We start from the raw sequence: 287,024 nt of genomic DNA, 5'->3' as shown, positions 1-287,024 counted from the left end.
CAAACAAACAAAAACCAAACCCAGTGCCGTAGAGTCCATTCCAACTCGTAGTGACCCTAGAGGGCAGAGTAGAACTGCCCCGTAGAGTTTCCAAGGAGCGCCTGGTAGATTCACACTGCCGACCCGTTGGTTAGCAGCCATAGCACTTAACCACTATGCCACCAGGGTTTCCACCAAGGATTCACAACACATCACAAAATAGAGGATAATTACATAAGATCACAAAACGGATGATGTAATATGGCAGTTGTGTAATGATGTAACTACAAAACCACGAAAATCACGGTCCAACCATGTTAATCATCGCAGGTTCCATATCCCTTATCTGCATTAGCAGCAAGGTGTCCAGTCCCCTTGGTGAAGCACAAGCACCTTATTTGCACAGTCCCACCCAATCACTGCGTGGGAGTCAGAAACACTATGGCTAGAAGGGCCATATTAAGTAATTCACTGCACTGCAACTTGTCACCCAAAGATTCAATGACAGAATGAATTACCTCATTATCTTATTGGCTGCCTCTTAACTGCAATTTTAAGGAGTTCCTGGGTGGCATAAAACTGTTAGGCACTCGACTACTAATTGGCCATACCAACTGTGGAACAGACCATCAATTGCTCCTTTGCAAGTCAAGCTAAATTAGAAGAAAATTATAACAAGTCCATGAGAGCCAAATTATGACCTTGGGTATACTATATCAACAATAGATTTAGAAGCCACCTCAAGAATAGATTTGATGCCTTGAAACACTAATGAGCGAATACCAGACCACTGTGGGATGACATCAAGGATATCATACCTGAAGAAAGCTAGAGGTCCTCAAAAAGACAGGAAAGAAAGAAAAGACCAAAATGGATGTCAGAAGATACTCTGAAACTTGTTCTGCTGGACATAGAGTAGATAAAGCAAACAGAAGAAACGATAAAGTAAAGGAGCTGAAGACAAAGTATTATAATGACATGTGCAAAGACCTGGAGTTTAAAAGCCAAAAGGGAAGAACACATTCAGCATTTCTCAAGCCAAAAAAACTAAAGAAAAAATTCAGGCCTTGAGTTGCAGTATTGAAGGATTCTACAGCAAAATCTTAAATGACGCTGAAAGCATCAAAAGAAGATGGAAGAAATACACAGAGTCACTATACCAAACAGAAATGATCAACATTCATCCATTTCAGGAGGGAGCATATGATCAGGAAACAACAGTACTGAAGGACGAGGTTCAAGCTGCAGTGAAGCCATTGGTGAAAAACAAGCCTCCAGGAACTGAGGGAACCAATGGAGACATTTCAATAAACAGATGCACCGCTAGAAATGGTCATTCATCTATGCCAAGAAATTTGGAAGACAGCTGGCCAACTGACTGGAAGAGATCCATATGTATGCCTATTCCAAAGAGAGGTGATCCGAAATAATGTGGTAATTATCAACCAATATCATTAATGTCACATGCAAGTAAAATTTTGCTGAAGATCATTCAAAAGTGGTTGTAGCAGTACAACGACAGGGAACTGCCAGAAATTCAAGCCAGATTCAGAAGAGGACATGGAACCAGGAACATCATTGCTGATCTCAGATGGAGAAAGATGTTTACCTGTGTTTTATTGACTATGCAAAGGCATTTGACTGTGTGGATCACAAGAAATTATGGATAACATTGCGAAGAATGAAAATTCCAGAGCACTTAATCGTGCTCATAAGGAACCTGTACATGGATCAAGAGGCAGTCATTTCAACAGAACAAGGAGATATTGCGTGGTTTAAAGTCAGGAAAGGTGGGGCTCAGGGTTGTATCCTTTCATCATCATATTTCACCATATTTCATCCTTTCACCTGTATGCTGACCAAATAATCCAAGAAACTGGACTATATGAAGAAAAACGGGGTATCAGAATTGGAGAAGACTCATCAACAACCTGCGTTATGCAGATGACACGACCTTGCTTGCTGAAAGTGAAGAGGACTTGAAGAACTTACTGATGAAGATCAAAGACCATAACCTTCATGGAGGTGATTACATTATATCACTGACTGAAGAGCAATCAGTCTAATATCTGCAAAACCACTGAGAATCATAACCTAATCAATTTGATGGGTAACATTAAGCATCGCACCTTCCCTCCTTCCCCTTTAATCATACAGGGCCACTCCTCTTAATGTTATCCAAGGGAGTGAAATGTGTAATAATGACATAGTTTATTTTATACTGAGAGTGTATATTCTACTTGTTGTTGTTTGGTGCCTTTGAGTCAATTACAACTCAGGACAGCCCCACGTGTCAGAGCAGAACTGCCCCATAGGATTTTCTAGGGGGTGCACCCGGTCTTCGGCGCCTGTGTCCTCCTGGCTCGCCCGCTCACTGGCAGTCCCAGTCGCGTCTCGGGATGCGCGTGGCATGGAGGGCCCTGCTTCCCCACTACGCCTTCCGCACCACCGTGGAGTCCGTGGGGTTAGGGGTGGTGGTGGTCAGGGGTTTCCTGCTGCCCACCGCCTCACGGAACCTGCCCTGGGCTGGGGGACCCTGCAGCCTCTGTTCCCTCTGGCCCCACCCCCCGGTTCGACCACCTTCCCTCCCCCTTCTCAGCCTCCCGTCGCTGACCTCCCCGGCACCTTTGGGCCGTCCCCCTGCCTCCCCCTGCCCGCCGGCGATCCCGCGTCATCTCGCTGTCGCCCCGCGCCCTCGGTGGCTGGGGCCTGGTCCGCGCGGGTGCTGAGAGGGACGCGGGCCGGTCCAGAGCACCGCCGGTCCGGAGTCGGGGTGGGGAAAGACAGGGGGCGGTTGGAAGGGTGGGGATGGCCGCGCTCCAGACGACGGGTCCCGACGGTGAAGGCGGGTGGCTGGAGCTCTTCCCCGTCACTGGGCCACAGAGCCGCGGTCCTGCGTCCCGAGAGCGCCCTGGGCCCGGGCGTCCGAGTCCAGGCGACCGCCAGACGCCCCCGCCCCATTCGCCCCGCCCACCACGCTATCCAGGCACCTAGCGCATCCCTGCATCGAGGTTTAAAGACCATCGGGGGTCGCCTGTCCGCTGTGGCTCAGCGGGGCAGGCAGGCGGGGAGTCCGGAGGCCTGCCTTCGCCTCTCCCCCAGGCTCTGCCCCCAGGTCAAGGCGAGCACCTAGTGTTGTGAAAAAGAGCCCTGGTGGGTAATGGTTAAGAAGAGTTCAGCTGCTAACCAAAAGATTTGCAGTTCGAATCCACCAGCCGCTCCTTGGAAACCCTATGGGGGCAGTTGTACTCTGTCCTGTAGGGCACCTAGGGTTGGGAATCGACTCGATGGCAACAGATTTGGTTTTGGTTGGCATCTCTATGAAAAGAGATCGCCAGGGCTCTTTTGTATTCTATTTAATTGGAAAAACTATCACCTTGCTACCGCTCAAAAATTAGATGAAACCTTATGTCAGAGATTTCCTCCTCCCCTATTGGTTCATATTGGGAATGATTCCCCTGAAACAGATTACAAGAAAAATGCACTCATTTTAAGGCTAAATCAGATTATTCGACAGTATTACATTGTTGTTAGGTACCCTTCAGTCAGTTCTGACTCATAACGACCCCTACCTACAACAGAATGAAACACTGCCTGGTCTGGCGCCGTGGTCACAATGGTTATGCTTGAGCCCATTGCTGCACCCACTGTGTCAATCTGTCTTGTTGAGGGTCTTCCTCTTTTTTGCTGCCCTACTTTACCGAGCATAATATCCCTCTCCAGGGACTGATCCCTCCTGGTAACATATAGGAAGAATGTGAGACTTAGTCTCATCATCCCTGCTTCTAAGGAACTTGCTGGCTGCATTAGGCTAGTGGGATTATAAAAATGTGCAGCCTCATTTGCACAACAATATCAAAATGAAGTCAGTCGATATAGCGGTTAGATGAAATCCTGTTTCATATGCTTATGTTTGTTGCAGTTGTTAGTTGCTATCCAGTCGTCTCTCACTCATGGCAACCCCGTGTACAACAAAATGAAATGTTGCCTGCTCCGGCACCATCTTCATGATCGTTCGTATGTTTGAGTCCATTGTTGGATTCATTTCATCTGGGATCTTTAGAATCCTGGAGAAAGGAAAAGATTTAAAACGAAAAGATCAAGAATGATGCAAAGGGAAGAAATTACTTTTTTTTTTTTTTACTGATAGCAAGCTCTATTTAAGAGCATCAACTGCTTGGGGAAATAGCTCATGATGAACCCTGGCCTGCATGCTGATACTTTTGTAAAGTACCTAATATGGACAAACACATGAATGGCTCATTTTTCACACTGGTAAATATGAAATATCAACGTTTTTCTGGAACATAGATGAACAAATTGAAGTAAAGACTACCTAAAGTTTCATCCACCAGATAGCAACACTAATTACAGTTAATTCCAATGAAGATAAGATGAGTTTACCTCGGGTTGTTAAAACCAAAATCCAAACACACTGACTAATCTCATTTATGATTATAAACACACCTTTAAGGGTATTATATATTCCAGATGAACAATAGTACTAAAAACTGATGGAAAAATATATAATACAAGCTTGTGAAAATAGCTTATTAGGTCTCATTTAATTTAAAATGATAGTAATGTAATCCTACCTTCATGTTTAAGAAAAAACATACTCTCGGGATTAAAGATTTCACCTAGACTAATATAAACCCTGACTACGTCACCAGTAACAATATCATAGGCTACAAGAATTAAATCAGCATCTAACTGGATTAAAGAGGTGAGGCAGGGTGTGAACAAGGAAGAGGAACCTCCCCCATAAAGGCTCTTTTGTGTCTACTTCCCACAAGAGCTGAGCTACTGGTGGAAGCTGCTGGAGCCAGAGGAGAGTAGGAGGCAGGAGAGATGAGTCTAACCTCAAGCATATTCTTTTTACTTCTCAGGTGTCTAGAAATGGCAGTTGTGATATAGAAGGATAAGAAGGATTTAGTAATTATTAATTTAACAAGTGTCCTCTGAGTGCCAACTCAATGCCAAGCACAATGTTTAAAATTAATCTCACTGGATCCTGCAACTATAAAATTGGTAGGCAGTCAGTTTGGTATTCAGTCCCAGAAATGGCCATCTTTATTTTGGAAATCAAATCGTAGGTTGGGTCACTTTAGGAGATGTTGAAATGACAGCCCAACTCTCAACCAAGACCACATAAATGTAAATAAAAATTGTGACCAGTGCTTTTAGAAGTGTTCACAGATTGTCGTAGGAGAGCAATATAGAAATATGATTTGTCTTGAGAAAATGGAAAGGTTCCTGCAACAATTGGTCAGGGCCCTGAGTTTGGTGGAGTTTCTCTAGGCCGGTCCGGCTTAAATATTTCCAGACAGAAAGAAGGGCTGAACACTGACCTATGATTTTAAATGGCTATCATTTTTAATCGCCTGTGAGAACTTGGTAGTCAGGATATCCTTAGGTATCAAGAGACAAAAATGTTTACTAAACTGAGAAGGGACAGGATCAGGTCAGTCCCAGACTCTGGTGGGCATTTCCGAAAGTAAAATGGAGGGCAGAAGTCCAGATCAGGCATTTGTAAACGTGGACATGGCACCACCTGGGGAAGAGCTGAAGATGACCCCAAGGCAGTTTTGTTACTACCTGGTGAAGCAACTGTTGTTAAATACATCTACAATTAAAAAAAAAAAAAACTGTTGCTGTCAAGTCAATTCCAACTCATAGCGACTCTCTATAGGACAGAGTAGAACTGCCCCATAGGGTTTCCCAGGCTGTAATCTTTACGGAAGCTGACTGCCACATCTTTCTTCACTGGAGCAGCTAGCTGGTGGGTTCTAACTGCTGACCTTTCAGGTAGCAGCCAGTGCTTAAGTACTGGACAACCAGGGCTCCTTATAGTCTACAGTAGTCACCCAAAAATTAAAACCGAGGCTTTGTATATTTGAAAAATAAGGACCAAAGTAAGTGGGAAAATATTTAACCAAAAACCCCACAAATTTCTTGAAGGTTCTCTAATGGAGACACTTTAAATAATGTAGAATTTATGAATGGATGTTATGAGCTTCCCCTTTTTTGAATGTGGGTATTTCAAACAGAATTGAGAACCGCTGACAGATTAAACTTCTCCATCTGTGTCCTGGGCTCCCCTCGGTTCACCTCTGGCCAGCCATCAAATGGCAGGTGGACATGGGAACAAGCAAAGAGTGAGATCTGGTTTTTGCAGAGAATCTGTTAGTCAACAAGGAGTGGTTCTTTTGTCTTCAGAAGTTGGCCTATGGACTGTGGGTGTGAGGAATGGGGAGGTCTACTCAGCCAGCATGAGATGTCTTTAACTAACCTCTGTGTGAACAGTTACACCGAGTACGGATTTTCCTAGATATAGACATTGGAAACATTTTCTTTTGTGACACTATCGATAGATCCCATACCTTTACATGCACCAAAATTTCTGCTGTGGAGCTCTGCATCCATTTTTTCTTCCTGGAAATACAAATTAACAATGATCAAGGCTTCCTGACCCTCTCGGATGTGATGGATCTGGTCACGGCCAGACCTCCAGTGTATCCTGAGTGAGGAAAACAAACCATTGACTAAAAAACATTCCTGAAACGTTTCTTTGTGTTCACAGCTGAAAAGTGTTTTCTTGGCACATACATGGTACAAAGTTATAGGAGAAAAATATGGAACACTTCATAAGTCATGAGCATCAATGTAGTAGGTTAATTACGACAAATTACAATTATTATGTACCCTGGTTGCCTTCTTTGGGCTTTGCATATACATTTCTGTTCCAATAAATATCCCTTCAACTGTCCATCCAATTTCTAAATGTTTTCCTTTTTATTTTCCATAACACTAACTTAATGTTTTATGGAGGTTATAAACTAAGTAAGTCTTTGGATTTTCCCAACAGATTATGTGCTTTTCTAAGCAGTAAGGGGAAAAAACAGTAAAAATATATATAGAATTAAAGACCCATTGCCACAATCAGCAAGAGCTGTGGATTGAAAGTCCTGGGAGATACTCTAGATCAAATGGTGATGCTCAATAGCAAACAATCATGAGGTCAGTGTGACTTGGGAAATGTGAAAGAGAATTGAGAAAAACACCCAACAGGAGATAAAGTTGAAGGAGCCCTTGACCTCCCTGCAAGCTACCCTTCACCCTTGATGAAATTTTGATTCTGAATTTAGATTGTTCCAGAGGGAGCACAGAAAACTTTCTGTCCCAGCTGTTGGGCTGCTCATTAGCATCTTCTTATTAATGGTCAAGCGTTGAACGTAATTACCTATGGTGGCTCACCCTAACTTGTCTGGACATAAAAATTGCTGCTCACTGGTGGTGTCCCAGAATCCCCATGCAGACATTTTCACTAGTCCTACAGGTGACATGATAATGGAATCTCTGTGGGCAGAACAGGTCCAGGAACAGTGTACCTATAACTGTGGCATCAGGAGTCCGGTGCACATCCTGAATGACACTTCCTGTGCGGAGCTCTGGAGCAAAGAACAAGCAGGCAGGTGCTTCCTTAGGTTTAAACTCAGAGCAAGAACAGGGCAGAGGGCTGTCCAACAGGAGAGGGATGGAGAGTACAGATTGTGTAGGACCTTGGGCAGGGCAGGGGCTGACGTGCCTCATTAAGAGCAACCCCAAACATCTCTGGCTGAGCCTGCCAGGGGAGGGTTGTGCTGGGAAGTCTCTCAGATGGGTCAAAATGTAGGGATCCCTGTAAATCCCTGTTCCCTAGACCATAACTCTAAGACAGAGAGACGGAGATGGTGTCTTTGGAATCTTTGCCAGCTTTAGATGCCAAAGACACTAACTCTTCACTCTGTAATAAAGAGTCTTCTAATTGTCTCTCATAAAAAAAATTTTTTTTTTTTTAAGTTACTATCAAGTCATTTCCAACTCACAGTGACCCTACAGGACAGAGTAGAACTGCCCCATAGGGTTTCCAAGGAGTGGCTGGTGGATTTGAACTGCCGACCTTTTGGTTTACAGCTATAGCTCTTAACCACTGCACCACAGAGCTCCCTAATTGTCTCAAACCTAACATATTGAGGCTTCCATGTAAATAGAGGAGAACAAATCTTATGCAGTGTTTGGGGTGGGACTGAAGTATCCGAAACATAAAAAAAGATTCATCAACACACACACAACATGTACAAATTCAAATACATGGAGAGCTAGCCTATGGTATAATAACATACCTAATTTTCCTTTTTCTAGTGCCACTGCAGAATAATGTAATCTCAGTATTTCTGCAAAGATATTCTGGGTCCTTTCTGTGTGTGTGTGTTGCTCATACTTGATCTCCCTATGGGAGCGGGAAAGAGTCCCTCTTTCATTCTTTAACCTGGGGCAGAAAGCAGAAAGATAAAATGTTAACAGGATAAGCTCTAGTTAATTTTTGTGTCCGACAAAATAGCATCATTGTTGGAATATGACTAATCTATTCTTCCACTTTTACATTATCATTCTTCGTTCATGTACAGTGTCTTAGTCATCTTGTGCTGCTATAACAGAAATACCACAAGTGGATGGCTTTAACAAAGAGAAGTTTATTCTCACACAGTCTAGCAGGCTACAAGTCCAAATTCAGGGCACCAGGGGAAGGCTTTCTCTCTCTGTTGGCTCTGGAGGAAGGTCCTTGTCATCAGTCTTCCCTTTGTCTGGGAGCATCTCAGCGCAAAAACCTCAAGTCCAGAGGACGCACTCTGCTCCCAGTGGTGCTTTCTTGGTGGTATGAGGTCCCCCACTCTCTGCTTACTGCCCTTTCCTTTTATCTCTTGAGAGATAAAGGTGGTGCAGGCCACAACCCAGGGAAACTCCGTTTATATTGGATAAGGGATGTGACCTGGTAAGGGTGTTACAATCCCACCCTAATCCTCTTTAACATAAAATTACAATCACAAAATGGAGAACAACCACAGAATACTGGGAATCATGGCCTAAACAAGTTAACACATATTTTAGGGGGGACACAATTCAATCCATGATGTACATGGTGTGTTAAGTCATGAAAACAAGTGAACAAATGATCTGTACAACAACACTACTTTCTACTACTGAAAGAGAACTTCCTTTCAGCCAATGTGATCAATAATTAACATGAAATCTGCATTGTATGTTCATATCTCTTTATCATTATGTTCTCTTTTAATTTGTACCTTAAATTTTCAATGAGAAAACAGTGGCACGCAGAGATTAGTAAAATTCCCCAGGTTATACTAAGCTATAAAAAGATGATCTTGAAACCCTGGTGGCATAGTGGTTAAGAGTTATGTCTGCTAACCAAAAGATCAGCAGTTCAAATCTACCAGGCACTCCTTGGAAACTCTATGAGGCAGTCCTACTCTGTCATATAGGGTCACTATCAGTCAGAATCAACAGCAGTCGGTTTGGTTTGGTTGGTTTTTGATACCAAATAAAGCTTTCTGGCTCTAGAGATTGGTCTCGTGACAACCTGCTCTCTTACCTCTCACCGAAGTCCTAGTTTTCTCCCCATATTACAAATGAGGTGACCAGGGTTCTGAGAGGTCCAGGCCATGTTCTAATGTCTCAGTTCTACTGAGTGGGAATTAGGATGGGGACCCAGATCTGGTGAATGCAAAGCTGATGCTAGTAAACCCATCATGGGGCTGTGTCTTTTGCTGTCCTGCATAGTGATTTATGAGTTGAGCCCAATTTTCCTGAAAAAGAGTATTTTGTTAACTCTGAGCTTTGCTTTTGAAATCATTTCTCCCTTCTATACCTCACAATAGCTTTGAGTCCTTAGTAATAATTAAGGACTTTGGCACCTGGAAGACGTCACACCTTACCAGAGTAAGTCAATATTTGTGCTATATCCACAGAACTTTGTTACTCACAAGGATCCTAATCAAACTTCCATGTGCGCTATAGGTGACTCTTAGTTCAGAGACCTAACCTGATTCTTGTTTGTAAGATTAACAACCAAGCAAAGAATCAGACAAAATGTAGGCACTCAAAACCTGATGAAGAATTAAAACAATCTGACTATGTACTGGGTCTAATGATCGGGATGTTTAATTTTTGGCATGGGCTGAGGAGGGCTAGAGACCATGATCTGACTTCTCCATATTACAAGTTAAGATAGAGGAATTACGAAAAATTATAGTAGTTTGGCCACTGGGGATGTTTTCTATACTGAATAGATTGTCTAGGACATTTTAGGGTTACCCTGTATGTTCAGAAGACTATGGAATTCTTGAAAGCTATTGTCTGATCATTCTGATGAATAATATTATGAGTTCACCAAGACTGACTATTGATTGTTTCGCAATTTTATTAAGTTACATGATCTTCCAATTTGCACATTGTGGTTTTCCATTTGATTTTCTTAGACTAATGAATTATGATGACAGGCAGGATGATCATGAATTCTAACCATGGTATAGCAAATCCCTGTCTTTCACGTATTCATTGACTTAGTACCTGTTTATTTAGCACCTGTTCTGTGTCAACCATACTGGGGAACAATACATAGTTAATGAGTGCATGGACCTTACATTCTGGATGGGAATCAAAATTTAATGTAAATTTAAAACTTCAAAGTAATAATTGTGAAATGTGAAACTGATGTCAGTGTTGTATTCTCTAAACTGAGGCTCTCCTGTGGAATATGACTGTGTCTCCCTCTTCAGGAGAAGAAAAGGCCAAGAATACGTTACCAAGGTTGGATAACTAGGAAGACGGCTGATGCCAGCACTTCGATAGCCCTGCTTTCCCTCCAGGCCACCCTGGCATCCTCCCCATATCTTTTCAGAACCATGCTCTAAAAACCACTGGGAAAGTGGCTCTGAAAACTCTCTTTGCCTGATCATGGTTGGAACTCTGGCCAATGTCCTTCTCTTCTTCCATAATGTCTCTCCAATCTTGCTTGGCCACAGGATAAGGCCCACACACACAATTCTTGCCCACATGGCCATGGCCAACTCCTTTGTTCCTCTCTCCACTGTGATTCCCTACACAATGGCAGCTTTTGATTTTAGGAACCCCCTGTCGAGTCTTGGGTATAAACTTGTCTATTTCATTCAACAAGCTGATCGCAGCACCATCCTGTGCTACACCTGTGTCCTGAGCACCTATCAGCTTGTCACTCTCATCCCAGCGAGATCAGGGTGGGCGATGATCTGAGGAAGAGCCCACGAGGCCATTGGTCCTTCTTGTTGCACCTGCTGGATGTTTGGTGTCTTGATAAATTGCTATATTCCCTTGAAGATCACTGGTCCACGGGAAATACACTATGATACTCACACCCATGACAAATGGTTCTGTTAGTCCTTAGACTTCAATGCAGGCATTATCACCTTGTCATCAGTCACAGAGGCCATGTTTATTGGCCTCATGCTCTGGGCCAGTGTCTCCATGGTGCTTCTCCTGCAGAAACACCACCAGAGAGTGTAGCACATTCACACCCCCAATCATTCCCACAAATGTCTCCCTGAGACCAGAGCCACCCACATCATCCAGGTGCTGGTGGTCACCTTTGTCATCTTCTATACACTGAATTCTGTTTTTACTTTTTATGTAAGTACTTTCGTAGGTTTAGGTCTATATTTGATACATGCTGTTCATATTTTGGATTCATGTTTTCCCACTGTTAGCCTCTTACTGCTGATCCTCAGGGATCCTAGAGCTCCTAGGTTCTGCTCTTGAATTTTTGTAAATCACTGCTTCTATAGAGGAACAATCACTGTACTCAGTAATCATTTACTGAGTACTAATTTTTAACTTAAAATTCCTCAATGACCTTAGGAAGTGTTACAAATTGAATTGTGTACCTCCAAAATATGTGTCGTAAATCCTAACCTCTATGTCTGTGGTTATCCTATTTGGGAATCGGTTGTCTTTGTTATGTTACTGAGGCAAAATTAGTGTAGGATGTGTCTTGAGTCAAACTTTTTTTCAGATATCCAAAAACCGAACTCTTTGCCATCAAGTTGATTCCAAGTCAAACCGACCTTGTAAAAGAGGTTAAAACAAGCAAGCAGAGATGGGGGAAGGTAGATGTTACACTACATGAAGATCACCAAGGAGCCAAGGAACAAGAACCCAGAGCCAACAGAGAGAAGACCTTCCCCTAGAGCTGGTACCATGAATTTGCACTTCTAGCCTCCTTAACTGTGAGAAAATAAATGTCTGTTTGTTTAAGCCACCCACTTGTGGTATTTCTGTTATGGTAGTACTAGATAACTAAGACAGGAGGTCTATTTGGTACCTGTGCTGTATTAGGGATCTGACAGTCTACTGATGAAACTATGAGCTCATGAAAAGATCCACAACTTTTTTGGGTAAGTTAGTTTCCCCTCTACCAGTACCACTGTAGAGAAGAAATCTCCTTTCTTACAGGAGTATCCTCATGAAGATTTTCTGTACACTTTATCTCAGTGTGAATATGGTTAATGCCCGGCATACACTGGTGCAGAATTCAGTAGTGATCCAGATAATTTTTACTCAAGAGAGGTTGGAGGTTTCATTTCATAGTTGTTGATACGATACCTGGAAGATGGAGAATGCATTAATTTATAATATTTTGTGTCTTTATTTCACTCATCATTCTTTCAGTATGCTGGGGTATCATACAGGAAAACAGTGGTGTCCAATGGATCCTCCTCAAGGAATCTCACAGGTTTTCCTTAACTGTTTGATTGTCAGTCAACTTTATTGATTACACGAATGAAGGAATATTAGGGAGTTTGGAGAAGCTGCCACCCATGAATTAATTTGTCATTGGGATTTTTACTTTTCATCATTAAAAAGCAGAAACCAGAGACTTTGGTTTCTATTTGTCTTATCTTCTTTTTTCCCCTTTATCTCCTTTTGTCTTCCTTTAGGTTATTCTGGATCTTTATTTTGATTTCTTATACTTTTATGTAATTATTTGAAGCTATAACAATGTTTTTAGTGGTTGAAGTAGCCATCATAGCATGCATACCTAACATATTACATTCTATTCAGAATTACTATTTCCACTTCACAGAATATATCAGAGCATTAAGTAGTATAATTCCATATATCTTCTCCAACAATATATGCTTTTATTTTTATATATTTAAAATATAAAAATTTTTTTATAACCTACAATAAAAAATATTAACTTTGCTTTCATGGGTCAAGTGTCCTTACACAAATTAAGAAATTAACATGTAGATTGCACATTTATTCATATTTGTTGTTTCTAGTGCTCATATTTATTGTAAAAATCTTGACATTGGATGTCATTTGCCTTCTTTATGAAGGACATCTTTTTACTCATCTTGCAGTGCAGACCCTCTGTTCTTGAATTGTCTGAACAATTTTTTTCTTAAAGTAGCTTAACTACACTTGCATTTTTTATGGCAAATTGGACAAAAGATCTTTTTTATTGTACTTTAGATGAAGGTTTACAGAACAAACTGGTTTCTCATTAAACAATTAGTACACATATTGTTTTATGACATTGGTTAACAACCCCACGACATGCCAACACTCACCCTTCTCAACCCCGGTTTCCCTATAACCAGGTTTCCTGACCCTTCTGCCTTCTAGTCCTTGCCCCTGGGCTGGTATGCCCCTTTAGTCTAGTTTTGTTTTATGGGCCTGTCTAATCTTTGGCTAAAGGGTGAACCTCAGGAGTGATCTCATTACTGAGCTAAAAGGGTGTCCAGAGGGCATACTCTCAGAGTTTCTCCAGTCTCTGTCAGGCTAGTAAGTCTGGTCTTTCTTTGTGAGTTAGAATTTTGTTCTATATTTTTCTCCAGCTCTGCCTGGGACCCTCCATTGTGATCAGAGCAGTCAATGGTGGTAGCCAGGTACCATCTAGTTGTACTGGACTCAGTCTGGTGGAGGCCGTGGTAGTTGTGGTTCATTAGTCCTTTGGACTAATCTTCCCCTTGTATGTTTAGTTTTCTTCATTCTCCCTTTAAAGGGGCACACCAGCCCTGGGGCAGGGACTGGAAGGCAGGAGGGAACAAGAAAGCTATTAATAGGGAACCCAGGGTTGAGAAGGAGAGTATTGACATGTTGTGGGTTTGTTAACCAATGTCATAGGACGTTGTTTGACAAGAAACTAGTTTGTTATGTAAACCTTTATCTAAAGTACAATAAAAAAAATTATGCCAATTGAGCTAGATGTTCCCCAAGACCATGGTCCCCACAGCCCTCAGCCCAGCAATTCGGTCCCTCAGGGAGTTTGGATGTGTCTATGGAGCTTCCATGACCTTGCTTTGTACAAGTTGTGCTGGCTTCCCCCAATATTGAGTACTGTCTTACCCTTCACCAAAGTTACCGCTTATTTATTGTCTATTCAGTGTTTTTCCATTCCCTCCCGCTGCCCCCGTAACTATCAAAGATTGATTCTTTTTGTGTGTCAACCTTTTCATGATATTTTATAGTAGTGGTCTCATACATTTTTTGTCCTTTTGTGATTGACTTATTTCACTCAGCATAATGCCCTCCAGATTCATCCATGTTATGAGATGCTTCACAGATTCATCGTTGTTCTTTATCGTTGCGTAATACTCCATTGTGTGTATACACCACAACTTGTTTATCCATTCATCTGTTGATGGGCATCTAGGTTGTTTCTATCTTTTTGCTATTGTGAACAATGCTGCAATGAACATGAGTGTGCATGTCTATCCCTGTGACGACTCTTATTTGTCTAGGAGGATTTCATTTTACTTGGATCCACAATCAACACCCACGGAAGCAGCAGTCAAGAAATCAAATGACGCATTGCATTGGGCAAATCTGCTGCGAAAGACCTCTTTAAAGTGTTGAAAAGCAAAGATGTCACCTTGAAGACTAGGGTGTGTCTGACCGAGGCCATGGTGTTTTCAATGGCCTCCTGTGTGTGTGAAAGCTGGACAATGAATAAGGAAGACCAAAGAAGAATTGACGCCTTTCAGTTGTTGTGTTGGAGAAGAATATTGACTATACCATGGACTGCCAAAAGAATGAACAAATCTGTCTTGGAAGGAGTATAACCAAAATTCTCCTTAGAAGCAAGGATGGCGAGACTATATTTTACCTACTTTGGACATGTTGTCAGGAGGGATCAGTCCCTAGAGAAGGACATCACACTTGGTAAAGTAGAGGGTCAGAAAAAAAGAGGAAGACTCTCAATGAGATGGATTGACACTGTGGCTGCAACAATGGGCTTAAGCATAGCAAGGATTGTGAAGATGGCACAGGACCCGACAATGTTTTATTCTGTAGTACATAGGGTCACTCTGAGTTGGAACGAGCTTGATGGCACCTAACAACAACATATGACTATTTCTAGCTGTCTAAGGAAGCACCACATCGTTTTCCAAAATGGTTGTATCATTTTGCATTCCCACCAGCAGTGCATAACATTTCCAATCTCCCCACAGCCTCTCCAACATTTCTTTTTTTCTGTTTTGTTTTTTTTTCATATTCCTGCCAGTAATGCCAGGGTGATATGGTATCTCATTGTGGTTTTCATTTACATTTCTCTAATGGCTAGAGATCACAAGCATTTCCTCATGTGTCTGTTACCAGCTTTAATGTCTTCTTTGATGAAGGGTCTGTTCATTTCCTTTGCCCATTTTTTATTTGGATTATTTGTCTTTTTGTTGTAGAGGCATTGGATTTTCCTGAAGATTTTAGAGATTAGACCTTTGTCTGATTTTTAATAGCCAAAAACTTTTTCCAATATGTAGGTTCTCTTTTTACCCTTTTGGTGAATTCTGTTGATGAACATAAGTGTTTAATTTTTAGAAGATCCCAGTTATATAGCTTATCTTCTGGAGTTTCTGTGTTGTTGGTTATGGTTTGTATCCCATTAATACTGCGTATTAGGGCCTCTAGCATTGATCCTATTTTTTCTTCTATGATCTTCATAGATTTGGTTTTATATTTAGGCCTTTGATCCATTTTAAATTAGTTTTTGTGTATGGTATGAAGTATGTATGGGTCCTGTTTCATTTTTTCTGCTGATGGACATCCAGCTTTGCCAGCACCATTTGCTGAAAAGACTGTCTTTTCCCCATTTGATGGACTTTGGGCCCTTATAAAAGATCGGGTGACCACACGTGGATGGATTTAAATCTGGGTTCTCAGTTCTGTTCCATTGGTCAATGTGTCTGTCATTGTACCAGTACCAGGCAGTTTTGACTACCATAGCTGTATAGTAGGTTCTGAGGTCAAGTAGTGTGAGTCCTCCTACTTTATCCTTCTTCCTCAATAGTACTTTACTTATCGGGGGCTTCTTCCCTTTCCAAATAAAGTTAATGATAAGTTTTTCCATCTCTTTAAAGAATGTTGTTGGTATTTGGACCAGTATTGCCTTGTATTTGTAAATTGCTTTGAGTAGAATTGTCATTTTCACAATGTTGAGTCTATCTATTATGGGCATGGTACGTTTTTCCATTTATGTAGATCTCTTGGAAACCGTGACGGGGCTGTGGTTAAGTGCTACGGCTGCTAACTGAAAGGTTGGCAGTTTAAATACACCAGGCGGTCCTTGGAAACTCTATGGGGCAGTTCTACTCTGTCCTATAGGGTCACTATGAGTAAGAATCGACTCAATGGCAACGGGTTTGGGTTTTTTGTTTTTTGTTTTTTTTTTGTAGATGTCTTTTGGTTTCTTGCAGTAGTGTTTTGTAGTTTTCTTCATATAGGTCTTTTACATCCCTGGTTAGATTTATTCCTGCATTTTTTTTAGGGGCTATTATAAATGTTATTGTTTTCCTGATTTCCTTTTCATTGTTCTCTTTATTGGTGTTTAGTAATCCAACTAATTTTTTTATGTTTATCTTATATCCTGTTATTCTGCTGGATCTTTCTATTAGTTCCAATAGTTTTCTCATGAAGTCTTTTGGGTTTTCTATGTATAATATCTTAACACCCATAAATAGGGACAGTTTAACTTCTTCATTACCAAATTCAGATGCCCTTTATTTCTTTTTCTTGCCTTATTGCTCTAGCTAGGACTTCCAGCACAATGTTAAATAGGAGTGGTGATAAAGGGCATCCTTGTCTTGTTCCTGTTCTCAAGGGGAATGTTTTCAGCCTCTCTCCATTAAGAATGATGTTGGCCATTGGTTTTGCATAGATGCCCTTTATTATGTTGAGGAATTTCCCTTCTATACCTATTTTATTGAGAGTTTTTATCAGGAGTGGGTGTTGGACTTTGTCAAATGCCTTTTCTGCATCTATTGAGATGATCATGTGATTCTTTTCTTTCCTTTTATTTATGTAATGGATTATGTTGATTGGTTTTCTAATGTCGAACCATTCTTGAATACCTGTTATGGATCCTACTTGGTTGTGGTATATTATTTTTTTGATATGATACTGAATTATATTGGCTAGAATTTTGTTGAGAATTTTTGCAACTGGGTTTTTATTATGAAAGGTATTGGTCTGTAACTTTCTTTTTTTGAGGTGTCTATTTGTTTTTTGGAAACCCTGGTGGCATAGTGGTTAATTGCTATGGCTGCTAACCAAGAAGCCAGTAGTTCGAATCTACCGGATGCTCCTTGGAAACTCTATGGGGAAGTTCTACTCTGTCCTATAGGGTCGCTGTGAGTTGGTTTGGCTTATACCTGGTTTTAGTATCAGGGTTATACTAGCTTCATAGAATGAATTCAGAAGTATTTCTTCCTCTTCTATGTTCTTAAATAGTTTGAGTACTACTGATGTAAGCTCTTCTCTGAATGTTGGTAGAATTCTCCAGCAAAGTCATCTGGCCCAGGGCTGTTTTTGTTGGGAGTTTTTTTTGGTTGTTTTTTTTTTTACCTTTTCAATCTCTTCTCTTGTTATAGGTCTGTTCAGATTTTCAACATCATTTTATGTTAGTTTGGGTAAGTAGTGTGTTTCTAGAAATTTGTCCATTTCCCCTAGGTTTTCAAATTTGTTGGAGTATAGCTCTTCATAATACTCCGTTATAATCCTTTTTTCTTCATTTAGATCTGTTGTAATGTCCCCCATTTCATTTATATGCATCCTCTCCTGTTTTTCTTTTGTGAGTTTGGCCAGTGGTTTGTTGATTTGGTTGATTCTTTTAAAGAACCAGTTTTTGGTTTTGTTGATTCTTTCTATCGTTTCTCTATTCTCCATTTATTTCTGCTCTGATCTTTATTATTTCCTTTTTCTGTTGGCTGTGGGCTTCTTTTGCTGTTCCTTTCTATTTGTTCAAGTTGTATAGCTAATGTTTTGATTTTGTCTCTTTCTTCTTTTTTGATGTGTGCATCTATTGCTATAAATTGACCTCTGAGGACTGCCTTTGCTGAGTCTCAAAGGTTTTGGTATGATGTGTTTTCATTCTCATTTGATTCTAGGAACTTTTTTTGTCCCATCTCTGATTTCTTCTATTACCCAGTGGTTTTTATGCAAGGTGTTATTAACTTTTCATGTAATTGATTTTTTTTTCCCTTGCTCTTCTTGTTGTTAATTTCTACTTTGATGGTGTTGTGATCAGAGAAGATACTTTGTATTATCTCAGTGTTTTGGATTTTGTTGAGAATTCCTCTGTGGCCTAAGACGTGGTCTATTCTGGAGAACATTCTACGTGTGCTGGAAAAGAATGTCTACTTTGCACCTGTTGGATGGAATGTTCTATATATGTCTATGAGGACAAGTTGGTTGATTGTGCTCTTTAGCTTTTCTGTGTCTTTGCTGAGTTTCTTTCTTGATGTTCTGTCCTTTACCGAAAGAGGTGTGTTGAAGTCTCCTACTATTATTGTGGAACTGTCAATTTCTCTTTTCAGTGCTTTTAGAGTTTGTTTTATGTTTGGGTGTGTAGATGTTTATTAAAGTTATGTCTTCATGATGGATCGTCACTTTAATCATTATATAGTGCCCTTCTTTATCTTTTATGGTGGATTTTGTTTTAAAGTCTATTTTATCTGAGATTAATATTGCCACCCCTGCTATTTTTGGTAGCTGTTTGCTTGATATATTTTTTTTCCATCCTTTGATTTTTAATAAATGTATGTCTTTGTTTCTAAGGTGTGTCTCTTGTAGACAGCATATTGATGGGTCCTGTTTTTTTTTTTTTTTTCTTTTTTTTTTATCCATTCTGTCACTGTCTCTTTATGGGTGCATTTAGATCATTTATGTTCATCATAATTACTGATAGGTGTGAGTTTATTGCTCTTATTTTGTAGTGCTTTTTTTGTGGTGCTAACATTTTTCTTGTTCCTCTTACTCTCCTGTGTGGAATTCCTTTTGTTTGTGGATTTTTTTTCTTTTGTTTTGTTTTGTTTTTGTAGATTTTGTTTTTACTGAGACTTTATGTTTTTCTTCTTTATTTTGATGAGGAGGTTTGTTAACTTTCTTTGTGGTTATCTTGAAATTTACGTTTATCTCCATAGGTTTGAACCAGTCTATTATTACTTGGTATCACCTTGCCTTCCTCTCCATTGGAAAGTTCTATACCTACACTGTTTGTTCCCTCTTTTGTTCTGATGTTGTTGTCATTTACAGATTAACCTCTGTGGTTTCCTGTTGTAATTCTTTTGGTTTTGGACAGTCCTTTAGAGTTCATTTCTTAGCTTAGTATCTGCCTAGTACGATCTTGCATCCTAGATTTAGGCTGTGGTCTGATGTTTGTTCTCAAAGTGAAGGACTCCCTTTAATAATTCTTGTAAGTTTGGTTTGTTTTTGTACATATTCCCTTAATTCCTGTTTATCTGGAAATGTCCTCATTTCACCGTCATATTCGAACAAGAGTTTTGTATGAAATACTATTCTTGGTTGGCAATTTTTTTCTTTCAAGGTTTAAATATGTTGTCCCATTGCCTTCTTGCCTGCATGGTTTCTGCCAAATAATCTGAGCTTAGTCTTATTGTTTTCCTTCTGTTTGTGACTTTTTGGAAACCCTAGTGGTGTAGTGATTAAGTGCTATGGCTGCTAACCCAAGGGTTGGCAGTTCAAATCCACCAGGCGCCCCTTGGAAACTCTATGGGACAGTTCTACTCTGTCCTACAGGGTCGCTATGAGTTGAAATCAGGTTTTTTTTTGTTTTTTTTTTTTTTTTTTGGTTTATGTGACTTTTCATTTTTCTCTAGCTGCTCTCAGGATTCTTTCTTTGGTTTTAACAAGTGCGATTATGATATGCCTTGGTGATTTTCTTTTGGGGTCTATCCTATATGCGGTTCGTTGAGATTCTTGGATGGTCAGCTTTTCATCTTACATCATATTAGGGAAGTTTTCTGTCAGCAATTCTTCAATGATCCTCTCTGTGTTTTCTGTTTTCTCCCCCTGTTCTGGAACTCCAATCACTCTCAAATTTTTGCTTTCAATTGCATCCCACATAATTTTCAGGATTTCTTCATTTTTCTTTGTTCTTTTTTCTGACTTTTCCTCAAAGTTGTATCCAAGTGTTTGTCTTCAATTTTGCTGTTCATGTCTTTCATTGCTTCAAACCTGTTCCTCAGCCCTTCTACAACACTGTCCATTTCTGAAATCTTGTTGTTTATCTTTTGGATTTCTAACTGTTGTTTTTGTATGATTTTCAGTCATGAATTTATTTTGGTTTTTTGTTCCTGTATTATTTTCCTGAATTCTTTCATCTTTTTGTCTGTACTTTCCAAGAATTTGTCTGTCTTTTCCGTGAATTTCTCTATTTTTTCCTCATTTTTATCTGTTTTTTGCTTCGACTCTTGGATAGCTCTGAATATTAGAGATTTGAATTCCCTATCAGGTGGTTCTAGTGCCTTTTCTTCTACTGGAAATTCATTTGGTGTTTTATTTTGGGTGCCTACTGGAACCATCCTATCTTTTTTTTTTTTTAATGTTTTGATATTGTCTGCTGTCTTTGGGATATTCAGTAATTATTTTCTTCATTTTTTTATTATAGATTTGTTTATTTTGTCCTGCTTTTTGTTTTATTTGGTTATATCTGAGCAGGCAGGCTGTGTGTTCTTTGTTGTTTACTCATCTGAGAGCACAATATTTTTCACCTCCTTGCCCAATAGGGAGGGCCAGTCGCTCACCTATGGTGCAGCAGGGCAGGTCCAGCTGAAGGGGAGGCGCTGGGGTGGGTTGTTTATGGCATATACTAGGGCCGACAGGGTGGGTCAGAAGTCAGTGCAGGGTAGGTTTCAGTAGACAGTGCCTGTGCTGCTTGGGGGTGTGATGTTCACTGCACAGTGCAGGTAGGCAAGAAGAAGGCGAGACACTGTGATGTGTGGAGCTAAGATGGGTATGAGAAAGAAGAGAGAAAGGGGAGAGAAACAGGGGCCAAAATAAAAACAGAAAAAGTGCTAAGAGAGCTTGCCATTGGAGTGAAGAGACAAGAAACTGAGAAATGGATAAAAATGAAAATAAATAAATAAAAATTAGAAAAAAAGAAAAGCCTCCCAGGGATCCCACTGTTGAGGCTTTATAGACCAGGGAAGTGGCTCCCAGGCTGCACAGTACAGCCAGGCTAGAAGGGGCAGAGATGTCACACAGTGCCAGGTAATCAGGAGACAGGAAAAGAAGGTAAGTGTGTAGAGCGACAAAAAACAGAAATGAAGAAAGACAAAAAGAAAAAAAAAAAGGAAATGCCACCAGGGATTCCAAGAATGCAGCTGCGCAAACCAGGGTAGTGGCTCCCAAGTTGAACAGTACAGCCTGGCTAGAAGAGGTTCCCAAGCTGAGGAAAGAAAAAGAAAACTAACAAACAGAACAAAACAAAAGGCCCTGGGATCCCACCAACATGGCAGTGCAGAGCTGGGAGGCAGTTCCCCAGCCAAGCAGCGTTTCACAGCCTTTCAAGAAGATGCAGAGATGGCACACTGAGCCAAGCATTTGAGAGAAAGAAGGGAGAGGAAGTGAGAGGCAGGGAAGAAACCAAAAGAAGCGGGGAAAAAAGCGACACCAGCAACAAAAAAATAGCACTGAGGGAGCCAGCCTGTGTGGCCGGGGTGAGTCCAAGTGGCACAGAATTGGAGCCAGTGCCTGCCAGCCAAGAGACTGCAGCCAGCAGGAAGAAGCAGAGGCCAAGTTGGGGGCAAAAGGATGGGGGAATGGGAAAGTATATATCACTGGTTACTGGGTCCTCTGTTTCCTGCTGGGAGCTCCATGAAGCTGCTTTCCCATATTGCCTGTCCACCAGTCTCCGACAGGAGTCCAACATGGCGAATCCATCCTGTGTTAGTTGATAGGGGAACTGTGTTCATCTCTCTCCTTGCTCTCCATTCTCTATCAGTTTCTTAGTCCATTCTGTTCTTGGCTGAATTCTTCATCTCTTCATTTAATGCTTAGGGTTCCAGAATTGACATTTGTCTCTATTTTACTTAGTTTTTCAGGTCTTTGCTGTGGAGGGACAACATAGTCCCTATCTATAGCGCCACGTTGGCTCTGCCTTTTTTTTTTTTTAACATTAATGCAATGCGATTAACATAGCCAGAACCCCCGTTGAAAGTTGAGTGCAGATCATAGGCAGATGGTTCAAATTTATTTTGGAAAACAAGTTGTAAAAATTTATGTAGACATTTCCACCACATTTAAAAAATCAAGGAAATCCAATCCTAACAAATCACTCTTAATTTTAAAGTAAGAAAATTTGAAATAATTAGGAATAGATAGAAATATTGAAAGAATAGTACCAAGACTCTCACTTTCCCGTTACTCAGGTACCCCAGCTCTTCACATGTTACCTCATTTGCTCCATCACCTTTGTTCTCCATCTGGTATTCCCATTATTGTTAGTCATTTTCTGGGCCACCTGAGAGCAGGCTCCTTGACATGGTATACACCATCCCTACATTCTCCAGTGAAATTTTCCCTACAACAATTACATTCTCCTACAAAACAACTGTATTGTCCTTCAAATCAGACAACCAAAATTAATAAAACATGGAGGCTCAATTCACAGATCCTGTTCAAATTTTAAAACTGACACATAATGTATCATTTTCCTTTCATGTCCAGGGTCCCCATTCAGAGACATGTACTGCATTTAATTCTCAAAACTCTTCATTCTCCACTCTCAAACTTCTTCCATCACTTTTTGACTTTATGTTCTCGAACTTCTACATTCTGTACAAGATCTTCCAAATGGTTTTGTCTGATATTTCCTCATAACTAGACCTAGTTCCTGCTTTTTGGTCAGGAAGACCCCAGAGATGATGCTGTGCTCTTCTTAGTGTGGGATAGTAAGAACCACACTGTGTCTACCTGTCCCATCACTTGTCAGGCTAACTTGGATAACCTCATTGTGTTGGCATCTGCCAAGTCTCTCCACATTAAATTTACCATTGCATCTTTCTAATGTATTAGTACTTCATGGGGAGATACTCTGAGATGATGTTACTATGCTGTTCATTATATTCCCTAATCAGCGTTAACGTCTATTGGCGATTTTCATCTGAATCAACCAACCCCAGGGTGGTTGCCTAATGGCGGCCCTCAACTTTGATTAGTTGGCAACTACTTTCCATTATTCCCATTTATTTATTTGTTCTTATTATTAAATAAGTACATATCATAAAATGGCTGCATTCTAATACAATCTTTATTTATTTTCATAGTCACGTTGTCCCAGATTTGGCCAGTAGCAAACCTGTAAATCTCCCGTATTCTTATACAAGATTTCCCAGGCTCATCTAGTACCAAGCCACATGCAGGCTTGGTATCAGCCATTTCACCAAGGACCCTGATTTCTTCCAATGGAGATAAGTACGTGGAAAGAGCTTGAGCTGCATATAATGATGTCAGAATTGGCAAAAAGCTTGGAGAGGAGGTTTGTCTGACCTCTGCCTCATAGGAATCAGCATTGAGCTGTTGATCTTGATTCTTCTTCACCCCAGTAAAGTTAGATGAGGTCAGATACCTCTGCCATGCCATTTTTACACTAACAAAATAAGATAAAAATGAAGATTCCATTAAAAAAAAAAAAAAAAAAAAAGCAGTATCCTTTGACTGGATTTCAACTCTTGGCAATCCCCTGTTTTCCAGAGTACGATTGTACTCCATATTGTTTTCAAGGCTAGTTTTTCAGAAGGAGATAACCAGGCTTTACTTCCTGGGTGTCAAGATAAACTTGAACCTTCAACCTTCTTTTGGCAGCTGAGCACTTAAGTAGTAAAGGGGGGCACAATTTGCCATCTCCTTGAACAGCACACTCCAACAAAAGTGCAATGCAAGGCATATTTATAATTTCAAATTTTCAAATAAGCATATTAAACAAGAAAACAAAAAAGTGATATAAATTTTAATATATTTTAACGCAATATATAAAAATGTCATTATTCCTGCACGTGGCATCAGTCACATTTCACATGCCCAATAGCCACATTGGATGGCATAGGTATAGATCATTTCCATCACAGAACTTTCCACTAGACAGTGCTGTGCAGGCTATCCCAGGCTGTAGTTTGATAGATGAAAGTAATAAAAGATTCCGCTTCCTTAGGCAGAGTATTGAAAATCATTACTGCTAAATGCAGAATCAACATGTGACAAATTACACACATATTTTCATGTATACGGTTGTTACTCAATATCAGTTTAGTTATGGATGTCTACAGTCTCCATCTTGCTATCTCCTAGCCACACTTTCTAAAACTTGAGTTTTTTGTGGGGGTGGGGCTTGGTAAGAAATGTATTGAGGACTCACCTCTCTTTGAATCATCTCTGGCTGCCTGGTGTTTACACAGTGAGCTCAGTTCTGGTTCTAAATGGCCCCACAATGGGCTTTCATCGGAGAGTTTTTCTCCTCTCACCCTGCCATACCTCTTTAATGCAATATTATTTTGATTTGAGTAAGGCAAAATAGAATGTTATACCACGATGTAGCATTTCCTAGGTAACTGGAACACGTTATGTGGCTTCCGGGTGTTCTCAACCGAAACCATTATGCCCCACAGAAGACATAACCGACAATGCCTGGAGATATTTTTTGCTTGTTTGCATTAGGGGAGTTGGAGGCTACCGTCATCTAGTGGCTGGAATACGGGGAGCCCAGTAAGCATTTTACAAGGAGAGACTTGCACAATGAGAATCAGTTATAAATCTCCTGGAATCTGATTTCCAAGGTCCATGGAGTTGGGGCAACCTACCAGGCCGTTGCCCTGAAGTGACTTTTAGAACTCTGAGCCTAGAGTAGGCTAATTTCCTAAAAGTGATCTTTAAGTCAAACGGTAGAATTGCTAGTTAGTAAAGACCTTTTTGCCTTGGACTTTGTGCTCTTTTGAAGAATTCAGTCAGTTTCAGGAAACAGAAACTCCAGGGTTGGACTGAAACCTGTGTTTTAGGGTAAATTGTTTTTATGAAAACTCTGTTCTGCCCCTTCTCCGTGACAATGTGGGTAAGGTGTGGTAACAGAATTTTTTTTTAAGTTTTTTCATCTTTGGAACATTTTTGGCTCTCTAGTCATGGCATAGTGGTTAAAGTGAGCGACTGGTAACCAAAAGTTCGGTGCTTCAAAACCACCGGCTGCGCTGCAGGAGAAAGACGTGGCAGCCTGCTTCCACAGAGATTTACAGACTTCAAAACCCTGTGCGGTCACGATGAATTAGAGCCAACTTCATGGCAGTGGATTTGGTTTGGGTTAGTCAAAATGTTACCCCAACTTGCAAATCAAATATTGGATAAACTTCAATCAACTGCTATTATTGGCTTAATGTGATTTTTGTTTTAACAACAGGATTGTCCTGTCCAAAAGGTCAATAATGTCCAGCTTCAGAAGCCCCAGCAGACAGCATGTCTTTTAGGTTTACTGAGGAGAAATGGGGATTCCTTCTAGTCTCTTTTAACCAAATATTAAACAGTCAATTGCTCTCCAGATGGAATGTAGTCACAAATTATGTTGGTGAACAAAGAATACAAATCTTTTCTTTTTTACGTCAGAAAAAGAAATGATACTTTCTGCAAAGTCTCTCAAAACTCACTCAGTGGACACAATCATCTCTCCCAAAATACTTTTGTTAATGATGGAAAATATAAGGAAAAACACACATTGAGAAGAAGAGGTTTCCATTCTCCCTGTTGAAAAAAAGGGAAGAGGCTAACCTCCCGACCTGTTCTTTCCTAATTCACTTTAGGTAACCTGTCATTAAAAAATATATATATATAAAGGAAATAAAAGTAAAGTGTTATAATGAAATGTGCAAAGGCCTGGAAAACCAAAAGGGAAGAACACGCTCGGAGTTTCTCAAGTTGAAAGAACTGAAGAAAAAAGTCAAGCATCGAATTACAATATTGAAGGATCCTACAGGGAACATATTATAAACGACGGAGGAAGAACCAAAAGAAGATGGAAGAAATACACAGAGTTACTGTACCAAAAAGAATTGGTCGACATTCAAACATTTCAGGAGGTAGTGTATGATCACAAACTGATGGTAGTGAAAGAAGAAGTCCAAGCTGCACTGAAGGCATTTGCTAAAAAACAAAGTTCCAGAAATTGACGGAATACCAACTGAGATGTTTCAACAAATGGATGGAGCTCTAGAAGCACTCACTTTTTATGACAAGAAATTTGGAAGACAGCTACCTGCCCAACCAACTGGAAGAGATTTATATTTATGCCTATTCCAAAGAAAGGTGATCCAAGAGAATGCAGAAATTATTGAACAATATCATTAACATCTCACACAAGTAAAATTTTACTAAAGATTTTTCAAAAGCGTTGCAGCAATACATCAACAGGGAACTGCCAGAAATTCAAGCCAAATTCAGAAGGGGACATGAAACAAGGGGTATCATCGCTGATATCAGATGGATCATGTCTGAAAGCAGAGTACACCAGAAAGATGTTTACCAGTGTTTTATTGACTATGCAAAGGCATTTGACTGCATGGATCATAACAAATTATGGATAAAATTGTAAAGAATGGGAATTTTGGAACACTTAATTGTGCTCATGAGGAACCTGACCAAGAAGTAGTTGTTGGAAAAGAACAAGGGTATACTGTGTGGTTTAAAGTCAAGAAATGTGTGCGTCAGGTTGTATCCTTTCACCATACTTATTCAATGTGTATGCTGAGCAAATAATCCAAAAAGCTGGACTCTATGAAGAAGAATGGGGCATCAGGATTGGAGGAAGATTCATTAACAACCTGTGTCATGCAGATGACACTATCTTGCTTGCTGAAAGTGAAGTGGACTTGAAGCACTTACTAATGAAGATCAAAGACCACAGCCTTCAGTGTGGATTACACCTCAACATAAAGAAAACAAAAATCCTCACAACTGGACCAATAAGCAACATCATGTTAAGTGAGAAAAGACTGAAGTTGTCAAGGATTTCATTTTACTTGGATCAATAATCAACACCCTTGTAAACCAAACCAAACCCATTGCCGTCGAGTAAATTCTGACTCATAGCAACCCTATAGGACAGAGTAGAATTACCCCATAGGGTTTCAAAGGACCGCCTGGTGTATTTGAACTGCTGACCTTTTGGTTAGCAGCCATAGCTCTAACCACTACACCACCAGGGCTTCCTATGTAAACAGCAGTCAAGAAATCAAGGACGCATTGCATTGGGCAACTCTGCTGCAAAAGACCTCTTCAAACAGTTAAAAAGCAAAGACGTCACTTTGAGGACTAAGGTGTGCCTGACCCAAGCCAAGGTGCTTCAATCACCTCATATGCATGTGAAAGCTGGACAATGAATAAGGAAGACCAAAGAATTGATGCCTTTGAATTATGGTGTTGGGGGAGAATATTGAATATACCATGGACTGCCAGAACGAACAAATCTGTCTTGGAAAAAGGACAGCCAGAATTCTCATTTGAAGCAAGGATGAGGAGACTACATTTCACACCTTGTTATTGGGAGGGACCAGTCCCTGAAGAAAGATTTCATGCTTGGTAAAGTAGCAGTTCAGAGAAAAAGAGGAAGACCCTCAATGAAATGGATTGACACAGTGGCTGTGGCAATGGGCTCAAGCATAACGATTGTGAGGATGGTGCAGGGCCAGGAAGTATTTCCTTCTGTTGTACATAAAGTCACTATCAATCAGAACAGATTCAACAGCACCTAACAACAACAGCAACAACTTGTCATTGTAAATTGTTTCTGTCTCTTAGAAAAGTATGCAAATATAAGGTGTTAACTCAAGAAGCTGGCAGCCACCTCTTTAAAGAGTAATTTCAGATCATCTTTCCCTACATCCCAGTTTCCTGGAAGGTGATTAGCATAACCTTATTTCCATTGTCGTCAAGTCGATTCAGACTCATAGCAAACCTATAGGACACAGTAGAACTTCCCCACAGGGTTTCCAAGGAGTAGTTTTTGGATTCGAACTGCTGACCTTTTGATTAGCAGCCGAGCTCTAAACCACTACACCACCAGGGCTCCCAGAATAACCTCAGCCATTCTGAAATAAAGGACTAGAAAATTGTAATTTTACCTTGAAAACATGAATGCAATGTGTTGTATCCACTTTGGCATAGAAATGACCAGATTCCTTTCTGTCTGTGCAATCTCTTTAGTGAATTGCCTGTGATGTATCACATTCTGGTTTAATGCTTATTCAATCATAAAATTTTTATCTCTGTTTTATTTTTGTGGAGATTTTCAGGGTTAGGAGTTTTGTTTTTATTTCCCCAACATAAGAATGTATTTTCATAGGTTTATTAAACAAACTAGAACTGATCCTGAGACCTTCTGAAGCTGCAATCATCTTTTCTTTTAACTTTTTCTAAATGTTTAACAAAAATAAAGACATCAAAAACTGCAATCAATCATATGCTATGTGTTTTATCCAAGCCCATCTCATATATACATAAAAATTCATACCTAGCAGCTAATTTTACTCATCTTTTTCATCCCCGGTTATCTTAATAGAGTTTATGTATTGAAACAGCATTGGTGGTTTGACAAAAGTTAAACCCTGTGCATTTATAGCAGATTTGACGATATACCACATAGGCACAGGCAACCACTGTCAATAATTATTAGCATTGCATGCTTCCTATTTTTTTTTTTTTCCATTTGCTTATCTTAAGTTTGGAAATATTTGGGAGTGCACAAGTACAATTTATATAATAAAAATTGGTATCTCTATATCTGAAAAAAGAAATAAAGACTAATTTGTATATAATCTTAATATTTCCCCTTCTTGATGCCAGACCACAGCTCAGATAAATTTTCTTTGTTTTATTCTTTGTACGATTCAAGATCAGTTTTGCTATCTTCAATTGCAGTATTTGATTGTGTTAGATAACCCTAGAGGATCAGGGAAGTATACCAAGAGCCAAAAACCAAACCAGTGGCGGTAGAGTCAAATACGACTCATGGAGGCCCCATATGCACAGAGTAGAACTGTGCTCCATGGGGTTTTCAAGGCTGTGGCCTTTCTGAAGCAGATGACCTTGCCTTGATTCCAAGGAGTCTCTTGGGTGGATAGAACTGCCAACCTTTCAGTTAGTACTCAAGTGTTTAACTTTTGTGCCACCCAGGAACCCCCAGGGAAGTATAGGATGGATGAAAATCAAGAGATAGAAAGAACCCAGAATGATTTTGTCCTGGAGGATATTATCTTAAAATAATGAAATGTTGAAGTTTGTCATGCATAAACTCATTTAGTTTATCACAAGGTAGCCATGGTAAGGCACTCAAGTAAGACCTCAAGACAGTCATTAAGCGTTGGGAAATCAGAATTTATAATTAAAATGATAGTTGAAATGTTTCAGTCCAAATCTTTAGACTTCAGGCTTTTACCTTTAACAAGTGGTCTTGGAGAGGAGACCTGACCACCACTTGAACTCAGAGGTGGTCCCCACAGCTAAAGCCTGAGATCAGTTGTAGGGAGGAGTATCTCAGCAGGCTTCTCAGCTTTCAGGGGAAGAGTCAGAGAGACCCTTTGCTTCTGTCTTCTTCAAAAATAAACAGAAACCCACCAATTTATATACCCTGTGTGCTGTCATGTTCAACTATAATTGGCATGTTTTATTGCCAGTTAAAGAATTGTTGTTGTATAACAAATTTACGTTATGTTAATTTATATTATGTTTTATTGCCAGTTAGGACATTTTTGTATGACGTATTTATGTTCTTGTTTACTACATATGTTTCAAGACTGAGTTAATTCATTAAAAATTATAAGAATTGTTTAGTTATTTCATTTAAAATTTATTAGAATTGCTAATTTATAGAGATTTGATTGCTATTCCTTTCTGTTATTTCAGAGTGCAGGTGCACAGCCCAATTTAGGGAAATTATTTATGACCTACTTCTATTATCTTATTTAGATCTTAGAACAACTTTCTAAGAACTTGTAATTAATGGATAGAGAGCATTATACAAATATACGTTTCTATTTCCAAATTAAGAAGTTCTCTATTTAGAACTTTACATTATAAGTAAGTTATACGTGTTAAGCAGCATTATACCAACATCATAACAGTGTAAAAAGCATTATTGAAGTATACATAATAGTGACTTACATATGTGTGTTAAGAACATTACAGAATCAGATGTGATTTGACAACATATAGAAAACATACATAATAGATTCCAAAGTCCTCATTTAAATTGTGTAACAATTCAATAGTAATTATTAGCTGTTCAGTTTTCTCCTGATACATTTTTTATTTAATATACAAAATCAAGGCCATAGTCCCACCTCTCACCCAAGGTTGTTTCTTTAAAGGAAAAGCAAGACCACACAAATCTAAGTAAAAATAGAAACCAGTTGTTTTACAAGTGTTTACAAATTGTCTTAGCAGAACAATACAAAGAAGTGATTTGTCTTGAGACAAAAGGAAAAGTTTCTCCAGGAAGTTTGAGGGTGTTTTAGTTTTGCGGAGTTTTGCCAGGTAGATCAGGCTTAAAGGTGCCAGGCAGAAGGAAAGGCTGAACATTTACCTATGAATTTGAACTGCTATATTTTTTAATAATCTCTGAGCACTGGCAGTCAGGACAGCATTAGGTTATAAGAGACAGAAATGTTTACTAAATACATACAAATACATAATGTACAATCAAAAAATGCACAGAGAAATAGTTACGGTTTCTACAGCAACCCTATACAAACAACTATGGCCTCAGGTGTCTCAGGCTCGTGGTGAACAACACTTTTCTGCATGGAGGTCTAGAGCAAAGAGAAGCCAGGTAAGTGTTTCCTTATGGTCAAATCCTGAGCAAAAAAACATGACAGAGGGGGCCCCCCACAGGAGAAGAATGCAGAACTGTGGTTGTGTAGAACACTGGGCAACACAGGTGCTAATCCTACCTTGCACTGAGTAGCCCCACCCATTCTCCTGCTGGGCCAGAGAGAAGAGAATGTGTGTTGCAGAGTGCCTCAGAGAGGGACCTGAAGGGTAAGTGTCTTAGATATCTAGTGCTTCTATGACAGAAATACCACAAGCGGATGGCTTTAACAAACAGAAGTTTTATTCTCTCACAGTCTAGTAGGCTAGAAGTCCAAATTCAGGGTGTCAGCTCCAGGGGAAGGCTTTCTCTCTCTGTTGGCTCTGGAGAAAGGTCCTTGTCATCAATCTTCCCTTGGTCTAGGAGCTCTTCTGCCCAGGAACCCTGGATACAAAGGACGCGCTCTGCTTTTGGCGCTGCTTTCTTGGTGGTATAAGGTCCCCCTGTCTCTCTGCTTGGAGCCCTGATAGTGCAGTTGTTAAGAGCTACGGAGTGCCACGACTGCTAACCAAAAGGTCTGCAGTTAGAACCCAACAGCTGCTCCTTGGAAATCCTGTAGGGCAGTTCTCCTCTGTCCTATAGGGTCTCTATCAGTCGGAATCTACTCAACAGCAACAGGTTTGGTTCTTTTGGTTGTCTGTCTGCTAACTTCTCTCTTTTATATCTCAAAAGTGATTGGCTTAAAACACAATCTAATCTTGTAGATTGAGTCTTCCCTCATTAACATAACTGCTACCAATCCCGCCTCATTAACATCATAGAGGTAGGATTTACAACACATAGGAAAATCACATCAGATGGCAAAATGGTGGACAATCACACAATACTGGGAATCATGGCCTAGCCAAATTGATACACATATTTTTGAGGGACACAATTCAGTCCATGACAGGAAGGTTCACTGCAAATCCCTGAGTCCAGAGCAGTTTGATCAGATATAAGGAGGGATGATGTCTCTTTGGAATCTGTGACAAGTCTTGGACCCGTAGGGCTGCTGGGCTCCTGGTTGATATAAAAAAGAGTCTAGTCATCTTTTCAGGCCTAACAGCTTTAGAATTAGGGATGAAAATTTGTGGACAAATAGATGGGCAGAGTTTGGATGAGGAGTTTAAAAATCTGAAGCAGAAAATATGATCCAGTGACATATATGCATATACATGCAGACAGAAACACACAGAAATACTCTATGGTATAATGACAAACATATTTCCTTCTTCTAATCGCATTGAAGTATGATGCAGTTGACTCACCATTTCTTCAAACATTTTCTGGGTGTATTCTGTATGGTGTGAGATAACTGCTCCTATTTTTATCTCCTTATGTGAATGGGGAAGAGCCCCTCTCTTCTTCTTCAGCCTGAGGTAGCAAGGGGAGAGGAATAATTTTCATTGAGATGAACTCCAGTTAATTTCCAAATTTGACAAAGCACTGTGACTACTGGAATATAACTAATCCATTTTTCCATTTTAAGATTTTATGATTCTTCCCTCACCTCTCTGACACAGGTAGGGAATCAACACAAGGAAATAAATGATGTCAATAAGAACAAGTTTCTATCCGGAACAACCGAAAACTTACTTTGTTCCAGCTATCGTGATCTGCAGTTCATAAGAAATCCATATTGAATGCTCAGTGGCCTTAAAACCTATGTTCTATCTAACCCATGCTTTACTTTTTAAATGAGAAAACAGTGGTACCATTTCCCCAAGCTAAAAAGTAGTGGTCTTCACAAAGTAAGAGCTTCTGACTCTTGGAAGCTGGACTCTTAACCTGCTTTCCTTCCTCTAATCCAAGGCCCAATATTATTTCCACATTACAGTTAATCCAGTCAAGCTTTTGAGAAGTTAAGGGTGTGTCCTGGTATCTCAGCCTCTATGAGTGGGATTTAGGACCGAGACCCAGATCTGGTGAATCCAAAGCTGACCCTATTAAACACATCTCTGCTGCTTCCTGTGTTCTCTCTACATGGTAGATTCTAAAGATGTCTCAATTTTCCTGAAAGACATGTGTCATGGATTGAATTACGTCCCCCCAAAAATGTGTGTATCAACTTGGTGTTAGGCCATGATTCCAAGTATTCTGTGGCTGTCCTCCAGTTTGTGATTGTAATTTTATGTTTAAGAGGATTAGGGTAGAATTGTAACACCCTTACTAGGAAATATCCCTGATCCAATGTAAAGGGAGTTTCCCTGGGGTGTGGCCTGTGCCACATTTTATCTCTCAAGAGATAAAAGGAAAGGGAAGCAACCAGAAAGTTGGGGACCTCATACCACCAAGAGCACAGCACCGGGAGCAGAGCGTGTCCTTTGGACCTGAGGTTCCTGCACTGAGATGCTCCCAGACCAAGGGAACATTGATGCATTACAAGGACTTCCTTCAGAGCCAACAGAGAGGGAAAGCCTTCCCCTGGATCCAGTGCACTAAATCCAGACTTCCAGTCTACTGGACTGTGAGAGAATAAACTTCTGTTTGTTGAAGCCATACGCTTGTGGTATTTCTGTTATGGCAGCACTAGATGACTAAGACAGTGTGATATTTTAGTAACCCTCCACTTTTCCTTTCTGCACGCGACAGTGAATTCTGGATCCTACAGGAAGAATTAAAGACTTTTGCCTCTGGAAGAAGTCACATCTTCAACCAGAGTAAGTCAATCTTTCTGTTGTATTCCACACAATCTTGTTAATTACTTATAAAAACCCTGATCTACCTTTATTTTAGTGTGACCCCCATGTGTGCTATGGGTGACTTTGAGCTCAGGTACCTACCATGATTCATGTCTGTAAAATCCAGAACCAAACAGTGAGACAAAATGTAAGCACCCAAAACCTAGTGAAGAATTAAAACAATTTTTCTGTGTACTGAGTCTAATGATCGGGTTTAATTTTAATGTGTATGTAGAATGTCCAGAAACCACTCAATAAAAGCTGCCCAGCTTTGACTTCTCAGCATTAGAAGTTAAAATCTGGAGATTACTGAGATTTAGACTTCCTTGACCACTGAGAATATTTTCTGTACCGAACAGATATCCAAGGACATTTTCTGGTCATTTTGTATATAATCAGAGGACTACTGATTTTTTGGGAATCCAGTCACTCTGCTGAGTAATACTTTCCTGAGTTCAATAAAGACGATACTTGATTATGTTGCAATTGTATTAAGATTACTCAAATAATCTAATTTGAATACTGTTTTCCCTTTTTCCATCACATTTTCTTGGGTTAATGTATCATAACAGGCACAATGATCATGATCTCTAATGCTGGCGCTTTGCATCCTTGTCTTTGACTCTTTCACTTATTCACTGACTCAGCCCTTGTTAATTTAGCACCTATTATGAGTCACTTTGCTCTCCCCCACATACATTTAGGGCTGGCTCCCAACCTCTTCCAGACCCCTACCTGGAGGTCAGCTCATCTGTGACACTTTTACTGACCACCCTCTTTTAAAATAGCAACACTCCCCTGTCCCCCTTCCCTACAGCATTTTTCTCCATAACGCTTATCACCAGTTGCCACCCTCTACCATTTTATTGTTTTTATTTTGTCTGTTGCCTGCCTCTCCCCACCCCGTGAGTGTGTAAGCTCTAGGAGGCTAGGGGCTCCTCATTCCCTTATCCCAATAAAAAAAAAACTAAAAAAAAAATAGATTTGTTAAATGCATGAGCCAAGGTGCTACCTGCCCACAGAGTTGTCGGGAGGGGCTCATGCTGTGTAATCTAGGCTAGTTACTTCTTCTCTCTTTCCATCACTTTCCTTTCTGCAAATTTAGGGGATAACAGTAGCTCACTCTCCTAGACAGGTGTGAAGATGGCACAGGTTAACATATGCCAACACAAAGCTTGATGCCACAACAGCCCCTATGAGTGTCACATCCCCCATTTCACAGACAAGGAAACTGAGACTTAGGTGAAGTTACTTGCTCAAAGTCAAAGAAGTAAGTGGCAAAATCAGGATTTGAATCCAAGTATATCCATCTCCATGGCCCACGGTACTTACGGGTGAACACAGTTAAACTGTAGGGCCTCTTGAGGTCGTTCCTGTCTCCTCCACCCTGGTGTCCTCCCTGATGGCCCACTGACACCCAGGGTCCCTGGGCACATGTGGGGAGGAGGATTGAGCTGCAGTTAGTGGAGCTGAGAACACATTTCTGGCATCCCACTCTAACAATTACCTTCATCTCTCTGAGCTATTTTCTCCTCGGTCAAGTAGGGATAAAAATAACACAATACTCACCTGGTGGGGGAGCCCATGAGGGCGTGACAAACCCTTGGCACAATGCCTGGCACATGGCAAGTAGTTCATAAATGTCAGCTGTGATTATTTTTATCATCGATACCATATTTGGGGGCCCCAGGCTGGCAGAGTACCTGCCACATACCAGCCCCCCTTCCTGAGTCCTGACAGTTTGGCTGCAGGCCTGGGTGGAGACAGAGAGGAAGAAGGGAGGAAGGGGCAAATTTTTTTATGAGTCAACCATACTGGTGAAAATGACAGGCAGGGCTGCTGAGTTCAAGGATCCTATATTCTGGTTGAGGCTCAAATAAATTAAAAATAAATAAATATATACACAAAATAATAATTGTAGAATGTAAACATGATGTCAGGGTTGTATTCTCCAGGTTGAGCCCCTCCTGTGGAATATGGCAGCGTCTACCTATTCCTGAGAAGAGAAGGCTGAAAATCCTTTCCTGAGCTTGGACAACTGGGAAGACACCCAGTGTCTTCACCCACTTAGTCCTGCCTTTCACTCCATGTCTTTTCACAACCACACCTTAATAAGCATTGGGCAAGTGGCAGTGACAATTGTATTTCTATTTCAGATCGGGGTTGGGACTGTGGCCAATATCATTCTCTTCTTCCATAATATTTCACCAACCTTGCTTGGCCGCAGACTGAAACTGACACACGTGATTCTCGCCCACACGGCTGTGGCCAACTCCTTAGTTCTCTACACTGGGATACCCTATATGATGGTTGCTTTTGACTGGAGGAACCCCCTGTCCAGTGCTGAATGCAAACTGTTCCTTTTTATCCAACGAGTGGCTCAAAACACCATTCTGTGCTCCACCTGCGTCCTGAGCACCTATCAGGCTATCACTCTCAACCCCATGACGGAAGGGTGTAGAATGCTCAGAGGAGGGGCCCCCAAGGTTATTGGTCCTTCTTCTTGTACCTGCTGGATGTTCAGTGTCTTGATGAATGTCTATTTACCTATGAAAATCACTGGTCCACAGGACATGTACAATGATGCTCACACACAAGGCAAGTGGTTCTGCTCATACTCGAGACCCAGTGCAGGCACTGTCATGTTGAAGTCAGTCCCTGATGCCATGTTTATTGGCCTCATGGTCTGGGCCAGTGTCTCCATGGTCCGTCTTCTGCAGAGACACCACCAGAGGGTGCAGCATATTCACACCACTAATTACTCCCACAAATGTTCCCCTGAGACCACAGCCACCCACACCAGCCTGATGCTGGTGGTCACCTTAGTCAAATTTTACACACTAAATTCTATTTTTGGTTTTTATATCACTGCCTTTTTGGATTTTTGTCTCTGGTTAATACATGTTGCTCACATTTTGGTTTCATGTTTTTCTACTCTTAGTCCCTTACTGCTGACCCTCAGGGATCCTAGAGCTCCTAGGTTCTGCTCAAAAAGCGTTGAAAATTACTGGTGAAAGGCTAAATATATAGACTACATCTAAAAAAAATTTGTAATTATTCTATTCAGTGGTCATGTACTAAGCACCGATTTTTTACATGAAATTCCACAGTGATCTTGGGAGGTCAATTTGATGCTGGGGCTTCATTTGGGGATCTGACAGTCTATTGAAGAAATGATGAGCTCATCAAAGATCCACATTATTTATAAAAAAAAAAAAACTAGTTTTCTCCTCTACCAGTGCCACCGTATAGAAGAAATCTCCTTTCTTCCAGGAGTATCCGTATAAGGAATTTTCATAAACTTTACCTCGATGTGGGTACAGCTAATGCCTGACATTCGTTGGCGCAGATTAACTTTTACTCCACAGCAGGGGAAGGTTTCATTTCACAGATGAAGATAAGAACCCTGGAAAATGGAGAATGTGTTTTTCTAGAATAGTGTGTGTGTTTACTTCATTCGCATTTCTCTCAAAATGCTGAGGCGTCATACAGAAAAACAATAGTGTCCAATGCACCCCTCACCTGAAACTAGAACTATCCTTTACCTGGTTCACATTCAATGAATTATGTTGATTAGACAGATGAAGAGATTTTAGGAAGTTTGGAGAAGCTACCATTCATAGATTTCTCATTTCAGTTTTTACTTTTCATCATTAAAGAACAGAAACCAGGGTCTTTGTTTTCTATCTGCTTTTTCCCTTTTGTCCCCTTTAGATTGGCCTGTTTTTTGTTTTGTTTTGGTTGGCTTGTGGTTTGGGGGTTTTTCTATTTCTTGTATTTTCTTTGTTTCAAGCTAAAACAATTTTTATTAGTATTGTAGTAGCCGTCATAGCATTCATCCATTACATATTACATTCTATTTAGAATTACTGTCTTCCACTTCACAGAATACATCAGAATCTTAAATCGTATAATTTCATATGCTTCCTCCAATGATTTGTGCTACTAATGTCGTCTCTTTTAAATCTATGTTTGTCTATAGCCTAAAATAAATGTTATTAATTTTTCTTTCATGAGTCAAGTGTCCTTTACAGGAATTAAGAAATGAAATGAAATTGTAGAGTGCACATTTATTCACATGTGTGTCATGTCTAGTGCTCATTATTGAAAAAAACGATGACCTCCAGTATCTTTTCCCTTCACTATGAAGGATTTTCCATTGCTTCTCTTGCAGTGCAGGCCCTCTGTTGTTGAATTATCTCAGCTTTTGCAGCAGTCCCTCCCTTATCTGTGGCTTTACTTTCCCCAATTTCAGTTCCTTGTGGTCCAAAAATATAAAAAATGGAAAATTCCAGAAATAAACAATTTATAAGTTTTAAATTGCAACCCCTTCTGCGTAGCATGATGAAATCCCCTGCCTTCCCGCTCCATCACGCTCAGGACGTGAATCATCTCTTCCTCCAGTGTTTCCACGCTGTACACACTACCTGCCTGTTAGTCACTTAGTAGCTGTACTGGTTATCAGACCCACTGTCACAGTAACACAGTGCTTGTGTTCAAGTAACCTTTATTATACTTAATAATGGCCTCAAAGTGTGACAGTAGTGATGCTGGCAATTTAGATATGCCAAAGAGATGTTGCAAAGTTTCTTAATAAAATGTTTTGAGAGAGACCACATTTGCATAACTTTTATTACAGTATATTGTTATAATTGTTCTATTTTATTATTAGTTATAGCTGTTAATCTCTTATGTGCCTAATTTGTAAATTAGACTTTATCATGGGTATGTCTGTATAGGAAAAAAACTTAGCATATATAGGGGTCGGTACCATCTGCAGTTTTAGGCACCCACTGGAGATCTTGGAACTTATCCCACATGGGTAACGGAGGACTACTGTATATATTTTAAAATAGATAAACTTCACTTGAAACCGAGCACCTTCAGGCAGGAAGCTTACAGGTGGAGTGGGGTGCCTCTGGGCGCTCATCGGCAGAACTAGAAGAGCTTTGTAACACTTGCCCGAGCAGGGCAGAGGCCAGGCCGAGGGGCCAAGGGGCCGAGGGACCGAGGGGCTGAGGGACCAAGGGCCAGGGAGAGATCTGCCTGTGGATACAGCTGATAAGGGCTGTCCTGATCAGAAGAACTGTATCCTGAGCATTCCTTATCCTCAATTGTAACCTGTTACTTTCTAATAAACTCCATAATCGTGAGTATTATCTGTAAGTTCTGTGTGGCCATTGCAACAAACTATCATAGCAGAAAAGTACAAAGTGCCATGGGAGGGACAGATGATGTCAAAATTGGTAAAAAAAAAAGGGCTGGCAAAAGGAGGTATGTCTGACCTCCGCCTCATAGGAACCAGTCTTGGGCTGCTGATCTTATTTCTCCTTCTCCCTTGTGAAGTTAGAGGAGGACAGGCGCCTCCTCCTCCATTCATACAGGCGGTTTTGCACACCAGGGGATACCCGACTGTGTCTGGAGACATTTTTGATTGTCATGACTCGGTAGGAGTGCTACTGGCATCTAGTGGGTAGAGGCTAGGGAGGCTGCTCAACATCCTACAATGCACAGGGCAACCTCCCAAGACAAAGAATGACCCAGCCCAAATGTCATTTGTGCCAAGATTGGCCAACCCTGTAATAGACTAAGGAGTCTCTGGGTGATGCAAATGGTTAAGTTCTTGACTATTCGCCGAAAGGTTGGCAGTTTGAATCCACCCAGCTATGCCTCCAAAGGCAGGCCTGGTGATCTATTTCTGAAAAGTCACAGCCTTGAAAATACTGTGGAGCGGTTCCAGCCTGCAACAGACGGGGTCACCATGAGTTGGAGTCGACTTGATGGAAACTAACAACAACATAATAGACTAGCCTTGCTTTGATGTCACACACCACCAAGGGAATCAATGTCCACTCGCCCAAGAGTCAGCAGGGCACAGTCCAGGTGGCTCATGCCTCACACAGCACCACCATCCTGTCATGATCCAAGGTGTTCCAGTCTTCCTCAGTGTTTTGCAAGCAGTGGGAACAGAGAGAGGTCCTCACAGTAGGCGGTGGTAAGCCTACACCTTTCCAGCCTGTGATAGGGAAATTCAGCAGAGATATGGCCCCAGTTTTGGGCAGGCTGCCACCCACTCCCACCCCCTGCCCTCTACCCACCCCCACTCCCGTGCGCCTCAGTAGAAGACTCTGCAGTCTAAACCAGTTGTCCTCATGGAGCAATTGTGCCCCCTGGGGGACATTCGGCAATATCTGGACACATTTGTCACACCTAGAGGTGGTGCTACTGGCATCTTATGGGTGAGGTTAGAGATGCTGCTAAATATCCTACAATGCATAGGACCCCCCCGCCACCTCCACCACCACCAAAACTATCTGGTCTCAAATGTCGATAGTGCTGAGGTTGAGAAACCTTGATACAGTGAGACCGCACTTTAAATACTGGCGTATCCCAGGCAGTTCTTGTTTTTAAACCTACTTCCCTTTAGCTTTATCCATCCTCCAGCTTTTCCTGCTCTTGAAATAGGGAACTTTCTGCACTCAGCTGCTAACCCACCCAGAGCCTCAATGAAAGAAAGGTGAGAGATCTGCTTCTGTGAAGATTACAGCCAAGAAAACCCTTTGGAGTAGTTCTACTATGTAACACATGGGACCACCATGATCTAGAATTGACTCGAAAGCAACTGACAATAACAACAACCCCATAAAGATGATCCATGGATACTTACCCAAGATTCTGTAATTTACAGTTAGGATGCTTCAAACCTACACATAACTGCTTGATGCCAATATCTAGTATTTCATTGTTCCCAAGTTCCAGGGTCTTTAGCTTTTTTTGTTGCTAATAAGAACAAAGAAAATGTCCTTACATCAGCCAGAAGCAAGGAAACAACCTACCAACCTGGGGGGGGAAATACACACACACACACACACACACACTCATGAGGTCCAAACTCAATGGCTTACTTTATTTTTATTTATTCTTATGAAGCAAGAAGCAATAGATTATGATGATGGGGAAGATGCAATTTCTCATTTTGCTCAGAATGAAAGCAAATTTCTTACAATGACCTACAGGACTCTAAAAACTCTGTTCCTTCCACCACCACCCCCCCCCGCCCCCACCCCTGCATTACCTGTATTCTTTAGCTACCCCACTCTGCTCCAAGCACTTGGGACTCAGCTTACTCCCCATCTCTGGGCCTATCTGCTCTATTTGCTCTCCCTGCTTGAAATAGTCCTTTTCCAGACCTCAGCAGGACTATTCCTTCACCCTCTCAAATCTCTGCACAGATTTCACTTTCTCAGCAAGGTCTATTCTGACTAGTCAATATAGGATGTCCCCAGTCCCTCCCCAGCTCTTAGACTAATGATTCCCCGTAGTGCTATCACCTTCTATTGCAGACACACACACACAGGCATATGTATTTATATATATATGTATACACTATATGTATATGCATCTACATATATGTGTGTGCGTATACATACTGTATGTGTTTATATGTGTGCGTGTTGTATGCATGTGTGAGTATACATGTCATAAGTGCACATGTATACATATTGTGTGTGTATGCATGTACATGTTGTATGTGTATATGTGTGCATGCTGTGGGTATGTACAAGCATATATCATATATGTATATATTATACATGTATAGATTATTATGTGAGCGTTATGTACATATTATATGTGTGGACATGTATATAAGCATATATGCTTGTGTATGTGTACAGGAAATTCTGGGTGGTGGAAATGGTTAAGCACTCAACTATGAGCCAAAAGGTTGGCAGTTTGTACCCACTCAGAGGTGCCTCAGAAGACAGGCCTGGTGATGTGCTTCTGAAAGGTCACAGCCTTGACAACCTTATAGAACAGTTCTGCTCTGCAAACATCAGGTCTCCATGAGTCAGGGTCGACTCTACAGCTGGAGTCTTGTGGGTAGAGTCCAGGAATGTGGCCAAACATTTTATAATGCACAAAACAGCCACTCACAACAAAGAAAATCTAGGCCAAAATGTCAATAGTGCTAAGATTGAGAAATCCTGAAATCCACACATATATACACATACTAAGGAGCCCTGGTGGTGCAATGGTTAAGCGTTCAGCTGCTAACCCAAAAGTCAGTGGTTTGAACTCACCAGCGGCTCCATGGAAGAAAAAACCTCAAGATCTGCTCCCATAAAGATTACAGCCTAGGAAACCCTATGAGGCAGTTCTACTCTGTCCTGTCGTTGTTAGGTGCCGTCAGATTGGTTCTGACTCATAGCAACCCTATGTACAACAGAATGACATCACTGGGTCCTGCGCCATACTCACAATTGTTGTTATGCTTGACCCCATTGTTGCAGCCAGTGTCAATCCATTTTTTCAGGGTCTTCCTCTTTTTAGCTGGCCCTCTACTTTGTCCTACAGGGTCGCTATGAGTCAGAATCAACTCAACAGCACAAAACAACATACACAAACTCACAACCTCACACACATACGGAAATGTGTGGTACCTGTGTATGTACATATGTACACATATTTACATGTATATACAAACATGTATGTGCATGTGCATGCATGCAGTGTACATGTAGAACATAGTATTACGTGTGTACCTCTGTATACACACCCAGATGGATAGATACACACACACACATATACGTATGAATGACACTCTGTAAAGTAGAATTGATGGGGACAGAAACGTTGGAATGTTTTACCAATTTATCATCTCCACCCACAAGAGTTGCCAGTACCTAGTAGAAGGAATGAATGATTCTCATGTCTCCTACTATCACACATTGAGTGTTTATTACAAGCCAACCAGTGATAATAGCTCTTTATGTGCATTATTCTAGCTAGTCACCTCAATTCTCTAAGGTCAGGATTTGAAAATGATTATCCTCAGCTTGCACTTGTGCGGAGGTGAGCCACCTGCCCAAGTTCATGCAGTCAAGAAATGGCACTCAAGTGCTCTACTTCAGGTTTTTCTGATGCCAGAGACTCAACTCCACAGTAGCATGGTAGCATGGCTAACCCGTCCTAACAGTTCTTTAGTTGAAACACAAGATAGACACAGCAATCCCACTCCTTACTAAATACCCAGAAGAAATGAAGGCAGAAACACACAAAAAAAGAAAAAAAAAACTGTACACCAATGTTCATTGCAGCACTATTCATGATAACCAAAAGGTGGGAACAACCAAAATGTCCATCAACAGATGAACAGATAAACAAAATGTGGTCTATACACATAATGAGATACTACTCATCCGTAAAGAGAAATGCAGTCCTCATACATGCCACAGCATGGATGAACCTTGAAAACATCATGCTGAGCAAAATAAAGTCAGTTGCAAAAGGACAAATTTTGTACCATGTCATTTACATGAAATAAGCAAATATATAGAAACCAAAGATTATTAGTGGCTATTTTTTTACCAGGGATGGGAAGGAAGGGGAGACGGAGGAGTTTTTGCTTGGGGGCATTGAGTTAATGTTAATGGTGGTCGAATGATTTGAAAAAGGATAGTGAGAATGGATGCACAGCTTGAAGAATATAAAAAATGTCACTGAATTGTACGTGTAGAAATTGTTGAGATGGCATACTTTTTTACATATACTTTCACCACACACACACACACACACACAAAAGACACAACACAGCATGCCCACTGAACATACTCAGATGAACTAGATAAACATTTAGCTTATTTTCTTCCCCACTTCCTGATTTCTTCCCCACTTCCTGTTTTCCTCCCCACTTCCTGTTTTCTTCCCCACTTCCTGTTTTCTTCTCCACAATGCCAAAATCCAAAAAGTAAACCCTGATGTCAAAGCAGATCACGGCCAGACATACCCCAACCCCTGCATATGACATTTTGGGCCCTTCAAGTCTTCGCATAAAGAATTCACTCCATTATCTTACAGGATGTTTGACAGATAGAGAAGTGTCAGGGATTGGCTACACAAAAGAACTTGAGATATGTAGTCACAGGAGATGGAGAACAGACAACAGTAATTTAATCTGGAATGATGCACACACGCACACACACTTATCAGCATTTTTTTGCCTTTATACGGAAATATTCTCTAGAAGCCACATGCAATCATTTTCAAGCTGTGCCTTATAATCTCCTGACCCAGATTCCTCCTCTCATCATTTGGTCACTTGAGAAAATAAAAAGATTAAAATTTCTAGCAGCTGAAAAAACACAGAATAAATAATGTGGATTGCATTGGAGAATTCCTGATACACGTTCCAACTCAGATCACCCCAGGTTAGGTGATCTTGGACAAAAATCACCCAGTCTTGTGTACTTATAGTTTAATGAGATGTGTTGGGCAACATCCTATTTAAGATAACTTTCATTTTTTTAAGTATTACTTAAAAGTAATGTAAAAAAACAAAAACAAAACAGTTGCCATCAAATTAACTCTGGCTCGTGGCCACCCCACGTGAATCAGAGTAGAACAGTGTGATCCATCGGGTTTTCAATGGCTGATTTTTCAGAAGTAGATCACTGGGCCTTTCTTCTAAGGCAACTTTTGGTGTACTCAAACCTCCAACCTTTGTGTTAGTAGCTGAGCATGTTAACCATTTCTGCCACCCAGGGACTCCAAAATTAATTTAGTGATTATGAAATAAATTCTTGTATACTTACCATTGAAAGGAAACTGTGGTGGCATAGTGGTTATGAGTTATGTCTGCTAATCAAAAGGTCAGCAGTTCAAATCCACCAGGCATTCCTTGAAAACTCTATGGGGCAGTCACATAGTGACTCAACGGCAAAGGGTTTGGTTTTTTTGTTTTTATCACTGATAATTTGGAAAATAAAGGAAGTATAAGAGATAAGTCACAAAGCAGCAGCTAAAGGCTGAATATAGCTCCTGGGTATAGTTCCTTTAGCTGATATCATGTTTTATATATACATATACATATATTTATGTATATGATTTTTTAAATTACCAGTCAACATTTTAAAACCAAAATATTTCACATGCAATTCTATACTTATAACTAACAAAAGGAATCTGTAGATTCCCCTATGGATCACAGTAGTCCCATCCTCAACAGACCATGGGGATGACGCAGTACCAGGCAGCATTTGGTTCTGTTGTGCATGGGGTCATTATGAGTTAGGGACCAACTCAACAGCAGCTGACGACAATTAGATGTGCGGCATCTAAAGGCTAGTCTCGCATCTCCTAAATTCAACTTCATGGCGTCTCCATGGAGCAAGTGTTTGTATCAGAACTTTGAATTGGCTAGAACTGGTTCAGTCATGGCCCACGAAGTGAAACCAGAACAGATTTGAATTTTTACAATTTGGATGATCTGGAACGATAACCAGAACCAGAAAAATTACAGGTTGAAGCCCTGGGATAGGGGACTCAGAGGAGGCATAGTGGGCCTTTTCAGGAAACCTGATGTGTGAAATTGAATTATCCCCAGGACTGTGGAGAGTGACACACACTCAAAGTGGTGTGGCCAGCCACCATCTTTGAGCGGGGCAGCAGTTTCCACATCTGCTCAAATTCCAAGAAGCCAGAGGCTTGGTTGCTATGCAACATGTAGGCTGCCCTTGTTTTCTAAAACGGATATTAGCATTCTAGCAGGGCTTCAACCTGTAATTTTTCCCATTCTGGTTATCGTTCTGGTTCACCCAAATTTTAAAATTCAGATCTGTTCCAGTTTCTCTTTCTCAGCCATGACTGAACCAGGAAAAACCAGTTAGAAGCTCTGGTTTGTACTGGCTCCATTTTACTGTTGTGGCAGCTGACATATGGAGAGACGACTCAAGTTTGTCTGACTACAGAGCCTGTGCTTTTGAACTCAAGTGTTCTGCCGTCTCCCTCAGTGAGCATTTGATGGCCTGGATCATTGACGGAGCTGCGTACACGTACACACTTCTGCATTCTCCCCCAGAGAATGCTTTCCCTAGACAGACTTACACCAGTGTCTCCAGGGCACAGTTGGGATGCTTCAGGGCATCACACAGCACCATTGTTCCTTTGTCATTCTGGGAATTTTCTACAAGTGAGAGATACTTCAGCTTATTGTTGCAGATGAGGACAGAGGCAATATCTTCACAAGCTTCATCTGTGATGTCACATTTTCCCAGCCTACATGGGAGATACAAGTCGTAGGATCAGATCAAATGATTTAGAAGGCTTATGCAGGGTTGGGTACTCCTGCTTCTAATTTTGCACCCACCAATCCACCCTCTACATCCTAGACTTTTCATAATATTCAGGGACTATGTATATGCTGCAAAAGGCCTTTTTTAAAAGTCTTAAAAGTAAAGATGTCACTTTGATGACTAAGGTGCTCCTGACCCATGCCATGATTTTTTCAATTGCCTCACATGCATGCAAACAGCTAGATAATAAAAAGAAAGAGAGAAGAGTTGATGTGTTTGAACTGTGGTGTTGGTGAAGAATATTGAATATACGATAGACTGCCACAAAAATGAACAAATGGTCCTAGAAGAACTGCAACCAGAATGTTCCTTAGAAGTAAGGATGGCAAGACTTCAGCTCACTTACATCACGAAAGACCAATTGCTAGAAAAGGACATCATGTTTGATAGAGGGTCAGAGATAATGAGGGAAACCCTCCATGAGATGAATTGATACAATAGCCACAACAATAGACTCAAACATATTAACAATCATGTGGAGGGCACAGGACAGGCCACCATTTTGTTCTGCTTCATATAAGCTTACCATAAGTCGAAGTTTACAAAGATCCTGAAATTTGGTCTCAGGGTTTTGGACTTCCATTCTGAGGACAGAAGTTGGCACAAGAAAATAACTTGGGAAAGTCATGTTGTGTCATTAATTGACACAAAATACTATCTCTCAAGAGTAACAAGCTGTGTAGTAGAAAACTAGATGACTGCATCACTTAAATAAACCCCATATGCTTTAATTTCTTTCTACTTTGATTAGTTTTGACAGGGACATATAGGGAGGAAGAAAACAAGAAGGAAACCAGGTTGGTTGCAAAGTATTCATTTAAATTGTGTAACAATAGTAAATTTTCACTACCTACTTTTTGCCCGATACTTCTAGTATTTAATAATCAAAATCAAGAATCTCAAGTAAGGCTGTCTCATTAAAGAAAACTTAAGACCACACAAATGTAAGTAAAAATAGTGACCAGTGCTTTTAGAAGTGTTTACAAACTGTCCTAGGAGAACAATATAAATGATTTGTCTTGAGAAAAAGCAAAGGTTCAAAAGGTTCCGCCAGAAAGGAACTGATCAGGGACTTGGGTTTCGTAGAGTTGCTCTGGGCTAATCAGGTTTATAGGTTTCCAGAAGAAGGCTGAACGTTCACCTTTGAGTTTAAACTGCTATCACTTTTAATAATCTTGTGAGGAGCTGGTAGTCAGGATGTCCTTAGGTATCAAGAGACAGGAACGTTCACTAAACTGAGTAGGGACAGGGTCAGACCAATCCTAGACTCTGGAGGGCATTCCAGAAAGAGTCCAGGAGTCCAGAGCAGACCTTTGTAAATCTCGACATAGCGCCCACTGCGGATAACTGTGAGATAACCGGAAGCACTTTTGTCACTACTTTATGAATCAAATGTTGTTAAATATGTCTGTAATAGCCACTAAAAACTAAAACCTGGGCTTTTTATATCTGAAAAATAAAAACCAAAGAAAGTTGGAAAATGTTTAACAAAAAAATCTCAAATTTTGTTGAAGGTTCTGTAATGGAGACAATTTATATATAATTTATGAACGGATGTTAACCCACTGCCAGAGAGTGGATTCCGACTCATAGTGACCCTATAGGACAGAGTAGAACAGTTCCATAGGGCTTCCAAGGAGTGGATGGTGGATTCGAACTGCCAACCTTTTGGTTAGCAGCCATAGCATTTAACCACTGCACCACCAGTGCTCCTGAATAGATGTTATGATCTCCCTCTTTTTGTTTGTTTATTTATCTATTTATTTATTTTGAATGTGGGTATTTCCAACAGAATTAGAAACAGTACTGAGAGATTCAGCTACTCCTTTTGTTTCCTAGGCTCTCCCTCGATTCACCTCTGCCTCCATTACTGGGAAGTGGACCTGGAAACAAGCAAAGAATGGGATCTAGGTGTTTGCAAAGAATCTGTTAATCAACAAGGAACTATTCTACTATCTTCAGAACCTGGCTTCTGGACTGTTCGTGTGAGGAATGGGAAGATTTACTGTCATGGATTGAATTGTGTCCCCCCAAAATTATGTGTAAACTTTGTTAGGCCATGATTCCCAGTATTTTATGATTGTCCTCCATTTTGTGATTGTAATTTTCCTATGTGTTGTAAATATTAATCTCTGCCTGTGGTTAGTGAGGCAAGATTAGGTTACGTTAAAGAAGATTAGGGTGGGATTGTAACACCCTTACTAAGATCACATCCCTGATCCAATGTAAAGGGAGCTTCCTTTCCTGGGGTGTGACCTGCACCACCTTTTATCTTAAAAGAGGTCAAAGGACAAGGAAGCTAGCAGAGAGTAGGGGATCTCATGCCACCAAGAAAGAAGGCAGCGCCAGGAGCAGAGCGCATCCTTTGGCCTCGGGATTCCTGCGTGAAGAAGCTCCTTGTTCAGGAGAAGGTTGATGACAAGGACCTCCCTCCAGAGCTGACAGAGAGAAAAAGCCTTCCCCTGGAACTGACACCCTGAATTTGCACTTCTAGCCTACCGGACTGTGAGAGAATAAACTTCTGTTTGTTAAAGCCATCCACATGTGGTATTTCTGTTAAAGTAGCACTAGATGACTAAGACATTTTCTAAGCCAGAGCAATGCCTTCGACTACCTTTTGGATGAACTATGGTTATACCAAGTAGAAATTTTCCTGCATAAAAATATTTTTAAAAAATTTTATGACATTAGTGATAGATTCCATATCTTTACATTCACCAAAATTTCTGCTGTGGTGCATTGCGCCCATTCTTTGCTCCTGCAAATCCAAGTTTACAATGATGAAGTCTTCCTGAGTGTCTCAGCTGTTCATGGATCTGGGCACTGCTGGTCCTGCAGTGTATCACAAGTGAGGCAAATAGAACTTTGACCGCAAAAACATCTCTAGAAAATTCCTTTGTGCTCATAGCTTAAAAGTTTTCTGCTGGCACACATATGATACAGAGTTATAGCAGAAAAATACGGAACATTTCAAGAGTCACGAATATAAATGAAGTCAGTTAATTAGGACAAATTACAATTATTATGTATTCTGTTTGTCTTCTTTGGGTCCTATATTTATATTCCTATTCTAGTAACTATCTCCTCCCTTTCAGCTCAATTTCCAAATATTTTCCTGTTAATTTTCTGTAACACCAACTTAATGTGTTATAGAGGTTATACATTAAATGTATCTTTGGATTTACCCAAAATATTATATGCTTTTCTAAATAATAAGGAAAAAAACAGTAAAAATATGTATGGAATTAAAGACCTATTGCTACAAACAGCAAAAACTATGGATTTAAAATCCTGGGAGAGACCAGACTCCAGATCAAATGGTGATGCTCAATATGAACCAATCATGGGGTCAACAAGATTTTGGAAACACGAAAGAGCATTGAAGAGAATGCTCTTTAGAAATAAAGAAAAGGGAGCCCTTGACACACTTTTAAGTTACACTTCCACCATTGATGGAACTTAGCTTCTAAACTTGGATTCTTCCATAGGGAGCACAGAAAACTTTCCGTCCTAGCTGTTGGGCTGCTCATTAGGATCTTCTCATTAATGGCCAAGAGTTGTCCTTAATCACCACTGGTGGCTCTTGTTGACTTGACATAAAAATTTCTCCTCATTGGAGATGACCCAGACTCCCTATGAAGACACTGTCAATTGTCCAACAGGTGATACAATAATGGAATCTCTGTGGGGAGACCAGGTCCAGGATCCATGTAACTATAACTATGGCCTCAGGTGTCCTGGGCTTATCCTGAATGACACTTCCCTGAAAGGAGCTCTGGAGCAAAGAACAGCCACGTGAGTGCTTCTTTAGGTTTAAACTCAGGGCAAGAACAAGACAGAGGGGTGTCCAACAGGACAGGGACACAGAGTGGTGTTGTGTAGAACATTGGCAGGAGAGGGCCTAACCTGCCTCATCACAAGCAACTCCATCCATGCTCTGACCAGGCCAGAGACGGGAAGATGTATGCTGGGGAATCTCTCAGGGTGGGACCAAATGTGGAGGTCCCTGAAAAAACCTATGCTCTACACTTTGAATCTGAGAGAGAAAGAGAGGGAGGCAGTGTCTATAGAATCTCTGTCCAGCCTTGGACAGCAAAGCAACTGAGCTGTTCACTCCTGTCATAAGGAGTCTGCTCATTTCCTTAGACCTAACAGATTGAGGCTTGGGTGTGGACATAAGGGGACAAATAGATGTGCAGTGTGTGGCATAGAACTCAAATATCCAAACATAATACAAAGTTCATTGACACACTCACACAGATACGTTTAAACTGAAATAGAGGGACAGCTAGCCTATGGTATAATAACCACACCAAGTTTTCCGTTCTCAAATCCCACTGCAATACGGTGTAATCTTCTTAGTATTTCTCCAAAATTTTTTGGATCATTTTCTGTGTGTTTTCTGGCTTCTGCATGTGAGTATTGGTCATATTTGTATCTCCCTCTGTAAGGAGCCCAGGTGGTGCAGTGGTTAAAGTCCTCAGCTGCTAACCAAAATGTCGGTGGTTCTAACCCACTATCTGCTCCTCAGGAGAAAGATGTGGCAGCCTCCTTTGTAAAGACTTACTCCAGATCAAATTGGAAACCCTATGGGGCAGTTCTACCTTGTCCTATAGGGTCTCTGTGAGTTGGAATTGACTCCAGGAGAATGGATTTTTGGGGTTTTTTGTTTGTTTGTTTTTTGTATGTGAGTGGGAACGGGCCCATCTTTCCTTCTTAACTTGAGGCAGAAAGGGGAGGGAAAATCATTAGTGAGATGAACGCTAGTTAATCCCATGTTTGAGGAAATAGTGTCACTGCTGGAATATAATTGATCTCTTCTTCCATTTTTTACATATTATTATTCTTCTTATACATCCCTGGCTTTAAGTCATCAAAACAAGGGAAGAAATCATCTCTACATTAACAATACTTCCTACTGACACTAAAAAAAAAAAAACTAAATTTGTTCCAGTTACTGTGATCAAAAGCAACACGAAATTCACATTGTATGTTCAAACCACATTATGATTTATGATCTGTTTTAATTCATTCATTTTTATGTGAGAAAACAGTGGTACATAGTGAATAATAAAATTCCCAGGTGACACTAAGCTAAAAAGGGATGATCTTGACATCAAATCAGAGCTTTCTGGCTCCAGACAACTTGTGCTTTTTCCTCTAACCAGGAGTCCTGATTTTATCCCAGTGTTACAAATGAGGTGACCAAGGTTCTGAGAGGTCAAGGCCGTGTTCTAATGTCTCAGCACAGATGAGTCGGAGTCAGAACCTGAGCCCAGATCTGGTGAATCCCTTCTAGTGCTGCTTCCTGTGTTGTCTACATAGTAGTTTCGTAAGTTGGACCCAATTTTCCTGAAGAACAAGGTATTCTGGTAACTCTGCACTTCAGTTTTGAATTGACTTCCCTCTTTGCACCTGATGTCAGCTTCTGTATCCTACAGGAATAATTAAGGAAATTTCCTTAGGGAAAATTTCCTCCAGGAAAATTTCCACCTCTAACCAGAATATGTCAATCTTTGCATTGTACCCACAGAGCCTTGTTGCTCCCTCAGACTGCCCCAATCAAACTTCATTTTAAGGTGACCCCCATGAGTGTTATGGATGACTTTGAGCTCAAGGACCTAGCCTAATACTCATTTGTCAATTCCAGAAGAAAGCAATGAGTAAGACAAAGTATAGGCTCTCAAAACGTAGTGAAGAATTAATACAACCTGACTATGGCCTGGGTGTTTAATTTTTGGTGTGGATGAAGAAGGGGTAGAGACCAATTATAATCACTGTGTTTAATTTTTAGTGTGGATGAAGAAGGGGTAGAGACCAATTAAGAAAAGCTGTCCATAATCTGATTTCTCAGCATTACAAGTTAAGATTGAGGAAATTATGGAGAATTATAATAGTTTGCCACTGGGAATCTCCTCTATACTGAGTAGTATATCTGAGAACATTGGAAGGTTGCCTTGTGTATTCATTCAGAGGGCGGTTGATTATTTTCCAATTTCATTAAATTACTTAATCTTCTAATTTGCACATTATTTTCAGTTTTTGCATCTCATTTTTGTAGGTTAACACACTATTATGGCAGGCAGGATGATCATAATCTGTAACAGTGGGCAGTGCATCCCCACCTTTGCGTTTTTCACTTATTTACTGACTGGGTACTCATTTTTTGCACCTATTATGTGTCAACCACATTCAACAAAACTAACAAGGCTCCCAAGTCCGGGGACCTTACATTCTGGTGAGGAGTCAGAATATAAATGGAAATAAAAATAAACACAAAATAATAATTGTGAGATTCAAATTGATTTGGGGTATGTTCCCCAACTTGAGCCCTTCATGTGGAATATAAAACCATCTCTACATTCAAGAGAAGACAGGATTCTTGACGGCTTTCCAAGGTTGGATAGCCAAGAAGGCTGCCGATGACTGCAGTGCAACAGCCCTGATTTTCCCTCAAGGGGACTCTGGTACCTCTCCATATCTTTTCAGATCCACGCTCTAAGAATCACTGGGCAAGTGGAACTGAAAAACACCTTTCTTTTCAGGCTGTAAATAGGACTTTGGCCAATGTCCTCTTCTTTCATAATGTCTTTCCAGTCATGACTGGGCACAGGATGAGGCCACACACACCATTCTTGTCCACATGGCCGTGGCCAATTCCTTGGTTCTTCTCTCTACTGGGGTTCCCTACACAATGGCAGCTTTTGGTCTTAGGAACCTCCTGTCTAGCCTCGGTGTAAGCTTGTCTATTACATCCACTGATTGGCTCACAGCACCACCCTGTGCTCCATCTGTGTCCTCAGCACCTATCAGGCTATCACCCTCAACACCATGAAAGCTGTGTGGGCAATGATCTGAGGGACAGCCCCCAGGCCATTAGTCCTTCTTGTTGTACCCGCTGTGTGTTCAGTGTCTTGATAAATATCTATACTCCTTTGACAGTTACTGGTCCACAGGACATACACAATGACACCCCAGGCAAGTGGTTCTGCTCATCCTTGGGTTCCAGTGCAACCATGGTCTTTGCTTCTACAGCCACCGATGCCACGTTCATTGGCATCACGGTCTGGGCCAGTGGCTATATGGTGCTTCTCCTGCACAGACACCACGGGAGAATGCGGCATATGTACATCTCCAACCGCTCCCACAAATGTCCGCCTGAGGTCGGAACCACCCACACCATCCTGATGCTGGTGGACATCTTTGTTGCCTTTTATATGCTGAATTCTACTTCTATTTCTCATATGACTGCTTTTTTAGACACTTGTCTATGGTTGATGTATGCCTCTCATATTTTGATTTCAAGTTAGCCCCTTACTGCTGATCCCCAGGGATCCTAGAGCTCCTAGATTCTGCTCCTGAATTGTTGGAACTCACTGCTTCCATAGTCTCCATGATTATTCAGTGACCATTTACCAACAACCAACCAGTGATCATTTTTAATGTAAAATTCCACTGTGATTTTAGGAGGTCAATTTTTTACTGGTGCTGCCCTGGGGGATATGACAGTCTATTGATGAAAATGTGAGCTTATAAAAATCCATAACATTATGGAGGAAACTAGCTTCCTCCTCCACCAGTGCCACTGCATAAAGGAAGCTCCTTTCTTTTAAGAGTATCCTCATAAACAGTTTCTATAAACTTTATCTTAATGTGGAGATGGCTGTCATTCATTAGTGTAGAATTCAGTATTGGTCCAGATCAGTTTTACTCCAGAGTGCCTGAAGATTTTACTTTCTAGATGAAGATAAGAAACCTGGCAGATGGAGAATGTCTTCTCTCCAGTATCGTGTGTCTTTATTTCATTTACATTTCTTTCAAAATGCTCTTGTGTCATACAGGAAAGTAAAGGTGACCAGTGAATCTTCCTCCAGGAACCTTGCAGATTTACTTTAACTGGTTACAGTGCAATGAATTACTTAATGTTACCTTCCAGCCACGGTCTTTGTGACTCACTCAGTGATTGGGTGGGACTATATGAATAAGATATATGAAACCTGTGAGAGTTGAGATTATGTGTCAACTTGACTAGACCATGATCCCCAGTATTGTGTGGTTGTCCTCCATTTTATGTGTTGTGAATCCTGACCTCCACATGTTGATGAGGCAGGATTGGTGTGGAGTGTGTCTTGGATCACATTCCTACAGAAGGGCATGACTCAAGTCCCACCCTTACTCAAGTTATACCCTTTTTTAAAGGGTGACCTGCATCTAAGGTATATGCATGGATGCCCTGACAGGGCTTTCCTTTGCTTTATCTGGATTCCACATCTAGTTCATGCTTGTCTTAATTCTGCTTCTTGGGACTTGTGCCAGAGGCCTGCTGTCTGACCTACCAATTCTGGGATTCACTGGCCTCCACAGCCCAATGCGCTGGTGACCTATTGTCTGACCTGATTCTCTGACTACCCTTGACCCATGAATTTGGGACTTGCCAGCCTCTACAACCACATGAATCATTTCCTTGATACAGTTTGTGAGTTCTGTGAGACATTGCAGAGAATTAGAGAATCCAAAGACAAAAGGGAGAGTACTGAGAGGAAGAGAAGTAGTTGATGTTAGAGATGATGGAGTGGCACAGCAGTTGGGAAAACTGGAACATTTGGGATATCTTTAACCTCCACCTCATAGGAACCAGCTTTGTGCTGAGCTTTATAGAAGAAATTATTCATTTACTGGTTGATCCTCAATCAATATGCTTGATTAGATGAATGAAGAAATATTAGGGAGGTTGGAGAAGCTGCCATTCATCCATTTCTCATTTGGATTCTGACTTTTCACCATTAAAGAACAGAAACCAGGGACTTGGTTTCTGTTTGTCTTATCTCCTTTTTTTCTCCTTTATCTCCTTTTGCCTTCCTTAAGGTGAGTCTGATTTTTTATTCCTCTTATTTTTATAGCTTTAAGGTATAACAATTTTTTATTAGTTTTTGTCATAGTCATATTGTGTATTTCCCTAACAAATTTTGTTCTACATATATCATTGCTATTGACTAGTTTTGACAGAATGTATCAGAACCCTTGAAAAGTATAATTTGATATTCTTTCTCCAGTGATTTATGCTATTATTTTTATATAATTTAAATCTACACATAATATAACGTATAATATATGCTATTAGTTTTGCTTTGCTGAGTGAGGTATCCTTTACAGACATTAAGATATGAGAAGAAATTGTAGATTACACCTTTATTCACATGTTTCTCATTTCTAGTGCTCCTTAATATTTATTGTAAAAAGTTGACCTTGGGTATCATTTGCCTTCAGTAGGAATGATTTCCTTTGGCTTTTCTTGTAGTGTAAGCCCTCTGTTGTTGAATTATCTCAGCTTTTTTATCTTAAAAATTGCTTAACTTTGCATGTATTTTTTTCTAAAATTGGACAAAATGTCCTTATTTTTTAAATGGCAATACTGTTTGTGGTTAAAATAGCCAGAATGCAATTGAAAATTGGATGAAGATGTGAACAGATGGTGTAAATTTGTTTAGGAAGAGTAAATTGTAAAAATTTATATAAGTATTCCCACTTCATTTTTAAAAATCAAAGAAATACAATGCTAGCAAGTCATTGTTAATGCTTGAAATAAGTGATTTGAAATAATTTCAAATATACAGAAATATTGCAAGAATAGTACAAAGAGCCCCATATCCTCCTGACCCAAGTACCTAAATTTGTAATATATTACCTTGTTTGCTCCATCCCCTGTGTTCTGTATCTACTAATCATTATCAGTAGTCTTTCTCTGAACTACTCTAGAGCAGGCTGTTTGTTGACATAGTGCACACCTGTGTGAGTTTTTATACAACAAAGACACTCTTCTACATAACAACCACACCACCAGTTGCCAACAAGTTGACTCCGACTCATGGCACCATCATGTGTGTAGAGTAGAACTTTTCTCCATTGGTTTCAGTGTTGATTATTCAGAAGTACATCCCCAGACCTCTATTCCAAGGTGAGCCTGGGGTGACTTGAACCTCCAACCTCCAAGCACATAATCATTTGCACCACCCAGGGAAGCAATATGTATGTATGTATATAAATATATATGTTTATATATCCACATTGCTGCCAAGTCGGTTCCAACTCACAGCAACCCTTTAGGACAGACTAGAATTGCCACACAAGGTTTCAAAGGCTGTAATCTTTATGGAAGTACACTGCCACATTTTTCTCCAGTGGAGCTGCTAGTGGGTTCGAACTGCTGACTTTTCAGTTAGCAGCTGAGCACTTAACAACTGCACCATCAGGCTCATATATATGTTGTTGTTGTTGTTAGGTGCTGTTGAGTCAGTTCCAACTCACAGGGACCCTGTACAACAGAACAAAACACTGCGCAGGAAACTTTTTTGAAGATTTTTCTTTTAATAATTCTTTTTTTTTTAAGTTGTATTCTAAGGGAAATAACAAAACTATAAAAATATTTTTTATATTTGATACAATAACTAATAACAAGAAAAAATGTCTTAACTGGCTAACTGAATGTATTGGACAAGGTGGTGAGAGGTATGGTGAGAAGTAAGCTGAGAGGCCACATTCCCAGTACACGCCAACACACTAGTGGGCTTCCTCTGGATTTTTTTTTTTTCTCTCAATTTCCTGTCTCTCTCTAGCATCCTTCCCTTCTTTTCTCCTGAACATCTGGCAACATATGCCATTGCTGCTCCTTCTAGATGGGGTATGCAGTGCCCTGTGACTGGGGAACCACCTCCCAGCTCTGCACCACTAGACCAGTGGGCTTCCTCTGGATATCTTTTTTTTCTTTCTTTCTCTCTTCTTTTCTTTTCATAGTTCCTTGTCTCTCTCGACCTTCCTTCCTTGCCCTTCTTCTGAATACCTGGACCGTGTGCCATCTCTGCTCCTTCTTGACCAGCTGTGCAGTGCCACTCAGTTGGGGATCTGCTTCCACTGGGCTCCCTTGGGGCATTTTTCTTCTCTTTCTTCTTCTTTTTTTTTTTCATGGTTTCTTGTCTCCCTCTACTTCCCTTCCTTATCTGTCCCCTGAACACCTGTTACCATGTGCCATCTCCACTCCTTCCGGAAGGGCTGTGCAGTGCCACTCAGCTAGGGACCAGCTTCCCGTGAGCTCCTTTAGGGCACTTTTTTTTTCTTTCCTCTTTTTTTTTTTTTTTCCTACCCTTGGTTTCTTATCCCTCTCTACCTCCCCTCCTTTCCTTCCTCCTAATCACCCGGCATCTTTTTTTTTTTTTTTTTTTTTCCTCTCTGTTTCTTGTTTCTCTCTACATTTCTACCATTCCTTTCCCCTGACCAAGTAGCTGGATGTACCTTTCTCCTTTTTTTAAATCTAGTTTCTTATCTCTCTCTCCCTTCTTTCCATTTCATTCTCCTGCCCATCTAGCTGTGTGTGCCGTATCTGTCCCTTCTTGATCAGCTGTACCTCACCACCTGGCTAGAAAGCCACCAACACATGGCTTGCCTGGGTCTGTGCCACTCCAACATCAGGCTCCCTCAGCACTTTTGGGGGGTTTTTTGTGTTTATTTGTTTGTTTGGCTCCCATTTCTCTCTCCTCTATCTCTTTTTCCCATACCCACTTAGCTCTACACATCACAGCCTCTCCTCTCCTTCTTACCTGTCTGCACTGTTCACTAAACATTGAACCCACAAGCAGCACTGGCATGGTCTATCAGAACCTGCCCTGCACTGGCCCCCGGCCCCACCCTATCAGCCCCAGTACGTGCCACAAACAACCCATCCCAGCCACTCTTCTTCAGCTGGACCTGCCCTGTTGCACCATAGCTGAGTGATTGGACCTGCCCATTGAACATGGTAGTGAGAAGTATCGTGCCCATAAACAAGCAAACAACAAAGAACACACAGCCAACCTGCTCACACAGAACCAAATAAAACAAAAAATCAGGATGAAAAAAACAAATCTACAATTGATAAACAAAGAAAATAACTACTGAATATCCTGAAGACAGCAGACAATATCAAAACATACTAATATTAAAAAAAAAAAAAAAAAAAGGGACAGGATGGTTCCAGTAGGTGCCCAAAATAAAACACCAGATGACTTTCCAGTAGAAGAAAAGCACTGGAACTACCTAATAGTGAATTCACATCTCCAATATTCAGAGCTATTCAAGAGTTGAAAGAAAAAGCAGACAAAAATGAGGAAAAACTAGACAAAATCATGAAAAAGACAGACAAAACAATGGAAGAATGAATGCAGGAAAATAACACAGGAACAAAATATCAAAATAAATTCACAACTAGAAATCATACAAAAACAACAATTAGAAATCCAAAAGATAAACAACAAGATTTCAGGAATGGACAGTGTCATAGAAGCTCTGAGGAGCAACTTTGAAACAATGGAAGACAGGATCAGCGAAATTGAAGACAAATACTTGGATACCATTTTGTTTAAGGAAAAATCAGAAAAAAAGAATGAAGAAATCCTGAGAATTTGATTTGGGATACCATAAAAAAAAATTTTTTTTTTGAGTGATCAGAGTTCCAGAACAGGGGGAGAAAACAGAAAACACAGAGAGGATCATTGAAGAATTGCTGACAGAAACCTTCCCTAATATCAGGAAAGATGAAAACTGACCATCCAAGAAGCTCAACAAACTCTATATAGGATAAAAAAAAAAAAAAATCACCAAGGCATATCTTAATCACATTCAGTAAAACCAAAGACAAAGAAAAAATTCTGAGAGCAGCTCAAGAAAAACAAAAAGTCACATACAGAGGGGAAACAATAAGACTAAGGTGTGATTACTCCACAGAAACTATACAGGCAAGAAGGCAATGGGATGACATATATAAAATCAAGAGAGAAAAAAATTGCCAACCAAGAATAATATGTCCTGCCAAAGTCATTCAAATGTGATGGTGAAATTAGGACATTTTCAGACAAATAGAAATAAGAGAATATGCAAAAACCAAACAAAGCTTACGGGAATTATTAAAGGGAGTCCTTCACTTTGACAACAAAAAACATCAGATGACAGCCTGAATCTAGGACACAAGACTGCACCAGCCAGATACCAACCTAGGAAATGAACTCTCAAGGATTAATCAAAACCGGAAGATTTACAACAGGGAACCAGACAGGTTAATCTATAAATGACAACAACATCAGAACAATAAAAGAGGGAATAAATGGAGTAGGTATAGAACTTTCTAATGAAGAGGAAGACAATGCAATACCAAGTAATAAATGACTGGTTCAGACTTAGAAAGATACGGGTAAACTTCAAGGTAACCACAAAGAAAGTTAACAAACTTATTCATGAAAATAAAGAAGAAAAACGAAGTCTCAGTAAAAACAAAACCTACAAAACAAAAGAAATGAAAAAAATACACAAACAAAAGGAATCATCACAGGAGAGCAAGAAGAACAAAGAAAATATCAGCACCATAAAAAAAAAAACAAACTACAAAATGACAGCAATAAACTCACACCTGTCAATAATTACACAGAATGTAAATGGCCTAAATGCACCCATAAAGAGATGGATAAAAAAACAGGATCCGTCAATATGCTGTCTGCGAGAGACCCACATTGGAAACAAATGTATAAATTTATTAAAAATCAAAGATAGAAAAAATATATCAAGCAAACAGCTACCAAAAAGAGCAGGAGTGGCAATACTAGTCTCAGATAAAATAGACTTTAAAACAAAATCCACCATAAAAGACAAAAAAGGACATTATATGTTGATTAAAAGGATGATCCATCATGGAGACATAACCATAACAAATATCTACACACCCAATGACAGGGCCCCAAAATACATAATATAAACTCTAACAGTACTGAAAAGAGAAATTGACAGTTCCACAATAATAGTAGGAGATTCAACACAGCACTCTCAGTGAAGGGCATCCAAATTGGTAAGGAAGAAGTAAAATTGTCCCTATTTGTGAATGATATGATACTATAGATAGAAAACCCAAAAGACTCCATGAGAAATCTACTGGAACTAATAGATTCAGCAGAATAGCAGGACACAAGATAAGCATACAAAAATCAGTTGGATTCCCATACCTCAGTAAAGAGAACTACGAAAAGGAAATCAGGGAAACAATACCATTTATAATAGCCCCTAGCAGTCTGGGGACCATGGTTTCAGGGGACATCTGTCAATAGGCATAACAAAGTTTAAGAAAATGTTCTGCATCCTACGTTGGGGAGTGGCATCTGGGGTCTTGAAAGCTAGCAAGCGGCCATCTAAGATACATCAATTGGCCCAACTCCACCTGGAGCAAAGGAGAATGAAGAACACCAAAGACACAAGGAAACTATGACTCCAAGAGACAGAAAATTCCACATAAGCCGGAGACTCCACCAGCCTGAGACCAGAAGAGCTAGATGGTGCCCAGCTACCACCAATGACCGTCATGACAGGGAACACAACAGAGAGTCACTGATGGAACAGGAGAAAAGTGGGGTGCTGAACTGAGATTCTAGTCAAAAGATCAGACTTCAAGGTCTGACTAAGACTGGAGGGACCCCAGAGGTCATGGCTCCCAGACTGTCTGTTAGCCTGAAACTAAAATCATTCCCAAAGCCAACTCCTCAGACAAAGATTAGACTGGACTATAAGACATAAAATGATACTGGTGAGGCATGTGCCTCTTAGCTCAAGTGGACACATGAGACTAAGTGAGCAGCTCCTGTTTGGAGGTGAGATGAGAAGGCAGAGGCGGACAGGAGATGGTTGAATGGACACAAGAAATACAGGGTGGAGAGGAGGAATGTGCTGTCACATTATAGGGAGAGCAAGTATGGTCACGCAACAATGTATGTGTAATTTTTTATATGAGAAAATGATGTGAATTGTAAACTTTCATTAAAAGCACACTAAAATGAACAAATAAATGTAATAGCCCCTAAAAAAAAAAAAATACTTAGGAATAAATCTAACCAAGGATGTAAAAGACTTATGCAAAGAAAACTACAAAACACTACTGCAAGAAACCAAAAGAGATTTACATAAATGGAAAAACATACCATGCTCGTGGATAGGTAAGCTCAACATTGTGAAAATGACAATCCTACTCAAAGCAATCTGCAAATACAATGCAATCCAGATCCAAATACCAACAGCATTCTTTAAAGAGGTAGAAAAACTAATCACTAACTTTATATGGAAAGGGAAGAGGCCCTGGATAAGTAAATCACTATTGAAGAAGAAAAATAAAGTAGGAGAACTATACTAACTGACCTTGGAACCTACTATACAGCTACAGTAGTCAAAACACCCTGGTACTAGTACAATGACAGAAACATTGACCGGTGGAAGAGAATTGAGAACCCAGATGTAAATCCACACATCTACGGTCACCTGATATTTGACAAGGGCCCAAAGTCCATCAAATAGGGAGAAGTCAGTCTTTTTAACAAATGGTGCTGACAAAACTCGATATCCATCCACAAAAAAATGAAACAGGACCCATACCTCACACCAAACACAAAAACGAATTCAAAATGATCAAAGGCCTAAATATAAAACCAAAAACTATAAAGATCATAGAAGGAAAAATAGGATCCACACTAGAGGCCATAATACACAGCGTTAACAGGATATAAACCATAAGTAACAACACACAAACTCCAGAAGATAAGCTAGACAAATGGAGTCTTCTAAAACTTAAACACTTACGCTCATCAAAAGATTATAAAGAGAACCTACAGACTGGGGAAAAAAAAAATTGGCTATGACAAATGTGTCAAAGACCTAATCTCTAAAATCTACAAGAAAATCCAACACCTCTACAACAAAAAGTCAAATAATCCAATTAAAAATGGGCGAAGGAAATGAATAGACACTTCACCAAAGACGACATTCGAGCAGCTGACAGACTCAGGAGGAAATGCTCGAGATCACTAGCCATTAGAGAAATACATATCGAAACCACAATGAGATACCATCACACCCCGGCATTACTGCCACAAATCAAAAAAACGGGAAATAAATACTGGAGAGGCTGCAGGAAGATTGGAACCCTTATGTACTGCTGGTAGGAATGCTAAAGGATACAACCATTTTGGAAAACAATATGGCACTTCCTTAGAAACTAGAAATAGAAATACCATATGATCCAGCAATCCTGCTCCTAGGAATATATATCCTAGAGAAATAAGAGCTGTCACATGAATAGATATATGCACACCCATGTTCACTGCAGCATTGTTCACAATAGCAAAAAGATGGAAACAACATAGTTGCCCATCAACAGACGAATGGATAAACTATGGTACATTCATACAATGGAGTACTACACAACAACAAAGAACAATGATGAATCTGTGAAGCATCTCACAACATGGATGAATCTGGAGGGCACTATGCTGAGTGAAATAAGTCAATCATGAAAGGACAAATACTGTATGAGACTACTACTATGAAAACGTTTACACACAAAAAGAAACAATCTTTAATGGTTACGAGGGAGTGGAGGGGTGGGGATGAAAAAACACTAAATAGACAATAAATAAGTGGTAACTTCGGTGAAGGGTAAGACAGTACATAATACTGGAGAAGCCAGCACAACTTGTACAAGGCAAGGTCGTGGAAGCTCCATAGACACATCCAAACTCCCTGAGGGATGGAATTACTGGTCTGAGGAGACCATGGTCTCAGGGAACATCTAGCTCAATTGGCATAACATTTTCTTTATAAATAGAAATACCATATGATCCAGCAATCCTACTCCCAAGAATATATATCCTATAAAATATATATATATATATATATATATATTCTACATTCTGCTTTGGTGAGTAGCATCTGGGGTTTTAAAAGCTTGTAAGCAGTCATCTAAAATACTCCCGCTGGTCTCACCCTGTCAGGAGCAAGGGAGAATGAAGAAAACCAGACACAAGGGTAAGATTAGTTCAAAGAACTAATGAACCACAACTACCACAGCCTCCACCAGACTGAGGCCAGTACAACTAGATAGTGCCTGGCTACCACCACCAACTGCTCTGACAGGGATCACAATAGATGGTCCCAGACAGAGCTGGGGACTTACTGGCCTGACAAAGACTGGAGAAACCCAGAGAGTATGGCCCTTAAGCACCCTTTTAGCTCAGTAATGAAGTCACTCCTGAGGTTCACCCTTCAGCCAAAGATTAGACAGGCCCATAAAACAAAATGAGACTGAAGAGGTACACCTGCCCGGAGGCAAGGACTAGAAGGCCCAAGGGGACAGGAAAGGTGGTAAGAGGGCACCCAAGTTTGAGAAGGGAGAGTGTTGATATGTCATAGGTTTGGTAACCAGTGTCACAAAACAATATGTGTAATAACTGTTTATTGAGAAGCTAGCTTGTTCTGTAAACCTTCATCTAAAGTACAATAATAAAAAGAAGTTTCGATCCTAAATCCAAATCAAGAGACAGAATCTTCAAGATATAATCTAGATGATACTATGGTGATATTTGTCCATATTAATAATAAATCACTCAACAAAAAATGAAATTTTTGCTTGTGGTAACCTCTCTACATTGTCAGTAAAAATCCCACTTACATCAGAATTAAATCACATCAGATTGATTAAAGAGAAGATGTGGGATGTCAAGAGGTAGAAGGAGGGTAAATATTGGACCCTCTCCAATAAAAGGCCCAGGTCAGTGGACTTCAGTCCATAACTGAGTGTCCCATGGAAACAGTTGGAGCCAGAGGAGAACCTAGGAGAAGTAAGTGCATTGTAATGTAGTTTCCTTTTTACTTCTCATACTTCCACAACTGACAAATAAGAGAGCGATATGTCTGGGAATGAAGTAATTTATTAATTCAGTACGCATCTGAAGCCAGCTTTATGCCAGGCTCAGTGGACATGACCTTAGATGTTGGCACAACCACCTCATCATTTCTGAGGACCTGAGAAGCATCCCATGTGGACATTTCATACAGAATCTTTTGAGCTTAGTAAGAGATTCAGTCAATCAATTTGTGTCCTGGACTCCCATCGGTTCACCTCTAGCTGCCATTACTGGAAGGTGGAAGTAGGGACAAGCAAACTTTGGGTACTGGGAGTTTACAGGGAATCTGTTAACCAACAAGGAAAGATCAAAGTGTCTCCAGAACTTGGCTTCTGGACTGCTGGCGTGAGGAAATGGGGAGGTTTACAACGTCTTTGACTACCCGCTGGGTGAACTCCAGTTACGCCAAGTGGGAATTTTCCTGGATATGGATATTGGAAACGTTTCCTTTGGTGACATTAGGGAGAGATCCCACATCTTCACATTCACCAAAACATTTGCTGCAGAGCCACTGCACCTATTTTTTGCACCTACAAATTTCGATAATGATGATCAAGTACTCCTGGCATCTCAGCTGTGATGAAGCTGGGCACTGCCAATCCTCCAGTGTGTCCTTAACGAGGCAAATGAACCATAACCACAAAAACATTTCTAGAAAATTTCTGTTTATAGCTTAACACTTCTCCTTGGTACACACACAGCACAAAGTCATAGCAGAAAAATATGGGACATTTCAGGAATCATAAACATAAATTTTTGTTGTTAGTTGCTGTGGAGTTGATTCCAACTCATGGCAACCTATGTGTGCAAAGTAGAACTACTCCATAGGGTTTTCAAAACTGTGACCTTTCAGAGCAGATCACCAGGCCTTACTTTGAGGCTTCTCTGGGTAGGTTTGAACCACCAACCTTTTGGTGAAGTAGGCCAGCATTTAATCATTTGCACCACCCAGCAACTCCTCACTTTAGCTGCTACAAAAATTAAATTAGTCTTGTTTTTGGATTATAGTCATGGTAACGTAAGAGGTGCTCACTCATTCTTTCCTTCTTGACTAACACATTAATAGAGAAACAAGACTTGGACATCTACTACCATTACTATTCCTTCAAAAGATCAGTAAAATTGATGAACCTCTTGCCAGATTTACCAAGAAAAATAGACAAGTCAAAACTCATCAATACCAGAAAGCACAAAGAACTTTACACCAGATCTACAGATATTTAAAAAAAAACTGGGAATTTTATAAATTCACCGACAGTACTGTCAAAAAACAAAGACAATGAAGAAAAGAAGATTACAGACCAACAACTCTCATGAACACAGACACAAAAATCCTCAACAAGATATAGCAAATTGATTATAACAAGATAATGCATCCTGACCAAATGGAGTTTATGTTGTGAGTGCAAGGCTGGTTCAAAGTGAGAAAGCCCATTGGTGTAATTCACTATATCAACAGATTAAAGGAAAAAAATGATATATTGTGTAAACACATGCAGAAAAACATTTGACACAATTTAACATTGGTTAATGAAACAAACCTCAAGATTCTACTGCTGTCATTATGTTTCAATATGAAAGACTGAATGATTTCCCCCTAAGAACTGGCATGCAACAAGGATATCTGCTCTTTTGTGTGTGTGTGTGTGTTATATATTATGTTTTACTAAGTTATGACATAGTTCCTTACATGTGTTTTTCTTCAGTTGGAACAGTTTTGACCTCCAATGTCAAACATTATTTCTGGCTTCCTCATGTTGAATATGAAGCTTATATTTCATTATTACATGTGTGTTCAGGCTCTTATGATACTGTGTTTTTTTTCTTTTCCTTCTCTAACTGGGCTTTATATTCTTTTTTTCTCCCAATATTTTATTGTGATTCTGGTGAAAATGTACACAGTAAAACAGACTCCCATTCGCAAATTTTACATACATTGCTCAGGGACATTGACTGCATTCTTCACATTGCGTCAACATTCTCATTATTTCTGTTCTGGTTGTTCTATTCCCATTAACCTGGTCTCATTGCCTACCAACCTTCTCATCTATACTTGAGCGTAATTGTTGACCATTTGGTCTCATATAGATGATTTTTTAAAAGAGCACAGAATTTATGGTGATACTCTTTACGAACTAACCTGTTATTTAGCTAAAAGGATACTTGAGGGGACAATTTCAGTTCAAGGTTTAAAGAGTATCTCAGGGCAATCACCTCAGAGATTTCTCCAGTCTTAATGGATCCAGTTAGTCTGGATTTCTTGAGAATTTGAAGTTCTATTCCACATGTTTCTCCCTTTCTATCAGTATCCACCTATTGGGGCCCTGATGACAATATTCAGTAACGGTGGCCAGGCACCATCTAGTTCTTCTGGTCTCATAGTAGAGGAGGCCAAGGTTTGTGTAGACAATTACTCCTGTAGACTGGTTCCTTCTCTGAATCGTGGCTCCAGATGAGTAGAGACCAATAGTTATATCGTAGACAGCCACTCACAAGCTTTTGAGGCCCCAGATGCCACTCAGCAAATTGGGAATGTAGTACATGAACTTTACGAAATATATTATGCCCATTGTTCGAGTTGTCCCATGAGACTATGAATCCAAGTCTTCAAACCAAGAAAGCTAATCCCTTGAGGTGATTGTTATGTCTAAGAAGTACTATTTTCTGAGACCTCTCGTTGTGTGTATATATATTTGTTTATATATATATATATATATATATATATATATATATATGATGGTTGTTGCAAAAGGATATACCCTTATTCAACAATATGTCAGTGGTTTTAGTCAGTAAATAAAATAAGAAAATGAAAAGGAAAGGTATACAGATTAGAAGAAAGAAAACTGTCTCCATTTTCAGATGTCATTATTGGAAAATTCCACAAAATCAGTTTTAAAAGCTGGCAGAACTAAAAAGTGACCTTAGCAAGGTCACCAGAAACAAGACCAATATTTAATAAATGAATTATATGTTTACATACTGGCAGTGAATAATTGGAAACTAACGTTTTTAGATATTTCTATTTAGAGCAGTATTAAACACAACATAACCCACTGCACAGGGCATGAGCACCCAGTGAACATCCTATAATTGTTTGTTAACTGACTGAATGAGACCAGAGAGGGAAACAAGAGACAGGAGAAAGAAGTTTTTGTAGATGATGAGAAAAGGTGTAGCTGTCTTTTGACAGTAAAGGGAAGTTAGTAACTATTTCTAAACTGAGAACTACAGTGGTGTCATTCACCACAACACCGAACATCCTTCTACATATTATAAACACTGTCAATTGGGATAATACTGAGAAGGCTGTTCCAGAATTGTTTTTATTTAACATATATTCACACAGAGCTTAGTATATGTCAGATGTTTTTCTAAAATCTTTACAAATGCGAACTCATTTAGGAGTCAAAACCCCCAGAGGAGGGTTCTATTATTTTCTCCACTTTAAAGAAGAAGACAATATCATTAATACCACACACAAGCAAAATTTTGCTGAAGATCATTCGATAACGGCTGCAGCAGTATATCGACAGGGAACTGCCAGAAAGTCAGGCCGGTTTCAAAAGAGGACATGGAACTGGGGATATCATTGCTGATGTCAGATGGATCCTGGCTGAAAGCAGAGAATACCAGAAGGATGTTTACCTGTGTTTTATTGACTATGCGAAGGCATTCGACTGTGTGGATCATAACAAATTATGGATAACATTGCAAAGAATGGGAATTCCAGAACACTTAATTGTGCTCACGAGGAACCTTTACATAAATCAAGAGGCAGTTGTTCGGACAGAACAAGGGGATACTGATCGATTTAAAGTCAGGAAAGGTGTGCGTCAGGGTTGTATCCTTTCACCATACCTATTGAATCCGTATGCTGAGCAAATAATATGAGAAACTGGACTATATGAAGAAGAACGGGGCATCAGGATTGGAGGAAGACTTGTTAGCAACCTACATTGTGCAGATGACACCATCTTGCTTGCTGAAAGTGAAGAGGACTTGAAGCACTTACTAATGAAGATCAAAGACCACAGCCTTCAGTATGGATTACACCTCAACATAAAGAAAACGAAAATCCTCACAACCGGACCAGTGAGCAACATCATGTTAAACGGAGAAAAGATTGAAGTTGTCAAGGATTTCATTTTACTTGGATCCACAATCAACAGCCATGGAAGCAGCAGTCAAGAAATCAAAAGACGCATTGCATTGGGGAAATCTGCTGCAGAGGACCTCTTTAAAGTGTTGAAGAGCAAAGATGTCACCTTGAAGACTAAGGTGCTCCTGATCCAAGCCATGGTATTTTCAATCGCATCATATGCATGTGAAAGCTGGACAATGAATAAGGAAGACCGAAGAAGAGTTGATACCTTTGAATTGTGGTGTTGGCGAAGAATATTGAATATACCCTGGACTGACAAAAGAACGAACAGATCTGTCTTGGAAGAAGTACAACCAGAATGCTCCTTAGAAGCAAGGATAGCGAGACTGCGTCTTACATACTCAGGAGGGATCAGTCTGGAGAAAGACATCATCCTTGGCAGAGTACAGGGTCAGCAGAAAAGAGGAAGACCCTCAGCGAGGTGGATTGACACAGTGGCTGCAACAATGGGCTCAAGCATAACAACGATTGTAAGTTTGGCGTAGGACCAGGCAGTGTTTCGTTCCGTTGTGCATAGGGTTGCTAAGAGTCAGAACCGACTCGAAGGCACCTAACAACAACAACAATGAAGAAGAAATTTGACCTCAGTGAGGTAACTCAGGCAGGTCCTGCAGGAGGAGGACATTCAAGTGAGAAGAGGAGGTGCCTGCACAGAATCAGCAAAATAACACAGATCCACATGACCAGCTCAGACTTTTTCACCAAATTACAGAAAGAAATGCTGAGAGTTCTGCCGTCTGCTTCCACTGGGTCAGGGGATGACAAACTTTGTCCACAAGCTTTACGGCAAGGCAGATGGAAGGATGTTCAGCACACAGGAAATACACAACAGATAGAGTTGATGAAAAAATGAATGTACAGCTACCATTGTATCAACAGAAGTGAACAATTAACCTTCTTTTTTTACAACTTTATAAGATATGTATTAAACTAAATTAAGATATGTATTACACATGATAAAATCCATCTATTTTAAGTATTTTGATTCAATGTTCTTTGTTAAATATATCCATTCATGCAATGCTTATTCACCTGTTGATGGACTCTTGGGTTGTTTCCACCTTTTGACTATTGTGAATAATGCTGCAATGAGTATTGTTGAACAAGTATCTGAGTCCCTGTTTTAAATTCCTTTTGGTATACACCTAAGAGTGGAATTGCTGGGTCATGTGGTAATTTTATGTTTAATGTTTTGAGGTTCTACCGAACTGCCCTCCACAGCAGCTGCGCTGTTTTATGTTCCCATCAGAGATGTACAAGTGTTCCAATTTCTCTACATTCTTGGCAACCGTTGTTACTTTGTTTTTTCTGAAAATAGCCATTATAGTGAATATGAAGTGTCTTGTAACTTTGATTCGTATTTCTAATGACTGATGATGTTGAGAATCATTTCAAGTATTTATTGGTCCTTCGTATATCTTCTTTGAAGAAATTCCTATTCAAGTTTTGCCCATTTCTAAATTGGGGTGTCTTTGTTGTTCTGTTAGGCTGTTGTTCTATTAAGCTGTTCCTCATGCATCTTTCAGTTTGTAGTACTGTCGTGGCTTGCGTGTTGCTGTGATGCTGGAAGCTATGTCACTGGTATTTCAAACACCAGCAGAGTCACCCATGGTGGACCTGTTTCAGTGGTGCTTCCAGACTAAGAAAGGCTAGGAAGAAGGACCTGGTGGTCCATTTCTGAAAAATTGGCCAGTGAAAACCTTATGTATAGCACCAGAACATTGTCTGGTAAAGTGCAGGAAGATGAGTACCTCAGGTTAGAAGGCACTCAAAATATAACTGGGGAAGAGCTGCCTCCTCAAAGTAAAGTCAACCTTAATAACACGGATCGAGTAAAGCTTTCGGAACCTTCATCTGCTGAGGTGACACAACTCAAAATGTGACGAAACAGCTGCAAACATCCATTCATAATCAGGACATGGAATGTAAGAAGTATGAATATAGGAAAATTGGAAGTCATCAAAAATGAAATGAATCACATAAAGATTGATATCCTAGGCATTAGTGAGCTGAAAAGGACTGATATTGGACATTTTGAATCAGATAATCATATGGCATAGTATGCCAGGAATGACAAAGTGAAGAGGAATGGCATTGCATTCATCATCAAAAAGAACATTTCGAGATCTACTCTGAAGTACAATGCTGTCAGTGATAGGATAATACCCACACACTTACAAGGACGACCAGTTAATGTGACTATTATTCAAATTAAAGATGAGGAAATTGAAGATTTTTACCAACCTCTGCAGTTTGAAATTGATCAAACATGCAATCAAGAAGCATTGATAGTTACTGGTGATTGGAATGTAAAAGTTGGAAACAAAGAAGGATTGGTAGTTGGAAAATATGACTTTGGTGACAGGAATGATGCCAAGGATCACATGATAGAATTTTCCAAGACCAACGACTTCTTCATTGCAAATACCTTTTTTCAACAACATAAACAGTGACTATACGTGTCATTCTCACAGGGTGGAAAACACCAGAATCAAAGCAACTACATCTGTGGAAAGAGACGATGGAAAATTTTAATATCATCGTCAGAACAGGGCAAGAGTCTGACTTCTGGACAGATCATCAGTTGCTCATATGCAAGTTCAAGTTGAAGCTGAAGAAAATTAGAGCAACTCTATGATAGCCAAAATACAAACTTGAGCATATCCCACCTGAATTTAGAGATCACCTCAAAAATAGACTTGACGCATTGAACACTAATGACCAAAACACAGATAAGCTGTGGAATGACATCAAGGACATCATACACAAAAAAAAGCAAGAAGTCATTAAAAAGAGAGGAAATAAAGAAAAGACCAAAATGGGTGTCAGAAGAGACTCTGAAACTGGCTCTTGAGCGTCAAGTAAATGGAAGAAATGATGAAGTGAAAGAGCTGAACAGAAGATTTCAAAGGGTAGTTCAAGAAGACAAGGTAAAATATTATAATGAAATGTGCAAAGGCTTGGAGTTAGAAAACTAAAAGTGAAGAACATGCTTGGCATTTCTCAAGCTAAAAGTACTGAAGAAAAAATTCAAGCCTTGAGTTGCAATATTGAAGGATTCTATGGGGAAAATATTAAAAAACTCAGGAAGCCTCATATGCATGCAAAAGCTGGACAATGAATAAGGAACTTGGAAGAAGAATTGATGCCTTTGAATTATGATGTTGGTGAAGAATTTTGAATATACCATGGACTGCCAAAATAATGAACAAATCTGTCTTAGAGGAAGTGCAGCCAGAACGCTCCTTAGAAGTGAGGATGGCTAGACTTCATCTCACATACTTTGGATATGTTTTCAGGAGGTACCTGTCCCTGGAGAAGGACATCATGCTTGGTAAAGTACAAAGTCGGCAAAAAAGAGAAAGACCTTCAATGAGATGGTTTGATAGAGTGGCTGCAACAATGGGCTCAAGCATAAAAATGATCATGAGGATGGCAAAGGACCAAGCAATGTTTCTTTCTGTTGTACATAGTGTTGCTATGAGTCAGAACTGACTAGACAGCATCTAACAACAACAGCAACTACAATTTTTAACAGAATGGGGCTGCATTGTGGTATCTGACAGTGTATTAATGAAACTATGGACTCATAAAAACCCATAACATTTTGGAGGAAACGAGTTTCCCCCTCTACCAGTGCCACTATGTAAAAAAAAAAAGTGCTTCCTCTCAAAATATTTAAAGCTTTTCTATAAACTTTATCTCAGCTTGGATACCATTAATGCCTGACATATATTGGTACAGAACTCAGTATTGGTCCAGATAATTTTTTATTCCAAAGCAGGTGATTTTGCTTCATAGATGAAGAAAAGAAACCTGGAAGATGGAGAAAGTATTTTTGAACAGTATTATATGTTGTTATTTCACTCATTTTTTTCCAAAATGGTGGGTGTAAAAAAATGGCGTCAAATGGATTCCTTCCTCTTTGCAGATTATCTTTACATGGTTGACTCCCAGTTAAGTTGGTTAAATAGGCAGATGAAAAAATGTTAGGGTTGGTGAAGAAACTGTCTTCTATCGATTCACAGGAGAAAGATGTAGCAGTCTGCTTTCCTAAAGATTTATGGCCTTGGAAACCCTATGGGGCAGTTCTATTCTGTCTGTCATGGATTGAATTATGTCCCCTAAAAATATCTGTCAATTTGGCTAAGCCATGATTCCCAGTATTGTGTGATTATCCTCCATTTTGTGATTTTCCTGTGTGTTCTAAATCCATCCTATCACTATGATGTTAATGAGATAGATTAGTGACAGTTGTGTTGATGAGATCTACAACACTGGGTTGTGCCTAAAGCCAATCTCTTTTGAGCTATAAAAGAGAGAGGTGAGCAAAGAGACAGGAGAACACCATACCACCAAGAAAACAGTATGGAAGCAGAGCACGTACTTCTGACCTGAGGTTCCTGTGTGGAGAAGCTCCTAAACCAAGTGAAGACTGATAACAAAGAACTTCCTTCAGGGCCAACAGAGAAAAACCTTCCCCTGGAACTGAAGCCCTGAATTTGGACTCCTAGCCTACTAGACCCTGAGAGAATAAATTTCTCTTTGTTGAAGACATCCATTTGTGGTATTTCTGTTATAGCAACACTAGATGATCAAGACGTTGTCCTACAAGGTCAGTATGAATTAGTCATTTATAATTTTACTGAACATTCTTGAAGAACGTTAATCTGGGGCTTTATTCTCTCTTTGTTCTATCTGTTTTCCTCCCTTGTTTCTCCTTTTGACTCTTTTTTGGGAGAGTCTGGTACACTTTATATTCTTTTTTATTTTGTTTGATGACTTTAAGACATAAATATTTTTTATCTATGGCTTTTGTAGCCATCGTGCCCTGTATTCCTAATGTATTACATTCTACTTGTTGTTGTTATTAGTTGCCATAGTTTGCTCTGACTCATGGTGGCCTTATGTATAACGGAAAGAAACCTTTCCCTGTCCTGCACCATCTTCATGATCAGTGGTATGTTTGAGTCCATTGCTGAGGCTATTGTGTAGTGCCTTCCAGCACAAGGTGTTTCAGGCTCATCTCATACCATAGTACATGCAGACTTGGTATCAGCCTTTTCACCAAAAAGGATTGATATCTTTTATTGGTGATTGTTATGCAGAAAACATCCAGTATTAGATGCAAGATCTGGTATTAGCTATGTTCACTGCTATCAGTATGTCATTGATTCTGGGCCCTCTCAGCAGACACAGAGAAAACATTAATATTTTCTAATTTCTTATGGGTTAATAAAACTCTGATGTATGATCTATATTAGAGTTAATTATTTTTCTCCTTTAATATTTTACAATGTGCAAACACAAGAGAAATTTTATTAATCACAATGACACTTTTTTTATAAAATAATATGATCCAAAAACCATTGTCATCGAGTCAATTCCGACTCATATTGACCCCATAGGACAAAGTAGAACTGCTCCCAATAGGATTTCCAAGGCGATAATCTTTACGGAAACAGACTGCCATGTCTTTCCCCCTCAAGCAGGTGGTGGGTTCGAACCACCAAAATTTCAGTTAGCAGCTAAGCACTTAACCACTGTACCACTAGGGCATCTTTAAAATAATATGATACATTATTTTATTTTACAGGTAGTTCCTGACCTACCACAAGGTTCCAGTTCAAAGACTCTGTCGTAAGTCAGTTCTAATGTACGTCAAATACCTCTTTTTTTTTTTCAGTTTTCCTTATTATTGCCTTTTCTCATCCATATAGCTTAAAAAAAAAAAAAAAAAAGACCACTGCCGTTGAGTTGATTCTGACTCATAGCGACCCTATAGGGCAGAGTAGAACTGCCCCATAGGGTTTCCAAGGCTGTAAATCTTTACAGAAGTGGACTGCTACATCTTTCTCCCATGGAGCAACTGGTGGGTTCCAACTCTGACCTTTTGGTTAGCAGCCTAGCATTTTAACCACTACACCACCACGGCTGTTCATCAGTACAGTATCTTTATAAAATCTGATCTTCATTTGTCTTTGGGGGGTTGGGAGCATCTGAGAATGCTTACATTAGCAAATTACACACTGCAACGTTGTATGCAGCACATATTACTAATGATAAGATGTATAAAAAAAGAGGACATCGTTAGTGCGGTACATCTTAGCTCAAATATGTCCTAAGTTGGAGTCTACCTGTATATGGATTCTCACACACACACACACACACACCACACACACACCACACACACACACCACACACACACACACAAACATACACTCACTCATCTGTATCTTTCTGTACTTACCTAAAACTAAGGGTTTAACAAATACAGCAGCTCTACATATATACAAAACCAATAAAAACAAAAACAAGTTTTTTTTATTTCTATAAAAACACCAAAACAATAAAATATATGGTCTAATATCACAATATCAATTAAAATCTAAATACTTATTTTATATTAATACCTGTTTTAAATATCAAGAAACTCATCCATATAAATTTGTAAAGACAGAAAACCAATAACAATACAATGTTTAAGTTTTTAAAAAACTAAAAATTTAAACACTCTAAAGCCTAAAAAATTTTTCATAATAAATTATGATGAAAATACTTATTTATAAATTTAAAAAACATTCAATTTTAAAATTCTAAATCTATTTTTAAATTTAAATAGTAAAAAAAATTATCAAAAAAGTCTTAACTCTGAAACCAAGAAAGTAAAATACAAAATATTTCCCAAAATTTTATAATTTTTTCCTAAATTCCTGTTAAACTATAGTTTTCTCCAAATTTATATTCAAAGTAAAAAGAAAAACAGGGAGCCCCAACAGTTTTTCTCTTAATTATCAACTAAAAATTTTATCAAATAAAAAACTCACAATAAATGCTTATAACAAATATATTAATTAAAAGCCTACTCATTCCAAATTCTCAACTTAAAAAAATATATACATTTTTTAAGTAACCAGGCATTTTTTACAAAAATATTTATTTTAGCAAAAATATATACTTCTATCAAGCAAAAAAAGTATGAACAATAAAAGTCTTCCTACATCAAATTAAATAACCTCATCTTATATAATAATGCATCCCAAAGAATACTATTACAAAAAAAAACCCTGAATAGCCAAGTAGCCCAAAAACTAAACAAACAAAAAAAAATAAGTCTACAAAAATTAAAAAAAAAAAAAATCTTTACAGTTCAAAAAAAGCACAAAATAAAATTACAATATTAAAAAGTTATTAAATATAATTTTAAAAACTAGGGCAGGGCCAAGATGGTGGAATAGTCAGATGCATCCTGTCCTCCCTCTTATAACAAAGACCAAAAAAAAAACAAGTGAATCAATTATGTATTACAACCTAGGAGCCCTGAAGAGTCACACTGAGCAACAAAGGGAAGGAGAGACAATTCAGAAGCAGTGGAGAAGTGCTGGGTCGGCGCGGTGCATGAGGGCCGAGGCCAATAGCAGCATTTGGGATGTCTCACCTCGTCTGGTGTGACCAGGTGATAGCCAGTCTGCACACACATCTGGAGCTAGTGGGAGCAGCACTGGACCTGCATAAGTCAAATGCAAGCTTCTAACCTACTGTGTGGGGGCAAAATAACCCCTCCCCATCCCAGAGTTTCACAGTGGTGAAGTGCTTCCTTCCTCTCAGCCACCTGCCACCCTGCTGTACTCTGACATGATCCCACAGCCAGAAATTTAGGGCTTTCCATTCCCACACCACTCTTCCAGACACTTCACCTAGGTACCAGCATAAGGGGAACATGGACTTGCAGAGACCTTCACCCTTGCCCAGACCCCTGTGGGCCAATTCAACACCACACACCCTCATTAGCATAAAACAGCAGGGCATACACCTAAAGACCATTTTCAACTGCAGCAGCCAAGGGGGAGCTGCAGATTTGTAACATTTTATACCGTCATGCCCCCTAAGCAGGGCCTCACCCACTCACACCTGGGACCTGAGGGCTCCCACTCCATCTAGCCACCCATGACAGGAGTCTGAGGATAAGTGGTGCCTCCCAGTCCCTCCAGCTAATAGCCTGAGTACCCAAGAATCAGCTGCAATGCCCCCCCTCCCCCCACTGCATGATCCACACATAGGCCCCTAATGCAGCCGGATACCTGTGCCTGCTGTGAACATCCCTATGCAGCCCTGCCCATCTAGGACTGTAGGTGAGGGTCTGCACCATACACTCAGTGACCAATGACCTGGACATCTGTGCCACACCCCCACAAGAAAAGTGAACAGACTCCTGGGCTCACATACCTAGTAGTTCCTTGACCACCTGAAGACAGGATGTGAGAGCTTCAAAGACACCAACAACCAAAGTAGCTCACATCCCCAACCTATTTGGGCATATCAAAACACAACAAAACAAAAACTTAGGACACTGTAAACAAACATAAAAATAAATAATTATAATAACTTATTGATGCCTCAGAGACAACAGTCAATATCAAATCACATAAAGAAACAGGTCAACATGGCTCCAACAAGTGACCAAAATAAAGAACCAGGAAACCTTCCAGAGGAAGATAAAGTAATGGAAGTACCCAAGAAAGATTTCAAAAACCTAATATACAGAGCTTTCCAAGAGATCAGGAAGGAGATCAGGTAAAACTCAGACCAAGCCAAGGAACACACAGACAAAGAAATAGAGGAATTCAGGAAAACAATGCAAGAATAAAATGACAAAAAATAGAAGCCACAAAGAGACAGCAATTAGAAATCCAAAAAGTTAACAAAAAATTTCAGAATTAGACAACTCAATAGAAGGATAGGAGCAGAATTGAGACAATGGAAGTTAGAATTAGTGAGACTGAAAATAAGTCCCTTGACTCCAATTTATTTGAGGAAAAATCAGAAGAAAAAAAATGAAGACAGCCCAAGAATTACATGGGGCACTATCAAGAGGACAAGGCTATGAGTGATCAAATTACCAGAACAGGGGGAGATAACAGAAAACACAGAGAAAATTTTTGAAGATAGGCTGGCGGATAACTTCCCTGTTATCATGAAAGACAAGAAGATATCTATCCAAGAAGCTTAATGAACCCTATTCAGGGTAGACCCCCAAAAGAAAGTCACCAAGACATATTATAATCAAACCTGCCAAAACCAAGGACAAAGAATCTTGAGAGTGGCTAGGGATAAACGAAAAGTCACCCACAAAGGAGAACCAATAAGACTAAGCTCTGACTACTCAGCAGAAACCATGCAGACAAGAAGGCAATGGGATGACATATATAAAGCCTTGAGGGAAAAAAATTGCCAGCCAAGAATTATATATCCGGTAAACCTGTCCCTCAAATACAATGGCAAAATTAGATCATTTCCAGGTAAAGAGAAGCTAAGGCAATTTGTAAAAACCAAACCAAAATTACAAGAAATATTAAAGGGAATCCTATGGTTAGAGAACCAATAATATCAAACAAAAATCCAAGACTGAAACACTGGACAGATCAACCAGTTATCAACCTAGATAGGGAATTCACAAAAACAAATCAAAACTAAGAGACTGAAAATAGGGAACCAGGGACATCGATATGTAAATGATGGCAATGTCAAAACAAAACAGAGAATAAAGTGTAGCCATAGGACTTCTATATGGAGAGGAAGTTTAGGTGATATCAAGAAATAAAAGATTGGTTTACACTCAGAAAAATAAAGATAAATTTCAAGGTAACCACAAAGGAAGCTAACAAACCTACCCATCAAAATAAAAAAGAAGAAAAACAAAGACTCAGCAAACACAAAATCAACAATAATGAAAAAGATGAAAAAAATTAAGTAAAGAAAAAGGACTCAGCACAGAAAATTAAGTGGAAGAAAAAAACTGTCAACACCACAAAAAAAAAAGCATCAAAATGACGGCAGTAAACTCATGCCTATCAATAATTACACTCAATGTAAATGGACTAAATGCACCAATAAAGAGAGAGAGTGACAGAACATATAAAAAAACATGATCCATCTATATGCTGCCTACAAGAGACAAACCTTAGACACAAGACACAAACAAAATAAAACTCAAAGAATGGGAAAAAAATGTATCAAGCAAACAACAACCAAAAAAGAGCCAGAGTGGCAATATTAATTTCCAACAAAATAGACATTAAAGCAAAATCCACCACAAAGGATAAGAAAGGACACTATATAATGATTAAAGGGTCAATATATCAGGAGGACATAGCCATAATAAATACATATGCACCCAATGACAGGGCTCCAAAATACATAAGACAAACTCTAACAGCATTGAAAAGAGAAACAGACAACTCCACAATAATATAAGGCTTCAGCACATCATTTTCGCAGACGGTCAGAACATGTAAAAAGAAACTCAGTAAAGACAAGGAAGATCTAAATGTCACAATCAATCAGCTTAACCTCATAGACATATACAAAACACTCCACCCAACAGCTGCAAAGTACACCTTCTTTTCCAATGCACATGGAGCATTCTCCAGAATAAACCACATTTTAGGCCACAAAGCAAACCTTAACAGAATTCAGAACACTGAAATATTACAAAGCATCTTTTCTGGCCATAATGCCATAACAGTAGAACACAATAACAGAAACAGAAAAGGAAAAAAATCAAATACATGAAAAATAAACAACACCTTGCTTAAAAACTACTAGGCTATAGAAGAAATCAAAGACAGAATTAAAAAAATCACAAACTCAAATGAGAATGCAAACACATCTTACCAGAACATTTGGAACACAGCAAAAGCAGTGCTCAGAGGTCAATTTATAAAAATAAATGCACACATCAAAAAAGAAGAGAGGGCCAAAATCAAAACATTAACCCTACAACTCAAACAAATGGAGCAGCAAAAGAAGCCCTTCAGCACCAGAAAAAGGAAATATTTTTTTTTAATCTTAGAGCAGAAATAAATAAAATAGCGAACAGAAAAACAATTGAAAGAGTCACCAAGACCAAAAGTTTGTTCTTCAAAAAGATTAACAAAAATCGACGAACTACTGCCCAAACTGACAACAGGAAAATAGGAAAGGAAAGAAATAACCTGAATGAGAAATGAGCTGGGTGATATCACAACAGACCCAACTGAAATTAAAAGGATCATAACAGAATACTATGAAAAATTGTACTCCAACAAATTTGAAAACCTAGAGGAAGTGGACAAATTTCTTAGAAACACACTACTTACTTAAACTAACACAAACAGAGACAGAAAAACTAAATAAACCCTTAACAAAAGGAGACTGAAGAGGTAATGAAAAAGCTCTCAACAAAAAAAAAAGCCCTGGCCGTGACAGATTCCCTGGAGAATTCTACCAAACTTTCAGAGCAAAGTTAACACCACTACTACTAAAGGTATTTTAGAACATAGAAAAGGAAAGAATACTCCCAAACTCATTCTATGAAGCCAGCATAGCCCTGCACCAAAGCCAGGCAAACCCAGAACCCAGTGCCGTCGAGTCGATTCTGACTCATAGCGACCCTATGAGCCAGGCAAAGATACCACAAAAAAAAGAAAGTTACAGACCAATATCCCTCATCAACATAGATGTGAAAATTCTCAACAAAATCTTAGCCAATAGAATTCAACAGCGTATCAAAACAATAATTCATCATGACCAAGTGGGATTCCTACCAGGTATGCAGGGATGGTTCAACATTAGAAAACCAATCAATGTAATCCATCACACAAACAAAACAAAAGATAAGAACCCCATGTTCCTATCAATTGATGCAGAAAAGGCATTTGACAAAGTCCAATGCCGATTCCTGATAAAAACTCTCAGCAAAATAGTAATAGAAGGAAAATTCCTCAACATAATAAAGGGCATTTATACAAGGCCAACAACCAACATCATTCTAAATGGAGAGAGACTGAGAGAATTCCCCTTGAGAACAGGAATCAGACAAGGATGTCCTTTATCACCACTCTTATTCGACATTGTACTGGAGGTCCTAGCCAGGGCAATAAGACGAGAAAAAGAAATAAAGAGCATTCAAATTGGCAAGGAAGAAGTAAAGTATTCCTATTGGCAGATGGTATGATCTTATGCACAGAAAATGACAAAGAACCCAAAGAAAAGTACTGGAAGTAATAGAAGACTTCAGCAAAGTATCAGGATATGAGCTAAACATACAAAAATCAGTTGGATTCCTCTACACCAACAAAGAGAACTTCAAAAAGGAAATCACCAAATCATTCTCATTTATAATAGCCCCCAAGAAGATTAAAGTACTTAGGAATAAATCTAACCAGAGACATAAAAGCCTATACAAAGAAAACTACAAAACACTAGAGCAAGAAACCAAAAGAGACCTACATAAGTGGAAAAGCATACCATGCACATTGAAGGAAGACTCAACATTGTGAAAATATTAATTCTACCCAAAGTGATCTACAGTTACAATGCAATCCTAATCCAAATTCCAAAGGCATTTTTCAAGGAGTTGGAAAAACATATCACCAACTTTATATGGAAAGGCCCTGGATAAGTAAAGCATTACTGAAGAAGGAGAACAAAGTGGGAGGCCTCACACTACCTGATTTCAGAACCTATTATACAACCACAGTAGTCAAAACATCCTGGTACAACAACAGACACAGAGACCAATGGAACAGAATTGAGAACCCAGATATAAATCCATCCACCTAGGAGCAGCTAATATTTGACAAAAGCCCAATGTCTGTTAAATGGGGAAAAGACAGCCTCTTTAACAAATGATGCTGGCATAACTGGATATCCATCTGTAAAAAAAAAAAAATGAAACAGGACCCATACTTCACACCATACACAAAAACTAACTCAAAATGGATTAAAGACATAAATATAATATCTAAAATGATGAAGATCATGAAGAAAAAATAGGGACAATGCTAGGGACCCTAATAAACAGTATGCAAACCATAACCAACAATGCACAAACACCAGAAGAGAAACTAGATAACTAGGAGCTCCTAAAAATCAAATACTTATGCTCATCAAAGTACTTCACCAAAAGAGTAAAAAGAGAACCTACAGACTGGGGAAAATATTTTCGGTTACAGCATATTCAAATAGGGTCTAATCTCTAAAATCTACAAGACACTGCAGCACCTCAACAACAAAAATACAAATAATACAATTGAAAAATGGGCAAAGTGTGTGAACAGACATTTCACCGAAGAAGACATTCAGGCGGCTAACAGACACATGAGAAAATGCTCACCACCATTACAGAAATGCAAATCAAAACTACAATGAGATACTATCTCTCCCTACAAGGCTGGCACTAATCCAAAAAGCACAAAATAATAAATGTTGGAGAGGTTGTGAAGAGACTGGAACACTTATGCACTGCTGGTGGGAATGTAAAATGGTACAACCTCTTTGGAAAACAATATGACACTTCCTTTAAAAACTAGAAATAGAAATACCTTAGGTTCCAGCAATCCCACTGCTGGGGATATACCAAGAAAAATAAGAGCCCTCACACGAATAGGCATATGCACACCCATGTTCACTGCAGCACTATTGACAATAGGAAACAACCTAAATGTCCATCAAATAGACAAATGGATAAACAAATTATGGTACATACACACAATGGAACACTGCAATTATAAAGAACAATGATGAATCCATGAAACATCTCACAACATGGATGAATCTGGAGGATGTTATGCTGAGTGAAATAAGTCAATTACAGAAGAACAAATATTGTATGAGATCACTATTATAAGAACTCTAGAAAAGGTTTAAACACAGAAAAAAGCATTCTTTGATGGTTACAAGGGTGGAAAGGGAGGGGGCGGGGAAATCACTAACTAGATGGTAGACAAGGATCAGCTTTGGTGAAGGAAAGGACAATACACAATACAGGGGAAGTCAGCACAACTGGACCAAAGGAAAAGCAAAGAAGTTGCCTGGACACATCCAAACACTTTGAGAGATAAAGTTGCTGGGGCTGGGGACTGGGGACTATAGTTTCAGGGGACATCTAGGTCAATTGGTCATATAGGTCAATATATAGATCAACTAGGTCAATAACATAGTTTATTAAGAACATATTTTACATCCCACTTTGGTGAGTGGCGTCTAGGGACTTGAAAGCTTGTAAGCTCCATCTAAGATACATCAATTGGTCCCATCCCATTCAGAGCAAAGGAGAATGAAGAAAACCAAAGACACAAGGAAAATACTAGCCCAAAGGACTAAAAGACCCAGTGAATCAGAGACTCTACCAGCCTGAGACCAGAAGAACTAGATGGTGGCTGGCTACAACCAATGACCGCCCTGACAGAGAACTCAACAGAGAATCCCCATTGGAGCAGGAGAAAAATGTAGTATCAAACTCAAATTCACATGAAAAGGCCAGACTTAAGGGTCTGACAGAGGCTGGAGGAAGCCCCAAAACTATGGCCCCTGGACACACTGTTAAGCATTGTGGAATCATTCCCAGAGCCCACTCTTCAGACAAAGATTAGACAGGACTATAAACCAAAAAAAAATAACAAATGTGAGGAATGTGCTTCTTAGTTCAATCAGCTACAAGAGACCGAATGGGCAGCTCCTGTCCAAAAGCAGGATGAGAAAGCAGGAAGGGACAGGAACTGGAAATAGGACACAGGGTACCCAGCATGGAAAATGAAAGTGTGCTGTCACATTGTGGGGATTGCAACTAATGTCACAAAAATATGTGTATAGAGGCAGGGCCAAGGTGGCGGAATACACAGACGCTTCCAGCAAACCCTCTTACAACAAAGACCCAAAAAAACAAGTGAAATGAGTATATTTATGACAAGCTAGGAGCCCTGAACATCAAAGGCAGGGTTAGAAAACAAACTGAGGGGCAGGGGGAGGAAGGGACAGCTCAGAAGCAGAGAGGATTACCAGACCTGAATCGCTGGGAGCCCTCAGGTACCATTCCTGGGAGTGGCTGCAGTAGGCTGGTACTAGCATTCAGCCCCAGTTTCCTCAAGGAGAAGCAGCCAGCCACACAGCCTACTCACACCCCTGGAACCAGAGAAGAATGGCGCTCTTGGCAAAACCTAAGTATTTGCATATATTTTACCACGCCCCTCCTCCCCCAGCTCCCAAGCCAGCTTAAGCGGCTGATATCCCTGGGCCTGAGATAGGCCCTGTTGAGTGCCTAGAGCCATCCTCCCAGCCTTGGAGAAGGAATAAATTCACAATCGGGGGAAAAGATAATCTGCCAGCTCCACTAGCCGGGCGAGCTCAGGACAAAAGCAGCTCCTGTCCAGGCATAAATGGTCCATGGACTTTGAGAGCCTTCCCCCTCTGCCTGGACCTGTGTGGGCCTATTTCAGGAGAATAGGCCCTTGTTGGCAGACTACAACTGTTTCAGTTGTGCAGTGGAGAGGTGGGTGTTTGATATTTGACATTACTTTACCTATTAAACAGGTTCCTCACCTACCCACATCAGGGCCCTAAGGACTGGTGGCTCTGCTCAGCTCACCCAGACACCCATGACAGGGGTCCAAGGATAACTGGTACCTCCCAGTCCTTACAACCAAAAACATTGGCTGCCCATGGTCCACCTGCAGAACCCACCCACCTGTACGTTTTAGGGAACAGGGACACGCTTTCCTCAGGGACACTCAGGGGACAATTCTCAGCCCCCAGCCTTATTCAGAGTGTGACCCCCTGCTGCAACCAGATACCAGTACCTACACCAATCATCCCTACCCTTGTGAGACTATAGTACAGACACTGCACCACACACTTGATGATCAGCCACCTGGAAACCTGAGCTGAATTCATACAAGAAAAGTGAATGGATCCCTAGACTGATATACTTGATAACAACTCCAGCCATCTGGGGACAGGACGTCAGAGCTCCACAGACAAAAATAATCAAGCTAGCTCACTCAAGCAACCCATTTGGGCATACCAAAACAAAGCAAGAAGCTAAGACACAGTAAGCAAACATAAAATAAACTAATACAATAACTTATAGATGGCTCAGAGACAACAGTCAATATCAAGTCACATACTACGATTGCCTCAACAAGCTCTCAAAACAAAGAATCAAGGGATATTCTAGATGAAAGTGCCTTCCTGGAATTACCAGAGGCAGAATACAAAAGATTAATATACAGAACCCTTCAAGACATCAAGAAGGACATCAGGCAATACACAGAACAAGCCAAGGAACACACAGGTAAAGCAGTTGAAAAAATTAAAAAGATTATTCAGGAACATAATGAAAAACTTAATAAGCTGGAAAAATCCACAGACAGCAATCAGAAATTCGGAAGATCAACAATAAAATTACAGAAGTAGACAACTCAATGCAAATTCAGAGGAGCAGACTTAAGCAAGTGGAAGGAGGAATTTCTGAATGTGAAGATAAAGCACTTAGCACCAATATATTTGAAGAAAAATCAGATAAAAGAGTTTAAAAAAATGAAGAAACCCTAAGACTCATGTGGGACGCTATCAAGAGAAATAACCTACGAGTGATTGGAGTACCAGAACAGGGAGGGATAACAGAAAATACAGGAAGAGTTGTTGAAGATTTCTTGGCAGAAAACTTCCCCGATATTGTGAAAGATGAGAAGATATCTATCAAAGATGCTCAACGAACTCCATAAAAGGAAGTCACCAAGACATATTATAATCAAACTTGCCAAACCAAAGATAAAGAGAGGATTTTAAGAGCAGGTAGGGATAAACAAAAAGATACCTCCAAAGGAGAGTCAATAAGAATAAGCTCAGACTACTCGGCAGAAACCATGCAGGCAAGAGGGCAGTGGGATGACTTATATAAAAAATTGAAAGAAAAAAATTGCCAGCCAAGAGTCATATATCCAGCAAAACTGTCTCTCAAATATGAAGGGGAAATTAGGACATTTCCAGATAAACAGAAGTTTAGGGAATTTGTAAAAACCAAACCAAAACCACAAGAAATACTAAAGGGAGTTCTTTGGTTAGAAAATCAATAATATCAGATATCAACCCAATAATATCAGGCAGAACACTGGGCAGAGCAATTAGAAGTCAACCCAGACAGGGAAATCACAAAAATAAATCAAGATTAAAAAAAATGCTCAAAACAGGGAAACAGTAATGTTATTATGTAAAAGAAGACAACATTAAAACAATAAAGAGGGACTAAGAAATGTAGTCATAGCTCTTTCATATGAAGAGGAAGACTACATGATACAAAGAAATAAAAGCTAGGTTTCAATTTAGAAAAATAGGGGTAAATAATAAGGTAACCACAAAGGAGGCAAACTATCCTACACATCAAGATAAAATACAAGAAAAAAATAGAGACTCAGCAGAAATAAAATCACCAACAACGAATATGAGGCAAGGGCAATACATAATCTACTCGGCACATAAAATTAAGTGGGAAAAAGAAACTCTCAACAACACGCAAAAAAAAAGACGTCAAAATGACAGCACTAAATTCATACCCATCCATAATTACTCTGAATGTAAATGGACTAAATGCACCAATAAAGAGACAGAGAGTGGCAGAATGGATTAAAAAACATGATCCGTCTATATGCTGCCTACAAGAGACACACCTTAGACTTTGAGACACAAACAAACTAAAACTCAAAGGATAGAAAAAAAATATCAAGCAAACAACAATCAAAAAAGAGCAGGAGTGGCAATATTAATTTCTGACAAAATAGACTTTAAAGTTAAATCCATCAGAAAGGATAAGGAAGGACACTATATAATGATTAAAGGGACAATACACCAAGAAGATATAACCATATTAAATATTTATGCACCCAATGACAGGGCTGCAAGATACATAAAACAAACTCTATCAGCATTGAAAAGTGAGATAGACAGCTCCACTATAATAGTAGGAGACTTCAACACACCACTTTCAGTGAAAGACAGGACATCCAGAAAGAAGCTCAATAAAGACACAGAAGAGCTAAATGCCATAATAAACCAACTTGGCCTCACAGACATATACAGAACACTCTACCCAACAGCAGCCAAGTATACCTTCATTTCCAACGCACATGGAACATTCTCTAGAACAGACCACATATTAGGTCATAAAGCAAGCCTTAGTAGAATCCAAAACATTGAAATATTACAAAGCATCTTCTCTGACCATAAGGCCATAAAAGTAGAAATCAATAACAGAAAAGGCAGGGAAAAGAAATTAAACACTTGGAAACTGAACAATACCCTGCTCAAAAAAGACTGGGTTATAGAAGACATTAAGAACGGAATAAAGAAATTCATAGAATCCAATGAGAATGAAAACACTTCCTATCAGAACCTTTGGAACACAGCAAAAGCAGTGCTCAGAGGTCAATTGATATCAATAAATGCACACATACAAAAAGAATAAAGAGCCAAAATCAAAGAATTATCTCTACAACTTGAACAAATAGAAAGAGAGCAACAAAAGAAACCCTCAGACAGCAGAAGAAAGCAAATAATAAAAATCAGAGCAGAATTAAATGAAATAGAGAACAGAAAAAACAATTGAAAGAATTAACAAAACCAAAAGCTGGTTCTTTGAAAAAAATCAACAAAATTCATAAACCATTGGCCAAACTGACAGAAGAAAAACAGGAGAGGAAGCGAATAACCCAAATAAGAAGTGAGATAGGCGATATTACAACAGACCCAACTGAAATTAAAAGAATCATATCAGATCACTATGAAAAATGGTACTCTAACAAATTTGAAAACCTAGAAGAAATGGATGAATTTCTAGAAACACACGGCCTACCTAAACTACCACAAACAGAGGTAGAACAACTAAATAGACTCATAACGAAAGAAGAGATTGGAAAGGTAATCAAAAAACTCCCAATAACAACAACAAAAAAAAAAACCCTGGCCCGGAAGGCTTCACTGCAGAATTCTACCAGACTTTCAGAGAAGAGTTAACACCACTACCACTAAAGGTATTTCAGAGCATAGAAAAGGATGGAATACTCCCAAACTCATTCTACGAAGCCAGCATATCCCTAATACCAAAACCAGGTAAAGACACCACAAAAAAAGAAAATTACAGACTTATATCCCTCACAAACTTAGATGCAAAAATCCTTAACGAAATTCTAGCCAATAGAATTCACCAACATATCAAAAGAATAATTCATCATGACCAAGTAGGATTCACACCAGGTATGCAGGGATGGTTCAACATTAGAAAAACAATTAATGTAATCCATCATATAAATAAAACAAAAGACAAGAATCACATGATTTTATCAGTTGATGCAGAAAAGGCATTTGACAAAGTTCAACACCCATTCATGATAAAAACTCTCAGCATAATTGGAATAGAAGGAAAATTCCTCAACACAATAAAAGGCATTTATACAAAGCCAATAGCCAACATCATCCTAAATGGAGAGAGCCTGAAAGCATTCCCCTTGAGATCGGGAACCACACAAGATGCTCTTTATCACCACTCTTATTCAGCATTGTGCTGGAGGTCTTAGCCGGAGCAATTAGGCTAGATAAAGAAATATAGGGCATCCAGGCTGGCAAGGAAGAAGTAAAAGTATCTCCATTTGTAGATGACATGATCTTATACACAGAAAACCCTAAGGAATCCTCGAGAAAACTACTGAAACTAATAGAAAAGTTTAGCAGAGTATCAGGATACAAGATAAACATACCAAAATCAGTTGGATTCCTCTACACCAACAAAAAGAACAGTGAAGAGGAAATCACCAAGTCAATACCATTTACAGTAGCCCCCAAGCAGATAAAATACTTAGGAATAAATCTTACCAGATATGTAAAAGACTTACACAAAGAAAACTACAAAACACTTCTGCAACAAACCAAAAGAGACCTACATAAGTGAAAAAACTACAAAACACTTCTGCAACAAACCAAAACAGACCTACTTCGCTCATGGATAGGAAAACTTAACATTGTAAAAATATCTATTCTACCAAAAGCGATCTATACATTTAATGCAATTCCGATCCAAATTCCAACAACATTTTTTAATGAGGTGGAAAAACAAATCACCAACTTCATATGGAAGAAAAAAAGGCCCCGGATAAGTAAAGCATTACTGAACAAGAAGAACAAAGTGGGAGACCTCACTCTACCTGATTTTAGAACCTATTATACATGGGCGGGGATACCACCACAGTAGACCAAACAGCCTGGTACTGGTACAACAACAGATACATAGACCAATGGAACAGAATTGAGAATCCAGACATAAATCCATCCACATATGAGCAGTTGATATTTGACAAAGGTCCCAAAGCAGTTAAGTGGGAAAAAGACAGTCTTTTTAACAAATGGAGCTGGCATAACTGGATATCCATCTGCAAAACAATGAAACAAGACCCATACTTCACACCATGCACAAAAACAAACTCAAAATGGATCAAAGACCTAAATATAGAATCCAAAATGATAAAGACCATGGAAGAAAAAATAGGGGCAACTTTAGGAGCCCAAATACATGGCATAAACAGTATACAAAACATTACTAACAATGCAGAAGAAAAAGTAGATAACTGGGAGCTTCTAAAAATCAAAGACCTATGCTTATCCAAAGACTTCAGCAAAAGAGTAAAAAGACAACCCACAGACTGGGGAAAAAAATTTGGCTATGACAAATCTGATCAGCGTCTAATGTCTAAAATCTACAAGATACTGCATAACCTCAACAACAAAAAGACAAGTAACTCAATTAAAAAATGGGCAAAGGATATGAACAGGCACTTCACCAGAGAAGACACTCAGGTAGCTAACAGATATATGAGGAAATGCCTACGATCACTAGACATTAGAGAAATGCAAATCAAAACTACAATGAGATACCATCTCACCACAACAAGGCTGGCATTAATCCAAAAAACACAAAATAATAAATGTTGGAGATGTGGAGAGGCTGGAACACTTATACACTGCTGGTGGGAATGTAAAATGGTACAACCACTTTGGAAATCGATCTGGCACTTCCTTAAAAAGCTAGAAATAGAACTACCATGGAGTATATCCTAGAGAAATAAGAGCCCTCACACGAATAGATATATGCATGCCAATGTTCGTTGCTGCACTGTTTACAAAGGCAAAAAGATGGAAGCAATCAAGGTGCCCACCAATGGATGAATGGATAAACAAATTATGGTATATTCACACAATGGAATACTACACAACAATAAAGAACAACAATGAATCTGTAAAACATTTCATAACATGCAAGAATCTGGAAGGCATTATGCTGAGTGAAATTAGTCAGCAGCAAAAGGACAAATACTGTATGAGACCCCTATTATAAGAATTTAAGGAAAGGTTTAAACACAGAAGAAAACATTCCTTGATGGTTACGAGGGTGGGGAGGGAGGGAGAGGGGTATTCATTAATTAGATAGTAGACAAGAATTATTTTAGGTGAAGGGAAGTACAATACACAATACGGGGGAAGTCAGCATGACTGGACTAAACCAAAAGCTAAGAAGTTTCCTGAATACAACCAAATACTTCAAGGGACAGAGTAGCAGGGGTGGGGGTCTGGGGACCATGGTTTCAGGGGACATGTAGGTCAATTGGCATAACAAAGTGTATTAAGAAAATGTTCTGCATCCCACTTTGGTGAGTGGAATCTGGGGTCTTAAAAGCTAGCAAGCGGCCATCAATTTGTCTCAACCCACCTGGGGCAAAACAGAATGAAGAATACCAAAGACACAACAAAAATATGAGCCCAAGAGACAGAAAGGGCCACATAAACCAGAGACTCCATCAGCCTGAGACCAGAAGAACTAGATGGTATTCGGCTACCACCAACGACCACCCTGACAAGGAACACAACAAAGAATCCTGGATGGAGCAGGAGAAAAGTGGGCTGCAGGCTTCAAATTCTAGCAAAAAAGACCAGACTTAATGGTCTGACTGAGACTGGAGGAACCCCAGGGGTCATGGCCCCAGACTCTCTGTTAGCCCGAAATTAAAAGCATTCCCGAAGCCAACTCTTCACACAAAGATTAGACTGGACTATAAGACATAAAATGATACTGATGAAGAGTGTGCTTTTTAGCTCAAGTAGACACGAGACTATGTGGGCAGCTCCTGCCTGGAGGCAAGATGAGACAGCAGAAGGGGACAGGAGCTGGTTGAATGGACCGGGGAAATACAGGATAGAGAAAAGGAGTGTGCGGTCATATTGCAGGGAGAGCAACTAGGGTCACACAACAATATGTGTGTAAGTTTTTGTATGAGAAACTGACTTGAATTATAAACTTGCACTTAAAGCACAATAAAATAAAATAAAGAAAATGCAGAACATTTCATGAATTGTAAACATAAATTACAATTCACAATTGTAAACATAAATTGCATTCAGTATATGGATTACACCTCAAAATAAAGAAAACAGAAGTCCTTACAACTGGACCAATAAGCAATGTCATGATAAACAGAGAGAAGATTAAAGTTGTCAAGGATTTCATTTTACTTGGGTCCACAATCAATGCCCATGGAAGCAGCCATCAAGAAATCGAACGATGTATTGCGTTGGGCTAATATGCTGCAAAAGACCTCTTTAAAGTGTTGAAAAGCAAAGATATCACCTTGACGATAAGGTGCGCCTGACCCAAGCCATGGTGTTTTCAATCACCTCATGTGCATGTGAAAGCTGGAAAATGAATAAGGAAGACCAAAGAAGAGTTGATGACTTTGAATTGTGGTGTTGGTGCAGAATATTGACTATACTATGGACTGCCAAAAGAACGAACAGATCTGTCTCGGAAGGAGTACAACCAGGATGCTCCTTAGGAGGAAGGGTGGTGAGACTACATCTCCCGTACTTTGGACATGTTATCAGGAGGGATCAGTCCCTGGAGAAGGACATCATGCTTGGTAAAATAGAAGATCATCACAAAAGAGGAAGACCCTCAACGAAATGGATTGACACAGTGGCTGCAGTGATGGGCTCAAACATAACAGGGATTGTGAGGATGGTGAAGGACCAGGCAGTGTTTGGTTCTGTTGTACATAGGGTCTTAATGAATTGTAATCAATTAGACAGCACCTTAACAACTAACAACAAACATAAATTAGGTTAATTAGGAAAAATTATAGTTATTAGGAGTTTTGGATGTCTTCTTTGGGCCTTATATTTGTGTTTCAATAAATATCTGCTCAACTTTCAGTTTAGTTCCCAATTGTTTTTCTTTTTATTTTCCATAATATCAGTGTAATGTGTTGTGGAGGTTATAAACTATGTCTTGAAATGAAAAAAACCTTTATTCTAAGTAGAATGAAAGAGAAAGAGTTTTATTGAGGAATAGTTAAGATGCAGCTGGACAACACTAAGTAAAGGTACAAAGTGCTCTGAAGTACAGAGCTGGGAAGGGCTTTTTACACATGACAGGTTTAAGGAAACAGTAAACCAACAGTGGTACCAGTTAATCTACAGACTTCCTAGAGTCAGCCTGTAAGAGCTTTTGCTACGAGGACCGTATGCTCAAGCATTTTTTTCCAGAACATGCTACACAGAAGGTATTTTTGTCACAAGCTTCCTGGAACATTCTGATAACAATCTCAACTACATCCTTTGAGAGAACAGCCAAATTTTGCCCCCTCCCCCATGCATCCAGACATAGTGCAAATTAACCTGTTACGGTGAGCTAACCCAAAAGCCTCTTATCTGAGGGTCTGCCAACACATAAGTAAACCTTTGGATTTACCCAACAGATGAGGCAATTTTCTAAATAATAAAGAAAGTTAACAGTAAAAATATAGAGAGAAGAAAAGATCCATCGCCACCAGCAGGAAGTTGTGGATTCAAAGTCCTGGAAAAGACCAGGCTCCAGATCAAACAGTGATGCTCAGTATGAATCAATCATAGGGTCAGCAAGATTTTGGAAACCTAAAAGGGCATTGAGGAAAATGCCCAACTAGAAATAAAGTAAAGAGAGACTTATACACACTTCAAAGTTATACTTTCACCATCAATGGAACTTAGCTTCTGAACTTGGATTCTTCCATAGGAAGCACAGAAAACTGCATCCCAGCTGCTGAGCTGCTTGTTAGGATCTGCTTGTTGATGGCCAAGACTTGTCCTTAATCACCAGAGGTGGCTCATACTGACTTGATTGGACATAAAAATTGCTCCTCATTGAAGATGTCCCAGACTCCCCATGCAGATGCTGTCACTTGTCCTACAGGTGACAGGATAATGGAGGATAATGGAATCTCTGTGGGGAGATGGGGTCCAGGAACCATGTACCTATAACTACGGCCTCAGGTGTCCTGGGCTCATCATGAATGACACTTCCCTGTTCAGAGCTCTGGAGCAAAGGGCAAGCAGGTGAGTGCTTCCTTACATTTAAGCTCAGGGCAAGAACAGAACAGAGAGGTGGGTGTCCAAGAGGAGAGAGACTCAGAGTGCTGTTGTGTAGAACGCTGGGCATGATAGGAACTGACCTGCCTTGTCATGAGCAAAGCCATCCATGCTGTGGTCAGGCCAGGAAAGAGAAGGGTGTGTGCTGGGGAGTCTTTCAGGGTGAGACCAAATATGGGGCCCCCGCAAAAACCTGTATGCCAGACTTTGATTCACAGAGACAAAGAGGGGGGCAGTTTCTTTGGAATCTGTGCCCAGCCTTAGACCCCAAAGTCACTGAGCTACTCTCTCAAGCAATAGTCTGCTCATTCTCTCAGACCTAACAGACTGAGGTTTGAGTGTGGATATGAGGGGACAAACTCATGTGCAGTGCTTGGAGTAGAACTCATATATCCAAACTTAATACAAGATTCACCGATGCAGGCACACATACATGTTCAAACTGAAATACAGGGACAACTAACCTATGGTATAACGACACACCTAGTTTTCTTCTCTAAAATTCCACTGCAGTGTGATGCAATCTTCTCAGTATTTCTCCAAAAATTTTCTGGGTTAATTGCTGGTTATTTTCTGGATACTGTGTATGAGTATTGCTCATATTTGTATCTCTCTATGCAATGGGAAACCCTGGTGGCGTAGTGGTTAAGTGTTATGGCTGCTAATCAAAAGGTTGGCAGTTCAAATCCACTAGGCACTCTTTGGAAACTCTATGGAGCAGTTCTATCTGTCCTATAGGGTCGCTATGAGTCAGAATCAACTCAACGGCAACGGGTTTTTTTTTTCTTCTTTTTTTTTAATGAGTCGGAAAGGGCCCCTCTCTCCTTCTTTAACTTGAGGCAAAAAGGGAAGAGAAAAAAACGTTCGTGGGATGAACTCAAGTTAATCGTCATATCCAACAAAACAGTGTCACTGCTGGAATGTAACTGACCTCTTCTTCCATTTTTACACTTTATTATTCTTCTCACACATCCCCGGATATAATAAGTCATCAAAACAAGGAAACAAATGATCTCTACGTTAACATCACTTTCTAATTACGCTAAATGAGGGCTAACTTTATTCCAGTCACTGTGATCAACAAGTAACATGAAATCTGCATGGTATGTTCAAACCACTGAATGATTTATGTTCTATTTAATTCAAATTTTACTTTTTAGATAAGAAGACAGTGGCACCGAGTGATTAATAAAATTCCCACATGACGCTAAGCTAAAAAGGGATGATCTTGACACCAAGTAGGAGTTTTCTGGCTCCAGAGGCTGGACTGTTGACAACTTGCTCTCTTGCCTGTAACCAGGAGTCCTGGTTTTATCCCCATGTTAAAATGAGGTGGCAAAGGTTCTGAGAGGTCAAGGCCATGTTCTAGTACCTCAGCGTAGGTGACTGGGAGTCAGGACCACGACCCAGATCTGGTGACTCCAAAACTGAATCCATCACGGTGTTGCTTCCTGTATTGTCTACATCACAGTTTCAAAAGTTATGCTAAATTTTCTTGAAGAATAAGGTATTTTGGCAAGTCTGAGATTTGGTTTCAGATTCAATTCTCTCTTCTATACCTGATAATGGCTACTTGTTCCTCAGGAAGAATTATGAATAATTGCCTCCCGGAAAATTCACACTTTAAACTACAATAAGTCAGTTTGATGTTGTATCTGACAGAACCATGTTATTTAGTCCTAAGGACTCCGGGCCAAATCAAACTTTAATGTGACCCCATGTGTGCAATCAGAGACTTTGAGGTCAAGGACCTAGCTTGATGCTTGTTTGTAAAATCCAGAACCAAGCAAAAGAGTCAGACAAAATATCAACCCTCAACAACTAACAAAGAATTCAAATGATCTGTCTGTGTACTGGGGCTAGGGACTGGGGTGTTTAATTTTTGGTGTGCACTGAGGAGGGTTTGGGGCCACTCAGGAACTGCTGACCAGGATCTGACTTCTCAGCAATATGTGCTATGATCATTGGAGCATGTAGACATTAATAATAGTTTATACCACTGGTGAGCTTCTCTATACCCAGTCTATACTGAATAAAATATCCAAGGACATTTTTAGAGTTACTGTGTTTATTCAAAGGGCTATGAATTTTTGAACAATATTTTGTATCTGGTCACATTGTCATGTCATGACTTCGCCAAGACTGAAAGTTGATTATTTTCCAGTTTTATTAAGTTACATAATTTTCTAATTTTTGTATTACTTTGGGTTTTTCCTTCTCATTTTCATAGGCTAACACATTTTTATGACAGGCAGAATGATCATGATCTCTGATGGTGGACAGTACATCCCAGTCTTTGAGTCTTTCACTTATTCATTGACCTAGTACTTGTTTATTTTATATCTACTATGTGTCACCACATTGAGTAACACGTCACCTAAATTCAGGGATCTTCCATTCTGACCAAAGTGTCGGCGAAGAATATTGAATATACCATGGACTCCCAAAAGAATGAACAGATCTGTCTTGGAAGAAGTACAACCAGAATGCTCCTTAGACTACATCTCACATACTTTGGACATGTTATCAGGAGGGATCAGTCCGTGGAGAAGGACATCATGCTCAGTAGAGGGTCAGCGAAAAAGAGGAAAACCCTCAATGAGATGGACTGACACAATGGCTGCAACAATGGGCTCAAGCATAACAACGATTGAGAGGATGGTGCAGGACCCGGCAGTGTTCTGTTCTGTTGTACATAGGGTTGCTATTAGTTGGAATTGACTCAACAGCACCTAACAACAGCAACACATTCTGTTGAAGAGTGAATATAAAAGCAAATAAAAATAAACACTAAAAAATAATTGTGAGAATGAAACTGATTTGGGGTGCATTTTCCTGAGTATTCCCTCCCTGTGAAATACAAATGCATCCAATTTTAGGATTCTCAACCCCTTTTCCAAGGTTGGATAACCAAGAAGACTGTTGGTGTCTGCACTGCAATAGCCCTGCTTTTCCCACCACAGGACACTGGTATCCTCCCCATGTCTTTTCAGAAGCAAGCCCTGAGAACCAATGAGCAAGTGACTCTGAAAACCTTCTTTCTTTCCAAAGTTGTGGTTGAGACTCTGGCCAGTGGCTCTCTCTTCTTCCATAATGTCTCTCCAACCCTGACTGGACACAGGATGAGGTCCACACACACCATTTTTGCCTATGTGCCCTGGGCAACTCCTTGGTTCTTCTCTCCTCTAGGATTCCCCAGATGATGGCAGCTTTTCGCCTTAAGAACATTCTGTCCAGTCTTGGGTGTAAACTTTTCTATTACATCTGTCGATTGGCTTGTAGCACCACCCTGTGCTCGACCTGTATCCTGAGCACCTATCAGGCCATCACTCTCATCCCTGTGAAAGCAGAGTGGGCGACAGTCCGAGGAAGAGCCCCCAAGGTCATTGGTCCTTCTTGTTGCACCTGCTGGATGTTCAGTGTCTTCACAAATATCTATACTCCTTTTGATAGTCACTGGTCCACAGGGCACTTACAATGATACTAGCACCCAAGACAAGTGGATGCGTTCACACTTGCGTGTCAGTGCAGGCATTGTTGCTTTTTGGTCAGCCACTGACACCATGTTTATTGGCCTCATGATCGGGGCCAATGGCTCCATGGCGCTTCTCCTGTGCAAACACCAGCAGAGAGTGCAGCATATTCACACCCCCAGTCACTCCCACAAACATCCCACTGAGATCATAGCCACCCACAATCCTGATACTGGTGATCACCTTTGGCATCTTCTTATTTTTTATCTAAGTGTTTTTGTATATGTACGTGTAGGGGTGATGCATGTCTCTCAGATTTTGGCCTCATGTTTTCCCACTGTCAGTCCCTTACTGCTGATCCTCAGGGATCCTAGAGCTACAAGCTTCAGTTCTTGAATTGTTGAAAATCTCTGTTAGAGGGAAAATATATAGAAGAGAGCTTCTATAATATCCATAATTACTCTGTTCAGTGATCATTTACTGAGAACCGATTTTTAACCTAAAATTCCAGTGACCTTAGGAGGTCAACTCGATACTGTGGCAGCATTGTGGGATCTGACAGTCTATTGATGAAATCATGAGCTCATAAAGATCCATAACGTTATGGAGGAAACTGATTTCCCCCTCTACCAGTGCCACTGTATAGAATAAACCTCCTCTTCCGAGAGTAACCTCATAAAGAGTTTCCATAAATTTTATCTCAATGTAGATGTGGCTAATGCCTGACATAGTTTGGTGCAGAATTCCATATTGATCCAGATAATTTTTACTCCAGAGTGGCTAAGATTCTATTTCATAGATATAGATAACTGGAAGATGGAGGGTGTGCTTATGTAGTGTTGTGTGCCATCATTTCACACACATTTCTTTCAATATGCTGGGGTGTCACACAGGAAAGCGACGGTGTCCAGTGGATCCTCATCAGAAACCTTGCGTATTTTCTTTAACTGGTTGATTCTCAGTCAATTTTATTGATTCAAAGGATGGAGGAATATTAGGGAGTTTGGAGAAGCTGCCATTCATGGACTTGTCATTTAGATTTTTACTTTTCACCATTAAAGAACAGAAACCAGGGACTTCAGTATCTGTCTTATGCCCCCCCCCCATTACCTTTTGCCTTCCTTTAGGTTAGTCTGTTATTTCTTTATTCCTTGTGTGCAAGCATGTGCACGAGGGGGGAGTCAACTCCAAAAATTGTACACATTTACATGAGACACTGTGGGTGTCTACAGCTGTAAGTCAACAGAAAATTCTACAGCACGCATCTGAGAGAGAAGGAATGGATAAGTGTGGGGGCATGTGTAAGAGACTGTGTGTGAGAGGTCTCGTGTGTGTGTGACTAGTGTGTCCTGTGAGAGTGAGAAGGCCTAAGACTGGGAAAATGTGTTCAGTGTTCACGCCTAACGTGTTCCCAAGCAATACAGCCTACATGTTGAGCAGAAACAGCTCTCAAAACCGGGCTGCGGGACCCTCGATCCCTGGCGCCATCTGCTGGTTGACAGAGCCACAAGCCCAAAATCCAAAAACCAAACCCGTTGCCGTCGAGTCGATTCCGACTCATAGCGACCCTATAGGACAGTAGAACTGCCCCCATAGAGTTTCCAAGGAGCGCCTGGCGGATTTGAACTGCCGACCTTTAGGTTAGCAGCCGTAGCGCTTAACCACTACGCCACCAGGATTTCCCAAAAAGCCCAAGAAATCGAAAAAACAAACCGGTTGCTACGGCGTCAATTCCCACTCGTAGTGATCCTATTGGACAGAGTAGAACTGCCCCACAGAGCTTCCAAAGAGCTCCCGGTGGATTCGAACTGCTGACCTTTTGGTCAGCAGCTGTAGCACTTAACCACCTATGCCACTAGAGTTTCCAAGAAAGGTCTCCTTGTTTTTCCTCACAGCCCAACCGCCAGGCCCTAAACTGGGTCACAACTGAGGAGCCCTCCGTGGTCCACGGTGGGGGGGGGGGCCACATTGGGCGACACTGTCAGAGGGGGCGACACCAAATGACTGTATAAAAATAAGTAAAACTTTTTCTTAAGCCCAGTTTACAAAGCTAAAACTATGCTAACTCACTTTTTGAATCTTCTAATAATTTTTTTTTTTTAATAAGCTTTGGTCAGAGCTGTGATTATTACGCAATAAAAATGGCTCCAAATCACGTGGTTTTGTCTGCACGTGCTCCAAGCATGAGCTACTGCTGCTAGTGTTTTTATAGTCGTTGATTTTGTCAAATTTTCTGGTGTTTTAGCTACAACATTGTGCTAATTACTATTTGTGAACCTATTAACTTTTTTGAGCATGAAGTAGTAATTAAAGGGGAAGAAGGAGTGATATACAGGAATTACAGTTTGTGAATAACATTAGTACAAAAAACATAAATAAGGATTTTATATGGTCAGGTACAGGAGGAGATCTATGGGGGGTTACACCAACTCTAGTGATGCTCTTGGGCTAGAGCTGCTCAGCCCAGAGCATGACACCTGAAACATGGGGCCTCAGAGCATATTTGCCATTGAGTCTGTGAAGGAAAAAAAATGAAGTATACATGGCGAGAATAAATTAATGAATCATGAATGAACTTACTCAATATTAAATGGTGGAATACCAGTTGCCTGAAGGCCAGTCTATTCAACTCATGGCAACCCCGTATGTATCCGCGTAAAACTACTCCATAGGGTTCTCAGAGGCCGGTTTTCCAGAAGCAGATCACTCGGCCTTTCTTCTTAGGCACCTCTGTGTGGACTGACCTTTTGGTTAGCAGTTGAGCATGTTAACCATTTGCACTACCCAGGGATTTCCAATTATGGAGCATCTCTACAAATCAGGTGTTCGTATTTGAAGAACCCAAATAAGGGGCCAAAACTCAAAAGCCGTTGCTATCAAGTTGATTCTGACAGCTGCACCCAGAGGGGTTCCCAAGACTCAGAAGTCACACACCTCAGGGTTATACAGGGCAGCCCTCCTCAACCTGGGAGGGGCTACACGAAGGGGGCTACCAAAGTGGGATCGAGGCTGGCTATCACCCCTTCTCAGTGGCCCTCCTGATACTCAGGCTGGCGGGGGGGAGGGGTGGCTCTCTGGGCCCCATTATAGCATATGCCCACGTGTCGCGATTGCCCGTCTGTTTGTCCACTTGGCCTCTTAACCAGGGAGCATCTCCTGAGCAGAGGCAAGAATGAACTCCGGCTGATCTCCAGGTCCTGACTCCGGCATGGCCTGCAGCCCATTGTTGGAATGTCCGAAGTTAATTGCCCCAGGAGTTAGGACCTGAAGCCAGGGACACACCGTGCCATAAAAGCGACTTGGCGGATCCATCTGCGCAGAGGACGGCGGACCCGCCTCTCAGGACTGTCGGAGGACCCGCTGGGATGGCAGTGATAGGGAGAGGTTCAGCCAGGACAAGACCGAACATGCCCGGCAGGGGGCGCCCGGCCCTGTGGGCTCACCAGCATAGGCCGCCTGGGATTCGGGCCCAGCGGGGGCTCCCTGTGCAACGATGTAGTGCCGCTTAGTGTTGATTAGTGATGCCTGGCACGGATCGTTGCTCCCCGGCATAGACTACTGACGCCTGGGGTGTTCTCAGTGTTCTTCGCCTAGGATTGGTGCTACCTACCATGGATTAATGATGCCTAGCATTGATCACTGCTTGCCCAGAATCTGTGCCTAGCATGATTTGTGCTAGGTGGCACAGTGGTTAAGAGCACTGCTGCTAACCAAAAGGTCAGCAGTTCAAATCCACCAGCTGCTCCTTGGAAACCCTATGACGCAGTTCTACTCTGTCCTATAGGGTCTGTATGAGTCGGAATGGACTGGATGGCAATGGGTTTGGTTTGGGGTTTTTAACCAGGTAGACTAGTGCTGCCTGCCATGGATCAGTACTACCTGCTGTGGATTAGTGATGCCTGCCCTGGGCACAGGTTATGGCAGATATGACATGTGCCTTGCAGAGATAGTGTGCATTGTGTATTTGCCATCTCTGAGTAAGAACCCTTATCACTGACCTCTCCCTTAACGCTCAGCGACCCCGACTTCAACACAGTGTCCGCTGGTCACAATCTGAAGCCAGCACACCCAAGTACCAAGTCACTGGCCCAAGCAGTCTGCAGCTCCTACAAGGCTGCCCCCTCCCACCCTCCACACAGCTGAACCCCATCAAACCCCAAAGGGGCAGGAGATTCAAGGCTCCTGAGAGAGGACTGCCCCACAGGTAAGCAAGGTGAATCCAGAGCCCTAGGTCCCATGGCGTACAGAAGGGGCTCCCAGGGACACAAACCACAGAGGGGAATGTGGGGGAGCCATGCCCAAGAGAATTGCCATTTATTCCCAAAGTTGCCAAAATCATCACCAAGGATTCACCGAGGGGTGCATAAGGGGGACAAGGAGGCTCCAACACTGATTGAGGAGAGGTCAGTAATTTGGAGGGAGGGAACGCGCAGGGGGACCCCCAGTTGGCCCTCCCCCTTCTAATGCCACAGGAAAAGGGTCCTCCTCTTGCCAACACCCCTCTCACCCCCCAGGCCCAGTTTCTCTGTGGGGAGGTAGAGTGGGGAGGCAATTGGAAGAGGGCGTAGTGTGAGTGGGCCCCAGGAGGGGGAAGGGGGCTGGGTGAGGATGGGGGCCCCCATTTCACATGCACTCACAACACTGATCTCCTGGGGAGCAAAAATAGGGAAAGCCAGGCCGGGCCAAGTCCCTCTTCCCCCCTGGATTATAGGAGGAAGGGGTTAGTGTTGGGGGCTGGGGGGCCCGGGGGCATCATGGGGGGCAGGCCAGGGCCCCCCCCGAGGGGAGAGATGTACGTCGGTGGTGCACCAGGGACTGGAGGTACGGGGCTGAGACGCAGCTGGTTCAGAGTGAGTGTTGCAGGGGGCACAGGCTGGAATGGGTTGGTGACCGAGGGGCCGGAGGCTGGGGCACCTGTGAAGGAGAGACAGACAGACAAGACACACAGCACAGGGTCAGCGGCAATCAATCAACTCTAAACCCATCCTGGGCATACAGATGCACCAGGAACCACGTCCCTGCTCACATGAGGCCCCAGCCTGGCCGGGCCACAGGGGAAGGACCCAGGGACAGAGTAGTAGGTCAGGGGCAGGGCAGACGGGGCTACTCACCGCTTGGCAGGAAGGGATTGGAAGCCTTGGTTCCAGGGGGTGTGGGCCCTGGCCGGCTCACCAGCGAGTCCAGGTCCACAAGGGCCGCGTTGGGCCCCAGGAATGACTCGGGTGTCTTCCGTGTGGGGGGTGTGGGGGTTGGGGTAGCTGCAGGTGGGGGGCTCCCCACAGCCTCAGCCAGCGAGCCCCCAACACCACTCATGTCAAAGGCCCCAGGACTACGGGCGGGCACCTCTCCTGCAAGCAGCTCCAGCTCCCCTGGAAGAAGCAGTTGAGAGGGGCTCAGGGAGAGAAAGTTGGAGGGACTCCGACCCCAGGAGTCAGAGTCTCTGGGCAGCTCAGTGCCGAGGCTCCACAGAAGGCCAGTACCCAGAGCCCTCAAGAGGGAGGAGGACCGAGGCTCAGAGAGGGGGTGTCAGTGGCTACAGTGGAGAGCCCAGAATCAAAACCAGGTGGGTTCCCCTAGGATGGCTATTAGCAAGAAAACAGAAAATGACACGTGTTGGTTAAGGACGTGCTAAAACTGGAACCCTCATCCACTGATGGTGGGAATGTACAATGGCGCAGCTGCTATGGAAAAGTTTGGCAGTTCCTCAAAAATCAAACATAGAATATGATCCAGCAATTACACTCCTAGGTATCTACCCAAAATAACGGAAAGCAGGAACACAGGCACATGCACACCAGTGTTCACAGCACCATCATTCACAATACCCAAGGGTAAAAACAACCAAACTGTGCACAATGTGGTCTGTACACACACAATGGGATATTATTCAGCCATACAGAGAAATGAAATCCTGATACATGCCACAACATGGATGAACCTTGAAAACATTATGCTGAGTTAAATAAGCCAAACACAAATGGACAAATATTGTATAATCCCACTTATATGAAATATTTAAAGTAGACAAATGCAGAGACAGAAAGTAGATTCGTGGTTGTCTGGCGATGGGGCTCAAGTTGGAGGGAGTTACTGCTTAATAGACAGAACTTTTGTTTGGGGTAATGAAAAAGTTCTGGAAATCAACAGTGGTGATGGTTGCAAAACACACACACACAGATGCGTTTGATTCCAACAGAGGTAGAAGTAATAACGGAACTAGAGTATCACTACTTGGCAAACGCTGTAGTAGTAACTGCTTCAGGCAAAAATCATCAACGAACTCCAAACCCAGTAGGTGAGAAACGGGATATTAACATACTCGCAAAAGGTCTCCCCACAAGAAGGAACGTGGTAGCTTTAGAGTGGCCCAACATTCGCCAACACCAACGACGCCAGTAGACCTGATGACATTTGATGGCTTGAGATCTGATTTCTCTTTTTTAAATAGATTTAAGAATTCTATCTACTGTTGAAGGAGCCCTGGTGGCACAACAGTTAAGCACTCAGCTGCTAACCAAAAGGTCAGTGATTGGAACCCATCCAGGGGCACTGCAGGAGAAAGATCTGGCAATATGCTCCCATAAAGACTGCTGTTGTTATGAGTGCCATCAAGCCGGTTCTGACTCATAGTGACCCCACATACAACAGAACAAAACACTGCCTGGTCCTGCGCCATCCTCAAAACCATTGCTATGTTTGAGCCCACTATTGCTGCCACTGTGTCAACCCATTGTGTTGAGGGTCTTCCTCTTTTTTGCTGACCCTCTGCTTTACCATGCATGACATCCTTCTCCAGGGACTGGTTCCTCCTGATAACTTGTCCAAAGTATGTGAGACAAAGTCTCGCCATCCTTGCTTCTAAGGTGCACTTTGGCTGTACTTCTTCCAAGACAGATTTGTTCATTCTTCTGGCAGTCCATGGTATATTCAATATTCTTTGCCAACACCATAATTCAAATGCATCAATTCTTCTTCAGTCTTCCTTATTCACTGTCCAGCTTTCGCATGCATATGAAGCGAATGAAAAATACCACAGCCTTGGTCAGGCGTACCTCAGTCTCTAAAGTGACACCTTTGTTTTTGAATACTTTAAAGATGTCTGTTGCAGGACATTTGTCCAATGCAATACGTCGTTTGATTTCTTGACTGCTGCTTCTATGGGCATTGACTGTGGATCCAAATAAAATGAAGCCCTTGACAACATCAATCTTTTCTCCGTGTATCATGTTGCTTATTGGTCCAGTTGTGAGAATTTTTGTTTCCTTTATGTTGAGGTTGTAATCCATACTGAAGGCTGTAGCCTTTGATCTTCATCAATAAGGATCTACAAGTCCTCTTTACTTTCAGCAAGCAAGGTTGTGTCATCTGCGTATCACAGGTTGTTAACGAGTCCTCCTCTAAACCTAATGCTGCGTTCTTCTTCATATAGTCCAGCTTCTCATATTATTTGCTCAGTACACAGACTGAATAAGTATGGTGAAATGATACAGCCCTGACACGTACCTTTCCTGATTTTAAACGACGCAGTATCCCCTTGTTCTGTTTGAATGCCTGCCTCTTGGCCTATATATACAGGTTCCCCATTAGCGAAATTAAGTGTTCTGGAATTTCCGTTCTTCTCAATGTTATCCATAACTTGTTATGATCCACATAACTGAATGCCTCTGCATAGTCAATAAAACACAAGTCAACATCTTTCTGGTATTCTCTGCTTTCAGCCAGGATCCATCTGACACCGGCAATGATATCCCTGGTTCCACATCATCTTCTGAATCCTGCTTGAATTTCTGGCAGGTCCCTGAAAATAGACTGCTGTAGCCACTTTTGAATGATCTTCAGCAAAATTTTACTTGTGTGATGTTAATATTGTTCAATAATTTCCACGTTCAGTTGGATCACCTTTCTTGGGAATAGGCATAAATATGGATCTCTTCCACTCAGGTGGCCAGGAAGCTGTCTTCCAAATTTCTTGGCATAGATGAGTGAGCACCCTCCAGCGCTGCATCTGTTGCTGAAACATCTCAGTCGATATTCTGTCAATTCCTGGAGCCTTGTTTCTCACCAATGCCTTCAGTGCAGCTTGGACTTCTTCCTTCAATACCATTTTTTCCCATAAAGATTACAGCCTAGAAAACGCTGTCGGTTTTCTACTCTTCACATGGGGTCACTATGAGTCAGAATAGACTCAGAATCACCTAACAGCAGCAGTATCTAATCAAAAGCAAGTCTGGAAAATTGAGAATTAGACTAGACAGTAATCTAAATTAATCCTGGTGTGATGGAGGAGGGGAAGTTGGCACTGTAATATCTCCCTTCAGGGTGTTAGAGTCAACCAGTGGGAATGTATTTCTGTTCCACAATTGAGGTTCAATAAAAGTTTGCTTAATTAAAGTGATCAAAGTTTAAAACCAGACCAGTTGCCACCGAGTGGGTTCTGACTCATGGTGGTCCCATGTGTGTCAGAGTAGAACTATGTTCCATAGGGTTTTCAGTGGCTGATTTTTCAGAAGCAAATCACCAAGCCTTTCTTCCAAGGTGCCTCTGGGTGGGTTCAAACCACCAACCTTTCAGTTACCAGTTGAGCACTTAACCATCTGCACCAGCCAAGGACTCCAACCCAGACATACCCCAGAAAAACCAAACCAGTTACTGTCAACTTCTACTCATGGTGGTCCCATGTTGTCAGAGTAGAACTGTGCTCCACAGGCTTTTTGATGGCTGATTTTTCAAGAGTAAATGACCAGGCCTTTCTTCCAAAGCACCTCTGGCTGGACTCGAACCTCCAGCCTTTCAGTTAGCAACCAAATGCTTAACTCTTTATACTACACAGGGACTCAGATCCATACCTCCCTCTCAAAAAACAAAACAAGTTGCCACTGAGTTGACTTTGATCTTTGATTCATGGTGATCCATGAATCAGAGTAGAACTGTGCTCCACAGGGTTTTCAATGGCTGATTTTTCAAGAAGTAGATTGCCATGCCTTTCTTCCAAGGCCCCTCTGGGTGGCTCTGAACCATCAACCTTTCCATCAGCAGCTGAGTACATTCATCATTTGCACTACCAAGGGAATCTGATCAAGTTAAGATCCCCAGTATATCATGTGCCTCCTGATAAGAAGACCCAACGTCACTTCTGGGGCACCCCTGCCAAAAAGACAGGTGGATCTGATCACAAGGAAGCTTCAGTGCAACCCAAACTGAAGAACATTCGAAAAACAGTCAGCTCTGCCAACACATCGCTGTCAAGAGAAGACAAGTAAAACTGCTGTGAGCTGAGGACCACTCAAGAGGCAGGACATCTGAGTGCAACACGTCCCTGTGGGTGGGACCCTGGTCCGGAGAAAAACGCTCTCTGCCATAAGAGACATGAGTGGGGCAACCAAGGAAAGCGCAATGTCTGCAAAGAGAGGAGAAGTCCCTGGGCTACCTTCCAGGTCCTGATCAGTGTACTATCAGGTCCCCAGAACAGAGAAGCTCCTTGCTTTTAGAGACACTGAGTGAAAGGTCCCTGGATGGCACAAGTGGTTTGCACTCAGCTGGTAACCAAAAGGTTGGCAGTTCAAACCCAACCAGCAGCACTGCAGAAGAAACAGGCCTGGCAATATGCACCCGTGAAGACTACAGCCTAGGAAACTCTATGGAGCAGTTCTACTCTGTGTAACACGGGGGGGTCTCCTAAATCACAAACCACTACCAACAACAACAAAAACAGCAACAGGAACAGTGAGTCTGCAACCGCTCAAAAACAGTTTGGACACAGTGGGGAGAGATTAGCATTGTGGACTCACAAGGAAGGCAATAATTCACTGTACTCTTTTTCCAGCTTTTCTCTAACTCTGAAATTATTCCAAAACAAAGGTATTTTTTTTTTTTTAAAGGTGGGTAGATGGGTCTGTCTCAAGGGACTGCATTCTATCCCACCTAGCTCTTCACCTCTCATCAATACCTCCCTACCTGCTGAGGCAGAGGCAGGGAAAGTAGATGGTTGGGGCTCCAGGACTCAGTGCCACAGGGGGGATGAGGTGTCAGGGCCACTGGGAGCCAGAAGGGGATTCAGTGGCCGTGGCGGGGGGTTGGGCGGGAGGTTGCTCACCTGTGCTGCTCCCAGAAGTTGGCAGGACCGTCCGTAGTCGGTCAAAGTCAGAGAACTCATCAGGCTCTGGGTCAAATCCCCCGACTGCAGAGTGGAGACCAGAATGTTCCACTAAACTCCCCAATGCCCCACCCCCACTCCCAGGTACCTCAGACACACACATTCTCACACACGTGCAACACACACGTGCACACATGCACACACACAAACACACAACCACGACTCCGCCCAACCCACCCCAGGTCTCCAGGCCCATGACCTGCCCCGTACCTGTGGTGCCATTAGTGCTAGCCTTGGCAGGTGATCCCCCCCAGGGGTCCGAGAAGGCCGGGGCTGGCGCCCAGGGATCGGAGGCGGGGGGCCCACTGACCGGGGCCCCACCTGCTGAGAAAGGAGGCTCTGCATGAGAGGCAGGCTGCCTGTCAGCGTGGCCCCCCCGCACCCCTGTGCACACGCCCAACACCTATCACCCTGCACAGGACCTCACCAGGCTGGCCCTCCACCCAGCACGCTACCCCTCAGCTTGGGGCTCAGCTTGGGGATCTAGGACCACGTCTCCTCAGTGAAGATTGTGGCTCTAAATTTCCTAAAACCACAGGACAGTCTTCATAATCAAAGCCCCTCACTGAAATACATCCCTGTAGGCCTCCCCTGCAGTCAGCCCAACCAGCCTCTTCCACACCATCCCCAACTCGTCCCTGGCTCTCCCAGACATGTTCTAAGCCCCTCAAGCTGTGATACCCCCAGGCCTATGAGCACACTGTACTCCCTCCTTTTCAGACTGAGGCCTCACCTCCTCCAAGAAATCCCTCCAGATCTTCCCTGCCCCACACACCCACCACCACCACCGGAATGAGAGGCCTCATCTGAACAACGTGGCCCTTCTGCTGCCTCACCACCCGCCCCGCCCAATACCCCTCCCAGCCTGCCTGCCCTCCTCTACAGTTTCACCATCTACCACTTCCCCAGAAGCACTCTCATGCCACACGCACCAGCCCCCAAGGAACAAGCTGGTCCTTCAGGGCCCAGTCCCCGCACTCTCCCTGGGCAGTCTTATCTGGCCCCCCACAGGCTCCTCCTTGGGCACTCACCATCAACACTCCCCCACGGGTCAGGTGTGGGTCCCTCTCCAGCAGCAGGTGCAGGGGTCCCACCCCAAGGGTCGGCCGTGGGCCCAACTGGGGCAGCAGGACGCCAGGGGTCCCCAGAGGCTGGCGTCGGGGCACCCCAGGGATCAGCAGCAGGAGGGACAGGTGGTCCCCCCCAAGGGTCTGAGGCGGGGGCAGCAGTGGGGACAGCAGCGGCCATAGGGGCTGGGCCCCCCCAAGGATCCGATGTAGGCTGAGGAGCTGGGGCCGTGAAGACATCAGCAAGATCCATGAGGGACGACTGCAAGGAGACAGGAAAGCATGAGTCAGGAAGGGGGGCCGCCAAACGATCCGAAGACATGAAACAAGAAAGAGGTCCCTCCAGGCCCTGGGGAAGGACATTCCAAAGAGCGAGCACAGACCATTCCAGGAAGCAAAGCAGATGGGGGCTAGGTGCCCACAGACACAATGATCCAGGACAGACTGGACAAGGGGGGAAGGGCGAAGGCTGAGCCCGAGCATACACGGCCCACCCACCCATCGGCTCTTCCTCTCTAAGCGGCCTTTGTGTCCACCTGTCTCTGTCCACCTCCAACTGCCCCACTAGGCCAGCCCTCCATCCTGGCACAGCAGCAGAGAACCACAGCTGGGCCTTACTCCCACCTAGGTCCTCATACCAGTCCACACCTAGGCCAGCTCCACTCCCTGAGTACCCTCTCTAACCCTTCAGCTGGAGGCACTCTTCCCTCTCGGGTCTCCACCTCAACTGGCCTTCCTCCGGGGAGCCCCAGCTGGCTCCTGCCCCGACTAGGTCAGGCCCAGAAAATAAGGCCAAGTTGCCCTGAACATACCTGTCCTGATGCCCACCTCACTTCCCTGTATGCTTCAGGCTCTCCAGAGCCCCCCGCCCCACGCACACATTTCCCTGTGTTCCAGGGGAGGCACGCGGCTCAGGCCCAGTTGACAAGCACTGACTGTCCCTTTGGGTACAAATGTGCCCTCCCCCCTCAACAAACATGCCCATCAGCACCTTCCTGGGGAGATACGTGGCCTCAGGAAAAGATCTTCCTCCCCACTGGGTGACCCGAGGTCCTCCCTTCAGAAGGAAACCGGGGGGGTGGAGTCAGGCCTGCAGCCCCCTCACTACCCGGATCCTTCTCCACTGTCAGAGGTACTGATATAGACCCTGCAGCTAAGGCTGCTAGAACAGGGCTTCTGCCGACCAAGAAGCCCAATGTGGCAAGTGAAGGCGCCCCTCTCACAGGGCCGGCTGTGACCCACTGCAGATGGTGGGACGTGGTAACTGGAAGGATGATGAGCCCTCAGGAGTGAGGCCTGGCAGCCCCACGCCCACAAGATGCCAGCCACCGTGGCACTGTAAAGACTCTGGGGACAAACTGGTGGGTGTTGAGTGGCCATGGGAAGTGAGGTTGGAGGACATGCGGCTGGCTGCGACATCCCAACAGAAGCTGCGTGAGACCTATCGAAAATGGACCAGAAGAACTGCATGCTGAGCCCAGCTGGCCTGAGAATCAACCGTCATGGACACAGCCATGTGTCAGGAGGGCTGGCAGCATAGCCATTGGTAACTGAAATGTCAATGATGCGATGGCTGTCTCCACTGTCAGAGCAGAGGCTCCAGGGCAGGACCATCGGGTCCTTGGTGCCCAGTGCCCAAAAAAAGGTAATAGGCCAACAAGTCCCAAGCTGTCTCCCTTTAGCAATTATCACGTTGCATTTCCACGTTTTCCCGGTCTTCTCCCTATTCAACAGTGATGACTAGCAACAGCGGCGCTTGGTATGAGGGTGACAGCAGTCACAGCAGCAGTGGCCACACATAGCTCAGAGCTTACACAGCCCCAACTGCCCCATCTGGGCATCCCTCCACGCTCTTCCCCAGTCCTCACAATGACCCCGTGAGGCACAAGTGAGCCTCTCTACCTGCAGGAAAGGAACCTGTGAAGGTACCAGGTTGCCTGTCCACAGGTGTTGGGCTCCCCAGGAAGGGTGGGTCTTATTTCCTAGACTATTTCTCCAGCTCCTCCCAGAGACCTGGCCAGAGCCAGAACCAGAATGAATGAGAAGACATGGGCAACAGTAATCTGGAGCGGGCAGGGGTGAATCCTTACTCCCTCCTCATTAATGACCCCCTCCTCAACATCACCCATTTTCCTCCTCAGGGTCCTCCCTCCTCAACATCACCCCCCTCTTCCTCAGTGCCCCCCTCACCTCCTCCTTGCTCCCAGTCTCCCGCTTGCTCTCCTCAATAGCCATCTGTAGCCTCAGGTCATCCCCTCGACGAATCCGCTCTTCCTGTGTTGGGGGTGGATGGAAACAGACGGCAGAGGGAAGGGCAGGGCACAGAGGTCAGAGTCTGAGACAGAAGTCAGGGGGAGAGGAGGGTCCAGAACACCAGTGCTGCCCCCAGAGCCCTCTCCCACCCTGACAAATGTGACTAGAAATTAAAATGGGATGTGTGCAATGTATGGAATAGGGGGAATGACCAAGGTCCAAGAACGAGAGGGAATGAAGACTAATGGTGGTGCCATGTTGGGGGACAGGCCCAGGGTGTAGGGAGGGGGCTCAGAGACGCCTGGGAAGCACCGAAGATGGGGGAGACATGGTGGGTAGCTGATTATCTGCACTCAGTGACGCTCTGCGCGGAGTAGGGGTGGTGAAGCCACAGGAGGGAAAGGAAGGGCCTCATCCGAAGCAGCTAAACCTCCCTGTGTCACGCCCAGGTGTCTGTCTGTGTGTCTGAGATTGTCTGATGCTCAGCCCCACAGCCAGAAATACTAAGCTTTGAAAGTGTACAGAGCTGTGAGCTGCAGACCCAATGGCCAAGACCCAGGAAGGGAAGTGTAAGGGTGGGACCCAGGGGTCTGCGGGTACTCTGGGGAGGGGCAGGCGCTGCTCTGACCTTATCATGCTCCTCACGGCTCAAACTAAGGGCCAGCTGGAGCTGGACGTCGTCCTCAGGGCCGCAGGACGGGGGCTGAGGGAGAGAGAGTGTGAGGGGGGCCAGGGAGCCGGGGGCCAGCAAGACGGAGAGAAAGAGAAATAGGGAGAGTGTGGGCGGAACGGGGGCTAGGGGCCAAGGGAGAGAGAAATGTAAAGAAAGAGAAACAGAGAGAACCTGAAGGGGGTCAAGGGGCCAGAGACCAGAGACAGGCAGAGAGAAAGAGAGACAGAGAGAGCATGAGGAGGGACAGGGGCCAGGAGCCAGCGATAGAGAGAGACAAAACAAAGGGAGAAAACGACAGAAAGAGCATGAGGAGGGCCGGGGGGCCAAGAGCCAGCAAGAGAAAGAGGCAGAGAGAGACAGAGGCAGACAGACAGAGAGAGCATGAGGTAGGCCAGGGGCCTGGGAGAGAAAGAGACAGAGTGTGAGGAGGGCCGGGGCGGGGCCAGAGGCCAGGGCCAAGATACAGAGGGAGAGAGAAAGAAAACAAGCCAGAGTCCCAGACGGAAAGGTAGGGGCAGAGGGAACTCGGGCCTGATAGCAAGAGTGAGAGAGACAAAAGAAATAGGAAGACAGTCCCCAAGTGGGATGAGGGCCAGAGTAAGGCAGAGACAGAGAGACGAAAACTGAGGAATAAGGCCCCAGAGTGGCAGCATGGGGGGCGGGGAGGTGCATAGGATGGGAAGAGGAATTGAGGGGCAGGGGAAGCATCCAGAAAGAGGGAGAAGGAAGGGTACTAAGGTAATTAAGGCTGGTGTGGAGGGTGAGGTCAGGAGTGGGGGTGGCAGGCAGGTGGGCAGGATAAGGAGGCTGAGGCCATGGAGGTGGGATGGAGAACAAAAGTGGACCCCCTCGCCCCTCCCCCCATGCCCGGTACCTGGTCGGCCTCCTCTTTGCTCATGGCCAAGGCCAGCTGCAGCTGCAGCTCCTCCTCCCCACTGCTCTGTGGCCACGCCTGCTCCGCCTCAGGTGGGGGCCCTGTGCCAACAGCCGCTGAGGAGGCTGGGGGAGAACAAGGGTGAGCACGCACCAGGGGAACAGAGAGGAGAAACCCCAAAACTAGACACAGACAGGCTTCTGTCTCCATGCTGGCACGGCCTGAGGTCCCCCAAATTATCCCCAAGTCTGGCCTGCCCCCACCCCATCCCATCCCCTCCAAAGGCTGAGTTTGAGGCTGTGAAGTTCCCCAGGGAAAGCCTGGGCCCAGACACCAGGCCTGCAGGAGAGGATGGGGGACCCACGGGGGCTGTGAGCTGGATTGGGCTACTTTTGTACTCACCCCAGGGAGGGGTGAGGGGCTGCCCCACCCACGAAAGGGCTAGGACCAGGGGGAACAAAAGTCTGCTGATACGGAGAAGGAAGGGACTTCAGGGACTTTGGGAGCCAGGATTCTGCCAGTGTCCAGGGGCCTAGGCACTCCCAGCATACTCAGAGTCTGTCTCAGAGGCTGGGGGCGGGGAGGGGGTTCCTTCCTCCTGTTGCCCACCTATGAGGGCTCCAGGTCTTGAGCAGCCTGGGGGCTCAATTTCTGGGGCTAGTCAAGAGCTGTGGCATCCTCAAGCACACGGATGGATTCAGAGTCAGGCTGGGGAGTGACCACCAGAGAAGATGAGGGGAAGTGCTTAAACAAGCAGGTGAGAGCGACTGCTCAACAGTGAAGGGTTTTGCTACCAGCCCAAAGACTGGTGGTTCAAACCCATCCAGAGGTGCCTCGGAAGACAGTCCTAGCGATCTGCTTCCAAAAGGTCACACCCTTGAAAACCCTATGGGGCAGTTCTACTCTGCATACATGGGTCACCATGAGTCAGAATCGACTTGAAGGGCAGATAACAACTATCTCATGAAGTCCCTGGATGATGCAAATGGTGAGCCCACTCGGTTCAAATTCACCCAGAGGTGCCTCGAAAAAAAGGCCTGGCGATCTCCTTCAAAAAAACCAGCCACTGAAAAGCCTATGAAGCAGTTCTCTGCATATACAGGGTCGCCATGAGTCAGATCTACTCAGTAGCTACTACTAAGAACAACAACCATGTTAAGTGTTCTGCAAAATAAAAACACCCGGCTGCATAGTCTGCACCTTCTCACCACTCTGCTCCTCCCTGCCCCCGAAACCTCATTTCCTTTCCCCAGTGTCCTGGGTGCCATCTTCTCCCCTTCACCCTGCCAAGCCCTGGGACCCGTGCGCTTTGTGAGGGGGACAGGGGAACTCCCTGTACTTTTTGCACAGTTTTCCTACTGTGAACCTAAAATTGCTCTAGAAAACAATCGGTCAACTCAACAAAAAGCAAACCACGTGGTACAGCTGGTTTTTGCTGATCATCAGGTCTTTCTTCCGAGATGCCTCTAGATGGACTCAAACCTTCAATTTTTCAGTTAGTGGCCAAGCGCGTTCACCATTTGCACCACCCAGGGACAGGGCTCGGCAAACTTACAAAGAGTGGGCAGGGCTGCCGGCTGTTTCCATATGACCCTGGTGATAAGGAAGGTTTTTACACTTTTAATTGGTTGAGTAAAAAAAAAAAAATCAAAAGAAGACTACTTCAGACCGTGAAAACAACAGGCAGTTGGGATATCGGTGTCCATGAAGAACATTTTGCTGGCACCTGGCCCAGCCACACCCACTCATGCACAAGGCTAGACAAAGCAACAGTGCTGACGCCCAAACCCTGGAGCTCGCAGAATCTGGAACATTCACTGCCTGGCCATCACAGAAAAGGCTGGCTGACCCCGCCAACCATTAAAGACACCTCCCTGGGGGTCCCCCACACTTCCTTGCAGACAGCACCCCCATCTCTCTGCTTCATTTCAGCAAAACGCGGGATAATGGGGAGCCACCTGAGGTTGACGGCTGTTCTCCCACCTGATGCCCTTCCTTGGGCCACCCCAGCCCACACCTTCCTTCGCCATCATCCAGCTTGATGCCCATCAGCACGTCTCCACCAAGCTCTTCCTCAACCTCTGAACAAACAGTAGGATCGGCCTCTCGGACCCCCACTCTTCTGCATGGCCCTCCTCCTCCTCGGTGGATTTGGTCCCGGCTACCTAGTCTCATGCCCTCCTCTCTCTCTGGGCCCACAACACCCTGTCCTGTAGCTTCAACACAGCCATGCCTCACACCCAGTGTGTCCTAACACCTCCGCACGGACACCAGACAGTGACCTCAAGTCCACTTGAGGTCTAAACGGAGTGCTGCATCTTCCCCCAGCAAACTCACCTCTCCCATTATGATCCTGGGAGCAGGCTCCCTCCTCCACCTGCTGCCCCTGCTGCAGCCCCCTCCTCTCCCAGCGCAAAGCACAGGCCGCTCTTCTCAGCACCTGACCACCACCACTCCCAACACCCAGAAAACCCAACAGTCTCCTGACTGTGCTCCCAGCTCGTGCCTGCCCCACCTGCCCTCCACCCTTCTCTCCTAGTCCACTCTCTGGGAGCAGGTGGACTCGTATCTACAATATTCGCCACATCTTTGGGAGTTCCTGGATGGCACAAACGGTTAAGCTCTACAAGCTCAAAGGATAGTGGTTCAAACCCACCCAGAGTCACCTGGAAAGAAAGGCCTGGCAATCTGCTTCTGGAAGATCGCACCCATTGAAAACCCCAAGGAGTACAGTTCTACTTTGACATACATGCGGTCACCATGAGTCAGAATTGACTTGACAGCAACTGGTGTGTAGGAATTTACTGGAGGGTTTTGCTCAAGAGGGAATCCCTGGTTGGTGCAAATGGTTAACATCCTTGGCTGGTACACAAAAGATTGGAGATTCGAGTACACCCAGAGGCTCGTCAGAAGAAAGGCCCAGTGCTCTACTTCTGAAAAATCAGCCGCTGAAAACCCTACGGAGCGCAGTTCTACTCTGACACATGGGGCGGTCACGAGTCAGAGTCCAGGGCAACTAACGACAATCACGTCTTTAGCCTCCCTGAGGCAAATCTCTCACAGGCTTCCCACTGCTCCCACAATGCTGTTGGTCAACTGTTTTTGGCCATGACCACCCAGGAAGTAAGTGCATCTCATAATGAGCCACCGCACTGAAAAGGTTTCGTGGGGCAAATTTTACCCTTACTACCTGCAGGACATTCTTTCCACTTCTTCTATCTCGATTCTTTTTTTATTTTAACTGTCACCACCCACCAAACTGATTTTACCACTAATGGGCAGCTCAGGATCAATAATTTTAAGAACTCCTAAAGGGAGTCCCGGTGGTGCAATGGCTAAGTACTCAGGTCAGTGGGTCAAACCAACCCAATGGCTCCACGGGGGAACGACCTGACAATCTGCTCCCGTAAACGTTACAGCCTTAGAAACCCTGTGGAGCAGTTCTACTCTGTCATATGGAATCAATATGAATCAGAGTAGACTCGACAACACCTAACAACAACAAAAACAAAAACACTTGGAAAGGTTAACATGCTCATCTGCTAACCAAAGGCTGGAGTTCAAGTCCACGCAGCGCCGCCTCGGAAGAAAGGCCTGGAGATCTACTTCTAAAATATCAGCCATTGAAAACCCTACGAGGCGGAGGGGCGGGGCCAAGATGGCAGAGTAGTCAGACGATCCTCTTAGAACAAAGACCCAAAAAAACAAGTGAAAAGATTACATTTATGACAAGCTGGAAGCCCTGAACATCAAATGCAAAGTTAGAAAATGGACTGAGCAGCAGGGGGAGGGAGAGACAGTTCAGAAGCAGAGTTGCCGGACCTGAATCGCCAGGAACCCTCAGGCACCATTCCCAGGAGCGGCGACCCTGAATTGCTGGGAACTTTCAGGCACCACTCCCGGGAGCGGCTACAGTGGGCTGCTGGTAGCATTCAGCCAGCCGCAGTTTCCTCAGGAAGAAACACCCAACCACACAGCTTACTCCCACCTCCAGAACCAGAGAAGAACAGCGCTCTTGGCAAAAGCTAAGTACTTGTGTATATTTTACCACATCCCCGTCCCAAAGCCAGCTTCGGTGGCTGTGGATTTCCCTGGGCCTGAGATAGGTCCTGTTTCACGATCTGAGCCATTCTCCCAGCCTTGTAGAAGGAATAAATTCACAGTTGGGGAAAAGATAATCTGCCAGCTCCACTATCCTAGGGAGCTCAGGACAGAAGCAGCTCCTGCCCAGGCATTAAACAGTCCGTGGACTTTGAATACCTGGACAGAAGCGGCTCCTGCCCAGGCATTAAACAGTCCATGGAACTTGAATACCTTTCCCCCCTGCATAGACCTGTGCAGGCCTATTTTAGGAGAACAGGCCCTTGCTGGCAGACTACAACTGTTTCAGCTGTGTGGTGGAGAAGTGGGTGTTTGATGGCTCATACCGCTTTGCCTATTAAACAGGGTCCTCACCTACCCACATCAGGGGCCTAAGGGCTGGTGGCTCCACTCAGGTCACGCGGCCACCCGCGATTGGGGTCCAAGGATAACTGGTACCTCCCAGTCCTTACAACCAAAAGCACTGGGTGTCCAAGGTCCATCTGCAGAACCTGCCCACCTGTGTGCTCTAGGGAACAGGGACACACTCTCCTCACAGACACTCAGGGGATGGTTGTCAGCCCCCTGCCTTGTTCAGAGCGTGACGCCCTGCTTCAACCAGATACCGGTACCTATATCAATCACCCCTGCCCCACTAAGACTACAGGACAGAGGCTGTACTACACACTTGATGACCAACTACCTGGACACCTGAGCTGAATCCAAACAAGAAAAGTGAGTGGATTCCTAGGCTCGTACGCCTGGTAACAGCTCTAGCCGTCTGGTGACAGGACGTTAGAGCTTCAAAGGCAAAAATAATCAAGCTAGCTCACTCAAGCAACCTATTTGGGCATACCAAACCAAAACCAAACCCAGTGCCGTCGAGTCGATTCCGACTCATAGCGACCCTATAGAACAGAGTAGAACTGCCCCACAGGGTTTCCAAGGAGCGCCTGGCGGATTCGAACTTCCGACCCTTTGGTTAGCAGCCGTAGCACTTAACTACTACACCACCAGGGTTTCCTATTTGGGCATATCAAACAAAATCAAGCAAGAAGCTAAGATACAGTAAGCAAACATAAAATAAACTAATAAAGTAACTTATAGACGGCTCGGAGGCAACAGTCAATATCAAATCAAATAAAGAAGCAGACCAAGATTGCTTCAACAAGCTCTAAAAACAAAGATTCAAGGGCTCGTCTGGATGAAGGTGCCTTCCTGGAATTACCGGATGCAGAATACTAAAGATTAGTATACAGAACTCTTCAAGACATCAGGAAGCAGATAAGGCAATACACAGAACAAGCTAAGGAACACACAGATAAAGCAGTTAAAGAAATTAAAAAGGTTATTCAAGAACATAATGAAAAACTGAATAAGCTGCAAGAATCCACAGAGAGACAGCAATCAGAAATTCAGAATATTAACAATAAAATCACAGAATCAGACAACTCAATAGAAAGTCAGAGGAACAGAACAGAGGAAGTGGAAGGCAAAATTTGTGAGACTGAAGATAAAGCACTTGACACCAATATACTTGAAGAAAAATCACATAAAAGAATTTTTTAAAAATGAAGAAACCCTAAGAATCATGTGGGACTCTATCAAGAGAAATAACCTACAAGTGATTGCAGTACCAGAACCAGGAGGGATAACAGAAAATACAGAGCGAATTGTTGGAGATTTGTTAGCAGGAAACTTCCCTGATATCGTGAAACATGAGAAGATATTTACCCAAGATGCTCATCAAACTCCACATAAGGCAGACCTTAAAAGAAAGTCACCAAGACATATTGTAATCAAACTTGCCAAAACCAAAGATAAAGACAGAATTGTAAAAGCAGCTAGGGATAAATGAAAAGTCACCTACAAAGCAGAGTCAATAGGAATAACTCAGACTACTCAGCAGAAACTACACAGGCAAGAAGGCAACGGGATGACTTACATAAAGCATTGAAGAAAAAAAATTGCTGCCAAGAATCATATATTCAGCAAAACTGTCTCTCAAATATGAAAAACAGAAGTTTAGGGAATTTGTAAAAACCAAACTAAAACTACAAGAAATACTAAAGGGAGTCCTGTGGTTAAAAAATCGATAATACAGATAGCAACTCAAGACTACAACACTGGAGAGAGCAACCAGATGTCAACCTACATAGGGAAATTACAAAAATAAAACAAGATTAAAAAAAAAGTTCAAAACAGGGAAACAGCGATGTCATTATGTAAAAAAAACAACATTAAAACAATAAAGAAAGACTAAGAAATGCAGTAATAGATCTTTCATATGGAAAGGAAAACAAGGCAACATTAAGAAATAAAAGTTAGGTTTAAACTTACAAAAATAGTGGTAAATATTAAGGTAAACACAAAGGAGGCTAACAATCCTACTCATCAAAATAAAATACAAGAAAAAAATAAAGACTCAGCAGAAGCAAAATCAACTACAACGAATAAGAGAAAAAGACAATATATAAAAACAAGCTACTCAGCACAAAAAATTAAGTGGGAAAAAGAAACTGTCAACAACACGCAAAAAAAGACACCAAAATGACAGCACTAAATTCATATCTATCCAGAATCACGCTGCATGTAAATGGCCTAAATGCACCAATAAAGAGACAGAGAATGGCAGAATGGATTAAAAAAACATGATGCGGCTATATGCTGCCTACAAGAGACACACCTTAGACTTTGAGACACAAGCTCAAAATGGAAAAAAATATATCAAGCAAAAAACAATCCAAGAAGAGCAGGAGTGGCAATATTACTTTCTGACAAAATAGACTTTAAAGCTAAATCCACCACAAAGGATAAGGAAGGACACTAAACAATGATTGAAGGAACAATATACCAGGAGGATATAACCATATTAAAAATTTATGCACCCAATGATAGGGCTGCAAGATACATAAAACAAACTCTAACAGCATTGAAAAGTGCAACAAACAGCACCACAATTATACTAGGAGACTTCAACACACCACTTTCAGTGAAGGACAAGACATCTAGAAAGAAGCTCAATAAAGACACGGAAGATCCAAATGCCACAATCAACCAACTTGACCTCATAGACATATACAGAACACTCCACCCAACAGCAGCCAAGTATACTTTCTTTTCCAACACACATGTAACATTCTCTAGCACAGACCACATATTAGGTCATAAAGCAAGCCTTAGCAAAATCCAAAACATCAATATACTACAAAGCATTTTCTCTGACCATAAGGCCATAAAAGTAGAAATCAATAACAAAAAAAACAGGGAAAAGAAATCAAACACTTGGAAACTGAACAATACCCTGCTCAAAAACAACTGGGTTATAGAAGACATCAAGGATAGAATAAGGAAATTCATAGAATCCAATGAGAATGAAAACACTTCCTATCAGAACCTTTGGGACACAACAAAAGCAGTGCTCAAAAGTCAATTTGTATCAATAAATACACACATACAAAAAGAAGAAAGGGCCAAAATCAAAGAACTATCCCTACAACTTGAACAAATAGAAAGAGAGCAACAAAAGAAACCCACAAGCACCAGAAGAAAGCAAATAATAAAAACTAGAGCAGAATTAAATGAAATAGAGAACAGAAAAACAATTGAGAGAATTAACCAAAAGCTGTTTCTTTAAAAAAAAAAAAAAAAAATCAACAAAACTGATAAACCACTGGCCAAACTGAAGAAAGAAAAACAGGAGAGGAAGCAAATAACCCAAATAAGAAATAAGATGGGCAATATTACAACAGACCCAACTGAAATTAAAAGAATCATATCAGATTACTACAAAAAATTGTACTGCAACAAATCTGAAAGCCTAAAAGAAACGCATGAATTTCTACAAACAACCTACCTACCTAAACTAACACAAACAGAAAAAGAGATTGAAAAGGTAACTAAAAAAACCCCAACAAAAAAAAACCCTGGCTTGGATGGCTTTACTTCAGAGTTCTACCAAACTTTCAGAGAAGAGTTAACACGACTACTACTGAAGTTTGGAAAAGGACTGAATACTCCCAAACTCATTCTACGAAGCCAGCATATTCCTGATACCAAAAACAGGTAAAGACACCACACAAAAAAAGAAAATTACAGACCTATATCCCTCACAAACTTAGATGCAAAAATCCTCAACAAAATTCTAGCCAATAGAATTCAACATATCAAAAGAATAATTCACCATGACCAAGTGGGATTCATACCAGGTATGCAGGGATGGTTCAACAATAGAAAAACAGTTAATGTAATCCATCAATCGATGCAGAAAAGGCAACTGACAAAGCTCAACACTCATTCATGATAAAAAAAACTCTCAGCAAAACAAGAATAGAAGGAAAATTCCTCAACATAGTAAAGGGCATTCATAAAAGCCCAACAGCCAACATCATCCTAAATGGAGAGAGCCTGAAAGCATTCCCATTGAGATTGGGAACCAGACAAGGATGCCCTTTATCACCACTCTTATTCAGCATTGTGCTGGAGGTCCTAGCCAGAGCAATTAGGCTAGATAAAGAAATAAAGGGCATCCAGATAAGTAAGAAAGAAGTAAAAGTATCTCCATTTGTAGATGACATGATCTTATACACAGAATACTCTAAGGAATCCTCAAGAAAACTACTGAAACTAATAAAAGAGTTCAGCAGATTATCAAGATACAAGATAAATATACAAAAATCAGTTGGATTCCTCTACACCAACAAAAAAAAAAACACTGAACAAGAAATCACCAAATCAATACCATTTACAGTAGCCCCCAAGAAAATAAAATACTTAGGAATAAATCTTACTGGAGTTGTAATAGACCTTTATAAAAAAAACTACAAGACACTACTGCAAGAAGCCAAAATAGACCCACATAAGTGGAAAAACATACCTTGCTCATGGATAGGAAGACTTAACATAGCAAAAATGTCTATTCTACCAAAAGCCATCTATAGATATAACACAATTCCGATCCAAATTCCAACGACATTTTTTAATGAGATGGAGAAACAAATCACCAACTTCATATGGAAGGGAAAGAAGCCCCAGATAAGTAAAGCATTACTGAAAAAGAAGAACAAAGCGGGAGGCCTCACACTATCTGATTTTAGAACCTATTACACCACCACAGTAGTCAAAACAGCCTGGTACTGGTACAACAACAGACACATAGACCAATGGAACAGAAATGAGAATCCAGACATAAATCCATCCACATATGACCAGTTGATATTTGACAAAGGCCCAAAGTCAGTTAAATGGGGAAAAGACAGTCTCTTTAACAAATGGTGCTGGCATAACTGGATATCCATGTGCAAAAAAACGAAACAAGACCCATGCCTCAAACCATGCACAAAAACTACCTCAAAATGGATCAAAGACCTAAATATAAAATCTAAAACAATAAAGATCGTGGAAGAAAAAATAAGGACAATGCTAGGAGCCCTAATATATGGCATAAACAGTATACAAAACATTACTAACAATGCAGAAGAGAAAACTAGATAACTGGGATCTCCTAAAAATCAAACACCTATGCTCACCCAAAGACTTCACCAAAAGGGTAACAAGATTACCTACAGACTGGGAAAAAGTTTTTAGCTATGATATTTCTGATCAACATTTGATCTCTAAAATGTACATGATACTGTAAAAACTCAACTACAAAAAGACAAATAACCCAATTAAAAAAATGGGCAAAGGATACGAACAGGCACTTCACCAAAGAAGACATTCAGGTAGCTAACAGATACACAAGGAAATGCTTACAATCATTAGCCACTAGAGAAATGCAAATCAAAACTACAATGAGACTCTATCTCACTCCAACAAGGCTGGCATTAATCCAAAAAACACAAAATAATAAATGTTGGAGAGGTTGTGGAGAGATCACACTATACACTGCTGGTGGGAATGTAAAATGGTACAACCACTTTGGAAATCCATCTGGCGCTTCCTTAAAAAGCTAGAAACAGGACTACCATAGGATCCAGCAATTCCACTCCTCGGAATATATTCTAGAGAAATAAGAGCCTTTACACGAACAGATGTATGCACATCCCTGTTCACTGCAGCATTGTTTACAGTAGCAAAAAGATGGAAGCAACCAAGGTGCCCATCAACGGATGAATGGGTAAATAAATTATGGTATATTCACACAACGGAACACTACGCATCGATAAACATGGAGAAATCTGGGAGGCATTATGCTGAGTGAAATTAGTCAGTTGCAAAAGGACAAATATTGTATGAGACCACCATTATAAGAACTTGAAAAATAGTTTAAACAGAGAAGAAAATATTCTTTGATGGTTATGAGAGCAGGGAGGGAAGGAGGGAGAGGGGTTTTCACTAATTAGACAGTAGATAAGAACTATTTTAGGTGAAGGAAAAGACAACAAACAATACAGGCAAGGTCAATACAACTGGACTAAACCAAAAGCAAAGCAGTTTCCTCAATAAACTAAACGCTTCGAAGGCCAGCGTAGCAGAGGCAGGGGTTTGGGGACCATGGTTTCAGGGGTCATCTAAGTCAACTGGCGTAATAAAATCTATTAAGAAAATATTCTGCATCCCACTTTGGAAAGCAGCGTCTGGGGTCTTAAACGCGGCCATCTAAGATACACCAATTGGTCTCATCCCACCTGGAGCAAAGGAGAATGAAGAGCACCAAAGACACAAGGTAATTATGAGCCCAACAGACAGACAGGGCCACATAAACCAGAAACTACAGCAGCCTGAGACCAGAAGAACGAGACGGTGCCCGGGTACAACCCATGATTACCCTGACAGGGAACACAACAGAGAACCCCTGAGGGAACCGGAGAGCAGTGGGATGCAGACCCAAAATTCTTATAAAAAGACCAGACTTAATGATCTGACTGAGACTAGAAAGACCCCAGAGGTCATGGTCCCCAGACCTTCTGTGAGCCCAAGAGAGGAATCATTCCCAGAGCCAACTCTTTAGACAAGGATTGGACTGGACTATGGGACAGAAAATGATACTGGTGAAGAGTGAGCTCCTTGGATCAAGTAGACACATGAGACCATGTGGGTAGCTCCTGTCTGGAGAAGGGATGAGAGGGCAGAGGGGGGCAGAAGCTGACTGGATGGACATGAAAATAGAGAGTGGAGGGAAGAAGTACACTGTCTCACTAGGGGGAGAGCAACTAGAAGGTGTATATAAGGTTTTGTATGAAAAGTTGACTTGGTTTGTAAACTTTCACTTAAAGCACAATAAAAATTAAAAAATTACAATAAAGAAACCCTATGAAGCACAGTTCTACTCTGACACACGTGGGGTGACCATGAGTCAAAATCGACTCAATAGCCCCTAACAACAACAGAGCAAGCCCACAGGCCTTTTTCCACCAGCAGGCCCTGCGGGCTGCCTCCTGGCAACTACCCTCACCCCCACTCAACCATCTTCCTATGCCCACAGGATAGATCCAGTCCTACTGCAGGGACCACCTGCTCCCCCTGCAGCATAGCTGATGGCAGTTCCCTGGGGACCCTTCCTATCTACGGCTCAGGCCCAGGTATGTGCTTCGGGGAGGAGGGGCTTTACCATGCTTGGGCCTAGAGGAGCCCTGGGCTCTCAGGGGTGCCAGATCAGCATGTGTGTCTGACCGGGTGCCAAGCCTCTGGTCCAGGCCTCCGCACCATGGGAGGCAAGGAGCAGGGACGGCCCTGGAGTGGTAGGGGGAGGCACAAGGGGAAGGATGGGCCACAGTGGGTCCATGGCCAAGGTCCCAAGGAGGAGAAGGAAAGGAGGGAGAGAAAAGCCTGCACTTGGGGCTGTAGGGTCCTGCAGCCAGAATGGAGGAAGACACGGTGGGAGACTCCCAGGACCAGGGGCTTCGAGAGCAGGGCAAGCTCACCAGTGGCGGTTTGTGCCAGCTTCTCCTTGGTCTTCAGCGCGTGTGCACGCTCCTCTCGCAGCCGGTCCTCATCACGCAGCAGAGCCACCAGCTGCTTCGCCTTCTCACGCACATTCACGCCCTGGTCCTTGCCGTCGCGATCCACGTACTGGAAGTCCTTGAGTGTCTGCACGGCGTACATGTTCTCCTTGCACTGCTGCGACACGCGCTCTGAACCCGTCTTGATCAGGTATTCCATCAGCGTCATGGCCTGCACGAGGACCAGGCAAGGGTCATCGTTCAGCATACAGCCATCGCACACACAGTGGGACAGGGCTGGGGGAGGGGCAAAGGCCCAGACACAGGGGATGGGAGGCACCAGTCAACACACAGCTGCCATGCAGACAGGGATGGGGAGGTGTAAGGCCCACAGGCCCAGACAGGTGGAGGCAAGGGGCACCGGTCACCACATGGCTGCAATGAACAGGGACAGGCACCCAGCTCAAATCCCAGTGCCACCATGTGTCTTCGGCCAGTGAACGGGGTACGTACATACGGTGGAATACCATCTCGCAATGGAAAGGAATGAAGGTTTTTTTTAACTCCCCTTAGCCCCCTCCCTCCCATTCCTGGTAACCACTAATAGACTATGATTTCTATGCATATGCCTGTTCTAGATATTTCTTCAAAGCCTGTGGAAGCAGCAGTCAAGAAATCAAACAACATATTGTATTGGGCGAATCTGCTGCAAAAGACGTCTTTTAAGTGTTAAAAAGCAAAGATGTCACTTTGAAGACTAAGCTGCACCTGACCCAAACCATGCTATTTTCAATAGCCTCATATGCAGGGAAAAGCTGGACAATGAATAAGGAAGATCAAAGAAGAATTGATGCATTTGCTTTATTGTGTTGGCAAAGAAGACTGAATCTATTATGGACTGCCAGAGGAACAAGCAAACCTGTCTTGGAAGAAGTATAGCCAGAATGCTCCTTAGAAGAAAGGATGGCAAGACTCTGTCTCACATACTTTGGACATGTTATCAGCAAGGACCAACCCCTAGAGAAGAATATCATGCTTGGTAAAGTAGAGGGTTATTGAAAAAGAAGAAGACCCTCAACAAGATGGACTGACACAGTGGCTGCAACAATGGACTCAAAGTCAGCAACGATTGTGAGGATGGCACAAAACCAAGTAGTGTTTCATTCTGTTGAAAACGAGGTCGCTATGAGTCGGAACCAACTCGACAGCACCTAACAACAACAACAGATAGTTCATATAAGTGGGATGATACAATAGTTGTACTTTTGTGTGTGATTAATTTCACTCAGCATAGTGTTTTCAAGGTTCCTCCACATTGTGGCACGCATCAGGGCTTCACTCCTCTTTATGGCTAGGTAGTATTCCATTGTGTGTATGTACCACATTTTGTTTGCCCATTCATCTGCTGATGGACACGAGGGCTGTTTCCACCTTTTGGCTGCTGTAGGTAATGCTGCAGTGAACACTGATGTACAAGGATCTGTCTGAGTTCCTGCTTTCAATTCTTTTGGGCATATACCCAGGAGTGGAACTGCTGGGTCATCTGTAATTCTGAGAGCCCCTGGGTAGTAAGAACAGTTAAAACAATCGGCTGCTAATGCTAACCAAAATGTTGACAGTTCAAGTCTGCCCAGAGGCGCCTCAGAAGAAAGATCTGACAATCTACTTCCAAAATACCAGCCATTGAAAACCCTACGGAGTACAGCTCTACTCCAACACATGGAGTCACCATGAGTCAGAATCCACTGGGCAAACTGGTTTTGTTTTTGGCTTTTTTATGGTAATTCTATGTATAACTTTTTGAGGAGCTACCATATCTGTTTTCCACAATGGAAAACCATTTTATATTCCCACCAGCAATGAGTAAGTGTTCCAATTCTCCACATCCTCACTAAAACTTGTTGCTTTCTGTTTTTCTGGTAACAGTCATCCCAGTCGGGGGTCAAGCAGTATCTCAGAAATAAAGTTCTAGCACATGCTATGACATGGGTGAACACTGTCAACATTATAATGAGTAAAAGAAGCCATACACAAAATGACATATTAGTATATGATCCCACCTACACAATATAACTAGAACAGGTAAAGCCGAAGAGACAAAAAGTAAAGTAGTGGTTGCCAGGGGCCTGGGTAGCAGGGTGGGATGTGGAGTGACCGCCAACAGGTGTGGGGTTTCCTTTTAAGGTGATGAAAAAGTTCCAGAACTGGAAATTCTCATGGACTCTAGACTTTCTGGAGCCACTGAGGATGGATGAACCCCAAAACTATTGCCCTGAGATAATCTTTAAACCTTAAACCAAAAATATCCCCTGAAGTCTTCTTAAAACCAAGCAATAGTTTAGCTTAACTAGTAAAAAATGTCTGCCTTGGGCGTTGTGCTCTTTTGAGAACTACCTATACAGGATCAAATTGACAACAACAAATCAAAAGATCAGACAGGAAACTTAGGGGGCAGAGAGTTTATGTAAATGGGGGAGGAATAACTTAAAAAAGGAGGGTGAGAATGGTTGCACAACTGGAAGAACGTAATCAATGTCACTGAATTGGACACGTGTAACTTGTTGAATGGATGTATGCTCTGCGGTGTAGATTCTCAATAATAACAAAATAAATTTTAAAAAATAAACACCATGATAATCACACCAAAAAAAAAAAATTCTAGAACTGGATAGAGGTGCTGGTTGCACAACACTGTGTATGTACTAAAAACCACTGAACTGTCCTTTAAATGGGTGAATGGTACACTATGTGAATTATCTCTCAATGAACAAAAAGAGAAGGCAGACAGCAGCTGCAGTCACTCCAGCCCAGGGGCACAGAGCCTGCTCTGTTTCTTTAAGATGGAAATCTCATGTAACACACCAAAATAAGTTCTAAAAAAAAAAAAAAAAGACACTGTACACAGGTATGACAGGCTGCTTTTTCTGTTCTGTAAGTCTGGAACACGCCATCATTTTTAAGTGGAAAAAGTCACAGTGATGTGGAATGGTTTCAACAGTGACCACGTGACAAGCTACCCCTGCTATAAAAGGGAAGCTGTGTTGGCTGGGAAACTTAGGGGGCAGTGAGTTTAAGATAATGATGGTGAAATGATTTAGAAAAGGATAGGGAGAATGGTTGTACCACATGAAAAATGTGAATTGTACAGGGAGAAATTGTTGAAATGGTGTCTCTGGCTGTGCATACAAAAAACACAAACCCACTGCCATCAAGTCAAAACTGACTCATAAAAACCTTATACGACAGAGCGTATAACTGCCCAACAGGGTTTCCATGGCTGTAAATCTTTACGGAAGCAGGCTACCACATCTTTCTCTCATGGAGTAGCTGGTGGGTTCAAACTGCTAATCTTTGGATTGGCAGCCAAGTGCTTCAGCCACTGCACCACCAGGGCATACATTCACCAAAATTTTTTTAAAAAACAGGAAGCTGTGCCTGGGGTGGAATCCCTCGTGGTGCAAATGGTTAAGTGCTCAGCTGCTAACTGCCAAGGCTGGAGATTTAGGTCCACCCAGAGGTGCCTCAGAAGAAAGGCCTGGCAATTTGCTTTGAAAGCTCACAGCCTTGAAAGCCCTACACAGCACATTTCTACTCTGACACACGTGGGGTTGCCATGAGTTGGAGTTGACTCAACAGTCACTGGTTGTGTTTTGTGTGTGCCTGGGGTAGCTAGTCCCAGCACGGGCTCTCTCGGGAACTACACATAAGACACTCGGAACAGCAAGAGCGAGAGTCTGGGAGAAGGGAATCTTTTTTCTCAACTGGCATCCTTTGATATCTTGTGCATTTCATAACAGGATAACATATTCCCTTTTCAAAAAGTTAATGTGAAATTGAAAAAAAAAATCCCCACTCTTGGGCCAGGTGGTCTTTGCGTCTTTCTCTAGCCTGGGCTCCAGCCCTGGCTCTGTGCAGCAAGGAAAAGAGTCAGCCCCCTCTGGAGACTGCTCAAGGCAAGAGCCGTTGCCCTTGGAAAAAACACAGATGATTCCAGGGGTTTCATACCAAAAAAAAAAAAAAACAAACCAAACTCATTGCTGTCAAGTCGATTCCAACTCACAGTGACCCTACAGGACACAGCAGAGCTGCCCCATAGTGTTTCCAAGGAGCGCCTGGTGGATCTGAACTGCTGATATTAGTAGGCTTAGCTCTTAACTACTCCACCACCAGGTTTTCCAAGGACTTCATGGAGCCCCAGGATCCCATTCGAGGTCCCCAGGTCTAGAAAAGAGGAAACCAGAGGAAGGAATCCACCCTTTCACTCGACGATGTTTCCAGACACACCACTGAGGGTCAAAACAGCTTTCCAACCTTTGGACGCAGCAGGACCTAGATCTGGCCTGGCCCTCAGGAGGCAGGGCTGACGTAGTTATATCCCTAATCATATCCCTAATCGGAGTTAGTCTTTAACTTGCCCTAGCGGTGCTGACCGATTAGAGGAAGTAGAGAAGCAAAGCCATTGATATGGTGTCACACCCAAGGTGGGGAGGCAGGTAAAGCAAGTCTTCAGTCCCTGAGACTCTGGGGGCATCTGTGCTTTGGAATTCTGAATTTTCAAGAGCAAGATGCTGTTACGGACTGAGTTGTGTCCCACCAAAATTACGTGTTCTAAATTTGTACCCTTATACCTATCGCAGTGGTTAAGCACTCAGCTGCGAACCAAAAGGTTGGCAGCTCGAACCCACCAGCTGCTCTGTGGGAGAAAGAAGTGGTGATCTGTCTCCATAGAAAGACTGAAAAACAAAAACAAACCTGTTGCCTTTGAGTCGACTCCAACTCATAACAAACCTATAGAACAGAGTAGAACTGCCCCTTATGGTTTTCAGGGAGTAGCTGGTGGATTCAAACTGCCAACCTTTTGACGAGCAGACGAGCTCTTAACCACTGTGCAACCAGGGCTCTCCATAAAGATTACAGCCTAGAAAACCCTATGGGGGCAGTTCTACTTTCTCCTATAGGGTCACAATGAAGGAGTTAGCTATGAGTGGAAACAACTGGAATGCACACAGCAACATACCAGCGAATGTAATGCCATTTAGGCATAGTTTTGTTATGTTAATTATACTGTTTCAGTACAAGGTGTATCTTACGCCAATCACTTTTGATGTATAGAACAGCACAGACAAAAGCAAGGGTAATCAGGGAAGACAGATGTCACATGAAGATAGCCAAGGAACCCAGGAATAGAAGCCAAGAGACAAAGATCTTCCTAGAGCCAGCACCCTGAATTTGAACCTCTAGTCTCCTAAAATGTGAGAAAATAAGCTTCTGTTCCTTAAAGCCACCCACACGTGATATTTCAGTTACAGCAGCGCTAGGAAACTAAGACAACTGCACACACACCACATGTAAGGTAACTCTCGCAGAGGGCTAGATGAGTAGTCGCACTCAGAGGGACCAATGAAGACTGTACAGTGAGCCTCACCTCAGCACAGGTCAGGCTTTGCTGCCAGGTGAACTATCACAAGCTTTCATTTTCCAAAGCCTTCTGGACTTTGGACTTGCAGTTAAAAGACGGCGGATGCGGAAATAACACAAATGCCCATCAATAGCAGAATGCATAAATAAATGATTGTGGTAGAATCCCACAGTGGCGACACCATATACACAGCAATAAAAATAAATAAATAAATGTTGAAAGCAAGCACTCAGAAACCTGCACGTCAGTGTTCACTGCAGCATTATTCACAATAGCCAAAAGGTGGAAGCAATCCAGTATCCATCAACAGATGAATGGATAAACAAAATGTGGCACATACACATTGTTTAAGAAAATGCACCCCCATTAAACCTAGAACCCTGGTGGTACAGGGGTTAAGCACTCGGCTGCCAACCAAAAGGTTCGAATCCGCAAGCCGCTCCACAAAAGAAAGGTGCCTGACGATCTACTTCCCAAAACATTACAGCCTAGGAAACCAAACATGGCAGTCCTACTCTGTCCTATAGGATCACTATGAGTCGGAATCGACTCAACAGCAACAGATTTGGGTTGACTTTGGTTCTGTTTAAACTTAAGCCTTAACCCTTCACAGAAACTAAAAACTCGTAATAAGGACAGTTCTGGGAAAACAGTTAATAATTAGATAAGCCGTAAGTAGCCTATGGAATGCAAACAAGAAACCTTAATAAACTAATCTAAGCCACCTTCTGCCGATTAAGTGAATGACCAAAATTGTAATGTGCTGAGATCATCTCTTGGAAGGGGTGCTCCCTGTTCTCAAAGAGTTTCTTCCACCCAATAAAACCTTGCAACGCTAATTGCTTTATTGACCAGGTTTTTTCTTTAAAGAAGGTGATGGAATATTGCTCAGCCATAAAGAGAAATGAACTCCTGAAGCGTCCAACAACATGGATGAACCCTGAGAACATTATGCTGACGGAAAACAACTGCAAAAGGACAATACTGTATGACCTCACTTATACAAATAAGCAAATCTACAGAAACCTGTGATGCAATGGATCGCTTTTATATGGCCTTTCTTGCTCACCATGGTCTTGTAACTTCCACCCAAGTGACTGGGTGGGACCAGGCAAATAAGGTCTACGGAGCTCTAACGAAGGGACTGTTCAGTTTTGCCATCCTGCTAGGTTTAAAAAGAGGCATCCCAGAGGCGGGAGGGGATCTCAGCACCACCAAGAAAGAAGAGCCAGGGCTGGAGTGCATCTTTTGGACCCGGGATCCCTGCATCAAGAAGCTCCTGGAACCGAAAGAGTGTGGAAGCAGTGGGAGGAGGCCAGCAGGACACAGCGCAGGGGGCCAGGAGCCCACAAAGCGAGAAAGCTGAGCACCTTTGAGCAGGAGGCTTACCGACTATTGGCCAAGTAGGGTGCTTCTAGGCACCTGGCAAAACTAGATTTGCCCACTCAAGGAGCTAGAGTTGAGCGTTGGGGCAGGGGGATTACTGGCAGAGTGGGTGCCTCAGGGCACTTTATCAGTGGAGCTAAAAGAGCTTTGTAACACTTGCAAAAGAGCAGAGGCAGAGGGCGAGAGAGAGGCCTGCCTGCAGGCACAGCTGAGAAGAGGCTGTCCTGATGGAAGAACTGTTATCCTGAGCATTCCTGAACTTGAACTGTAACGTATTCACTTCCCTAATAAATCCCATAGTCACGACTACTGTCTGTAAGTTCTCTGTATAGCCACTACAATAAATTATCAAACTCAGCAGTGAAGGAGAATGTGCCATGGGAGGGACAGCTAGCATTAGAATTGGTAGAAAGAGCTCAAGAGAGCAGGTATGTCTGACCTAAATGTCATAGGAATCAGCCTTCGGCTATTGATCTTGATTCTCCTTGCTCCTTGTGAAGCTAGAGGAGGTCAGCCATCTCTACCACACCATTTTTACAAAAACCAAAATATCAGTGGTTCCCAGGGGTGGGAAGGATGAGAAAACGGGGAGTTTTTGCTTAGTGGGCCTTGAGTCTGTGTTAATCATGGTGGAATAATTTGAAAAAAGACAGTGAGAATGGTTGCACAACTTTAAGAATGTAATCAATGTCACTGAATTGTATAAATGGAAACTGCTGAACTGGTAAAGGCTCGACTGCATATATTCTCACAGTAACAAAAAGGGGGAAGGAACAAAAAAATGATACAGAGCAGTTCTGTCACTCCCAAAGTTGTCCCTTGACGCTACCCCTTTGCAATCAATGCCCCCACCTCCTGGCAACCACCAGGCTTTGCTCTATATTCTGTCTGTAGCCCGCCATCCCCAGAGCACCATATCAATGCAAGCAAACTGCACGCAGTCTCTAGAGTTTCACTTCCTTCCCTTAGCGTAATGCACATCAGGTTCACCCCTATCATTCTAACAGATTGTTATGGGTTGAATTATGTCCCCCCAAAAAATGTGTTATAAATCATTTGAACCCACCAGGTACTCCACAGGAGAAGATGAGATAAATTACAGTTGAAGCCCTGCTAGAAAACAAGAGCAGCATACACCACTGCACAGCAACCAAATGTCTTGTCCATTGGATTCTATGCAGAATCAGAAATTGCGGTAGCTGGCTCAAAGGTGGGAGCCAAGCAAGCAGCTTTAAATGTGTGTCTCCACAGTCCTGCCGATAATTCAATCTCACACATCAGGCTTCTGAAAGGGCTCACTATGCCTCTTCCAATTCTCCCATTCCAGGGCATCAACCCATAATTTCTCCCGTTCCAATTATGGTTCCAGACCACCCAAATTAAAAAACTTCCGGTCTCTTCCAGTTTCGCTTAATTGGCCATAACAAAACAAGTTAGAACCAGGTCGATGTAATGACTAGGATTAGAATTAGGATGAGGAGGATAAGTTTCCAGAATACCTAAGATCTGTAATTTTTCCCATTCTGGTTATGGTTCCAGTTCACCCAAACTTTAAAAATTAAATTTAAAAAATAAAACAGGTTTGAGATCCTGATCCTAGCTACACCAAATCCCTAAAATTACATCTAGCACTAATGCTAAACCTCATCCTAATCCTAAACTACTCATTCAATAACCCCACCCCTCACCCTCACCCTAGCTCTGTCCCTTATCTCTAACCCTCACCCTAATCCTAGTTTACTCCATTCCTAAACATACCACAAATGCTAATTCTAACCAACACGCTAGCTCTCTCTCTACCCCTAACCCTAAACCCTCGCTCTAACCTTAACCCTATCTCTACCCCTATTCCTAAACCACATCCTAGCCCTACCCTAATCCTAGCTCTACCCCATCCCCAACCCACACCCTAACCCTAGCTTTACCTCTACCCCGACCATCTCCCTAACCCTAAACCCTCGCTCTAACCTTAACCCTATCTCTACCCCTATTCCTAAACCACATCCTAGCCCTACCCTAATCCTAGCTCTACCCCATCCCCAACCCACACCCTAACCCTAGCTTTACCTCTACCCCGACCATCTCCCTAACCCTAATCCTAGCTCTACCTCATTCCTAACACTATCCGTTATACCTAGCCTTCACCCTAGCCATAGCTCTATCCCATCCCTCACCCTGACCCTCACAATAGCACTACACCTATCCCTAACCCTACCCCCTAGTCCAAGTGCTAATCCTAATCCTCACCCTAACCCTAACATAACCCCTATTTCTCACTCTCACCCTAGCCGTAGCGCTACCCTTATCCCTAACCCTCATCCTACTACAAATTCTAACACTAACCCTAACCCAATTCCTAACACTAACACTAGACCTAGCCCTAATCTTAACACTAACCCTAAACCTATCCCTTACCCTACCCCTAACTCTAATCTACCCCGTGGGACTGACCAGGCGGGAGGGCCAGGTGGGCACTCATGCTCCATTTACCATCTCCCCACCTGACCGCTAACAGCTCACCTGTCAGCCCAGAAAGGTGTTTGAGATCCTGGTCCTGGGGTGTCAGGTGGGGGTTTACTGACAGGGCAGGGGCAGGGTGAGGGCCCAGGGCCACTGACCTTATAAACATGCCTCCAGTTCTTGCCGTGGTCATTGAGACGCTTCCAGATCATGCTCATGATCTCAGAGAAGGCAACGACGTTGTAGGTGAGGTCGGCGATCTCTGACATGAGGGAGCTGGACGGGCCCCAGGGGTCGTTGCTCGTGGCCTCACGGACCTTGATCTCTGCCTCCGAGTAGTTGTGGACAATGTTCTTCATCTGGCGCCGCAACGACGAGGTCGACATGGTGCCTGGCAGCAAGGGTGTCGAGATGACGGTGCAAGTGGAGGACAGGGGCCGCAGCAGGGGTGGTCAATCACTGCATCTGAGGAGGAGAGGAGAGGCCCTTTGGAAAGAGACTGGGCTCCCCACGGCCCCCGAGGTAGAGAACGCATCCCTAACTGTGGCCTAGAAGGCTCCGTCCCTCATTAACTGCTCTGTCTTAAAGTGCCGCCATTGCCATTCACCTTTCAGTTCCTCAAACTTGCCCGGCTCCTTCCTGCCTTAGCACCCCTGCTGGGCAAGGCAGAATATGTGCTGGGAGAATGCAGGCTTGGGGGGCAGCCACGTACCAGCCATTCAACCCTGGGTGGGCTGATGGGCTTCCACATCTCAGTTTTCTCCCCTGTGAAATGGGGTGTCACATGATGACCCAGGGAACTGAAAGAAGCTGGTGCAGGGAAAGCACCCCATGAACATCGGCCGGGGTCATCCAACCATGCATCCTGCTCACAGCTCTTCCTCTCCTTCTCTGAGGCCTCCTACTCACACACACACACACACACACACACACATACACCCCCGCCTAGGGCTCCACTTAAACTTCCCTTCCTAGATCCACACGCCGGCACCAGGGTTGCCATTCCTTGAGCCTTGTTGGCAGACTCTGCTGCCCTCATTACTCTACACCTACTTGTCTGATTCTGTGACTAAGGCTGGCCCTCATGACTCTACGCCTACTTGTCTGATTCCATGACTAAGGTTGGCTCATGCACCCTGTGGGGGCAGAGACCATGGTTGTCTGGATGTGGCTTTTCCCAAGAGAGGCCGGCCCGGAAGTGACATTCAATGACCGGTCAAGGCAAGAAAGGAAAGAGGGAGGGCAGGAAAGGCCTCTGGAGCAATGGGGGTAGAGGAGGCAGGAACTCAGGGCAAAAAAAGGACACCCGGGATAGTGGGCCACTGAAGAGAATACAAAGCTGGGCAGCGAAAGGATGGGGGAACATCAGGGGAACCCTGCGTCCCAAAGGTGTGAGAAGCTGAAGATCCAGGCGAAGAGAGATAAGGAGTACAACAGCCCCACTGACTGGGTCCTATCTGTGTGCCAGCCCGAGAGAACATTATCTCATTTAACACATTTGTTGTCTCATTTAACACTGCTGCATACAGCATGTCAAGACTACAAATGAGGGGCCCGGGCTCGTGAAAGTTAAACAATTCAACCAAGGTCACACCCCAGGATCAGGGCAGCATAGGGATAAATACCTAGGCCCACCTCCAAAACATATACTGCTCACATTTAAATTTACTGACACTAAATTAAGAGGGCAGTGGTGGTTCAGGATTCTCACCTTCCATGCAGGAGGTGCGGGTTCAATTCCTGGTCAATACACCTCATGCATAGCTACCAGCCATCTGCCAGTGGAGGCTTGCAAGTTGCTGTGACGCTGAGGAGGCTTCAGCAGAGCTTCCAGACTAAGATGGACTAAGAAAGCCCTGGCAATATACTACTGAAACAGGCCAACATACACCCTGTGGGTCACAACAGTCTGATCTCATGTGTGTGGGGTCACCATGAGCCAAGGGCCAGCTCGACATCAGCTGACAACAACATTAAACTAACCTGGGCTGAGATGAGTGCCACAAGAACAAAAGGAAGGGAATCAAACAAATGATAATGATGATAATGTCGTTGTCGTGTGTCATCGAGCTGATTACAACTCAGAGTGACCCTACAGGAGAGAACAGAACTGCCCCATAAGGTTTCCAAGACTATAAAACTTTATGGAAGCAGACTGCCACATTTTTCTCCTGCAGAGCCTAGTGGATTTGAACTGCTGACCTTTCAGTTAGCAGCCAAGTTTTTAATCACGCGCCACTAGGACTCCTTATGATGATGACACTAAGCACTTACGTGGTTCTTACCTTGTTCCAGGCATTTTCCTAAGTGCTTTATACACACTAGCCCAGGTAATCCTTCCAACAAGCCCAGGATTCACAGCCACTTACAGGGGAGGACAGAGAGAGGAAACGCCCTTTCCCAGGGGCACACAAGTCATCCCCACAAACCTGGATCCCGAGCAGGCTCTGAGCAGCTACTGATGGACAGGTGCTGAGCCCCACAACAACGTAAGTCCCCAGGGCCATGGGGATGAATAAAACAGGCTGGCCCTTGCCTTTGAACTCAGGCCAGAGAGCCAGGCACTCGGAGATAGATGTAAATAGTTGACAAGAGACAGCCAGGGCCCAAGACAGCCAGACACATGAAGACTAAGAGAAAAAGTGACAAAGGCAGATTAGGGGATGACAGAACAGAAACTGAGAGAGACAAGCAGAGAGCGGGAGTCCCGCAGACACAATGAGATGAGCAAAGACACAACAAGAAACAGGGAAAGACAATGAGTGACGAAGGCAGGGAAATGAGAAAAAACAGGCCCTAGAACAGAAACAGGCAGTGACTTGGGGCAGAGAAGGCCCAAGAAAATTAGGATATAATGGAAAGTGTGTGGAATTTAGATCCAAATTTTGGCACATAAGCTATAGCAGAGCAGCCTCCTCGAGAGGGAGTTTGTTCAACTCCATAATGAGGAAAAGAATCTCTACCTGGCAGGCTAGTTGATTAAATACTATGGGTACATAAAGTGCTTGGCTCCAGGCCCCACAGATAGGAGGCGCTCAATAATGCTGGTTGCTATTATTATCAGAGAAAAAAACAAAAAACCTTTCCAGAAGGGTGGCATCCGAAGATGCATTAACAGCGTGTATTTATCTAAAGCGCGTCCGGAAAAGCACACATCTCGTGCATCAAAGCTAAGATTTTAGATCTTGCTTAGAATGAGGCTTGGTCTTTCAAATTTAAGCTGATTCGAAGAAAAATATCAGGGGCAGTACGGGCAAATACAATATAACAGAAACTACTAAGGCATACTAAATGGAACAGAAAATCTACACAAGCTTCCAGTTAATTACACACTGTCTACCTGCCAGGCAGTGTTCTAGGTGCTTCACAAGCACCGCCTCAACTAACATGCACAGGGACCCTATCATGTGGGAGCTACTGTTACTCCCATTTCAAAGACTAGGAAACTGAGGTTTACGGATAAAAGAAAACACCTGTCAAAATACCATCAACTAGCAAGCAGTAGGGTCTCAGATTCCAGAGTCGGGGATCTTAACCACCACATTCCAGTCTCAGGAAACTAGGTGGGAATGGGGAGAGTCAGATCCTAGCTAGACTCGTGGACGGGGACTTTGGGACTGGAAGTGGTGGTACAGGGGGCAAAAGTGAGAAGTGAAGACAGGAAGAGAAAGAGAAGCCCTAGAGGCAAGAGGATCTAGAAGAGGGCTGGGGACACCTGGGGAGCTGAAGTCACGGAAACTCCCAGAGAGAAATATTGGCAGTCACACAGAGATAAGACAGACACACAGGGACGTCGAGAACACCAAAGCCGACACAGAGACCGACCACCACGGAAGCACACACTGAAGCCGAGAAAAGAGGCAGACGGTGACAGACAGGAGATCAGGCCGGCCGAGGAGAAGACGAAAAGACAAACACAGGGACCCGGACGCGGAGACGCAAAGGCGGCAGAGACGACCAGACCCGAGAACGGACAGCCAGCCTGTCCCGAGGCCCGGCGAAGTCCGCGCGCCGCCGCCCAGGCCCGGGCCGCGGCGCCTGCCGCCTTCCAAGCTGACCCCGCGCCCCGAGCCCGCGCTCACCTCGGCCCCTCACGACGGGCTCCGGGGGGTCATGACGGTCAGCCCCCCTGCCCCCGCTTGGCTTCGGTGTCGCGGGGCGCGCGGCGGGCGACGCAGGCGGAGGCGCGCTCGGACGCACGCGCGGACGCTCCGGAGACCGCACGCCGACCGCCCCGCCGCCCCGGCGCCCGGGAGGGGGCGCGGAGAGCCGGGCCAGGGGAGCGGAGCCGCTCAGTAGTCGGGAAGCAACCGAAGGTGACGGACCGGAAGCGGAAATGGCCGCGTCACCCGCCCTCGACGCGCCTGCGCAGTCGCTGCTACCCGCGTACAATCCGCACTTCCTCTGCGCGGCCTCTTGCGCCCGTCGCTAGGCGCAGCTGACCTCACTTCCGCTCGCCGCTGCGGCCGCGAGGTGGGGTGCACGGGCCTCGCGGACTGTGCAGACGGTTACGCCCCGCAGGCTCAAGTTGGCGTCCGAGAGGGGGCTGAGTGCGCCCCCGCTTGTCCTAGCCCCACAGCCACGCCCCGCCGCCAGGTGCCATTAGGCCTCGACCTCCCGAGGCCGCCCGCTGCCCCGCGGGGCCCCAAGGCCAGTCCGCGGCACGCTTGCATGCTCACTGCTCTCTGAGACACGCTCTATACCCGACGCTTTACAGACAGGTACGGGCTAGGGATCATGGGTCAGGGACAGCTTGCTCCCGTCCCCCGCAGGAATCCCCGGCAAGCACCCCAGTTTGCCAAGAGGAACCCCCCTGAAAAGGGTTAGACAGACCAGACACAGAGCAGCTCCATAAGTAAAATACAACAAAATGTTTAATGAGCAAATTCGTCTTAGCAAATATGAAACTGCCACAGAGAGTAGGAGGGGGATAGGGGCCACAGGGTTGGGAACAGGTCTGGCTAAGACTAAAGAGGAGAGAATCAACTACATAAGAAACCAGGGAGCGACCAGAAAGGGCCAGAGGCCAAGAGGGCAGGAACTGTGGTCCTGGAAAGGGGCTGGACACTGGGGGCCGGACAACAAAATTCAAAAGTTTGGCCATAAAATATAAACACGCTATGTTCCTACCAAGGGGAAGAGGAGGGGAAGGTACAAGGGAGGAAGAGAGGCTTTGTGGGGAGGGGCGTGGGGGTCCTAACCCGCCCTGTGTGCACCCATCCCCATCCCAATCCTGCCCTCTGTGTCTTCGGGCGCGTGTGTCTGTGGGCGCTGGGCGCATGTGTACACTTCCCCATCCCCCCGCCCCCACCCCACCCCAATCGCTGCCATTCCAGTTGCTGCCGGCTGTCACTCGGCTGTCACTCCTCTGCCCATCGTCTTCAGAGGGGGAAAAGAGGGGGGCGGGAAGGGAGGAAGCCCCCCTGCCAGCCCTGGCCCTGCCTTCCCCCGGCCGCCTCTACCAGAAGTCCCGGCGGTGGTAAGAGTCGGGGTCACAGTATTTTGTGACAACCACTCTGTTGGCGAACTTGCGGCCCGTCAGGCCCTGCATGGCTTTCTGGCAGTCAAACACGGAGGTGAACTCCACAAAGATCTGTGGAAACAACAGGCAGGTATGAAGGCCAGACAGAAGAACAGGTGGGCACACTCCTAGCAACCCACAAGAACACAAACCCAGCACTCAGGACAGAGGGCTCAGCAGGAAGAAGGGCCTGCACAGAGGCGGCCTTGGTGCAGGTGTGGGGCGTTTACTCCAAGTTCCTTCAGAGCCCCCAGGAACAAGAGACTGCACAGCAGAGGCATCAGTGAGAGAACAGCCACACAAGGGACACACCAGCTCCCAGAGGCCGAGAGCAACAGCGCTGAGGTCTACTCTGCATAGACACTGGGAGGCACTCCCCAAGTCACTCCCAGGGCCAGGTTCTCCCTCAGACAACAGATAGAGGAAGGGACGCTCAGAAATTAGGAACAATAACCTTCAGAGCCAGAGTGGAAGGAGAGCTGAGACAGAAGAGAAAGCCACGTTAAAAAACTAAACTGCCTGATCTACTAACGCTTCTAACACCAGTTTACAGGAAACTGGAGGGGCAGGCGGAGGGATGCGATACAATGGGCTTAATCCAAAACATGGAACGTTCTGTAGGACAAATGGAAACCCTGAAGGCATAATGGTTAAGAGCTACGGCTGCTAACCAAAAAGTCAGCAGTTAGATCCACCACCAGGTGCTCCTCGGAATCCCTATGGGACAGTTCTACTCTCTCCTATAGGGTCGCTATGAGTCAGAACTGACTCGATGGCAATGGGAGGGATAGGACAAATGACCCTGTTTCCTCAACAAATAAAACTGCTTGACCAAAAAAAAAAGGGGGGCGGCGGGTAGAACTGGTAGAAATTAGGAGAAACTGTAACCAAGTATAAGGTGAGGCCCTTGTTTGGATCTCTGCAGAAACTAGCTGTAAAAACACATTAGACAGGGACATGAACATGGAATGACTAAATACGAAGGAATCCATGTTAATGTTGTTCAAATAAATGGTGTCATGGTTTCATTAAAATAAGCAGTGTTTCTCAGCCTGGGCTAATATTGTCCCCCAGGATGGGACACTAAGCAGTTACAACTGGGGGCAGGGGTGCTATTGGCTTCTACTGTGCAGAGGCCAGGGCCACTGTTCACCATCCTGAAATGTGCAGCATGTTCCCACCACAGAGAATGAGCCCACCTGAAATGTCACTAGTTGAGAAATTAACCTACTGAAGTATTTCAAGTAACGGTAGGTACAATACTGTCATATTTTCTCTCTACTTTTATGCATGTTTGAAAAGGTCCACAATAAAGTTTCAAAACAGCAGGGGGCAAGAGGTAGTTACTGCTTATGTAGAAATGAGTTGCAGTTTAGAGAGATAGAAAAAGCATACTGATTAAGGGAAGGGATAATTACGAAGCCAATTAATGTAGTTTTTGTCAAGTTACATAACTGTAAGAAGTTGAGCTGGCGAAATTGTGATATATTTACAATGACAAGAGAAAAAACAAAAATTGGCTGCTGAAGCTGCTTATATATTCAACGAACCACCTCAAGGAATTTGGTTCCTGGGTTTAGTGGTTTAGGGTCATGGTTTCATGAGACATCCCAGTTATTTGCCCTATAAATGTTATTTGATGCTTCTGTTCTGCCTCCTAGCTCACTGCATAATGCCCGGGGTCTTAAAAGCTTGCCAGCAACCATCCAAGGCACAACTGGTCTCTATTCTCTCGGAGCAAAAGAGGTAAAAAGAAAAGTCAGGAATAGGAGGCATAAATGCAATGTGTAGCTACCTGCTTCCATGAACAACTGCCTCCCTTGCCAGTTACAATTCAGTGACTTCTCAGAAGTGCTGCAGAGTTCTGGGCTACTATCAGTGAACATTTTGACCAAAGATTCCATAAAAGAATCCTAATCAAAAAGGTGAAAATGCAGAACAGAATGTCAAATTCTCAGGGACTACAGATTTTCTGGTGCAACGGAGGGTAGATGAATCCCTGAAAACTACTGCCCTGAGGCAAACTATCAACCTTAAACCTAAAATCATCTTAAAACCAAACAACAATTTAGCTTAACTAGTTAAAAAAAAAAAAGTCTGCCTTGAGAATTATACTCTTTTAACAACTATCTGTATCTTTAACCATCTGTATCTGATCAAAGTGGCAACTGCAACTCAAAAGATTAGATAGGAACCTTAGGGGACAGTGAATTTATGTTAATGGGAGAGGAACAACTCTCCCATTAACATGGGTGAGAATGGTTGCACAACCCAAAGAATGTAATCACTGAACTTTAAGTGTAGGAACAGTTGAATTGGTGTATGTTTTGCCATGTATATTCTCAACAACAGAATTAATTTAAAATAGTAACAGGAAATGCAGTACCAATGAAGACAAGAAGAAAAGGCTAAAATTTTAAAAATCTATTATGGGATCAAATTGACAACTTGAAAGATAGGACACTTAGGGGGCAGTGAGTTCACATTAATGGGAGAACTCCGAAGAGGGTGAGAATGCTGCACAAGAATGTAATCAACACCACTGAACTGTACATGTAAAAATTGTTAAACTGGTATATGTTCTGCTATACATATTCTCAACAACACAAATTATATTTAAACAAAACAGGTTGGCAATGCCAGAGCCTGGGGTTCCTCCTTTCCTGCTTCCCACCAGTGCTCGCTCAGCCCCTACTTTGAGCCAGGCTCCATTCTAGACACCAGACCACAACCTGGAGCAGCCCTGACAAGAACCCTCCAGGACTCCGGCCATTTATACCACACCCAGTGAGAAGGGGGCAAGAAAGCAGCCGAAAGAGGCTACTATCTTCCTCCTCCATGAGTGCACAGAGCCGGGACAATGGGACTCCAGGGGCTCCACCCATGCCTGTGTGGCCTGTGACCTCTCTGTACCCACACCTCCTCCTGTAGCAGGGACTGGCTGCAACCCCAGACAGATCAGGGAGCACTGCTGTGAGAACAGTCACATATGCAATATGCACAGCTCAGGCAGGGCAACGAGCACAGAGTGGACACCAGTGAGTTTGCAGCTTCTAAAACTTCACAAAGCACCCAAGGTTCAGAGAAGTGTCACCTACACAAGATGACGTAAAGCAGCAGCAGCAGAGCCAGGTTCTGCACCAAGGTGACCTCTATACAGAGTCCAAGGTTCATGGCCACAACGCTGTATGCCCAACTGCCTGCTAACATGGCTATCCACCAAGGGGGCCCCAGTGGGCCACACACCTCTCAGCTCCCCAGAATCTCCCTGGAGCCATGCCCAGAGGGGGCACTCAGTAGTGATGGTGGTGGGGGGTGTGTGTGTGAGACACACATGTGGGGAGATGCATGCCCAAACGAAGGCACACATGAGGACACACACATGGGCACAGGGACGGGTACACAGAGGAACACGTGCTCATGAGGTACAGATACACATGTGGGAACACACACACACACTAGGGGACACACACAGGTAGACCCATGAGGACACACACACACGGAGCAACAGGCACACACAAGGACATGCATGCCAAGCCCCTGGCTGCCCTGACCTTTCCACAGCCGGGCACCTCAACGCCGTCCACGGGCCGAGGAATCTCAATGGACTTGACAAGCCCATACTTGCTGCACTCGTCACGCACATCCTCCACAATCTCCTCATACTCCTCATCATCCAACAGCTCCTCGGGCAGCACCATGTTCATGAGACACAGCACCTCAGTCGGGTGGCCGCCCATCTGCACCTGGGAGCTCATGAGCCCCGGCACTTGCAGGGTTACCGGCGTCTGGTTGATCGTGCTCTGTGGGGGGAGACAGATGTCACAGGGGGCCCACCACACCCCCCGCCCCGGCCTCCCTCTCTAAAGGCCCGGACCAGCTCTCCCTCCGCTCACCCTGCACCCTCGCAGACACCCATGCGGGTGGACCGCCCACACCACAGGGAGAGCCTGCACCCCACCTCCCACACTGCATCCCTCTGGCCCGGCTCGCCCCGGGGGTCCCTCTAGCCAATGGAAGATGACGTGCCGGGAGGCTCACCAGCGTGGCATTCTTGGCACCCACGCTCGCCCGCTGGACGAGCAGTTTCTTGTCCCCCAGCTGCATCCCGTTCAGCCCTGCAATGGCCTGTGTGGAGGGGGGTGAGCCACGGGAGCGGGGTGGTCAGGGGCTGGTCCCAGTACTTCCCCCCAACAAGCCCCAATACCCCAGAACGCAGGGCACTGGTGGGCAAGAGGGCAGGCACAGGGATTTAAGAGCTTGGAAAGAGCCAGAGTCAGGGGAAGCAGCACATGAGGCCTGGGTTTAAGCCATCACATGAGTGGTCGTGCCTCCGCTGAGCCTTTGCTCACTCAGCAGCTTCCCCAACCCCAAGGGCCCACCTCCAGGTGGCCTCCCCCACCGTTCCCATGAAAGAGGAGCTCAGTTTGAACGGCAGCATAGGGCAGGGACCCAGGACTCACCTGGTCTGTGACGTTGATGTCCACGTACTCACAGAAGGCGTAGCCCTTAGAGAGCCCTGTGGCGCTGTCCTTGACCAGGTTGAAGGCCTTCAGAGGCCCAAATGAGGTCAACAGCTCCTTCACCTACAGCAGAATGCAGACACAATGGCCGTCAGGGCAAGGGCAAGGGCAGGGGTGGAGCAGGGGGACAGAAAGGAGAAGAGAGGCTCACCTGGTCATCATTCAGGTAGTTGGGTAAGCCCCCAATGAAGAGCTTGTGAGCAGAGTCAGGGACTACAGTGGACACAACTCCTAAGGGGAGAGAAGGGGTGGACTCAATTCCCAGCACAAGGTCAATACCCACACACTTGGGGGGAGTCCAAAGGAGGAGACCCTGCCCTCTCCACATACAAAAAGCCGTCAAGGACCCTGGCAATCCAGCACCAACCAATCACACCTACCATGGGGTGGAACAAGTGTCTATCCATAACCTGAAGTCTAACCAGGAGCCTGGGAAACATCACATGACAAACCACCCCTGAAATGTTAGCAGGTGACACACAGACCCTCTCTCAGTGGCAGAAGAGGCACTGCCCAGAAACCTCAGATCAGTAGCACCCCTCAGAGCACCTGGTGGCCCATATGAGGCAGCCTGGCAGAAACAGGTCCAACCCCAAGGTCACAGAATCCCAAGGTAACACCCCAAGCCTGCCACTTGCCAAGTCGCTGGGTGACCTTGGCAGGTCACTCTGGCTCTGGACCTGCTTTTTTCTCATCCTACTGGCAAGGGATCACAAGGACACATACGCCCTTCTTCATCCTTCAGGCCTCAGCCCTTAGAGCCCTTTCCTGATGACTCCCAATTGAAATTAAGCCTTCTTGCTAAATCTCTCAGCCCTTTTTCTTCATGGTACTGTACCAATGATGAAGAAAGCCCCAAGGAGGTATTCTCAGGGCTCTGTCATCTGTGACACCAGAGAACCATCCCTCACAGAGCTCTCCTGAAGAGGAGCCAGGCACTGCTCAAGAGGCTCAAACAGCACCCTCATGTGAGCTGTGTCATCACAGGTGGTGACTGCTTCAATGACTTTGGTGGTCTGTGCTCACTGTTGGCGCTCTCCCTGCATAGAAAGCAGGCCTCCAACACCCAGGACTCGCCATCTCGCTCACCACTCCACACCCAAAGCCCAGAAGTGACTGGCACCACCGGCCACACAATGCTGAATAAGAGAGGGTGCGACCACCCACATGCTGGCCCAAACCCAGCACTCACTGCACTCCAGCCCTTCTCTTTCACCCTCCCTCTCTCATACACATGCACATCCACCCACCAGGTTGCATAACCCACTGCCCCACAGGCATCACCAAATGTGCTTAACTCTGGGAAATATCCAGCCAGGTGTGACATATGCAAGCCCGCACACAGTCTGTACCACCCTTGGGTTCCAACGGACCCCCATCCATCTGGCCGTGCATCCCGCTACCTACAGACTGCCCTGCCTCTGCCACCACAGCTGCACAGAGGGGTGGCCCCCATCCCACCTGTCCTGAGCCTCAGAGAGGAACACGTACAGTAGGATAATGGGAGATGCTTCAGAACTGAGCACTGCACCCACAATAGGGGAGAAAAGAATCCCTCCTCCTGCCCCCCTCCCCAGCTCAATTAGCCCCAGTGCACCCCCTCCCACTACCAGCTCCTCCAGGCCACACTGACATGGCCCCTTCTGAGCACCCCAGCTGGCACCAACAGCCCAAGCCGAGCCACATCAGTGTGGGCTGTGAGAATTTCCAAACCACAGGAGAGGCCAGACTTGAGAGAGTTATCCAGCAGATGCCTAACAGGATAGGGGGCTCACGACAAGCATAGACTGCAGGCCAGAAAACATGTCAAACTCTATGTGTTAATTCAGTCTTTCAAAGCCTCTACCAACAACATGAAAATCAGTAAACTGAAACATGGAGATTAAGGACTATGTGAGGTTACAAAGTAAGCGGCTTCCAGGGCCCACACTGAAAGCACCATGGCTACACAGACGGCTCTGACAGGCTAAGGGTTGCCATGGGGACTATCCCTGTCCAGCTGGCCTGAGGCTCAGAGACTCGACCTCTGCCATGCCTGACCCCTGAGTACACGAGGGCAGAGCTGAGGGGCAAATCCTTATTCCTGAGCACTGGGCTGCACCTTCAGTGGGGCAGCAAGGTGGTCAAGAGCTCATGATAGAGCCTGGGTTCAAGGACTGGCCTGATGCTTTAAGGGTCCCCTGGGCCTGGTCTCATCTGCAGAGGAGGAGATGCTAGCGTCCACAGTGAGGGCTTCAAAGGGCAATGGTTCAGGTCAAGCACCCACTAACCCAGGGCCTCAGGACAGGCAAACTGCCCTCAACAAGAGCTAAAGGACAGGAGGTCAGAAATGGTGGCCACTGTTACACTGCTAACAGTTTTAACAGAACCTCCTCTCTCAGGCTCAGGTTCCTTGGTAATCAAGGAGGAGGGTTGAGCCCTGCTTATAGCCCACTGTGGAGAGCCCAGTCCTCGACAGCACAAGTCACTGCCTGACCATGTAGCACCCTGGGTGCACAGATGGACTCTGGAGCCAGAGAGGGTAGGGCTCTCCTCCTAACCGTCCCAAAGCTTCTTCCTTAATTAATGGCAGAATGGGGAGATGCCACCCCCTCACAGGGCAGTTTGACCCTGTGGTCTGGCGTCAAACCTGGACCACCTCACTGCCTGACACAGCAGACAGCTCCCCACCCACCAGGTCACTGCTTCACACATCTGTCCTCTTAACAAGTCTTCCCTGGTGCATTTTGCAGGACCGATCCCTCTGAAGTGCCCTCCTCCCCGCAAGTACCCAGCACCCTAACAGGCTTTTCTTGTGCCCCCAAGGTGCCACCTCACTAGGCAGCAAGGCCAGGACTGCCCCATGTGCCACCATGTCCCTAGCCCCTAACCCCAGCCCTGGTACCACAAAACCAGTCCTGCCCCAGAACTCGAGTAGTGTGCCTGGCATGGGGCAGGCGCCTAAGGCGAAAGTAAACTTGGAGATTGATTCAGAGAAAGTGCCCTCTTAAAGGAGCCCTGATGACTGAATTGTTAAAAGCTTGGCTGCTAACTGAAAAGTCAGTGGTTCGAACCCCGCAGCAGCTCTGAGGGAGAAAGATCTGGTATGGCCATCTGGTCGGGTAAAAATTACAGCTTAGAAAATCCTATGGGTAGCTAACTAACAAACTGGTTCGAACAATAATGAGTATCAACATTAGCTACCACGCTCTTTTTAAAAAATGATCTTTGAGACCAAACGGTCAACAATTACTTGAAAACAAAAAAGAGAACATTACAGAGTAAACCAGAATGGAAATAACGAATCTATTCCAGGACTGTGAAGAGTACAACCAATATCAACAAACAACTTGTGTAGAAATAGCTGAATGAGAGCCTAAAGCGGTGTGTAAACCTTCACCAAAAACATGTTATTTAAAAATAAAAAAAAAAATCTATGGTTAAATTCTACTGTTATATATGGTTGGTATTAAAATTGACTTGATAGCACCAACAACAGCGCCCTCTTGCCCAAAAACACAGCTCTGGTTCTTCCTGCTCCTTGGCTCCATCTCCTTTCTGTATTTCTTGTTTCAGAAGTACCTACTGGGAGCCTGTAGCAACACTGAACAGCCAAGCTTGACTGTGGCAGCCTCATCTTGTTCCCAGCTTCAGGGAGAATGCATTTCATACCTCATCCCTTTGTACGATACTTGTTTAGTTACAGGTCAGTGTGCTTCTATCAACGTAAAACATCTTCCTTCCAGTTTCCCGAATTGGCCTTTTTTTTTTTTTTTCAATCAACAGTGTCTGCTGAATTTTATCAAATACCTTTTTTTTGTGGCGGGGCGGGGGGCTTGGTGGGGAGACCAAAACACCAGTTTTACTACTGGTACATAAATGCTTAACCTCCAGCCAGAATCATGCATCCTGTAAGCCCCAACCCCCAGAACCGAATTCATCAACACAGTCAAGGCCACACTGGACACCAGGCCTCTTTGTACAAGAAGATCCCGGAGAGAAAAGAAAAACGAATGACTTCTCTACCACTTAATCGAAGCAAGGGATCTCTCCGGAAAAGGGCCTGCGATGAAGGGAAGATGGTCAAAAGAATCTACCAGGCTCCATTCCCACCAGGAGAAAGGTAGGCGTGCAGGAGGCAGTGGTAGTAGTGTTTGAGTGGGCTCTGGGGCCAAACTACGAGCTCAGGACAGTGGATGCCAACTCTTAACGTCGTGACCTTGAACAAGTTACTCATTGCTCTACACCTGAGTTTCCTCCACTCCGAGAGAGGTACAACAGTATTTACTACAGCAGGAACCAGCTAACTTTTTCTGCAAACGGTCAGATGCTACATATTTTCAGCTACAGTCTCTATTGCAACTACTCAACTTCGCCACTATGGCGTGAAAGCAGGCTGTGACAAATGGGCATGACCATATGCCAACAACACTTCATTTACAAAAGCAGGCAGTTGGCCAGGATTTGGTCCCTGGGTGGAAACTGGCTGACCCTTGTACTGCAGAACTGCTACAAAGATTAAAAAATAATCCATACAGGGCACAGAGAACGGTACCTAAATAGAATAAGCACGCAAATGGTTAAGTCAGTCATATATTACAAACTGCTTAAAACAAACAGCAGCACGAGGAAAATATTCTGTAGCTAGGTCTGGGAAATGGCTGAAACCGTACGATTGAATTACAGCATGTCAACACACACTATACCTCAATTTTTTTCAAACATACACTAAATTTCCAAAGCATTACAACGAACAAAGTCAGGGAACCAAGCCCTGAGTCCTGAAATGAGCATCAAGGTGTTTCCCTCTCTAGGTATCGATGTCTTGAACCTTATGAAGAGCTGACTCCATCTCTAAAGGATCCTTCAGGGATAAGCTTCAACCAGCAAAACCACATGTTCCCCAAGCTCCAAGGTGCCTGGCTGGCTCCACCCCAGCACACAGAGCACACTAGTGCTCACCCGGCCTCTGCCTGGAGCCCGGGGCCACATGTGCTGTGCTATGGCCACCCGAGGATTGTTATAACACCTGTAAAAAAAAAAGTTATCTCATGGCATGTGGGAATTAAATGATGTTCAAAGATCGGTACCCTTAAAGGCTATACTAGCAGCACAAAGCCAGGCCCACACGTTGACTATCGTCTGTTACTGTTTTCATGATACGATGGCAAAACAGAACTGTCCTGACAAAGACCATAAAGCTAAAAATAAGTGCTACCTGGCCTTTCAGGAAAACTGTGCACCAACCCATCGATTGTACGATCCACCCATCAGGCCTGTGGGGAATGGGCCCAGAGAACAGGATTCTAGAGAAACGCAGGAAGGCAAACACATGACTATCCACACGCCAGATCCCAAGTCAGGAGCTCTGCTGACTCCACGCTTGCACACACACACACATGCCCACACACATGCCCACTCGCACACGTGTTCACGCACACACACACATCCTCACACTCATGTGTGCTCTCATAGTAATGCACTGACCTCCCTCACTTCTGAGGAGACTGAGGCCCAGAAAGATCACATCAATGTCCAAGGTACCAGAACCAGAAAGCCACAGACCAGGTTCAAGACCTCGAATGCCAGCCACCTTACCTCCTGCAACTCCTCCAGCCTAGTCCTGGCCCTGCCACTCAGCCCCAGGCATCACGTCTGCGAAGGGGGAAAAACCCCCAACTCACAAAGCTCTTCGGAAGCACTGCTTTCTAGGGAGCTTCAACCAGGCTACAGACGGGAAGGGTGGGCCACAGAGACAGCACCGAGAGACACAGGGGCCTGTGTGCACGTCCCCACTCACCAGGCACATAAACAGAGGGGTTCTCCGACATGCCCGGCAGTGGCTGGTAGTCGTGAGGTCTGCGGATCTTCAGTGATTGGCCCTGGAAAATGATGCCATCGAAGGCCATAGCCTGGGTAGTCTCATCTACTGAGCGGAACTGAAAAAGAAAGTAGAATGGTAAGGGGCATGCGGCCAGAGGCCACGCAGGCCACCTCTACCCCGCAAGGCCTCTGAGAGCAGGGTTTCCTCTTTCCTTCACTTGGGTAGATATTCAAAAAGCAGGGCCTTTATGGAAGGCCTCATACAGGGCATAGGGAGAACCAAGCAGCCACAATTCTTGCCTTTAAGAGTCCACACTCCACCAACAATGATGGACTATGATAGCGCTACAAAGGGAAAAAGGGCTGAGAGAGCATAACAAGGGGCAGCTCACTGAAATGGAGAGATAACGATGTTCAGAAAGGCTTTTCTGATAAAGTGGCATTTAAATTGAAACCCATAGCAGGGCTGCTCAGAGTATGGCCCACCCACTGCCGCTGGACCACAACGAGAAGCACAGAAAGGGACGTGAGCGTTTAGAAACTTCTACAGCACCCCGACACTGCCTCATCAAAGTTTAAGTCCACAAAAAGCTGAAAACCAAACACCACAACCACCATGGTCCTTTCCAAGTTTGAGAAACAGAGCAGACAGAGCAGAGCGGTTGACCCTGCTCTGGCTGGCACAGGGCATGTCCCAGGAAGACCAGTGCGACCGGAGTGTAAAAAGCTGGGGTAGAGCGGCCGGGAAGGGGCTGGAAAGGTCGGTGGAAGCCGAGTAGGCCCCCAGAGAGCAAAGGGAGAACAAACTCCATCTGTGCCTCGCAAAGCTCACTGTGGCAACAAAGTGCAAAATGGGTCACGGAGGGACCGCGTGGGGAAACAGGCAAGTGATGGAGCTGGAGTCAGGGACACAGCAGCTGGGAAGACCCAGCCCACCCAAGGGGTGCCTCACACAGCACCCCTAATGTGCCTAGCTCACCTCCAAAAAGGCAAAATTCTTGTCCTGGTTGATCTGCACAGCCAAGACCGGGTTGCCAGGGGCCTGGGTCAGCCCCCCCAGGCGCATCTGAGCGTTGAAAAAGTCCATCATGGCCTCCTGCAGAGGGAAGAGGAGACAGGGAGGGGCGGGGAAGGGAGGTGGAGAGAGGAGGGGAAGGGTGAGAGAGGGAGACACAGAGGGGTGTGGGGGCAAGGGGAGAGGGGTGGGGAAGGGAGGGGAGCAAGTGGAGTATGGTGGGGACGGGTGAGGAGATCAATAGTGGAAACAAAAACAAGAGGGAAATGAGAAATAAGGAGGGCACAGCGGCCAGAGACGGCAAGGGGACAGGAGGGGGGCAGATGGGGGAGACAAGAGAGAAGGCGAGGCGAGAGCCAGAAGCCCCACAATCCGGGGGAAGGAGAAAAACGTTATAAAAAGAAGAACGAAAACACAGTGACGTTAGCAACAGAAAAGACAAAACAGATATCAAACACACAGACAATGAGAAAATGAAACACACAGGAAAAAAAACATCCAGGGGACACACAAAGAAAGACAGAGAGACAAACAGCAAGAAAAAAGAGACAAGCAGCCAGAAACCGAGAGAGAACGAGGGTCAGAGATGAAGAGATGGCAGACAAAAAGAATACCCAGAGAGGAACAGACAGGAGAGAGGAGGCCAGAGCAGGCGAGGAGGTGGGAGAGGAGGGTGGGGCGGGAGGGGAGGAGAGAAGAGTGATGTGGAGGGATCTGGCCCTGGAGTCCGGGGGCTGGTTTATCAAATGTAGCAAAGTGCAGGTTGAGAAAGTCAGAATGGACCTTACTTGCCTTCGACGATGGTAGCAAACTTTTTGTTGCTACGAGGGATCTCAGCCCCACAATATTTCACTTTAAAGAGAAATGGAAACAACTCTTTGATCTCGGGATTCTCGGGGGGGTGCCATAGGAAGGGTAGGGGAGAGGGGAGGGGGAAGGAGAGGGGGGAAGGGGAGGGAGGAGGTCGGGGGGCGATCAAAAATCACAGAGCAGCGACCACGGGAGGGTGTGGGAGAGGATGGGGACAGGCGGCAGAGAAGGAGAGGCGTGTCAGAGAAACACGAAGGGCAGCGTGCGTCTATGTCTGTGTGCACTGTGTCTGCGTCTCCCTCTCTGTCTCTCTCCGGTGGGTGGGCACCTTATGTGTGTGCTTGAGCCCTGGGCAGCTGCAGTAGGTTGGGGGAGGGCAGACGGGGAAAGGGGGAAGAGGAGGGAGGGAGAGGGCCACCCCCAGCCCGGCCCCTGGCTGGCTCAACTCCATCGGTCCGTCTGGGAGGGGGCCGGGGGGTCTTGCAGGAGCAGAGTCTGACCCGTGCAGGTTGGGAGGAGGGAATCCAGGGAGGTAGGATGGGGTAGGGGAGCCAGGGAGAGGGGAAGGCCAGGAGGAGGGCAGTACCTCAGTGATGCCAAAGGGGATGTTGCCCACGTAGAGGCGCCGGGCCTGTCTGGTCATCTGGCTGCCGACCACGGGCACCGGTGTTGGGGTCACGGCCAGGCCGTCAGGGGTCATGGTGGGGAGGAGGGCAGTGGCCGGAATTTGACCCGCAGCTTGAAAAAGGTAGAACAGCATTAAACAATAGCTGGGCACCCTGGGGCACCAGTTCAGGACCACCCCTGCACTCCCTAAGAACTCTCATTCTCAACTTAAAGCTCCCCCAGACCCAGCTCAGGGAGTGCAGCTTCTCCCAAAAGCCACCATCCTCCCAAGCACGGCCCTCGGCATTCCCCCCAACATGGCACTCTGCCCCAGCCTGGGCAAGGAAGATTCTTGTCCAGCCAACAGTAGCCAATGCCGCGACATCTCCCCTTGTGGCAGTCACCCTCTCCTCCAATGGGGGCTTCCATGGGGTGGAAGCAGGGTCATCAAAGGTTTGAATCTCATCTCCCCCAAGACTGAAGTCTCATTCCTCAACCTCCTTAAGCACCCACATGGGGCTCTTCCCTTGTCAGGCCTCCTCTGCTGCCAAGAGGACCTGCTCCCAAAAGGCCTACCTTGCATGGCCTTGTACTGCATGGGGGTGATGTGCTCAAAGCCAGGGGGTGGCACGTCCCAATATTTGCGGACCTTCTTCTTCTTCTCATGACGAGGAGAACGACTGGGGAGGGGGAGGGGAAAGCGGGGTGGGGCACCCTCAGTCTGACCAAAGCAGGCCTGTGTGTGCCCAGGTTACTCCTCAGCTCCCGCCCCACCCCCAACCATGGTCAGCTCAGCTCTCTCAAGGAAAGGGAGGGTCAGGGCTTGGCCTGGGCCTCTGGGGTGGGGGGGTGCCAGACTCCAGGTAGTAAGGTCCTCCCCAGTGTTCTGGGATTGGGCAGGATGGGGCAGGGCAGAGGAGTATGGGGTGAGGAGGTGAAGTGGGGGCATCAGGGCAGAAGGGACAGGTAAGAGAAGCTCACATCAATCCACCGTGCTCCTCTTTAGCGCCTCTGGTCAAAGGTTTGCTGGGGGTGGGAGGGAAAGGTATGGGGAAGGGTGACTGGGGACCCTTGTCTTCCCCACACACCACAACCCCCAAGGACACTGAGTCCCAGGGTGAGGGCAGGACCAAGGTGAGCAAGCAGCAAGCAGGCCCCCCTCAGCCCTGCCATTCCTCCCGAAACACTCCCACCCTGGAAAAGAAAAAATGATGACAAGAATAAGAAAAACAAAGACAAACCATGTTCTAGTTGAAAGACTGAAGCAAAGCCAAAAAAAGGACTCCACCCCTCCTGCCCTTCCACACCCAAGAGAACGAGAACAGAGAAAGAAGTCCAGGAAGGGAAGAGACGTTAGAGCAACAGAAAACCATCCCACAACTAGAAAGCAAGCCAGGCTGGAAACACTGCCCACCCCAGGAACGCTGGGTGGGCATCGAGGCAGAAACCAACCCCCCCCACCGAAGACAGTCCCAGACCGAAAACAAGGGGGATCAGAAACAGATGGAAACAGAGCAGCCCTCACGGAGAAGAGACAGAATCCCTCCTTGTCACCAGGCTCCTCTCTAACAAAGAACCTTCTACCCCCAACAACCCAAGAGCACCCCCAATAGAGAAGCTAAGAGAAAAACACAGAGAAGAAAACTGAGCTGAAAACAAATCACAGCAGATAAATCCCCCACTGAACACAGAATAAAGAACAGGCACCCCAGAAGCCTGTCCCCCATCTCCAGTGCCAAGGGCTGCCTCAGCCACCCCCCACGCCCTGATACCTTCGCCGCCGCCGGTCCCGGGAGGCGCTCCGCTGGTCCCGGTTGCGCCGATCACGGCTCCGGCTCCTGCGCTTGCGATCCCGGCTTCTCGAACGGCTGTGGCTGCGCTTCCGGTGCCGGTTCTCTTTGTCCCGCTCTGCGAGAGGAGGGGAGAGGGGAGGTGCTGAGGCCCAGCCCCCTGCCCCCCGCAAGCCCACACTGACGCCTTGATGTCCTGGAAGGCCATCCCAAGTGATGGAGGGAAATAAGCAGGCTTTCCAGTCCACAGCAGCCCAGAAGCATCTGGGATATGAGATATCTAAAGGTGCTCCCCTGGCAGAAAAAACAGAGGAGGCTGGCTCCTGGTCCCCTGGAGAGTGAGGGCCTGACGCCAGGGGTGTCCCTGAGAGGGGGAGGGCTAGACGTTGGGGATTCAGAGACCCAATGGCATTTTCCTGAAGGCACCCAATGACCTCTCAGGAGAGACCTCTACAGCCAGCTGGCACCCATGGTGCTGCCCGTCTGTGCAGTACCAGGCTGGATCTGATACCCCGGGGAAGCAGGGAAATTTAAGCCTGTCCCTTCCCAGCCAGGTAAATAATACAGGAGGCAGTCTCCTGTCTCCAGGCTCTTCTTTCAGAATCTGCACAGGAGAGGGAGAAGAGGAGCATGCCCGGCCCACTGCCCACCCACTGAACCCCACACCACCCACCTCCTCCGGCTGTACTCTCACTGCCTGAGCCAAGGACAGGAGGCACTGGGGTGGCAGCTGTGTTTCCCACAGCTCACGAAGGGGCGCAGACCTCTCCACCAGAGGACCCCAACCCCTATCTGCCTCCCACAGGTGGGTTGTCAGAGGACATCCCCCCTCCAACAGAGAACAGGGACAAGAGAATAGCAGCAGAAACAGGGCCCGGCCTTGCCATTTAAACCACAGAAACCTCTGTTCCCAACAGACCCTTTACTCTCTAGAATGGTATATGGGTCCTTCCAGGTGGAGGCTGACCACCCGCACCCTTGATCCCACAGGGGGAAAGCAAGGCACAGCATGGAGAAGAAGTGCAGGAGCCACAAGGCCAGGAGCCCAGGAGAGAGGCAGCAAGAGCTCCCAACTAACTCTCTGCCGCTGCACAGATGGGGAGGAGAAGACTAAGGAGCACCACCAGACTCTACCTCCTTTATTCAAAGACGCCAAGATTTCTAAATCACTCCCCAGACAGGGAAAGAAAAAAAACTCACGTAAACACACAGTAAGTTTTAACATGCATCTCCCAAGAGTGGCAATTTCTGGAGATGTGAGAAGAAAAAGGTCATGAGAAGAGAAGGTCAAAGTGCACTTTAGCCTCACCTGTCACATCTCGTCTCGCACGTTTTTCCGATACGATTAAAAACAACTTTTTTGCAAAAGCATCTCAGTTTCAGAATCACTAAAGCTCAGAAGACACACACACCTTAAAAACAAAACCAGGGAGTGTCATCAAGATACTTCCTGAAACCAGGATCTGTGCTATAGGGTTCTGTTTGCAGCACTACCGTTTTGGAAAACATGCCTAGACTCCTATCACAAATCAGGAAATAAAGCCAAGCAACAGAGAAATGGAGAGACTTGAATTTCAAACTAGGCCACTCTCCCTGATGCTGGTCAGGCAGGACATACCAGAGCCGGCCCTAACCAGGAGGTAACCTCTTCAGAATCCACATCCCCAAAAAAAATCAAAGCCTGGAATTGGAAAGAGGAATTAGGGGGCCAGCCAGTAGCACATCGAGCACACAGGCATGGTCCTGGGCACCGAGTGGCGTTTCGGCCTGGCTCTGGGCCTGTGGCCTCCACGCTAGTCAAATAGGCAGGCTGGAAGCCCCCAGAACCTTTTCTGCTTCAAAGGCTCTGAACCAGGCGAGCAGAGACAAAGATATTCACAGAAGAAGCAGTGCGGCCTGCTAGGTATTTAAAATACAGATAAGAAAAATTAACTCCTTGGACAGAGACAAATACACAAGGCAATGCCTGAAACCTAGAAACTTAGACTAGTAACAGAAAAAAAGACCTCCAGACAGAGCCACTCGCGGGCAGAGCCCTTTCAAGAACAGAAAAGGAGCTGCCTTTATCCAAAATGCTCTGTGCAGTGCTGGTGTGTGGGCAGCTCCACCAAGCTGGCAGAAGAGGCAGGTCCGAGGGCCTGGCCTCTTGGCCCCAGTGAGGACACCCTGGGAAATCCAAGAAGCATGTCTTTGAGAGCCTTAAGGAACAGCTCAATCAGCTCCACTACATGGCCAGAGTGATGTGGAACCAACACACGCAGCCAACCGAGCTCAGAGCCAATGTCGGCTTTTCTGCTCATCAACCCTATAAGATCACACAAAAGTGACTTCACCCCGAGACTCTTTCTCTTCTTCTACCCAATTACTCCACCCAAACTGTTGTGAAGACTTGACAGAACAGCATCTAGAAAGCACCCTTCCCCTACCCTTCCCAACTCTGACATTCCCTCGTAAGCCGAAGTCCTGAGAATGATTTCACAATAACCAGTATCACTTCTTGGGCATGTGCCAGACACTTCACATGTTACCCCACTTAATCCTACCTCTGCCTCTGACCAAGAAATATCTAGGAAAAATTTTTAAGTTCTCTGTGCCTCAGCTTCCCCTTCTCAGGAGAAAGAAATAACTTCCACCTCGCAGATGTCTTAGAACGATCTAATAAAAAAAAAAAATCACACAAAAAGCTTAATCTGATACGTTGCAAACACTCGTGCTTAACTACTATTACTATCTTCCTTTTCAATTCTCTAAACCCAAAGCAGAAAAATAAAATCGCTAACACCAAGTCAACTCCAACTCACAGCAACCCTATTAGACGAAACAGAACTGCCCCATACGATTTCCAACGTTTAAAATCTTCACAGAAGAAAAATGGCACATTTTTGTCCCAGAGTGGCTGGTGGGTTCAAACCGCTGATCATTTGGTTAGCAGCCAAGCGCTTCAACCTAGTGACAGAAAGACAGTAGCCGGTGTAAAAATGATTAAAAATCAAGTTACAAATGTACTAAAACTCCACAGCTACTAAACAACGAAATGGGTATTTGAAAACCCCAGTGTGATCAACTCCAAAGCCTATGGTTTCAAGCAGTATATCAAGACATACAGATAAGGAGACACCCCGCAGACACTCAACAAACGTTACATCTTCCCCAGCCCTGTCTCCTAACTCAGCCACCCCTCTATCCGAGTCTAGCCTGGAGTCAGAGGAGAGCGTACGAACCTCCTATTCACTCCTTCAAAGAATGGCAGCACGAAAAACGAATTCCAACTAGGCAACTTAAGTCTGAAGCACCAAGAGACCAACGTCCCCACACCTTCCCTGGGCCTCGATGTCTTCACTCACAAAAACAGGTACGCAAAAATAACATAAAAAAAAAAAACAAACCTAATCACTCTCCTGAGCCTGGCATTCTTCAAGTCCCTAGGCAGGTAAGCGTAGTCACATGCTGTTCTGACCCACCGCGATCATCGATCCTCAACACCAATTCTCACCAGCACCTGGGAGATAGATGCCTTCCCCCCACCCTCTCCACCAGCTCCTCATGGGCCAGGTCCCCATTACACCCTCGAGGCTTCAGTTTCCTCATCTCTACGTTGAAACACTTTACGAAGCTGACTCTAGGTACCCCAAGTTTGGAATAAATTAGAATTTTGACTCTGTCTCAACACGGAAAGAAATAAACAAACATCCCACGTTACGACTGTCAGGACTAATCCAAGAGGGACACGCGAAAAAAAAGTATTTAGACTCAAAAAATGCTTCATTCTTCCTCTTCTTTGACGAAGGAGCAAATATAAAGCACGTCCGTCCTAGGGACCCCACGACCAAAGGCGGGGACACCAACACCCCGGCACAGCGGCTCCCAGAAACCCGCACACGAGGGGAGCAAGAGAGGCTTGCTGCCGCCATACGCCGCCGAGATTCTCGCACATGGGGCCCGCGACGCCGCTGCTCTGCCCTCCTCCACGTGAGACAGGGAACAGGGTTGCGGGCCTCACAACCGCCATTTTGGAAACAAAGGGGGCGTGGAGACAAGGCCATGGACCCGACCGGAAGCGGAAGTGCCAAGACAGCGGGAGAAAAAGCAGGCATTACAAGACTCAAACTAAATTCCGAAAGGAAAAAAAGAGGGGGGGCGTCAGGATACCGAGAGAGCTCGCGCCCCGGTCCCCCGCGCCACCTCCGACGGGGACCTCGTGGGGCCCGGGGACAGGAGACACGGCGCGCATGCGTCACGGGCCCGCGCTCCGCCGCTCCCTTCCCCGCGCCGCGCGCGCAACGGAACGCCGGGAGGGATCACGTGGGCCAGGAGCGCGCCGCGGAACGAGGGGGGAGAGTGGGGGATGGCGCCGTGCGGCACTGAGAGGAGGGGGGAAGAAAGGAGAGAAAATGGCGGGTGAAGGCGAGGAAAGCGAAAACCCGCCCCGACCGCCGCCCCAAGCCCCCAGCGTCCTCACCTTGTTTATTCTCGTTGAGCTGTCGCTCGAACTCGTCGAAGTCCGACATGCTGAGGAGGCCGCGTAGGGCCCTGTACAGCTCTCGCCTTGCCTTGCTGCCTGCCCGCTCCGGCCGCTCGGCTACTTCCGCCGCTTGCTTCGGCTACTTCCGGCCACCGCCGGCGCTTCACCGCCTCCTACCTAAGCAAGCCCGCGGTGCCCCGCCCAGGCTCCGCCCCCTCGTCCCGCCCCCTCGCCCGCCCGCCAGCCCTCGAGCTGTCCCTCCCCCAACCCGAGGCCTTGCTCCGTCTGGGGCCGGGAAGCGGCGGCTTCGGCTTTTCCGGAAACACACGAAACGAGGGTTTCGTCGGCTTCGCAGATTCTCGTAATTTTCCGGAGATTAGCTCCTCAACGTTCGGGTGTTTCCGTAGGTCCTCGCGTTCCTCCGCGCCGAGGCCCTCTAAGGGTTCGGCTTTCTTCCGACAATTCAGTCCCCAAGCGTTGGCTTCTTCCACAGATTCTCTCCGCTCTTCTCCGCCAGCCCTTTCCAAGCAATCGGCTATTTCCAACAATCCTAACCGTCCCGACACTAGTCTTCGGGCCCCTCCAGAAATTTCAGCTCAATTCCAAGCTTCGGCTGTTTCCGGAGATTCCACTCGCTCACTCCTCCCCTACCGGAGAACTTCGGCTCCTTCCGCCACCGCTTCGGGAAAGCCTCACTCACAGGAAATCGCTTCGGCTCTTTCCGTTGACGCTTCGGCTCCTTCCGGCTTCGGAAACCGAAGAGTGGGAGGACGGCGGCGAGGTGGGTTCGCAAAGGAATACGATAAGGGCCAGGGTTCCGGCTCCCGGCACCTGGCTCTACCGGTGGGGATAGCGGAGGAAAAGAAGGGCGGATCTCGCTGAAGGCCTAATGAGATTGCGCGAAACAAAAGCAGCCAGCGGGACGAAGGGTACGCGCGGCCGCCGCGGAGGTTGCCAGCCCGGCTTTGTGCGCCTGCGCAGGGCGGAAGCGGAGCCCTCGTAGAGACCAGTCTGAGGCGAGATTTCTGACTTCCCCGGGAGGAGCAGACGCCAGAGTGTCCTGCGCGCATGCGCGAGATCTTCCCCTCCTATCGCGAAGATACATAATCCCCGGACGTTAAGCCAGTCCGCCCTCTGCTGGTTGTCCCAGCAACCGCTTCAGCGTGCTCGCGCGCCCTCTCCTGCCGCGCAGGCGCAGGAGGTAGCTAAGAAAGCACTTCCGGGAGACCGGTCATCTGGAACTACCGCCCCCTGGCGGATCGGCGGAAACATCCGCTCTGAGATTATGTGGTCCCACGGTAGCCTTCTATGCTACCGATAGGTCGCGGAGTCCGGCTAGCTACCGCCCGGTCTCTATCCCAACTAACCCAGGGGCAGTGTTCACTCCTCTTTTCCGGAGATCTGTGCCCTCTGTTCCCCAGGACACAGCTGCCTCTCTCCCTCCCACCTCTGCCTGCAGGGGGCTAATTACACCCTGTCTTTCCCCATTTCCCGCCTGACCGCCTGCTTCCTGGAACCCCCAGCACCCCCGTCACCGTCTCCGTAGCAACAGCCACCCCCTCCCGACCACGTCCCCCTCCGAGCAAGAGGCTGGGCCTGCTTTATTCCAAATCTTCTCGTCTCTTTAAATTCTTTGCATAATTCTCTGCGGCACATGGGATGGGGCGGCCCGGAATGGGTGTGGGAAGCTCCCGGCAGGGGAGGCCGGGTCGTGCCAGCCTGTCTGGGTGGCTGGAGGTGGAGACGGGTCTATACAGTCTCTCCAGCCCAGCAAGAGAGGGCGGCACGCAGTCAGCTCCCGAGAAGGCCGCTTTCCAGGAGGACTGAGGCCCAGGGATGGCAGGGCAGGTGCAGCTCAAATGGAAGGGTTTTCTTGTTGGAGGAAGATGCCGGTGTTCAGGAAAAGGCAGAAATGGACCCCGGGTAGTAGCTCTTGAAAGCCCAACTAAGTGAGCGCCCCAGTGAAGAGGAGGATGCTAGAAACGTGGGAGGCAAGAGGGACAGATCTATATACAGGCGGCCTGGATGTGGGAGTGGAGGTCTGCAGGAGAAAGAGGCACACCTGGTCCCATCGAGGCCCTATGAGGAACACCCACTCATGTACATGAGTTCCTGGAGAGGATCCCCCTCACACATATGCACCCCTAGAGACTGGGTAGAGTCCCACTCACACGCACACAGTCCCAGAGGCTAGCAAGGTCCCACTCATGCATGTGCTCCAGGGGCTGGGGAGGACAGAGGAGAGCAGGGTGGGGAGAATTTGAGGGTAGAGGGCAGGTGGACCATGGGCATGTCCCAGCAGCAGGCGGTCACCGCTTGAAACGGTAGGTGATGGGCAACAGCAGCTTGCTTTTCTTGAGGGCCTGCACCTTCTTGAGCGTTTCCTCATCCAGGGCCAGGAAGCAGCGGCGGGAGTATTCAAGCAGGCGTTCCTTGGAGGGGTCGAACTCGCCCACCTCTGCCAGCTTCTCAGGCGCCACGATGAGTAGCTCAGCAATGGGTGTGGTCAGTGCCACCGTATTGCGGTCCACGCAGTGGTGCTCAAAGGCTCGAGACATGCTCTTCAGCTTCTGGAAGGTGCCCAGTATCTTCTTGTAGCGGCAGAGGACACCATCTGCATCCTTAACTGCAAGGTGGGGTGGGGTTGGGGGACAGACACAGATGTGGAGGACAGACAGGGATGGGGGAGAGAAACGTGAGAGATAGAAAGAGACACACAGACATGGGGGGACAGAGACAGATGTGGGGGACAGACAGGCATGAGGAATGAAAAGAGAGACATGGGACAGAAAGATGGGTTGAGAGGCACACTTAGAGGAAAGGAAATGGAGACAGATGAGCCCCAAACCAGAAGAAAATGGGTAAACAAAATAGAAAGCAGGAGAAAAAGGCGGAAGAGTGAGAGGAGATGGGAAAGCAGATGAGACAGAAGGTGGACCGGTGCAAAATGGGAGGAGGAGGTCCCAGAGATAAGGATGAGGAAAGGGAAGGAACGGAGATTCGGATTAAACCCACGAGTCAGGCTTTCCATGGGCACTCGGTAAACGTTACTTCGTCCCCAGACCCTGTCTCCTAATCCCAGACCATCCACTATCTTCCTGACTGCTGCCCCCTCATCCCCCCCCCCCAAAAGATCCTGCCCCAAGGCAGGCCATCGGCTCAGTAATGACACATAACAGTGAATGCTCAGGCACGAAATGTGCTATCCCAAGGGCTTCCTGTGAGTTCGCCCACCCTCCAAGGGAGCTCCTAATGCCACCTCCTTTTTACCCATGAGGAAACTGAGGCTGAGGAAGGTTAAAGAACATGCCCACCATCATCCTGCTGGCAGGGCGAACCAGAATGTAAAGGATATAGGGCCCAGACCTGCCACATCAAGGCTGGGGGAGATGAAACCAGCTGCAGGCTTTTACAGATAGGAAGACTGAGGCCTGGATGGAGAGCAGAAGGGACGGCCTCTGCAAAGGCCACAGGACAGATCCCTGCCCACCTGACCCAAACCCCTCCACAGACATATACATGCTGAGATACACTCTCACACTTATACACTCATACATACTCTTGTGTACGCACACACATGCACACCAACATATTTCCATACACTCAATATACATTATCAATACACGTATACACTCACACACACATTCATAAACTCATACATATACTCATATATACATTCACATCATACACTCATACATACGCACTAACGTACATATCACTCATGCACACGCACACACATACTGTCACATACACGCATGGTAATACACTCGTGCACATACATACTTTCATATACACACATGCTCGTATACACACTCATACCTACATACACTCACCCCAGACCCCCTACTCACCTCGTTGCCTCTCCCGTGCCTTGGGCTTGCTGAAGCGCCTCCGGCCTGTGCCTCCCTTCTGCTTTTGCCTCTTCCTCTCGCTGGAGTTGCCTTCTTCGGATCCTCCGCTGAGCGAGGAGGCCGCTGACTCTGGGTCGGAGGCCTCAGCTCCACCCCGACTGTCCCCCTCAACCCTCCGGGGCCCAGGCTTCACCCGGCAGTGGTCCTCTGGGAAGAGGAGGAGAGAGAGACACACACATGAATGAAGGGGCCTGAAGGGCAGGTGGCAGGATGGGGACCAAGCATCCCCTCACAGCTCCTGAGGCCTGGGTGGATCCCTGGAAGCCAGAGGTTCAGGCAGGGGAGAGGCTGGGCTCCCCAAAACTGGGGTCCTCAACAAGGGCTAGGGTACAGTAGACACTAAGGCCCTTACTGTGACCCCTGCATGAAGTGGGATTTGGGGGATGGCATCATGGGTGGAAGCAGTTTCCAGGTGCCTGCCTGCAGGCTCCTGACATCAGGGGCCTTGGGATGGTCTGTGACAACATGGGGTTCCCACAGCGGAGGAAGAGTTTTCTAGGGATCTAGGTGGGACCCCCAGAAGAGTGAGGTCTAGAATCACGGGGAGCAGGCAAGACAAGGTGGGGTGGGGGGCAAGTGCTGAGAGAGACCACAGCCCTCTGGGTGTGGCGTGCTGGGACTCCACCAGGCTCTCCACAGGGACCCTCAAAAGGGCAGGTCTGGGCAGAGAGGTTCGTTGCTGGGGTTCCCACTGAGGAAGACCAGGGGCCCCTGACACCAGCTGTCAGGGGAAAGAGCTGAACTGACCGGGATGGAACCAGAACCTTGCAGGTCTCCATCAGCATGGGGCAAAAGCTTAAGTACCTGGTGTCTCCAGCGAGAGGTGGTCCAGCACAGAAGGATGGCTGGATTCCCAGACACCAGGGTCCTCAATAGTGCAGATGCTAGAAACCATGTGCCTCTAGCCCACGCTTTGAGAACAGGTTAGGTTAACACGACTGTGGGGGCTTTTGAGGGGTCTTGCAAGAGACCCCACTGGGGCTGAATGTGAGAGAGGCCAAAAAAAACCAAACTCATTGTTGTCAAGTTGATTCCGACTCATAGTGACCCTATAAAACAGAGTAGAACTGCCCTATAGGGTTTCCAAGGAGCACCTGGTGGGTTTGAACTGCCAACCTAACCTTTTGGTTAGCAGTCATAGCTCTTAACCACTATGCCATCAGGATTTACGTGAGGGAGAGGGTGGGTATTTAGAGGCTGGATTCTCCAAAATGTGGGCTAAAGATTTGGCAAAGGGAAGCTCTGGCTATGCGAAAAGCAGACAGGGGTGGTCTTCAAATGTGTAAGTATGGTGCCGGGCCGAGCCTGTAGGGAGAAATGCTCCAACCTGCTCAGCCTTGGGGAGGGCCTGAGTATCAGACAGGGAAGGGGGCTGGAGATCCAAGGGTTATTGTTGTTGGGTGCCTTCAACTCAATTCTGACTCATAGCAACCCCATGTGACAGAGTAGAACTGCCCCATATGGTTTTCTCATCTGTAATCTTTACTGGGGAAACCCTGGTGGCGTAGCGGTTAAGTACTACAGCTGCTAACCAAGAGGTTGGCAGTTCAAATCTGCCACGTGCTCTTTGGAAACTCTATGGGGCAGTTCTACCCTGTCCTATACGGTCACTAAGAGTCGGAATCGACTGGACAACAGTGAGTTTTTGTTTTTGTTTTAATCTTTACTGGAGCAGATCGCCAGGTCTTTCTCCCTTGTAGCCACTAGGCGGATTCCAAATATCAACCTTTCTGCTGACATCTGAGTCCTTAACCTTTCAGCCACCAGGGCTCCCTTAAGGATTGCTGTTGTTGTTACTGTAGTTGTTGTTGTGTGCCCTCGAGTCAATTCTAACTCCTGATGACCCTATAACCTAATCAACCCAAATGCCGTTGAGTTGAATAAAACTGTCCCATAGGATTTCTAAACGTCATTTTTGCTGGAGCAGATCGCTGGGTCTTTCTTCCACAAAGCCACTGGGTGGATTCAAACCTTACAGTTAGCAGCCAAGTGTTTAACCTTTGCACCACCAGAACTCCTTCCAAGGGTTGCTATGGGTCATGAGTTATAACAGATCAAGGAAAAGGGATGTGCTAGCGACACTTAGAAAGCAGGCACGGTTTGGGGGACAACATGCTGACATCCCCCCAAGAAAATCCCCCAGCAACCTGCTAGGGAAAAGGCTTAGGGTCTTTGATGGGGAAGAAGCTCTGAGTAGTCAGGGTAGCACGCAGGGGGAGTCCCTGGGTAGTGCGAACGGTTAACATGCTCGCTGCTAACTGAAAGATTGGAGGTTTGAATCCACCTAGAGGCACTTCGTAAGAAAGTCCTGGCGATCTACTTCCAAAAAAATCAGCCATTGAAGACACTATGGAGTGCAGTTCTATTCCAACACTCATGGGGTCACCATAAGTCGAAGTTGACTCAACAGTAATTAGTGCTTTTTAGCAGACAATGTGTGTGCAGAGAGACAGGTTCCTTGAGGACCCAAATAGGAATGGGGTACAGTAGGAGGAGGCCAGATATTTGGACTCACCAGGCTAAGATGAAGAGGCAGCCCCCCCCCCCACACACACACACAGAGGAAACCAGGAGAATGAGAGTGGGCCTCCTGGACAAGGACATGAAGGGAGGTGCCCCTAAGGAGTTGGGACCAGAGTAATCGAGGAGAGAGCAGTCTGGACTCTTAGGTCCCATAGTCCTGAGAGAATATGCCAGGGTGCTTTGGTGAATTGATGGAGAAAACAGATAGTTGTCATTAGCTGCCATTGAGTTGGCCCTCAACTCGTGGCGACCCCACGCGAAACAGGATCTGACCATTGTGATCCATAGGGTTTTCAATGGCTGATTTTTGGATGTAAATTGCCAGGCCTTTGTTTCTGGTCTGTCTTAATCTGGAAGCTCCACTGAAAACTGTTCAACATCACAGCCACACACAAGCCTCCACTGACAGACACATGGTGGATGTGCATGAAAGTGCATTGGCTGGAAATTGAATCCTGGTATGTGAGAATAAGAAAACTTGAACATCAGGCAGGCAGAGAAGCATGGCCTGGGGGTCCCGGAAATGCACAGGGGAGTAGCAGACAGGGTCAAGCCCCAAAGGGTGGGGCTTCGAGTGTAGGAGAGCTGGGCACCCAAGGGTGGGGCAGGGCAGGGGACCAGATCATAGCAGCTCCCCTTACCTGCGTCCATGCGGGCAGAGGATATGAACTTGTCCAGCTGGCACCGCAAGAAATCCCTCTCCTCCTCCAGGTCCTCAATGCGCTTCTGCAGCCACGAGTTCCTCTCCAGGGCCATGTGCAGCTGGGCCTTGACACCATTCATCAGGGCCAGGGCCGCTGACGCAGCCTCCGGTGGCTCTAGGGACGCGGGAGGAGGGGGGGGTGCCGGCGACTCCCCAGGACTCCGGGGGGCGGGGCCGGCAGCCCGGCGGGTTCCAGTCCCTCCACACCCCCGCCCCCGCCCCCGGCTCACCCTCAAAGCTCCCCCGAGAGGGGCTCAGACTGTAAAAGATCTGTGAGTCTAGGTGGGGTGGCTGGTCGAAGGGAATGGAGATATCCAAGGCCTCATCGTCTGTCTTCACTGCAGAGGAGAGGCCCAGGAGTCACACCCTACACAAGTCCCCAGCACTTTGGACAAGCCCCCCAACTGCAGCAGCCCCAGGGAGGGCAAAGGGCAGGGGCGGGTGCGCGGGCAGGCATGCGTGGAGACCGAGGGTGGGGAAGGGGACCCCGGCTCCTCACTTGTCCTCCACTGGCTGCTTCGGTCACTCATGGCAGGGCTTGTAGCAGACCGCACAGCTGGCAGCTGAGCACCTCAGGCGCACTGGACAGAAACAGCAGCCAGAGGTGGAGGAACCTGGATGGAGGCCTGGGGCCTCAACTCTTTACAGGTAAGCAAGGAGTCCTGAGGGTGCAGCTGGGGAGGCCGAGACTTCGGGTCTGAAGGAAGAGGGGCTGGGGGTCAGGATTCCTGGGTCTGAGGGAGGAGTGGGGGGACTCCTGGGTCTGAGGGAAGGGGAGGCTGGAGGTCCGAGCTTCTGAGTCTGAGGGAGAAGGGGGCCAGGGGCCCGGACATCTAGGTCCTGGGGGTGAAATGGGCTGGGCACTTAAATTACAGTGTTGAAGGAAGACAGTCTACGGCCCTAAATTTCTTGGATCCTCATGGGGTCTACAGAGCAGGGATACCCCGGCCTGAACGGTAAGGCCCCTCATCGCGCGCCACCTCGGTGAGTGGTGCAAGGGGGAAACTGCCCCAACTTCCAGGTTCAGAGACTAGGGGTCCAGCCCACGAGTGGTGCCCCCCCGCCCCTCCCCCGCAAGCGCGTGGGCAAGCAGGGCCCCCTCCGCCGTGGGGGGCCCGGTCGCGTGCGCGGTGCGCGAGGTCACGCGTGGGGGTGCGCCCCCCGCCCCCGCCCTTTGTCCCGCGGGTGGGAGGGGGAGTGACGGTGGACAGGGGTCCCCATGGAGGCAGGCGCCAGATAGGGGGCGCGGACGCGGCCACCTCCCGCCCGCAATGCCCCGGGTTCGAGGGGCCAGGGTCCCCCGCGCTCACCCACCCACGCGCGGAGTCCGGCCCGGGGACCAACGGCGGCGCCCATGCCCGGCGCCGGGGAGCGTCTGCAAAGTGTCACGGGGCGCAAGAAGCGCCCACCCATCCGCGCGTGGGCGGGGTAGCGGGAAGGCTCATCTAGGGCCGGGCGGCGCAGCGGGGAGAAACGCTGGACTTCGTCCGGTACTGGCCAGCCGGCACCGCCCCCTCCACGAGTCCCCGGCCCGTGAGAGGACCGCCGCCTTCGCGGGAGGCCGGGCCCGCACTTGCGCGACAGCCCCTTGCCCGTATCTCCCTCCCGTCCGGAGGCCGGAGCAGGGAGCGTGGCAAAATTCCCATCTCCCGGGGAGCTGGTGCGGCTCGCGGGTCCCCCGGGTGGGTGGTGGCGACGCGCCGAGTTGTACCCCGGGGAAGGCAGGCGAATAGATAAGACAGCCAGGAAAGTTGTGACAGAGAGGAGAACCCCCTTTTACCTAGCCCTAGAATTGAATGGTGCGGACCACCCCCCCCAAACAACCTGCTCCTTTAACTCCCACGGGGAGTCATTTTAGGGGTGTGGGGCTCAGGATCAGGCGGGAAATGGGGGTGACCCCTCTCACCGGCAGTAGGTGCCGGGAACACTCCCTGCCCCCTACGTTACCGATTAAGAGTTGGCTTTGGAACATTCAGACCTAGATTTCAATCCAGGCCGCTCCTTTTTCCTCCCCAGTTTCCGTTTACTCACCTGTAAAGTGGAGAGAGTATAATCCCTTTTAGGCTTGCTGTGAGAATGCAGTGATACAAAACACGGAAAATTGCTCAGCCTGGCCATAGAAAAGACTCAAGATAGGAGCACCGTTAGCATTATTTGAGGTCAGACGGTGGGGGGGTGAACACAGCCCCTAGGAGGCTCTTTCCTTATCTGGAGTGTGGGGAGCAGATTTGTTCTTCTGCTCAAAAGGAGGTCGGAAGATAGAAGTGAGGCCCAGCACAATGCCTGGCACAGAATGGACATGCAAGGAAAATTAATGAAGAAGGCAGCTATTTATTACGCTTGCAGCACAATTCCACCTGCGTCTCATTCTCTGGTCTTCATTAGTATCCATGTTCTGGAATTTTACCAGCCCTTATGAGAGCATGAGGGAAAGAGAATGTAAATGTTTGCAGGGGGAGACTCTAAATGTTTGTGCCACATAGAAAGTTGTGACCACACTCCTCCTCCCTGCTCCCTCACTTTACGGATATATTGCAGCCAGATCAAAAAGTCCAAGGGGAGCCTCCTGCCCTAGATCAGTGTTTTTCAAACTACCGGTTCATGGGCGGAGAATTCAATATAGTGGGAATCAGCAATTTACATTAGTACATTAAAAAGTATCAGAGTGCCCTGCACGTAGTAACATACCTGTTGTTAAAGGAACTTCTGTTTCACATATATTTTGTGTATCTGTATTAATTGGTCAGCTGGTAACCAAAAGGTCCGCAGTTCAAATCCACCAGCCACTCCTTGGAAACTCTATGGGGCAGTTCTACTCTGTCCTATAAGGTCGCTATGAGTTGGAATCAACTCCAAGGCAACTGGTTGATTTTTTTGGTATACCATGTTACAAGTCTCTGGGTGGTGCAAACAGCTAAGTGCTCAGCTGTTAACTGAAATGTTAGAGGTTCAAGTCTATCCAGAGGGGACTCAGAAGTAAGGCCTGGCGATCTACTTCTGAAAAATCAGCCACTGAAAGCCCTGTGGAGCAGTTCTGCCCTGCAACGCATGAGGTCACCATGAGTTGGAATTGACTGGGAGATTTGGGTATACCATGTTGCCACACAAAATGTGTTTCTTACTGTGGATTTTGGCTAACAAACAAAAGTTTGAAAACCATCTGCCTACAAGGCATAGGTCATAAGGAGCAGACTCCAGACTTAAAACCGGTGCCAGAAGGCCAACCTTCCCATTCCCCAGCCAGGCACACTGAGGCCCAAAGCCAGTGAAGGACTTTCTGAAGTCTCCCTGCTTTGGGGCTGTACCCTTGTCAAAGACCAACTCCAAGTGCTCAAAGTGGGAACCGTGTTTATTGGTTGTCCAGTCTCAGGCCCTGGCTGGGAGTGGGACACGGGTCTGGGGCCCACTCCCCCAACATCTGGATGGAGGCCCCAGGAAGACGGTGCAGATTTACTGGTCGCCCCCAGTCGCAGAGGATTTGCACACACTGCACACACACCCCTCCTGTCAGGACTACCCCACCGCGCATCTCCTGTGTTTGAGGCCAGAGGCCTCCACCCTGTGTCTGTGAAGTTTGATCCCATCATACCCCAGAAACTTGTGGAGGACCCAAAGATAGCGTGTGGCCCCTCCTTCCGGCGGGGCGGAGCCTCCAAGAGAAGGTTGATCTGCTTTTGTATTCAGGTATCTGAGGGCCACGGGAGTACATGGGACCTGGGGCATCGTCACCAGCCCAGCTCAGGGATGCTTCCAACGCGTGTGCTTCTGCAGCGTGTTCTGCTCCATAAAGCGGCGCGGGCAGTGTGGGCACTGGAACGGGCGCTCTCCCGAGTGTACCCGGCTATGCTGAGCCAGCTCACCCGCCTCCCTGAAGCGGCGGGGGCAGAGGGGGCAGCCATGGGGCCGCCCGCCCCCCGCCCGGTGGATGGAGTGATGCCGCGTCAAGTGGCTGGCCCTCTTGAAGGCTTTCCCGCAGGTATCACATTCAAACGGCTTCACTTCCGAGTGGGTGATGCTGTGTCGCTGGAGGTAAGACATGTACTCGAAGACTCGCGAGCACACGGGACAGCTGTAGCACTTTTTCTGGGCGGCAGCCCCCTCAGCCCCGGACCCTCTCTGCGATTCCTCGTCCACTAGCACGGTGTAGGGGACACCCTGGGTGTCAATGAGCAGGTAGTGGTTGGGTCGCTGAGGGGGAGAGGTCTGGGGAGAACCCGTGGAAGAGGATGGCCCTGGCTCTGGGGACCGGCCTATCCGAGGGGGCGGTGCCTCCATGGCCTCAAGGGAGAGAAGCGCCTGGGGCTGGGGGCAGGGGAGTGGCAGCACCAGCATCCGGAGCGGTAGCTGAGGCCTGGTGCAGTGGAGAGAAGAGAAGGTTACATAGAAGGGGGAAGCTCAGCCTCTATATACCTCCGACCAGAATTTCTGCATCCTCCTCCCCTCAAACTCCCTGCTCTAGTCTTCTACCCACCCCTGGACTCTACTGTCCTCTATTTGGCTCTTAAACCAAACAAAACTGCCGTCCAGTTGATTCCGACTCATAGCGACCCAAAAGGATAGAGCAGAACTGCCCCATAGGGTTTCCAAGGCTGTATTCTTTATGGAATCCAACTGTCACATCTTTCTCTCGCGGAACAGCTGGTGGGTTTGCACCGCTGACCTTTCGTTTCGCTTAACCACTGCACCACCAGAACTCCTTATTTGGCTCCTAGAGTTTCTCTTTTGAAAACCTCTAAGTCTCCTAACCTCTATGCTCCACGGCCCCTCTGTACTCAACGCGATCTCTGTACCCCTCGATCCTCCCCCCTCGGCAACCTCCTCAGGTGCCTCCACTCTAGCCACCCCTCGGGCGTCTCTATGCTCCACCCGATAGATCTCCAGGTCTCCTTCTCCCAAATCTCCCGGACCCCTACATGCTCCACCCCGAGAAGCCTTTACTACCCTCTTCTATAGATCCCTAAACCTTCTCAATCCGGCTACAACGTTAGGACCCAGGGGTCGTAACCCGCCCTCTAGCCATCTCCCTCAATAGTTCTGCGTGTCTTCCTTCCCCTCGTCCTACAGGTTTTCTAACCCACACCCATCCACCTCCCAGCTTTCTAAGTCCCAGCGCTTTCTAGGGATCCACCCCCAAGCCAGCCCGCGGGCCTCTCCTGAGCCTTTCCATCCAAGCCCCCAGAAGCACCTCTCCAGGTGCCGGCCCCACCCCGCCCGGCGCACAGGTGCCCCCCAGGCCCCGCCCCACCCCTCTCTAAAGCCCGCTCCCGCCCTCCTCCCGGCCCCCGTACCGGGTGCAGCTGCCTCTCCGATCCGGGCGATTCCGGAACGGCCCCGGGATAACCTCGTGGTTGCAGGTGGCGGCGGAGCGGGGTCTCTGGGTGTCCCCCAGGAGCTGGCGGCGCCAGGTGAGGGGAGAGAAGGCCGAGGGGGGGCGTAGAAAGAAGAGGGTCCAGGGAGGGCGAAGGGGGCGGGGCGCCAGGGAGTTCGAGAATTGGCTCCGGCCGGAAACACACGCCGAGAGGGAGGTTCCCAAGTGCTTAGGGTTCCCTCAACTTCCCCTTATCCCCAACACACAGACACAAGTCCGAACCAGAAAATGGTGTGCGGAATGTTTATTGAGCAGAGGGTGGGGGTAGCTGGCGGAAGGGGGAGATACAGAAAAGAACCTGACGGTGCCCGTGCTCTTTTGTCATCTCTTCCACCTGAACGACCGCCGTTCACCACTTCGCAAATCAGGAAACCAAGGCTCAGAGAGGTTTTGTCACTTGCGAAGACTCACACACAGCACCGCCCGACCGGAGCCCAGACCGGTGTTCTCTCCTCTGCCTTTCCTCCACTCTACCCATTTTGCACGCCCAGGGAGGGGCAACGACTCAGTCTACATCACACAGCTGGGAAAGAGTGGGGCGGGGGGAATGAATGATGCTTCTCCCTTTGGAAAGTTGGGGAAACTGAGGCCCAGGGTAGGGCAGTAACCTCAGTAGAGCTAGGGAGTGTGTGTGGGAATGGCGCTGTGTGGGACAGACATGGTGGCCCGGAGAGGGGCACCGCATACCCAGTCTCCAGCGCCTCGGGTTTAGTGGAGGCGCACGTGCTGGGCCAGCTCCGCAGCGTCCTGGAAGCGGCGGGGGCAGAGTGGACAGGTGTGCGGCGGGCCGGCGCGCGCACGGTGCGTGGCACGGTGCCGCGACAGGTGGCTGGAGCGCTTGAAGGCCTTTCCGCAGGCTCCGCAAGTGAAGGGCTTGAGGTCCGAGTGCGACACGCGGTGGCTCTGCAGCCGCAGAGGGCTGGCAAAGACACGAGCGCACTCCGGGCAGCTGTAGCCCTTGCGAGGGCCCGGCTCTCCTGGGGGCGTCTCGCGTTGGGGCGGGCCCCGGGGTTCCTCCTCCAGCTGCACCGTGTACGTGTAGGGGACCCCGTTGGCGTCGATGAGCAGGTGGCGGCCAAGCCGCGGGGGTCGGGACCCTGCCACCGAAGCAGGGGTGGACGAGGGGCCTTCCGCCTTGGGGAAGGGGGGAGTCTTGGGGGGCGGTGGGTCCATGGCCTCCGGAGAGGAGGACCGAGGGTGGGGCGGCCGCGGCGGGAGCAGCAGCATCTGGAGCGGCAGCTGGGGGCGGCGGAAGGGAGAGAAGTTACAATCGCCCCTTTCCCTAAGTGTCCTCATCCTCACGGCTTGTTAAACCTCTGTGCCAAGACCTACCACTCCTTCAAAAAGAAACTCTCCAGATCTTTGAGTTCCATCAAGTGGACTCTAGGACGTCTCAAGCTGGGCTCGGCACATCCCGGCCCCATCCTGCTCTTCCTCTTAGATCCTCCTCTCAGCCCCCAAGTTGTCATCCTTCCTCTATCCCTCCCCTACCAGGCAACATTCAATTCCCTAAATCTGTTTCCCTTCTATACATCTTCACGACCCCTTCACGCCCGAAGGCTCTTCTGCCTCCAGAACTTCCTTTTCTTCCCCAGCGCCCAGCATTCTCTCCCCAGGACCACTACATCAGCCTGCATACCCCGCCTCCAGGCCCTCCCAGATCGCCATGCCCATTACATGTCCAGACAGCCTCTCCATCTACACCTTCCCGCCCCATCACTACAAACATCTGTGGCCTTATTTACTCTAGGCACATCTTCTGAGCCCCACTAACCCAATTCCCCACTTTTCACTCAGTGCTCCTCTATTCTGTTCCTACACTTGACACTCGAGGTCTCGCCATCCTCTTCCCACTTTGCAACCCGTCTCTATTTCATCTACACATCAGTAAGACACCGCCACTGTCTTCCTTCTCTATACCCCAGTGTCCCAGGACCTTGCTATCTGCTATATCCCTCCAAATGCCTCTTCCCCCGCCCCTACGTATAAGCCACTGACACTCTTATTTTTTCTCTCTGCCCCCCAGGGCCCAACTCTCCGTTACTCTTACTTAGCAGGCCCTCTGGATCTGCTTTCCCACTCTACCTCCCAAACCCTCCTTCCTTTATATATTCAGTCTCCAATCTTTATTTTGCCTCTTCTCTTTACATTTTCGGGCCCCACTCCTCCCCGTTAAACACAGCACGGCCCCTCCACCTTGTTCTCTTTTTCTCTTCTCCCGTAATGCCCCCTCTGCTCCTCTCCTTCAAATCCCAGGGCCTCCTCCATCCTTCTTCCCGCTGCACCCCGCAGGGACCCCTCCTCTGCCCCGGCTTCTACAAAGAGCCCTGGCCTCTCTACTTCTCGTGTCTCGTTCCCCGCCCCCACCACTCCCCCGGCCCTGCCCGACCTCGCTGCTGTCCGCAAGCCGGCTCCTCCCTCCTTCCCGGCCCCCGTACCCGGTGCGGCGGCCTCCTGAGTCCGGAGGAGGGAGCCGAGGTCCCGGCGGCCGGGGCTTCCCCAGGCGAGCGCCGGAGGCGGCGGAGCCGAGACTTCCGGGAGGCTCCGGGCCGGCGGCGCTGGGGACGCGGGACGGGGGGCGCGGGGGGCTGCGGCGTCCCTGGGAAAGGGCGCCGGCCGGGAACGCGCACGCCCCACAGGAAGGTTCCGCCACGCTACCGTATTGGCCACTCCCACGGCCCGCCTTTCTTGGCCCCCGCGGGGAAAGGGTGCAGAGGGGCGCTAACACCCACAAAAGAAGCCTGTCTTCCAACCGCGTTTGGAACAGTGTGTCGACAGAGAATGACCAATTAACGGACGCTAGGCCGGGTATCGCAAATCTACCACAAAAGATCCCCCTAAAGTGTTAAAAAGCAAAGACGTCACTTTGAGGACAGGTGTGCCTAACACACACCATGCTATTTTCAATCACCTCATATGCATGCAAAAGCTGGACAATGAATAAGGAAGACTGAAAAACTGACACTTTTGAATTATGGTGTTGGCAAACAACATTGCCTATACCATGGATTGCCAGGATGGCAAGAGTTCGTCTCACTACTTCGGACATGTTATCAAGAGGGACCACTCCCTGGAGAAAGACATCATGGTTCCTAGAGGGTCATGGAAAAAGAGGAAGACCCTCAACGAGATGGAAATGACACAGTGGCTGCAACAATGGGCTCAAACATAGCAAGGATTGTGAGGGTGGTGCAGAACTGGGCAGTGTTTCATTCTGTTGTACATAGGATAGCTGTGAGTCTGGACAGCACTTAACAGACCAGGTTGAATCTTTTTGCCCAAAGTCCCACAACAAGGCACACCCGGGTTTATCCACTTTCCATTGGGGCATACCCACCCGCTCAAAGTGACCCAACCACACAGGGAGAAGGGAGAGTTCTGCCAGCTGAACCAATGGGGAAACAAAGGCCCAGACATTGCTAGATAGAGAGGTGGTGAAGGAGATACTTCCCACTGAGAGGGAAACTGAGGCCCAGGAAAAGGCAGATGTTGCCAGGTAGAGGGATGGGAAGGAGTGATACTTCCCATGGGGCAGATAGGGAAACTGAGGCCCAGACAACTCTACACACTGCCAGAGAGAGGGGTGGGAAAGGTGTTACTCTTCCCACAGGGCAGTTGGGGACAATGGGACCCAGAAAAGACCAGACATTGCTACACGGAGGTGGGGAAGGTATAATACTCTCCATCGGGCAGATGGGGAAACTGAGGCCCAGACAACACCACACATTGTCAGATAAAGGGGTGGGGAAAGTGTGATATTCTCCATCGGGCAGATGGGGAAACTGAGGCCCAAGGAGCAGCAGTGGCCTTGTCTTGATGTCTCAAAGCACCAAACGCTGTGGGCAGAATACTCCTGTGGGGCAGATGGGGAAACTGGCATCAGCGGCCCCTGCAGGCCCCTAGTGCGTGGGCACATGCTCCGCCAGCGTTGCAGTGTCCTGGAAGCGACGCGGGCAGTATGGGCAGACATAGGGGCGGTCGGTGCCGGTGCGGCGCACAGTGTTGTGCGCCATGCGCCGGTGGCGCGCCAGGTCGCTGGAGCGCTTGAAGGCCCGGTCACAGGTGTCACACGTGAAGGGCCTGACCATGGAGTGCGTCAAGAGGTGGCCCTGCAGCTGCATGGGAGAGCTGCATATGCGGCCGCACTCGTGGCAGGGGCAACTGCGGCCCTCCTCTTCCCCATCGCCGGGGGCGGGCTCCTCCACCAGCGGCCTCCTCCCCTCCTTCCGCTGCGCCGTGTACTTGTAGGGCACACCGTGCGTGTCGATAAGCAGGTAGTAGTGCGGCGGGGAGGACGCAGCGGGTGATGTGTCAACCTGCGGGGATGTAGGGTCAACCTGCGAGGGCGGCGGGTCCATGGCTTCCGGGGAGGACTGGAGGGTGGGCGGAGGGTCCATGGCCTCCGGAGAGGAACGAAGGGTAGACGGCCGGGGAGGCAGCAGCATCACCTGAGGGGCAGCTGGGAGCAGGGGAGGGAAGAGGTTATTGTAGCACCCAGTCTCAGGGCCCAGAGGAAGCATGAGCTACAGCTGTCAGCATGCCAAGGTGTTTCAAATACCACCAGGATCACCTGTGGTGGGCCAGTTTCAGCATAACTTCCAGGCTAAGACTAGGAGGAAAGGCCTGGCAACTTACTTCTGAAAATTAGCCAATAAAAAACCTTATTAATCATGACAGAATACTGTCCAGTATAGTGCTGGAAGGCACTCAAAATACACAATAGCTGAAACAATGAACTTGAGTGTACCAACGATCAAAGATGGTGCAGAACCAGGCAACATTTCATTCTGTTATATATAGCGTTGCCATGAGTGGGTGCCGACTCCAGGGACAACTAACCACTTTACATAATGATGGAAATGTTTTACGATCCATGCACTTTAAACAAGACCACCACTAGTCAGTAGACCACTGCACACGTGAAATGTGGCTACTGCCCCTGAGGAACAGCCTTCTTAATTTTATTTTATTTTCCTTAATTTAAATCCAAACAGCTACAGTGGCCACCACATGGACAGCACAGTAGACCACACTCAACCCCACTGCAACTGGAGGGGGCCAAGCAGTGCTCACAGTTACATTTAGTTTGGATCACAAGGTATTTCTTAATGTTTCTGAATTACTGGACAACATTTTAAAAGCCAGAAAAATGCATGCAAAAGCTAAAATTTGAAAAAAATCTCTAGATGTGGCTAGAACTGAGAAAGCATCTGTCTTCTTCAGGACACTCCCATGTGACCCAACAACTCGGACTTAAGGCTAAAATTAAAGATCCCCTAGACGTGCGCTGTCCAAAAGGGTAGGTGCTGGGCACATGTGGCTATCGAGCATTTGACCTGTGGCTGCTCTGAATTGCGATGGCCTGTGTAAAAGGTCCCTGGGTGGCACAGTTTACGATCAACTACTAACCTAAAGGCTGGCAGTTCAACCCACCCAGCAGTGCCATGGATCAAAGTCCTGGCAATATGATTCTGTAAAGATCACAGCCAAGAAAACCCTATGGAGCACAGTTCTACTCTGTAACACATGGAGATGCCATGAGTTGGGATCAATTAGATGGCAACCGGTTTGGTTTCTTTGGTCGCCACAAGTTAGAATCAACTTGATGGCAACTAACAAGTGTAAAATACTTAACAGATTTCAAAGACTTAGTACGAAAAAAGAGAATGTAAACTATCTCTTTGGCTAAGTTTTGAAATAACATTTTGTATATACTAGATTAAGTTAGGTATATTATTTGTGGTTGATTTTGTTTTTGGTGTGGATTTGCGGCTTAGGAGACCCCACGTGTGAGAATTTAACTGCCCCACTTGGTTTTCTTGGCTGTAATATTTACGGAAGCAGATCACCAGGCTTTTTTCCATGGTGCCACTGGGTGGGTTGCAACTGCCAAACTTCACAATTAGTAGCTAAGTGCAAACTGTGCCACCCAGGAATCTTAGTTTAGTATATTATTTAAAGTAATTTCACCTGTTTCTTTTCACTGTTTAACATGCCTACTAGAACATTCACAATTACACATATGGCGCATGTTATACGTCTGTTGGACGGTGTGTCCTTAGAGCTGCTGCTTCTTTAGTAACTTTATGGACGGGGAGCAGAGGCTGTGGTAAAGAGGAGCGGGCGTGCCTGGTGTAAAGGGGTTGCGGCTGGCTCCCCTGACTTTACACTCCAGGGGCACCTGCTGCACATTTAATGCATCTGAGTTTGTGCCCTCTCTTCCTACTACTCCCAAGGAGCCCTGGTGGTGCAGTGCTTAAGCGCTTGGCTGCTAACCCAAAGGCTGGCGGTTCAAACCCACCCAACGGCTCTACGGGAGAAAGATCTGGTGATCTGTACCCATAAAGATTACAGCCTAGGAAACCCTAAGCGGCAGTTCTACTCCGTTACATGGAGATCCTGTGAGTCGGAATCGACTCAATGGCAACAGATTTGGTTTTGGTTTTCTTTCTGCTCTCTGGGTCACTATGCGTATAACTTCAACGATACCCTCTGTCCACACCAGGGTTTCCCGACCTCAGCACTAGTGACACCTGCGGTTGGATCATCCTTTGTGGCGGGGGCTGGCCTGTGCATTGTAGGATGTTTAGCAGCATCCCTGAACTCCCCTCACTGGATGTCAGTAGCAGCCCCCTCCAAGTCATAACAACTGAAAATGTCCCCTCACCCCCAGATGTGAGTCACTGGTTTACACAGGCAACTACTCAATCTGTCTTCTGCCTGGATTCCTCACTTGAGTCTCAGACTCACATAACTAGAGGCAAAAAAACTAAATTCCAACTCCTGGCAACCCCATGTGTGTCAGAGTAGAACTGACCCATAGGGTTTCCAAGGCTGTGATCTTTAGGGAAGTAGATCTCCAGGTCTTTCCTCCATGGCATCACTGGGTGGGTTCAAACTGGCAACCTTTCAGTTAGTAGTCAAGTGCAAACTGTTTGCACCACCAAGAACCTTAAGTGCCATGAGGATTCTTATTTTACAGACAAGGATGCCAACACTCAGGGAGACCAAGGGATTTGTCCAGGGTCACACATTTTTAGGTGGCAGAGCAGAATGGGACCTCCTTCTGCAAAGTGATGTTTGCACACACCTCACACTAATCTCTAACCTCCCACACCCTTGTGAGGGCTGTGAACAATACAAGACGGGTCCTGCCTGCAGAGGACTCTGGGGGAGACCAGAGTACCTTACCAGGCAGTGACCTGGGCCAGGAAGAAACATCCAACACCTAACTTCATAGTAACATCAACTGGAATCCATTAACTAGTACTAAAACTACCCTATCCATCACAGATTCTTGCTGTTGTTGTTAGTTGCCATCGAGTCGATTCCAATTCGTGGCGACCCATGTGTGCAGAGTCAGAACTGCACCATAGGATTTCCAAGGCTGTGATCTTTGGGAAGCTGACCACCAGTCCTGTCTTCCAAGGCATCTCTGGGTAGGTTCAAACCACCCATCTTTCAGTTATAGTCGAGTATTTAACCATTTGCACCACCCAAGGCCAGTTAGAAAAAACTGTGTGCCAACGAGTTTAATTCTGACTCATAGGACCCTATAAGACAGAGAACTGCCCCATAGGGTTTCCAAGGCTGTAATCTTTATGGAGGCATCACCAAGTCTCTCTCCCACTGAGCTGATGGTGGGTTCAAACCGCCAACCTTTTGGTTAGCAGCCGAGCGCTTAACCATGGTGCACTCAGGGCTCCTTCCATCATAGATTTGAGATGTTTTTTCCTGGTTCCCCTGCATGTATGCTTGTATGTAAGCACTAAGTATACAAACACACACTCCACACTGTCCTGCTCAGACCTCTACCTGGATGACTCTTGGCACTTTGCTGTCCGTCGTGAAAACCTTGGTGCCGACCTTTGTCTGTAAGCTCACTAATAAACCTAGATCTGATCAACCTGGCTTTTTCCACCTCTTTCTTTGGAATCCAACTTGTGCCCCTCAGAGCCACTCCTGCCACTGGGTCCGGTGGGGTGTGGCAGCCCTCACTGCCACCCTAGTGCAAGCCACCACTGTTGATCCCCACCTTACCACAATGCTACCCCTTGGTCTCCACCCACCCCTTGGCATCCCCCAGCTCCATCCCCCTGTGGCAATCCAAGTGAGCAGTGTTCAAATACCCAGAGAACCATAACCCCTGACTGAAAACCCTCCACAATGCTCTTAGGGGAAAATTCCAAAATGCTCTTAGGGCTGTGTATGGACCGGCCCCAGGCTCCCCCCACCTCACCCTTGACCGTAATTTAGCTGCAGTGTTACCTTCCCTATCCTTGTCCCCCCAACCTCTCTCATCCCAAGGGCCTCTGCACTTGCTGCTCCCCTCTCTGGAATGTTCCCTTGCAGCCCCTCACAAGGATAGATTTTTTCTGGCCACTCAGGACCCGGATCAAATAACACTTCCTCAGTATTAAGGACTGAATTGTGTCCTCCCAAAATATGTGTTACGAATCCTAACCCTACACCTGTGGATATAGGAGCCCTGGTAATGCAGTGGTTAAAGCACTCAGCTGCTAACCAGAAGGTTGGCGGTTCGAACCCACCCAGCAGCTCCATGGAGAAAGACCTGCTGTTCTGCTCCTGTAAAGATTACAGTCTAGGAAACCCTGTGGGGCAGTTCTACTCTGTCCTATAGGGTTGCTATGAGTTGGAGTTCAGTTGATGGTACCTAACAACAACTATATATATACACATATATATATACATGCATACATTCCTAGGAGTCCCTGGGTGTCACAATCAACTACTAGCCAAAAAGCCAGCCACTCCAGGGGAGAAAGACCTGGTGATCTGCTCCAGTAAAGGTTACAGCCAAGAACACCTTAAGAGTCAGAACAGACTTGAAGTCAAAGGGTTTTTCTTAATTCCTGTGGACACAATCCCATTTGGAAATAAGTTTTCTTTGTTAATGACTCCATTATCAGTGTAGGGTGTGTCTTAAACCAATCGCCTTTGAGATATAAAAAAAGATTAGGCACAGCAGCAAGAAAGCAGAGATATGGGAAGAGCAGTATCAGGCCACTTGAAGATCACCAAGGAACCCAGGAACAGAAGCTGAAAAGAAACAAGGACCTTCCCCCAGAGCCCATAGGGAGAAAGAAAGCCTTCTGCTAGAGGCAGTGCCCTGAATTCAGACTTCTAGCCTCCCAAACTGTGAGAAAATAAATTTCATTAAAACCATCCACTTGGGGTATTTCTGTTATAGCAGCACTAGGAAACTAAGATGCTCCGAAAAGGCCTCACTGATTAAATTAGCTCAAGTACATGAGGCCCCAACATCTCACCAGACTTCTTATTTCCTTCACCTCCTGTATACAATCCATGATGGCCTTGTTTATTGACTGATTTGCTATTTGATTGTCTTGCCTTCCCCCCTCTCCAGGAAGGTAGGGACCTCCCAGGTCTTTCCTGGCCACTATTGAATCCTCAGAATCTAGCAAAGGTCTCCGGAGAGGGTAGGGGCTCAATACAACATTGGCTGAAACAATGAATCAATGGATGATGGGACTCAATACAATCGATATTGACTGAATTAATGGACAAATGGATGGATGGATAGGGGCTCAATAAAATATTGGTTGAGTGGATGGATGGATGGATGAATGAATAGGAGCTCAATACAACAGTGGTTGAAAAAATGGATGGATGAACGGGGTCAATAAAATATCGATTGAATGAATGGATAGATGAATAGGAACTCAATACAACACTGGTTGTTTGGATGGGTGGATAACCCAAACCCACTGCTGTCGAGTCGATTCCGACTCACAGCGACCCTATAGACAGAGCAGAACTGCCCAAAGGATTTCCAAGAAGCGCGTGGTGGATTTGAACTGCCGACCTCTTGGTTAGCAGCCGTAGCACTTAACCACTACGCCACCAGGGCTTCCAGATGGATAGACAGGACTCAATACAACATTCGTTGAATAAATGCATGGATGGGTGGATGGATGAATAAACAAATGAATGAAACTGCCCTCTGTTCTCTAAGTCCCAGCTCTGGCCCCTTCCTCTCTCACCTGGACCTCTATACTAGCCTTCTCCCTAGTATCCTGGCCTCTGGTTCCTTGCCCACACTGACCCCAGAGAGATCCTTTTTACATCTGGATCAGATGCAGCTTCTGCACCATTCAAAACCTTTTCATAGCCCCCCAGGACCCTCGGGACCAAGCCCAAGTTCCACAGCCTGGAGTTTGGGGCCCTTCATGAGGAGTCCCTGGATAGCGTAAATAGTTAAGCACTTGACTACCAACCGAAAGGCTGGTAGTTCAAACCCACCCAGAGGCACCTGAGAAGAAAGGCTTGGCAATCTACTTCCAAGAAATCAGCTATTGAAAACCCTGCTGAGCAAACTTCTCCTCTGACACACATGGAGTTACCATGAGACAGGGCTAACTTGACAGCAACTGGTTTTTACTCATGAGGCGGTCCAGCCAGCTTCTCCACTTCGTCTCTCATTCCTGTGCTCCAACCACACACAGCACTTCACAGGCCCCTGAACAGACCTTGAACTTTTACAACTCTAAGCGCAAAGGCTTATGCTTTCTTCTGCCTGGCAACTCTTCCTCTTGTCTCTGCTGGCAACCTCCTCCACCTTCTAGAATCCCGTGCAAGCTGGTGAGGCATTACCTGTACGCCCCCTCACCGGTCCACATGCTCCAGAAAGATTTAACAGCTACTCTCCTATGGCTCTACCTTCACCATAAACCCCTGACCTTGGCATTCAAAGCCTCTCTCAATCTGGCCCCGACCCCTCTCCAACCACCTTCTCACCTCTCCCCCTACCTCCCCCGACCATTCTGACGTCTCTGTTTATTCCTCAGACTGGATTACAGCACCTCTCTCAAGGTCTGAATTCCCACCTCAGCCTCCCTATCAAATAAACACCTTAGCCCTCACTCTCTCGCCTCATCTGCAGCTGTCATTAGTTGCCTTTGAGTGAATTCCGACTCATGGCGACCCCAGGTGTGCAGAGTAGAACAGTTCCACCGGCTTTTCAAGGCTGTGACCTTTAGGAAGCAGATCACTAGGCCTTCTTCAGGGGCACCTCTGGGTGGGTTCAAACCACCAGCCTTTCGGCTAGTATTGGAGTGCTTAACCATCTGTTACAACCACTGTGACAGGATGAATGTCATTTGCACGGGAAGGGCATGAATTTTGGGGACCAAAGCGTAGAATTTTATGGATTGAACTGTGGTTGAATTGTGTCCTAAAATATGTGTTGAAATCCTAACCATCATACCTGTGGATACGGTTCTGTTTGGAATTAGGGCTTTCTTTATTATGTTAACGAAGCCACAGCAACGTAACCAGTTACCATTAAGACAATTTCCAACTCATGATCATCCCATGTGTGTGAAGTAGAACTATGCTCCACAGGGTTTTCAATGGCTGATTTTTTGGAAGTACATTGCCAGGCCTTTCTACAAGGCATCTTTGGGTGGACCCAAACCTCCTATCTTTAGAGTTTGCCCTAAACCTATGCGTCATGAAATGAGAGCTCTGATTATCCCATTTTACAGATGGGGAAACCGAGTTCCAGAAAGGGACAGTGATTGATTCCAGTCTATGAAGAGGGAATGTGGCCAAATCGGGGATCTAACAAGAGATCCCTGCTTCTCAGCCGGGTGGCTGCGGGAATGGTTAAGGGACAAAACCACTAATCATTTCCTAGACATGCAAGGGGCAGGCCAAACACAGAGACACGCCCACAAGCTGGGGAAGACAGAGGCCATGTGAGGATCATCTACATGCCAAGGAACCAAGGGACACCTGGGGCCACCAACAAGAAAAAAAACCAACATGGCCGAGACCTTGATTAGGACTTTTTGCCTCCAGACTGTGAGAAAATAAATTTCTATTTTTTAAAGCCACCCACTTGTGGCATTTATGTTGCAGCATCACTGGGTAATAAAACCCAAGTCCCCCACCCTTCATTATACTATCTCTTCAGGTCATTCCAACCAAACCAAACCTGTTGCCATCGAGTCGATTCCGACTCATAGCGACCCTATAGGACAGAGTACGACTGCCCCATAGTTTCCAAGGAGCGCCTCGTGGATTCGAACTGCCAACCTTTCGGTTAGCAACCGTAGCTCTTAACCACCTACGCCACCAGGGTTTCCCTTCAGGTTATTAGGCATGTCAATATCCATGGCCTCGCGAAATCCCCTCAACAGACCAGCGAGGCAGGTCAGGAAGACTCCACTGAGCCTCTGGGAAGGCACGCGCGGCTTGCCTCGTATCTCCAGCCCAGTCCTCAAACCTGGTGCGCTCGACTCCAGCACGTTCACCTCCCTCTGGGGGCTAAAAACCTTCCCCGGCCACCAGCCCGAGTCCTACCTCCTTTTCGGGACTATTCCTCTGCTCAGAGCCCACCGTTCATCCCACTTTATCTTGTATTTTCATGCAACAATCCCTTCTCTCCTTTTGGAAATGATTACCAAGCCTGTGCTCCTGGGTCAGTTTGGGTCCAAACAATTCGTTCCCCAGGTTATCCATCCTTCCCCCCTTCCCCTTATACCCCACCCTCGGGCTGCTGTAGCCTCTCCCCAGCCCTCCCTCGCGGTTTTCTCCGTCTCCAATGCCCACCGCCCTGGAGGCCACTCTATTCCACACCCCAAGTCCTTCGCGCCGCCCTGAACCCTCACTGCTCCGTAGGGCAGGACTCTAATGCCACCTCTCCTGAGCCTACCCAATTCCCCGAGCCCCAGCCTAGCCTCCATACCCCGGCACAGCAAACTTTCGGGTCCGGAAGTGGCCGCAGGGACAAGTTCCGGAGATGGCTCCGACATCCCGAGCCGAAGGAAGAGACAAACCAGCTACCTCGGGATTCAGAGAGCAGCAGGAAGTACGCATTAAGAAAGTACTCCAGCCAGAAACACAAACCCACAGAAGAATGGTTCCTATGTCGTTTGAGTTCCTGCCCTATCCGCAGTACCTACGAGTTATTTCCGATTCATAGCTACCCTGTAGGACAGAGTAGAACTGCACCATAGGGTTTCCAAGGGTGTAATCTTTACGGATGCAGGCTGTCACATCTTTCTCCCGCGGAGCGGCTGGTGGGTTTCAACCACCAACCTTTCAGTTAGCAGCCAGCGCTTAACCTTTGCACCACCAGGGCTCCTTGATACCTGGGTACAAAAAAAATAAAAAAAAATAAATCCGTTGCCCTCGAGTCGATTCCGACTCATAACGACCCTACAGGACAGAGGTGAGCTGCCCCATAGGGTTTCCAAATAGCGGCTGGTGGATTCAAACTGCTGACCTTTTGGTTAGCAGCTCTTAACCACTGCCCCACCAGGGGGAGAAAAATTGGACGCACAAAGATTAAAAAAGAAGAAAGAAAGAAAAGAAAAAAGCAAACCTATTGCCGTCAGGTCAATTCTGACTCATAATGATCCTGTGGGATTGAGTAGAACTGCCCCATAGGGGTTCTAAGGCTGTAATCTTTACTAGAAGAGACTGCCACCTCTTTCTCCCCCTGGTGGGTTCCAAACGCCAATCTTCCAAATGATTGTGTTGTGAGGTGCCCTGAGTCAGTCTCCACTCATAGCGACCCAAACTACAACAAAACACTGCCCAGTTTTGCACCATCCTCACAATGGTTATGCTTGAGCCCAATTGTTGCAGCCACTATCAATCCATCTTGAGGATCTACCTCTTTTTTGCTGACCCTCTACTTCAGCAAGCATGATGTCCTTCTCCAGGGACTGATCCCTCCTGATAACATGTCCAAAGTATGTGAGAGGAAGTCTCGCCATCCTTGCTTCTACGGAGCATTCTGGCTGTACTTCTTCCAAGACAGATTTGTTCATTCTTCTGGCAGTCCATGGTATATTCAATATTTTTCGCCAACATCATAATTCTAAGATGTCAATTCTTTTTCGGTCTTCCTTTTTCATTGTCCAGCTTTCACAGGTGTATGAGAGGATTGAAAATACCATGGTGTCTTAGCTATCTAGTGCTGCCATAACAGAAATACCACAAGTGGATGGCTTTAACAAGGAGAAAATTATTTTCTCACAGTCTAGTAGGTTACAAGTCCAAATTCAGGACATCAGCTCCAGGAAAAGGCTTTCTCTCTCTGTCAGCTCTGGAGGAAGGTCCTTGTCCTCAATCTTCTCCTAGCTGAGGAGCTTCTCAGGCACAGGGACCCCGTGTCCAAAGGACACCCTCTGCTCCTGGTGCTGCTTTCTTGTTGGTATGAGGTCCCCAACTCTCTGCTTGCTTCCTTTTCCTTTTATCTCTTGAGAGATAAAAGGTGGTACAGGCCACACCCCAGGGAAAATCCCTTTACATTGGATCAGGGATGTGGCCTGAGCAAGGGTGTTACATCTCACCCTAATCCTTTTAACCACAGGCAGAGATTATGATTTATAACATGCAGGAAAATCACAAATGGAGGACAACCACACATGGCTTAACCAAGTTAACACATATTTTGGGGGGACACAATTCAATCCATTACACATGACTTGGGTCAGGCACACATTAGTCCTGAAAGTGACATATTTGCTTTTTAACACTTTAAAGAGGTCTTTTGCAGCAGATTTGCCCAATGCAATTTGTTATTTGATTTCCGGACCGATCCTCCCACGGGCATTGATTGTGGATCCAAGTAAAACAAAATCCTTGACAACTTCAACAGGTTTGGTTTTGGTTTTTTTTTTCTTTTTCTTTTATTTTTTGGTTCGGTGGTAAAAACCAAGGCTATAGAGGAAGTCACTTGCCCTGCATTACACAGCTAGTCAAAGCTAGTAGTATGATGCTACATCCCTCCACTGGCCTGGAGTGGTGGACGGAAATGATATCCAGGTCTAGAGTACACCTGAATCTCCAGGCCACAGCCAGCCAGGAACCCCTACCCTAGCTAACACACCACAATGTGCTAGACCAGCACCTGGGCATACTGGAAATGTTGGGGTCAAGGTGGGCAGGGGTGGCTAGCAGCTGTCCCACCCCAGGGGGTTAGCCAGTGCAAGCAAAAGTTCCTGGAGTGCTGGAATGCCTTTCCACAGGTCCACACACTTAGGACTAGAGTTCTGAGTGCGAGATACCATGCAGAGAAGACTGGTGAGGACTTGTCAGCACCCCACACAGGAAGCACTCCACAGAGGGCGGGAGCCAGCCAACTCCCTGTGCATCCTGAGAAGCCTCCTCCAGCCATGCGTTGCAAGTGTAGAGCACCCCCTGGCAGCCAATAAATAACAGCTTGAGTTTGGGGACACAGATGAGGTCAAAGGTGACCAACTCATCCCAGTTTGCTAGAATCTTTCCCAGTTTTAAAACTGTTAGCCTTGCATCCCTGGAAACCTCTCAGCCCCAAGAAAACTGGGATGGTTTGTCAGGGTCTGTCCAGGTTTTTAAACTGAGAGGAAAAGCAAAGAAGAATGAAACAAGAAAACAGACTTAGTAGGCTTGGAAAATCACCACCACCTGGCTACTGACAGAGAGGAGATCATTCATTCCCATTTTACACACAGGGTCATTGAGGTCAGAGTGAACTCCCCAGTCACTAAGCCCTGAGTGAAAACCAAGGATTCTTGCCTCTTGGTGAAGCTAAAGGGGAAAAGAAGACCAGTAATCTCCATAGGGTGCCAGCATGGTGGTTCAGTTCAATGGTACAATCCTCGCTTTCCACGCAGGAGAAGATTCTCAGCCAACGCACCTCATGTGTAGCCACCACCCATCTATACAAGTGGAGGCTTGTATGTGGCTAGGATGCTTACCAGGTTTCAGTGGAGCTTCCAGACTAAGATGAACTAGGAAAAAAGGCCTAGTGATCTACTTCCAAAAATCAGCCAGTGAAAACTCTATGGAGCACAATGGTCTGATCCTCAACCGAATATAGGGATGGCGCAGGACCAAGCAACGTTCTGTTCTGTTGTGCGTGGGGTCGCCATGAGTTGGAGGCCAACTCCACAGCAGCTAAGAACAATCTCCCTAGGCGGCGAGTACATCTTGCATGCACAAATCTTCCTCCTTTCCCTACCACCCATAGGCAGCCAGCATACCCTGAAGTTGTAAACCATTCAGCTCAGGAAAGAGTCCTGCCTTATCCATCAGTGAAGCCAGAGCCAAGTTCTGGAGCTGACATCTCCCAGGTCTGGACCATAGAGACCTGGGAAAAGATCCCCATGACACCACTTGCTGAAGGCACCAGTTGTTTGATTTTCTGTAATATAATTTATTTTTGTTGCTCTTGTTGAGAATATGCACGGCAGAACATACACCAATTCAACAGTTTCTACATGTACAATTCAATGGCATTGATTACATTCTTTGAGTTGTGCAACCATTCTCACCCTCCTTTTCTGAGTTGTCCCACCCCCCCATTAACATACATTCACTGCCCCCTAAGCTTCCTATCTAATCTTTCAAGTTGCTGCTGTCAATTCAATCCCATATAAACAGATCTCAAAAGAGCACAATGCTCAAGGCAGACATATTACTAGTTAAGCTAAATGATTGTTTAAGACCTGGTGGCACAGTGGTTAAGTGCTCAGCAGTTCAAACTCACCGGCTGCCCTGTGGAAGAAACATATGGCAGTCTGCTTCCGTAAAGATTACAACTTTGGAAACCCAATGGGGCAGTTCTACTGTATCCTACAGGGTCACTATAAAAAAAAAAATAGAATCAATTTGACGATAGTGCGTTTGGTTTTTACTTTTTGGTTTTAAGAAGACTTCAGGGATATTTTTGGTTTAAGGTTTAAAGATTATCTCCAGGTTCATACATGTTGTGAGATGCTTTGCAGATTCATCATTGTTCTTTATCATTGTGTAGTATTCCATTGTGTGTGTGTACCAGTTTGTTTATCCATTCATCTGTTGACTGGCACCAAGGTTGTTTTCCATCTTTTTGCTATTGTGAACAATGCTGCAATGAACATGGGTGTGTATATGTCTATTCATGTGACAGCTGTTATTTCTCCAGGATATAATCCTAGGAGTGGGATTCCTGGATCATATGGTATTTCTATTTCTAGCTTTTTAAGGAAGCACCAAATCGTTTTCCAAAATAGCTGTATCATTTTGCATAAGAGTTCCAATCTCCCCACAGCCTCTCCAACATTTGTTATTTTCTGTTTTTTTGTTTTTTTTTTTAATTCACGCCAGTAATGTCGAGGTGAAATGGTATCTCATTGTGGCTTTGATCTGCATTTCTCTAATGGCTAGTGCTCACAAGCATTTCCTCATTTATCAGTTAGCCTCTTGAATGTCTTCTTTGGTGAAGTGTCTGTTCATATCCTTTGCCCTTTTTTGTGTGTGTGTTTTAGGTGAATGTTTACAGCTCAAGTTAATTTCTCATACAAAACTCATACACACATTGTTTTGTGACATTAGTTGCAATACACACAATGTGACAGCACACTCCCTCTTTTCACCCCAGGTTCCCTGTGTCCATTCAACCAGTTCCTGTCCCTTCCTGCCTTCTCATCCTGCCTCTGGATAGGAGCCACCCATTTGGTCTCATGTATCTGATTGAACTAAGAAGCACACTCCTCATGTGTATTATTTTTTTATTTTATAGTCCTGTCTAATCTTTGTCTGAAGAGTAGATTTGGAAATGATTTCAGTTCTGAATTAATGGGGCATCTGGGAGCCATAGTTTTGGGGGTTCCTCCAGTCTCTGTCAGACCATTAAGTCTTCCTTTGCCCATTTTTTAATTGAATTGTCTTTTTGTTGTAGAGGTGTTGGATTTTCCTGTAGATTTTAGAGATTAGATTTTTGTCAAATATGTCATAGTCAGTAATTTTTTCCCAGTCTGTAGGTTCTCTTTTCACTCTTTTGGTGAAGTCTTTTGATGAACATTAAGTGTTTAATTTTTAGAAGCTTCCAGTTATCTAGCTTATCTTCTGGTATTTGTGTATTGTTAGCTGTGGTTTGTATCCTGTTTTTGCCATTTATCAGGGCCTCCAGCATTGACCCTATTTTTTTTTCTGTGATCTTTATAGTTTTTGGTTTTATATTTAGGCCTTTGATCTATTTCAAATTAGTTTTTGTGTACAGTGTGAGGTATGGATCCTGTTTCTTTCTTTCTTTTTTGCAGATGGACATCCAGTTTTGCCAGCACCATTTGTTAAAAAGACTCTTTTCCCCATTTGGTGGACTTTGGGCCTTTGTCAAAGATCAGGTGACCATAAGTGGATGATTTACAGCTGGGTTCTCAATTCTGTTCCACTCGTCAATGCATCTGTCTTTGTACCAGTACCAGGCTGTTTTGACTGCTGTAGCTGTATAGCTGGTTCTGAAGTCAGGTAGAGCGAGTCTTCCTACTTTATTCTTCTTCAATAGTGTTTTACTTATATGGGGCCTCTTCCCTTTCTATATAATGATTAGTTTTTCCATCTCTTTAAAGAATGCTTTTGGTATTTGGATCAGGATTGCATTGTATTTGTAGATTGCTTTGGGTAGAGTTGACATTTTGACAATGATAAGTCTTCCTATCCATGAGCATGGCATGTTTTTCCATTTATGTAGATCTCTGTTGGTTTCTTGCAGTAGTGTTTTGTAGTTTTCTTTGGATAGGTCTTTTACATCCCTGGTTAGATTTATTCCTAAGTATTTTATTTTTTTAGGGTCTAATATAAATGGTATTGTTTTCCTGATTTCCTTTTCATCGTTCTCTTTATTGGTGTATAGGGATCCAACTGATTTTTGTACATTTTTGTATCCTGCTACTCTGTTTAATCTTTCTATTAGTTCCAGTAGTTTTCTCATTGAACCTTTTGGGTTTTCTATGTATGGTATCATATCATCCGCAAGTAGGGATAGTTTTACTTCTTCCTTCCCAATTTGGATGCCATTTATTTCTTTATTTTGCCTTACTGCTCTACCTAGGACTTCCAGCACAATGTTAAACAGGAGTGGTGATAAAGAGCATCCTTGTCTTGTTCCTGTTCTCAAGGGGAATGTTTTCAGCCTCTCTCCTTTAAGAATGATGTTAGCTATTGGTCTATATAACCAAAACCAAACCCAGTGCCGTCGAGTCGATTCCGACTCATGGCGACCCTATAGGACAGAGTAGAACTTCCCCATAGAGTTTCCAAGGAGCACCTGGCGGATTTGAACTGCCGACCCTTTGGTTAGCAGCCGTAGCACTTAACCACTACGCCACCGCCACCAGGGTTTCCTTGGTCTGTATAGATGCCCTTTATTATGCTGAGGAATTACCGTTTTATACCTATTTTATTGAGACTTTTTATCAGGAATGGGTGTTAGGCTTTGTCGAATGCCTTTTCTGTGTCAATTTAGATGATCATGTGATTCTTCTTTTTTACTAATGTGGGCGCCACCAGTTTTAAGCCCATGTCTGTTATACATGCAGCCTGCCCTAATATACCAGGATGTGCTGAGCTGGAGTCAGAAGGAACAGGTATAGGAAGCCCAGTGGTGAATCAGTGCTGGCAAAGACTGCTGGAACACTTAAAAGCTTTGCCGCAAGACTCACAAAGGGCCAGACATCTGAGTGAGATTTGCCACAGGCCTGGAGGCAGAAAGCATTCTTGAAGAACTTCAGGCACTTAGGTCAGCTGTAAAACAGTCAGAAGTCAGCTCGGCTGCTAACCAAACGATTGGCAGTTCGAATCCACCAGGTGTTCTGTGGGAGAAAGATTTGGCAGTCTGCTTCAGTAAAGATTTACAGTCTTAGAAACCCTATGGGGCAGTTCTACTCTGTCCTGTTAGGTCAGTATGAGTCGGAACTGACTTAACAGCAGTGGGTTTAGGTTTTTTTAGTTTCTCAAATCCAGAGGAGCAGCTAAAGTTGGGAAAAAAGGTATTAACATAAGATGGGGGAGGAAAGCTAAGGCCTGGGGTGACCAAAGAACCTCAATGTACCCCAACGTCTGGTTACCTATTTCATCCTCCTCCTCTGCCTCAAACCCCTCACCTCTCCAAGGAGCTGGTGGGTTTTCCAGAACCATCTCTATGCGCTCAACCCCTAGACTTTCTCACTTTACAGCTTCTAATACTCCCAGGATTTGCGCAGGCCACCAGCCTCTATCAACCCAATTCCTATGATGGGCTCTGGGAGGGCCTTCTTAGAATCTATGTGACTCACACTTTCCTATTCCCTCCGTTATCCATCCCTGCCCTTACATATTCTCTGTCATAGTCCTAGGAGACTTTCTCTTCCCAGCATCTCTATTCCTCCATATCCTCTCTTCTAAGGTCTCTCCGTGCCCCCAACTCCAATATTTCTTCCTTTCATGCTTGTTCTACAATGTCAGTTCATGTTTCTATCCTCCAGAATTCTCGCCTCTGAGAAACCACCTACTCCAACACCTCCCTAACATTCCTTTCCAAAGCACACTTGGGCCCCCCCTGATTTCTGCCCCTTCTATGTTCCCGAGGAATTTTCCGGCACAAACCTCCCCGGCACTCCCCAACCGTCCCTACAACGGATCCTGCGGGTCCAGCCCTCGCCAGCCCCTCCTCCCGGGAAGCCCACCTGAGCACCGCCCCAGGCTCTCTAGAGGACCCTCCCCTCTCAGCGCCCAGCTGTCATGCTCCAGGACCCCTACTCCGTGTATGGCCCTTTTCTATCAGGCCGCAGAGTGGCCGCCCAGGAATCGGTTCCCGAGGACGCAGGCGCTTCCAGCGACCCTAGAAGGGCCGTTGTGCTCCCGCTGGCAACGAGGGAAGGGGTTCCCCTGAAGGCCTTCAGGTTGAAAATTCACACCCTCAACGGAAAGGTTCCAAGAGCTTTTTGTAGCAAAGATTTAAAGCTGCCAATTCCTTCGTTCATTCGTTTATTTTGTTACTCATTCAACAAATATTTATTAAGTGCCAATCTTTGGGCAATGAGCAATCTAGATATAGGCAGTCTCTGCCTTCCTCCCGCTTAAAATTCTATGAATTGATTTTTATTGGATACCTGCTGCTGGCAACATCTCCTAGGCCGTGTGGGGGCGACAAAGCGCAAAATACCAAAACGTCGCGCGCAATCTAAGCGCTTGGAAAAAGTTGGCAAAGGGGCGTTGTTCCCTCCAGTGTGCAAATAAGGCGACTGAAAATCTTGAGAATCACTTAGGAACTTTGTATGTCAGGCAAGAATTTCGAGCTAGAGGGGACTTTAGTTTCTCACATTCAGCCTTAGCATTTCACACAAGAGGAGACCGAGGCCCAGAGAGGTTAAGTGAAGTGTTGATAGTCACACAGCAGGTGGAAGGCAGAGCCAGGATTAGAACGCAAAGTTGGGAAGGTCTTTACACTTTCTCATCACAATTTCTTCATTTTAGGGAAACTGCTCTGTAGCCCCTGAGGGCTACAAAGGGTAAAGCTGTGGAAAAAAAACTTCAGGTTGACAGTGATAGTTCCCTCAGGGGAAAAAGCCATCTGAGCATGTCTGCTTTCCAAGGTCACTCAAAGTACCAGCTGGTTAAAGCTGGTGGTGATGCAAACAGCAGTCAGGTGTTTTATTTTATTTAAAAGCTTCTTTTAAAAAAAATAATACTGTGTTTTGAGTGAAAATGTACACAGCAAATTAGGTTCCCATTTGACGATTTGTACACAAATTATTCCACAATGTGTCAACATTTAATTGCATTCTGTTTGTTTCATTTCCAGTACCCTAGTTTCCTTGCCCCCTTATCTTCTCATCTTTGCTCTAGTGTAACTATGGACCTTTTGGTCTCATACAGGTGGTTTTTTAACAGAGCACTGTACTCATGGATAATACCCTTTATTTTGTGCACCAGTCTGTTATTTCACTAAAAGGTGACCTCAGAGGATCATTTCGGTTCAAGGTTTAAAAAATATCTTAGGGCAACAGTCTCAGGGAGTCTCGTAGTCTCAACTGGTCCAGTAAGTCTGGACTTTTTACAAATTTGAGTTCTCTTCTGCATTTTTCTCCTGTTCTATTGTGACCCTGATCAGTGCTTTAACTGTGGTGAAAATACATTTAAAAAAGCATTTACCATTTCAACATTATACTGACACGTAGAATTCAGTGACACTGATATCGTTCGCCATGCTGTGCAACCATCACCACTATTGTTTTTCAGATTATCCCAGCACCATTAACAGAAACTCAGTACCGCTAAGGAATAACTCTCCCTGTGCCCCCCTTCCTTCCTGCCCCTGGAAACCTTTCATAAGCTTTGGTCTCTATTGTTGTTGTTGTTAGGTGCCCTCAAGTCAATTTTCGACTCATAGCAACCGCATGAGACAGAGTAGAACTGCCTCAAAAGCTCTCCTAGGCTGTAATCTTTACAGAAGCAGATCCCCAGGTCTTATCACAAGGAGCCACAGGGTGGGTTCAAACCGCCAACCTTTCGGTTAGCAGCCAAGCACTTAACCATTAGGCCACCAGGGCTCTATACATTTGCCTGTTTCACGTAAGTGAAATCATACAGAATTTGTCCTTTTGTGGCTAACTTAGTTAACTCAGCATTAATGTTTTCAAGGTTCATCCATGTCATAGCAAGCCTGCATTTCTCTTTATGGCTGAGTATTATTTCATTGTGTGTATGTACCACATTTTGTTTATCCATTTTTCTGCTGAGGGACATTTAGGTTGTTTCCACATTTTGGCTACTGCAAATAGTCCTGTTATGAACATTGGAGTACAGGTCCTTTGTGGACTTTTTCAAAGTCCGTAATCACATGCATTTATTATTTGCAACCTGTCTCCCCCAACTAGAATGGTAATCTCCATGAGGGCAGGACCTTCCCTCTCTTGTTCACCACTCTACCCACCAGAGCTTAGCTCAACCTGTAAAACCTGATGCCATCATGTCAATTTTGACTCATAGTGATCCTATAGGACAAAGTAGAACTGTTCCATAGGGCTTCCTAGACTATAATCTTTCTGGAAATAGATTGCCAGGTCTTTCTCCTGTGTATCTGCTGGTGGGTTCAAACCGCTGCCCTTAAGTTTAGCAGTCAAGTGCTTAACCACTGTGCCACCATGGTTCCTCAGAGCTTAGCCCAGGCCCAGGCATAAGAGAGATGCCCAACATATTGATTGAAAGAAAAAAACAAAAATGTAGTAAGAGCGAGGAGCTCAAGCCCTGGAGTCAGAGCAACTTTAGTTTGAGTCCTAGGGCCACAACCAAAGCATTGTGTGTCTGTAGACGAGGCCCTTCACCTCTTGGAGCCTGAGTTGCTTCATCCCAAGAAGAATACGTTCCAAAGCTGGCTGCTAAGATTAAATGAGACAGGGTTCCTAAGTAAGCACCACAGATGCCAACCCTGGCTTCCTTAAGGAGAAAAGAGATGGATTAAAAGGTATTGGGTATTTCAAATTCTCATGGAATCCAGATTTTCGGGAGCCATAGGGGCTGGATGAACCTCCAAAACTCCTGCCCTGAGATAAAAGGTCTGCCTTGAACATTACGCTCTTTTAAGAACTATCTTTTGGGATCAAATTGACAAGAACAACTCAAAAGACTAGATAGGAAGCTTAGGGGGCAGTGAGTTTGTGTTAATGGAGGAGGAACAACTTGGAAAAGGAGGGTGAGAATGGTTGCACAACCCAAAGAACATAATCACCGAATTGTGGATGTAGAAACTGTTGAATTGGTTTATGTTCTGCTGTGTATATTATCAATAACAAGAAAAAAATAAATTATATATAAAAAATGAAGCTAATTACCTGCAAATAAAAATAATAAAACTGAGGAAAAAGAAGAGGTATTGGGTAACTCATTGTAGGGAGCATCAGAGAAGTTAAGCATAAAGATAAGCAAGAGGAACAATAGCCCAAATCCTGCCACAGAACTGGTCTGTCAGGATAACCATTCCCACCATTCCTGCCCCAAAGTTTAGGCCAAGGTCACTTCTGCACTGGGAATTCAATCTAACTGCAACCATCACAGGAAAAATTTCCTGTGCTTCACCTATTCAACTCTCCTCCTACCCCATGTCCCTGGTAACCACTGATATTATACTGTCTCTATAACCTTGCCAAGGAACCCTGGTGACATAGTGGTTAAGTGCTCGGCTGCTAACCAAAAGGTGGTTCAAATGCACCAGCCGCTCTGCAGGAGAAAGGCCAGGCAGTCTGCTTCTGTAAAGATTACAACCCAGAAAACCTATGGGACAGTTCTACTCTGTCCTATAGAGTTACTATGAGTTGGAATTCACTTGACAACGGCTCTATAATCTTCCCAAGGTCTCTGGCTGGTGAAAATGGTTTGAGCTTCACTACTAACCTAAAGCTTGGTGGTACAAAACCACCCAGCAGTGCTGTGGAAGAAAGGCCTGGTGATCTACTACCATAAAGATTACAGTCAAGAAAATCTTATGGAGCACAGTTCTACTTTGTAGCACATGAGGTCACCATGAGTCAGAATTGACTCAATGGCAGTGGGTTGTTTGGTTTTTTATTTGATAAACAGCTACCATATGACAGGCACTGTTCTAGGCATTGAGGATACAATTATGGAAAAGAAATAAATTAACAGTTACTCTCCAGTTGACTTCAACTCATGGTACCCCCACGTGTGTCAGAGTAGAGCTGTGCTCTATAGGGTTTTCAATGACTGATTTTCTGAAAGCAGATTGCCAGGCCTTTCTTCCAAGGCATTTCTGGGTGGACTTGAACCTCCAGCCTTTTGGTTAGCGGCCAAGCACGTTAGCCATTTGCACAACCTCGTGGCCACCATATTGGACAGTGCAGGTCTACAGGAGTGGGGTTCAATAGTATCCACATTTTTAAAAAAAATGGTAAAAAGAAACAGGTGAAATAAACATTAAGAACATATTTCATTCCACTCAACATATCCAGAATATTATCACTTCAAATCTTCGAGATATTTTGCTTTTTTTTTGGTCTGTTTTCGTCAAGTTTTTTGTTTGTTTTCATTGTATTGCTGGGTTTGTGACTTTGGCAAGACCTCAAGTGTCAAAGAATAAAACTGCTCCATAGAATTTTCTTGATTCTAATCTTCACGGAAGCAGATTGCCAGGCCTCTTTCTTCCACGTTGCTACTGGGTAGGTTCGAACCACCAACCTTTTGGTTATCAGCTGAGTGCGAACAGTATGTGCCACCCAGGGGCCTTTTGCATTATTTTTTGTCATACTGAGTCTTTGACATCTGGTGTGTATTTCATGCTAACAGCACATCTCAGTTTGAACTAACTACACTGCAAATGCTCAATAGCCAAAGGTGGCCAGTGGCTACTATTTTGGATGGACAAACAAGCAACTACAAGGCAGGATCATAAGGGTAATTAAGTGGGGGTGGGGGGGGCTCCAGGAGGGCAGAAGGGGCTCATCCACCAACTCAGGGAGGAGTATAGTATTGGAAATTTTTTCTGGAGGTGACATCTGAGCAAAGCCTTGGAGGACAAGAGAGAGTTAGCCAGGCTTGGGGAATAGTAAACACCATTCCAAGCTGACTGTAAAGTCAAGGACTCAAACAGCCTAGAGAGCTGTTTGTCATCTTCCAGAGTGCCCAGCCTAGCATGATGCTGGCTGAAGACATCAACAGGTGTCATACTGAGGCACCTGGACTTTGTCCTCTGGCACTAGTTTTTGAGCTGGGAAGGGACACTATCATGTGACGGAGTTAGAATACCTCTGGAACTAGTGGACTATAGGGAACAGTGGAGAGAAGCCAGAGCCCTAGTGGCTGCCAACTGAAAGGTCATCAGTTCAAACCCACCCAGTGGCTCTATGGGAGAAAGATGTGGCAGTCAGCTTCTGTAAGGATTACAGCCTTGGAAACCCGATGGGGCAGTTCTGTTCTATCCTACAGGGTTGATATGAGTCAAAGTCGACTCCATGGCAACAGGTCAGGTATTTTGGTTTATAATACAAAGGAACCCTGGTGGTACAGTGGTTAAGCAGCTTGGCTGCTAACTGAAAGGTCAACAATTTGAACCCACCCAGCAGCTCTGTGGGAAAAAGAAGTGGCAACGGGCTCTGGTAAAGAGATGGTAATTTTTTCTTTGTTTGTTTGGAGAGAAGCCTAAAAAAAAACCCATTGCCTTCCTCGATTCCAACTCATGATGACCCCATGAGAGTAGAGCTGTGCTCCACAGGGTTTTCTTGGCTGTAATCTTTATAGCAGATCACCAGGTCTTTCTTCTGCAGCACTTCTGGGTGGGTTCGAACTGCCAACCTTTAGGTTAGTAGTCGAGCACAAACCATTTGTGCCACCCAGGGACCTGGAGAGAAACCTAGGGGTTGCCTAACTCAATCTGAGAGCTAGAGGTAGGCAGGAGTCAGAAGATGCTTTCTGGAAGAATTAAGTCCTAAAAAAAATGGAGCTCTTGGAGGGAAAGTTTAGTCAGAAAGGTTACTCAGGGCAGCAGGAATAGTTCAGGACTTAGCACCTGGAGGTGTGAAAGTATTAGAGTTTTCAGGGAGGTGTGAGATGTTGTTTTTGGCTGGAGCACAATCAAAGTGGTGAGACAAGAGGCAGGAGAGTTTGGCCGGCACTCCTTCATGAAGGGCCTCAAATGCCAAGCTAAGGAGTTGAGATTTTGTAATGAGTCTGTAACAGAGAGCTATGGAAGAGTTTCAAGCAGAGAAGAGACAGGATCCCGTCTGAGTTTCAGAAAGATCTTTCTGCATCTGTTGGAAGGGTAGAGAGTGGAAGGTGAGATATTAACTAGGGAGGAGACTGGTACTGTAATCCATTGGTATAGAATGAGGTCTGAGCTCTGGAAGGGGCTGCAGAGATTTAGAGATCTCAAGTGATTATATGGAGAACCCTAAGAGCTCCTTTTTAATGCCCAATTGCCTGATTGTGTCCCTGGGTGGTGCAAACACTTAAGCACTCGGCTGCTAACCAAAAGGTTGGAGGTTCAAGTCCACCCAGAGGTGCCTCTGAAGAAAGGCCTGGCGATCTACTTCAGGTAGGTCACAGCCATTGAAAACCCTGTGGAGCAGAGTTCTACTGTGACACACGTGGGATCACCATGAGTTCAAATAGAGGGTAACTGGTTTGTTGTTGTTTTGTTTTTTGCCTGATTTTAACACCCTAGAGAATTTCAGACCTGCAAAGAAGATTTCAGAACGCTAAAATATTAATAGCACTAAAAGAACAAACCCCCTCCCGTCCAGTCGATTCCAACTCATAGGGACCCTATAGAACATAGTAAAATTGCCCCATAGGATTTCCAAGGCTGTAAATCTTCATGAAGCTGACTGCCACACCTTTCGCCTGCGAGCAGCTGGTGGGTTCAAACAGCCTACCTTTTCAGCCGAGTATTTTAACCACTGCACCACCAGGGCTCCTTAATAATAGCGCGGGGCTCCTTAATAATCGCACTAGCCCTCACGTATTACATATTGTGCTGGTATACTTGGTACTTTCAGAGATGATTTACCACTATGACCCTGAGAGGTAGCGGACACTCATTCCCATTTTACCAGTGAGAAAACTGAGGCACACAAAAGGAGTTCGCTTGGTCACGAGTAGCTGGCAGCGAATGACTGATACGTGGAGTCCGACAACTCCCCCAACACTACCAGCCTCTGTGGCTCTTCTCTTCCACAACTCTCCTTCCCACCTTCAGAGGCCTCGCTAGTTTCCAATTCCCGTCCCCAAACTCATCTACCCCTACATCTCCTCTCGTTTCCCTCCCACCCTGGCCCTTCTAGCCTCCACCGATCTCTCTATAGTTCCCCCCCCCCACCCGCAATCTACCCACACGCTTCCTCTTGTTTCCCGCCCACCTGGCCACTCTATCCGCCGCGAACTTCTCTATGATTCTCCGCCTCCCCCCGATTGTTATCTCGGCCATCCACCTCCCGCACCCGTCGCTTCCGGTATCTGGGCTTCCCTTCTGGTTCTGCTGAACGGAAAGGGCGGCCAGAGGGAGAATGCCTTTACAGAAGAGCTGGCAACGGTGAAGGAGGTACCGTGATTTCTAAGGGAAGACCCCAGGAAGAAGGTACGTTTCCGGGTCCTCTGCGAAATTGCTCCGGCTGGAAACGTAAGGCATAGAGAAACGTAAGGCTTTCCGCTTGGGCCTCCTCTCCAAGAAGGCGGGCACAAAATGTCTCTCGCTATTCACAGAGGAGCTTCCTGCCTCTCGTTTCATGTTTATTCTGGCAGTGCCGGGGACAGACGAGGAGGCTGGGAACTGCCCGCTTCATTTCATAGCCTGGGGAAAAAGAGGCCCACAGCGGGGAAGGAAGTCGCTCCAAACTTGTCAGTCAGGAACCAAATGGGACTGAAGCCAGAGTCCTGACTCCCAGTTCTTAGAACCTCAGTGTTTTTCCCTCTTAAATTAGATGGAGTAGGTAGAAACAAAGACTTCTAAAAGAGGCATTTGGAGCCCTCACAATCAGGTTCCTGTCTGATTCCCAGACTTGATTCCCTTTCACATTTAGCAGAGTAGATGTTAATTCTTTAAAAGTAGTTAAGCATATGAGTGAAATAAGTCAATCACAAAAGGACGAATATTGTATGAGACCACTACTGTAAAAACTCATGAAAAGGTTTACACACAAAAAGAACAATCTTTGATGATTACGAGGGAGGGCAGAGGTGGGAGAGAAAAACACTAAATAGACAACAGATAAGTGGTAACTTTGGTGAAGGGTCAGACAGTACACAATACTGGGGAAGCCAGCACAACTTGCCCAAGGCAAGGTCATGGAAGCTCCACGAACACATCCAAAATCCCTGAGGGACCAAATTACTGGGCTGAGAGCTGTGGGGACCATGGTCTCGGAATATCTAGCTCAACCGGCATAACATAGTTTATAAAGAAAATGTTCTGCATTCTACTTTGGTGAGTAGCATCTGGGGTCTTAAGAACTTGTGAGCAGCCATCTCAGATATTCCACTGGTTTCATCTAGTCTGGAGCAAGGGAGAATGAAGAAATCTAAAGACACAAGGGAAAGATTAGGCCAAAGGACTAATGGACAAGTACCACAGCCTCCACCAGACTGAGTCCCGCACAATTAGATGGTGCCCAGCCGCCACCACCAACTGCTCTGACAGGGATCACAATAAAGGGCACCAAACAGAGCTGAAGAAAAATGTGGAAAAAATTCTAACCCTGTCACTCTCTCTCTCTCTCTCTCTCTCTCACACACACACACACACACACACACACACACACACAAACACCAGACTTCCTGGTCTGACAGAGATTAGAGAAACCTGGAGAGTATGACCCCCAGACACCCTTACAGCTCAGTAATGAAGTCACTCCTGAGGTTAGATGGGTCCTTAAAACAAAACGAGATTAAATGGGCACACCAGCCCAGGGACAAGGACAAGAAGGCAGGAGGGGACAGGAAAGCTAGTATTGGGGAATCTAAGGTCAAGAAGGGATTGTTGACATGTTGTGGGGTTGCCAACCAATGTCACAAAGTAATATGTGTATTAATTGTTTTGGAAACCCTGGTGGCATAGTGGTTAAGTGCTCTGGCTGCTAACCAAAAGGTCAGCAGTTCGAGTCCAGCAGGCGCTCCTTGGAAAATATGGGGCAGTTCTACTCTGCCCTATAGGATCACTATGAGTCGGAATCTACTCAACGACAGCAGGTTTGGTTTTGGTTTTTTATTAACTGTTTAATGAGAAATTAGTTTGTTCTATAAACCTTCATTAAAATACAATAAAAAAAAAAAGTCGTTAAGCATAGCTGTGAAGGTGGATTTACCATGAGGCTAATGAAGTTTACGCCTCAGAGACTCCTCACCTGCATAAGCCCCTTCCAAGGCCTTCGGTAATGAGTGTTCAAAGAGTATTTAAGATGAGTCCCTGCTCAAAAAAGCTTGCAATGTCCTGCAACCTTAAATTCATATGTGAAAGAAACTTGATATAGATTTTCCCAAACTTGACAATACTAAAAATTTACAAGTGTGACTCTGAAATAAAACTTTCTTAAACTACCAATAATAAAAATGTCTTTCATCAACCACATTAAAGCAAAGATTATCCTTCTATTCTCTCTACAGAAAATATTATGAAATTGTCATGAGAAAAGCTGATCAAGGAATGTAGAGGGAGATGTATTATACAGCTGTGTCAGGCGGTAAATTAATAAAAATATTGTGTATATTTTAAGAATTTGGGGTTGCATATGGTGAGTGTTATCTTTTCAATTTTGTATTTGGTTGAGATTTATTTTCTCAAAATAAACATTCATATGCATACCTTACTGTGTATTTTTACTTTCTATATCTTTCTTAAGTGTATAAGCTTCACACTTCACAAAACCTGGATCTGTCCCTGCCTTGCACTCAATAAGCTCTCAGTAAACAGTACTTATTTTTGTTAATGTTATTGTTGTTGTTTGAAGACCCAGCGGGAAGGATTGAGGACAGTCAATACTCTTTGAGAATTACTGCTGGCTTAGGACTTCATACAACCATTGTTACCAGCTACTTATTCATTCACACATTTATTATTGATTCATTAATTCAGTAAAGGCCTATTGAATGCCTGTAACATCCCAGGTATGTAGGCACTGTCGATGCAGCAGGAAACGATATGGACATAGTGTCTACCTTCAAGGCGCTTACAGCCTAATGAGAATTATCCATGGAATTGTTTTGAGGTTTTAAAAAATCGAATTTAACAAATTATCTACAGGTTCTCCCACCCCAACGGTTTATTATGAAAATTTGAAACACAGAGAAAGTGCATAGTTAAAGAAGTAAAGAAGTGCGTAGTTAAAATCCACATACTCACCATAAACCAAAAAAAAACAAACACATTGCCATTGAGTTGATTCCAACTTAGGGCAACCCCAAGTGTTACACAGTAGAACTGCTCCATAGGGTTTTCTTGGCTGTTATCTTTATGCAAGTAGATTGCCAAGCCTTTCTTTTGCAATGCTGCTGGGTGGGTTCAAACCTCCAACCTTTCAGTTAGTAGCTGAGAGCAAACTAATTGCACCATGCACGGACCATCAAAACAAAAACAAAAAAGGTTGGCAGTTTGAACCCATCCAGTGGCTCCACTAGAGAAAAATGTGGCCGTCTGCTTCCGTAAAGATTACAGTAGAACTGCTCCATCAGGTTTCTAATTCTGTAATCTTTACGGAAGCAGACGGCCATATTTTTCTCTTGTGGAGCCACTAGATGGATTCAAACTGCCAACGTTTTGGTTAGCAACTGAGCACTCCACCACTGCGCCATCAGGGCTCCTTATACCCACCATAAAGGCTTTTAATTGTTAAATATGAACTACAGCTTGGTCCCAAAAGATCATGTTCAGTCAATTTTTTTTAACAGCTTTATTGAGATATAAGTCACATGCCACACAGTTCACCTCTTTAGAGTATACAATCCAATGGTTTTTGGTACACACAGATATATGCAAATATTGCCACAATTTTAGAACATTTTTATCCTCAAAAAGAAACTCCGTACCCTTTAACTATCACTCCCCCCATTCCTCCCCTGCCCTCCCCAGCCCATGGCAGCCCCTACTTTATTTTCTGTCTCTATAGATTTTTCCTGTTCTTGACATTTCATATGAATGAAATCATAATATGTAGTTTTTTGTGACTGGTTTCTTTCAGTTAGCATAATGTTTTCAAGGTTCATCTATGTTGTAGCATGTATGAATACTTCATTCTTTTTTTATGGCCAAACATTCTATTAGATGAATAGACCATATTTTGTTTATCCATCCATCAATTGATGAACATTTGAGTTGTTTGTACCTCATGGCTGTTATGAATAATGAATAATACTGCTATGAACATTCATATACAAGCTTTTGTGTGGACATGTGTTTTCATTTCCATTGGGTACATACCTGAGAGTGGAATTGCTGGGTCATAGGGTAGCTCTAAGGAGCCCTAGTGGTGCAATGGTTAAGTGCTTGGCTGCTAACCAAAAGGTTGGCAGTTCAAACCCATCCAGCAGCTCCAAGGGAGAAAGACCTGTCAAACTGATTCTGTAAAGATTACAGCCTAGGAGACCCTACGGGGGCAGTTCTTCTCTTTCACGTGGGGTTGCTATGTGTCATAATCAACCCAATGGTACCCAACAAGAACAACATGGTAGCTCTATCATGTAACTCTAGACATTCTTTAGAATATTTAGGAATGGTCATAATGTCTACATGTCTCCTACTCTGCCCTTCCAAGAAGATAATTTAAGGGTGTTCCAAAGTTCTTCCATGTCTCTTCTCTCCAAGGGTGTTCACAACACCTTTACAGTTTTATACAGGAGAAAGCGTGGTGACCTACCTAACGTCACACATCCCGAGTGTGGAATGAGTCAGTGGTTGGGAGTACTTGGGTGGTGAAAAGTTAAGCATTTGATTACTAGCTGAAAGGCTGGTGGTTCAAACCCACCCAGAGACGCCTTGGAAGACAGGCCTAGTGATCTGCTTCTGAACGGTCACAGCCTTGAAAACCCTATGGAGCAATCTACTCTGCACACACATGGTCCCCATGAGTCAGAAATGGACTGGATGGCAACTAAAAACGGAGAGCCCCGGCTCTGTCCTTCGTGCTGCCGAAAGCCCTTGTCTTTGAGGCCCTTTCCTCCTGATCATAGTTTCTCAAACGTTATACCAATTTCTTGACTTTTATTACAGCCAAGGACCAATTGTACTATTGTTTACTTATTACCCCCCCAAAAAAACCCAGTGCTGTCGAGTCGATTCTGACTCATAGCGACCCTATACTTTTTACCTATGTTTAAGTTAGGAGTTCCTGGATGGTGAAAATGGTTAACCATTCACTAATAGCCAAAAGGTTGGCGCTTCGAACCCACCCAGAGGCGCCTAGGAAGAAAAGCCTGGCGATCTGCTTCTGAAAGGTCACAGTCTTGAAAACCCTAAGCAGTTTTACTCTGCACATATGGGGTCGCCATGAGTCGGAATTCACGGCAACGAACAACAAAGGAGAGCCCCAGCCCTGTCCTTGGTGCTGCCGAAAGCCCTTGTCTTCAAGCGCTTTCCTCCCAGTCAGCGTTTCTCAAACGTCATAGCAGCTTTCTTACTTTTGCTACAGCCAAGAACCACCTGTACTGTTGTTTACTGAATATTTCTTTAAATTGACTTTCTAAAAACCTCACATTTATAAACTTTGCATTACTACTGTATCCTACAGAGAAGATAACGACAAAACCTAACACTATAAAAACATATTTGTGTACTACGAAAACAAATGTTATTAAATCCTGGTGACATCCAATTGACTGCTGGATCCTCGGGTCTGCTTAATTTGCCAGACAGGGAAACGAATTTGTTCACAAGGTGTTTCAAACATCCTAGCATCAAAGTGAGTCTTTCTTTTTTCAGGGAGGATTGACAGATCCCAGAGCTCAACTTCCCTTGGAGCTGCAATCCCCACCCTACCTTGCCGGCTTCCAGTGCGCCTGCGCCGTAGCTCTTACGCAGCCCGAGCCCCGCCCCCTCTCGGAGAGACGCTTGGCCTCGGGGGCGGGTCTTGGGCACAAGATGGCTGCCGCGCGCCCGGAGCCCCCGAGTCAGAGCTCACCGACCTCGGCGTCCCGATCTCCGGAGCCACCGGACCTGGTGCGGGAGAGGAAGGGGCCTGGGCACGGGGCTCGAGGCAGGAGGAGGTCGTGGGGCAGGGGGCGGGACCTAGGCGGGGCCTGTGAGAGCTGAACAGGGGAGGTATTTAGGGTTCTAGCCTTGGGGGCGGAGCTTTTCGTAGTTGAGTGAGGGGAGGGTTTGGGGCGGGGCTTGGGGAGGAGCGTATGGATTCTGAGAGGAGGATTTGAGGGCGGGATTTAGAGGGGAGCCTATCGGTATGGAGGGAAGGAAATGAAGGCGGAGCCAATGGCTGGGAATGTTTGGGGGTGGGGCTTAAGGAGGAGCCTGTGGGTGGGGAGGGGCCGGAGGTGGGGCTCTTATGGGCGGGGTTTGAGGATGGAGTTGTCTGCTGGGATTGGATGGAACATCTAAAGAGGGACTTCGTCCAGTGAAGGAGTCAAGGGTTGTGTTTGTATCCATAGGAGGCAGAGACTGAAGAGGGGTGGAGCCCCAGAAACATTTTAGGACTAGTGGACTTGGGTAGAAGGTTGAGAAGGTGACTCTGAAAGACTTGGGGAGGGGCACCCACGTTGGGAGGAGGGATGATTCTGAAAGGGACTGAGGAGTCATGTTGAGGGAGAAATGTCTGCTACATTGTAACTTAGGAACCTCTGAATTCCTCCAGTCAGGATTGGAGAGTAACTGAGGACATTTATTCATTCAACAAACATGTATTGAGCGCCTCCTTTGACTGTGGATGGAGATGAACAAGAGAGACAAAGACAATGTTCTCTTGGAGCTTGGAGTCTAGTGAGAGGAAACAATAAGTATTGTGATAGGTTCTATAAAGGAAACACAAAGTGCGATGTGATGGGGGGATGGAGGGGAGCTAAATTTAGACAGAGAAGTCAGCTGTGTGTTGGCTTATGTTTACACTGGAGTCAGAGAGAAAAGCAGGAGCCAGATCACGATGAGTATAAGTCATGGTAACCATTTCGGATTTTAAGTGCAGTTGGAGTCATTGGAGGGTTTTGAGTGGGAGGATGACTTGATCTGATTTACATTTTCAAAAGCTCATTCAGGCTGTTGTAAGGAGGTAGATTATGAGGGGGCAGGAGCAGAATCAGATTCCATTTATACAGCTCTTGCAGTTGTCAAGACAAGACATGATGGGTTTTAACTAGGGTGGAGAAGAGAAATGGATGGATCCCTGATACAACAGTCGATCTTCATTATTTATGGATTCCATATTTGCAAATTCGCGTACTTACCAAAATGTATTTGTAATGTGAAAATCGAGACTTGAGCGGCTTTCATGGTCATTTGCAGACATGCAAAGTGCATCGAAAAACTTGCTTCGCGACTGGTTTGGTATTTGCTAATTCATTGTTCGCAGGGACCTTATAGAGCATAACCACTGCAAATAATGAGAATCAACAGTATTTTGGACAGGGAAAGACTTGCTGGGGATACAGCAGAATCCTGGAGAATGGAGAACAGGGTTTAGGAGTTGAGGGCCCATACGCCACAGAGAAGATGGAGGGGTTTTTTTGTTTATTTTTGTTTTATAATTAATTTTATTTATTTCTGTTGTTGAGAATATACACAACAAAACATACAATTCAAGTTTCTACATGGACAATTCAGTGGCGTTGATTGCATTCTTCGAGTTGTACAATCATTCTTATCTCCTTTTCTGAGTTGTTCCTCTCCTATTAACATAAACTCACTGCCCCCTAAGGTTCCTGTCTTAATTTTTCGAGTTGCTGTTGTCAATTTGATCCTGTACAGATAGATCTTAAAAGAGCATAATCCTCAAGGCAGACCTTTTTTACTAGTTAAGCTAAACTATTGTTTGGTTTTAAGAAGACTTCAGGGGATATTTTTGTTTTAAAGTTTAAAGATTATCTCAGGGCAATAGTTTCAGGGGTTCACCCAGCCTCCATGTCTCCAGCAAGTGTGGAGTCTATGAGAATTTGAAATTCTGGTCTACATTTCCCCCCTTTTTGATCAGGATTATTCTGTAAGAGGAGATGGATGTTTTAATAAGTGGGGCAGTGTTGGGGAAACGCTAGGAGGAGGTCTCCAGGCAGGTCCACAGGCTCCTTGTTTCTTCTCCCCTTTGCTCAGGTCCTGGTGCCTGATGATGGCCGCCCCACTACACCCCCGAGTGACCTCATCGAGATCCAGGTGGTGAAGGTGACAGATACTAACCTGGTCCCTGAGCCCCCGGAGCCAGGCTCTCTCCACTGTGCCTTGTGCCCAGCTGCCTTCCGGCTGGTTTCCGAGCTGCTCTTCCACGAACATGGCCACCTGGCTGGGACTGAAGGTGGCCGACAGGGTGGGGACCCAAGCCGGTGTCATGTGTGTGGCCACAGCTGCCCAGGTCCTGCCAGCCTCCGGGCCCACTACAGTCTGCATACAGGGGAGCGGCCCTACCGCTGTCCACTTTGCCCCCGGGCCTTCAAGGCCCTGGCGCCTCTGCTCAGGCACCAGCACCGACACGGGGTGGAGCCGGGAACATCCCAGAGGCTTCCAGAAGCAGCAGCGGCTCCGGAGCAGAGGCCCGGGGTGGCCCAGGAGAGGGCGGAGGTGGTGATGGCGGCAGCAGCAGCAGGAGCGGCTGTGGGGAAGCCGTTCGCGTGCAGGTTCTGTGCCAAGCCGTTCCGCCGCTCTTCAGACATGCGTGACCATGAGCGGGTGCACACGGGCGAACGGCCGTACCACTGCGGCATCTGTGGCAAGGGCTTCACCCAGTCCTCAGTGCTGAGCGGCCACGCCCGTATCCACACAGGCGAGCGCCCCTTCCGCTGCTCCCTCTGCGACCGCACTTTCAACAATTCCTCCAACTTCCGCAAGCACCAGCGCACCCACTTCCACGGGCCCGGGCCTGGGTTGGGAGACTCGGGGGGCCAACTGGGATTGGTGGCAGGGACAGGGAGCAAGTGTGGGGTGGGAAACACCTTGGAAGAGGGGCGAGGGGAAACCGTGAATGTGAAAGTGGAGATCGACCAGTAGGCTTGGAGAGTCAGGGACATGGGGGAATTAACATGGAAGTAGGAGGCAGATTTTAGGGGAGGGGGGTGGGGAAAAAGGCAGGGAGCAGAAAAGGTAAGGTTGGAGAGAAATGACATAAGGACTAAACGAGATAGCCATGAACAGGTAGGGTTGGACAACAGAGGGAGAGGAGAGGAAGACCCAGGTTCAGGACCCCCCACAAACCCATGCAACACCCTTGTGAGGCTTAGAAAAAGGTACAGTTGCAGCCCCCTGGATGCCCAGCTAAGCACCAGGAGCATGGACTAGTTCATTGCCCCGTTTGCCTCCTCTTTGGGTTGTCCTTGTATAAGACACAACAAGCCACAACAGAACACAACTCTTCACAAGAGAGCCTGGACACTATGAAGGAGAAGCCAGGGTTGAGTGGAAGGGGTGGAATCGGGGCCTACCATAGCACCTCTAGTCTAGCCCTCCATCTGCAGAACGCTGGACTGTCCTTGGGGGCTCCCTAGGGTGGACCAGGATGGAATCATTTGCCTACCTCACTGGATTGCACTGGACCTGGGGTACCTACCCACCCTCTGGCAGAAGATGCCCACAAGGTGCCCCATAAAGAGACTCGGATCCCATCACCTTGAAGCCAGAGGGTCCCCAAGTCACAACCAAGAGCCATTGAGGCCTCGAGCATGTAAGCCTGACCGTAAGGATCTTTACTCCAAAAGCTGCTACCCCCACCCCCATGGCGGTCCTTCCTTAACCCACCTAGACTCCTATTTGGAGGTAACTGAAAACATAGATGACAAACAGCCACCTCATATGCCCCTTCGAAAGCTTTAGGTTCAGAGCCTGTGGTTTCCCAGTTCTACAAAGTAGCCTCAGGTTTCTCTAATACCCTCCACTCCCAATTTGAAGCAAACAGCTTACTGCCCAGTCCTCAAGGCAATCTGAAAGAAGGTTTGGCTGATGATGGCATGGCGGGCTAGTCGGGATTTAAAACTTGGATGTGGTGGGTATGGAATAAGAGGAGCCACTGAGGTGGTGGGGAGATGAGGACTTGGAGCTGTGGTGGGAAACCTCCAGTTCCATTCCTATTAAAGGACTTTCTGAAGGGTTTCTCTATGCTGGTCTTGTATCTGGGTTGTCTGCCTTTCGGGGGCAGGGGTAAAGGGACCACATTGGTCTTGCTGCCAGTGTTTCAGTGTACCTCTCTCCAAACCTCTGTTTCCTCCTCTTCAAAATGGAAGTAAAGACTTCCACTTTACAGTCTGGCATGTAAGTGCTTGTAAGCCATAACTCCCATCCTCACAACAAGAAAAAAAAAAAAAACCTGGAAAACAGAAAAAAATGCTTAGATCCATCAGAGAATGGAGATCACAGAGCAAACTGCTGCCCAGGAAACTGGAGAGACAGGCTGATACAGAGCATCACCCCTTGCCAGAAATAGAACCTTCTGCTGCTAGACCCAACATCGGGTAGGATAACTTAAAGAGTAATTGAACAGTTGCTGGAGGATGTGCGGACTAGCTTGAGAGATTAAAGATTCCTGGAGGACCTGCCATAGGGACCCCACATTTTGGGAGTTTTACCTCCAGGACCCCACCAGATTTCTCTCTGTGAAGCTCAGGAAAAAAATCCCCTCATGCTTTCAGAAGGGGAAGGGAAAAAGTAAAGGGGTAAATAATCTCTGGCTATTCAAGAAATGTTATGTGGTTCAGAGCTGCATGGGAGGTGCAAAAGGTTAAGCACTTGACTACTAACTGAAAAGGTTGGCAGTTCTAACTTACCCAGAGGTGCCTCAGGAAGAAAAGTCTGGTGATCTGCTTTGAAAACCCTATGATGCACAGTTCTACTCTGACACATGTGAGGTCACCTTGAGTTGGAATCAACTTGATGGCAATATGTGGTTCAGCTATGACAGTGGGGGACAGGAAAGTTTGGCAAAAAGGAGGGACTCCTGTGGCTGGCATGCTTTTTAAGAAGGGAGAGTCCCTGATCTGCACACCTTCCTATTCACTCATCACCCACGCAACAAACCCATAGATGACCCATGGGCAGCTGTACTCAACATGACCGGAACTTGCTCTAGAACTCTCCTCCATGTTTCCTCTCTTGTTGGCATCACCACCCATGGCAGGCTCCTTAAACCTTCCTTATCTGTCACCCACATGTCTAATCCCTTATCAGTCTCCCCCTGTTGAGCCAGTTAAATATCTCTGGGATCTGAACACTTCATTGCCACTACCCTTGTACCAACAATCATCTCACATCTGAATAGCTGTGCAGCAGCCCTGCCAGCTTCCCAACACCTGGGCTGTGCTCTCTGCATTCTCCATACTGCAGCCCCAGGGAGCCTTCAAGAACAGATCCCAACCTTGTCACCAACCCACAGCTCCTTGTTGCTTTGAGAAGTGATTACAAACGTGAATGCCTGTGGGAGCTGGGTGACAATGTGAATAAAAGTGAGAGAAGCTGGGCTCAAGGGGAAAATACCAGCGCAAGCGGAGTGAAATACAGCAACAGACACTTGAGGTCGGTGTGGGGACTCAACAAGGAGCAGTGGAAATTGCAGCAAACTGGGAAGTGTGTGCCCCATCTAAAGAGGGCAATGGCTGCTCAGCTCCAGTGAGGAATGCAGACTGGGTTGCTGGATCTTATAAATTTTCGAGAACTGCCATTAGTTTGCATTATGTAAAATCTTTTGATTTTCAGATATTCACCACTATGTCAAACTTTTATTTTTTTAATGCATGGACTAAACAAACACATCAGTGGGTCATAACCAGTTTCTAGCCTCTGAGATCCTGCAAAAGCCATCCAAACTCCTCAGTTTGGAATTCAAGGCCCTTCGGGATCTAGCCCTCCTTCCTCCCCCCACTCCATGCCTCAACCTCTTCAGCTTCATATTCCAGAGCTCAAACCAGACGCATGGGGGTGGGTGCGAGGGCAGAGGGGAACTTGCTCACAGGCACAAGTTAGAGGGGGTACCAGACAAGACTTGGAATGACATTCCGAGGCACCATAAATATGAAAGGCACCTGACTGAGGCAACCGGACAAAAGGAGGGAAGGCGTTTCTGCTAATATTTGGCCACTATCAACATTTATACATTTTGAAATTGGGGGGGTGCAATTTAGAGATTGCCTCCAGATGTTTTTCACCCTTGCTCCACCCCATCTCAAACTCTGCCCTCCAGCCATAATACTCATTGCCATTGAATGGATTCCGACTCACAGCAACACTACAGGACAGAGTAGAGCTGCCCCATAGGGTTTCCAAGTCAGTAAATCTTTATGGAAGCAGACTACCATACCTTTCTCCCGTAGAGCGGCTGGTGGATTTGAACGGCCTACTTTTCAGTAACAGTCCAGTGCTTAATCGCTGAGCCACCAGGGCTGCTTCCTGCCATACTAATCTCCTTGAAGTTCTCCAGAATAGTTGGGCTTAGTTAAACACTCCAACCCCTCCACCTAGAATTCTTTGTCTATGCCTTCACCTGGCAAGCTCCTGTTGCTTTATGTCACTGTTCAGGTCTGACCTTCTCCTCCAGGAAGATTTTTCTAGCCCCCTAGTCTGATGGGTGAATCAACAGTGCTGGCTTAGCCCCTGTGATACTCCTCTATCCCTTATATTGTGATTCTCCATATCCCTGTGGTTTCTGAGCACAAGGTCTGATTCATGCTCAGTCTCCAGCATTAGAACATGGTGGCCACACCAGGCTGAGGCCCTCACATGCATCAAAATGGACTTGTCCAGGTAGCACCCCTCTTACCCAGTTTTGTCATCAAGCTTCAGGTTTGAGGCACCCTGGGACTGGAGACCCAATTCTACCATGGATTGACTAGGTGTGCTTTTCCAGGACCTCAGACTCCTCTTTAAACAAATGGGATAGTTAAACATATATCACAGGCCATTTCTTTCACTCTTCTGAGTCAAAATGAGAGCTATGAGAGGGCTTTTTTTTTTTTTTTTTAACTCTCTATTCTCCACCCCTACCACCCCATGGTAACCACTAATCTTTTGTCTTAACTTACCTATTCTAGATATTTTGTATCAGTAGGACCATACAATATTTGCCCTTTGTGCCTGGCTTATGTCACCAAGCACAGTATTTCCACGGTTCATCCATGTCGTAGAATGTATCAGGACTTCATTTCTCTTTATGGTTGAATAATACGCCATTGTATGTACATATAACATTTTTATCCATTCATCTGTTGAACATTTGGGTTGTTTCCACCTTTGGCTATTGTGAATAGTGCTGCAATGAACATTGGTATACATATATGTCTGAGGCCCTGTTTTCAAGTCTTTTGGGTACACATCTTGGAGTGCAATTGCTGGATTGTATGGTAATTCTAGGAGTCCCTGGTGATGCAAATGGTTAAGCACTGAACTACAAACTGGAAGTCTGGTGGTTCAAGCCTACCCAGAGGTGCCTCAGAAGTAAGGCCTGGCGATCTGCTCTTGAAAGGTCACAGCCTTGAAAACTTTATGGAGTAGTTATACACTGCACACGTGGGGCCTCCATGTGTCGGAATTGACTCAACAGCAACTAATAACAACATGGTAATTCTGTTTAACTTATTGAGGAACCGCCAAACTGTGTGAAAGGCCTTTTGAAGACTCCAAAAGTATTATCCTGCAGGGGCAAGGACTATGCGTGATCTGTATAACGAGCAAGAGTCTGAACGAGGCCAGAACACAGTGGTAGCTCAGTAAGAGTTCTCTTTCTTCTTGCTAGAGGGCAAGGATGCATGCTGGAGTCATCTGTTTCTCTAGTGGCCGGCACAGGAGCTGGCAGGGAGGTCTCTCCAGGGATGTTGGCTGGGTGAATAATTAGGGAAAACACCATGGAAGGAGTCCAGGCATGTTAAAGGAGAGACTTACCTGTCTCCTCCATCTCCATACCCCCAACTTGTACGATAAAGCTTGGAATAGGGTTAAAACCTCAGTAAATACGAGTTGAATGAGTAAAAGCTGGAAGAAGGCGAGGCAGAGGGCGTTGGGGAATCAGGATCCCAGAGGAAACAACAGCTCCCTGGGACGCAAGGACTGAAGCAGCCCTGTTCATAAGATTTATTATTCTCCGCTCTGTACAAGCCGCGTCTCCCAGCCCACCCCCACCCCCAGAATCCAAAAGAGCACCCAGTCCCCCCTCATGCCCCCCCAACTTCGCTCAGATTCCACTGACCAGTCAGATTCACAGCGACTAGGTGCGGGCAGTTCAGACCCCACCTCCAGCAAAGCTGACTGGGGGCTGATGAGGGCTACAAAAAGGGGGGAGGATGGAGAATCAAGTTCGCATCTGATGGGATGAGGTGAAGGCCAGAGAGGCCCAGGATGGGAGGGATGCAATCTTGAGTTTGTACTGAAAGGTCTGGAAGGAAGCGAGTCTGTTTTACTTTCTGAAGAATTGGGTGACAGCAAGGAGGAGGAAGTGCGCTCACCAGCCAGGCTGGGGGTCCAGAGGGGACATCTGATTGGAGGGGTGGGTGGGCAGCCCCCTGCTCAAGCATCCTTCCCTGCCAAGGCGCCTGCTCCTGCTCCAGGACCCCCAAGGCCCTCAGCCTTGTGGGCCAGACGGTGCTTCTTGAGGCCGTAGGTGTTGGCGAAGCCCTCACCGCAGGAGGAGCAGCGGAAGGGCCGGCCGCCCTGGTGGGCCGCCAGGTGTTTCCGGAAGTACCCTGGATCCTTGAAAGCCTTGAGGCAGGCAGGGCAGCGTAGCTCCGGCCGTGGCGGCTCATGGGCGCGCTGGTGCCGCAGCACCGAGCTCAAGTAGAAGAAGCCCTTGCCGCAGTGCTCGCAGCGGTAAGCGCGCTCACCTAGGTGCAGCCGCTGGTGCTCCAGCAGGTTGGAGCGGTAGCGGAAGGTCTTGCCGCAGGCGCCGCAGCGCTGCGGCCGCGCTACGGCGTGAAGCCGCCGGTGTTCCGCCAGGCTAGAGGACTGAGCGAAGCGCTTGGCGCACACTCCACACTTGAAAGCGCGCTCTCCCGTGTGCACCACGCGGTGCTGCCGCAGGTACCAGGAGCGTAGGAAGCCGCGGCCGCACACGCCGCAGCGGTAGGGCCGTTGCTCCGTGTGGCAGCGCTGGTGGCGCATGAGCAGAGCAGCCTCCCAGAAGCGCTTGCCGCACACAGGACAGCGGAACCCGCGCTTCTGCCGGTGGCTGCGGCGATGCAGGAGCAGGTCGTAGGCACCGGCGAAGCTTTGGCCACACAGCCCGCAGCCCAGAGTCCTGCGCACCAGGTGCACGTACTTGTGCGTCACCAGGCCCAGGAAATGCTTGAAGCTCTGGCCGCACGTGGCGCAACTGAAGCGCTCGGGGCCCGCGCCCCCGCTGCCACCCCCAGCGGTCCCCGCGCCGCCTGAGTCCTCGCCGCCCGCCACGCCCGCCAGCGCCGCCACAGCAGCGCCCACCTCGCCCGCCAGCCCGTTGTCCAGCGCTCCGGCCGCATCTGCCCCACCGCCACTGCCGTCAGGAGGCTGGGTGCCACTGGGCGCAGGCGGCAGCAGACGCTCGGGTGCCGCCTGGTGCACCAGCTTGTGCCACATGAGGTTCTCGATGAAGCCGAAGGTCTTGCCGCAGGCGTCGCAGCCGTATGGCTTCTCGGCCATATGCGCCTCCTTGTGGCTCATGACGTGGAAAAGGTCCGGAAAGTGCTCGCCGCAGTCGGAGCAGGCATAGCTGAGCGCTTCTGGCTGCGCCCCACCGCTGCCAGCCGCCCCTGGCCCGCAGGCCCCCGCCGCGCCCTGGGTGCCTGGGAGCCCGGCGGCGCCGGCTAGGGCGCAGGGCAGCTGAAGGCGGTGCACCTGGCGGTGGCGCGTGAGGCTCTGCGGGTAGCCGAAGACCTTGCCGCAGAGCTCGCACTTGTAGGGCCGCTCGCGCGTGTGCACCACGTGGTGCTTGCTCAGGTGGAAGGACTCGCGAAAGCGCTTCCCGCACACAGGGCACTGGTGCGGCTTCTCGCCTGTGTGGATGCGCTCATGGCGCTTCAGGGTCTCGCGGCGCCCAAAGCCACGCCCGCAGATACCGCAGCAGAACGTCTTGCCTGGCGCGCTAGCACCGGAGCCCCCGGCGGCGCTGGGGCCGCCGCCCCCCAGCAACAGCGGGTGCGCCCCCAGCAGCGGCATGGGCACGGCGCCATACACCACGGCGGCCGCTGCTGCGGCCGCCTTCTCACTGTCAGTGGCCTGCGGGTCCGGGGGCAGTAAGTAGGGGCCAGGGGGAAAGGGGGGCGCAGGCTGCGGGCCCGAGGCCGGAGCGTCCTTGGAGGCATCGGGGGCCGGCGGGGCGTGAGCGGCCTTGTGCCGGAGCAGGCTCTGCGGCGCCGAGTAGGATTTACCGCACAAGTCGCAGGGGTACACGGGTCGCGGCCCTGCGCCCCCGGCATGTGCCGCCTGGTGCTTGAGGAGGTAGGAAGCATCTCGGAAGGCTTTGCCGCAGATGCCACAGGGCAGGCGCAGCAGGTCTGCGGAGTGCGTCTTCACGTGCCGCTTGAGGCTCTCCCTACGGTTGAAACTTTTGCTGCACACGGAGCAGGAGAAGGGCTTCTCGCCTGTGTGGATGATCTGATGCTGGTGCAGATGGCTGGGCTTCTTGAAGACCTTCCAGCAGAGAGGGCAGGCGAAGGGGCCCTCCCCACTCCCCGTGGCTGGAGGAGGCACCCCTACACTGGCCGGGGGCGCGGGGGCTGAGGTTCCATCTGTGGAGGGAGCGGAGGCCACAGGAGTGGCTGGTACGCCAGAAGAAACGGTGGTGGCAGCAGCGGTGGCTGCGGCATTGGCTGTAGGCGTGGCAAGGCCCAGGGGCGGAAGGGGTGCACCGGGCTGGGGCGGGCCGCCGGTGGCCTGCGGCAGGTCTTTGTGGCAGCGGCGGTGGCGGATGAGGCTGGAGACGTGGTTGTAGGTGCGGCCGCAGACGCCACACTCATACGGCCTTTCCCCGGAGTGCACTAACATGTGCTGCACCAGGTGCGAAGACTGCTTGAAGGACTTCTGGCACACACCACAGGGGAAGCGCCGCTCCATCAGGTACTTGAGCCTCCGGAAATAGCCCTTGTCGTCCTTGGCGGGGTCACAGGCCACCCCTGCAGTGGGTCCTGGCGGGGTCTGCGCGGGTGCAGGCAGTGGCCCCGGGGCCCCAGTAGGCGCGCCCAGCCCTGGTGTCACCCCTGGCCCGGGAGCTGGCCCCCCTCGCTTCAGATTCCCAAAAAGGTGCTGATGTCCAGAGAGGTCAACGATCCCCCACTGCGGGGCAGGGAAGGCAGCATCGAAGAGAGGCGGCGGAGGGGCCCCGAAGGTGGGGGGCAGGGGCGGGTCCGGCTTCTTGGCTTGGGAAGAGGAGGCGGAGGAGGACGTAGACGAAGAAGAGGAGGACGAGGAGGATGATGATGAAGGTGCCTCTGCCTTGGGCTTGAAGGTCGACTGGGGAGGGTAGTCGTACTGAGGGGGTGGGGGCTGGGGCGGGGGCTGGGGCGGGGGCCCCGGAGCACAGGGCAGGGCAGCTACAGCCTTGGCGTGCTCCCCGTAGAGCTCCATGGGTTCGAAGCGCTGGTGGTTGAGGAATTCCAAGAAGTCGAAGGGGTAACTCTGGAAGTGGACCCCGTCCTCGCCCCCCAGACCGCTGCTCCCGCCGCCCCCGGCACCGCTGCCTGCTGGGTTTGCCTCCATCGCGGGCAGGTGGGAGCTGGGAGACCCTGTGAAGAAGAGGGTGGGTCTGAGGCACTGGGACCAGGATGCCAAGTCTCCCCAGCCCGCCACTCCCTCACTTCTACATCGGAGCCTTCTGTCTTTCCACCCCACAGAGGGGATCTCCCTCTCAGCTCCACCACCCCGTGGCCTCTCCAACTCTGTCCTTCTCTTCACCTTTGTTCCTCAATGCCTCCCCTCACCCCACTCCCTCCTGTCTCTCTTAAGCCTTCCAGCTCTCCCTGTCTCTTGGGGACCCTTACACACCACCTTCTCGGTCCATCCCCCAGGTCCCCAGCAAACCCCCCTTTCTCCCCACTTCTACTTTCCTTTTCAGGCACTCTACTCTCTGCCCCCCTCCTCCTAGACTCTATGCTGTCAGTGTCCCCCCGGCCACTCTGTTCTCAACGCCCCCCCCCAGGTTTTGCCTCTGTACAACCAGAACCCTAAGTTTCTATCATAGCGATTCCACTGTTCCTGGTTTGCGCAAAAGGTTAAGCGCACTAGCTGAACGGTTGGCGGTTGGAAACCACCCAGAGATGCCTCGGAAGACAGGCTGGCAATCTGCTGCCTTGAAAACCCTATGGAGCCCTTCTATTCTGTACGTATGGGGTCACCATGAGTCAGAATCAACTCAATGGCTTTTTTTTTTTTTTTTTTGGTTTATCATAGTGGTTAAGAGGATGGACTCTGGAGCCAGAATGCCAGGTTTGAATGGAAGCTCCACTACTTTCTAGCTGTGTGATCACGGGTAAGTTACTGAACTTCTCTGTGCCTCAGTTTCCTCACCCATAAACAGGAGTGATAAAACAAATAACTACCTCAGACGGTTGTTGCGAGGATTCAACAAGCTAACATGTATAAAGCTCTTAAGACAGATGGTTCCCAGCACTTTGGAAGCTCTCTGTACTGGGTCGAATAGTGTCCCCCCCAAAAAACTCGTGTCTACTCGGAACCTGTGAATGCAACCTTATTTGGAAGTGGGGTCTTTGCAGATGTAATCAAGTTAAGATGAGGTCATACTGGATTAGGGTGGGCCCTAATCCAACAACTGGTGTCCTTATAAGAGGGAAATTTAGACACAGACACACACAGAGGGAAAACGGCCATGTTAAGAGTGAGGAAGAGATTGGAGTGATGCAGCCACAAGCCAAGGATTGCCAGGAACCGCCAGAAGCGGAAAGAGGCAAGGAACTCCTCCCCGAGAGCCTTTTCAGGGACCAGCGCAGCCCTGCTAAGACCTTGATTTTGGACTTCTGGCCTCCAGAACTGTGAGAATGAATTTCTATTTTAAGCTACCCACTTTGTGGTACTTCCTTACAACAGACCTAGGAAACTAATACAGGCGATAACCGCTGTACTGTCAGGGGACTGAATTAGAATGTGATGAAAGCATTAATCCGTACTCAATCCCTGTGGCTCTTTCTGCCATCAGAAACATCACACACCTGGCCCAGGCCTGACAGCAGACGCTCAGGTAGAATGAACCCTTGCCCTTCCTGTCCTCACCGCTGTTTGAGGGGATTCCTGTCCCCAGCATACCATCAGCCATCCTGCGGGCTGCCTCCTTTACAGAAACTGGCATTCCAGGTTGTCAGGCTCTGTGTGTGTCCTCCCCACTGGAACCTTAGCTCTGGTAATGGATCCCTGAGTTCTTACACCCACCCGGGGGCCTCAGGAAATGCCTCCCTTCAGCTAGTGGAAAGCCAGTGGGAGAAGGACCCACGAGGTTGACATGTTTCTCTGTCCATCCACCCTCCGCTTGGTGCCTGGCTTTGTGCTCAGTGGATCTAGTGCAGCTGGCCTCTCATCCCATTTCCACCTGGCTTGCTCTTTCCTCCCACAAGTGAAAGGTGAGTGTCTCTTCCATCGTCACTCCCAGCCCAGAGTTAGATATTTTTAGTCTCTAGCTCTGAGTGTCCTTGTCCTTGGACTAGACTCACCCTTCACACCTCCTTTATTGAATCAGATCCCCCGGAAGGGCACAGGCATGGCTGGGGAGGTAACTAGAAGGCTGTAGGTAGAACCCATGTGGTATGAGAATGTGTGGAGTAGGGTAGGGATTTAGGGTGCTATTGGGCAGCAGATGAGAGTGAAGGTGTTTTGGGAAAGAAGTCACTGCCTGGCCTGCTTTCATTACAGCAACCCCCCGCCCCCCCCCAAAAAAAACCCCATTTGTTGTCGAGTCCATTCTGACTCATGACAACCCGACGTGTGTCAGAGTACAACTGTACTCCATAAGGTTTTCAAGGCTGTCACCTTCCTTCCAAGGCGCCTCTGGGTGGGTTTGAACCACCAACCTTTCAGTTAGCAGCCAAGTGCTTAACCATCTGTGCCATCCAGAGACAGTACATGTTAATAATAGGTAACACTGATGGAGCATTTCCTACATGCCAGCCAGTCAGAAGCACTTTACACATATCAACTGAATGAATCTCCAAAATTGAGGAGTGACTTGCCCAAGGTCACAGAGCCAACAGTTTGTGGCTGGATGGACTGGCTCTACCACCCTGAGAGAACCCCACTCCCATTCCCCATAGCAGTGTTTTATCAGGCGTGATAGTTAATTTTATGTGTCAGCTTGGCTATAGTGCCCAGCTATATGATCAAACCTAGTCTAGATACAGAAGAATCCTGACCAAAAGGGATGAAATGCAGAACAGAATTTCAAATTCTTATGGGCTCAAGACTTTCTCGAGCCATGGAGGCTGTATGAAACCCTGAAACTATTGCCCTGAGATAATCTTTCAACCTTAACCCAAAAATATCCCCTGAAGTCTTCTTAAAGCCAAACAACAGCTTAACATAACTAGTAAAAAAGGTCTGCCTTGAGCATTATGCTCTTTTAAGATCTACACGGGATCAAAGTGACAACAGCAACTTCAAAGACGAGACAGCCTAGCAAGTCTACGTTAATGGGGGAGGGATAACTCAGAAAAGGAAGGTAAGAATGGCTGCACAACTCGAAGAATGTAATCAATGTCACTGAATTGTACATGTAGAAACTGTTGAATTGTATGTTTTGCTGGGTATATTCTCAACAACAACAAAATAAGTAAAATTTTAAAAAACGAGTCTAGATGTTGCTGTGAAGGTATCTCGTAGATGTAATTAACATTTACAATCAGCTGCCTTTAAGGAAAGGCGGTGACCCTGGATAATGTGGGTGGGCCTCATCTAAATCAGTAGAAGGCCTTAAAAAGTTTTCTGAGAAGAAAGAATTCTGTCTTAAGATTGTAACACAGAAATCCTGCCTAAGCGTCCAGTCTCCTGGCCTGCCCTATGAATTTCAGATTCAAGACTGCAACATCAACTGAAGATCCTGAGTTTCAAGCCAGCCCTACAGACTTCAGACTTGCCAGCCTCCACAACTGCGTGAGTGAGTTCCCTGAAATAAATCTCTTTATATCTATGTCTCCTGTTGGTTCTGTTTCTCTGGAGAACCCTGACTGATATGCCAGGGGTTGGGTTGTTACCTGGTAGTGGAAGAAGGTGGTAGTAGAACTATGGGGGTGGTGGTGGTTGTTAGGTGTCACGAGTCGATTCCGAGCCGTAGCAACCCCATGTGACAAACCAGAGCTGCCCCACAGGGTTTCATAGGCTGTAATCTTTATGGAAGCAGATTGCCAGTTCTCCCGCAGAGCCACTGGGTGGGTTCAAACTGTCAACCTTTCGGTTAGCAGCCGAGTGCTTAACTGTTGCACCACCAGGGCTCCTTAACCATGGGGGTAGGAGCCTTATTTGGGGGTACTCTCTGCATTATGAGGGAAGTTTATACAAGGAGCCAGGTTGGGGGGCAGGGGTGGTTAGTGTTCTTTTTTTTTTAATTGTATGATCCCATTTATATGAAATTTAAAAATTTTATTGTTTTATATGAAAGTTTACAGAGCAAATTAGTTTTCCATTCAACAAATTGTACACCAAGTGTCCCATGACATTGGCTGTAATCCCCACACTGTGTCAGCACTCTCCCCATTTCCACCCTGGGTTCCCCATTGCCTTTTGCCTGTTTCCCTAGCCGTTCCTGCTTTCTCATCTATGCTTCTGGGCAAATGTTGCCCTTTTGGTCTCGTATAATTGTTTGCTCTAAGGAGCACGTTCTTTTTGGGTGTTATTATTTTTTAGGCCTGTCTATTGCTTGGCTGAAGTTGGTTTCTGGGAATGGCTGCAGTTCCAAGTCAGGGGGGTGACTTAGGGCCATAGTCTTGGGGGTTCCTCCAATCCCTATCATGCCGGTTAAGTCTGGTCTTTTTTTTATGAATATGACTTTTTGTTCTACATTTTTCTCCCTGGTTAGTTTTCTTGAGGAGTTGGAGCATTAATGTGGTGAGATCATTCCCTCTGCCTAGAACATTTTCCCCCAGATTTCCACAAGGCTGCTCTTCTCATCTCCTTCAGGTGTGATGTTACCTGTTCAGGTGTTACCTCCAAGAGAGGTGACATCCTAGCTAAAAACACACCCCACCCATCACTCCCCTCATCCTGCTGCATTTTTTTCATCACACTTATCGCCACTAACTTATTTTATATTTCTTTGCAGTTTACTCTCTGTGCCCCTTACTAAGAGACCAAGGACTTGGCCTGTCTTGTTCACTGCTGCACCCCAGCACCTAGCAGTCCCTGGTACATTGTGGGTGCTCAATAAACATTCGCTGATATGTGAAAAGTAAACAAGACGCTTCTTAGAAATTTGGCAACGATTATGGATTATGGTTGTACAACATGACTAATGTAATTATATCACTAAACTGTACACCTGAAAAATGAATTGGCAAATATGTTATATATATTTTTACAACAAACAAAAAACCAACACATGCCCAAGTCTCCAATGAGTCAAAGAAGAAATCACAAGGGACATTAGCACATGGTTTCAGGTTAATGAAAACAAAAACATAACAAAACTCATGAGGTGCAGCTAAAGTAGTGCTTATAGGAAAGTTTACAGCCAAAATACCTGTGTCAAGATACATCTGTTAAATGAGTGAAGGAATGAGGCTGAGCTGACCAGAGCACTCTAAGGGAGGGGAAAACTTAGGAGAGATGGAACTGATGTTCGGGTTGGGGCCCTGGGAGAAGGAATTCTGGGGCAGTAAAGTTATGAGAAGGGCAGAACAGGCAGATGCTGAAGGGGTACTGCTGTAAAAGGGGCAGGGACACAGCTTAATCTGTGGGGGACACAGCTGATCAGGCTCTTGGTTATTTCCATAGGGACAGAAGAGACATTTCCTCTTTTGAGGGGACTGGAGCCAGGAAGTGGTGTCATTCTCAGGGGAGATATGTCATGGGAAGGGTTTATGCAGAAAGAGGCGTTATAGGGAGCCCAGAAGGGCAGGAGTGCTCAAGCAACCGCAGTAACAACCATAATAGCTCAAGTTTATTGTTCCAGGAGTTTGATATGTACCATTGCATTGACTCCTCACAATAGCTCTGTGAAGTAAGTACCATTACTGGCTCCATTTTATACATGGGGACACTGAGGCGCAGGGGACAGAAATCATTTTCTCAAGGTCACATAGCCAGTAAAGGCTAAAGCAGGTGTTTGACTCCAGGTCTTTCAGATGCCCGGCCCTGTGGGTCATTCCGCCGCCATAAATCTGCCCTGTGATAAAATTCTAGTCTGTTAATAACAATAACAGTAACATACATAACATTGAGCAAGTGCTTTCTAAGTGCCAAGTAAATCTCCTGAATCTTCTCATGTGTTGACTCAACGAATCCTCCCAATAACGCAAGAAGATGGTTATGATTATTGGGTCCATTTTATAAACGAGGAGACTGAGGGTCAACGAGGTAAGTTAATCTCCCAAAGTCACACAACTAACAAGCAGCCGGGCTGGGATCTGAGGCTTGTTGTTGTTACTAGTTGCTGTCCAGTCGATTCCAATGCATACCGACCCCACGTGTGTAGAGAAGAACTGGTCCATAGGATTTTCAAGGCTGTGACCTTTTGGAAGCAGCTCACCAGGCCTTTCTTCTGAGGTGTCTCTGGGTGGGTTTGAACCACCAACCTTTAGGCTGGTAGTCAGGCACTTAACTGTTGGCACCACCCAGGGACCCCATCTGAAGCTTGTTGTTAGGTGCTGTCGAATTGATTTCAACTCATAGCAACCCCATGTGACAGAGGAGAACTGCCCCATAGGGTTTTCTAGGCTGTAATCTTTATAGGAGCAGATCATCAGGTCTTTCTCCTGTAGAGCCACTGGGTGGGTTTGAACCGCCAACCTTTAAGTTTAGCAGCTGAGTACTTAACTGTTGTGACACAAAAGCTCATTTATCTAAAGCTTACCCACTACAATATGCTGATTTTCAATATCTCTCCTTCCTAAATAAAGGACGATCCTCCCCACTCCACCTCATACTGAAAATGTGCTTTCCTCACCTACAGACCCACCTCTGCTACCTAATCCCAGGTCTCTTGGCTAGACCCCAGGACAACCACCAACACTGACTGAATGCTAATTAACAAGCATGATGCTAGGTGCCTTGTGTGGCTTGTTTCATTCAAGCTTCACCACAGACCCATGGGATAAGCATCAGTATTATTCCCATTTTACACACAGAAGGACTAAAGCCAAACTATGTTGCGCCCCTGCTCAAACCCCTACAGTGACCCCCACCTCACTAGGTAAAAGTCCTAATGCTGACCTACTTGGCTCTCAGTCTGCTCCCCACAGCCTTCTGGCTGCTCTTCCAACATGACACTTCTGCTCCTGCCTCAGGGCCTTTGTACTAACTGCTCCTCCCTGTGCACTGAAGTTCCTCCCTTTGTACTGGCTCTTACTCCTGTGGCACTGGCTGCTCCTCCCTCTGCGCTGGCTGCTCCTTCCTTTGCACTGATGTTCTTTCTGGCTGGAATGCTCTCAGTCCCCCCTATCCCCCCTTTCCCTGCCTGCCCTCCTTCACATCTTTACTCAAATGTCATTTGCTCAACAAGGTTCTCTGTAACCACTGCAGCCTGTGGTCCAGGCCAACAATCCTGATCTCCCTTGCTCTGTTCCATTTCCTTCCTTGGCACTCCCACCACCTAATGTGCTGTATAGTCTGCTTGTCTTCTCCTCTGAAAAGGAGTAATAGAGGGGCAATCGTTAAGTGTTCGGCTGCTAATCAAAAGGTTGGTGGTTTGAACTCACCCAGCGGCTCTGCAGAAGAAAGACCTGGTGTTTTGCCTCCATAAAGATTACAGCCTAGAAAACCCTACGGGGCAGTTCTACTCTGTCACATGGGGTTGCCAGGAGTAGGAAGTGCCTTGATGGCAACTAACAACCCCTTCTAAAAGGTCAGATCTGTGAGAACAAGGATTTTTACCTATTTTGTTTACTGCTCTATCTCCAGAACCCAGAATAGCACCAGGTACATACAGGTGCTGAATAAATAGATATGTGTTGAATAAGTGAATGGGGCTAGGAAAAGGGGGAGTGGTTTGCTCAAAGATACGAATCCTAGTGGAATTCAGGGCTCATCCTCTTAACCAGTTCACTCTTGGCAGGGGGAAGAGGAGCTGTTAAGAGCAGTTCTCTGCCCTAGAGCTTGAAACATCTGGGTGAACTGTTTCAGGCTGAGGGAACAATAAGTGCAATGGACCAGGAGGAGAGAACTTTGCACCCAGTTGTGTGTATGTGTGACACTCAGGGATGAGGGGGGTGGGACAAGATGACAAACAATAGAAATTGGGAATATTATGTCCCAAGAGAGGCCTTCCTGCCACAATCTCTGACAGTACAGCCCCTGTAACTCTATTCCTTTTTCTAGCTGTATTTTACCTCACACACACATATACAGAGTAAAATCTGCAAAAGACAGAACCTGTGTAAGGTGGAAACCTCTCAGAGAAGGAAAACTAAAATACTTTCCACTAAAAGGAGAGACAGAAAAGTGGTTAAGACTGTACCCTGTCAAAGGCAGAAAACTTGAGACCTAGGAAAACAAGACAATCATGGTGAGTTCCAGCTCTCACAGTTTTAACTGTAGTTTGTTTTTTAATGTCTGCCCCCTCACCTAGCATATCCACTCCACAAGGATAGGAATTTGTGCCTATTTTATTCCCTGGTGCATCTGCAACACATAGGAGATGTTCATTAAACACCATGGAGTTAGTGAACAAATGAATGAATGAATATCCTGGGCTTGGTAGAGCTGATGAAGGTTAGATTATTTATTCCAATGCCTCTAATCTCCAAGGCCCTATGAGATCAAACCTTCTCTCCACTCACTCTTCCCATCAATTCCTCTGCTCCAAACTTATTGGCCTCCCTGCTACCCCTCGTCCACTCACCACTGTCAAGGTCATCTTAGGGCCTTTGCACTTGCTGTTCCCACTGCCTGAAACAGTTTACCCACACCTCTGCATGGCTAAGTTGCTGCTCATTAATTCAGGTTTCTCCTGAGATAGCTAAAGTAGTCACTCTCCCAGCCCCCAAATTAGGCTCTCTCAGAGAACCCAATGAACATCATTTATCTTATTTGTTTCCTCAGCCAGTCTGTGTTGTTGGTGTTGGGTGCTGTGGAGTCAATTTCTGACTCATAGCGACCTCAGTTGACAGAGAAAAACTAGCCCATATGGCTTTCTAGGCTGTGATCTTTACAGAAGCAAACTGCCAGGTCTTTCTTCCGCAGAGCTGCTGCGTGAGTTCGAACCATCAACTTTTCGGTTACCAGCTTAATGCTTAACCATTGCGCCACCAGGGCTCCTCTGAGCTGACTGCAAAACCGTATAAGACCTAAAACCATGCGCATCTCTCTCCTTCACAGCTGTATCCCCTGGATCTAGTACAGTGACTGTCCAATGAAGGATGGATGAGTGAATGCCTAGGCAAAGGAGGTCACCCTAGTTGGTCTTCTCTAGGGAGTCCCTGGGGGGGTAGTCGCACGACAGGTCAAGAGTTGTTTATGCCGGGGAAGAGGAACATTCTGGGAGGGAAAGCTTCACCGGGAAGCACTGCAGACAGAAACTACCAAAACGAGGGTGGGGTGGGAGGCGGGGCAGGAGTATTTCCTAAGAACCTGGAGCTAAACAGGTAGGTATTTCTACCTGAAGGAGGAGGAATTGTGCGCATGAGAGCAGAACTCTAGGGGGAGCTATTCTGTTGGGGCAGGTGGAGGTTGAAAGGGATATTTTCACGGGGAGTCAATGAGGTGTTCAAAGGAGAAGGCGAGGAAAAAAAAAAGGGCATTCTTGGCGCTGCCCAGAATGAAAATTATTTCCACACCATCAAAGGGGGCATTCTGGCGGAAGGCGGCAAGAGTTTTGGTGGGCCGTTGTGTGTGTGGATAGCAATAATGGGGGGCAGTTCTGCAGTAAATCACTAAGGCAAAGCTGTCTGGAGGCAATCCTATAGGGGATACTAATGAAGGTTTCACCATCGGCATGTATTACGGGGGAGGGTCAATGCTGGTACCATCTGGGGGTTGTCCTGGAGGAAGCAAGGATGGGGGGCTATATGGAAGGAATACTATAAAAAAGCACCAATGGTGAGTCCTGGCAGCAGTTTAGGGCGCGCATGGATGAAAGCGTTTTGGCAGCTGTCCTACACGGGGGTGTTAATATAGAGATAGCTGGAGTGATCTTATGAAGGGGCTGGAACTGGGGGACCTCTGGCAGAGGCCCGGCGGGAGAAGCACTGATTGGGGGCGTTCTGTGGACCAGAGCGGGCCAGGGCAGGGCCCCCCGCCCCCGTTGCATCCGGGGCCCCGCACGCCCCGTCACTCACCGGCGCCGGGGTCTCCGCCGGGAGGAGGCCGAGGAGGCGGAGGAGGTACCGCCGCTCCGGGGAGACCCGAGCGCCCGACCGGAAGTGCCGCCCCCTCCCCCTCCTCGGCAGCCCCGCGCCGCCCGCCTGCCCGCCCGCCCGCCCTTCCGGAAGCGGAAGTCGCTCCCGTCCCCTAGGCGCCGGCGTGGAGGAGCGGAAAGAGGAGACGGCGGCGGCGGCGGCTGCGACGGGGAAGGACGAAGGGCGCCTGCGCACTGGTTCGGGGACGCGGACCAGGGAAAGCCTAGGCCCCTTCCGGTGAGCGAGCACAGCAAGGTGCGCCTGCGCTCTCTCCTCTCCTTAGGCACCACCCAGACACTTCTGACGTCCGGTTAAGCCACACCTCTCGCCTCACGCTGACATTTAAGCCCCGCCCCCGCTACGGGCCACGCCCACTCCACAGCTTATTACAAGCCCGCCCACTGCCTCAAAGCCCATCCTCCTCACCCCTACCCTCCTAAATTCCTCTTTTTCCCCCTAAGAACCAAGCCCCTCCCCTCTAGAACTCCATTTTGTCTCCTAAGCCCCGCCCCAGTCCCGCCTGTTTTTCTTAAGTCCCGCCCCTCAACGTTTCTTATGAGGACCACACCCCGTGTTTAAGCCCCACCCCGTCCACCCTATGGCATTTAAGCTCCACCCCCTCACACCTTTTGTACCAAAGTTCGGCCTCACTCTGCTAATAAAAAAAAAAAAAATTTTTTTTTTAAGGCATTCCCATAAATCAGTGCTTGTCAGAGTATGGTTAGGGGACCAGCAGCATCAGTAGCAGCGTCCCCTGGGAACTTGTTTGAAATACAAATTCATGGGGCTTTTCCCAAGACCTACTGAATCAGAAACCCTGGGAGAATGTCTAGTGATGTGTTTTCAAATCTTTCCGATGATTCTGGCACACACCAAAGTTTCAGAAGCACTGCTTTATCACACTTTACAGTGTAAGCCCTGCCCCTCGCATATATACTAGAAGCTTCACTCCTAACTCACCTCACCCCAAGCAGCCAAACCCCGTTCTATCAGCCCCTCCCCCTCTCTCAAGGACTTCCCTTAGAGAACTCAGACCTCCTTCTCTCTCGGTACCCTGAATAAGTCATGCCAGTCCTGGGACGCCCCTCCTAACAGTTAAGTCCCACCTCTCCTAAAATCTGCTCTCAACCAGGGCTTCAAATTGGTTGGTTCTGGCTTGAACCCCTGTTGAAATTTTGCATTTGCACCACAGATATACTGAATCAGAATCTCATTTTAACAAAATCCCAGGTGATTCTTACGTATAAGAAACTTTGAGAACCACTGCTGTACTAGTGGTTCTCCCACGGAGTGGCTGATGGGTTTGAATTGAGGACCTTTTGGTTAGCAGCTGAGTGCTTACCCATTGCACCACTTGGGCTTCTTAGTCCTTAATCACCCCCATTATTTCCCCTCCACCCTGAAACTCCCTAAAACCCCACCCTAGTTCTCATCGCCTTCTTCCAAGCCCCACCCATAGCTCTCACCTTCCTGTCCAATAAGCCTAGCTCCTCAGTCTCAGCCCTGCCTCCTGCTTCCTTAGCCCCACCCTTTCTCCAAGCCACACCTTTCTCTCTGTAAACCCTGTGAAAGTTGTCTATCCCGTCATAACCCTCCACTCAGCTTCTCCTTCCCCAAACAGTGGGTCCCTAGGACTAGGAGATTGGGGCCAAGCGGCAGCTGCAGAATTTCCCGGGCTCTGGCTGGAGTGGGAGAACCAAAGGCTCAATGTTTTACTTAGAATGCATATTTACTGGGAGAGCTTCGGAGTCTCTTTGACGCTGCATTAATGAGGCTCTTGACTTGGTTCTCACAGACTCCACACACTTGCAGCCGCATCTGGGTGGAGTCCACGTGGAGGGATCTTTGAAGGAAGAAGGGAGGGTCAGTCGCACCATCACTGAGCACACACAGGAAGCCAGCAGGCAGAAATTTATTTTGGAGGCCCCTGCCTTCAGAGGCCCATCAGTCTGGGGGAGCGTGGCAAAAGGCAGCAGGACCCAGAAGTGTAAGTCCCCACCCTCCCACAACAGGAAGATCACCAGAAATGAAGGAGTCCCGGCCCCCTTGCCCAGGCCCAGCACCAGCTCTAAACTTGGCCTGGGGAGGGGTGGCCAGGGCTGTGGGTCAGGCTGTCTCTTTCTCCTCCGGCCCCTCTTCAATCGTCCCCACCATGGCCGGGATGGTCTCACTGTCCCACGGCAGGTCAGGCCCGGGGTCCGGGGGACACAGGGGTTCCCCCAGGGCATCGGGGTGCTTGCGCTTGGCATGGCGCCGCAACGTGTTGGCCTCGGTGAAGCGTAACCGACAGATGGGGCACTGATAGGGGCGCTCCCCAGAGTGGACGCGGTGGTGGTGGGCCAGCTCGCCCGCCTCGCGGAAGCGGCGAGGGCAGAGCGGGCAGCGAAAAGGCCGAAGGCCCGCATGAATGTTGCAGTGCCTTCTCAGGTGGCTGGACCGCTTGAAGGTCTTGCCGCAATCCTTGCACTCGTGCGGCTTCAGCTCTGAGTGGGAGATGCTGTGGCGTTCCAGGTCAGAGAGGTAGGAAAAGGCCCGCAGGCAGACTGGGCAGAAGTGAGGGGCCTTCTTGGAGCCGGCGCCCTCAGGCCTAACCACTGCCGACCCTTCAGACACTGTGTAGGGCACACCCTGGTCATCGATCAGCAGGAGGTCGTTGCCCCCACTACTGCCCACCGGGGATGACACCCCCTGGGGCGGCAGGGGTTCCTGCCCTGACTTGGAGGGACGGCCCCGCTTTCGAGGGAGGGAGGCCTTGAGCTTTGGCTTCGAGGAGGCGGCCCCCCCCGGACGGCGGCCTCGGCGGCCCCCAGGAACAGAAGAAGGTAAGGCCAGAGGTTTCTCTTCCTCCTCAGGCAAAGGCGAAGGCAACGGGTCTGGGCTGGGGGTGTCCATTGAGCAGTGAGGGGCTTGGGTCTGGGCACTGGAGCCGGGCTAGGAGGAGAAAGGGGACATTGTCAGTGCAGAAGGGGTCTGGGGCACCCCAGGTGTGCCCCAACACCTTGCCCATTTTCTATCCAAGTCTCTTGAGTTAGGAACGGCTGCCATTTCACCTGTATGCATAAATCTAGCCGTGGTGTGGGTAAAATAGCCAAATAATTGTGTACCAGTTTAAACAGCTCCCTAGTGCTTCCCTTTGATCTAGAAGTTCAGGATCAGCTTGGGTTGAACAAAAAAAATCTACAAGAGAGAACACAGAGTTTAATGAGGGTGCAGATCAGTAATGGGCGCCTAAAAACGAACAGTCCATCAAACCTCAGAGCCATAGAGGCTTCAGAAATGTTCTTGTCCCCCTTCCTGATGGCAGAAGTGGGGAAGGGTTCAAGATTGAAAGAAGATGGGGACTCATCCAAGTGATGCTTGACGCTGACTCCTCAATGACGAAATATATTTGAGTGTTTAAGAGTCTGGGCTCTAGAGTCAGACATCTTGAATTCAAATCCTGAGCCTGTCACTATCTCCGTGGTCTTGGGCTAGCTGATGACTTTTCTCTGCCTCAGTTAAGCCTTCAGCAGAATGGGTCTAATCATTCTACCTACTCACACAAGACATGATATGAGGAGCTGTTGTTGTTCGATGCTGCTGAGTCAACATTCGATTCATACTGACAACCTGTGACAAAGAATTGCCCCATAGAATTTTCTAGGCTGTAATCTTTATTGACTATGCAAAGGCATTCGACTGTGTGGATCATAAGAAACTATGGATAACACTGCGAAGAATGGGAATTCCAGAACACTTAATTGTGCTCATGAGGAACCTTTACATGGATCAAGAGGCAGTTGTTCGGACAGAACAAGGGGATACTGATTGGTTTAAAGTCAGGAAAGGTGTGCGTCAGGGTTGTAATTCTTTCACCATACCTATTTAATCTGTATGCTGAACAAATAATACGAGAAGCTGGACTATATGAAGAAGAACGGGGCATCAGGATTGGAGGAAGACTCATTAACAACTTGCATTACGCAGATGACACAACCTTGTTTGCTGAAAGTGAAGAGGACTTGAAGCACTTACTAATGAAGATCAAAGACCACAGCCTTCAGTATGGATTACACCTCAACGTAAAGAAAACAAAAATCCTCACAACGGGACCAATGAGCAACATCATGATAAATGGAGAAAAGATTGAAGTTGTCAAGGATTTCATTTTACTTGGATCCACAATCAACAGCCATGGAAGCAGCAGTCAAGAAATCAAAAGACGCATTGCATTGGGCAAATCTGCTGCAAAGGACCTCTTCAAAGTGTTGAAGAGCAAAGATGTCACCCTGAAGACTAAGGTGTGCCTGACCCAAGCCATGGTATTTTCAATCATATCATATGCAGGTGAAAGTTGGACAATGAATAAGGAAGACTGAAGAAGAGTTGACGCCTTTGAATTGTGGTGTTCGTGAAGAATGTTGAATATACCATGGACCGTCAAAAGAACGAATAAATCTGTCTTGGAAGATGTGTGGCCAGAATGCTCCTTAGAGGCGAGGATGGCGAAACTGCGTCTTACGTACTTTGGACATGTTGTCAGGAGGGATGAGTCCCTGGAGAAGGACATGATGCTTGGCAGAGTACAGGGTCAGCGGAAAAGAGGAAGACCCTCAACGAGGTGGAGTGACACAGTGGGTGCAACAATGAGCTCAAGCATAACAACGATTCTAAGGATGGCTCAGGACCGGGCAGTGTTTCATTCTGTTGTACATAGGGTCGCTATGAGTTGGAACCGACTTGACGGCACCTAACAACAACAACAATCTTTATGGGAGGAGCCCTGGTGGTGCAGTGGTTAAGTACTTGGCTGACACAGGAGAAAGATGTGGCAGTTCTACTCTGTCTGATAGGGTTGATATAAGTTAGAATCAACTTCATGTCAAGGGGTAACTTTAAAGAAGCAGATCACCAGGTTTTTCTCCCATGAAAGGGCTAGGTGGGTTCCAACAGCCAACCTTTCGGTTAGCCACTGTGCCTCTCTAACCATTCCACCACCAGGGATCTGTGACATGAGAATACACTTAAAGTGGGCAGTACACAAGCATTATTTAGGAGACTTTACCCCTTGCTACCATCACCATGGAAACTGTGGTGGCGTGGTGGTTAAGTACTACATTTGCTAACCAAGAGATTGGCAGTTCGAGTCCGCCAGGCACTCCTTGGAAACTCTATGGATCAGTTTTACTCTGTCCTATAGGATTGCTATGAGTCGGAATCGACTCGATGGCAGTGGGTTGGGTGGGACCATCACCATGAGTAGCTAAGCCTCTCACTAATCCTCTGAAAAAGGGCACATCACCCCCATTTTGCAATGGGGAAACTGAGGCATGTGAAAGCCAGGGCAGTTGTCCAAGTTCTCTTCACCAGTAACTGGCAGGGCCAAGACTCGAGCCTGATCTTGCTGACTCCAATGTCCCAGGGAGTGAAAAGAAACGGGCCCAAGGAGACAAGAGGACCGACTCCCTCGGTCCCAGATGTGAATCTGGCTCAGCAGGTCACTAATTGCTTCTCTGAGCCAAAGTGTCCTATTCTGTAAAATGGGTGTATTTGGCAGGGTAGTTGAGAGAAGCAAATGAAATACGGGGCATACGTGCCTGGCACCTAGCAAGTGCTCAATATACCACCACCACCACCACCATCATTATCACGGGAACATACTTATTCCCATGACCCACTCAGAGCCTGGGTCGATGAGTGTGCATAAAAAAGCGGTGGGTAGATGGGGCTGGGTTTAAAGTAAAATATAATTGGGAGCATGGGATTGAAAAAAAAAGAACAGGTGCAGTAAGGAGGAGGGTCTTGCAGGTGCCACCTACACCCCCCCCCCTTAAACATAAACTGAGATCCAGCGAGAAGCAGCCACTTTTCCATGATGACCTGGTTAGCTCCAGTGGGTGGCTGGACTAGAACCCAGATGTCTGGAAGGGGGGTAGTAGGAACGGCTCCCTCGACTCCCCCACGACCCCTCCACCCCCGCCCAGGAGCGCTCCCGTTGGCCCCCAGCGGTGAGGCGCGCGCGTGGGGCGGGCCCTGCGAGGAAGGCGGCCAATGAGCTGCGCCCGAACCGCGGACGAAGAAGGTGCCGGGGAGGGGGTCTGCGCGCGCGCGCCGGGCCCTGCTTGTGGGGCGCGAGGTCGGCGTGCGCGCGCGCGCCTGGGCGAGCGCCGGGCAATGAACAGGTGTGGGGGCGCGCGAGGAGCGCGCGGCCCCGGGCCGCCCCTCCCTCCCCTCCGCATTCCCAGCCCGAGACCCCCGCCTCTCGGGTACCTCATTTGCATGTCGCCTGGGCTCGCGTGTGAGCGCGCGCGCTGGAGCGCGCGAGGAGGGGGACAGCGCCGGAGCGAGGGAAGGGGCGGGGGGGAGGGGGGTCCTGCCCCTCGGTGGCGGCGGCGCGCGGGAGCCAGCCCCGCCCCTCGGAGCGGACAACTGTTGGCCCCTCCCTCCCCTACCCGGTCGGATCTGCGCGCCCGCGGGGAACAAAGGGGACTCGCCGAGGCAGCCAGGTCCTAAGGCCCGGTCACGTCCGTAGGGGCACACTGCGCCTGCGCATCAGTTTCAGTCCTTTGGCCGAAATGGAACGGAGACGTTTCAAGCCCCTCCCTTGTTTCACTCGTGTTTTCGGTTGGGGATATAACCGCACTGCCATCACGACCACAACCCCTACCACACAGAAATGTCTTTCCTCCCACAAAGCACCCAGTGGGGTGACCCAATCAAAAACAGACACAAAATGTATGAAAAACGCGGAAAATGGCTGCCGACTGCCCGTAGTTAACATGGTGCCTGTTAAGCTTCAAAGTCCATCCAAGACTAAGCGAACAAGATGGAGCCTGGTTTTTCCTCCTTTCTATAAATCGCAGTTGGCGGTCTTCGATGTCTCCCTTCTCGTGCTTCAACTCTACAGCCTACCTTGGAAAGGTCCGAAGGTGGGACAAGAAACTCATATCTACTCCCATTTACGTTGGCACCTGTTAGCGTTGCCACAGAGAGAAAAAAGGCCGTGTGCCAGGCCCGTTGCCCTTAGCCGGTATGACGGCTGGTGTTCCTCCCCTTTCCCTTCTGCCCTCACTCAAGATGGCGCCAATCAGGCTTCGCTAACTTTCTCCAGGGCAAGAAACGGGAAGGAAAAGAGGGAGAAGGGCGGGAGTGGGGAAGCGGGAGCCAAGAGGGCGGGAAGAAGGGGCAGTAAGGAGGGGCCGAGGCGGAAGTCGAGAGGCCCCCCGGGTGGAAGTGACGCTACCCCGCTGCCCAAAATGTCGGCGCCCAGAGGGAGGTGTAAGTAATATAAGAGGAAAGCCGACCAACTTCCCCGGCCTCCCGGGGCCGCTCCAGGTCTCCATAACCCCCCCTCCCTATGAGTGAGGTGGACTCGCCTGACCCCGGATCCCGCCTGCCCTTCCTCCGCCTCGTCCGCCCGAGGCCCGCACGTTTTAGGGACAGGGGGAGGGGCACAAAAGGCCAGTTCTTGGGGCTTGGGGCCTGGAGCGGTCTTGGGCGCTGGAGAGCAGCACCGTAGGCTGCAGGGTGTGGAAGAAGGCGGGGCTTAAGTGGAGGATAAGGAGGAGCCTGATGGGGGCGTGGCTTATAGTGAAAATGGGAGGGACTTGGTGGAGGGAACTGCGCTGTGGGTAAGATATGGGAGGAGCTTAGGCAAAAGGGGTGGGTTTTATAAAGGGGCGTGACTTACAAAGAATGATGGGAGAGTCCTAGGTTGAAGGGTGGAAGAAGTCTCATTGAGGCTTAGTAGGGAAATGGGACTCGGGTTGGGTGGGAGGAACTTAGAGTAGAAGGGGTGAGGTTGTCTACAGGTGTAGGTTAGAGAAGGCAGGTGGACATGGTGAGGGAGCGGGGCTTAGATGTATAATTTAGAGGTTGTTAGAGAAGTAGTCCCCGAGTGACATAAATGGTTTCTGTTCACCTAACTGAAAGGTCGGTGGTGCTGGGGAGGAAAGGCCTGGCAAGATTACAGCAAGGAAGACCCTTTAGAGCAATTCTATTCTATAGCACATGGGGTTGTTATGAGTCAGAATTAATTTGCAGGCAAAGGGGTTTAGAGGAGAAAGGGAGGGACTTATTAGAGGGAAAGGGGTGAGAAAACTGCAAGTTGCTGAATGGAGGTTTGGGAAAGGGTGGGGCTTATTTGAGGGCGGAGTTTTGGAGGCAAGACTTAGTGGAGAAGAAAGGGGCTCCAAGAAGTCAGATAAACTTAACAAAATCATGGTGGGACTTACAGAACACTAGTAACCAAAACAGCTTACTTATTGAGTCTTTATTATGCACTGAGCTAAGTAAGCACATTGCACTCACATTGCCACATTTTGCTTAATCCTCACAACCACTCTATAAGGTAGGTGCTACTATTATTCCCATTTTGTAGATTGAGAGAGTTTTTGTTGGTTACAGGACTGGTTCTGGTGGCCCTGGATGGGTGACACAAGTGTCCCTACCTTCAAACTTTTCTCCTCTCATTCACTTAGTTGTTGTTGTTCTTAGGGGCAATGGAGTCCGTTCCGACTCATAGCGACCCTATGTACAACAGAACGTAACACTGCCCAGTCCTGTGCCATCTTCACAAGGGTTGTGATGCTTGAGCTCTTTGTTGAAGCAATTGTATCACTTAGTAGTCAGCTTCAAAGAAGAGTGGGAGGGGCTTATTTGGAAGTAGGAAGATCTTACTGAGGAGCAGGTGGGGCTTGGTGGAGAGTGGGAGGAGCTCGGCCAGGAATGAAGGGCTTGGTAAGGAGTGGAGGGCTTGGCAAGGAGTGGGGGTGCTTAGTGAGGAGTGGTAGGCTTGGTAAGGAGTGGTGGTGTTGTTAGGTGCTGTTGAGTGGGTTCCAACTTATAGCGACCCTGTGTACAACAGAACAGACTGCTACCTAGTTCTGCACCATCCTCACATCCTTGAGCCCATTGTTGCAGCCACTGTGTCAATCCATCTCATAGAGAGTCTTTTTCTTTTGTGTTTACCCTTTATTTTACTAAGCATAATGTCCTTCTCCAGGGACTGGTCCCTCCTGATAACATGTCCAAAGTACATGAGACTAAGTCTTGCTTCTAAGAAGCATTCTGGCTGTACGTCTTCCAAGACAGATTTGTTCATTTATCTGGCAGTCCATGGTATATTTAATATTCTTCATGAACACCATAATTCAAAGTCATCAATTCTTCTTAGGTCTTCCTTATTCATTGTTCAGCTTTTGCATACATATAAGGTATTTGAAAATACCATGGCTTGGGTCAAGCACACTTTAGTCCTCAAAATGACATGTTTACCTTTGAACATTTTAAAGAGGTCTTTTGTGGCAGATTTGCCCATTGCCATATGTCGTTTGATTCCTTGACTGCTGCTCCCATGGGTGTTGATTGTGGATCCAAGTAAAATGAAATACTTTACAACATCAGTATTTTCTCCGTTTATCATGATATTGCTTATTGGTCCAGATGTGAGGATTTTTGTTTTCTTTATGTTGAGGTGTAATCCATACTGAAGGCTGGGTCTTTGATCTTCATCAGTAAGTGCTTCCATTCCTCTTTTAGCAAGCAAGGTTGTGTCATCTGCTTCTTACAGGTTGTTAATGAATCTTCCTCCAGTCCTGATGCCACATTCTTCTTCACATAGTCCAGCTTCTTGGATTATTTTCTCAGTATACAGATTAAATAAGTATGGTGAAAGGATACAACCCTGATGCACACCTTTCCTGATTTGAAACCATGCAGTATCCCCTTGTTCTGTTTGAACGACTGCCTCTTGGTCTAAGAACATGTTCCTCATGAGCACAATTAAGTGTTCTCGAATTCCCATTCTTCACAGTGTTATCCATAGTTTGTTATGATCCACACAGCCAAATGCCTTTCTATAGTCAATAAAACACAGGTAAACATCTTTCTGATATTCTCTGCTTTCAGCCAAGATCTATTGGACATCAGCAATGATACCCCTCATTCCACATCCTCTTCTGAATCTGGCTTGAATTTCCGGAAGTTCCCTGTTGATGTACTGCTGCAACCATTTTTAAATTATCTTCAGCAAAAATTTGCTTGTGCATGATATTAATAATATTGTTTGATAATTTCTGTATTCTGTTGAATCACCTTTCTTTGGAATGGGCACAAATATAGATCTCTTCCTGTCAGTTGGGCAGGTAGCTATCTTCCAGATTTCTTGGCCTAGACAAGTGGGCGCTTCCAGTGTTGCATCTATTTGTTGAAACATCTCAATTGGTATTCCATCAATTTCTGGAGCTTTGTTTTTTGCCAATGCCTTCAGTGTATCATGGGCTTCTTCCTTCAATACCACTGGTTCTTGATCATATGCTACCTCCTGAAATGGTTGAACATCAACCAGTTCTTTTTGGTACAGTGACTCTGTGTATTCCTTCCATCTTCCCTTGATGCTTTCTGTGTCATTCAATATTTTACCCATAGAATCCTTCAGAGTTGCAACTCAAGGCTTGAATTTTTTTTTTCTTCAGTTCTTTCAACTTGAGAAATGCCAAACATATTCTTTCCTTTTGGTTTTCTAACTCCAGGTCTTTGCAGATTTCATTATAATACTTTGTCTTTTTGAGCCACCCTTTTAAATCTTCTGTTCAGCTCTTTGACTTCATCATTTCTTCCATTTGCTTTAGCTACTCTACATTCAAGAGCAAGTTTCAGAGCCGCTTCTGATATCCGTTTTGGTCTTTTCTTTCCTGTATTTTTGATGACCTCTTGCTTTCTTCATGTATGATGTCCTCGATGTCATCCCACAATTCATCTGGTCTTTGGTCATTTTTGTTGAGTGAGTCAAATCTATTCTTCAGATGGTCTCTAAATTCAGGTGGGATATACTCAAGGTTAGTACTTTGGCTCTCATGGACTTGTTTTAATTTTCTTCAGTGAGAATTAGGAGGGGCTTACTGAAGAGTAGAAGGGGCTTGGCAAGGAGAGAGGGGTTTATTGAGTGGGAGGGGCTTGATGAGGAGGTAGGCTTTGTGAGGAGTGGGAGGGGCTTATAGAGAAGAGGGGCTTGGTGTTGAGTGGGAGGGGCTTGGCGAGTAGGAGAGGCTTGGTGAACAGTGGTAGGGGCTTAGGGGATTAGTAGTAGGGTTGGCGAGGTGTGGGAGGGGGTTATAGAGCAGTGGGAGGGGCTTAGTGAAGGTAGGTTGGCATGGCCGGAAGTGGGAGTGATTTATTGAGAAGTGATAGGGGCTTAGTGGGGGTGGGAGAAGTTTAGTGGGGTGTGAGGGACTTCAGGAGGGTAAGGTGCTTGGCAAGGAACACAGATGCTTAGGGAACAGTTGGGCCATATGGGTGGAACCTAAGCAAGCGTGGGACAGGCTTACAAAGGAGTGAGTAGTCCATTAGCAAGGAGTAGGAGGGGCTTAAAATCAGACTCTGGAGTAGAAGGGACGTGCCAGCAATCAGGAAGATTGGGAAATGAATGAGGAGTGAGAGAAGCCTTTATAAGAGAGTGGGAGGGGCTTAAAGGAGAGTGGGAGGGGCTTGGCATGGAGAGCAGTGGGACGGTCTCCCACAGGACAGGTGATGGGCCTGTGAGCCCAAAGAGCGCAGGAGGGGAGGACTGATGGGGAAATGACCCCTCATCTGACCTGTGTCTCCTCCCTACTCCAGAGAGAGGCCCCACCCACCACCGCCCTCCCATCACCATGGACGACACCTTGCTGCCAGCGCCCCCGACCCCCGCCCCAGCTCCCACACCAGCCCCAGCCACACCTGCGGCTGCCCCCCGGGTCCCGTTCCACTGCAGCGAGTGTGGCAAGAGCTTCCGCTACCGCTCAGACCTGCGGCGCCACTTTGCACGGCACACAGCGCTCAAACCCCATGCGTGTCCACGTTGTGGCAAAGGCTTCAAGCACAGCTTCAACCTGGCTAACCACCTGCGCTCCCATACTGGCGAGCGACCCTACCGTTGCTCCGCCTGCCCCAAGGGCTTCCGAGACTCCACAGGCCTCCTGCACCACCAGGTGAGTCTTCCAGATCCCCCAGGCCACCCCACTTTCATCTGGGAAAAAAGCAGATGGCCACAGGCCGACTCACCCCTCCTCTTTCCCTTGGAAAGTCCTTTCTTCCCCAGCAAAGCACCCTTAAGTCAAAGCTTAAGGTATTTCCCTTTCTGCCACCACCTAACACAAAAGCTGGAACATTCTTAGTAAATCGTTGTTAGTGGCCAACAAGTCAGTTCTGACTCATGGCCACCCCGTGTGCACAGAGTAGAACTGTGCTCCACAGGGTTTTCAAGGTTGTGATCTTTTAGAAGCAGATTGCCAGGCCTTTCTTCCAAGGGTGCCGCTAGGTGGATTTGAACCACCAACCTTTTGGTTAGTTATCCAGCGATTAACTGTTTGCACCTCCCAGGGACTCTACCATAGTAAATTAGCTCCAGTTATATGTTCCTCCCCTCTCCCACCACCCTTGCCAGTACCCCCCAGGAACCCCAGTAGCTGCAATTTTATCATTTCCTTACTGTTTTCTAAGTAGATTTATCACATATTCTCACAGTCCATTCCTTTACTCAACACTTATTTATTGAATGCCAGCCCTGTGCTCTAAGGAGCCCTGGTGGCACAACGGTTAAGTGCCTGGCAGCTAACCGAAAGGTTGGCAGGTTGAACCCACCCAGCAGCTCTGTGGAAGAAAGAATTGCCAATCTGTTTCTGTAAAGATTACAGCCAAGAAAGCCCTATGGGGTAGTTCTATTCTGTCGTATGCGGTCTCTAAAGATGAGAATCGACTAGACAGCACTCAACAAAACCAACACCCTGTGTCCAGGAGTCCCTGGGTGGCAGAAACGGTTAAGTGCTGGGCTACTAAAGGAAAGGTAGGTGGTTCAAATACACCCAGAGGCACCTTGGAAAAAGGCCTGGCAATCTACTTCCAAAAGGTCACAGCCTTGAAAACCCTATGGAGCGCAGTTCTACTCTGCACATGTGGGGTTGCCATGTGTTGGAATCGACTCAATGGCAACTGATAACCCTGTGTCTAGTTGGGTTGTCAGTGTAAAAATAATAAAGTCCATGCCTTCATAGAGCTTACACTCCAGTGAAGGAGGTCCGTAGACGTGTAGGTGACGAAGGAGAATGCAAATACATAGGGGATAATGTTCTAGAAAGAGAGAAGAGCTGGGAGGGAAATAAAAAGACAGTTCCATATGTTGGAGTAAATTGTGGAGAGTTAAGGGCTACTTTGGTGCCCTAGGGGCATAGTGGTTAAGAGCTCAGCTGCTAACCAAAAGGTCAGCAGTTCGAATCCACCAACCACTCCTTGGAAACCCTATAGGGCAGTTCTACTCAGTCCTGTAGGATTGCTATGAGTCACAATTGACTCAACGGCAGTGGGTTTAGTTTTTGGTATCCTGAGGAGCCGTGGTGGTGCAGTGGTTAAGGTAATCAACTGCTAACCAAAAGGTTGGCAGTTCAAAACCACCAGCAGAAGATACCTGGGAAGAGAGGCCTGGTGATCTGTCTCTGCAAGGTCACAGCCTTGAAAACCCAATGGAGCAGTTCTACCCTGCACACGTGGGGTTGCCTTGAGTCAGAGTTGACTCGATGGCAACTAACAACAACAAAAACAGACCTAGTCCACCTATGTCATAGCCTCCTAGAGCCACCAGTCTAGTGGGGGAGACAGTCACTGGACAGTCAGGTTAATAAATGTTAAATTGTAACAGATACATGTGAGAACAGAGGGTAACAGTACTCTGAGGTCAATACAAGAGATAGCTGAAGTAATTTGGTTCGTGGATGGGGCCAGGGATGGTTGGCCAGAGAAAAAGGTGGTGATGAGCTGCCCCTGAAGAACAAAAAGCAGATAATCTGAGACACTGGACTATGTGAAGAACGGGGCATCAGGATTGGAGGAAGACTCATTAACAACCTGCGCTATGCAGATGACACGACCTTGCTTGCTGAAAGTGGAGAGGACTTGGAGCAGTTACTGACAAGATCAAGGACCACAGCCTTTGGTATGGATTACACCTCAATATAAAGAAAACAAAAGTCCTCACACCTGGACCAATAAGCCACATCATGGAGATGTGGCTCCACATAAATGGAGAAAAGACTAAAGTTGTCAAAGATTTCATTTTACTTGGATCCACAATCAACACCCAGGAAGCGGGGGTCAAGAAATCAAAAGACGCATTGCATTGGGCAAATAATCTGCTGTAAGGGACCTTTTTAAAGTGTTGAAGAGCAAAGATGTCACCTTGAAAACTAAGGTGTGCCGGACCCAAGCCATGGTATTTTCAATCACATCATATGCATGTGAAAGCTGGACAATGAATGAAAAGAATTGATGCCTTTGAATTGTGGTGTTGGTGAAGAATGTTGAATATACCATGGATTGCCAACAGAACGAACAAATCTGTCTTGGAAGAGGTACAACCAGAATGCTCCTTAGAAGCCAGAATGGCGAGACTGCATCTTACGTATTTTGGACATGTTATCAGGAGGGATCAGTCCCTGGAGAAGGACATCATGCTTGGCAGAGTAGAGTCAGTGGAAAAGAGGAAGACCCTCAACGAGGTGGATTGACACAGTGGCTGCAATAATGGGCTGAAGCATAACAATGCTTGTGGGGATGGCGTAGGACTGGGCAGTGTTTCATTCTGTGGTACATAGGGTCGGTATGAGTCGGAAGCAACTCGATGGCACCTAACAACAGCAACAACAACAAGGAAGAGAAATGATGGGGGTGGGAATGAGCTGTTCAGGGCCCGGGAATGGGACATGCACTTTCAAGAAGCGAGGCCGGCTTTTGAGGAACTGGAGGAGGACCGGAGCACAGAAAACAAGGGGCAGTGTGTCACGGGAGAAGGCTGGAGGGTACAGGGTTTTAGCCTATGTGCCAGGTACTGGAAATCTAGCAGTGAGGAAGACCAATATGATCCCTATTTGCCCAGTCCTTATCTGCTGGGGTAGTCCCTGTGTGGTGCAAATGGTTAGCAGCCAAGTGGCCGCTAACTGAAAGGCTGGCAGTTCAGATCCACCCAGAGGTGCCTTGGGAGAAAAGCCTGGTGATCTACTTGCAAAAAATCAGCCATTGAAAACCTTATGGAGCACAGTTCTACTCGGACACACGCAGGGTTGCCATGAGTTGGAATCAACCGGAGGGCAACTGATTTGGTTTTGGTTTTTATCTCGTGGGGAGACAGATAACACACAAGTTAGATATAGTTCCCCAGTTGCCATTGAGTCAACTCTGTTTTGAAATATAAGAGAGCACATATAAAAGAGCTCTATGGAGTTTTTGGGTTTTTTTTTAAATTATTTATCTTATTTTTGTTGTTGAGAATATACACAGCTAAACATATACCAATTTGAGTTTCTACATGTACATTTCAGTGACATTGTTTACGTTCTTTGGGTTATGCAACCACTCTCACCCTCCTCCCCTGAGTTGTTCTTCCTCCATTAACGTAAACTCACTGCCCCCTAAAGCTCCTATATAAGAGTTGCTCTTGTGAATTTGATTCCATAAAGATAGATCTTAAAAGAGCATAATGCTCGCATAGATAGAGTTTTCAATGGCCAATTTTTAAGAAGTAGATCGCCATGTCTTTCTTCCAAGTTGCCTCTGGGTGGATTCAGACCTCCAACCTTTTTGTTTGCGGCTGAGCGCATTAACCGTTTACACCACTCAGGGACTTCCAGATGTAGTTACTAAGTGTGACATGAGCCCTAAGTACTGAGGGGAGAGGACAGGTGTGATGAAGTGTGGTGAGCTGGAGACCTAGATTCAGGGCAGGTTTTCTGAAGAGCTGGCAGATAAACTGGGGCTTAGAGAATAAAGGAAGAGCCTGCCATTGGAAAGAGCATTCCAGGCAGAGAGTACAGCAATAGCATGTACAAAGGCCCTGAGGTCAGCCCTGAAGTCAGATGAAGAAGAGAATAAATGATAGAGTTCACTGCTCTTGGGCTATACTACAGTCACTTAACTCTATCCAGAGCCAGGGTAAAATTGCTCCCCAGAAGTGAGGATGGTGAGACTTTGTCTCATGTACTTTGGATGTGTTATCAGGAGGGACCAGTCCCTGGAGAAAGACATCATGCTGGGTAAAATAGAGAGTCAGTGAAAAAGAGGAAGACCTTCAACAAGATGTATTGACACAGTGGCTACAATAATGGCCTAAACATAGCAATGATTGAGGTGATGGTGCAGGACCAGGCAGTGTTTTGTTCTATTGTGTGTAGGGCCCCTGTGAGCTGGAACGAACTCAATGGCTAGGATGGTGTTTTAGTCATCTAGTGCTGCTATAATAGAAAATACCACAAGGGAATGGCTTTAACAAAGAGAAGTTTATTCTCTCACAGTCCAGGAGGCTAGAAGTCCCAGTTCAGGGTTCTGGCTCCAGGGGAAGGCTTTCTGTCTATGTCAGCTCTCAAGGAAGGTCCTTGTCATTAGTCTTCCCCTGGTCTGGGGGCATCTCAGCACAGGAACCTCAGGTCTAAAGGATGCACCCTGTTCCCGGCACTGCTTTCTTGGTAGTATGAGGTCCCCATGTCTCTCTGCTCACTTCTTTCTTATATTTCAAAAGAGATTAGTTTAAGACACTATCTAATCTTATAGATCTCATCACTATAACTGCCGCTAATCCATCTTATTACATCAAAGCGATAGGATTTACAACACATAGGGAAATCACCTTAGATGATAAAATGATAGCCGTACAATACTGGAAATCATGACCTAGCCAAGTTGATAGATATTTTGGGGGGACACAATTCAATCCATGACAGATGGCAAATGAATAGGACTTCCTGCTGCTTTTTCAGGTCCGTGCCCCTGGTAGACATTACCAATCAATCACTGCACTCTTTCTCATTGAGCCTCACAGTCCTCCCAACAGCTCTCCAAGCAGCCATTACCAATTAATAGATAGGGCTCTACACTCAAATAAAATCTCATTCTACCATTTAAGGTGTCTTAAATAAACCATGAGGGGCACTGGTGTCACAACAGGTAAGTTCTCAGCTGCTTGCGTAAAGATTACAGTCAAGAAAACCCTATTGGGCAGTTCTGCTTGGTCACATGGGGTTGCTATGAGTCAGAGTCAACTAAACGGCACCCAACAACAACAAATAAACCACAAGGGCGAATACCAGTGGAAGCCTCTGGAAGACACAGGCCTGCCCTGCCGGCATTCCTGGCTGTGCCTCAGGAAAAAAATACAGATTCCTGGACTCCCACTCAGGAGATTCTGATTCCCTGTCAGTGGGGCCCAGGCATCAATATTTGTGCTTTGGTGCAGAACCCCTTCTCCTGCCCTGATACTCTTGAGGACTATGACCCCAGCCCCTCAGTAACTGGAGCTCATGCTAGAAGTGCTTGTGGGGCGGAAGATGCCCCCTCCCAGGGCTGTCTTCTCTGACCCTCCAGATGTGTGCTGTTTAATATGGGAGTCCTTAGGCACAGATGGCAATTTAATTAAATAAAATTTAAAACTCAGTTCCTCAATCGCAAGGAGCCCTGGAGGCACAGTTGATAAGCGTTCGGCTGCTGATCAAAAGGTTAGCCACTTCAAGGGAGAAAGATGTGGCAGTCTGCTTCTGTAAAGATTACGGCCTTGGAAACCCTGTGGGGCAGTTCTAATCCGTCTTATAGGGTCACTATGAGTCAGAATCTACCTGATAGCAGTGGGTTTTCTTGGGTTATGACCTGAGCAATTATTTTGTGATGATTTCAGCCTTTCACAACAACTCTGTGAGATGACCCATTTTATTGTACCCATTTTACAGAGGAGAAAAGCAAAGGCCCAGAGATGGGAACTTATTTACCCAAGGTTTCATGGTGAGCAGAAGACAGCTGAAATTTGAACCCAAGTCTGTCAGTTCCCAGAGTCTAATTACTTAAAGCTCTCCTAGTGAGTCATAGTGAATTAAGACTTAGCCAGCAGGCGGAAATTTCTGGGTTTGAGGGAACAGCATGTGTAAAAGTTGGGAGGCTGGAAGAGACTCCTTTTTGAGAACTGAAAGAATGCCCATGTGGCCCAAAGCAGAGAGCAGGAGTGAGAGAATTGGGCTGAAAAGTTGAACTGGCAAATGCTGGGATATATATATATATAAAACAAAGTCTAAAAAAGTAAAAAAGAACCAGATAGAATATGATCTTGTAGACTGTGACAAGGAGTTGGTGCCCCATCCCTCGGGAGTCCAGACATCTGCCTTGTAGGCTGGGCCATTGCCCTGACAGAGCCCTTTTCCTCCCGCTTTCCTAGGTCGTCCACACTGGTGAGAAGCCCTACTGCTGCCTGGTCTGCGAGCTCCGCTTCTCGTCACGGTCCAGCTTGGGTCGTCATCTCAAGCGCCAGCACCGGGGAGTGCTCCCATCTCCTCTGCAGGCAGGCCCGGGCCTGCCTGGCCTGAGCGCGCCCTGCTCTGCCTGCTGCAACGTGGGGCCCTGCTCGGTGTGTGGGGGTGCGGGAGGGAGTGGTGGTGAGGGTCCGGAGGGCACAGGTGCAGGCCCGGTCAGCTGGGGGCTGGCTGAGGAGGCAGCGGCCGCGGCTGCGGCCTCACTGCCTCCTTTTGCTTGCGGGGCTTGTGCTCGGCGCTTCGACCATGGCCGCGAGCTGGCAGCACACTGGGCGGCACACACTGATGTGAAGCCCTTCAAGTGCCCTCGCTGCGAGCGTGACTTCAACGCGCCGGCGCTGCTTGAGCGGCACAAGCTGACGCACGACCTGCAGGGGTCCGGTGCACCCCCTTCGGCCCAGGCCTGGGGCGCGGGAGCTGTGGTGGAGCCTGAGGCTACCAGCGAGCAGGGTGCCCCAGAGGCGGGTGACGCGCCTCCAGCCTGGGACGACGGCCTGCCCCTGGGACCCGCGGGGGATGGCGTGCCTGAGCTGGGGGCGCTATTCCCCGAGAGTGGTGGTGAGGCCCCTGCGCCCCCGGCGGCCACCGAGCCTTCGGAAGACACCCTGTACCAGTGTGACTGCGGGACCTTCTTCGCATCAGCCGGGGCCCTCGCTAGCCATCTGGAGGCGCACTCTGGTCCTGCCACCTACGGCTGCGGCCACTGTGGGGCGTTGTATGCGGCCCTGGCTGCCCTGGAGGAGCACAGGCGTGCCAGCCACGGCGAGGGCGATGGCGAGGAGGCTGTAGCGGCCGCGGCAATGGCCCCGGAGGGGGAGCAGGCGTCCGGGGAGCCTGCGTCGGGCTCGAGCCGGGGCAAGAAGATATTTGGGTGCTCTGAGTGCGAGAAGCTGTTCCGCTCGCCTCGCGACCTGGAGCGGCATGTGCTCGTGCACACGGGCGAGAAGCCGTTCCCGTGCCTCGAGTGCGGCAAGTTCTTCCGCCATGAGTGCTACCTCAAGCGCCATCGGCTGCTGCACGGCACCGAGCGGCCCTTCCCCTGCCACATCTGCGGCAAGGGCTTTATCACGCTCAGCAACCTCTCGCGCCACCTGAAGCTGCACCGGGGCATGGACTGAAACGGCTGCTTGGCCTCGACCTACCCATTCCGAGGCACCGCACTCAAGGCCCAGGCCAGAGGACCTCCCAAATCTAGACACAGGCCCTGAGCCGAGGGGACCCTTGCTGGAGAGATGGGGCCACCAACACCGATACAGGCCCCTGAGTTAGGGGGACCTGGACACACATGGGGACCGCAAATAAACCAAGAGACTCCTTAGCAAGGGAGTACTGGAATATAAGAGTTAGGGGCCCCCAAAACTATGGAGAGACTCCTGAGCTTGAGGCCCCTGGAATGTGGAGCAGGGCACCCCCAAATCAACAGGCCCCTAGGCTGGGGGAACTTAGGAACGAGAGCCGGGTCCCCCACAAGCACCCCCTCATCTTGAAGGCCCTACTAATAAAAGACGGCCGCGCCCAAGGGAAGACCACCCAACTCCCTGTGAGCCATCATTCCCAATGACCTTGGTCTGGAGAATGTGGAAGGGCCATATCCTGAAATTTCCCTGGTTTCCTCCCCTCCAAATGCTACCCACCAGAGTCCCTGTGGTAGTGATCCCAGAAAATGGATACCGCTGGAATCTGCTTTCTCCCATTTCATTCCCTATGCCTAAAGAGGACCAGGATAGATGCTCCCTGACACCTCTCCCTTCAGATTAGGTCTCCTTCTCCTACTGCAGAATGGGGCATCCCTAAAGATCTTCCCCACCCCCGAACACTAAAATAGGCTGGCTCCAAGTCTCCCTGCCCAGTAGAATGACTGGTCTAGGTACACACACCCTTGTCCACTTGGAATGGACTGGTCCAGGTGGTGTCCAGCGCCCCACCCTCCTTAGACCGAATCAGGCAGACACTCCTCCCCTTCCTGTAGAGTGGACCGGTCCACGTGGCTACCCAACCTGTGAACTTGTCTGAGGGGGGAGGGTCTGGGCGTTGGTGCTGCCCTCCTGCTCTGCGGTAGCACCTGTCCCTCTTTCCATCTCTGTCGGTTTGTTTCTGTGTCCCTCCCAACCCCAAGGGGAAGGGGGGCTTGGTTAGGGTTTCCGCCTCCCCTCCTCCGTGAGCCTCAACCTCACCCCACTCCCCAATGTCTCCAGAACCCCAATAAACCTCGTCCTGTCAACTGCTGGCTCATTTTCTGATCCTTGAGGGGGTGGGGAATACACCTCTCTGGCATAGGCCTGGCTCGCTAAATGTAGACAGATCTTTACTCGCTGTCTAGAATTTTTGAGCCCTTACATCACCCATACAACCAGAGACGGTTTAAGTCCCATTTAAATGGAACCCTGCCCCTTAAACGCAAAATCCATCCAACAGATGGGATACACCCCCTATGAATCAGGCATGCTCTCTAGAAAACAGGCTGCCCTCCCAACACCATCCAAGTCCCCTAGAAACTGGGTACACCCCCTAGGAGCCAGGCACGCCCTCTAGAAAACAAAATGCTCCCTTAGATACAAGCCCCTATTTTGGAAGAGGTCCCACACTTCAGCCTCTTTTTTTAAGCAACAAAAGGTGTACTTTAGATGCTTCATTCGCCCCCTTTAGTTAGGAACTGCCCACCAAAGAAAGGGTCGGCCTTATAGATTGTCTCCTTACACTTTAGGTTGTATTCATGTATTTATTCCATGCCAGCCACTATACCTCCCATGGGGATCCACTGCTGAGCAGATCATTCCGGCCCTCATGGAGTTTATATTCTAGCGTGTGAGGCTGGTGGTGGCGAAGATAGCGATTAAGAAACAAACAAAAAAAAAATGAAGAAAGTAATTTCATAAGGTCAGGAGCCCTCTGTGAAGAGGACTTGAAGCACTTACTAATAAAGATCAAAGACCACAGCCTTCAGTATGGATTGCACCTCAACATAAAGAAAACAAAAATCCTCACAACTGGACCAATGAACAACATTATGATAAATGGAGAAAAGATTGAAGTTGTCAAGGATTTCATTTTACTTGGATCCACAATCAACAGCCATGGAAGCAGCAGTCAAGAAATCAGACGATGCATTGCATTGGGTAAATCTGCTGCAAAGGACCTCTTTAAAGTGTTGAAGAGCAAAGATGTCACCTTGAAGACTAAGGTGCGCCTGACCCAAGCCATGGTATTTTCAGTCACATCGTATGCCTGTGAAACCTGGACAATGAATAAGGAAGACTGAAGAAGAACTGACACCTTTGAATTGTGGTGTTGAAGAAGAATGTTGAATATACCATGGACCGCCAAAAGAACTAATAAATCTGTCTCAGAAGAAGTACAACCAGAATGCTCCTTAGAAGCAAGAATGGTGAGACTGTGTCTTACATACTTTGGACATGTTGTCAGGAGAGATCAGTCCCTGGAGAAGGACATCATGCTTGACAGAGTACAGGGTCAGCAGAAAAGAGAAAGACCCTCAATGAGGTGGATTGACACAGTGGTTCCAACAGTGAGCTCAAGCATAACAACGATTGTAAGAATGGCTCAGGACTGGGCAGTGTTTCGTTCTATTTTACATATGGTCACTATGAGTCAGAACCGACTCAATGGCCTAACAACAACAACAACAGGAGCCCTCTGAAAGAAATAAAGCGGGGAACAAGGAAATGAGTGGTTGGGATGTGCCCCGTTAGATGGGGTGATCAGGGCCGGATTCTCTGAGGAGGTGGCATTTGATTTGAGGCCCGAAGGGTGAAAAGGGACTGGCCAGAAGGAGGCCTGAATGGGAGGAGGGGAAGGAGGAATGAGATGACATCAAGATGTAGACAGGGACCAAGGGAGGAGTTTGACTTTAATCTCCAGGCAATGGGAAGCAAGATTATGTGTGTATGTGTGAAAAATACATGTAACAAAACATTCGCTGATTGAAAAATTTTTACATGTAAATTCAGTGACATTGATTTTATTCATCGTGTTGTGCAACCATTGCCATGTTGTTGTTATTAGGTGCCCTCTAGTTGATTTCAACTCATAGCCACTCCATGTGACAGAATAGAACTGCCCCATAGGGTTTTCTAGGCTGTAAGCTTTGCAGGAGCAGATGGCCAGGTGTTTCTCCTGAAGAACTGCTTGGAGGCTTTGAACCGCCAACCTTTTGGTCAGCAGCTGAGTACTTAACCATTGTGCCACCAGGGACCCTTGTAGCCATTACCAATATCCCTTTCCAATTATTTCACCACCATTAGCAGAAACTCAGTGCCCCTGAGCAATGACTCTCCCTTTCCCTCAGAAAAAGGAGCCCTAGTGGCACAGTGGTGAAAGTTCTTGCCTGCTAACCAAAAGGTTGGTGGTTCAAACCGACCAGCCACCCCGCAGGAGAAAGATGTGGCAGTCGGCTGCCGCGAAGATTTACAACCTTGAAAGCCTTATGGGGTGCTTCTACTCTGTTCTATGGGTTGTTATGATTCGGAATCAACTTGACAGTAATGAGTTCCCTCAGAAGCTAGGTATTAAGTAGGGTGGGATATTATCACACTTAAGCATTTTGCAAGGGTCTTCCTGGAAAAGGATTTGATTGGAGGGGGCCAGAGTGGAAGTAGAAGAAGACTACTTTGGTCATCCAGGAGAGAGATGTGGGGATCTGGACCAGAGTGATGGGAAGTAGAGGTGGAGAGAAATGGGTGGGCTTGAGATGAATCCTGGAGGTAGAATTCTGGAGGGCCGTGTGTGTGTGCATGTATGTGTGTGTGTTGTGGGAGGTTAATGGAAAGGGAGGAATTAGAAGTGACTTGTTGGGTGGTAGCACTTTGTACTAGGGGAGGCAAGTTTGGGTTTGGGGGGGGTCAATAATTCCATCCTGAACTTTGTAAATTTAACATGCCTAATAGATTTAATAGATTAGCAAGGAGCCCTGATGGCTCAGTGGTTAAGCACTTAGGTGCTAACTGAAAGGATGGCAGTTTGAACTCACCAGCCGCTCCATGGGAGAAAGACGTGGCAGTCTGCTTCCATAGAGATTAGAGCTGTGGAAACCCTGCAGGGCAGTTCTACTCTGTCCTGTAAGGTTACTACGAGTCAGAATCAACTCGACCGCAATGGTTTTGGTTTGGTTTTTTGGTAACAGATTGGCATGCCCCCCCCCCACCGTGTGTCAGAATAGAACTGGGCTTCATAGCGTTTTCAAGGTTCTGACTTTTCCCAAGCAGATCAGCAGGCTGATTGTCCAAGGAAACTCTGGTTTCATTCGAACCCCCAACCTTTCAGGTAGTAGTTGAGCTCTTAACCATTTGCTTAACCGTTTGCGACACCCAGGGGATCACCATGAGTCGGAATCAACTTGACGGCAACTAACAACAAAAACAAAATAGTATTCTCTAATAAGGTTGAAGATGTGCATATTCTGTGAAGTAGCAATACTATACTGCCAGGTACAAACCCTAAAGAAACTCTTGTTCACCTGCACCAGGAAACACGTATAAGGACGTTCACATCAGTGTGATTGACGGTCCAAAACTCAGAACAACCAAAATGTCCATCAACATGACAATGGACAAACAAAAACCAGTTGCTGTCCAGTCGATTCCAACTCATGGCGACCCTATGTGTGTAGAACTGTGCTCCACAGGGTTTTCAGTGGCTGATTTTTTGGAAGTAGATGGCTAGGCCTTTCTTTCCAGGCACGTCTGGGTGGATTTGAAACTCCAGTCCTCCAGTTAGCAGCCCAGAGTGTTAAACTTTATACCACCCAGGGACTGACTATCCACTATCTATCTGTCTGTCTGTCTGTCTATCTAAGAAAACAAGTAAAAGTTTGGTGTTCGAGAGAGACTTCTTGATTGGAGTTCCACAATCATTCATTTGAAAAGGCTCCACTCCTTAGGAACAAGGTCAGCCCCTGCGGACACTAATCTTAGAAATATTTCTCTTCCCTCAGCAACCACCACCCAGGAACCACACTCACCCATTATGGGTAAAAATATCATTTGCCTCTAAGACCCACCTGTGGAGACAGGCACCGCCCCCAGGGGCAAAGCCCGCCCTCTTGAGACCTGCTTAGAGACAGGCTCAGCGCCCCCCTCCCATGAGAGCTTGGAAAAGCGCCAGAGTTGTCATGGAGATGCCAACGGCTATGGAGTAATGAAAAGGTACTCCAGGAGGTGGAGGCTCCCACCCACCACACCTCCACTTCAGCATTTTCTCTCCCCTGCCCGCTTGGGTGTTCTTTCCGAGATGATAGAGGAATAAACTCAAATCATATCCCAAACCATTTGCAAATGGTGGCAAAGTGGTTAAGTCCTCGGCTGCTAACCTAAAGATTGGCAGATTGAATCCACGCAGCGGCTCTGAGGGAGAAAGACCCGGCGATCTCCTCCCTAAAGATTACAGTCTAGTAAACCCTATGGGACAGCTCTACTCCATCACATGGGGTCACCGTGAGTCAGAATCCACTCCATTGCAACAGGTTTGGTTTTTGCCAAGTGCCCTGCCCTGGACCCTTTACCTAACTGGTTCCACTTCGCCTCATTTTATAGATGTGCTAATTGAGGTTGTGGTGGCAGGGTGGTTTACCGTGAGGACAATCTTAACCTCTGCAAAACACCAATTACTAGCCAGTCGCTGATGACCCCCGACTCCCACACGTTGGTGGAGCTGACTCCTGTAGGTGGACTGGTGCAGTCAACTGTCTGGAAGCCCTGGGCGACATCCGTGCTCTTCTGTAAGCCATGTGTCCCCACCACCCCAATCTGCCCCTTCTTAGAAATGTGCCATCCTCCAGTATCCAAAACCCGAGTCCACCTGACTCCTCCTTGGGTGTCCATCCACAAATATATGTTGAGCCCCTCGTTTGTGCCCAGGAGCCCGTGAGGTGGTGCAAATGGTCAACATATTAAGCCCCTAACTGAAAGAGTGGAGGTTCAAGTCCACCCAGAGGCACCTTGGAAAAAAGTCCTGGGGATCTATTTCCAAAAAAATCAGCCACTGAAAATCCTATGGAGCACAGTTCTACTCTGACACATGTGGGGTCACCATGAGTTAGAGTCAACTGGACATCAGCTGGTTTGGTTGGGCTGTCTGTGTTAAGTACTGTGCTGGAAGCAGAGTTCTAAGCAAACAGGCAAAACGAAATAACATCCTGCCCTCATGGAGTTATATTCTAAAGGGAAGGGAGAAAGGCATTCGACATGTAAATTAAGAAGGAGCCTAATGTTTGGCTGCGTTATAAATGTTGTCGTTGGGTGCCCTGGAGTCGATTCCAACTCCAGGCAAACCCATGTGATAGAGTAGAGCTCCCCTATAGGGTTTTCTAAGTCATAATCTTTACAGAAGCGGGTTGCCAGGCTTTTCTCCTGCAGAGCCACTGAAGGGGTTCAAACTGTCAACCTTTCAGTTAGTAGCCAAAGGCTAAACCATTGCACCACCAGGGCTGCTCACATTATAAATACAGTGTTGAAAAATAAGGCAGAGTAAAGAGCAGAGATGTACAGCCAGAGTGCTCCTTAGAAGCAAGGATGATGAGACTTCGATCACATACTTTGGACATGCTATCAGGAGAGACCAGTCCCTGGAGAAGGACATCATGCTTCATAAAGTAGAGGATCAGAGAAAGAGGAAGACCCTCAGCAAGATGGGTCGACACAGTGGCTGCAACAATGGGCTCAAACATTACAATTCTGAAGATGGCACAGGACCAGGCAGCCTTTCCTTCTGTTGTACCTGGGGTCGCTATGAGTTGGAATCAACTTGTCTGCCCCTAAAAACAATAACAAGGAGTAGAGGGTATCAGGAGGGTTATTTTAGCTAGGGTGGACCGGGCGCATGTCTCTGAAGAGATCTGAGAGAAGTGCGGGAGCAAAGGCTCGGAGTCCAGAAAGTGCAAGACAGGCTGTGTGGCCCAAGCGGAGGTAAGAAGAGGGACAGAGGTAGGAAATGAGGTGAGGGTAGCCTAGTAGGCCGCGGTTTTTATTCCGAATGAGCTGGGGAGCCAAGGAGGGTGTCGGGCCTGTCATAATCAGGTTTCGAACTAGGGTACCGGAGGGAGGCTGGAAGCGAGGAGGCCAATGAGAAGGCTGATGCAGTGGGATTGGCAGCCAGGAGTGCAGCCTGGAGTCCATCACCGCCAAGTCCCGCCCCCTCCCTGGGAGCTTTCTCCTAGCTCGGTTTTCACCTGGCCAGCTGCCCCGCCTCCCCCCTGCTCCTGGCCTAAGTCTCCCCCGCATCCGGCCGGGCCTCCACGAGGGTCCCCGAGGAATTTCTCTATAACACTAATCGGATCATGTGACTATCCAGCCTAAAACCCTTTCAATTGCTTCTCAGTGCGTTCGGAATGAGTCCAAGCTTGGAACTACGTGGTCCTGCGCAGTAGCTCCTGCAACTCCAGCCACACTGGTCGCATTTTATGCCCCAGTCCAGGGCCCCAAACGCCCCCCAGTCACGACGACCTCCTTCCCCCATGTGCTTAAAATTTTCTTTCCAACCTCCTTACTCCTATTCCTGGATAATGACTCGCCGCCTCTTCCTCTTTCTTCTCCTCCTCCTCTCTTCTTCTTTCTTCTTTTTTTTAAATAAAATCTTTGAAGCCTTTAAAATATAGTTAAGAAAATAACACACACACATCCAAGGCATATACGCAAAAGATTTGAAAACAGGTATTCAAATGAAAACTTGTACAGGAATGTTCATAGCAGCACCATTCACAATAGCCAAAAGGTGGAAACAACCAGAAGGTCCATCAATAGATGGATGGATTAACAACATCTGGTACATACAAAACAGAATATTATTCGGCCACAAAAAGGAGTGAAGCATTGATACACACGACAATGTAGATGAACCTTGAAAACATTAATGCTGAATGAAGGAAGCCAGACACAAAAGGTTACAACATGCTGTGTGATCCCATTTATATGAAGTATCCAGGATAGAAAAGGGAAAATATATTTGTGGTTTCTAGGGGCTGAGGGGAAAGGGGAATGGAGAGTGATTGCTAATGGGTATGGGGTTTCCATTTGGGGCAATGAAAAAGTTCTAGAACTAGATAGAGGTGGTGGTTGCCCAATATCATGGATATACTTAACGTCACTGAATGGTACACTTTAGAATGGTTAAAAAAAATTATGCTATGTGTATTTTACTACAATAAATAAAAAGTAAAACAAAACAAAATCCCACACATCCATATACCAACTAAACCAAAACCAAACCAAATCAAACCCGTTTTGCTGTTGAGTTGATTCTGACTCATGGCAACCCCATGTGTTAAAGTGTAGTAGAGTTCCATTCTTACCGAGGAGCCCTGGTGGTTCAAACAATGAAGTGCTCGGCTGCTAACCAAGAGGTTTGTGGTTGAACCCACCCAGTGACTCCACAGGAGAAAGACCTGTCAATCTGCTCCCATAAAGATTACAGCCTAGAAAACCCTATGGAGCAGTTCTCCTCTGTCACATGGGGTCCCTGTGAGTCAAAAATTGACTCAACGGCACCTAACAACAACAATCTTTGCAGAAGCAGATCTCCAGACCTTTCTTCTGTGGCACTGCTGGGTGGGTTTGAGCCACCAACTTTTAGGTTAGTAGGGGAGTGATAGCCATTTTGCCCCACCCAGGGACACCTACCAGCTTTAAAATATTAGAGATACACCCAATTACCTGGCTACCCCTCCAGGATCTGATTGCCTTGCCCATCTCCAAAAAGAAAAAAAAATCATGCTCCTGACCCTCTATCATTTCTCCCATCTCATTGTAAAGTGCGTAAGAGTACTGACCCTAGCTTTGAAACCTCTTAGTTTTCATAAGGTAATGAGGAGTACATGAGTTCATATTTAATGTAAAATACAAGACAAAGCTATTCTTTATTGTCATTTTAATTTATCTCATGTTGATTATTTAACACATTCACAATTCAAATTCAAAGAGTACAAAAGGAGTGAGTGTAATAAGTTTCACTCCTGGGAGTTCAACAATGTTGTCAGTTTCTTGTCTGTCCTTCCAGACATAATTTACTTAAAAAAAAAAAAAAGCACAGATGGTTAGAAAGACTGTTCTCCACCTTTCTTCTTTTTTCTACTTCACATTTTCCCTTGAAGTCTTTCTGTGGTTATACCTAATATGCGTCTTCATCCTTTTTTTGATGGATGCATAGTATTCTGTTAGGTAGATTGGTCATGGTTTATTATCCAATTCTCAACTGGATTTGCTTCCTGGGGCTGCCATCACAAACTACCACAATCTGGGTGAATGATAAGAACCAAAATTTTTTGTCTCACAGTTCTGAAGGCTGGGAGTCTGAAATCAGCATGTCGACCATGTTGGTTCCTTCTGGAGGCTCTGAGGGAGAATCTGTTCCATGCCTCTCATAGCTTCTGGTGTTAGTCAGCGATCTTTGGTGTTTCATGGCTTGTAGACACATTACAGCAATCTCTTTCTCAATCTTCACATGGTCTTCTTTCTTTTGTGTCTCTGCTCTTTTATAAGTATGCAACTCAGATTTGATTAGGAACCACCCTACTACAGTATGATCTCATGTGAACCCTAACATCTTCAAAGACCTTATTTCCAAACAAGCTTGCACTCACAGGTAGTAGGGATTAAGACTTCAACATATTTTTTTGTGGGACACAATTCAACCCATAACACTTACTGATGGTGTTATGGATTGAATTGTGTCCCCCCAAGATGTGTGTTAACTTGGCTAGGCCATGATTCCCAGTGTTGTGTGGTTGTCCTCCATTTTGTGATCTGATGTAATTATCCTATATGTTGTGAATCCTAACCTCTATGATGTTAACGAAGCAGGATTAGAGGCAGTTATGTTAATGAGGCAGGACACAATCTACAGGATTCGGTTGTATCTTGAGTCAATCTTTTGAGATATAAAAGAGAGAAAGGAGCAGAGAGGAGAGGGACCTCATACTACCAAGAAGGAAGAGCTGGGAGGAGAGAGCATTCTTGGACCCGGGGTCCCTTCGCTGAGAAGCTCCTAGACCCAGGGGAAGATCAATGCCGAGACACATGGAGATCTCCAACAAACAGTGGACCCACAGATGTTGAAAAGAGACAAGAATTTTCCCCTAGAGCTGACCGAGAGAGAAAGCCTTCCCCTGGGGCTGGAACCCTGAATTCAGACTTCTAGGCTGGGAGAAAATAATCTTCTGTTTGTTAAAGCCATCCACTTGTGGTATTTCTGTCATAGCAGCACTAGATAACTAAGACAGATGGGTGTTAGGTTGTTTTCAATCTTTTGCCCAGATGCACAATATTGCAATGATTACCCTGGTACAAGTCATTGTTTTGCACATTACTGAGTAGATCTCTCTGAAGAATAACATCCCAGGACCACTGGCTCATTAAGGCTGTTGCCCAGCCATGGATGAAAGGGCTTGTCTCCACACACTCTGACCAACAATGTTTAGCATATTTTTAACCTTCAACAAATAGCATCAAGCTGACGGTGTACTTGTGCAACATGCATTTTTGGCTCAAGAATAGGTTTTCAATATGTAGCCATGTTGATACATTTCTCTCCAGTTACCACCTGTTTCCTCTTCCCACCCCTAACCCCTGGCTGTCATCTCATAGATCTCCGATGAAACACTGCCTGCAGGAAGACTTCTCAGATCATCCTTACCCCAGTGTGAGCTCAGCCCAGTGCCTTTCTCTCTTCTCCGTGTTCCCACAACATACTGTGCTCCCTCCTTTAGACCACCCCTCCAAGAATGCGTTGGGGTCTCTGTCTGTTTGTTTCTCCCATCAGACTATAGCTCCATGGAGACTGGCTTCGACAGGCCCTGTGCCACAGTAGCTCCAGCACCAAGGACAGCGCTACCCCATAGTAGATGCTCAGTAAATACTATTTGCTTGTTATCAGATGCTAACCGGATGGTTGGTGCTTTGAACCCGCCAGCGGGAGAAAGATATGGCGGTCTGCTTCCGTAAAGATTTACAGTCTTGAAAATCCAATGGGGCAGTTCTACCCAGTCCTATAAGGTCGCTATGAGTGGGGATCGGCTCAATGGCAAGGAGTTTGTTTTTTTGTTGTTGTTGTTAGTTGCCTTCAAGTCGATTCAGACTTATGCCAACCTCTTGTGTGCAGAGTGAAACTGCTCCATAGGGTTTTCGAGGCTGTGATCTTTCAAAAGCAGATTGCCAGGCCTTTTTTTCAAGGTGCCTCTGGGTGGGTTCAAATTGCCAACCTTTCAGCTAGTAGTCCAAGCACTTAACCATTTGCACCACTTTAGGATTGTTTGAATACATGTCACTAAGTATATGCAGAGCTGGGCTATAGTAGGTGCACAGTAAATATTGTTGGCTTAGAGTCGGTTAAAGGAGCCCTGGTGGCCACAGTAGTTAAGCACTCAGCTGCTAACCTAAATGTCAGCAGTTTGGACCCACTAGCAAAGCTCCAAGGAAGAAAGACACAGAGATCTGCTTCAGTAAATATCACAGCCTTGGAAGCCAAATGGGACAGACAGTTCTGCTCTGTCCTATAGAGTCGCTATGAGTCGGAATCCACTTCACGACAATGACATGGGAAAGTCGGATAGGAGCCCTGGTGGTGAAAATGGTTAATTGCTGGGCTGCTAACCAAAAAGTTGATAGTTCAAACCAACCAGTGGGAGAAGGAGCTGACAATCTACTTCCGTAAAGATTACAGTCTAGAAAATCCTATGGAGCAGTTCTACTCTGTTACATGGGGTCGCTATGAGTCGGAATTGACTTGATGGCAGCTAACAACAACAGGGGCGGCTGAATATTATGTAGTTAAACATAGCAGAGCTGGTCTATAGTAGGTGCTTGGTAAACATGAGCTGCTTAGGGGCGAATGAATATATGCAGTGTTTATTACAAAGGGGGAAACTGAGGCTCCAAGGACAGCCAAGTGAAGGCTGGAAGCAGGTTGTAGTCCGGAGTCCCAGCCCTTTCCCTGAAGCCTCTGTCACTGCCCCATTCATCTCCCTCCCCGCCTGCTGTCCCCCTGGCCCAGCACAGTGCCTGGCACAGACTGAGCTGATAAATGTGTATTTGTTGAAGGAATGAATGAATATGTGTATCTGTTGGGGTGTGTGTGTGTAACTGAGCACAGCCTCGTAGGCCCTCAGCCCTCTCCTCCCTTGGGGAGCACAGAGGATAGGTCCCCGCCCTCTCCCCTCATAGGACCCAGGAGTTCGGGCTGCCCTCCTTCGCTCCCCGCCCCCTGGGTCCCCCAGTCCTCCCGCTTCCGGCCTCCCAGCTAGGCTTTCCTCTCTCCGGCTGGGACGTGAGGCTGGGTTTCCGGGGGGAAGGCTTAGGCGGCGACACCGAGCCCAGCCTCCTCCAGCCCCTAGCACGCTCCGGGCCCCCTCCCTCCCCGCCGCCACCGTCCGCGCTCGGCCGGCCGCGGGGGAAGAAAGGAGCCAAGGCGGCGGAGGTAAGGAGCGGGCGCACCGGGATCAGGGCCCCAAGCCCCGGGCTGGGAACGCTGCAAGGCCTCCACCTACCGCCCGGATTCTGCTGATCATGCCTATGGGAGCCGCGGGCTGGGCCCAGGGCAGGGGGCTGGCCCCCTTCGGGGACCTGGGGCTCCCTGCGCCCAGCAGCCTGTCTCCGGGTTCAGGGGTCAGGCCTTCAGCTTGCTCCTGCCTGGAGATTTCGAGCAGCGGGTCCCCAGCTACCTCCTCTCCCTTGCCTTAGGACCCCAGCCCCACCCCCCCAGCCCCCTCCTCCATCGGCAACCAGGAATCTGTACCTCCAGGTGCAGGAGTCTAGATTCCGGACCCTGTCATCGCCCAGATCCAGGAGTCACGGACCCTATCCCCCTCCTCCCTCAGACCCAGGAGTCCAAACTCCCAGTCCCTCCTCCCTCAGACCCAGGAGTACCTGCCCCAGCCCCTCTTCGCTCAGATCCAGAGTCCAGACCCCCAGCCCCATCCTCCCTTAGACCCAGGAATTGGGTGCCCCCAGTTCCCTCCTCCCTTACACCCGGGAGTCCAGTGCCCCAGCTCCCTCCTCCCTCACATCCAGGAGTCCGAACCCCGGCCCCCACTCATACACACCCAAGGTCCAAGCCCCCAGCCTCTTCCCTCAGATCCAAGAATCTGAGTCCTCCTACTCCCTGGCCTCTTCCAGCCCCAGGGATAGGACACCCACCCCCCCCATTTCTAGGGCCTCCAGACTTTGAATTCCACCCCCTACACTCTGACCCCCTGGGCTTGTTCCAGCACCTCCCCACATGCCCATCCTGGGGCCCAGAGCAAAGGCAGTTTGCTGACTTGGTCTCCCTCTGTGTCTCCTTTACTGTCTGCATTTCTGTCCTCTTCTCTCTCCCTATCTCCCTTTGCCCTTCTTCTGATCTCTGTGTTTATACTGTCTCTGCCTTTGGTTCTCTAAATCTCTTCGTCTCCTGTCTCTGCATCTCCATCTCACTCTGCTGGGTTCCTCCGCTATTTCTCTGTCCTCTATCTCTCACCATCCCAACTTTCTGTTTCTCTTGGTCTCTGTCTCTCTGTCTCTACTTCTGTCTCTCATCTCTATCTTTGTTGTCTTTCTCTGTCTTTCCTTCCCTGTCTCTCATTTCTGTCTTTTCCTGTCTCTTTCTCTGTCTCTCCATGTGTCTCTCCTCTGTCTTTTCCTGTCTTTCTGTCTCTTCCTGTCTCTCTGTCTCTCCTTCTCTGTGTCTTTCTGACATCTCTGCCTTTTTCTCCATCTCCTTTCCCTGGCTGATCCTCTCTGTCTCTGCATCTCTCTGTTTCTCCCTTTATTCTGTCCCCTCCCCCATCTCTCCATTTCCCCCCCTCCCCTTTCTCCCCGCAGGCATGGACCCCCAGCCCCCTCCACCTGCCCAGGGCAGCCCACCTCACCGTGGCCGTGGCCGTGGCCGAGGTCGAGGTCGTGGCCGTGGTCGTGGCCGAGGCTGTGGCCGAGGAGGCGCCGGAGCCCCCCGGGCGCCCCTTCCCTGCCCAACCTGCGGCCGCCTTTTCCGCTTCCCCTACTACCTCTCCCGGCACCGACTGAGCCACTCGGGCCTGCGCCCCCACGCCTGTCCCCTGTGTCCCAAGGCCTTCCGCCGACCGGCTCACCTCTCCCGTCACCTGCGTGGCCACGGCCCACAACCTCCGCTGCGCTGCGCCGCCTGTCCACGCACCTTCCCGGAGCCTGCCCAGCTGCGGCGCCACCTGGCCCAGGAGCACGCGGGCGGCGGGGTGGAGCTGGCCATCGAGCGCGTGGGCAAGGAGGCAACCGAGTCCAGCTGGGGCTCGCAAGACGCGGGCGATGAGCAAGCCACCACGGCGGCAGCGGCGGGGGCACCAGAGGAGGCAGCGTGGACCGAGCCATGGCCAGCTGGGGAGCCCGGCACCCTGGCCGCCTCTGTGCTGACCGAGCCCCGCGAGTCCGAGGAGAAGGAGGCCGAGGCCGGGGCAGCTGAGCTGCGGGCCGAGCTGGCACTGGCGGCCGGGCGGCAGGAGGAGAAGCAGGTTTTGCTCCAGGCCGACTGGACGCTGTTGTGTCTGCGTTGCCGTGAGGCCTTCGCCACTAAGGGTGAGCTTAAGGCACACCCGTGTCTGCGGCCCGAGGGTGACCAGGAGGGCGAGGGCGGGCCGCCACCGAGGCCCAAGCGACACCAGTGCTCCATCTGCCTCAAGGCCTTCGCCAGGCCTTGGTCGCTGTCCCGCCACCGTCTGGTCCACTCCACCGACCGCCCTTTCGTGTGCCCGGACTGCGGCCTGGCCTTCCGCCTCGCCTCCTACCTCCGCCAGCACCGCCGCGTGCATGGGGCCCTCAGCCTGTTGGCCCCACTGCCGGCCAAGAAGGACGACAAGGCCGCGGGGACGCGGACCTCAGGGAAAGGGCCTGAGGGAGGCACAGAGGCCGAAGCGGCCTCGGAGGGCGGTGAGGGCGGCCAGAACGGAGGGGACACGGCGCCGGCGCGGCCCCCGGCGGGGGAGCCCCGCTTCTGGTGCCCCGAGTGCGGCAAGGGCTTTCGGCGCCGGGCGCACCTGCGACAGCACGGGGTCACCCACTCTGGCGCAAGGCCCTTCCAGTGCGTGCGCTGCCAGCGCGAGTTCAAGCGGCTGGCCGACCTGGCCCGGCACGCGCAGGTGCATGCCGGGGGGCCAGCGCCGCACCCCTGTCCCCGCTGCCCGCGCCGTTTCTCGCGCGCCTACAGCCTCCTGCGCCACCAGCGCTGCCACCGCGCGGAGCTTGAGCGCGCAGCCGCCCTGCAGGCGCTGCAGGCCCAGGCGCCGCCACCCTCACCACCGCCACCCCCGCCACCGCCGGCTGAGCAGGAGGAGCCCGGGCTGCCGCTGCCTGTCGCGCACATCAAGGAGGAGCCCCCCTCCCCGGGGACCCCACCCCGGTCCCCGCTCGCGCCCCCTGTCTTCCTCAGCGCCTCCTGCTTCGACAGCCAAGACCACTCCGCCTTCGAGATGGAGGAGGAAGAGGTCGACAGCAAGGCCCACTTGCGGGGGTTGGGGGACCTGGCCTCCTGACCCTCACACTACCCCCCTCCCCGTTTGAGCCCTCCTCCCCACGGTTTGCAATATGGAGGAGCGAAATTGAAGGAAGGCCCCTCTGCCTCCTACCCACCCCTCCCCTCCCAGCCCTTGACACTAAGGAGGGAGTGCCGTGGACCACAGGCCCTCTCCATCACCCACTCCCAGGCACCCCCGTGCTGGTTAGGAACCTCTCGCTCCAATATGTGTCTTAAGGCAGGACGATTTGGAGAAAGAAGGAGGCTGAGGACAATTGGCCAGAGGGATGGAGGCTGGTGGAGACACCACTGCCTGCCGGTCCCCCATTACACATACACACTGGACACCATCACCCTCTTTGGAACAGCCAGACCCTGGGGGTCCCCAGTGAGCAAAGGTTCGTCCCTGTCCCTTTGTCTGTCTGCATAAGTCTGTCTGAATAAATGTGAGTTCATGGAATCTGAAGAGAGTGAGGCTGTCTGTGGAGGTGGGGGTGGCTGATGGGGCCTGGGGCGAGTTAAGGTTTGCCCACCAGGCTCTGAGCTTGGGTGTAGTGGAGGAAGGAGGTAGGTATTCCCATCAGGGAACATGGTGGACTCCACCAAACCCAGGAACCTGGGGCTGAGAAGAAACAGGGGTGCTCAAAGACGCACGAAGATCTGCTCAGGTAGTCTTCAGCCACACGCCTCCACCCCCACCCCCCGGCCCCATCCCTGTGGAATCTCTAAACACATTCATTCAACAAACATTTGCCAGGCGCTCACTCAGTGCCAGGCATGGCGTTAGGCCCTGGCAATCCTGTGGAGAAGACAGCCAAGTCCCTAGCCTTGCAGAGCTGGAACCCCAGAGCCCTGCTATTCAGTATGGTAGCCACTAGCCAGTCATGGTTATTCAAATTTAAAGCAAGTAAATTTAAAACAAAACAATCAAAATTAAATAAAACTAAAAATTTACTTTCTCGGTCACACTAGTTCAAGCACTCCCTGAGTAGCCCCATGTGGGCAGTAGCTACCATATTGGACAGCACAGATCCAGAACATTCCACCATTGCAAAAAGTCCTATTGGACAGTGCCACTTTAAATGATAAACCAAAGTGCAATAGGGCATTGGGTATTGATAAGGACTGCTGAGAAAACTAAGCCACACTATGATTGCAGAGGATGACAGGGAGGGTGGGGGTTTCTCTGCAAGGTGACATTTGATCTGAATGAAGATGGAAGGAGCCATGTGGGTATCTGGGAGAAGAGAGTGCCAGGCAGAGGGAACAGCAGGTGCAAAAGACCTTGAGGTGAGATGATTTCACACGTTTGATAAATAGTAAGGAATTTGGGTAGACTATAAAAATATATATATATTTTTTATGGGGAGTGTCATTTTCCACCAGTCCTTTGGGTGGTTGCTTTACACATGAGTTTAAGGCCCTAGGAGTGAAGGGGAAAGGGTATCTCCAGGCACACCTTCCTTAAACCCCTTCCTCTTTCTGTCAACCAACATCTGGCCTTCCTCACAGCCTTCAATGGCTCTCTCCTACCTGTGCAAATAACAACATTGACCATTTGGGTATATTTACATCTGTAAGGCAAAGCAAGGAAGGGGTGAGATGATACCCGTTTTACAGGGGGACAAACTGAGGCTCTGAGAGAGAAGATGGTTCTCCAGGTGTGACGGCAACAGCAGGCAGAGGGAAGCTGGAAGGATGGTGTTTGTTTGTGGGTCAGCATGGGAAGGTGGTGACCGCCCACAGTTTCCCTGAGCCCCCTCTGTCAATGCACTTAACACATCTTGGTTGAGCCCTTTGTCCCTGGATGGCACAAGTGGTTTGCACTCAACTAGCAACCTAAAGGTTGGCAGTTCGAATCCACTCAGCAGTGCCACAGAAGAAAGGCCTGGCACTCTGCTTCCAAAAAGATTACAGCCAAGAAAATCCTACGGGGTAGCTCTACTCTGTCACACGGGGTTGCTATGAGTTGGAATCGACTTGAGAACTCCCAACAGCAGGAGTAGTAGTGGTTCTCAGGTATTGAACCCCACTGCTTGTCTTTCCAGAAACCCTGGTGGTGTAGTGGTTAAGTGCTACAGCTGCTAACCAAAAGGTCAGCAGTTTGAATCTACCAGGTGCTCCTTGGAAACTCTATGGGGTAGTTCTACTGGGTCCTATAGGGTCGCTACAAGTCGGCATCCACTCAATGGCAGCAGGTTTTGTTTTGCTTGTCTTTCCCCTGCTGAGGATTTTACATACATGATCTCAACCACATTCATTAATAATAGTACAAAACACATTTCTTTTTTTTTTTTAACCTAAAAAGGCATTTATTACAAGCATGACTGCAATGAGGCTAATACCTTTTTACATGAAAGCTAGGTTTCTCTAAATATACTTTTAAAAAATGTATTTGTCTCTGGAAACTTTTTTTAAAACAAACAAGTCAAAAAGAAGAAGTGGTACACACAGAAGTCTGTCTGTTGTTCTGTTAGGTACTGTCGAGTCAGTTCTGACTCATAGGGACCCTATGTATAACAGAACCAAACACTGCCCGGTCCTGTGCCATCCTCACAATCCTTGTTATGCTTGAGCCCATTGTTGCAGCCACTATGTCAATCCATCTTGTTGAGGGTCTTCCTTTTTTTGGTGACCCTCTATTTTACCAAACATAATGTCCTTCTCCAGGGACTGATCCCTCCTGATAACACGTCCAAAGTATGTAAGATGTAGTCTCACCATCCTTGTTTATAAGAAGCATTGTGGTTGTGCTTCTTTTTTTTTTAATATGAATTTTTATTTTGGAATCATTTTAGCTTTACAGAAAAGTTGCAAAGATATTCAGAGAGTTCCTGAATGCCCTTCGCCCTGCTTCCCCTAGTGTTCATATCTTACACAGCTATCATACATTTATCAAAACTAAGAAATTAACGTTGACACAATACTCTAAACTCCATATTTATTTCCGCATATTTCAACTCCACTAATATCCTTTTTCTGCCCTGTTTTTTTTTTTAATTTTTATTGTGCTTAAGTGAAAGTTTACAAATCAAGTCAGTCTCTCATACAAAATCTTATATACACCTTGCTATATACTCCCAGTTGCTCTCCCCCGTGTTTCCGTGTCTGTTCAGACAGCTTCTGTCCCCATCGGCCTCACATCTCCCCTCCAGACAGGAGCTGCCCGGATAGTCTCGTGTGTCTACTTGATCCAAGAAGCCCACTCCCCACCAGTATCATTTTCTATCTTGTAGTCCAGTCCAATACCTGTCTGAAGAGTTGGCTTCAAGAATGGTTCCCGTCTTGGGCTAACAGAAGGTCTGGGGACCATGACCTCCAGGGTCCCTCTGGTCTCACTCAGACCATTAAGTCTGGTCTTTTTACTAGAATTTAAGGTCTGCATCCCACTGCTCTCCTGCTCCTTCAGGGGTTCTCTGTTGTGCTCCCTGTCATGGCACTCATCGATTGTAGCTGGGCACCACCTAGTCCTTCTGGCAAAACACATTTCTTGAGTGTTTACCCTGTGTCCGTTTCTAAGGGGTTTAGGTGGATTAGCTCATTTTTTTTTTTAATAATTTTTATAGTGAAAGTTTGCTAATCAAGTCAGTTTCTCACACAAAAACCCAGATACACCTTGCTACACACTCCCAATTACTCTCCCCCTAATGAGACAGCCCGCTCTCTCCCTCTGCTCTCTCTTTTCGTGTCCTTTTCGCCAGCTTCTAACCCCTTCCACCCTCTCATCTCCCCTCCAGACAGGAGATGCCAACATAGTCTCAAGTATCCACCTGATCCAAGAAGCTCACTCCTCACCAGCATCCCTCCAACCCATTGTCCAGTCCAATCCATGTCTGAAGAGTTGGCTTCAGGAATAGTTCCTGTCCTGGGCCAACAGAAGGTCTGGGGGCCATGACCACTGGGGTCCTTCCGGTCTCAGTCAGACCATTAAGTCTGGTCGTATGAGAATTTGGGGTCTGCATCCCACTGCTCTCCTGGGATTAGCTCATTTTTAATCCTCACACAATCCCATATGATAGATGCTATTCCAGGTTCTGGTTTTTTCTTTCTTTTCTCCCCTTAAACAGCTTTATTGAGGTCTCATTTGCATACCATAAAATTCCTCTGCCTTAAATTTACAATTCAATGGTTTTTAGTAAATTGTAGAGTTGTGCAATCATCACCACCATCCAATTTTAGAACATTCCCACAACCTCAAAAGGATCTCTTGTGTGCAATTATAATCACTTCCTCCTCCCGCCTCAACTCCAGGCTACCACTAATCTACTTTCTGTCTCTATAAATTTGCCTATTCTGGGCATTTCCTATAAATGGAATCACACACAATGTGTCTTTTTTGTAACAAGCTTCTTCTTCTCAGAATAATGTCCTGAGATTCATCATGTTGAAGCATGTATCAGAACTTCATTCCTTTTTATGGGTGAATAATATTCCACTATATGTATATACCACATTTTGTTTATCCATTTATCTGCTTAATGGACAGTTGGGTTGTTTTCCACTCTTTGGCTATTGTGAGTAGTGCTTCTATGGGCATTCATGTATAAATCTTTGCATGTTTTCATTTCTTTTGGGTAAATTTCTAGGAGTAGAATTGCTAGGTTGTAGGTTAAGTTTGAGGAGCCCTGGTGGCACAGTGGTTACAGCGCCTAGCTGCTAACCAGAAGGTTGACAGAATCCACAAGCCACTCTGAGGGAGAAAAGACCTGTTGATCAGCTCCTGTAATGTTTTCAGACTAGGAAACCCTGTGGGGCAGTTCTACTTTGTCCTGTAGGGTCACGGTTAGTCAGAATTGACTCGAGGGCACCTAACAAACAAAGAAGCGTGTTAAATTTATGATTAGCTTTTTTTTTTTCTTATAAGGAGTTTATTTTAACTACAACAGGAAGTGAGTTTTTTTTTATTGTGGCAAAATATATATTACAAAACATTTGCCATTTCAACATTTTTTACATGTACAATTCAGTGACATTAATATCACTCATCACGTGCAATCATTATCGTTATACATTTCCATAAATTTCCAACACCCTTAACAGAAACTTGGTGCCCCTCCCCAAGCAATGACTCTTCCTTTCCCCCTCCCTCTCATCCCTGGTAGCCACTAATAAACTTTGGGTTCTATACATTTGCCTTTTCTGGACATTTCATATAAGTGGGATCACACAATATTTGTCCTTTTGCAATTGGCTTCTTTCACTCAGCATAATGTTTTCAAGGTTCGTCCACATATGATTAACTTTTTAAGAAACTTCTAGGCTGCCCCTTATATATTCTTGCTGTGATATATAAGACGCTGTGTCAATCCAGCTCTCTGAGGGTCTTCCTCTTTTTCACTGATGTCTAATTTACCAAGCATGATGTCCTTCTTCAAGGTTAGGTCCCTACCAATAACATGTCCAAAGTAAGCGAGATGCTCTGATTTCCTGAGAAAGAAACTCGAGTACAGAGACTTGTCCAAGGTCATGAGGCTAGTAAGCAGCACAGCAGGATATGCTCCAAAGCTTGTGCTCTTAACCCTTACACAAGAAATCTTCCTTACCCAATTCATCCTAAAACTCTTTATTGAGCACCTACTATGTGCAAAGTTTGGTGCTAGAGGTTGGAGAATCAGCAGTGGGCAAATAGACGAGGACCTTGCCTCCTTGGAGCTTATATCCTGGTCGGAGACCCAGATAAATATTTTTATAACATTGATTCAACAAGTAGTTCTTGAGCCTCTACTTTGTGCCAGGCACTGACCTAGGTGCTGCTCATCAAGCAGTTAATGAAATAAACACAAATCCCTGCCCACATGGGGCTTCCATTCGAGTGGAAGAAGACAAAGGAAACATAACAAGCAAGTAAGTTAGGAAGCATTTTAGAAGTGTTACAGATTGAACTGTGTCTCCCCAAAATATGTGTTTGCTCCTTAGAAGCAAGGATGGCAAGACTTACTCTCATATACTTTGGACATGTTATCAGGAGGGCTCGGTCCCTGGAGAAGGACATGGTGCTTGGTAAAGTAGAGCGTAAGAGAAAAAGAGGAAGACCCTTAATGAGATGGATTGACACAGTGGCTGCAACAATGGGGTCAAGCATAACAACGATTGTGAGGATGGCCGTGTTTTGTTCTGTTATACATAGGATCGCTATAAGTCAGAACCAACTCGACAGCACCTAAAAACAACAAAACTTTCGTTGGAATCCTAACCCCTATACCTGTGGATGTAACCTAATCTGTTTTGTTGTTGTATTTTGACTCATAATGACCCATGTGACAGAATAGAACTGCTCCATTGGATTTTCTTGGCTGTAATCTTCATGGAAGCAGACCACCAGGTCTTCTGCAGAGCTGCTGGGTAGGTTTAACCAACAACCTTTAGGCTGTAGCCAAAAGCTTAGGTTCCTTTCTAATGTAATCTTGTCCCATGGTGCAATCTAATGTCATGCAATCAATCAGTTGAAGTTGTGGTAGTATAGGGTTGATCCCAAACCCAATCCTTTCTGATTTATATAAAGAGCAACACAGAGACATGCAAGCACATACTGGGGAAGACAGACACTATGTGAGGATCGCCAAGGAACAAGGAGACTATAGGGAGAAATCAACATGGCTGAGACCCTAATTTGGACTTTTAGCCTCCAGAACTGTGAGAAAATAAATTTCTGTTATTTAAAGCTACCCACTTGTGGTATTTGTGTTACAACACCACTAGGAAACTAAGACAACAACAAAAAACAAACAACCAAATCCATCAATTGTGACCCCATGTACTACAGTGTAGAAATGTGCTCCATAGGGTTTTCTTGGCTGTAATCTTCACAGAAGTAGATTACCAGGCCTTTCTTCTGTGGCACTGCCAAATAGGTTTGAATCGACAACCTTTCAATTAGTAGATGAGAACGGACTACTTGTGTTACCCAGAGACTGGACACTTAGACAGGAGGGAATAAGTTATTTGGGGTAAAGATGATGCAGAACAAGGGGAATAGGAACCGCAGGCCTGTAAAGCAGGAGCTGAAGGGAAGAGCCATGCAGGTAACTGGGGACCTGTCCCAGGGAGAGGGCTCATCTGATGCAAAATTCTGAGATGTGAATGCAACTGGTGTGCTCAAGAGCAGAGAGGCCAGTGTGGCTGGAGGGGAGGGGTTGGAAGGCAGGCAGGGAGAGATGGGGGAAGAGGTCAGGGAGGTGCCAGGGGCCCAGATCTTGTATGGATTGGGAGTCTTTAGAGAGATTCAAGCAGAGGCTGGCAGGATTTTACTTCTTTTTTTCCTTTTAACATTTTATTGTGAAAAATTTCAAACATATAGGAATATGGATAGAATTGTACAATGAACATTTATATAACCATTCCTTAGATTCTACAATTAACATTTGCTATATTTGCTTTCATATCAAGCCTGTCCATCCTTCCTTCCATCCTCCATCTTTGGTTCCTTCCTCCCTTCCTTCCTTCCATCCATCCCTCCCTCCCTCCATCCACCCACCCATCCATCCATCCATCCTCCCGTCCATCCGTCCGTCCATCCGTCCGTCCACCCATCCACCCACCCATCCATCCATCCATCCATCCCTCCCTCCCTCCCTCCCTCCATCCTCCCATCCTCCCATCCGTCCTCCTGTCCACCCGTCCACCTGTCCATCCGTCCTCCCGTCCAACCTCCCGTCCATCCTCCCGTCCATCCGTCCGTCCGTCCGTCCATCCGTCCGTCCATCCATCCAACCTTCCTTCCTTCCTTCTATACAGTCATCTATGCTTCCATCCATCCAACCTTCCATCCTTTTTCAAAAATGTATTTCAGAGCAAGTGGCAAACATCAGTTCACCTCATCCCTAAACACTTCAGAATGCGTATAGTAACTGAATAATCAAATATTTACTGATAAAATTTAAATATAGTGAAATTCGCCCATTTTATGTGCTACCACCTGTCTTGGTCACCTGCTGCTGCTGTAACAGAAATACCACAAGTGGATAGCTTTTACAAAGAGAAATTTATTTTCTCACAGTAAAGTAGACTACTTTACTAGTCTACTTTACAGGCGCTCCTTGGAAACTCTATGGGGCAGTTCTACTCTGTCCTATAGGGTAGCTATGAGTCGGAATCGACTCAACAGCACTGGGGAAAGTAGACTACAAGTGCAAATTCAGGGCATCAGCTCCAGAGGAAGGCTTTCTGTCTCCGTTGTCTCTGGAGGAAGGTCCTGGTCAGACATTTTCCCTTGGTCTGAGAGCATCTCAGCACAGGAACCTCAGGTCCAAAGAACATGCTCTGCTCCTAGCGCTGCTTTCTTGGTGGTATGAGGTTCCTGGCTCTAGACTTGTTTCTCTTTCCTTTTATCTCTTGAGAGATAAAAGGTGGTGCCTGCTACACTCTAGGGAAACTCCCTTTACACTGGATCAGGGAGGTGGCCTGAGCAAGGGTGTTACACCCCATCCTAATCCGTTTTAACTACAGGCAGAGATTATGATTTATAACACATAGGAAAAGCACAAAATGGAGGACAACCACAAGTGGACTAACCAAGTTGACGCATATTTTTGGGGGACTCAATTCAATCCATTACACCACCTAATGAGTTTTGACAAATACATGCATCTGAGTAAGGCACATCCCATTCCTCACTTAACTCTCTCTGATTTCTGTGTGTAGAATAGACTGGTGAGAAATGGGGCAAAAGTACTTGGAGTAGGTTTAATTGTGTCCTCCCAAAAAATATTTTCAAGTACTAATCCTAGTACCTGTGAATGTGGCCATATTTGGAAAGAGGGCCTTTACAGATGTAATTAAGTTAAGATGAGGTATACTGGAGTAGGGTTGTAGTAATGGCATGCGGGCAGCATCTGACCTCCTCTAACTTCAGAAGGGGAAAGGAGAATCAAGATACTCTACTTCATTGCTGAGTTCAATAATTCATTGCAATGGCCATACGGAACTCACAGGCGATACTCACGATTATGGGGTTTATTAGGGAAGCAACAGGTTACAATTCAGGTTCAGGAATGCTCAGGACAGATCTTCAGTCAGGACAACCTCTTCCCAGCCGTGCTGCAGGCTGGCCTTTCTGGCCCCTTGGCCTCTGTTTTGCTTTGGTACATGTTTCAAAGCTCTGCCAATAGTGCCCAGAGGCACTCCACCAGGCCAGTAAGGTTTGGCCAGAAGACACTCAGCTCTAGCTCCTTGGGTCAGTAAATCTAGCTCCACCAACTGCCCGGAGGCACCCTACTCCTGCCCAAATGCACTCAGCTTTCTTGCTCAGTTGGCTTGGAAGCCCACTTCATTGTCTCCTGCCTGTCTCTCCTGCCACTGTTTCTCTGCCACTGCTTCTCGCCATCTTCAGTGTTAATAGCTCTCTCTCTCTCTCTTTTTCTCTCTCACAGTCTCCTGGTTCCAGGAGCTTCTCAGCACAGGGATCCGGGGTACAAAGGATGCACTTTGTTCTTGGCCCTTTTTCCTTGACAGTGGTGGGATTCTCTTGCTCTGGAATTGGCTCTCTTTTTAAGCCTAGTGGGATGGCAAAACTGACCAGTCCCCTTGGTAGCCACAGTTACCTTATTTGCACAATCCCACCCAATCACTTGGGAGTTACAAAACCATGGTGAGAAAAGCCACACAAAAGCGATCCTTTGCACTGCAAGGGTATACCGTAAATCTAGTGACTGGTGTCTTTATAAGAGAAAGGAGAGGGAGATTGAGATACAGAGACACAGAGGACACACTCAGAGGGAAGAAGGGCATGCGAAGACGAAGGCAGATATTGGAGTGATGCAGCCACAAGGCAAGCAATGCCAAAGTTGCCAGGAGTCACCAGGAGCTTGAAGAGACAAGGAAGGAGGTTTCCCTAGAGCCTTCAGAGAGAACATGGCTCTGTCAACAACTTGACTTCAGATTCTAGCCCCCAGAAAAGGAGGCCTGGTGGTACAATAGTTAGTGCCTGGCTGCTAAACCAAAGGTTGGCAAGGAAACTTTATGGGACAATTCCGTTCTGTCACATGGGGTTGCCATGAGTCAAAATCAACTTGACATACCTAACACAACAGCTTCCAGAAAAATGAGACAATAAATTCGCGTTGTTTGAAGCCACCAAGTTTGTGGTACTTTGTTACCACAGCCCTAGGAGACTAATAAAGTACTCTTAAGCATACCTGTTTGTTTGCTTTTAAATGAACTTATTTTAGAATCATTTTCAATTCAAAGAAAAGTTGCAGTGATAGTACATAGAGTTCCCATATACCTCTCACTCAGTTTCCCCTAATACTATCATCTCACGAGACTGTGGTACATTTGTCACAACTAAGAAACCAACATTGGTACATAGTTGTTGTTGTTGAGTGCCATTGAGTCACTTTCAACTCATAGCAACCCATGTGACAGAGTAGAACTGCCCCATAGGGTTTTCTAGGCTGTATTCTTTATGGGCGCAGATAGCCAGGTTTTTCTCCCACAGAGCCACTGGGTGGGTTCGAACAGACAGCATTTTGTTTAGCAGTTGAGTGCTTAACCATTGACCACCAGGGCTCCTTAACCCAATACTGCATAATTTATTTTGTTGAAGTCCATCCGATTTTTGTTTGTTAGTTCTTAAATAATATTTTATTGTGTTTTGCATGAAGATTTACGTAGCAGTTTAGGTTCCCATTCAACAGTTTCTACACAAATTATTCAGTGACATTGGTTACATTCTTCACAATGCATGAACATTCTCATTATTTCTGTTCTGGTTGTTTCATTTCCATTAATCTAGTTTCCCTGCCCCCTTACATTCTCATCTTTGTTTTAAAGTAATTGTTGATCATTTGGTCTCATATGGATGATTTTTTTTTTAATTGTGTTAGGTGAAAGTTTACAGCTGAATTAATTTCTCATACAAAAATTATACACATACTGTTATGTGGCACTAGGTGCAATCCCTATGGTATGACAGCACACTCCCCCCTTCTACCCTGGGTTTCCTGTGTCCATCCAACCAGCTCCTGTCCTTTTCTGCCTTCTCATCCTGCCTCCAGACAGGAGCTGCCCATTTGGTCTCGTGTATCTGCTTGAACTAAGAAGCACACTCTTCGCAAGTATAACTTTATTTTTTATAGTCCAGTCTCCTCATATAGATGATTTTTCAAAGGAGGACAGTATTCACGGGTGACATTCTTTATTTCGTGAGCCAATCTGTTATTTACTTAAAAGCTGACCTCAGGGGCTAGTTTCAGTTCAAGGTTTAAAGACGATCTCAGGGCAATAGAGTCTCAGTGAGTCCTCCAGTCTCAACTGGTCCAGTAAGTCAGGACTTTTTAAGAATTTGAGTTCTGTTCTGCATTTTTCTCCCATTCTATCAGGGTTCGTTTATCGTGGCCCTGATCAGAAGGGTCAGTAGTGGTAGCTGGGCACCATCCAGTTCTTCTGGTCTCAGAGTAGATGAGGTCATGGCTCATGTAGACTATTAGCCCTACAGACTAGTTTCTTGTCTGAGACTTTGTTTCCTTGATGAGTAGAGACCAACAGTTGTATCTGAGATGGCTGTTTCTAAGCTTTTAAGACCCCAGATGCCACTTACCTCACTAGGACACAGTGAAGATGAACTTTGTGAATTATAGTATGTCCTAGGCTGTAATCTTCACAGGAGCAGATCATCAGATCTTTCTCACACAGAGTTGGAACCACTAACCTTTAGGTTAGCAGCCCATTGCTTAACTGTTGGCCACCAGGGGTCCTTAACCCAGCATAGTACTCTTTTACTTATTTTGTTGAGACCCATGTGTTTTTAATGCTAGGTCCTATCAAGAAAAAAATAAAGACTGGCAAAAGCTGGGGGATGTGATTTCAGTTGGGGTGATCAGGGAGGGCTTGAAAGTGGGAGCCATTTGCACCCAAAAATTGATCCAAAGGAGCTAAGGAGCTGAACTCGTGAAGAGGGAGCGTGATCCGATTCCCGGAGGGGATCCGAGGCTGCAAGAGGGACGCTCGCGCCCGCGGACCCCGGCAAAAACCGGTGCTGCAGCCCCAGCTCACATATCTCCGTTCCAGGCCTAGAGCCAGAGCGGTTTCCCCCTTCCCTCCCTCGCCGCCCACCTCTCCCCCGCTCTCGGCCTCCGGGCAGAGGCTTGGAATTCAGCCTTGAAGGCCAAGTCCGCCGGCCTCCCGAGCCCTTATCACGCCACGCCCAGCGCTGCGCCTGGCACAGCCCGCGCCGAGTACATATTTGCAGCCTCACACCCGGCTCCCCAGCCCCCGCAGCCCTCTTTTCCAGCCCCCAGGCCTTTGCCCAAGCGGTGCCCTCCTTTGGAATCACTCTCCAGGAGGGAGGGGGCCTTCTCCTGGAGACGTGGAACCAGAGAGAGGGAAGTGACCCCCCAAGGCCTCAGGGAGAGGGAGGGACAGAGAGCCCGCTGGGTAGCCTCCAGAGTTCCAAGAACGGGATAAAGATTGTAGCATCCATTTATTATCACGCCCTCCACCCTGCCAGGCACTTCACATGACCCGTTGTGTGCAACAGAGTGGATTCCGACTCAAAGTGACCGTATAGGACAGAGCAGAACTGCCTTATAGGGTCTCCTAGGCTGTAATCTTTACCGGAGCAGATCGCCGGGTCTTTTCTCCCACTGATCCTCCAGTGGGTTCAAACCACCAACCTTTCAGATTAGCAGCAGAACGCTTAACCATTGTGCCACTAGTGCTCCTTCACACCCATTAGCTTGTTTAACCTTCACAATGAGGCCAGTTCCTAACACAGGCCACTATCTAGTGCCTCAAGGCCTCTGAGCTGTAGTTGTTTGCCCTGGGATGACCTCCCCCTCCTTTCTTTTAGGCCTCCCCTTCAATGCCCTCTCCCAGGAGGCAATCCCTACCCGGGTTCTCCTACACCCCATCTCTCCCTGTGAGTCCCTGTGGTAGGGAGAATTCTAAGATAGCCCAGCTTAGGGATTGATATATTGAAGTCTGTTATAGAATGAATTTTGTCCCTCCAAAACAGGGGCAGAAGGAGGGTAAAGAATGACCAGGGGCAATCTCTAAATTGTGTCCCCCTCCCCCTGTTTCCAGATGAATAGACTTGATAGCGGCCAAGCACCAGGCCTCCTACTTCTTGTCTGGGCCCTCTCGGTCTGATGTATTTCACATTTGTGGCACTGGGAATGTCTTTCCGCACTTCCTCTGGCACCCCCTTGGACTTGTAAGTACTCATCTCTGACCCCGCCCTTGTTCCATCTTTGCATATGTGTTGTAAATCCTAACCCCTTTTTTTTTTTTTTTTACCTGTGGTTGAAACCCTGGTGGTGCAGTGGTTAAGCGCTTGGATGCTAACAGAAAGGTCAGCAGTTGGAACCTACCCCAGACCCTGGGAGGGAGAAAGATGTGGCAGTCTGCTTCCATAGAGATGACAGCCTTGGAAACCCTATGGCGCAGTTCTACTCTGTCCTACAGGGTCGCTGTGAGTCAGAATCAACTCAATGGAAAAGGATTTCTTTTTTTTTTTTTTTGGTATAAGCCACCCCGTATGTGGTACTTTGATTTGGCAACCCTAGGAAATTTTAGTCCATACCTGAAAACTTTACTGGATTTGAATAATTTGTAAAATTGAAATATATTTTTAACTGTTAATTGTTTTCAAACAAAAAAAAACAAATGAAGAAACGGATGATGATTACATGATTATTCCTGAAAATTGTTTTGTTAAAGCCAAAAGGGGGGCATTAAAAATGATGTGGGGTGTCCGATATGTGTGGTACGCCCTGGTCTCTCGCTGGAATGCCAGCTCCACAGGAGCAGGGTTTGTTTTAATTTTTCTGTGGCTTTGTTGTGGTTGTTAGGTGCCATTAAGGCGGTTCTGACTCATAGCAACCCCACGTACAACAGATTGAAATACTGCTGGTCCTGCGACATCCTATGCTTGAGCTCATTGTTGCAGTCACTGTGTCAATCCATCTTGTTGAGGGTCTTCCTCTCTTTTGCTAACCCTCTGCTTCACCAAGCATGACTGATGCCCTTCTCCAGGGACAGGTCCCTACTGATAACATGTCCAAAGTACATGAGATTGATTGTAGTAGATCCAAGTAAAATGAAATCCTTGACAACTTTAGTATTTTCTCCATTTATTATAATGTTGCTTATGGTCACTTGTGAGGATTTTTGTTTTCTCTGTGTTCGGCTGTAATACATGCTGAAGGCCATAGTCTTTGATCTTCATCAGTAAGCGCTTCCTGTCCTCTTCACTTTCAGCAAGCAAGATTGTGTCATCTGCATATCGTAGGTTGTCAATGAGTCTTCCTCCAACACCGATACCACATTCTTTTTCATATAGTCCAGCTGCTGGGATTATTTGGTCAACCTATAGATTGAATAAGTATGGTGAAAGGATACAACCCTGATGCATTCCTTTCCTGATTTTAAACCACTCGGTATCCCTTGTTCTGTTTGAATGACTGCCTCTTGGTCTAAGAACATGCTCCTCGTGAGCACAATTAAGTGTTCCGCAATTCCCATTCTTCGCAGTGTTATCCATAGTTTGTTATGGTCCACACAGTAGAAATGCCTTTGCAAAGTCAATAAAACACAGGTAAACATCCTTCTGGTATTCTCTGCTTTCACCCAGGATCCATCTGACATCAGCAATGATATCCCTCATTCCATGTCCTTTTCTGAATCTGGCTTGAATTTCTGGCAGTTCCCTGTCAATTTACTGGTACAACCACTTTTGAAATTCAGCAGCTTTATTGAGATATACTTCACGTGCCAAACAATTCAACACATTTACAGTGTACAATTTAGTGGCTTTTGGTATTTTTAGAGTTGTGCAAGCATCACCACAATTTTAGAATATTTTCATTACTCCCTGTGGTGCAGCAAGTTACTTAATATGGCCCTTTTAACCATGCATGGTCCTGTGACTCTCACAAAATGACTGAGTAGAGCTATGCAAATAAGGGGCTTATGGCCCACCAAGGGGATTGGACAGCCTGCTGATAATGCAAATAAGTTGCATAGAACTCCTGGAGGGGTGAGGCCATGCAAATAACATGTATGGAACCGTAAGGAGGGAATTGGTCAGTTTTGTGATCCCGCTAGTCTGAAAATGAGCCATTCTAGAGGTGGAAAGAGGGGACCTCACTACGATCAAGAAAGAAAAGTCAGGAATGGAGCATGTCTTTTAGACCCAGGGTCCCTGGGCTGGTAACTTTCTACACCCAGAAGACAGAGAGCTGTAACACTGCAGATGGTGAGAAGCAGCAGCAAGCACAGCAAAATCCAGTGGCAGAGAAATGGTGGCAGACAACCAGGAAACTGGAGCAAGACAGCACAATGGAGGGAGATGGCTACAGTGGGCCACCTGACCCACAGAGCAAGAGAGCTGAGCGCCTTCGGGCATGAGGCTTACTGGTGGAGTGGGGTGCCTCTGGGCACTTGTTGGTGAAGCTAAAGAGCTTTGTAATACTTGCCCAAGCAGGGCAGAGGCCAGGCTGAGAGGCCAATGAGCCAAGGGACCAAGGGCCAGAGGGAGGCATGGCGGAGAAGAAGCTGTCCTGATGGAAGAACTGTATCTTGAGTCATTCCTGACCCTGAATTGTAACCTGTTACTTCCCTAATAAATCCCGTAACTGTATGTTCTGTGAGTGCTGTGTGGCCATTGCAATGAATTATTGAACCCAGCAGAGAAGTAGAGAGTGCTATGGGAGGACAGCTGAAGTAAGAATTGGTAAAAAGGTTTGAGGGTGGAGGTATGTTTGATCTCCACCTCATAGGAATTAGCCTTGGGCTGGTGATTCTCTCTCCTCCCCCTCGTAAAGTTAGAGGAGGTCTGACGACAACCCCACACCACCATTTTTACATTCCCAAAAGAAATACTCTTTAGCCATCACCCCTCAATGCCCCCGTCCCCCCAAGCCATGTTATAGTTGTTGGGTGCCATCAAGTCAATTTTCGACTCATAGTGACTCCATGTAACAGAGTAGAACTACCCCATAGGGTGTCCTAGACGGTAATCTTTATGGAAGCAGATTGCCAGGTCTTTTTCCTGTGGAGTGGCTAAGTGGGTTTGAACCGGTGACCTTTCAGTTAGCCGAGTGCTTAACTACTGCACCACCAGGGCTCTTACTCCCAAGCCCTAGGCAACCACTAATCTACTTTCTGTCTATAGATTTGCCAGTGAGGGTTTTGCTCCTGCTGTATCCCCGGAACCCACAGTACTACTTGACACATGGTAGCGTTCAATAGTTATTTAATTAATCTCTTTGGTGTTTTAATTCGAATCCCAGTCTCCACCAGCCTATCTTCCTATTATTCTTTACCCATCTGCCAGGTGTCTGCTCGGCCTCTTCTTCCCCCACTACCCCATTATCCCATCAGGACTGTTTAGAGCCACCTCTGGGCTCCCCTTTGTCATCTCCATTGTAACATATACCACCCTCTTGTTCTATTGTGCAACTGTCACCGATATTTATTTCCAAAACGTTTTCATCACCCCAAACAGAACACAGTATACATTAAGCAATAACTCCCCATCCTCTCTCATCCCAGTCTCTGGTAACCACTAATCTGCTTTCTGTCTCTGTGAACTTGCCTATAGTAAATATTTGTTCATCAGTAGAATTTTCGCCTTCTGTGCAGGAGACTTGGGTTCGATTCTCTGCCAATGCACCTCATGTGCAGCCACCACCCGTCTCTCAGTGGAGGCCTTCGTGTTGCTGTGATGCTGAGCAAGTTTCACTGGCACTTCGAGACTAAAACAGACTAGGAAGAAAGGCCGGGTGATCTACTTTAGAAAATCAGCCAGTGAAAACCCTATGGATCTCAACAGTTCAATCCGCAACTGATCATGGGGATGGCACAGGACCAGGTAGCGTTTTGTTCTGTTATGCATGGGGTGGCCATGAGTTGGGGGCTGAGATTGATGGCAGTAATAACAACAACAAATATTTCATATAAATGGAATCATACAATATTTGTCCATTTGTGTCTCTGACTTATTTCACTCAGCATAGTGTTTCCAAGGTTCACCCATGTCGTGGCATGTATCAGAACTTCCTTTCTCTATCCATTCCAATTGTATGGATAGACCACATTTTGTTTATCCATTCATCTGTTGATGGACACTTGGTTGTTTCCACCCTTTGGCTATTGTAAATAATGCTGCTATGGACATTGGTGTATACGTACCTGTTTGAGTCCCTGCTTTCAAGTCTTTTTTTAAAATTAAATTTTATTTATTTTGTTGTTGTTGTTGAGACTATGCACAGCAAAACATACTTCAATTGAACAGTTTCTACATGTACAATTCAGTGACATTGATTATATTCTTCGAGTTGTGCAACAATTCTCACCCTCCTTCTCTGAGTTATTCCTCCCCCACTAACATAAACCCACTCCATCCCTAAGCTTCCTGTCTAATTTTTCAAGTTGCCGTTGTCACTTCGATCTCATATAGTTCATTCTTAAAAGAGCATAATGCTCAAGGCAGACATTTTTTGCTAGTTAAGCTAAACTATTCTTTGGTTTTAAGAAGACTTTAGGGGATATTTTTGGTTTAAGGTTTGAAGATTATCTCAGGGCAGTAGATTCGGGGGTTCATCCAGCCTCCATGGCTCCAGAAAGTCTGGAGTCCATGGGAATTTGAAATTCTGTTCTGCAGTTCCACCCTTTTGCCTGCTTTCAAGTCTTTTACTACCCTGTTTAATAATTGTCTGTGTTCTTGCCCATGGCACCCTCCATGGCACCCTCCAGAGACCTCCAGGGCAGGGATGAAAGCTACCACCTTCGTCTCCCTCTGCTCAGCCCAGCTCACTGCGTGGCATATGTAAAAACCCAGACCAGTTGCTGTTCAGTCAGTTCTGGCTCATGCAACCCCATGTGATTCAGAGTAGAACTTCACTCCATGGGGTTTTCATGGCTTTACCTTTTGGAAGCAGATCGCCAGGTCTTTCTTCTGAGGTGCCTCCTCTGGATGGGTTCAAACTCCCGACTTTTCATTTAGTAGTCAAGTGCTTAACCATTTGCACCACCCAAGGACCCCTTGACATATGAAAATGTGTTTTGAATTTGAACGTAAACAAGAGAAGTCAGCAACCTTGAAATACTTCTGCTCCTATCTCCTGGCCCACAAACATGTACAGATAGCAGAGAAAGTGTGAAAGGCAGATCTGACAGCCCAGGTTTGATTCCCAACTTTGCTGTTGACCCACAGCGGGACCTTGGACAAGAGGCTTAATCTCTCTGAGTCTCCTTTTCCTTAACTATTAAAACAGAGCTAATAATAGGACCCACCTCCCCAGGCTGCTGTGAAGATTAGCACGGGGCGGGGCTGGTAATTCACAGAGTTCAGTAAATACTAGCTGTAGTTATTGTTAATCACATGGGCTTTACCGAGCCATTACAAACCCACTTCATTCGGCCTTCCTTTTCATCCCTTCATTCCATACACATTTCCAGAGAACAGAGAGAGAGGCCAGGGTGCCCTGGTACTGCTTGTCCTTCCCTGTGTGTGGAGTGTTGGGTGAGATGGGGCAGGGCAGGAGATAAGGTGAATTGGGTGCCAGCTCTGGGAGGGTCAGAGCCTAGGCAGAGGACTTGTACTCTATTCTCAGGGCAATAGGGAGCCATGCAAGGCTATTGAGAAGGGGAGGGCCTGCATCAGAAATGACTGTTAGCAAGATACCTCTGAGCAGGGGATCTGGAAGTGGCATGGGGTTGTGGGGCCTCAGAGGAGGTCATCCTGGAGTGGTTTCTAGGACAGAATCAATTCTGGGGGATGAGGAAGAGTTTTCTGGGAGAGGCAAGGGAAGAGGGTGCCCCAGGTGGGGGGAGTAGTGTATGTGAAGGCTTAGTTACAGGATATAGCAAGGTAACCCTGAGACCTGAGGCTGGAGGGCTAAGCAAGTGTCTTAGTTACCTAGTGCTGCTATAACAGAACTATCACAAATGGGTGGCTTTAATGAACAGGAATTTATTTTCTCACGTTCAGGAGGCCAGAAGTCAGAATTCAGAGCACGGGCTTTAGGGAAGGCTTTCTCTCTGTGTGGGCTTTGGGGGAAGATCCTTGTCCCTTCTCACCTTCTGTTCCTTAGAGAGTTCTACTCTGTCCTGTAGGGTGGCTATGAGTTGGAAGCAATGTGGGTTTGGTTTTTTTTTTTTTTCTTTTTGGTTCCTTAGAGACCTTTCTGTGGCTTTGCATCTATCTTCCCTTATCTGTGTTTGTTGCTTGTGTTTAATCCGCCCTTTTATATCTCAAAAGAGATGGATTTAAGACACGTCCTACACGAATACTGCCTCATTAACATAACAAAGAAAATCCTGTTCCTGAATAGGATTATCACCACAGGTATAGTAGGATTCACAACACGTATTCAATCCATAACACCAAGCTATAAGAAAATTTGATTGACAGGCTGGGAGCCATGGGGGAGTTCTGAGAAGAGGTGGGAGAGGGTCAACTCTGAGTTAGAGAGATGCCTTTGAGGTCATAGTGGGAGACTGTCAGGGGAGAGACTGGAGGTCAGGATGGTCCCAATGGGCAAGGATGAGGTGCGGAGGGGTTGGGAACAGGACTGTCTGTCATTCTCTCATCTTGTTGTTGTTATTGTTAGGTGCTGTTGAGTCGATTTTTGACATATGGTGAGTTCATGTGACAGAGTAGAACTGCCCCATTAGTTTTTAATAATATTTTATTGTGTTTTTTTGTGAAAGTTTACACAGTGAAATAGGTTACCATTTAATAGTTTCTATTTGGAATCGACTCGACGGCACTAGGTGGTGGTGATTATACGTACTGTTCCCCCACGTGTCTGTCAGTTTGTCGTACTGTGGGGGCTTGTGTGTTGCTGTGATACTGGAAGCTATGCCACCGGTATTCAGATACCAGCAGGGTCACCCATGGACGACAGGTTTCAGCTGAGCTTCCAGACTAAGACAGACTAGGAAGAAGGACCTGGCAGAATACTTCTGAAAAGCATTAGCCAGTGAAAACCTTATGAATAGCAGTGGAACATTGTCTGATATAGTGCTGGAAGATGAGCCCCCCAGGTTGGAAGGCACTCAAAAGATGACTGGGGAAGAGCTGCCTCCTCAAAGCAGAGTTGACCTTAATGACGTGGATGGAGTAAAGCTTTCAGGACCTTCATTTGCTGATGTGGCACAACTCAAAATGAGAAGAAACAGCTGCAAACATCCATTAATAATTGGAACCTGGAATGTACAAAGTATGAATCTAGGAAAATTGGAAATGGTCAAAAATGAAATGGAACACATAAACATCGATATCCTAGGCATTAGTGAGCTGAAATGGACTGGCATTGGCCATTTTGAATCAGACAATCATATAGTCTACTATGCTGGGAATGACAACTGGAAGAGGAATGGTGTTGCATTCATCGTCAAAAAGAACGTCTCAAGATCTATCCTGAGGTACAACGCTGTCAGTGATAGGATAATATCCATACGCCTACAAGGAAGACCAGTTAATACGACTATTATTCAAATTTACGCACAATCACTAGGGCCAAAGATGAAGAAATAGAAGATTTTTATCAGCTGCTGCAGTCTGAAATTGATCGAACATGCAATCAAGATGCATTGATAATTACTGGCCATTGGAATGCAAAAGTTGGAAACAAAGAAGAAGGATCAGTAGTTGGAAAATATGGCCTTGGTGATAGAAACAATGCTGGAGATCGAATGAGGGAATTTTGCTAAGACCAACGACTTCTTCATTGCAAATACCTTCTTTCACCAACACAAACAGCAACTATACACATGGACCTCACCAGATGGAACACACAGAAATCAAATTGACTATACCTGTGGAAAGAGATGATGGAAAAGCTCAATATCATCAGTCAGAACAAGACCAGGGGCCGACTGTGGAACAGACCATCAATTGCTCATATGCAAGTTCAAGCTGAAACTGAAGAAAATCAGAGCAAGTCCATGAGAGCCAAAATATGACCTTGAGTATATCCCACCTGAATTTAGAGACCATCTCAAGAATAGATTTGATGCATTGAACACTAGTGACCGCAGGCCAGAGGAGTTGTGGAATGACATCAAGGACATCATCCATGAAGAAAGCAAGACGTCACTGAAAAGATAGGAAAGAAAGAAAAGACCAAGATGGATGTCAGAGGAGACTCTGAAACTTGCTTTTGAGCATCGAGCAGCTAAAGCAAAAGGAAGAATTGATGAAGTAAAAGAACTGAACAGAAGATTTCAAAGGGCCTCTTGAGAAGACAAAATAAAGTATTATAATGACATGTGCAAAGAGCTGGAGATGGAAAACCAAAAGGGAAGAACATGCTCAGCGTTTCTCAAGCTGAAAGAACTGAAGAAAAAATTCAAGCCTCGAGTTGCAATAGTGAAGGATTCTATGAGGAAAATATTAAATGACGCAGGAAGCATCAAAAGAAGATGGAAGGAATACACAGTCATTATACCAAAAAGAATTAGTCGATATTCAACCATTTCAAGAGGTGGCATATGATCAGGAACCGATGGTACTGAAGGAAGAAGTCCAAGCTGCTCTGAAGGCATTGGCGAAAAATAAGGCTCCAGGAATTGATGGAATATCAATTGAGATGTTTCAACAAACAGATGCAGCACTGGAGGTGCTCACTAGTTTATGCCAAGAAATATGGAAGACAGCTTCCTGGGCAACTGACTGGAAGAGATCCATATTTATGCCTATTCCCAAGAAAGGTGGTCGAACCGAATGTGGAAATTATAGAACAATATCATTAATATCACACGCAAGCAAAATTTTACTGAAGATCACCCAAAAACGGCTGCAGCAGTATATCGACAGGGAAGGGCTAGAAATCAGGCCAGTTTCAGAAGAGGACATGGAGCCAGGGTTATCATTGCTGATGTCAGATGGATCCTGGCTGAAAGCAGAGAATATCAGAAGGATGTTTACCTGTGTTTTATTGATTATGCAAAGGCATTTGACTGTGTGTATCATAACAAATTATGGATAACATTGCAAAGAATGGAAATTCCAGAACACTTAATTGTGCTCATGAGGAACCTTTACATCGATCAAGAGGCAGTTGTTCGGACAGAACAAGGGGATACTGATTGGTTTAAAGTCAGGAAAGGTGTGCGTCAGGGTTGTAATTCTTTCACCATACCTATTTAATCTGTATGCTGAGCAAATAATACGAGAAGCTGGACTATATGAAGAAGAACAGGGCATCAGGATTGGGGGAAGACTTATTAACAACCTGCGTTACACAGATGACACAATCTTGCTTGCTGAAAGTGAAGAGGACTTGAAGCACTTACTAATGAAGATCAAAGACCACAGCCTTCAGTATGGATTACACCTCAACATAAAGAAAACAAAAATCCTCACAACTGGACCAATGAGCAACATCATGATAAATGGAGAAAAGATTGAAGTTGTCAAGGATTTCATTTTACTTGGATCCACAATCAACAGCCATGGAAGCAGCAGTCAAGAAATCAAAAGACGCATTGCATTGGGCAAATCTGCTGCAAAGGACCTCTTCAAAGTGTTGAAGAGCAAAGATGTCACCCTGAAGACTAAGGTGCACCTGACCCAAGCCATGGTATTTTCAATCACATCATATGCATGTGAAAGCTGGACAATGAATAAGGAAGACCGAAGAAGAGTTGACGCCTTTGAATTGTGGTGTTGGCGAAGAATATTGAATATACCATGGACTGCCAAAAGAATGACAAATCTGTCTTGGAAGAAGTGCAGCCAGAATGCTCCTTAGAGGCAAGGATGGCGAGACTGCATCTTACATACTTTGGACATGTTGTCGGGAGGGATCAGTCCCAGGAGAAGGACATCATGCTTGGCAGAGTACAGGGTCAGCGGAAAAGAGGAAGACCCTCAACGAGGTGGACATGTTGTCAGGAGGGATCAGTGCCTGGAGAAGGACATCATGCTTGGCAGAGTACAGGGTCAATGGAAAAGATGAAGACCCTCAACGAGGTGGAGTGACACAGTGGGTGCAACAATGAGCTCAAGCATAACAACGATTGTAAGGATGGCGCAGGACCGGGCAGTGTTTCGTTCTGTTGTGCATAGGGTCGCTATGAGTCGGAACCGACTGGACAGCACCTAACAACAACAACATACATACTGTTAAGAGCTTGGCGGCTAACCAAAAGGTCAGCCGTTTGAATCCACCAGCCGCTCCTCGCAAATCCTATGGGGCAGTTCTACTCTGTCCTATAGGGTCACTATAAGTTGGAGTCAACTCAACGGAAGTTTGAGGGTTTTTTTTGGACATATTGTTCAATGAGTTTGGGGTTTGTTTATTCATATTTTTTTGAACATATTGTTCAGTGAGTTTTGGTTTTGTTTGTTTTTATATCGTAGGTGGAATCCCTGGGTGGTGTAAACAGTTAAGTGCTCAGCTACTAACCAGAAGGTTGGTGGTTTGAAAACTCCCAGAGGTGCCTTGGAAGAAAAGCCTGGCAATCTGCTTCTGAAAAATCAGCCACTGAAAAGCCTACGGCACACAGTTCTACTCTGACACACATGGGGGCGCTGTGGGTTGAAATTAACTGGATGGCCACTGGTTCATTTTTTTAGTTTTTAGCATATAGGTAGAGAGGATTGAATGAGATTAACATACTGGTATATAAAGCCCCAGAACCTGCCTGACCTGTTGTAGCTGCCATAAGAGTGTTGATAATAATAATAATATGAAGCACTCACACTGTGCCGGGTGCAATGTTGAGTGTATTTATCCATAATTTCATTAAACAATATTTATAATATTAATATTATAATATATGCTATATGCCCACCCAGCGCCGTTGAGACAATTCCGACTCATAGCAACCCTATAGGACAGAGTAGAACTGCCCCACAGAGCTTCCAAGGGGTGCCTGGAGGATTTGAAATGCTGACCCTTTGGTTAGCAGCCATAGCACTTAACCGCTATGCCACCAGGGTTTCCATATGCTATGCGGAAATATATATATATAACATATAAAATGCCATATACAAATATATAATATGTATATTTGTGCCAGGAGTAATGTTTTCATCCATTATTTTAACAATATTTATTAATATTACTATTATAATATACGCTATAAAATTATATATGCTGTAATATTATCTAATGATAAATATACATAAAACAAAATACACATGCATTCTATAAGTATATTTAAATATAATTTATGTTATACTTATATTTATTTATAAAACATAATTTATAATTATAAAAACTTTATTTGAAAAATAATGTATAATATATATATTAGCAGTAGTGATATATCTAATACATTTGATATTATATTACAGGTATACTCTTTCCCAAATAAATTTAATACATATTAAATTATATATAATATATGCCAGTACCAATGGGAGCCCTGGTGGCACAGTGGTTAAGTGTTCGGCTGCTAGCCAAAAGGGTCAGCAGTTCAAATCCACCAGTTGCTCCTTGGAAGCCCTGTGGGGCAGTTCTACTCTGTCCTACAGGGTCACTATGAGTTGGAATCAACTTGTCAGAAATGGGCTTGTTTTTTTTTTGGTTTTAGTACCAATTGCCGTCAAGTTGATTCTGCCTGGTGAAGACCCCATGTGTATCAGAATATAACTGTGCTCCATAGGGTTTTCAATGGCTGATTTTTCTAAAGTCGATCCTCTGGACTTTCTTCTGAGGCACCTTTAGGTGGACTCAAACTGCCAAATTTTCTGTTAGTAGCTGAGTACATTAATGTTTGCACCACCCAGGGACTCCATATAATTTTATATATAATCCATAATATTGTATAATAAAATTGTATAATAATGTAAATTATATATGTTATACACGTAACATACACATATATATATTGTGTATGTAGTGTATATGTAGTACATTATATATATATATTTATATATATATATATATAAAAGTGCCCCGGGTGGTTCAAGTGGTTAAGCAACTACTGACTGAAAGGTTGGGGGTTCGAACCCACCCAGAGGCATCTTGGAAGAAAGGTCTGGCGATCTGCTTCCAAAAGGTCACACAGCCTTGAAAACTCTATGGAGCAGGGCTCTACTCTGCACACATGGGGTCTCCATAAGTAGCAATCGACTCTGCAGCAACCGGTTTGGTTTTGGTTAACATGTAATATAGTGTATTCTATATTATAAATATTAAATGTTTCTTTAACCATAAGGCCCCGAGGTGGGCACTGTGACTACTCTCAGTCTGTACGGGAGGAAACTGAGGCATGGGGAGCATCAGACACTTGGGAGAGAGCAGAGCCAGGAACAGTCACAAGAGCGGGCCCCCAGGCCCTGGGACAGGAGGCGGCAGCCCAAGCTGGCTGGGGTGTGCGCGCCCTGGAGCCTGGACCAGAGCCTCCCCCGCCCACACTTGCCTCCTGAGAGGTCACTCTGGGTGACCCTGCGGAGCCGCGTTACTAAATGGGGAGGTGCAAAGCTCCCCGGATCATCGGTGAGCCTCTGAGGGACGAACAGGGCAGGGCTGGAGGCCTGTACGTCCCCTAATACTGTCTTCTCGGGGGACCCAGGCGGCCAGCTCTCCAGCCTGACCTTTCTCTGCAGCCTAACAGCTGCTCTGCACCCCCGCACCCCCACATGAACAGCCTTCCCATATCCCAGCGGAGGGATCCGACTCCATCTGTGTCCCAGAAGTTGCCCAGGCAGGGACCAGAGGGTGGCCTGGAATTCCCAGACCCTCAGTGAATTCTGGCTGTGCCTCTCTGGGCTATGTCTCTCTCTGCTTCTGGGAGCCTCAATTTCTCCATCAGTAAATTGGAGACTATCAGTCTACTTGCCCAGGGCTTTTGTTGGGAGGATTCCATGAGGTCTTGCTTTGGAAAAAAAAAGAACCCAGGGCCTGGCATCTAGGAAACATTAGATAGTCCAAAATAGTATTATTTTTAATTTTTGCAAAGGTAGCACATACTCATGGGGAACTTGGGGAAAACTGAATACAGACTGGGCATTAACTGATTTTAGAGTCCCTGGTGGCGCAGTGGTTAAGGGCTCAGCTGCTAACCAAAAGGTCAGCAGATTGGAACTCACCAGCTGCTCAGTAGGAGAAAGATGTGGCAGTCTGCTTCCGTGAAATTTACAGCCTTGGAAACCGTATGAGGCAGTTCTACTCTGTCTTACAGGGTTACTATGAGTTGGAATCAATTCCATGGCAATGGGTTTCAAGTGGCACAAACACTTGACAGTAACAAACAACAACAACCTTAGCTGATTTTAAGGAATTTTAGTAATGCTAACCAAAAACCAAACCGTTGCCGTCAAATTGATTCCAACTCATAGTGACCCTACAGGACAGGGTAGAACTGCCCCATAGAGTTTCCAAGGAGCACCTGGTGCATTCAAACTGCCGACCTTTTGGTTAGCTGCTGTACCACTTAACCACTACGCCACCAAGGTTTCCAGTGAATGCTGTTGGACGTGGTAACAATGTCGAAGTTGAGCCAGAAATTTTCTGTATTTTTATAGAGCTGGACACTCACCTGTTTGGGCACAATTTATCAAGGTGTCTGTAGTTGACAACTTTTAGCTTTTTATGAGGGATAATTAGAAGCTTACCCAAAAATAGAAGACTAGAAGTTATTCACAGTTAGCAATGTTTCTGCTTCTTGTTTCTTAATTTTTACCCATCTCCCCATCCCCATACACGCATACTTTGATTTCTTTTTGCTGAAGAATTTTAAAGTAAATGCCGGACGTGGTATCATTCCACCCCAAAAGATTTCAAAATGTCATAATTTACTTTCTGCCAAAAATAAAAAGGTAAAAGCAAAAATGGCAAAATGTTGACATTTGTTAAATCTAGGCATTTCATCCCAAATGGTTTGAATATATTGTAATTTACGTTAAAATACTTCATGCCCCCCTAAAAAATCAAAGATAAAGCAAATATGGAAAAATGTTAACATTTGTTAAATCTACTCTGTTTGCCTTAAAAGATTTCAATACTTTGTAATTTACTTTAAAGTACTTCATGCCCACAATAAAAGAAAGGTAAAGTAAACATGGCAAAATGATAGCATTTTAAATCGAGTCAATATTCTTTCTACTTTTCTGTATGTTTGCAACGTTCCATAATCAGACCTCAAAATAAAGCAAAAGCAAAGGAGGTTCTCCCTCTCTCTCCCACTCTTACCCTAGCTCCCACCCAGTTCCCCAGAGGCAACTATTGTAGCCACTTTGCTGTGGATCTTTCCAGAGTCTTCACTAAGTGTTGTTGTTGCTCCTTTATTAATAGCAGAGGCTGTAGTAGTAGTGGAAACACGAGTGGAGCAGGCATCAGGGAATGAGTCACACTCGCTGGCCCAGGCCCCGATCGACATCTCCTCCTCCTGCTCTAAAGGCTGTGTGCCTCTCGGAACCTCAGTTTCCTGCCCTGTAAACTGGGGATAAACTCTGTCCCTTTTGGGCAGCTGGGAGGATTCTGTGTAAAGCCCCTGGCACAGGGCACATAGCAGGTGCTAAGAACCTGCAAATACCACCTCTCTTCAGAATGTCCCTCCAGTCTGCCCTGGCTGTGTTAGCTCCTGGGTCTGAGGGAGGAGGGGTCTGGGGGTCTGGGTTCCTGAGTCTGAAGGAGGAGGGGCTGAGGGCCTGAATTCCTGGGTCTGAGGGAGGAGGGAGCTGTGGACCAGGACTCCTAGGTCTGAGAAAGGAGAGGGCTAGGGGTCAGGACTCCTGGACCTGAGGGAGGAGGGGTCTGGGGGTCTGGGTTCCTGAGTCTGAGGGAGAAGGATTTGGGAAGGGCATCCTCATCCCGTGGCCAGGACTCCCAGTCCCCAGAGGAAGGTCATGTGCACTGAGCCCTCGGTGAGTCTGCCCAGTTAAGGTGTGTGAGGGTCTGTCCACCTTTCCCTGCTTCCCTCCGGCCTTTCCTCTGGGGGTTCACAATACGTTTTGTCCCCACTGTCCTGGGCCCTGAGCCCAGAGTCTATGCTGGTCTAAGTTTGGAAGGGGGAGGGGGGGCAGCGGGTCAGAGGGGGTGTGGGGGGCAGGGTGTCTCTGTGTCTGAGCTGTCACACACACCCAGAGAAAGGGCGGGACAAAAGGCTCCCAGAGACAGTCAGGAACAAAGAGCAAGAGACAAGACACAGAGACACGGAGAGCAAGCTGAGACGCCCAGAGAACTAGGGAGGGGAGACAGAGACAGGAGAGGGGAGGGGGAAACAGTGTGGGGGGGACCCTGTAGACAGACTGCAGTGGCCACACAGTGTACGGACAGGGGCCTGGGACCAACAGGGACAGGATAGGGAGATCAACCCCAGATCCGAGAGCTAGAGCAGGGGGCAAGACAGACAGGGAGGGAAGGGTGAGGAGAGAGACGGAGAGAGAAAGCAGAAAGAGCGAGAAAGAGACTGACTCATAGGAAAAAAGAAAGAGAGATAGACAGGGACAGAGACACAGAGAGAAAGGGACGGAAACCCAGAGGGGGGGACAGAGACCCAGAGAGAGGGGGACAGAGACCCAGAAAGAGAGGTGGACAGAGACCCAGAGAGAGGGAGGGACATTGACTCAGAGGAAGGGGGACATAGACTCAAAGAGAAGGGGACAGGGACCCAGAGAGAGGAGAACGGAGATCCAGAAAGAGAGGGGGACAAAGAACCAGAGAGAGAAACATTGACTCGGTGAGGGGGGAGGGCAAAGAGAGAGGGACAGAGACCCAGAGAGAGGGAAACAGAGACCTAGAGAGAGTGGGAAAGAGACGCAGTGTGAGACAGAGAGAAAGACAGGGAGAGGGAAAGAGACTCATGT

The 287,024-nt window shown here is 46.3% G+C and overlaps 12 protein-coding genes and 1 long non-coding RNA gene across 22 annotated transcripts in view; 5 read left to right on the top strand and 8 right to left on the bottom strand.

Annotated features, from left to right (window-relative positions):
- Positions 1–99,715: 99,715 nt before the first annotated feature.
- EPN1 (epsin 1) lies at positions 99,716–135,893 on the bottom strand. Of its 4 annotated transcripts, none has more exons than XM_010586626.2 (11): positions 135,762–135,893; positions 131,838–132,144; positions 122,397–122,646; positions 110,452–110,576; positions 109,533–109,607; positions 108,842–108,925; positions 106,616–106,913; positions 105,795–105,908; positions 105,525–105,608; positions 100,543–100,800; positions 99,716–100,345 (listed from the first exon to the last, which is right to left on the bottom strand). In XM_010586626.2, the coding sequence occupies exons 2-11, from the start codon at positions 132,063–132,065 to the stop codon at positions 100,137–100,139; spliced, it is 1,725 nt and encodes a 574-aa protein (XP_010584928.1). In that variant the 5' UTR covers positions 132,066–132,144; positions 135,762–135,893; the 3' UTR covers positions 99,716–100,136. The 4 variants fall into 4 exon arrangements, with proteins under 4 accessions (XP_010584928.1, XP_003406921.1, XP_010584929.1 ...); XM_003406873.4 differs by having other exon boundaries at positions 105,795–105,905; XM_010586627.2 differs by lacking the exon at positions 109,533–109,607.
- Positions 135,894–136,535: 642 nt separating this feature from the next.
- U2AF2 (U2 small nuclear RNA auxiliary factor 2) lies at positions 136,536–156,397 on the bottom strand. 2 transcript variants are annotated; one of them, XM_064294292.1, is made up of 12 exons: positions 156,206–156,397; positions 151,729–151,864; positions 150,938–150,982; positions 150,533–150,636; positions 149,937–150,088; positions 148,505–148,621; positions 147,503–147,641; positions 141,875–141,954; positions 141,664–141,786; positions 141,230–141,328; positions 140,755–141,003; positions 136,536–137,272 (listed from the first exon to the last, which is right to left on the bottom strand). In XM_064294292.1, the coding sequence occupies exons 1-12, from the start codon at positions 156,252–156,254 to the stop codon at positions 137,138–137,140; spliced, it is 1,428 nt and encodes a 475-aa protein (XP_064150362.1). In that variant the 5' UTR covers positions 156,255–156,397; the 3' UTR covers positions 136,536–137,137. The 2 variants fall into 2 exon arrangements, with proteins under 2 accessions (XP_064150362.1, XP_003406920.2); XM_003406872.4 differs by having other exon boundaries at positions 141,242–141,328; positions 156,206–156,396.
- Positions 156,398–157,808: 1,411 nt separating this feature from the next.
- CCDC106 (coiled-coil domain containing 106) lies at positions 157,809–164,863 on the bottom strand. Of its 2 annotated transcripts, none has more exons than XM_023543594.2 (6): positions 164,656–164,863; positions 163,845–164,042; positions 163,576–163,683; positions 163,284–163,460; positions 160,060–160,266; positions 157,809–158,834 (listed from the first exon to the last, which is right to left on the bottom strand). In XM_023543594.2, exons 2-6 carry the CDS (start codon positions 163,873–163,875, stop codon positions 158,518–158,520), a joined length of 840 nt encoding a protein of 279 aa, XP_023399362.1. In that variant the 5' UTR covers positions 163,876–164,042; positions 164,656–164,863; the 3' UTR covers positions 157,809–158,517. The 2 variants fall into 2 exon arrangements, with proteins under 2 accessions (XP_023399362.1, XP_003406919.1); XM_003406871.4 differs by having other exon boundaries at positions 164,660–164,863.
- A 143-nt stretch (positions 164,864–165,006) lies between these two features.
- Positions 165,007–168,830, bottom strand: ZNF581 (zinc finger protein 581). The gene is made up of 2 exons (XM_003406870.4): positions 168,634–168,830; positions 165,007–167,696 (listed from the first exon to the last, which is right to left on the bottom strand). The coding sequence occupies exon 2, from the start codon at positions 167,675–167,677 to the stop codon at positions 167,084–167,086; it is 594 nt and encodes a 197-aa protein (XP_003406918.1). The 5' UTR covers positions 167,678–167,696; positions 168,634–168,830; the 3' UTR covers positions 165,007–167,083.
- Positions 168,831–168,942: 112 nt separating this feature from the next.
- LOC100677432 (zinc finger protein 580) lies at positions 168,943–171,286 on the bottom strand. Of its 3 annotated transcripts, none has more exons than XM_010586623.2 (2): positions 171,152–171,286; positions 168,943–169,952 (listed from the first exon to the last, which is right to left on the bottom strand). In XM_010586623.2, the coding sequence occupies exon 2, from the start codon at positions 169,938–169,940 to the stop codon at positions 169,422–169,424; it is 519 nt and encodes a 172-aa protein (XP_010584925.1). In that variant the 5' UTR covers positions 169,941–169,952; positions 171,152–171,286; the 3' UTR covers positions 168,943–169,421. The 3 variants fall into 3 exon arrangements, with proteins under 3 accessions (XP_010584925.1, XP_064150361.1, XP_003406917.2); XM_064294291.1 differs by lacking the exon at positions 171,152–171,286 and adding an exon at positions 170,046–171,098; XM_003406869.4 differs by lacking the exon at positions 171,152–171,286 and adding an exon at positions 170,910–171,098.
- A 102-nt stretch (positions 171,287–171,388) lies between these two features.
- LOC104845520 (zinc finger protein 580) lies at positions 171,389–181,579 on the bottom strand. The gene is made up of 2 exons (XM_010586622.3): positions 181,447–181,579; positions 171,389–173,172 (listed from the first exon to the last, which is right to left on the bottom strand). The coding sequence occupies exons 1-2, from the start codon at positions 181,511–181,513 to the stop codon at positions 172,613–172,615; spliced, it is 627 nt and encodes a 208-aa protein (XP_010584924.3). The 5' UTR covers positions 181,514–181,579; the 3' UTR covers positions 171,389–172,612.
- Positions 181,580–196,326: 14,747 nt separating this feature from the next.
- On the top strand, positions 196,327–198,797 carry LOC111749634 (uncharacterized). The gene is made up of 2 exons (XR_002784840.2): positions 196,327–196,578; positions 198,600–198,797. It is a non-coding gene; the product is annotated as an uncharacterized LOC111749634 (long non-coding RNA).
- A 3,146-nt stretch (positions 198,798–201,943) lies between these two features.
- On the top strand, positions 201,944–205,591 carry ZNF784 (zinc finger protein 784). Its single transcript, XM_003406868.4, has 2 exons — positions 201,944–202,143; positions 204,235–205,591. Exons 1-2 carry the CDS (start codon positions 202,066–202,068, stop codon positions 205,120–205,122), a joined length of 966 nt encoding a protein of 321 aa, XP_003406916.1. The 5' UTR covers positions 201,944–202,065; the 3' UTR covers positions 205,123–205,591.
- A 4,575-nt stretch (positions 205,592–210,166) lies between these two features.
- ZNF865 (zinc finger protein 865) lies at positions 210,167–223,575 on the bottom strand. Its single transcript, XM_064294290.1, has 2 exons — positions 223,503–223,575; positions 210,167–213,800 (listed from the first exon to the last, which is right to left on the bottom strand). The coding sequence occupies exon 2, from the start codon at positions 213,772–213,774 to the stop codon at positions 210,613–210,615; it is 3,162 nt and encodes a 1,053-aa protein (XP_064150360.1). The 5' UTR covers positions 213,775–213,800; positions 223,503–223,575; the 3' UTR covers positions 210,167–210,612.
- Positions 223,576–224,186: 611 nt separating this feature from the next.
- Positions 224,187–230,103, bottom strand: ZNF524 (zinc finger protein 524). Of its 3 annotated transcripts, XM_064294288.1 has the most exons (3): positions 229,812–229,905; positions 226,667–226,739; positions 224,187–226,493 (listed from the first exon to the last, which is right to left on the bottom strand). In XM_064294288.1, exon 3 carries the CDS (start codon positions 226,452–226,454, stop codon positions 225,669–225,671), a length of 786 nt encoding a protein of 261 aa, XP_064150358.1. In that variant the 5' UTR covers positions 226,455–226,493; positions 226,667–226,739; positions 229,812–229,905; the 3' UTR covers positions 224,187–225,668. The 3 variants fall into 3 exon arrangements, with proteins under 3 accessions (XP_064150358.1, XP_064150359.1, XP_064150357.1); XM_064294289.1 differs by lacking the exons at positions 226,667–226,739; positions 229,812–229,905 and adding an exon at positions 229,994–230,103; XM_064294287.1 differs by lacking the exon at positions 226,667–226,739 and having other exon boundaries at positions 229,812–229,922.
- A 667-nt stretch (positions 230,104–230,770) lies between these two features.
- Positions 230,771–244,076, top strand: FIZ1 (FLT3 interacting zinc finger 1). Its single transcript, XM_064294285.1, has 3 exons — positions 230,771–230,819; positions 235,158–235,510; positions 241,762–244,076. The coding sequence occupies exons 2-3, from the start codon at positions 235,193–235,195 to the stop codon at positions 242,971–242,973; spliced, it is 1,530 nt and encodes a 509-aa protein (XP_064150355.1). The 5' UTR covers positions 230,771–230,819; positions 235,158–235,192; the 3' UTR covers positions 242,974–244,076.
- Positions 244,077–255,637: 11,561 nt separating this feature from the next.
- ZNF579 (zinc finger protein 579) lies at positions 255,638–258,782 on the top strand. Its single transcript, XM_064294284.1, has one exon. The coding sequence runs from the start codon at positions 256,452–256,454 to the stop codon at positions 258,333–258,335; it is 1,884 nt and encodes a 627-aa protein (XP_064150354.1). The 5' UTR covers positions 255,638–256,451; the 3' UTR covers positions 258,336–258,782.
- A 27,652-nt stretch (positions 258,783–286,434) lies between these two features.
- Positions 286,435–287,024, top strand: part of SBK3 (SH3 domain binding kinase family member 3) — a 5,221-nt gene continuing 4,631 nt past the window's right edge. Inside the window, exon 1 of the mRNA XM_064293457.1 lies at positions 286,435–287,024. This exon is cut by the window's right edge and continues 362 nt beyond it. The gene's annotated coding sequence lies outside the window, so the exon portion shown is untranslated.

Source organism: Loxodonta africana, chromosome 11 (assembly GCF_030014295.1).
Source record: "Loxodonta africana isolate mLoxAfr1 chromosome 11, mLoxAfr1.hap2, whole genome shotgun sequence".
NCBI lineage: Eukaryota > Metazoa > Chordata > Mammalia > Proboscidea > Elephantidae > Loxodonta > Loxodonta africana.
The sequence above is the reverse complement of the archived record's forward strand: the minus strand, read 5'-3'. Positions and strand labels throughout refer to the sequence as shown.

Coding starts and splice junctions, on each gene's coding strand:
- ZNF581 (XM_003406870.4), bottom strand. CDS start 167,677: ATGCTGGTGCTGCCACTCCCCTGCCCCCAGCCCCAGGCGCTTCTCTCC.
- ZNF524 (XM_064294289.1), bottom strand. CDS start 226,454: ATGGACACCCCCAGCCCAGACCCGTTGCCTTCGCCTTTGCCTGAGGAG.
- ZNF579 (XM_064294284.1), top strand. CDS start 256,452: ATGTGTCTCTCCTCTGTCTTTTCCTGTCTTTCTGTCTCTTCCTGTCTC.
- ZNF784 (XM_003406868.4), top strand. CDS start 202,066: ATGGCTGCCGCGCGCCCGGAGCCCCCGAGTCAGAGCTCACCGACCTCG. Junction 202,144..204,234: donor CTCCGGAGCCACCGGACCTG/GTGCGGGAGAGG, acceptor CCCTTTGCTCAG/GTCCTGGTGCCTGATGATGG.
- LOC100677432 (XM_003406869.4), bottom strand. CDS start 170,981: ATGGAGGAGGCCCTGGGATTTGAAGGAGAGGAGCAGAGGGGGCATTAC. Junction 169,953..170,909: donor GAAGAGAAAAAGAGAACAAG/GTGGAGGGGCCG, acceptor CGCCGCCCCCAG/CTGCCGCTCCAGATGCTGCT.
- EPN1 (XM_010586626.2), bottom strand. CDS start 132,065: ATGTCGACCTCGTCGTTGCGGCGCCAGATGAAGAACATTGTCCACAAC. Junction 109,608..110,451: donor GCAAAGAGGAGGCCGACCAG/GTACCGGGCATG, acceptor TCTCTCCCTCAG/CCCCCGTCCTGCGGCCCTGA. Junction 108,926..109,532: donor GCCGTGAGGAGCATGATAAG/GTCAGAGCAGCG, acceptor CCCCCAACACAG/GAAGAGCGGATTCGTCGAGG.
- ZNF865 (XM_064294290.1), bottom strand. CDS start 213,774: ATGGAGGCAAACCCAGCAGGCAGCGGTGCCGGGGGCGGCGGGAGCAGC.
- CCDC106 (XM_023543594.2), bottom strand. CDS start 163,875: ATGAGTGACCGAAGCAGCCAGTGGAGGACAA. Junction 163,461..163,575: donor CTCTCGGGGGAGCTTTGAGG/GTGAGCCGGGGG, acceptor CCGCGTCCCTAG/AGCCACCGGAGGCTGCGTCA. Junction 158,835..160,059: donor GGCACGGGAGAGGCAACGAG/GTGAGTAGGGGG, acceptor CCCACCTTGCAG/TTAAGGATGCAGATGGTGTC.
- FIZ1 (XM_064294285.1), top strand. CDS start 235,193: ATGGACGACACCTTGCTGCCAGCGCCCCCGACCCCCGCCCCAGCTCCC. Junction 235,511..241,761: donor CAGGCCTCCTGCACCACCAG/GTGAGTCTTCCA, acceptor CCGCTTTCCTAG/GTCGTCCACACTGGTGAGAA.
- U2AF2 (XM_064294292.1), bottom strand. CDS start 156,254: ATGTCGGACTTCGACGAGTTCGAGCGACAGCTCAACGAGAATAAACAA. Junction 151,865..156,205: donor GCTCAACGAGAATAAACAAG/GTGAGGACGCTG, acceptor CTCCTCTCGCAG/AGCGGGACAAAGAGAACCGG. Junction 150,637..150,937: donor GAGGAGCACGGTGGATTGAT/GTGAGCTTCTCT, acceptor CCCCCTCCCCAG/TCGTTCTCCTCGTCATGAGA.
- LOC104845520 (XM_010586622.3), bottom strand. CDS start 181,513: ATGTCGGAGCCATCTCCGGAACTTGTCCCTGCGGCCACTTCCGGACCC. Junction 173,173..181,446: donor CGAAAGTTTGCTGTGCCGGG/GTATGGAGGCTA, acceptor CCCTGCTCCCAG/CTGCCCCTCAGGTGATGCTG.